This window comes from Falco rusticolus, chromosome 4 (assembly GCF_015220075.1).
Source record: "Falco rusticolus isolate bFalRus1 chromosome 4, bFalRus1.pri, whole genome shotgun sequence".
NCBI classification, from domain to species: Eukaryota; Metazoa; Chordata; class Aves; order Falconiformes; family Falconidae; genus Falco; species Falco rusticolus.
The window spans coordinates 20914558-21202915 of NC_051190.1; the positions used below are offsets into that span (position 1 = coordinate 20914558).

The window sequence follows — 288358 nt, forward strand, 5'->3', positions numbered from 1 at the left end:
CACAATTTTTGAATCTTTAGTCATTACGGAGTAACTGTAAAAACAAAAAAGTTAAAAAAAAATTAATTACCAGAGATTCAGACTTTCACTGTGTTGCTCAAGCCAGAAGAAAACATGACTTTTCTGAGACAGGGAGAGTTTTCTAATGCGTTAAACAGAAGGAAAACCTCAGCTGCTGTGTGGACATATGGTCCAGTGCAAGAATGCAACACAGGCACTTGCACCGTGGTGAAATTTTAAACCAGCTCAAGCTAATGGTGCTGCTGGAAGAGGCACCACCTGGCCTCTCCATTCCCAGACACTCGTTCCTTCTCCTTAGATCCCCCCTTCTTCCAGTGCGAATCCCATAGTTCACTATCTCAGGGAACAGACCTAAGTTAAACTTTAATTGGAAATATTTACTTCTGATTTAATTAACAAAGTCCCTAGCAGCTTTGTGAACCTCCGTAGTGATTGCTGCTGCTGCTCCAGAACTTGAATTTATGGGTTAGATGCAGGCTGCAGACTCACACCGACACTGTCTGGCCAAAGTTAACACTATTAGTTAAGTTATTAGAACCAGGACATTATGTAATATTTGAACCAGATCTTATGAAAGTCCTAAAGGAAGGTGAAATACTTTCTCCTACTGGCATTTGTTGAACAGTTTCTGCCAAGAACCCTTGCCACAGCTTAAGCCTTTGTTGTATCTCTAGCAGCCCATAAGCAAGAAAATAACGAATCAGGAGTGCTTTGGATCCGTCCTACTCCCCCCAAAAAAGAGCTAATAGAAAAATTGGCTTAAAAGCCAGAACAAAAAGTAGAAAACCACATCTTGTAAGACTTGGAATAAAAAGCTGCAACATGGTGAAACACATCTGGAGCCTGCTCATGAGTACTGAGGCACTACACAGACAAGGGAAAAAAACGATGGTCCCCGATCCGATCCCCCGAGCTTTCTCTTTAAGCATAGAAACAGAAACAACAACCAGATGGAGAGAGCACAAGACAGCAGTGCATTAATTAAGATTACAGCAGTAAGCAGAGCGCATTGCACACCGGCTGTCTCACCGTTTGCAAGCACTGTGGATCGCAGCTGCTGACCAGCTCGTTCTTATTTGACTTCTCCATTAGGAGCAGTGGAAGGAGGAACTATTTTTTACCTCTTAAGAAACAAAATGAAAACCTGCCCTCTCAGTTCTTCTTTAAAGTCATTCTCCTTTGTTCATCTACATTTTCCCCCCCAATCTTTCTATGTTTAGAAATAACAATTATTTTTTAACTACATGTCTAAAGAAACCCTTTAAAACCAGATATACATCATCATCAAAATGTGGAATGGATGACGTCTGAACCTTCAGCAAAATTATTTTCTATGAAATCAAATTCTGCTGTTGATCCCTTTGAACTTTTTAGTGTGTTCACCACATGCGGAGCCACACCCAGGCTATAGCAGAAGGGTACATCAGAGGAAATATTTGAAACTACCCAAAGACATCCTGTTTTCCTATTATTTTTTATCCACTAGCATTTTGCACATTCCTTCTGTATGTTTCAGGCTGAAGGGCTTTAAACACCTTTAAAGAGGTTTTGCAATGCTCTATGAATATAACAGTGACATAACGAAGATCTTGTAATTCCCTTTATGTAATTGGTACCATGCAAACAAGAGGAATCAGACTTCAGTACAAAATCTTTGAATATGACTGGGGGGTTCTTTCTTCCTTACAGGTGCAGGCATTTCTACTCAGACTTCTCTCTGCACCCATTAAGCTTCAGATCAAACTCTAATCAGACTAGCCAGTAGATATTAAATGAGATCATTCAGCTTTAGAGCTTGTACCTAATTAGACCACTGGATACTCAGAAAACATCCACATTGCATTCTCTTTCTCTCTCAAAGAGAGCTCCAGAGCAGCTGAAGACCTACCAAACTCCAGAGCTTTATTTATTGAGATACTATAAAAACTGTATGGAGAAACTACACACTTTGTATTTTTGCTCATTGTTGTCCTAAAGCCTAACGTCACTCCTTATGAAGAAAATGTATCAGAAATTGTTCTTAAGGATATACTGAACTGTTGTCCTCCCAGAGGAAGGAGATAGAACCACAGGCAGAATTTTTCCATAAGATGGAATATTGGGAACATGAAATATAGTAAAACCTTTTTAAAAACAACCAGCACATGTGCAGTCTGTGCTTCAAGTAACATTCAAGCAATAATCATTACAGAATGGTTCTACCAGACCAGCAAAGCATCTACAAGGTCTGAAACTGCAAACTCATGAGAAAAAAATCTTAACCTAAAGTGTACACATTTCTCCACTTTCAAGTCAGCAGGAAGAACAAGAACTAATTTATGTTTACAATCACTCAGTTTGATTAAAAAGTCATACTTCAACAGCTCTAAAGATGCATTTTCTGAACATCCTCCTTTCCATTCAATTAATTCCAAATGATATTTGCCCAGAAAATGTAGAGCATGTTTAATAGCAATAGAGATAATGCTAAAGCAAGCAATCCCTGGTTAAAGCTTGGACTCACTTCTGTCAGCATTCTTGCAAGAACATTACACCTTGGTTTCCTCATTAATACTGTTCTACATTAGCCTAATGTAAAACTAAGTAATGTGTCAGGCAGCAGAAATGAGCATGCAAACATAAAGCATTTTACATATGGTAGATTTCAAATGACCTTCTCCATTTTACTTACCATAAAATCAGTGATTTTCAGGGCTGCAACTGAGACTCCGCTATGTTCTTAAACGGTGAGCATCATTTGGAAAAAATGACTGTTACGAGAGTCTGAATATCTGAATACATTAGGGATAGGGACTGGGACTAAGATTTAGGACACTGGTTCTATTTTTACTTGTGCCAGTGACTTATTCTATGGGTAAATCACATCAAATTGGACACGACTGACATAATTTGAAATGTTGCAGCTAATCCTAAGAGAACAGGTATGGATCTCTCTTTCGTATTAGTTTCCTAGGCTGCCAAAATACAGCAAATTATACTCAGACTTTTTTGCCTTAAAAAGTAAAGAAGCAAAAAAAAAAATTAGGGAGTTCTATATGAAGTTACCGAGACTGGGCATTCGCAGCAAGTACAAGAGTCAGCACCTGACTGTGTCGGATTGTCTCCCCACTAAGCAGGTATATTCTGTGCCTTGTGTCTCTCTAACACAGAAGTGAGGCAGGCTGGAAGGGACTTCAAGGGGTAATTTTGATCCATTTTCCCATATTTTCCCTGTGATATTCTGATGGTCATGAGACAATCTTAGAACTGTACTTATCTGCTCACCCAGAGGTACTTAGATCTGGGGAGCATCTTCTATGAGCACTTCCCAGGTCAGCATTCATTGCTGGGGAGCCCTCAGGGTAAGAACTCACTGAGGGAGAATCTGTGAATGCACTTCAGAAGGAAAATGCAGAGAGGAAAAGGGTGTCTGAAGCTGCTGAGAACAGTTCCACCACCTCTCAACAAGGCAGGAGACAAGCAGATAGCTTAGGCTGTAGAGTGGCTCTTAACATCTATTAATTCCAGTGCTTCACCGTTCTTCCCCTTAGAAAGGATTTCTTGACATCCTGCAGAGTATCGATCGCCTTTCCAATATTTCCAGAGTTTAGCTAAAAATGGAGCACTATAAAAAATACTGATGAGTTTAACCGAAAACACTTGCACCTTGGAGCCTTTTTCCTGGGTAAGGCTCCTACTGCCCACATGTGCAGCTTCCGAGTCTCATACAAGGATGCTAAAAATCATGTGGATAATTAACCAGTGCAACCGAGCATTTAATACCACACCTGTAAAGTTTGTAAGCCATGAAAATTTATGGTTTAATAATGTAATATGGGTTCAATTTAATGTGCAAAATACAGCACTGCAACGGAAACAACTGTAAATTTTCATAGCTAACAAACTTTGCAAGTGTGGTATTTCAAGCTTAGTCACCCCATTTAATTATTTCTGGTTGTTGACAGCCCAATAGAAGATCATGAAACAGACCATCTTTGAAAAATAAACTATTTTACTTAAAATTACAAATATGTAATCTTAAGTTGTCCTCTTACAGCTAGAACTGTATTTTAGGTGTATTACAGAGAAATCCTAGTAGAATCAAAATAAATTGCTTTCAGATTTTGCATGAACAGAAAGCACAAATTCATGTTTGGCAGGAGGACTGAGAAAGAGGGAAAACAATACTCAAATTCAATGTTCAGCCCACTTTGTATGATTCTAGATCATAAATCATTGTATCTACCTGCTTCACCTTGTTAAACGTTTTTTCCCTCTATAATGTTGGTGAAACCTCTCATTTTGATGTAGGCTGCCCAGGGGTTTAGCTCTAGCCTGTCCTCTGATATAGCCCAACCACACCAAGTGTGCTATAAAATGGGATATATGTGAAAAATCGTCATCGATTCAAAGGCCATCAAAATCAATAGAAGTTTTCCCGTTGGTTTGAATCATTTTCTGATCAGGCCTTACTATTTTCAGGAGCAGAAGCTTGTTTCTTCCACAGTGAAAACATTTTCCAAGAGCAATTTTTCATCTCTGCGTGCAAGGAGTGGTGAGTCTGGAGTCTGAACTTTGATACCTGCTCCGACAGAAGAGCAAGCTATGCCAACACCTTCCATTTACAAATCACTGTCAAGATGTCAAACCAATCAGGAATTCAAAGTACCTAAGACCTTTTAAATGCTGCCAGTGTTCTGTCATGAAATATATTTAAATATTATGAAGCTTTCAGATTCAATGTCATTTCTTACAGTGAAGTGATATAAGGAATTTTTAATTAGTGTATTCTAATATTTTTCATTGACCAAAACTATAAAACCCACCATCCTTTAAGCCAAATTCTGTCTCATTCAGATTCCAGTTAGACAAGAAACACTTTTACCACGGTGAGCATGACGCTTTGCAGGTAACACTTGATACCCAGGTTGTCCCTCATGGACTAAAAGGCTAACTAGCATTCTCAAATAGGTCTTTAAATTAGAGAAGAGAGTATTGGTATGTTACAAAAAAATTATCTAACAGTATATCCAAGGATAAATAAAGTTGTGAGGAAATCCATACAGCCCTGGTAAAGCGAGTTTTGGAGTGATCCAACCAGAGACTATGTAGAGCTGCTGTACCCCTGCATTGCCTAAAGCTCTGAGGGATTCAGAACCTGATAGAGTGACCAAACCCACCCAGCAATGAGCAAACTTCCTTGTCCTCCTTCATCCCTGTACATTCTCTCTTTCACTGCCAGAAGAACGCTGGCTGCTGCGGGAGCTACTCTACCTCAGCCCTACAGTGCCGAAGCCCTTCCTTAGGTTGCAGGAGTCCCTCCAACCCACCAGCTCGTCTCATCACAGCAGAGGACATAGGCACATCTTTCATGCAAAAGTCCCCTGCCTTGCTTGAGTGACAGCTTCAGAACAGGTACCAAAAGCTTCACATGCTCTTCAAAGCTCATACAGAAACAAAAACACCAGAAAGTTTTCTAACAAAAGGAAGAGGTTTCTAACACACTGAAAAGATTTGATTATCGAACCTTCACAGAGCAGCTGGAGAAGGGACCTACAGTTAGGAAGAATCGATGCTGTGCCCTCCAAGTGTGAAGGAGATGTGCTGAACCTGGGACGGTGAGATGCAGCGAGGGCACTCAGGTATGCATGACGGAGAAATACAGGAAAAGGGAATTTAGATGATGCGATGCTGGTGGCAGGGAAGTATTCCTTAGGTTTGGTAAAATGTCAGCAAAACATCAGATTGCAGAGAGGCTGCACAGAGGGATACATCTGTTAAACAACATGTAAAATGTATTGCTTCCACCAACACCAATTTTATCAAAATAGAATTAATGCCAAATCCTGTTACAAGTAGATATGGTCAGCAACTAGAACATATTGTTGTCTGTGGACAATGAACCTTTGGATAATCTAAGCAAATCTTATTTTAATACACCTATATTGTAGACAAAACTGAAGTCCTAACTTGAATTTTACTTTCAGCTAGGCTGCTCCCATAAGCTTCAGCATTTGAACAGATATTAGTCTGAGTAACAGCTAAGCAAATGCCAGCAGGAGCTAAGGAAATAGAAATAAAACAAACTGCCATACTACAGTCAAGGTGAATGTTTCCCCCTTGTAGCTGCCCACTGTAGTCTCCATGTCTAAAATACTATATAGCATCAGCCACTGTATTTGCTGCCACATTCAGCTCCAATGGTAATTACATTTTGGGGTTTTGATGATATAGTGCGATCTCATGATGTACAGGATTATAAATTAAACAACTTGTAGCAAAGCACTTTGGTAAGTGCTTAACTTTCAGACATGGAAGTTGTTTTCACTGGGACGTTGGGCTGGAGTTCGCAGTTGTCTATAACGCTTGGACATGCAGGTGGATATAGCTCTGCAAGGGCTTGCAAAATCTAGACATAAATAACTAGTCCAGTACTTCAAGGATGAAGTATTAGCACTACTGAAGTCACTGGGAATCTTGCAATTGGTTGTACTCAGACCAAGATTCCACCCTAACTCTTCTGCAACTTTTGAAGTTATCATAAATAAGGGCATTATCTGATATTACCAAAAGAGATTACCAGTCACCAAATCATCATCTATGTCAATGAAATCTTTTCCCCTGGAAATTTCTCTACCAATTCCACAACAATAAACCTTGTATACGTAAGAAAAGCGGCACCTTCTCCAGCAGAACTGTTCTAATGCCTCATCACAAATTCAGAGAAACAAAGAACGTGTGAAGTATCTGCTCAGCGATCTGGCTGATGTCATTTTTCTGGGTTATGTCAGAGGTCAGCAGTTCACAGGCTCACTTACATTCAAAGATATTTCTGAGGATTGAATTTTTTTTTTTAAAAAAAAGAAAATAGCAAAAGCTATAATTTTTTCATTGTTCTCATTCCTTCTCACTCTGAACTTTTGAACTACAGTAATTAGAAATTTTGTATGATTATTATCGGGTTAATATGTGTTGATTTCTGAAAAGTTACAATAACGAGCTAACAAGCGTAGCGCGCTGATCTAGTGGTTCACGCCAGCATTAAACCAAGGTCTCCCAGCACCCGTTGCTCTGTAATTCCATCAGGCACCAAGCCTGGCAGTGCTTCTACTATCCTGGCCGGGGAAAGAAAAGCTAGTCTCATTGCCACAGCTATTTTAGTTAGTTCTAGGACTGTAGAGAAATATTTTCTTTCTCTGGTTTGTTAAAGACTTCTCTCGCTGCTCTGAAAGACATTTCCAAGCAGACATGCCAGGGTAAGGGAATTACATTGTTCACTCTTGTCCAGGTATTAAAGGATAGATTAATTTATTTTTTTTTTTTAATCCATCAAAACATTCAGTTCTCCAAAATTGCATGAGATAAAATAAGCCATCTAATTTATTTTTATTTCTTGAATCACAGGTTGGAAGCTTTCTTTCAGTTAAAACTTCCATCACCTCTTCCTGGATAGACCTCCTGCTGTCTGTGTAGCTTTGTTCTTACTATGGATTTTCTCCAGAATAAAAATACTGGCATTATTTACAAAAATGCAAACTTTTTTTTTGAAAATGCAGTATTTTTAAAGTAGATTTTGCCTCTACCACCAAAGTAGCAGCAGGAAGAGCTTACTTGAGCCAGCCACAATAATTTTTTTCTACTGGACAGAAAACTTTTTTCGCTGAGCATTAGTGGGAGCAGTTTTATTAAAAAAAAAAAAAAATCGCTGAGAGGCAGTTCGCACTTTCTGGAAATATTTCTAAGTTTGCATTTCTCAGCTGTATTGCAATGAAACAGTTTGACATGACAATTTGATATAAAAAAAAAGTGGTAAGCACTCAATGCAGTAATTGGGGAAGCAATTGTTTCCAATATCTTTGCATTAGATTATTACCTCTTCTCTGTTGCTCAACTTTATCTGATCCCTTAATACAGACACAGGCTGCTCATCTTACTTTTAGACAGACTTTCCAAAATGCCAAGCCGCTTCATTTTAATAAACGCTTAATAAAAAGAAGCCCATCAGAGCTTTTCTAGTATCTTAAGGCGTATAACAAAGAAACGCAGGATAACTACTTCAACACAGCTGCCAAGATCTAAACTGGATATTGTAATCATTAGGTTATTCACTTAGCTCCAGATGAGCTCTATTGCTGAACGTCATTTCAGGATCCCAAAAATGTTTCCGAAGAAGAGCTTCCACTGCTGCACTAGAGAGTATGGGGTTTTATTTCTCCTTCAATAAATTATTATTTTCTATGACAAATATCAAAATAAAATACGTTTCAACAAAAAGTCAGTGATTGATTTTACAAGCTGTGCCTAAAGCACTAAACTGCACTCAGTGATGTTATTAGTGGAGATACTGGGGAATCATTTTTTATATGATGTGATCATGTCTATGGCCTTCCTGCATTATTTTAATATCAAACACATCCTGAAAAACAAGGCCCTGGAGAGTCTAATTATAAATGAATCCAGCTTCCACAAGTGATCCTCTATGCCCTGTATAAATAAACAGGGAGCTGCCTTTCTGCGGTAGCAGAGTTCACAACCTGAGGATGACACTTTCTGCTAATGAAAGTGAATATGCTGGCTGTAAGCCTTCCTCCACCACGACAACAGAGACATAATAAGGCACAAGGAAAGCCTGCGCTCATTTGCAAGATGCCACAGGCATTTCCAGCCAGGCTAAGGAGCCTATCGTCAATAAAAATGCTCGCTGGGACCACCTATTTCCAGTTTTCTGTGGACGGGCATTTGTGTGTACCCTTCATGCCTCTTCCTAGGGTTTGCAAAGAAGATTGCCACCTCCACTGAGGATACTGGAGACCTGACCTTATTTTGGCTCGAGATTAAAAGGTTAAATTTTACTGCTCATATTTGCAACAGTATTCCATAGCAGCTGAGTTAGAAGAAAATGCAAGTATGATGTAATTTTAATTATTTCTGGTAATTATAAAGAGAGAGCACAAATGAAATGCCGTAACATCCTTTATTTAATGTCTTTGAAGACAAAAACTACTTTTGGACTCTTTTATTACTGTAGCATCTGTGCTTCAGATGAGAAACCCTTAAAATAGTACATTATCTGATGCTTCTTTTTTTTTTTTTTTTTAATTTGGAGTGATGAAAGCCACAATTTTTCTATATGCTTGCAACAAAACTATTTCAAATACCCATCCCATTCTTTCTTAACTTGCATACATCCCTCTTTACAGTCAAGAGCACTGGCTGTCAGTAACTGCAAGGCACATCCTTGGGGCTGGAGATCACTTTGCCACCCCCTCTAGCACAGTGTCCTGGGCTTCTGGAATCAGTTCATCCTTGTCAGCTTTCTAGCTAAAGAGGTGAAATACAGATTAAAATACTGCAACATTCTTTCATATTATGAGAGAATTCGACAGATGTCTGTAGTTCTGGGTACATTAAAATTTGTACCATCTCGATTAATTCCAGTCAAAACACTGAATTAGTTGCAAATGCAAAAGCTTTAAGTCAGAAAATTGGGTGTGATGGATTGTCCCAAAACTTTTAATTTCTTGCTAGGTTTTTGGCAAAAGTATCTTCGAATTAGAATTACAACAGTGATGTTACAGCTAGGAAGAAGGTACAGATTTCCTTTTACCCTGATTAAAAAGGGGGGTTATTTACTTTAGATTAATAGCATGAGTCATTGTCCTTCTTAGCTATTCAGTTTTGACTTGCCATGCAGAGCAGAGGTCACCCAAGGCAGCCAGGGAGCAGCAAGCTAACCTCAGCCTCCCTTGTTTATGTAATAATTAATCTGAAAAGTGACAGAGCAGGATAACAGGCTTATCAAACGATGACGTTTTAATTTGCTAAAATATTTTTAAGCCGGATTTATTCACCAAGCACCTAAAGATACATCTGAAACTAAATTAAGCGAGTGAGCACTGCTAGCAGGCGCTCTCCACAGAGGGGGTTTCACACATAGCCCATGTCTGGCAGGTTGGTGGCCAGGTTCGTGGCCAAGTGCCACCAAGGATCGCATGGAACCACGCAGCAGGTTTTTTGACTTTCAGTGAGGACAGGAGAGCTCTGCCCTCCTCCTTACAGAGCAGATCTTCATCACAAACAAGGAATCTACTGCAGCTGAACCAAGTCATTCACCCTGAAGCCTAATGATGAAGCCATTGAGATACTGCATTGCCTTAATTCTTTCCTAGTTCACAAATTAAAGAGGACTTAATTTTCTTTCTCACCACTTATTGGCATGTGCTGGAGACTGGATAGTACTTGGTACAAGTAGCAGTTGCTTATGTAAGGATGATAGAGAACATACAGGCAAACCCGTCCCAGATTCAACATCTTTCCAGAAGTGTTGTTAGTACCAATGCCACCGATTTTTCTCTACCAAAAACTCTGAAAGCAGTTCAGTTCCTTTTTTGCAGAAAGTTCCTTTGCAAACAACTCTGCACCCAACACTTACCAGGCAGATCATGAACGTTGCAAAACTTAACATATCAAAAGAATGCATTGTAAGTAATTAAGAGACATACATGACAGAAGGTGCAATCTAGTCTCATCTTTTCTAATTAAACACCTCAGTTGTCAAAATTATTGAACTTGCCTCAGCAGAATGCACTCGGTGAGACCCAGATTTATGATGCCTTTCACACAGCATTTAACTGTGTTGTAATGCCGAGTATGGGTGGCTTTGGCTGTAAAGCACCTTCCATCCTGAAAGATTCGCACTTAATCAGCTACTTAAATATCCCCGCATCTCACATGGAACCAAGTCTATGCTCAACAAGCATAAAGCAACACAACAATTTACAGCCCAGTTCTACAACAGATTTATACATAAATAAAATAAATGGGATCTGCAGGAGCATAACCCAAGCTTCTCAAGATGATTTGGAAGCCTCACAGTACCTTTAAGTACATTTTACTACAAAATCTTGATGAAACAAAACACAGATAATTTTAACCTCTGTGAATCTAAACAGACGAGATGGGGGGCAGATGCATTATTGATTTAATCACGTACCCGCAAAGAGAAGTCGCGCATATCTCCCTCTATCAGGATTTCAGATTGCAATAGCTATTTCAAGTTAGCCATCTCAGTATAAAACCACATTTTGCACAGTCTTCAGCCAAATAAAGGTCATATCCGTTGAACCTGGCAAAGAAATTCCAGCCTTCAGAATACTAAATGTTCCTTAGAGATGTTTCACTTAAGAGAAAAACTCTACACTAATTAGCTGAGGGAATAGAAGGAGGGGGCGAGGCGGGGGCAGGGTACCCGGCGGGGTGGCCCCCGGGCAGGACAGCCCCCAGGGGACAAGTTGCCCTTAAACTACAGTAAAAGTCCAGACCTCAAAGGCATCAGATGCAATTTTTAATTATTTTTTCTTTATGATACCTTTTTTTTTTCCACGCCCGATTGCTCCTCAGCTCCCACGCTTCTCTTTCTTCCGTAGTTTTTGCTGTTGTTTTTTTCCTCCCCTTTCACCAAAGTTCTCCAGCACCCACCGCCAGACCCAGACGCTGCAGCTTTTGGAAGAAGGGAGGGAAAACCGGCAATATTGAAGCCCAGAAACTGCCCAGGGAGAGGGGAAGACTCCCGGCACCCGCCGGGCTCGCTGGTGCCGCTGGTGGAGCCGCCCGGGGAAGCCCCGGCGCTGCGCTCCTTAAACCACCTCCCGCCTGAAATCAATACTGATCGATATATTTCAATAGATATGTAAAAATACAGGAAAAAAAGGTGCCAAAAAGCGTGCCGGGGGAGAGGAGCAGCTCTGGGCCAGTCCTCTCGCTTCATCATGGGAGTATCAACCAGACAGTTTTTACCTAACGGTGTTAATTAACGAGTGCAACATTTTTATCGATATCTGCAACAAAAGTGATAGTGAGGGCAAAAGTTTTTATTTACCAGGATTTTATTATTATCACTGAACATTAAAGATGGGGTTGGATTAGAGAACGAATTGTTAGCAGTTGACCGCCTGGGTAAGGACATCCAGTGCTCCAGTAATCGAGTCTTAAATTGGTAACATTTTTTTCTTTCCCCGACCAGGATGTGAGCAATTAAAGAGAAGAATTAGAGTTCTTTTTTGTGATGGCCAACAAAATTGCCTTCAGACTGATGGAATTGTCCCCAGGGCAGCAGCCGCCACCTCGCCCCACCCTGGACGGAGCACCAAACTTGTTAACGATGCTTTATGGCAGCTGTTTATTAAACAAACACCTCTGAAGGGCCTGCCCTTCCAGAGCGATCTGCGTGCATCAGATACAATCAACCCAGGCTCTAATCCCTGCAAGAGCTGTGGCCGGTTTCTGCTGTAAAGGCGATCCTCCGGAGCTTGTAGCTGAGTGTACTTTTATTCATGAACTCTGCATAACCTGTTGCCCATAGTAAAACACTGACCTGTTTGCGTTGTGTAGTATGCATATTTTCCCTGAGCAGATGAGAAAAATAGGTTTTTCCAGTTGTCACTACATGCTTCTTAATACTGCTGCGCCCCACAGAAAGTGTTCAGTCACTGTGTTTCAGTTCTAACCCCTTCTGAACCTCACACTTTATTTCCTTTTTTTAAAAAAAAAACTTTATTATTTACTTTTTATTATTGCATTTGTTATTTAAAATATCAAGTATTTTTAGCTGGGTTTTTTTTTGTATGGTTGTTTGTATGTTTGGGGTTTTTTTACTTCCTTTAGTACTACTAGAAGGTGTAAAGCTACAGCCCACGCTGTTCCTACACTGCAGCCTCTGCCTTTGCTGTCTGACAAAACCAGCCATTAGAACCTGTGCCAGGGTCAGTGATAACCTGCTGGAAAGACCACAAGGGTCAGACTGGTGGACACAGCTTCTGTTGTAATTAAAAAAAAAAAAAAAACCACAAACCTCTCGACCCATTTTGTGTGTCAAGTACAACAAAGCAAGCCAGCAGCTCCCAGCCCTGGCTGTCTGACTTGGATGATGGTCAAGGGATGGCTGCCACCCTCTCCCACAGGCTCTTGTGCAGACTCCCCAGCTCACAGCAAACAGGAGTCAGGGTGTCCTTCCATCTGCAAACAGAGTGTGATCTTCGCCTGGAACAAGATGCTGATAAGCATTGCAAAACTGGGGCTGTGTGTCCCCACCTCAGTCTCCAGGGGTCAGATTGCCACCTAGTAAATCCACATGGCTTTACCTCCCCATGGCCAGTCAGGAGACCTGCAGGAACACACCTCACCTGGAGGGTTCAAATCCTGCCTGAGTGTGGACTTTATCTCTCCAAAGCAGTTGCTTCTCTGTATCTCTGTTTGCTCAGCATTCAGCACAACAGGAACCCATTCCTGGTCAAGACTTTGAAACGCAACAGCGATATTCCAGGTATAGGACAGGGTGGAAAGAAGGAGAATACACACAACCAGCAATGACTTTTGGATCTTATAACCAAGGCATATGTGAAAGGAATATCTGATGTCAAGGGGAAGTGTAATTCTGGGGCATAGAAATCCTTTATATAAATAAAAATCACGAATTTTAATAGCAAAGTCTATGAGAGATGAAAGGCCTTCGTTTGTGGGAGCACCAAAGACATTGAGCCTCATTCGCACAGATAACATTTTACACAAAGCAAGGTTTAGCCATGCATCATCTTCCCAGCAGCCAGCAAATTGCTGAACAACACTGACCTGCTGCCTGATGCCCGACGCCTGTGCAAGCCTTTGAAAAGGAAGGGTCTGGATTTCCCTTTCCAGAGATTACTGCTCTTTAAATGGCTGCTACATTATGTGATTAGGTTCAGACAATATCCTAAAGCGCTTAATTTAGCAGTCATCTCATGTCATATTAATTAAGGTTTTTGGTCAGTTATTCTCCTTTTAAGAGCCTGAGTTGTAAGCCAGATCAATTAAGTCCCTTGTGAAACTCAGGTTTCACTGACCTTTTCTTTCTCGCCTCCCGGCTCCTCGTGTCACACCAGGTCTTCAGTGACAGCAAACACCCAGCAACAGCTCCCGACCCTCTCGATTGAGTGATCAAAACCTTGGTGTGGCCAAAATCCACGTTACAGATGACGGAACGCTGAGCCTTTCCACCCGCCGGTGCGAGGGGCAGCTTCCAGCAGCCGCTGCTGCCTGCTGGGGCCGGGCAGGACTGGGCAGCCCGCGCTGGCATGGGGAATTCATCCTTGGCCAGACCGCTTGCTCCCATAGCCAGAAATTCAGATTATCCAACTGCTCCTGAGCACTGGAGTTACACTAGGAATATGCAGGAGGCACATATGGGCACAGAGCTGGGAGCTCCTTCTGCTCTGGTCATAAAATCCCTCTTTTTCTTTTTTTTTTCTTTTTGTTTGAGAGGTGGACAAGTCCAGCTCTGTGTGTGCTCTCCATGTAGCAACAACCCCTGTACAGCAGCACCGGAGGACAGGGGCTGGCAAAACACAAACATTTACAAAGCTAGTTTTGGGGGGATTTGTTTTCTTTCCTGTAAAATCTCACTTGTCTAGCTGTACTAGATGAATCATTTATGAGCACAGTCTTAGACCGTCGCAGAATAGTCAGGCAATATTCAAATCTGTTAGAGTCTGCTGCAAATTTGGAAGCCAGCGGAGGGCTGGGGAAGGGCCCGGGGAGGGCTGCTGGCTGCTGGCACAGCTCATCACTACGGCGTTTGCTTGAATCTTTGAGTATCCTTTAAATACTTCATTGGAGGATGTAAAACAGGGATGGAGGCATGCAGATGTGCAATAAGATGACACAGGGTATATTTGCTTTATATTTCAGGTTCATTAAAGGTTCCTAGAGTGGTGGTGTAATGCAGGGAAGACTTACAGAGATCCCTGTGATCCAAGCCTGTGCTTTTTCCCTCTGCTCCAGAAAAAAAAAAAAAAGTAATTTTTTTTTTGTTTTCATGTAACACGGACCATGAAAGACATCAATACACAATATTTCCCATGTGCGTATTTTTCACCCTTGGTGCTCCTGTGCTCTCCCCGTGGGGCTGGAGGAGGCTGGTGGCCCCGGACTGTATGTGCGAGGGGTTACAGAGGGTGCCAGCACCCAGCGCATGGAGCTGTGAAACGGCTGTCGTGACTTCTTCTCTCCCTCTGTTTTTAAAAATTTACAATAATATTTTTAGTAGGGTCTCCTCGGCTCCCAGGCATGCCCTGGGTTTGTGACTGTTCCATTTACAGTCCCGGGAGGAGGTGGGCAAATGAGGTCTGTTAATTGCTGCTATTTATATCTTTCAGCGCGCAGCCCGTGGCTAGGATCGCTGCGCAGGGTCTGCATGCCTGGGCCGAGGGTGCAGGGTGGAAGGGAGCTGAGGTGAAGGTGCCCAGGCTGGAGCCCAGCCGTCCCCCGCCTGCCCCACGGAGCCCCGCGCACCCACAGCCCGCACCAGCTCCTAGCTTTGCTTCTGCACGTCCTGCTGTTTCCAGTTCAGCATTGATGAGCTGCCTCAACGAGCTTTAAGCAAATGCTTCCAGAAAGTTTATGAGAGGTGGTTGCTATTGGCAGTATATAATTTACGTTTTATATTTTTTATATTTTAATATTGTGTATTTTTTTTTATTTCGTGGTTTTTTATATTTACTTTGTGGGATGTCACACTAGTCTCTAATAGGTCGTCTCAACAGTACGTTTTTCTGCATCTCGTTGTCTGCATAAAACAAATGGAGTCTTTCAGAATATGTTTCAGTCCGTGATTAAATTTTTCAGTGTGTCTGTCACTGCAGCAGAGGCCGGGTAAGAGAACAGGAGCGGCTAATCCACCCTGACGTACTCTGCTGGGTCTGAAGCTGCTTATCCCTATAGGGCCAGGGAGCCCTGGTTCACAGTCAGAGGCTGCCTTGATAAAGCAGAAAACACCACAGAGGGAGAATCTGGAATTCAAAGAATTCCAATTGGAATTCAGAATAAGTAAGATTCCTGAATAAAGGGGAATTCTGGATTCTGTAGGTTAACCTTGGTAGATGTGTGCGTATGGAGCAGTGAGTTCTATAATAAGAATTCTGCCGGCGATTTTCCCAAGGTGTCAGAGTTTGTCCCTGACACATTTGTACTTCTGTTCGGAAATCCTCTGCTCTTTGTGAGAGGATCCCTGGGTCTCCATCAAAGCTGATTAATTGCCCCACACTGGGGAGAGGGCAACAATAAAGTTTTTTGAAGATGACAGTTAATGTATTTTCCTAGTTTAAACCACTCTTATTCAGCCTGGGATACCAAATTAATCTGCACTAAACATTCACTCTTATGGTCACAATTTCATCATCCATCTGAAGAAAGAGAACCCTAATAACAAAGCAGTTAATCCTACAGTCTTTTACCTCCTGAGGCCTCTCCCAGACAATTCCAGCAGTATCCTTATTAGCGCTATATTCATCTGCTGGGAGATGTCTTAATTTACATATCTGCATTGCCACACGTAGCGATATAACTACGGGGTTTCTCTCCCTCACCAGGAAGATCCTCTACGGGAGGAAGCTATAAATAATGGTGCAATAAGGAATTCCCTTCTCTTGTTTTCTTCTTGTCCACTTGATGGTCTCAATGAGAACTGCTGCCTGTTATATGGGAAAATGAAAAATATTTTATTAAAAAGCCAGAACTTTCACTTTATGTCTTTGCAGTCATTCTTTGCAACATGTTTCCCTGGAAGAATGAGTTGTAAAACCTGAGGTTTGTGCCTGGAGTAATAGCAAGAGCATCTCTCTGTGGTAGACTGGGTGCTAGATGCTGTGCAATAAGGTAAAATGAGTTCTTTGGGTGTGATTACAACTACCTTTTTACCTCTAGAGTTGCCAATTAAAAATATTTTGATTTTGAAATGGTGCTGTGTGGGATACCGGCATTGTCAAAGTCAGTTTTGCTATTCCTTAGGAGAACGGAAAGGTTTCAGCTTGGAAGAATGCTGGTACCTATAAATTACCAAGTCTTCTGTCATTTTATAAAAATGGGGAAAAAAATGGGTGTTAAAAAAAGTACAATGTGGAGCAGGTTATCTCTTCTATTAATAGATCCTTCTTGCCTGAGTGATTCTGCAATTGTATACATTGAGAAAGGGTTGCATTCAGCAAAAGTGGAAGGAAAATAAACTTAAATACTGTATTTGGTTTCCGAACTGTTTTAGTTTAAATCCTGGACTAAGCCTACTTCAGTGATTGGAAAAAAAAAAAAAAAAAAAGTTCAGCTTTCATAATCAGCTATGAATGCAAATGGTGAAGAAAGGAATGAAAGAAACTTATTAAAGAAATGTTAAAATTGCATGCTTCACCCCTGGAGAGGCAGGAGTTGCTGTATGTGGTACTCGACCCTTCTGGCAGGCTCTGCCTTCCCATTTCTTACACGCAAATCATCACCGAGTCCTCACTTCTGTCAGTGCAAGCACACACGTGGAATCAAAATTTGTTCATGCTGCTAGCTATTCACCAGGTCATTTTGGCAATGTAATTGATGCATCTCTGATTTTCATTAAGCAGCTATTCCTCTGTCTGAAGCTGGGGTTAGTTCAGTACCCACACTCTGGGTATTTGCCTGAGCCTCTCCTGCCTCACTGTTACAGACATCTGCAGCATTAATTTAGTTAAGTAAATTGTCCCAGTGGGTGCAGACCAGAGTCGGGGCTTATGTCTGCCTTCTGCTGTCATGCGCTGCCTGTTAAGACACTCCCGCTGCCTACACAACCCAGCTATATGGTAGGGATATAGACTTACCTGGCTGGTCTTCCCAGGAGTGTAGGGAGGGAAAGACTCACATTGGTTTGAATCCACTCATGCCTGCACTGTGATTTTAATAAAAATACTACAGAAAAATACAGCTTAATGAGTGGCAAAAATACCTAACATAATCAATCATTTCTCTCCACAGATTTGCACCATCAGTGTTGGATAACAACCAATACATTGGCCACGTGCGATGCTCAGGGCTGCGGCACATGGAGCACCACAAGAAATAGCGTCTGAGCCTGGGACCGAGGAGGACGGTACTTTCTAGATCTGTACGGCAAACCCTGACCCACAGGACTTGTATTTCTTCACAAAGGCAACGTACTTCAGGCCTTTAAAGCTGGTGCTGCAGGACCAGAGCATCTTCCCCTCAAGGGCAAGTGCCCCATGTTGGTGTGAGCGTCGCACAGCTTTCCTCCTCTGGTCCCTGTAAGACGTCAAAAAGCTTAACCTGTGTCAGAGCAGCTGCAGTGGGCTGATGCAAAGCAATTTCCTCTCAGGGGTGGGGGGAGACTAATTCTTGTTTCAGTTATTGCCCTCTCATCTAGCGCAAGGGCTCGTTACGGGCGCAGGGTGTGGGCAAGCTCAGCCGGTGCCCCTCTGCAAGTGGCACAGTAGGCAAAACAGTGCCATGCTCTGCTGCTGATGGCAGCTGGCCCTGGGCCAAATTGAAGTGTAGCCTTAAATTGATTTGGGGGCTGGATAATGCATCAGGCAGTCTGCATGCATCCTGCCAGATTGACAGCTGAGATACAGCACCTACGAACGGCAATCGAGACACACTGATCGCTTCATCTCATAGGCACCACCTTTGTGGTGGGTAACAGAGATTTAATACCCACTTTTCCTCTATCATGCGGCTGTCCTACTCACAAAAGTGACAAGACCTGTGTGTTTTCCTCTTCTGGTTCTCTATCCAAATTCTTTTATGGATGGAGCTCCATTTTTCTTTCACCCGAGAGCACAGTACAACAGCTTTTGGGGAGGGAACAATGGCAATGCAAAGTGTACAACATGCTGCAACAGTTTAGAAAGGGAAATTGATCCAGCTAGATCTGTCAACGGCCTAAATTTCATGCAAACTAGGCTAATAGGGAGGTTTGGACAACACCGGATCTGGAAATTGTATTTTTGAAGCATAAATCTCCCAGGATTATTTCTTTCTGTGGATTATATGAACCAGAAGCTCTGATTTCCATGGATGCAATGGCTCTTTTTTTCCCCCAAGAGGGGCAGTGGTCCAACTCAGGGTCCTGGAGGCACAGTTTCTGCCATGAGGACATCCTGCAGTGCAAAAGCCTTTGAGGTATCTGTAGATATCTCCATTATTAACAGAGAGCAGAGCTTTAGCTCTTCCGTCTCAGCCAACACTTTAAGTTGGGCTCAGATATGCATTATAACCTTTTAAGAAACAGTTATTACCTGACACATGGAAGGGAAGGTGAGAGAGACAAGTGTTACTTGCTCCGTGAAGAATCAAAGAACTCACAGTCTTAAATATTTGGATTTTTCTCCAGCTTTCTGTAACTCATTTCCTATGAAAGGACAAGAATCTGAGCAAAACAGAAAAAAAGCCTCGTGCTGTATTTAACTTCCATGGGGACGCAGAGGGAGAGGAACCTGAAGCCAACAGCCTGATAAGCCAAAGCCTTCTGCTTGTCTCTGAAAGGTAAATATGCAATGTGAAGGAAAAAGTAAGTCAAACACGTAAGTTTTCAAATCATGTTGAGGGACTCAGGGTTGTGGGGGGAGGGACTATCTAAAATTAATTGCAGATTCCTTGCAGCAAATCTAACAGCTCCCTTGCGGTGTCCCCTCTCTTTCACTGAAGGGGTGAAATGAAATCCAGTCCTTGATTCAGTGTTTTCTTTGATCCCTGGCTTCGACGTGATTGATCATAGCAATTTCTCTCACATGAACAGAATCCTTTGGATAAACTCATTTCAGACACTGAGGGTTATAAATGTACAACAGGCCAAACACTCATGTTTTGCTTGTAGTATTTAAAGTCATATTCAATAGGATTCAAAACCACTTGTATAAAAGCAAGCAAACCATTTTAAGACTCCTGATTTAATGAATTTCTGAGAAAGAGAGCCTTGTCTAGGTATATTTTCATTACAGGACGACCTTCCACTACACAATACATCACAAAGTTTGTAAAAATAGGACAGGAAGAAAGAGATTAACCACAAAAAATGCCAATGCATGTATATATACAAGTGTGTTTGCATCCACACACAGGTGTCCAATAAATGTCTGAGTCATGCAGCAATCCCGATGTTGCTCTGTGTTAATCTTCTTTTCTCCCCAAAAGATAACAGTATAATAGAATATTATAATAGAATTTCATGCACGTAAGGGACTGCCCATGTCTTTAATCTGAATCATGATCTGGAGTCTCTCAAAGTTGTTCAGCTCTCCTCCTGTATCGTAATTCATACTAATTAGATTTCATTACAATGATTTCTCTCATGAGAAGATTGATCCAAACTCAGATTGGAAAGAGTCCTGGGAAAGCTGTGTGCCGTGGTTAGTACAGGCACTGGAAAGGGCATCCCAATTCTGAGCTGGGTTTCAGCCATAAGTTTCCCACCTTCCTTTCCTACCCTTAACTTACCTATTAGCATATTCATTAAATGCCTTGTGGTGGGCATGCTGACTGCAGTGCTCTCACGCTGGGTATGAAATCATGAAGCTGCAGTTTATTTGAGCTTGGATTAGATTATAAATTAAAACCTCAGGCCACTCTCTGAAAAATTCATGGAGGTTCAAATATCTCTGGGGTGAACCTGGGTTAATTCACTATTATTATTTGTTGCAGGTGTGCAAAAGATACCGTTGTTCAATAGTTTATGTGCAGAACAAGGGACCTCTCTTTTTCTAATAAAATTGCAGCCTCAATTATATACACTGACATCCTGCTGATCTCCTCAATAGCAGATCAGTGAGTGGAAGGTAATTTCTGGTGGATCAAGCAGGAAAACAGTATTCACAAATCATGGAGAACCACAGCTGCCAAGCTTCAGGCAGCTCTGCCATGCTGTGCGGCTTCGCCTTCTAAGATCAGAGCACAATGCCTTTCATTGATTCTTGCATTCTATTTGTTAATTCTTTCGGTAGCATTAAGAGTTTCTAACATTTTTGATCCTGACAGCAAACACTGGAGAAGAAACTAGAATGATGGAGCAAACCAGGCAAAGCTTCCTAAATCCCATTACTGCCTTTGCTTTGGGTTAGCATGAAGGGCATGTAGCGTGCTAGTGGCAGCTCTGTGTTGGCAAGTAGGAGTATACCCCTCCTTTACTTCTCCAGCTCTCAAACATGAGAGAAGATAGATGTTATGCTCTCTCAGAGTTGGAGTAACTTTTTTCCTGGGGATATGAAATGGAGCGTAGCATGGCAGCAAACCTACCCGTGCTGTTCACCAGCATTCTGCGGCTGGCTCCAGGAGCACTGTGCCAATGAGGACATGGCTCTCTGGGATGTAACCCCACCTGGGGCCACCATGACACACAGGCAGGGCCCCCTAGGCTTGGTCTCGCCCTTTGAGATGAAGGGGTCAGCCTGTCTGTGGGAGATGCCACAGCTCATGGACGGGCAACGTCAGCGTATGTGTTTGACGAGGTGATTCATTTGCTGGTATGGCTGTCTCTGGAGTGCCAATGAATGAGCTTGACCAAATGTAGTTGCTTTATGAAGAAACATAAACTAATCCAATTTTAAAATGGAACACAACAATTTGAAAGCATGCTCATTTACTGTGTAAACACTGACCACAATTATCTATGCATTCTTCACTTTGGGGAAATACAAAGTTATGGATAGATGGGGAGATATTCTGCTCAGTTCAACAGTTCCAGGCAAGCATCGTGGCGGTAAGCAACTTTCATTTTTACAGTGATACTGAGTTAGTGCCCTTTAGAGAACCACTGGAGAAATTCAAATTAGAAAATAATCAAGAGCCTTGGTAATGTGTACATATGGTAATATATAATGTGTTACACAATTAAGTCAATGTTAGTTCAAGGAAAATCTTTTAAAATCATTCACTGCTAATGCAGCGCCAGATTGTGGTACCACGTAGCCCCCAATCCAGCCTTGGACCTTCATGGCACAATACCAATTTGAACTCGCCCAACTTTGTGCTAGATACAAGGCAGGGGAAATTCATTTTTCTTCACCCAGAAAAATGCTAATTTTTTGGTGTGTTTTCTTGACCCAAAGCAGTTACAAATCCCCCAGCTCTCAGGTGAATACCCAAATAAAAGCTGGATGCAACCCTGGTAGCGTGGGAAGGGGAGCCCACCCTGGCCAGAGGCAGCCACCGTGAGTTCAGGTCCTCAGCATCACCCTGGGTGGGGAGAGGTGGCAGAGGGAGACCGAGAGGGGACGGGGCAGCAGCTCAGGTTTGCCTCTCCCTTCCTGACTGTCCACTGCAGGTAGACTGTCTGAGAGTACAAACCACATGGTTTTGGGGCAGAAAGAACAGTTTTCAAGCAAGGATGAGAACAGACTCTCTGAGCAGGAGGGTGCTATAGAGCAATGATCTTTCCCTGGGCTAAAGGCAAATATTCAATCATATCTTAAAACTTGTCCAGACTGATTTGAAAAATAAGTTTAATTCCAGAACTGTGCTCTTTTTCTCTCTTTCAGCTGCAGAGGTTTTGTGATTTGTACTAACCTTGAAGATACAAAACAAAATATGTGCTAATGATATTCCTATCTCCCAGCTGGTGTTGGCAACTCTTTTACCGCTCTGCAGGACAAGTGCAAGTACAAATGCAAATACCAGAATCTTGTTGAGAGCAGAGTGTCCCACATTTCAGTCTAACCATTCGAACTACAAGACATGTAATAAAGCAGTTTCTGCTCTGAATGAATAATTGAGCTGCTTCTGTGGGGAGGCCTCTAAAGAGCCATGTGGCAGAATGTTTTTTAAGGCACTTATGAAAGCTATCCCACCTGGAAACCATCCCACACACAGAGCCCACGTTGCTCTTCCTCTCAGCTTGGTTTAATTGCTCGTTCCATGTCTGTACCTAAGCTGAATGGTGAAGAAATACGGCATGCTACATGAAATGCTGTGATTATTTTTAAGGTAGAGCAAGACTTCCAAAACCATGAAACTCCATGAAAGTCATCAGGCAGGGTTTTTTTTTTTGTTTGAGAATTCTTTCCATGTATCAAAATTCCTCCCAAGGACATAAAAAAGAGTTTAAGAACACTTCAATGCTCGGTTCTTGAAGCAATTATGTACCACACAAAAACCTCACTGCTGCATCCTCCACCATAAAGCAGGTGCTGTGGTGGTGGACACTGCTGGGACACCCATCTCAGGAGTCCTCCTTAGGCAGGCAGCATGCCGCTGGCCGTCTGCTCCAAGCTATAGAGACAGACTGCAACATTTCTACATTCTGAGAAAAGTTTTGAGATTACAAAAATTCCCTCTTTCTCCTTGGCATGTAATAGTGAACAATAACAAACCCCAAACCAACTAGTAATGCTACTACTAAGACTACTATTAACAACAACAACAATAATGTTGACAGTATTTGTGACATATCAGCATTTCCCAGTGTAAGCTGTTTTGTCAGAAAAATCTGACCAGCTGGGTGCTTACTGCCGATATCATGGCAGTGGCTGAATGTCCCTTAGCGCCTGGTGAGCTAGGCAGCCTGGGTGACATACAGCCCCCTAGTCTCGTTTCAGCAAGTAAGCTGTGAGTAAGGTGCAGTCTACCTAACTCCGAACATTACTATGCCAAAGTTAGAGTCAGAGGAGAGAGGTACGTACCTTTGAAAGCTTCCAAAGATTTCTCTCCTCTGAAATACAGACACTTAGGTAGGCAGGGATACATCACTGTATCCTTGGACAATGTGTGTTTGCTTCCAAGGACTACACTGGAAACGAAAACAATCAAGTCAGGGGGACAAATTCCACTATTTTTCTGAAATGTACATTTAATAAGTCCTACCCAATATGTATGGTGTTGCTTTTTAATTCTAGCAATATGTATGTTTTGCTAGACGGAATCTGTATCTGGAGCGAAGGCAGGGAGTTCAGCAGTGACTCACAACTTTTGTGGGAATTCAGCTTACATCATCCTTCTGATACTCGAAAAAGATGTTGTCTCTTGCTCACTCGGTTTGCACTTGTGTGGCAAACTTGTGCGTGAGGAGTAGATTTTTCAACCATGTTCTTCGTCTCAAAGCTTTGGGTTATCTTTGATATATTCTGGGCCTAGACCACCCTGTTCCAGAATACAGGAATGGAGACCTTGATTCTTCTGCTTGGGAAGCTGGCTATCAATCCAGGACAAGGACATTCTTGTGAAGAAGGGGACACAGCCAGAGTACTAGCTAACTTTTTTTTTCCTGATGTGATTGCATATTTCTATTTAGTATGCAATTTTCATACCTGAACTGTCCAAACTATTTAGATTTCAAGTTTCTCATCTGTGGTGTACCACGTGTTCCTCTGTGTTATAAATTAATAATTATAATACTTAAGTCACGCAAAAAGGGAAATGAAGTCAAACTATGGTTTTATTATTCATGTTACATACCGTTACTTTGTATTACTTTGTCTTTGGGCTTTTAAAAGTGATTTTTTATGGTCATTTAGGGGGCAAAAAGCCACATGAACAAGAAAAAGCTGAACTAAACAAGTGCTGGAGATGGAAAAAATACCCTGTACTAAGATTCCGCTGGTTTGTGCTTCAGGAAGATACCGACTTACCCTCCCCCACCTTTCCGATGGGCATGCTAATGAGTTTTGGACATAATTTGTGCAGAGGCTGCCTCCAGAGGAGAGGGCTTGGAAAGAGTGCTGCTTTCCCATAAACGCTGAGTTGTGGGGACTGTGCACCGCACACCAGGGCCATGCTCCTGAGAGTGGCGTCAGCTCGGGGATGGGACCCCTGAGTTACCGTCATGCTTGCGGTTATCTGGGAGCACAGTAACTATCCATCATGGAAATACGAACCACCTTTGAACTAAAAAGGAAAACCAAACTTTCCCTGGAACAAGACATGAATATGCTCTTCCTCCTTCTCAGTGCTGTCATTTGATTTAGATGAGGCAGTTCCTGCCTTTCTTTTTTTATGGATCACTGAATATTACATAATTTTTCCCTCAGAATAGCTCCTGTTGAGCTTTTTCTTACTTCAGTTTGATCCAGAGTTCAAAGGATTCAGTAGGGAATCCCTACATTAGCTTCAACAGCCTTGGATTTAGCTCTTAGGTCTTTATCTGGTCTGCAAGCATCTTCTGTTTTCAAGTGCTAGACGAGCTTCCTGCTAATTTTGCAGTTGTAACCCACCAGTGGGCAGGTATTACGTGCCAGCCTCTTTCCATTTCCAGAACTGAAGTTACCAAGTCAGAGACTGTAGAATTTGGGGATGACCCATTAATGCTGTACAAACTCTCAAATTCCTTTTCTTGATGGTAAGCCACTATTTAACGGTCTAGAAATGATACAGTTGGCATTTCCTCCTAACCGATCTGTTATTGCTCTGCTGGCAGCGCAAGATGGAAGGTTTCATCACTTTGTATTACACAGAGAACTGTTGCGGGTGTTTATATATAATCTGCCACAGCTTCTAAATTGTGCAGGATTAGAGAACAGATCAGGTTCACTCCAGTGACCTCCCAAAAGATCTCTGTGTTGCTACATTTAAGGTTTGAGCTCAGTGACAGTTACAGGCAAGGAATGGGGGTGAAGGGAAGGTAGCGTATTAGGAGAGTGGAGAAGGTGGCAAAAGAAACTCATAGTGCTCTTTATTTTTTAAATGTTGCCTCTTTTTTGGTTAACAAATTGCCTGGGAACAAATCATGATTTTTCTTGATCAATGTATTAATCTCAGTGAATAATTTATCATCTGCAGTTTATTCATGCAGTTTATTTTAATAGGAAATTGGACAAGTTTGGCCACATGGTCAGCAGGTCCTGGGCTGGGTAAGGATGTCAGAGGCTGCAAACTGACCAAAGGGATATTCCATACCTTATGGTGTCATGGTCAACAATAAAAGCTAAGAAAAAGAAGAGGGGGGGGCATTCATTATAAAAGCATTTGCCTTCTGAAGCAACCACTACACGTCCCAAGGCCCTGCTTCCCAGGAAGTGGCTGGACATCACCTGCTGACGGGAAGCAGAGGAAACATGGTTGTGTTTTCCCTTGCTTCCACACATGGTCTTTGTTTTTTCTTTATTAAACTGCCTTTATCTTGACCCATGCTCTTCTCATCTTATTTTCTCCACTTGTCCCACTGAGGAGCGGCAGTGAGAAGCAGCTCAGTAGGCACTCTGTGGCCTGCCAAGGTCAGCCCAGCACACAAGCATCCTAAAAATACTTGGGACAAAATCATGTCAATGACAGACTTCTGTTCTTAGGGAGCTTCAGGTGAATGTACAAAATGTGCTTTAAATTTCCATATTTTCTTTAGTTCATTCATTGTTTTATTACTAAATATGCCTGATTAGCAATACTTATGCTTAATTACCCTCTAGCTTGTATGACTTGTAAACTCTGTGGTTAACACCACATTCCTCATCTCAAAGTAACACCGTGACACGATCTGACATCTGTTATTTACTTCAGCATTATTTCTTTATTATTTGTGGAGGAAAGGCTGCAGACACAAGACCGTAAATTTTCTTTCTTTGCTAAGGTGTACAGTGGAGAGCAGAGCATAAAGACAACCCAGAATATATAAAGAACCAGGATATAACATTGCGCCCAATGAAAAATTGTGCAGAGGAGGATATGTTACAGAGAATCTTCTTCTGTTAAAGCACACACAAAGTTTCAACACATTTCAGTGCTGGAAACTCAAATACACAATTTTAGGAACAGAACAATTTAATTCTGTGTTGCAGGAGGTTTGCAGCAGGTATATGAACAGAAAAGGGATTAAGCACAAAGGAATGCAGCCCTGCAGTCCATGCAAAGATGATTACAGGTTTTCCAAGAGTCCATTGGTGATTTTGGGGGTTTTTTTGTTCTGTTTTGTTTTGTTTCACTCTTTCTGAATAAGCAAAGCTAGAGGTCATTTGCATCCCATTGCATCTGGATTTTTTACATCCACCCAGACTTTTATTACTGCTGCTGATTTTCTGCAGCCTGTGTGGTTCCATTTAAAAGAGACTACCAATTTAAATTCCAGCATCAGCATACTTTGCAGGTAGATACTTCAGCGAGGCCTCATACTGAGTATGGAGCTTCTCAATGTGAATAACGATACCAGGATTTGGCCTGTACTATTACAGAAATAAGCCATTCTGCTGACCCTGTAGCAAGTTAATAATTCAATTATGCAAGAGAAAAGTACAACTGTAACCGCAGAAACATCCTCCACGAAGTTTACATTAAAAAAAACACCAACAAACAAGCAAAAAAAACCCCTCACACCACTAAAACTAAAAAAGCAAAATCTCACATAGCAGCATCAGAAAGCCTACCTCTTAATAAGCATATTGTGTAGGACCTTTTCCTCCAGCACTGACACAAAAACAATAAAGATTTCATGTCTTCCTAACAGTTCTGCCTTTACGGGAGTGAAAAGAAAATTACCTAGAGAAGAATAAGCCTTATGGCGAGTTCCTTTCAGGCTTACAGACTCTGGAGATTGAATTGGGTTTTGCCCTCAAATATTTCCTTAAGTATTTACATGAAGGGTTGGCAGATCAGCATTGCACCCCACCTTTTACAGGCAAACCGAATCCATCCACAACGCCACCAGCGATAAAGCTGTATGCTGCCAGAGCACGGATGCTCAGGGCACCTTAGCTTTCACCACTGCATCCATCTCCTCTATCTTTCTTTTTATTTACCCATCTCCTCAGCACTTTTAGTTGGACCAATATAACACATCTGTTTATTACCATCCCTACTCTGTACATCTGAAACTGTATACGAGGATATGCGTTCTCATAAGGGAAGAATAAATGTATTAGACTAATATGATTCAGTGGTCACAAGCCTTATCTCCCAAGTTGTCTGGAGAAAACACAAACAGCTTTTGCTAAGCTCGCACACGATGACACTCACACGTTTACTCTGCAAGTGACTGACAAAATGCCATATTACCAGGCTGGAGTACGGGCAGGGCTTTGTGTGACACTGGATATTTATAACACCTTTGGAAATGATTCCTTTGCTTTACTAATGAACGCAGGGGTATTGCCAAGACTGGCTAGAGATGCATTTCAGAAACCTTGTGCTTACACTGCCAAGGCTGACAGTCCTCCCTGGGGCATGACAGAAAAGCCGACTCTCTAACCAGTGCCTCCACTATTTCCTTACACAAACAACATCATAAAGATGACCTCTGCTAAGGAAAAAGGTCTATTTCCACACTACATCCCACAAAGTACCACATCACGGACACTGATATGTAGCATAAAGGCATTACACGATCATCTTATTCCAAGAGGTATATTGTCACTCTAGGGGCTACGAAGGCATTTATGACTTCCCATTTTCCCAGGTTTCATTTTTAATGAAACACTGACGTATTTCTGGGTAACAATGTGATAAATTAATGGCAAAGCAAAATGATTTGTTTTCATGTCAGGAGGTGCCTAACAAAAGAAGCACATAATCTTGCCCCTCTAGAGCAAATAAACTTAAAAATTGTAAAGCTAATAGATAAAATGTGAAGTTTTCAGAGAAAACAGTAGGAAGAAATTGATGCATTTGTGCTTTTGCAGAAGCTGATCTGATCTTGGGAGAAGGATGAAAACACAGAGGAAAGTATTTTCAGATAGTCAGGAAATGAAGAAAATGAAGGACCAATTCCCCGCTCCGTGGACTCCAGACCCCCTATGCAGACTTGTTTGTACATCCATACCCCGTAATGCCAATTTAATATGGTACTGTGAGATAAATGACAAATTTAGGAGGTGCTGAGAGTCTTAGGTAACAGGGACCACAGTAGCATCTATCTTGCATAAAAGAGAAATACAACTTGTCCCTGCTGGCATTTTGCTTCTGTGTGGGCGTGTATGAAGAGCAAGAATATATCTTTAAATAAAATAAAAAAAAAAGTATCTCCATGCTCACTCCTTTGAGCTGTTTGCTAGTCGTGCATAGCTCATAGCCTTACCTAATGGCGGGGTGTATCTGTCACCATTGCTAAAAGCTGATGCTCCAAATCCTACAGCTTATGGTGCCCTCCTCACTCCGGCCCTAGATACCAGTTTGGAAAGTGCCCACCTTTTTGCCACCCTGGAGCCTGATTTCAGGACGGAAATGTTTCCCCAGCCAGGCAACCGTGAACATTTAGCAGCAGTGGGTACAGCTTTGGGTCCAAGTTGCAGACTGGTGGAACACACCTCAGCCCCGGGGGCTGCAGGACAGCCCGAGGGGCTCTGGGCACAGCTCTGGGCACTTCAGCAGAAAAAAAAACCCACAAACATTACAGATAGACTGTTTTTTTATTGATTTCTTATTTCCAGTGACAAGATGATGACCGGAGAGCCACAAAGGGCTGTCAAAGACAAGTCCAGTGCATGTTCACGCCCAGTGGCGGGAGCCCAGGCTGATGGTGCGACCACCCACCGGTGCTTAAAGCCCCTGTTTCCAAAGAGGTACTTTGCTGCAGCCCTGAACGAGCTGTTGAAGGGCCTGGAGTCTAAACTTTGCTTATGCTCCCAGATTTCTCTATGGACCTGCTGAGCCTGTTTGTTTTAGGAATTTTCCTGCTCAGCAGTAGGTGCAAGATCCCCTCTGCTGCAAGCAGACACACATATATTATTCCTGCTTGAAAGACGCAGGGTATACCTGACCTTCAGGTGCCTAATTTTCTTACATAGTAGGAAAAGCCTCCACAGTGGCTCCTGCAGGCTTCTCCAAGGCAGAGAAGGTAGGAGTAAGAAGAGCTGCCATTTAGCTGCCTACATCTTCTACCCGATCCAGTCCAATTTACAGTATAGTCCTTTACATGCCCATTAGTCACCTGCCTCCCACCAAGTGTAATCGAGTCACTTTCCCCCATTTGATTTCTTTGGTAAAAATGCACACACTTCTGCCTGTCAAATGCTAAAAAGGGCTTATTAGGATCAGTCATAAAAAATCTATATACTACCTACAAATAATTGAAATCCTATTTTCAGCTTTCCAGATGCATAAATCACTGTTCTGGTGAGCAATCCAAATCGCAGCCATTACAACCTTTGATCCTGAAGGACAACAAAGGAGAAAGCCCACTTTCTTATCTCTTGCCTTGGACCAGTGGGAAATACAAGGGGATGGTACCAGAGGTCTGTACAGCCTCAAACAGCGAGGCACAAAGCACTCTGGCTCATGTAAAGGGTGCGAATGAAACTGAAGCTGTTGGAGAAGAGCCATTCTCTCATGTCAAATGCTTTTGCAGCACATAATGATCACGCAGCCACAGCCTGAGGAGTCTCTGGGAGAGGATGGGTACAGACGTTATCTGGTGAGATTCTTCCTGAAGAATCCTACCTAAGGTGGATGTATTAGCAGATATTTTAAACATATATGTAGCTGCAGATAAGCTACCTGAACTCTGGCTGGATCATAGCTCTTGCAAGGTAGTGGAACTTGCATCTTATTACACTGGAAAATTATGGTTTCATTTCTTTTTTCCAGGGGGTGAAGTGAGAATGAGTTACAAACCTGGATTTAAATTTTGACTGAGCTTGAGTGCAATGTCTGTTTACAAAGCCATTGTGTCCCTGATGAAAATCAGGCTTCCCAATTAATGTATATTTATTCATTCACTTATTTATTTATTGTCAGGGTAACTTCCTAGAAGCTCTAGTAAGATATTGCAGCAAATACTGTTTTACTCCCTACCTAGGCTAATACAAAAAGAAATACTTGAATGTAAATGCAGTGCCTTATCTATTGTACAAAGGATAGTCTAACCCAATTTAACAAAGAAAGACAAAAAATATTTACTTCCACTAATCTGATATCTGAAGCCGAGCTTAATGTCGCTGAGGTCCTAAAATTGCCCAAGCGCTTGGTTTTGTACTTCTGTGAACTTGTCACCGACCATCCCTGGTTTCTCGACCTTCCACCGCGATTCCTCAGGAAGATTTGTCAGAGCTGGATTAGGTCCGGAGAGCGGGGATGTAGCTCCAGTAATGCCTGAAGGACAATTAGTGACTGTAGACACAAAGAAAGACTGTAGCACAGCTGGCGCTGAAGACCTTCATAATCCACAGTAGAGTTTAGGGGTGTCTGTACGGACTGCCAAGGTGTCTTTGTGGACTGGGACAGATGTGAAACCACTGGGCAGCTTGTTATTGAAAAGCTTTTAGCATTGTGCAATAAGGCTTTTCCAGGACATTTTTCTAGATTGAGGAGAGAATAGTATACCGTTCATCCTGCCTAAACTATTTTGGTGTAAATAAAGTATCTGAAATATGAGGAACATTCTTTGTTTTTCAGCAATAATTTATACACACACCGCTATCTCTGTGCATGAATTTCTCTTGCCTAAGCTCAGTGCATTTCAACCCAGAAATTCTGCTCAAATTCTTTATCTGAAAACCTCTTATTTTTTTACCTGGCTGTAGCTCAGTTGAGTTATGGGGATTTGATTTCTTAACCAACACTTTTGTATCCAACTCTCTTTAGAGCACCTCTGCACATATTTCCTGAAAATTTTAAATATTTCTATGCATGCTGGAGCCTTGAGCTGGCCCAAATTCTGACACTGTTTGTCTAAACCATCTCCCAGGGTGACCTCAGGAAAGAGGAGCACAGGAGGTCTGGTTCCACCCAAATACAGACACCCACCAGCGCGATGCTGCCCCAGCCAGTGCTGTGCCTGGCGCATGGGGAGCTCTGGCTGGGGCAAAAGGAGAGGGTGGAGAAGAGGGGGCTCTGCTCTGCCACAACAATTCCTTTGCTTTTACCTGAAAGGCCTGGAAAAGAGTTTTTGCCTGTCTTCTGCCAGACTGGAGGAATACCCCATGGCCTGCACAGTCTCTGCTGAGTATTCAAGCTTTTGGGTATTTATTTAAGTTACAGCAGCAACTTTCATCTTTTCTTGCTTGTCACAGGAAGTCAAAGTTAAAAGGGATATACATACTGCTATGGATAAAATTATAATCTTAAAAAAAATTATATATAAATAAAGCTTAATAATGCACCCTAAATACTCTTGATAGACCCTCAGGCTTTGGAGAGGTCTCGGCTAGTGAATGGTGACCTGTTAGTCCACACCACAGCTCTGGCTGAAATCTCCCTTCCTTGGGGGATGCCGATGGACTAGTCTTTAAAAATTAAATTCAGCTCAGATCTATTTTGCAAATCATCTGAGAACTCTATCAGACTCCCTGCCTACATCAAAGGCAAAGCAAAGCTTTATCTTCAGTGCTGTTGAACAGCATCTGAAAAAACTTCAGTGGGGAAATGTGCAAAAACATTGCTTTATTCTCCCAGTTTGTTTCAAACAAGTTTAAAGAGAGTGATAACGCATTGTAATAATAACCAATTTTCTCCTTGCTACTGTAAGTGCATTTGCTTTCAATTCTGGGTTAACTTTTGCAGCAGGTAATTACACATGAGGAGCTCCTGGCCGTGGGCTTCCTCCTGCGCACGTGCAGAGGCACTTCACTCGCCCTTCCCTCCGCGCCCTGGGTCTGCACACGGGTTTCCAATCTGCCCGTTTCCTCTGTGAGCCACAGCAAACGCTGTCCATGCCTTCGTTTCAGAGGGTTTACTTCTTTAGGAACAAATGCTGAGCATATGTTCACAGCGAGTGACACGTTATTTTGCGAACAGGTTCTGCTCAGACCGGTGGGTCTGTTCTCAATCTGTGATACCATACGACGATGGGAAAGGGATGACAATTCACCTCCCTCTGCCATAATCATCCACCTATGCACATTTACACTGCATCTTATTTCTAACTGAAAAGAATAATTGTAGGTATGGCTTTGGAAAAGATTTTGCAGTTTATTTTCAATTTTTAAAAAATCAGTCAACATGACATGAAAATTTGTCTGAGCTTTTGGCAGACTTAAAAATAATAATAGAGCTTTCTTTCTGGGTTGAACAAAATGTTCTGTTCAGATTCAAAATTAAATGCCCTTTCCTACTTGAAAGCTTGCTTAAACGTCTGCAAACAAGATGAAAATACATTTAGAAAGTAAACATTGAAGCTAACAATTAAAAAATCGTGTTGAATTTGTTGTAAAAGGTATGGACGCACCTGGTGCTTTACTGTTTGTGGTTTGGTTGTCTATTTTTTTTTTCTTTCCATTTCTTTTCACTGAATTGATCTGGCAAAAATTAATGGTTTAATAAAAGCTTCAGATTTGGAAATAACAGTCTGTGAGATTTTTGAGATGGTCCATAAGAAAGGTTATATTGCTCTTTGAAGCTCAGGGTAGAGAACAAAAAAGACTGATTTCTGAGAATGCTCTTAAAAATGTAAAATGGTAGATAAACCCTTGCAGTCGTGAAAGACCTGCACTAGGTCCTTCAGCAGCGGTACCCAAAGTTTCCAGCAGAAGAGGGGGTCCGTTTTCTTGTGCTACTCCTTGCCAGGCTCTTGGAGCCAGAAAGGATAACCCCCCTGTTCTCCTCAGTACACCCACGAGCTTCTGAGTCCTTTCGGGGTGTCAGGAGCACGGAAACCTCTGGCAGAAAATGAAGCCACCTGAATCCCTCAGCCAGGAGCTGAACGTGGCCCAGGGCTGGAAGGGAAGATTATAGCACTTGTGTTTTTCATTGGAAGTGAGTAATTTTGAAGAGATATTGAAGACAGAGAAATCCTCTCTCTGTTCCAGGTAGCAGGTTTGGAGGTGTTAGAAATAGGCACTACATTACAGTGGGATTATGAAGAAAAGTGCAAACTGCAAGACAAAATCATTCTGAAATTTAAAGAAAAAAAACCAAACCTGTACCTCTTCCAGGAGCCTGGAAAAACTGCTTTTCTCTACAGGAAAATATCTGCCAAGTGAAAGCATTGATCCTGTTGATGCAGAGCTACACAATACAGCTAAGGCATGTGAATTTGAACAGTTAACAGCTGGACTAATTAGAGAGCACAGTATTATTGGTATAACTGATAACCAGGACTAAGCAAGGTTATTTTGCAAGTAATAGATTTGACTTTGCAAAGAACAGTGGATATTTGCAGAGCTAATGAAAACTGCGCTTCACAAATTAAAGTGTGAGCAAGCAGGGAGAGAACTGGAGTGCACCTAATTAAAAATGCATACCAAGGCAGAAAGACAGAATAGGAAAGTAAACAAATGCCAGAGACCAGATTTGTTTGCAATAAATACGGGAGAAGGCACACTGCCACCGAGAGGTGCCCAGCCCGCGGGTGCAGCCGTGCCCGCACAGCACGAGGAAGCGTTTCGCACCATTGCTGAAGCTGCTGCATCTCCCCCCCCCCATCCCCGAGCAAATAGCCCTTCGGGCCTTGGGGCTGGCAGCCCAGTGTCTTTTACTAAACCCAAACACATTACTAGTGTCTCCAAGAGGTTATTGTACAGCTTCAAAAGCTAATACTTACAGAGTTTGCATTTTTGCATGCAAATAAGCTTTGATTTAAACTCATTAGCATTTCCCTTTCTAAGCTCTAGGTTGAGTTATTCTTGGACTCCTTTCTCTTGGAGAAGTGATGACTTATTTATCTGACAGAGCAACTACTATCTCCCATCTCAGTTTTGTAATCTAACATAACCTTCACAATTCTCAGCAGCTTTGTTCGACAGATACCTACAAAAAGAAATATGTCACGGGCACAGCCGTGTGGCGTCTGCCCTCCCCGGACGGGAGTTTGGATCAACCTTCCCCTTTGTTTTGGTCCTTCAGGTTCATACAGCAAGAGCCCAGCGCTGGCAGAAATGCCAAGGGGTTTGACTGCTTCCAGCTGGGGTTGGGGTGGTGCTTCTGGTGCCCCACATTGGAGCTCAAAGCAAAGCTCTCCTTCAGCCTGCCTGAGTTTTTATTATCATTGTTTTCCTAGGTGAGTATCCCTTCTTATTTCTCCAACAGGGTATTTGCTGGCACCACCAATGGGAATCATTATATTGAAAAGATATATAGGCTAAGGCATACCATAAATTTTCACTATGACATAAATTTCTGGGAAAAGGTGCTAAATAATCTAGCAGGTGCATGGAATAAAGGTTTGCTGACCGCTTGCTGGTATTTCCCCTTTAGTTATAAAAACAACTTCTGCATGGCACTAGGAATCAGGAATTAGCAAGACGCTTGGAAAAGCAAGGCTGTTCATGTTAGACACAGGAAAAGTGGGGGCATTATATCAAACAATGAATGGCAGAGGAATGTTCTCACCGCCGCAGACTGTATAAACAAGGGATCACTGAACAGCGATGTAATCTAAGTGGTTAAAAAGAAATTGTTTTCACATAGTGCATGATTAATTAGTACAATTGATTGATATAAAAAATGTCGCTGGGTTCTAACAGCTGGTCATTGATAGGGTTAACAAAAGCATTCAACATATAACAATACTATTTTATCTTTTTACACTTTAATAAAAAGCCATGCATATGTTTAGTGCATATTTAGCTAGAAAATTTACAAGAGACACGAAGCCTCATGCATCTGGGTTTAGAGTCACCTATTTAATGATTAGGAATGAAGACAGAGTGGCTAGCATCCCAAATTGGCGTGTTGCAGACATCATCTCCTTTCCAAAGCACACAGTGCCAGCTCCTTGTCAAAGAGCAAATGTGGAAATAAAAGACTATGGATCTGAAGCAAATAAATTCCTGTATCTCAATGAGAAAAAAGCTGGTGATATCCTCATAGCAAACTCACGCCCCATAATACATCCCATTTGTCAGGTGTGGAAAACACCAGCACCAACTGCCTCTTAATGTCTTGATTTTATTACACCGGTTTCTGGTTATAAAAAGTTTCCACATTTCAAGAAAAACTCAGATCCATTATCTTTTGCCTGTCTTTATGTTAAAACCATAGGGGACATCTTATCTTTTTAAGGGACTTAATCCAAGCTCTTGGGGGAAGTTTAGCTGAAGGTCAAGGGCTGTCGCAGAGAGGTGGCCTCCGGCCCCGAGTGCCACCTTCCCGTCCTCATCATCTGAGATTTGGCTTAGTCATGTCTTGCTCGTTAGCTGAGGCCATTACCTGTTTGCTGGGGGATTGACTGATAACGCTAATGTTGCTGTACTGAAATGGCTGTAAAATCATTAAGCATATCTTGTTTTACTTAACCTAAAGTCACTTAAATCATAAGGCTTCTGGAAAGCATTAGTGAGACCAGAATTCCCTGATGTGATAGGGAAAACTTTAATGCAAAATGAAGTCTTATCATATTAAGCATGATTTTTATCATATCAGTGACTTAAGAGATTAATAAATGTTGTTTCTCTAAAATTATAAGACAGCTCCTGATATGAAATTGGATTATGTCAGTTCATTTTCTCCATCAGCTTTGAAACACTGCAAAAAGCAAAGATTTGTCATTAACATATGGAAATCACTCAAATTTCTCTTGTAATTAGACTTAGCCTGCCTTTGCTATTGACACAGAAATACTGGCTTGTGTCTTCTTACAGAAACCCGTTTCCTTTTAGATATATACAGAATAAAACTCATGTAAACCCAAGGAAAGCTAAAATGTCAAGAATTTTTAGTCTGTAACTGAAGGGTTCACAATTCCTAGAATATTTGTCAGGGGCATTTTAAAGTAATTTCAAGGATTGTCTTTTCAGATAGTGGAATTGAAAATTTTAATGGCTTTGGGAATGTTAATTTTTTGTTTGGGTTTGGGTTTTTTTTTTTTACTAAATTCAGTTAAATCTCACCACATTTTGCTGTTTGGTGACTTCAGCCCAATTGCTGCTGCTTTCCCTTAGCCTTGCAAAGCCACCAGGCCATGAATTTGTGGGCCACTGGAAAGGTGACTGTGGTTCACAGAGTGAAAATAAGTGCTGAAGATTATGTACACACTCAAGGTCAAGTTCAAAACAGTATAAATCCATCTCTATATAGCTGTCTTAAAGTTACATTAGAGTTGCAGCTGCTTCTCATAGTGAGAATGCTTTTTCCATACCCTGGGTTTGAATTTTTTAAAGTCACCCTTGCAAGGAGCTTTGACAATACTTAGAGACTGATCCAGTCCCATAAAATCAGGCTGGAGATTGTTTCCCTCTCTCCCTACTACAGCACAGCTCATAAAATTCACCCCTTATTTACCAGGTAGAAGTTACGTGTCAAATCTGACCACCTGAAATACATGGTTTTTATTGTTCCCCTGCTATTAGCAATAGGATCATTATTACTGCAAAATCTTTGCAATGCAATTACAGTATATCTAGCAATATTGAGTGCTATAAACCTATGGTCATGGAAATCTGCAAGAGCTATACTTAGACTGTATTAAATTTTGGCATCTGCTCCACATTTTAGTTGTCATATATTTTATTCTCACCTACTAATAGCAATATTTTGAATAATTAGTTACAATTCAGCCTAAAGGTCTCAACTGGCAGTTGACTAGGGAACTTTTACAAGCAGCACACACGAAGAGTTAAACATGTCACAGCAACATTTAATTACGCAAGACGATGCATAAAAATCCTTAAAAATATTTCTAATGGGCAATGCAGTTATTTAACTTACTGTCTAAACTTTGTTGAAATATACTTTGTCCAAGACTTTGGATCCAGACTTTCCACAATGAAAGCAGTAACTCAACAAGGCCATATCCCACAGGCAACTCCTTTTACTGCTGAGCAATGCCTTATGCCAGAACTAGCCCCACTTGTCCAGTGCAGGCAACGGGCTGAAAAGGCTTGATCGAGGGTGTTGCACATTTTGGGACAGAGTTTAAATGCACACAGGTCTTGGTTTGGCTAAGCAGGTACACCTCGGAGCAGTGCAGAGTGCTCCACAAAACACACATGCCCACTATTTTTGTGGAGTGCCAGCACCTGACAATCCCCACAGCAGCCTAACCACAGATCCTTTTTCCAAAAGGCACCAGCCTTAGCGTGACAACTCCTAACACATGCTTTATCAAAACACATTCCCCATTCCGCAGTAAATGCCAGGCAGTGCTTGCTCGCACCGTTAGGGCTGTTGGCTGAAAACTCTGAACCTCGCTGCAGCTTCACCTGCTGAACAAAAGAACTTTGCACTGTCAGGAATTTTCTGTGCATTTAGGTAGTCATATGCCATCTGGATAAAGAGATAAATTAGGAAGCCGGGAGTCTCACAGGTACTCTGATGAACCATATCTGCATTTTTTTTTTTTAAAGACGTATCCACAGGAAACAGCAGACGCCATATGCACCCCCCTCTCCCTGCACGATGATGTAGGTGTCTTACCATCAGTGGAGAGAACCAGTCCTTGAACTGAAAAGCATAATTAAGTGAAATAATCTTTCTTTACCATGTCTTTCAATTCTCCACTCTCTGCTCTGCCTTTACTCTTCCCCAGAGAGCTTCTTTTTACTGCTAACATTACTCTGTCCAGAAGGCTTCATAAATCACCTTCTGAAGAAGGAAGGTATCACCTGTAGCTGTTCCCATCCATACCCTGAGAAACAGTTCCTCTTCAGCAGTAATACAGCACTGTCCATTGTATCTCAGATACAAATTAGAAAGCAGAATTCAAATAATGAACAGTTTATAGTCTCATCATAAGGTCTGTTCGAAAGCCAGGGTTAAAAATTAATAACAGTTCAAACAGAAGAGAAATATCTTGTTTCTGATGTTGTCAGTCTTAAGCAATATTAAGAAAGTAAGAACTGCTACAGCTGGTCAGGCTGAGGATATATTTAGCAAGATTCTGCTCTGTGGCAGCAATGATTATGGAAGAATTTAATAACATGGCAGGTAAAGAATAATCCTTCCTCCTCTTGGAAATCATCACCAGCAAATTTTATACATTTTGAACTGTCACAGGGGAAGAAAGCATCAAGACTATGACCCAGGAGACTTGAAGTTGATCTGTGCTGCTGCCACGCTTTCCTCTATTCTCTCTGCACTCATTGCTGTGCCCCTGCCTGCGGAAAGGTGATAACAACGCTTCCTGTGCTCCATGTGTTTTTTCTATTTCCAAACCCTATTCTCCGGATACAGAAGACACATGTGAATGGGAAGCACCTCACTCAGTTGCTCAAGGGTCACAGCAGGATACTGGTCTTATTACAACACAGTATAATAATAGCCACAACAATAATAATACCTCTTTAAGGAGAGAAAATAATCAGCAGAGTATTGAGAGAAACTATTTTTCTTCCCTTTTCATTGCTGCTCTGTTTCCCTTTTCTTGCTTCCTCTCACACCTTTCCTCCCTGCTAGCCCCACAGAACATGAAATGAATTTTCCCACCACAGACGTGAGCCTTCACCAGTGGATATTGTTGCTGTGTAATGCTCTTATTTCAAGGTGTTGGCAGGTATTGTAAGATGGAGCTGAGAAAGTGAGTGAATTCCAGACTCAAGAAATTACATGCCTACAGCACATCATATGGTTAATAAAATGGAAAAATTGAAGCATGGGTCCCATAAGTTTTCTCTTTTAAAGCACAGACACCTTTAGTTTATGAATTAGTAAGCCTTTTTCATTTCATAGTCCGTAGGGAACTGCTGTTTCCTGCCCTGTTCCTCACAGTCCTGCTCTACTTTCATGTAACTTTTATTTTAACCTTCCATTGCTTTTCATTGCATTTGAAGAAAAATTCTGCCCAGGAAAATGCCATCTTCCTCCCTGCCTGACAGATGGCTTGGGAAGGGACAGAAACATCATTAAAAATCAGAAGTACTTTAAGTTCACACATTGCTCACTTACAATATATAAGCTTACCATGCAGCCCCTGAGATGCGTAAACAGGGTGTAGGGAAACGCAGTGCTTCTCCTCAATGCCCTAAGCTGAGTAGCTGAAAGACAGCTATACCTGGGGTTAATCTGCATGCGTTAAACATATTGGGAATACAATCATTGACTCAAAACCGGCCATCCAACGTGTAGACAAATTTTGCATAGTAGTAAAGGTTTTACTCAGTGTAGCAGCACTAATTCTGTTCATCACGCGCGTTCATTCCTGAGTAAGTGGCTGGATAATAATATCTCTAATCGTTCTGATAAGAGGCTCTATCAATACCTTCAAAATGACTAATAGCATTTAACTCTCAGATTATATTTATAAATGGTTTCCACTTAATGCATTGTATAGTTGACTTTAATGAGTACTTACTGAAGGCTCGTGTAGTACAAATATGTTGCTTAGGCTGTGATAAAATGGTACTCCTAGGAATACTTGCAACAATGAGCGGTTTGGCTAATGATAGAAAACATACTTTTGTGAATGTTTTATTTACACAGTGCTCTGATTCACAGTTCTCTTTGTTTCTGGAGTTGGGTAAAAGGCTGCTCCCAAAACAGACAAGCCCTGTGGGGAAAGTGCATTGAACCTTTATTTTTTGGTCCATTATTGAAGTGCATTTTTGACTCTGAGTATTTTAGATACAAACCACATCCACAGTTCTTTGCTAAGCAAATGAGGCTTAATCTCTCTCTTCTGATCTCATTTGTGCTAAGGAGCATCTCAGCTACCAAGCCAGGTATGGTGTTTAACATGTTCTAGGCACAGCTCCCGGATTCACCTCCCTTCTTGACATTTGTTTCTTATCTCTGACAATTAGTTGTGCTGAAATCACCTTGTTTGTTTTATTATCGTGGAAGACAGCTTTGCACTGCCTACAGCCTTACTTTCTGCCTCTGCAGTGCAAGATATTTTATTAACCCTTTGGTCATGCAGATCTTGTATGTTCAGAAGTCGCTGCTATAAGACTTTATAGGTAAAGGCAGGGAATTTTTTTTTTTTCTAGGAGGTGATCAGGGACAGCAGCGATAGGCCAGGCAAACATAATTTGTATATGATTCATTTATATATGGTTTGTAAAGTTGATCAATCTCTTGAGAACCCTTACAGAGACTACATAGATGGAAGACATACTATGTCTGTTATTAAGGGCTAGGTTATTCAGCATTTCTTCAGAAAATTGAGACTACTAGAGGGGGACATAAGAAGAAACCTAAAAACGTGAATAAAAATATAATATTTTGATTAAGTTAGCAATAACATTTTTGCTGGCAAACTCTGGTCATTTTTCATTTTGATTATTTTTGATATTTTTTGATGCTGATATTTCCACCCTGCCTTTCACACCTGCTTTTCATGATAAATTGTGGCTGTTACCCTGCCTGCACAAGCTCTGCTGTAGTGACGTACATTTGGGATTTGCAGTGCTTCATTTTTAAAGGAGTTATGTGAAAACAATCTTCACATGTTTGGATTCAAAAGAAGCCTTGAAAGGAAAAAGAAAACACCACAATCTACAATCTTCACATGTTTGGATTCAAAAGAAGCCTTGAAAGGAAAAAGAAAACACCACAATCTACATATATTCGATCAGTTATAATTGTTCTGATTGTCTGAGTTTGCCTGGTAGAAGGCGAGTGCCTTGATTCATTACTAACTTCAGAATTGTGATGCTCGGCATCCCGGATACCTCCCGGTTTCTGCATTATATAAATCAGTTGAGCTTTCAGTAATGGGCTACTGTCTGGGTTTATTCTTCCCCAGACAGGCTGCAGATCTACATACAGTCAAGGTTTAAGCTTTTTCACTCTGTTTAGGTTAAAAGGTTTTATTTCTGGAGCAGTCATTATCTTGAGAGACTAGATCAGTCTTTAGATCTTACTCATTAACACCTGCCTATTAAAGTGTATATTATACAGCAGACATTAATGTAGAGACACCACAAAGCTCACTGAATATTTGCTCTTTCTTTAAGGCTTTTTTGTTGTGTGTGTTTTGCAAGTGTTGCTTACAGTTTTATGCTTTGAACTCCATACTGCTGGTCCCTGTACTAAATGCAGCCCTGGAGGCTTCCTCTGAAGAATAACTTAATTCCTTAACACTTGAAAAGAATATGAGCAGCCCAGCATCGAGCCATGGTGATGCTACATGACTTTTTAGACATAATATTGTTTTAAAATAGATGTTCATTAACATTATTCAGAACTGCTAAACTTTATGGTCCTGACTACCTTTATTTGTCATTTGGTAAAATTTTCCTTAAAGGAGACATGAAGACTCATCTAAGAAATGCAAGCTTATGTACCACAGACACCAGTGGAGCAAATCCTACACTCGCTTCCAGCCTTTCAGCTCTGCAGATTTCAGGCCCATTGACTTTAAATGAAAATATTACAATGTGATTTTATTAATACAGAAGCTACAATTTCTTTCTTTTTGCTTTTATATAAGAGTTATCGACAACGAGTGGACAGTTTTGGTTTTTTTACCTGATGCAATTTGAGACAGATGAAATGTCACAAGGCTGAAAGACAAAAGCTTTGTTTCAGGGATAGAAACTGCAAAATAGAGACCTCTTCTGAGGAAAAAGAAAGTTTAGAAAAGAGGAGGGAGCATAATTCAGCATGGGTCAGACGGGGCAAGGACAAAAGTCCCGGCAGCCTGATGGCCACCAGCACTAACAGGAGGGACTCTTTGGTGCCCTTTCCTTCATATGGAGACAAGTTCCCCTGAAATCAGTAAAAATCTTTCTTCTGACTGCAAAAAGCTTTGGATCAGGTCTGGCTTACAAAGCAGAAATCCAAAGGAAAATAATGTGTGAAAACAAATTCATTGTGAAGTGATGTTAGATGAGAAGAGTGCAGAGACAACACCTCTGATCTCTCCTTTTACAGAGCTCTTCAGAACCCCAGCTCCCTCATTTGCATGAAAGTTTCATCTTAGGGAAGTTTCTAAGACAACCACCACACAGCAACAAAGTGATTGCCACAGCCGAGACATTTCCCTCTGACACTGCTTTGAAAACGCTTAGCCTAATTCTCTCAAAACTTGACGATTAATTGAAATTTGGCTACTTTCAATTACTGGAATGAAAGCAAAAAGGGGAAGAGTATAACAAGGCAAAGCTGGTTTACAAATCCTCTGTTCTGATCGCTTCAGAGTTGATAAACCTTTCTGTAGTACCCATGTGTCAAATGTCCACGGAAATACCAAAATCCCAAATTGAGTCAAATCCCCAGGAACAGTGATTCCACCCGGCTTAGATCGTAAAGGACCATCCACGCCAGCGGGATAAAGCTGCACATCACCCCCAACACCACGTGCTGAATTTCCATACACGGACCATCTCTGTTCAGCAACTGCAAAGGTTAAAAAAATGTGATTTCCCTCGGGAAGCGACATGGTGGTAACTTGTATTTATTTCGCCATCCCAGCTTTGAATCCCAGGAGCAGGGAGAGGGACGGGCTGTGGCTGAGCACTGACCATGCCTTAGGGATCACTGACTTCACATCCCAGGGGTTTAGAAGACAGCTGAAGTTGTTGAAATGTATAGAAGAAAAAAAGAACAGCTAAATATTTAGGAACTTAAGGATATTTAAATGAATTCTGAGGCTGCAGTTTTGCTGTCAGGCTCAAAAAAGCCTCTGCAGGTGCCTTGCAGAAGGATGGCAGAAATTCTACGCGCTGGGTAGGAAAAAGACATCATGGGGAAAAAAATCCTTTACTCCTTTGGATAAATCAGGGCAAACTAGATAGTTTTGTGTCAGTGTAGCCAGGGACATTTTAAATTAGAAAGCAAAGGAAGGCTAAAGCTTCAAAACAAATCTCAGAGTGGAAGGCAATGGTGTTGTCATTCACTCCAGGCACACTGCAGCATGCAGGAGCAGGACTGCAAACATTTTTTGGGTTTACCTCTCTGGCATCAGCTCAATCCCAGTTTAAGAATGGCCGACACACAGACATGACCTGAAATCCTTAGGGACCACCTAAAGATTAAATATCAGGTTTAAAACAGCAACCTGCTCAACTTCGTGCCTCTGTGACAGGGGAGCTGGAAGAGCCCAGTTCAGTCTACACATCAGGCTTTAACAAGAGAATCTGAATTTTCAAAATTCCTGTTTTCCTCTTAATAATTTGGACCATTAGCTGTCAAAATAAAACGTAACATGCCAAAAGGAAAGCATTACTCTCTGAATAAAGCAAACACACCCTGATTAATTTACTTTCTTTCTAAGTTGACAGCAGAGGTCAGCAAGGAAGACAACAGAAAATCACAGCTTGGTTTCAGATTGTTCAGGGAGGTCACTCGGAGCAACAGAGGTAATCACCCAGCTGGGCAATGAAATGTTACCTCAAACGACTTGCAAGTTCTGGTCGCTTTTTATATAGGTTGGTTGTTGTCACGTCATGAAACCATCTGCACATTTTCACCTTTGCAAATACTTCTCCTGAGACACTAGATTTTATACATTTCTTTGTCCTCCCTGGCTTTTCATTCCACTATAATTGCATTCCCTCTGATAGAGATTGTCGTCTTTTAGGTGTTTTGCCTTCTTTTTCCCTTTGCTTGCAGTTATTATTGGATGGTGAAAAGTGCTGGGGAAAGGGAACCGCAACCCATCACACTCCTACCAGCTTGAGCCAGTACCAGCAAGAGATGCCCAGAGCCCAAGAGGAATGGCAGGGCAGCAGGAGAGCACCTGAAGGGCAGCACAACGGAATTCCAGCCATTCCGTCAGCTTCATCAGGGGCCCAACTTAAATGCCTCTACGAAAATACACACAGCAAGTGGAAATGAGGAAGAGGAGCTAGAGATGCCTGCAGGGCTGTGATCTTATTTGCATCACAAAGTTGTGGTGGGATGGCTCCTATGACTGGAGTGTTGGGATGGAAGGATACAGGCTTTTTAGGAAGGACACAGGCTTTTTAGGAAGGACAAGCAGAGGAGGTGAGGAGGGGGTGTCACCCTCGAATGTCAATGACCAGCTGGAGCACATGGAGCTCCGCTTGGGGATGGATGAAGAGCTGATCAAGAGTTTATGGGTCAGAATTAAAGGCAAGGCAGGGACAGATGACATTATAGTGGGGGTCTGATACAGGCCACCCAACCAGGAAGACCAAGTGGATAAGGGCCTCTATAGACAGACAGGAGCAGCATCATGTTCACAAACCCTGGTCCTCCTGGGGAACTTCAATCCCCCCGATATCTGTTAGAAGGAAAACACAGCAGGGCATAAGCAATCCAGGAGGTCCCTGGAATGCATTGGTCATAATTTCCTTCTCCAAGTGACAGAGGAGCCAACGAGGAGAGGTGCCATGCTAGACGTTGTTCTCACCAGCAAGGAGGGGCTGGTGGGGATTGTGAAGCTCAAGGGCAGCCTTGGCTGCAGTGACCATGCAATGGTGGAGTTCAAGATCCCCAGGGGAGTGAGGAGGGTGCACAGCAAGCTCACTGCCCTGGCCTTCAGGAGAGCTGACTTCGGCCTCCTCAGGGATCCGCTTGGTGAAGTACACTGGGATAAAGCCGCAGAGGGCTTGGAGCAACTTGGTCTATTGGAAAGTGTCCCTGCCCATGGCAGGAGGGCAGAAACTAGATGATATTGAAGGTCCTTTCCAACCCAAACCATCCTATGATTCTATAAAGTGGGAGAAGCTCCAGAGGTGCCATTTGTTTTAAATGCTTCCCCCCCCCGCCTTTACATTCAATATAACCTTGTTGTTTAAATATTATATCTTTTCAACTCTTACAGTAACAATTAATGTTAAGTACTAGCTGTCTCAGCATTCTTAAGTTTGCTCTTCAACCTTTATCTTCCATCCCTTTCTTCAAATCTACCTGTTCTCCACACTCCATAAAGCCTGAAGACTAGAAATAACTTAAAACCACACACATATTTTTCCATTAAAAGTGCACATAAATGTAAAATAGGTATGGGATTATATCATCATGATTTTAATAGAAGCAATGAATTCAACAAAAATTTGAAAAAACACAAGAAAAACAAAAATTACCATGCATTTTTTAACATTATTTATGCATACAAAGATTCATGAAGCATATAGATGGTGCCAGTTTAGATTTTCACTGTCTAACTAGGTTTTCTTTGGTGAAGAATTATTTTATTTAGACACATTTAGAAAATATGCCTTTTTTGTGATTTGGTTTTGAAACTGTCAATAAAAAACACACCAGGGAAAAATACTTATTTCATCATTAGAAGCTATAAAACTGGTTAGATTATTTTTGTCACTTCTGTTGTGCAGTGGTGAGGTCTATTTGTAAAGAACCAGAACACTTCTTTGATGTGGATCCTTTCAAATAACTTAATTGCAAGACAGATGGTAAGAAACAATGAAAAAAAAAACCAACCAAACCCCAAACCCTGATGAAACAAAACAAAAAACCCTGCATAAAGGTGGAAAATTGCTTGAGGAATGCTGTGGTCTCACAGGGAGAAATCTTTCTATTTGTAGCTGGTAACTGCAGACTCCAGGTCTGTGATTAGCCTTTAATGTAGAAGAGGTAACACGATGTAGCTGATGAAAACATGTCAACACAGCATGAGAAAAAGAACAAGAAGGCAACTTTTCCCTCAAATGAAAATTTTCAGATCTTCAAACACGCTCTGTCTTCAGTAGCGACAATTGGAAAGAAAACATGCTTTAGTATTCGTACAAAGCATCCAAGATTTTTTATCAAATTTCTTCAGGCTTGTTAACATTACGAGCTGCACAAAACCCAGTTCTTTCATTAGCTTCCCAATTTTCTATGCAATATGATATCATGGGAGAATCTGGTCACAGGACCAAACACAACTAAAAGTTTTGCCCGACATTGGTGACGCTGTTGGTGCATCCTTCCATACAGAGCACGAACACAGAGGTGTGATATTTGGTGGTCTTATGGGGAACACCAAAAGATGTGAAAGCTGGCAAAAAGGCACTCAGTTCTAGCCGTGCTATCTGCTTTAACCACATTAGCGATAATTATAGATGGATACACAGAGACACTTCAAGTCAAATTACACGATACAGAAGAAACCAAAACATGACAGGAGAGCAACGTCGTCCATTACCTGTCCAACACCTCTCTTCAACATGCCAAAGCTAGAACTGAAATTGTAGGTGAAATAATTACACCTACCTATTGGCAATATAAATGTTTCGAGGAGGGAAAAAACCCACCAAACCATTAAATTGTGCTACACTGCAGTCAAGAACCATAACCCTGATAGCCCCCGAGGGATTTCACCTCAGCCCAGGCAGGGCATTAGGAGCATATTACCCAGGACACATAAAATGGATCGAATCAGTAATCAATAGAAAAGGAGATGTAGTGTATTTAGTTGACAGATCATGGTAATAAGCACTCCAAGAAAAGTAGTGTTCTGTGTAATGACTGTAAGGGAAAAAAATTCTGACCTGAAACTAAACTCAAATGTAGGCTCGCAAATCTTCCTGGTGTCTCCAAGGTTATCACACTATCTAAACTGTGTGTGAGGAGGGAAGGCAGACAGACTGTTTCTGAGGAGTCACAATTCCCATTGTAACAACTTTTCCCTACTAGCCCTATTTCCCTTCAGAGCCCCCAAGCGCCTCTTTGCACATGAGCTCCACGCCTGAGCTCCCCCACCACGTGGGATGTTACTGCCACCTCCCACATTCCTGTCTCCTGCGGGTTTAAGCTCTTGAAGGTAAGAGCTGCCCTTTGCTGTGTACGTGTACGCCACATCATGCCTCACATGATGCAGCCTTGCTTTCATTTACTGCCCTTGGGCACTGCTAGCACAAATAGCAAAAAAAACCCAAAAAACAAACAAACAAACAAAAAAACCCCTACCAGTGAAGCTGTATGTAAGGACTATACATACATTCCCAGAACATAGATATAGCAGGACATGCTCTCACTGGTGCACCCAGGGCCAAGGAATGTTGACTACTGACCATGGCTAAACCCAAGTAAATGGCAAAACCCAAAAGTGTCTAGGATTAAAGCTTCAGCTGTGGGCTCTGTGATTAGCATGTTGCGGTCTAAGGAAAGATAATAATTTTGCAGGGTTTTTGGGGAGGAAGAAAGGTATGCATGCTTTCAAGCACGAAACCTGGGCTTAGACGTGAAAGGGCTTATAGATCCCCAAGCAGATATATTTAAAGAATTATTGAGATTATTGTATGGCAGATTATAACCAAAGGCAGTGAAATTAGTAAGAGCTCGCTGCGGGGTTTTGCCTCTAGATTTCATGACTGCCAGATCCTAATCTCAAGCACATGTTGTGCATTGGTTGTTACATGGGAAGTGCTGCTGCAGTGCTGCCTGCATACCCATTAGCAACACTTTTTTCCTTCTTCTGAGATTCTCTGAGATATATTGCCCTTCTGAGATTAAAATCTAGACCTAAATCTTCAAAGCAATTACATAGACAAAAAGCAGCAGTCTCCTCCTGCCATACAACGTTCAGGGAGTAGAATTCGCTAGATCAGAAAGCGATGGTAGATTATCAACCCCGAGAAAAGGCATGATACCCTGCAGGAATGATCAATACATGAACAAATATTCCTACCTTGATCTTGCTCCTTTTTAAAGCTGTAGGTGTTCGTTGCAGATTTTAATGGAAAGACAATTGGACAATATAGATTCCCCCCCTCCCCTGGGAAAAGGTGCATTTAAAGAACAAAAGCAAAACAAAGGAAGAATGGAAACAAGGAAATCCATGCTTTCAGCCTGTTGGTTTTTTTTTTTTTCTTCCTTTGTTTGAAATAAAATGCTACTGATTTTTTAAGTCGCCTTGAATACTCTTTTTGGAAGGTTTACTGAAAAAGATATGAGTAATCAGGGAGAAAGAATCTGCTCTTGAGGTCTTCAAGAACTGGATTTTTGGTATGTATTGTACCTGTTTACATTCTAATTACTAGAATAAAATTACTAGAATAATATAAAAATGAATCAAGTGTTTTTACAGAGAAAATATTATTATGAATCAATCCCACGTCACATTATTCTGCCTTTGTTCCCACATGCACTTAATCTAGTAATAGCACCCGTGACTTCTACATTGGTATTTATTACTTAAGGAAGGAGGCAAGATTTTTAAAACGACTGGTGTCATTGTGATTCTACAACCACCAATAAGCGAGGAAGTTTTTTTGCCACCACAAAAATACAATTTCAACCTAAATATGCACAGGGAGAAATTTTGCCTAACAATGTCAACAGAGCTGAGATTTCACTGAAAGGAGTCAATGAACGCCTTGTTTTCCAAGGTGGGCGTTCAATTATGATGGCAGAAATCAGCATATCCTCCTGCTTAACTCATGCATAAATTGTTCCGTGAATTTGGATATTTTTAAATTATAATTGCACATAGTAAGCAATGGGTAAACTGTGGTCTGCATACTATACTGCCTGTAATCTAACACGAAACAGGCTGGATCCTCAAACTTTTAAATATTTCTTGTTAATACTGACATGAATAGCAATCAGAGATACCTGGGAGGATAGGGACCAAAACCCCTGTAATCTGGGTAGAAAGTACGGGGTTTTTTTTACTATATTACAGAAGAAGAAACCGAGGAAACATTTTTTTTTGTACAGTTTACCAAAGATTACAGAAGACAAGCAGGTCAGAAAAGGATTAAAATAGAAGAATTTTAGAGTTTTATCATGAGCCAGACTTCTTTTGTGCTGTTAAAAGCAAATCTACTGAGGTTAACAAAAAATGTTGTCTATGAAGTTTGCTTGATTTTAGACAGAAGTAATTAAATACTGCTGTACTTGTCTCAAGAAAAAATCCTTCTAAAGATCAAACATCTCATTTAAGATATAGAGGGGATTAAATACTATTGCAAAAATTCTCAGTAACTCTATTTGAAGCCATGAATTATGTATGTAGAAGGAGACCTGTAGCAGAAATAAAACAAAAATCCCACCCAACTATAGGTGGCATTTGTAGTTTCAAGTGTAGAAGAATGCATCTCATATTGTGTACCATAGCACTTAGTTGTGACAAAGTTATATGATACTGCAACAATAAAAAGGGAAATTTAGATCCGCAGTAAAAGAATTGAAATGGATTTTCGTCTACCAGAGTCTTCAAAAAATCAGCCCTGTACACCATTTACACTAACAAGAAGGTTATTCCACATTGCAATAGACATTTTGATGTGCATATACATTATTTAACATTATTGAAAGGGAAATGATGCTTAGCTAGAGTAAAAACAAGATTGTACCTAAATCAATTCTTGAACGTCTATAGGAATTTGTTTATTGGTAACCTCTTATAACTTTCACTCTGTATTTTGTTCAATACTCATCAAGTGTTTTAAGCAGCTCCTAGTCTTTATGTAGGAGGAAATAATCACTGGGCTCACAGCAGACACATGAATTACATATTGTGACTGTAGTTCTTCCAAACCACTATGGGAAAACATTTAGTGGGTGGTTGAGTGTTGGTGGTTCATTGCCTGGTTACACTTTGCCCTTGTCATTTTGAAAAAAAACCAAGAGCCTCCTAAAGACCTGGACCCAGCCAGGGTCCTTCCCCAAGCAATACAGCCCCTGGCTTGGCAAGTGGTCTTCTGCAGGGCAGCAGCTCTGGTTAGGGACGCTTCAGTTTAAAGCACGCTTCAGATTGGATTGGAAAGGAAGGACAGCTTAGGAGCAAGCCATTTTTTTTAGAAGACTCAAATTTATGTTTTCCTCCTCCCACAGATGCCTTTTACAAGCTTGGCCGATGTTATGGTACAGCTATCGGGTGTCCAGCTATCAGGAAACAACCTGTGTTTCTGGGCAGAACTTGAGCTATTCAGTTTTTGCTCAGGATTACCAGATGCACCGTGGTGCACTAGTTTCAAGCAGCTGTCATAAGGTTTATATGGAAAGGGACAATGCTTCGTCTCCCTGAACATTACCAAAGAGCAGCTTCAAATTGTTCCCTCTTGTTTTGTGCAGTTTATTCGGCCACGCAGGCAGGTGGGCACCTAAAACCTGCACCGTGATTCAGTCTTGGTTTCAGAGAGGTATAAACAGACCCATAGGCTTAGGAAAGTTTTAACACTAAACTCTGAGCTAGCCATGAAACTTTGGTGATTTCAGGATCTGGCGGTGGTGGTGGTGGTGGGAAGCATTGCAGATGTGGGCAGAGGAGAAGGAGTCAGAGTCTTATGGTGGAACCAGCCCTTGGTTGCCCTGCGAGCCAGGTTTCTGCTGCAAAATCGCGACTGCAGCAGATCCCTATTTCATAGGCATGTTATGAAGATAAATACCCCTAAGAAGGTGTTGTGATATGTTCATGTAAGGAGTGTGTGGAATGCTGTCAGTAATTTTACTTGAATTAAAACTGGAGCTTAATTCCCTTTCCGAAGATTTATATTTCTTGCAGTCTTTTTAAGGTTTCCAGAGGGAAAAGGAACTGAAGACTGTAAACCAAAAAGAAAGTCTTTAATCCTTTGATTAAACCTTTTTTTTTATATAATGGTGAGGACTATCACCTGAAAGGAAGGTTTTATTACTGAAATATCATTAGATACTATGACTGAGATACTTAGTATGTGCTATAAATTTCTCTTAACTACTGCTGATACTTAACTATAATCCACATCTAAACCTCACATCTAATCAGCCAACTAATCAACTTATTAATCAACATTTCCCAAGTAGTCTTGACCTCTCCAAGACCACAGCATTACCAACGACCCTGAAAGGCACTGATCTGAGATTTGAAAAGCCTAGGCAGTATGTAAGACTCCTATAGTTCAGATTTTTATTCAGTAGTTTGACCTTGAAACCTCTTGATTCATCATACTTGTCAGCGACATAATTAAGATCAAGTCCTGGGCATCTGGGGACCCTCTGGCAGTCTTGTCTCATTTTCACAAGAAGTCACCAGCGTGCAGCTGGCACAGCTGGCAGCTCTCCATTAGCAGGGCGGTCCCCAAGGCCAACAGACCCGAGCACCAAGGGGTTTGCCACCATGGCTGACAACCATCGCCCTTTGCCCGGCGTCCCCCTGGCAGAGGACAGCAAATGCTGCGTTTGGTGTCCTACAGCCAGGCTACCCACAGGCAGCTGGACTTCAAGCCAACTACCTCCAAAGCAGCCTGTTTGATTCTGGGGACTGGGCCAGCTCCTGACAACCTGGGATCTGCAGCTCCCGAAAGGGGAACAGCCATCCTTGTCGAGCCATGTGGCGGACATAACTCAGCCCAGTTCGAAATCAAGCCAGATAAATTTGATTGCAAACAACATGCTTTTCACACCAGCGTCAATAGACACATTTATTTTTTTCCTGTGGGATTGAGAACAATAAAACCTATTCATGACAACCACTTCAGGAACAATGTGACTCCGTATGTAAACGTCCCCTTTGTTTAGCTGCAGCTGCAGATCTGTGGCACACTGTACTCATAACAGATTCCATCTCGCTCCCTTAATGGGATGGCTTTACAGTCTTTAGTCCTGCCTGGTGCTAATTGCTGACCCCAACACAGGTCTGATGTTTAAGCAGACTTGTTACTCAGAAACTAGCGAAGGATAATGAATCTAATTCCACAAACACAGCAGTAAAACAGACACACATTTCCTCCCTCCTTCTGCCAATTCATATCCCAGGTTGGAGTGAATACCCTGGTATCTCCCATACCGGTGTTACTAGTTCTCACAAACAGCTAATTGTTCTCCAGTCCATCATTACTGTCAGTCAGACTGGGTTTTAACTTTGTGATTTTTCTCCCCAGCACTACACAGCAACAATGCCATTTCTGTCTTCAGCAGTGTTGAAAACAATAGATTTGATTCTGCTTTCAGATTTATTTTTTATCTCTGGTTTTCTACTAGTGCCAGAGGAAGTCTGAGTAGCTGAGAGACACAGCGCTTCCAGTGAAGGAAAGGGTGTGCTGCTTCGGTGCAAATCTGTGGCAATTCCCTTGTATTCACCAAGGCAACAGAGGGCATGCTGATCAACGCTAGCTAAAGCCTCTGCACCAGGACCCCCTTAGCCATGACCTCCACAGTACTGACCTTTCCCACAACAAGGTTTAAACTGCGGATGCTGATTACAGGTATTTGTTACTAGAGATAGAGGAGTAAATCCATGACTGGTAGTAATAATAGACAGTTTATCTTTTATGCACACAAGTGTCTGTAAGGAGATCTGTTGCATCCTTTGCCTGTGACTTACGGAAGCATCGCTGGAGCGAGGCGGATCAGGAGAAGCTGGATGAGGGAGCTGCTGGTGTGGATGGCACCAGTTCACTACTGCAGCCAGGGCACCTTTTCAGAGCTGTGACTCCACCTGCTCATTCTTACCTTTGGAAATCTTTGTTTCTCCTTCTGCATGTGAAACTACCGCTGCTACTACAACTAACATTTCTTTTCCCTTGCCATACCATGCCTGAAGCCACGCTACCAGTCTCTTTGTTTAAATACCAATTTGCTAGTGAAAGGTCGCAATAACCGCACTCTCTTTCCTGAGATAATTTTACTCCTACACTTCTTAATTTCATTCTTCACAAGACATCAGAAAGTGCAAATAAAGATCAAGCGTTTAAGTAAGGAAATTTACCCAATGATGGTCTGAGTGATCATTTTCCCCCAAGTTCAGTTATAGTAGTCTGATCTGCTCTTAATCAGGGATTTTGACATACGGGCGCTACAGTGCCCTCTCTTGTTCTACCTCTCCCTGGTACCTTTAGACATCTCCTGTTGCTTAAGCAGGGGTAATATTAATAAATTAATTATTAGGAGAATATACATAGCTTCAAGGATTATGCACAAGCTATTAACAGTAATATGTAGAGGATAATATACGCTGTTTACTAGCTGAAATAACAATCAGGCTGATTTAGGTTATCAGCCCTCTCACAGCACAAGGCAAAATTAAAATGAGCTACTGGGAAGTTAATTTGAGATGTTTGCTGTTTCAATACAGTTTATACACCAAGATGAGAAAAACGGTGCAACAATTGCCATAAGCAAGTTGAAACAAATGGCATTAAGGGGATGGGTACAAGTAAACATAACATATAGATAAGATCTTGGTAAATTGTTCTTGTCTTTTCTTGTAAAAGTAGACTGAGGAGCTGCGAGATTTTGCATTGGTATAAATTAAATCAGTATAGTTGGGTTTAAGAATGGGTGATACCTCTTTGTGTAATTTCATGTCACAGTTGAAACACTTTTTTTGTTGTAGACTGGTGCAGGGTTGACTCGATCAAAATGTAAAGTTTCTTGAAATCATGTAGAAATCTGGGGAACAACTTCTAGGAATAGCAGCAACACAGGCTGAACGACAGCAAATCATTCTAGGATGTGAATCTTTTTGGATTTCAGTGCTCAATGTTGAAACCAAAAGGAAGGATCCAGAAAAAAGCCCAGAAATAGAAAATATCCTATAAAAGGACCAAACACCCCTCATTTCCTCACAAGTGTTTTGCCTATTAGTTGCAACTGCAGTTTTATGGAAGCACCACTGCAATTTCTAAGTGAATGTTTCACCTAATTGTTTTATTCAGAACAGTCCTGTGTGTGGAAATGCAAAGGTACGCACAAGACAAGCTTTTATTTTATGCAGGTAACACAGCTAGGCTATAACCTTTCTGACATTTAGGGGGTTTGATCACCCGTGCTAAATACTTAACAAGCAGAGATTTGATTGTGTGGCATGAAGCCTGCATAATTTATTTTTAATAGTCTGATAAAATCCATTGCACAGTTGAAAGATGCATAAAGATTTGGATAGTAGAAAGGACCATCCATACAAAGATTTACACAAATGACTTTATTATGGGAAGAGTGATGGGGTGTTAAACTGCTGGGAACCATTTGAATAACAGCATATTTCGAGAATGGGCTAAATACTGTCGTTTTAAGGAGTCCATGAAAATCAGATGGTCCCATATCTTTCTAAAAATACAATAGCATCTGACTCCAGTAAAGCAAAGACTGTCTCACTGGGTACAGCTTTGTAATATTTTCTTTCTATTTACATCAGCCCTGCTGAGTCTGTAAACATCTCTAAACAGGAGAACAAACATGATGCTGGTTGACAACCATCGTTTCCCCTACCATTTTGGGTAGGCTCCGCATGAATAAAACCCTTCACGAGCTGAGATTTGCCTTTTGCTAAGCCCTTGCCTTTGCCAGATTTATCCTTGTAGGCTTATATGCACCCCTGAAATATATTAGGGGTTTAAAATGGAAAGCCAGACTGATCCTTGATTACAGTACCTCATATTACAGTTCTACAAGGCAACAGCAATAAGAAATTATCATCTGTGATACAAAAACTACCCTACGCAACTTCATTATAATCATAAGCGATGGTCTGTTTTAAGAGTGTAGTTTTAATTAAGCTGATCTTTGAGGGGGAAGTTGATGGGATTACATAAAGAGATCTCTTTTTCCTCATAATGAAGGTTGGTATAACTTTACAAAATTCAATTATTTCTTTCCTATGCTGCATAAGAAATATTTGGGGAACTACTGAAACAATTCTTAAAGCAAATTATACCACTGTCAGAAAACAAGAAATCAGTGTGTCAAAACACGAGGATATTTCTATACAAAGCATCTAGCAAGTGACTTCATACAGATGATCCCTGTCTGAATATTATATTCCTCTCATTAATTTTATCTCCAACTAGAAAGAGAAATATTTTCTCTTTGCCATTTAAAATTAAAAAATAATAATCCAAATGAAAAATGTCTTCCAACATAATCCAAAGAAGGATACAGCAAAATCTTATGTTTTAATTCATCTAAGCCTACTCAGTACTTTAAAAACCTAGGTACAGGTTTACTGCTTCTGAGATCCCCACATAACTACATTTTCTGCAGTAAAACCAGACCTATAAAATTCCATCCACTATCTCACGTATACATTTTTAATAAGTGGATTTTATCTACTAGTTACCTAAAGGAAGACCTAATATAACAGCAAGTGTTATACCACGGACACGCTACTGTTTATATTTCCAATTAGATCAAATGGTGTTAAAGCCAGAGATGCTCAAACATCAGCCTGGTGAGCCCTGGGGAAACCGGCTGGATGGATAAACATAGAGCTGGTTAAATTATTCCTTTACACTGATCTAATACTGTTGACATCAATGCCAAGCTTAAAATGAAGGAACGAGAGTAATAAGGAGGTAGCACAAGGAGCAATAGTACTTGAAGGCTTTTTGGTATATTCTTCTAACAGTAAACACAGCGCAGTCTAATCTGGCTGTAGTTTAGATGAACTGCCACAATATACATCTTTATAAAAAGAACTTTTGTTTCCTCTTTTAGATGAAGATGGATACATGTTAAAGCTTACACCCAGCATTTTCTTCCAGTGCTGAAGTGTGCTGAGAAAGGAGACTAAAGCCTTTAAAGGATCCAATGATGATGCAGAAACAGCGAACACATTTTCTGGTTTTAATCCACTTTTTAATCTATATCTGCCTCTGTGGGAACTGTGATTATGATGCAGGATATATAGATTATAATTCCTAATACCTTAGCGCTAACTAGAATACCAGGTCATTTACCTGGTCAAGTGAATCTACATCAGCGCTCCTCTTTCTTCCATTTTTAATATTCTCTAACCTGTGTCTCTGTAATCAACAATTATCTGCTTCCTTGCACTTGTGCCCCAGCTGGAAAGCAGGTAAGCAGATGCTTGGATTAATATCTTATCAGTGATAGATCCTTCCTTGCTGCAATTCATGCATATCGTTACCGATAACTTTCACTTCTTCAGCAAACTTTAACCTGGAAATCCTGGAAATCAAAGCACCATTACTATCCTTTTAGGAGGATACTAAACTTTTAGATTCCTAATGCAAATTAATAATATTATCATTGGTAAAGTTTTTTTCTTTTGTTTGTTTCAGGGTTTGGTTGTTGGTTTTGGGTTTGTTTTTTTTTTTTTTTTGTATGTTTGTGTGAGCAAGTAGGTTTTTAACCTACAATAAAGCAGATACAGAAATACATGGGAAGCCACATACTGGATACATCTAGTCAACTGAATGGGGTTCATCGACGGGTAGGACACGCTAGCATTAAAAGTAATGTGGAACACTCCTATGCAATTTTGTTTTCTATCTCTAGGAAAAGGGCTTAATTGCCAGAACTTGTAAGGGAAAGGCAAAATGAGGGCTGCGTTCCTCAAGGCACACAAGACGGACCAACTCAGGTTTCAAGACTGGCACAGCTGAAAGCTTTCTCTGAAACCAGCTCTAGGCAGGGCTGCAACACGCACATACCAGCACCCGAGCCAACACACCAGCTTTTCACCTGCTGCCCACCCTGTCACACGCAAGGCATTCGAGCAAGTTAGGGAATTACAGAAGTAACAGCTCCATGATACTACTGTCTATAAAAATAAAACCAAGAGAAGACACGAAGACACCCGTAAAGCTTTACTGCAGAACCAAGTAAGACACCCGCTGAAGTTACCAATTAAACTCCTTTTAATTTCGTGCCCACCCATGTGTGCACAGGCATCACATCGACCCAGCACCATCCCCTGCTCACAGCCCCTGAAGCCATCAGTGCCCTGGCACAGCAGGGGGCTTGGGGAGCGCCACCCCCACCCCCCACAGCAGGTTGCTGAGCACTTTTCTCCCTCTTTCGTGCTTCTTTGCACTAAACGGACTGGTCAGACCCCTACGGTTTGAGATTAGGATTGATGGGGCCTTAGAGAGGAGCTGAGATCCTGGCTCAGAGTCTTCTCCAGCACAGCTGGGGGTTGCTTTGTGTGGATATTGAGCCCTTATTATTTAGATATTCAAATAGTAAATTATTTTAAGCCTTGGCACCCGTATTTATATTTTCACTAGCTTTAATAATATTTGCACTTCTGACTTTAATTTTCTTTCACTCTAAGCATTAGTAACCCTCCTAACACATTAAAAACCAAGATAAAATAATGGATTTTCAAGTTACTCAAAGGTAAGTCTCATCTTATAGAAGATTTTATTTTTCTCAGGGAATGTGGAAAGTCAAGAATTACAGTCTTGATCTGAGTCCGTATGAAGCCAGCAGAACTCCACAGCCAGGGCTTCGCAGCTCCTGCTGACACTTTTCTCCACACGTTTTTGCATTTGTTAATTTTGATGTAGAGAGGGGGCCATTAGTGTTTTGACACAGACTGCACAGCTAGGTGTCTCAGGTTAGGCAGATCGGGCTGACAGTATTGCACAAGCTAAGTCACAGTAGTACCATGTGCTAGAACAGCCATTTTTCCAAAAAGCAGAAAAATTAAAGGCCGAATGGTGTCAGAGACAGCTTCCTTCTCTCTGCTGCCCTCAGCCCCTCCGAAAGGGGTGTGTGTTTTCAAATGTAAAATTGCTACAAACAAAAGACAGGGGAAGAATATGTGGCACAAGTGCATAATACGTCATAGCTGGTGCAAGAAACGCCCGTGCAATGCGAAGCAGGAGTGGAGTAGGATTGCAGGACAACTGCTGAGGAAGAAATGGAGCAGGGAATCCTAACGCAGGTTGGCAGGAATCGTACAACTTTCCCCCGGCTTTATTAATTCAAGGAGTAGCGCTCAGTATTACATCAGAAATTTCTTATGAACATTGTGATAATGACATGTAATCTGAAAATGGAAAATGTGATGAGGCAAAGTTAAGAAGGCCTACTAAATATGCCAAAAATCATTTTTTATAAGATTCTGTTGAATAGGATGGAGCGTTGCCTGCTGACATTTTGTTTTCCCATGAGATCTGGAAGAAAACCTCTACGTGTTCACTACAAAAATAAAGTAATGATGCCAGAGTCACTGGGGACTTGCAGATGCATGAACACACATGGGAAAATATATGCATTGAAAACAACAGGTATTAGCTGGTGCTATAGGAGCTGCAGCAGCTTCATGAAAATAAAGTGACGTGGGTCACAAAGAGTGGCAGTGCCACCAGAAAACAACTTTCTGCTTGCACCAGAATGTCAGTCCAAAGAGATGTGTCTGCAGTGGGAACAGGTAACATCTGTGAGCACTTTTGCAAAACATGACCCCCGAAGAGCATGCCAAGTGTTAGATAAAAGAAAGCTGTGCTTGAAAGGAGCAACTTAGTGTGTAACTACATCAAGTTCTTTAAATGGAGAGGTTTTATGAATTATTCTCCTTTAGTTTTCTGGGCTCCCTCTCACAGCTGAATGACTACTTCCAGCTGATACCCATTATGTGACATCTAGTACCCTATACTTATAGCTAGTGATGTCTTTGTAGTCTTCTCCTCCACATAGCACTGATGGTGGACATTGATCCACTACTATTTAGCAGAATTGTGAGGTGCAGTAATGAAAGTTCATTGTAATTCCCAGACTCCATTCTTCTAGTTTTCTCTCCCTTCAGAAAAATCAATGCAAAAAGTGACCCACTTATCTGATACTTCACACCCAGGAAGGTACAACCCTAAAAATCTGGAAACACACAACTGTTTTTTTCTCAGTTTTGTCTGGTTTGTTTTTAACAAAGTGGGGCAGGGGGGGAATCAACAAACACAACACAACAAACCACCACAGCCCCACACAAGACCCTGGAGAGAAAAAAACCCCACAAAACAGACAAGCAAGCCCCCCAATTGCTATGAATAGAAAATCATGCTATAGTTAGTCATGAAGCCATTCTGAGGCATTGAAAATATCACGAAGAATGCTGTAATTGTCTCGATAGCAAAGGCAGTTCAACAGTGGTTGCAGCTGGCTATGCGTTCAAAACAGACACCCACATTCAATCACACTACCAGTTATATCAAAAATAACTGTAATAAAAGCCTTTGTACTTATTTTTGCTTATACTTTTAAAATTTCCTTGTCCAATTATCTCCAAACAGGCCTGACATTTCAGTCCCAGGGTTATAGAGCTTCCAGTTCCATTATAGATAAGCTTACAGGTATTGATTTGAGCATTTCCCACTCTCAGTCAGAACCAGGTGTCTGTAGAGGACAAAAAGTTTTCAAATCCATTGCCATGTGGCAAAAGTGAAGCAGCATCAGAAAATAACACAGATCAGATGAAAGCATAGGAACCATTTAGGCTCTACTCCGAGCATTATTCATGGCTCCAGAGGTCACCTTTGCTGGAGTGATCATTAATAAGCAGCTCATTTTGCAAGGATTAACACCCATTAAACCTTCGCATTTATTCTAGAGACAGAGATCAATGTGGCACTTTAGCACAAGGACTAACAACATCGCTGAACCGTTTCTTTCCCCCTCTCATCCTCTTTGTGGAGGGTAGGGTCTCAAGAGTTCAGAGGGCTTGCTTTCTACTTTATTTATGTGTGTGTGTGCATGAGTGCTTGTATGTGTAGCTGGAAATTAATTACTCCCTGTGTTATCAAAGCATTGCCAAGTGCAGTCTATGACTGAGGTTGTCTATAATTCTGTTCAGTCACTATCAAATGGAGACCTAAACAAATTAGATGTAGGGGACAGCCTGAAGCTCAGAGGAAGGAGTTTTGTGGAATACAAACAAGGCCTGAAGTAGTCTAATTCTGGTTCTTCAATGGATCTAGTGTGAAAGAGGCCAATAAGTTCAATACTTTTAATTGTGTCTCTTTACATTTGGCGGAGGACAGCTAAATGCACACCTTGATCAAACAGATTGCATTAAACCTGCAGATCCCTTCTCTTTTACTTTGGAGGGGGAAGAAACAAACAATAAAGAATATCTACAAAGACAACAGAAGAAATACCTGTTCTATATTAAGGCGTATTTCCTATAGATTACACAGATTCTTCTGTATTAACATTCTTCCACATGACTCTCAGTGCTAAAACATACAGAGAAGACATGCTACTGAGATTTTGTGCTCTCCCCAGTTGCATGGTAAGAGCATAACGAAGTTTTAAAAATAATATTTTAAATGTCTGTAAACAAAAGAGTGAACACTGCTTCCAGAGTAAATTCCTTTCCTCTTTTCCAAAAGAATGCAGAAATAACTCCAGAAGGACACACGTACATTACTATTTGTTTGAGATGTGGGTCTGCTCTGCAGCCCAGGTCTATGAGCTGATTTGCCATCTAAAGATGAAAAATGTACATCTAAAGATGTAAAGCTGTAACACACTGTAAAAATGACTAATCTCATTGAGTGGCCAAATCAAGTGATGATGTATGGAAGCAGTAGTAACGCATGACTTTAATTATTGCTCTCTGGTAACTTGCCCACTTCATTGCTGGAGTGATCGTATCCCCTCCCTTCCTAGCAGTAGTCTCTTGCCTGTAAGTCATAAAAAATATAGGTGATTTTGTTTTGTTTGGGTTTCTTAGTTTTCACTCTGCTGAAGGGAAATAGCACGGCTCCAGCAGCAGACTTTTTGAGGAACTCCAGGTACAACAGTCCATTTTCCTGTGTGATTTCAGGGCCTCTTTTATGCAAGATCAGATCCCGCACCGGTGCCTGAACAGTGCAACTACCCAGCTTGTCCAGTGTCTCAATGAACTTCATTAGTAAATTCTAATTTTTCCTGTAATTCAAATGAGTTACTATGAATTTTAGCCTGCATGTTTCCATCATCTGTGTTTCCCAATGTGTCTCTGACAAGACTCTCAGGAACATCACAAGACAAAGGTGGTACAACTCATTAATTTGAAATTATATAGCTTACTTCTCTATTTAAAAAAAAAAAGTCACAAAGGTGCATTTATCTAGCATTTAGTTTGCTATTAGCGTGTGCTGCAATTTATTGCAGAATAAGTCTAACAGGATTGAGGAGAAACTAAGCCAATAATTTGAAGAGTAATTACCTGCTGGCAGTACACAGGGACGCTGTGAAGTTTTACAAAAGCAGTGAGCGGTAGCTCTAAGTAGGGACTTTCTCCAACATCACACAGGATGCCTGCAGTTGAGCCACTTGTATCCAAACTTATTTAGTTTGTAACTCAGCCTAGTAGTTTTGCCTCTGGAATGACTGCTGGATAAACCCTGCAAAATTCACTCCCAATCTTACTTGAGCAGTACCTATGGATTCATAAAGATGATTGAAGATTTTAGAGTAACCAAAAATCCTATGCACAGCATAAATGCCAAATTACAATTTAGGTTGCTCAATACGCCAGTTTCAAAGCAGTAGGTGGCAATGCCTGAATAAAGCACCTCACGGGAGGCAATCACATTCCTTTGTTCAAAGGAGTTGCATCTTAAGCCTTAAATTTTGCCTTTGTGATGTAGGAACTAGCTCAAGGACAAGTTGCCATCTGAGCACAGCAGAAAGAGTCTAGATCATATTAGTCCTTGATCTAATTCACTTTAAAATGTTGCTAAAGACAATTCGAATTTATCTACTGTGTGTAAAAAAAGAGACAGAAAACCCAACACAGCGACAAGAAGTCAGCAGTAAGCTGGAAAGCTTGCTCTCCTTTTGAGGGCATAGTGACAGCTCTTACAAAACCCCCACATCTATGATTTGAAGGCATCTCCAATTTTTACAGAGGAAACAGAAGAGAAAGCCTCTTCCAGACCCTTCCTCAGCAGAGTTTTTGCAAGAAACACCTTGGCCCAACTCCTGCTAATTCACTTCTGTCTTCAAGTTTACGCTCCAGATTCTATTTGCTCTCTAGTTTATAGACCAGATCCTATCTCTGAGTTATTTTTAGCCTACAACAGTGTCCTGAAAGCTACACAAGGACTTTGTGCAGCTCGTTCTGAGCTAGGGAAACTTTTGCCACTCTATAATCCAGGGCCAGCTTCTGGGGTGACTGGAGCCCCATCCTAGACTGCTGAGGTTGCTCAAGCCTCCCCCCAGATTGCTTTACAACACAGCAGCCATCGCCCATGCTCTGACACTGTCCAAACCTGAACAGGAGTAGGAAGAAGGCTTAATGGTTGGAAAGGTTTGTTTAAGGGGCTCCTGACTGCTGGGAACACAAGGTTATGCATGCTAAGGAGGTTTCTTTGATCAGTGGTGGTTTTTTCTTTAAAAACAAACAAACAAACAAACCCCCCCCAAACCCACCAAACAACTGTTAGACAGCTTCTTCTGCCAGAATACGGCAATTCTTCAAAAATAAAAGATTTGATGAAGAAATGTCACCATCAATGAGATTTTGTTTTGCAAGAAAACTGGGCAAACTCACAACATTTTGGTAACATTGAAATGTTTTTTCTTGACCTTTAGGAACAAGCTGTTTTGACATTCAACTTTATCATCACTTTCTGTGTAATTTCTAAAAGATATAGGCATAATCTTTAATAGGGTATGACATAGTTCAGAAAATCTAAATCAGAACTTCAGAAGTTTTAATAAAAAGACAATTTAGATGTTCAAAATTCAGGCACTTGGGTGTTACAAGTCTTTCCTGAATGAAAACATGAGACCTTGAAATGAATAATCTACCTTTAGAAGGGACATGTCTAAACTTTTTTTTCCATTCCAAGTTGGAAATGGGCAAGTTTTAACAGCATTATTTTCTTCAGCAGCTGAGAAGTTCTGCTCGCACAGTTTTGTCAGACAACCAACGCATAAGCAAGATAATTTGTTTTGACATAGAAAAGATCAGATTTTTAATAAATTTTTAAAATCAGTGATGAGAAACTTTAATCTGTTGTAAGCAACTCTTTGCCTATTTACTCTTGGTACAACTTAGAAAAAGCACTGATGTTATTTAAAAGAAAATTTTAATGAGGAAATACCTAAAATTCCATTTCAAATCTTATCCCTAATTAAAAATAGAACAGCTAATTATAATGCCTGTCTACTTTAAAAGGTGCTGCAAGGCTTAATTAATTGTCGGTAAAACTCATTTGAGAAGTTCATACGATGGAAGTGTAAAATTGTTTATGTTAATCAGGAAGATGGCTAGGAGAGCTCTGAAACAGGAGGGGAGCGTTCGCCACCCTATCCTCGCGGGGCAGGCATGGGATGCTTGGCATTTCTATGTACATCCCATGAGCTCCCATAGTCCTGTTGTCCCAGTTTTACAAATGAAGAGCAGACCAGGACAGCTGAGGTGCTTCCAAGGTCATAAGAGAAGTCCTCCAAGGAGGTTGGGTTGAACCTGGATCACTTAAATCAGGTCCAATGAACGACCCTCCTCTGCAAAGGAACGACAGAAACCTCCTCCTCTCCTCTGTTCTTAGGAAGGACAACATCAGCACCTTCTCTCCTGCTACTGTTACTTCACCTTTCTTCAAGGGCATCTCAACAGCCACTTCAAGTAAAAGCAACTTCACCATTGCCACTCAGCAATGACTGTGCATCTCAGCACATCCAACCACATCAGAGGGAGAAAGAAAGTGGCCCAAAGCGATTGGTACCACGGCAGAGCTATCGAGGAGATGCCATCAAGTTCCTGGTGCAAGCACTCCGCCATCAGCAGCTGTGCTGGAAAATCAGGGGATGCAAGAATGTGCTCCCAGGGTATAGGTGGGGAAAATTCAAACCCATTCCTCCTCTTCTGTTGACTGAATTGTTGTCTTGGTCTACTCTGGGCATCCTTGTGCCACTGTGTGTTTTTGCCACCCAACTTCCACATCGTCTCCACTTGCCATTGCTCAGACAGGCAGGCAATTAAACCCATTACAAACTAATGGATTTACACTGAGATTACACTAAAATGTTGTGAAGCAATGCCTGTGACACAATTGCACTTTCCTTAGCAGAAACATTCAGAAAACTGCTGTTTCCACTTCTATCCCCTGTGAATACAAATAACTTTTGCTTACTAAAGGAAAGGCATTCCCCTGTCTGAGCTTTGCATTTGATCTCTGCTGAAGGAGTCCCAAGAGGAAAAATGGAAATCTAAGAAGGTTTGAAGTTTACGTGTAATCAGGATTTATGTCTGTGCTACTTTAAACAAGCAAGTTGTTCCCCCTGCTTTTTTTTTTTTTTTTTTTAATGGAAAAAATGGAGGGGTAGTTAAATGTTTGGAGAGGACAGTCGGCGCTGGGATGTAATCTGCGTGTTGACTTGCATCCTATGAGCTTAATCTTGTGGAGCTCAGGAAGCAATTGTGGGACCCAGGAATAAACAAAATTATTTCCATTCCTGTCCTAAACCTAATACCGAGTACTGACCCAGTTTTCAAGAAAAGAGGTTTCTGATTACCTGACAGAAGCTCATATTTGTACGAAAAGAATGGCAAGAGCACATTTAATCTTTTCTGCTACTAGTGTGACAGCTGCGCTTTTGCTCTCTCAGCTTTCTTGAAGGATGATCAACACAGAGCTAATTTTTATACGTTCAAGATCTCCAGACAAGAAATATGCATAAACTGTAGTAGCTGTTTATCCGATTCAAGCACTAATTGTGCGGGTCCTAGCACGAGTACAACGGGAAAGCAGTGTATTTCACGGTTAATACCAGTGAAGAGACACGCAATGCTCAGTGGATAAAAGGCTTGTAGTCCCAGCTGGGAAAATAGTTCCATTATCTCCCAGCTGCATAGACCTTCCATACGGCTCCGTTCTGCCTCGATGAACACTGTGGCTTGCTGAGAGCTTGAAACAGTTCTGCAGAAAATTGTAAAGATCCTGAGACATTTCACTGTTAAGATCTGTAAGTACAGAATTGTGCTGTCTGCTGCAATGTGAATAATGCTGGGGGAACTGCATTTTCTGTGGGGGTTTTTTTTTTCCTTCCTCAGTAATTTTCGTTAGCATAAGGGGTAGAGAATGAAAAAAATTCACTGCTTTATTTATGCTATGTTCTATAAATGGCTGATGCTCCAAATGTATACATTCTCAGAAGAGAAAAATGTGTATAATGAATCTGTATGCATGTGAGGTCCGAGTCAAACAGACCAGGAGGCTGTGCTAGTAACAGACACCACAGGTATATTATTTGAGTATCACAGCTCTGTGCTGCAGTAAAACGGACAACACTGAGGATGACAGTGCTAATTTTGGCACTTTCATATGACTTTCTACAGCACATTAAAAGATTAAGTGGGTAATGAAAGCCTAATATAATTTCTACTGGCTGAAGGTGTAAAAGCAATAAACATAACTTAAGGAAAATTTAAGTCCTAAAAAGAAAGTTTTCCCTGTTGCTCACTGTAACAATTAAAAAAAAAATTAAAAAAAAAATATCAAGTTCACAAGGTATGTTGAACTTTGGGTTTTGCAGCCAAAGATTTGGAAGAGTTTTAGTACTTGCCATTTGTTTACACTGTATGACACAGCTTTAAAGGAGGGAAATATAACACTTTATAAGGAGTTTTGGAAGTCTGTGGTTCCAGAAGCAAGCAACTGCTGGACTAGAGCTTTATGTTAAACCATATATGCCATAGTGCTTTTTGGGTAAATACTTTGATTTGGACAGTTGTTGCATGTGTCTCTTCCAACAGCTTTTGCACAACCAGGCTCGATGCTAACAGTTTCCTGCAGCACAAATATATCTGAACGATTAAAAAAGACGCAAACAACTCTGCAGTGCATTTAGATAACAGTTAGTTGTCCTTCAGTCAACACTGCAACCATTTTCAAATAAACATTACAAATTGAAAGTCAGCCTATTTACTCCTCTGAATAGCATTTCCTCCTCCCCCCCTTTTATTTTCTCCCACAAAGAGAGGGGAGTTGTCAGAGCACGCCTTCTGCATCCAGTATTTGGAAAGTTCTGCAAGTTCAGGGAGTTTTTGTGTGTGCGCAACTGAACCCTGCAGTGTTTGTAATTCCAGGCACCACATCACCACAAATAACCCATCCTCGCCAGCCAGCTTTTGCTTTGGCGCTCCAGAGGCACTATGTCAGTGCTTCACATTCCATGAGTCTCTGCTTCAGAGGTTTTATGACACTAAAAAGTCCCAAATCAGTACCTATATAAAGTTAGCAACTACCATATATCATATTTTATTGTGTAAAAAAAGAAAAATAAAGCACACCAACGTATGCAGCTATAGTTTTCAAATGATGGCAAGCTCTTGATCACCATGTATTAGAAGTGTTACCTTCCATGCTGAGGATAAAATTATAAATAATATATAACAACTTAAGTGCTTTAAATCAAATAGGAGACACATCTCTCTTCCTTTTCTTCCAGCTTTATGATCAGTCTTAAAAGGGCTTGTGGTGTATAATAAGTTATCCTAAAATTAATTTATTGCAGTTGAAGCAAATATTTCCATCACAGAACAAGGTGCCAGCATCCCCAAGAGGACTTGAAACACAAAGTTGCATGTTTGCAGTATGTGAGCATGAAGCACCATTTGTATTTGTACAGGAAATTTTCATTAGAAGGATGTTTGTCTTGTGAGTATACGAAAATATATCAGCTCTTCAAAATGGCATTCAAATTTTTCTTTTCCCCCAAGAAACTGTATTAGATGCATGTTACTACAAGACAACATTCCTTTTGCTTAAAATTGTGACCGAGTTTATTCCAAAAGATTGCCACAGATTGCCTTCTGGTACCTCCCGCTCAGAGGCCAGCTAGATGCTGCTATCCACCTTCCTGGCTTGCTCAGGGAGACCAAGACACAAAACCCATCTGAATTCCACCCCGGTTGCCCACAGCCTCCTGCCCTGGTGCGGCCGAGCCTTTCCGACCTCCGTGGAGGAGGACCAACACCAGCAGGTCTGGCTCAGAAAGTCCTTCATTCCTTCTTACCAAAGGCTGTGCTCAAAGTTGGTTATAACTACGTACACGGGCAAATCCATAGTCTAGGCTTCCAGCTGAGAGGCAAGCTCTCTTTGAGCAGCCAGGACACAAAGAACTTCAGGCACAGTTTTACAACTACCAACACCTGTGCTGGCAGTTATCATCTCCAGGACACCAAAAAACCTACTTTGTAGGAACACACCAGTATTTAGATGATTTAGTGACCTTATTTTCATTCACGAACTAGCAAATCTCTCTTATTTACATAAAGCCTTTCTACAAGTGCAGAATATGCAAGAAAAAACACCACACCATTAACAAGAAAACCAAGTATCTTTGAATAGCTTAATCATGGAAAATAAAAATAACCCCTACCAAAATAGATCAGGACATTGCACTTACAGTTCCCCAGCTTGCTGAGAAAACAACCACACACAACTTGTGCAGGACAAAGCACCAGAGATACAGAAGACCCCACCTTAACACTAGGAGGCTGCTGAACGGAACAGGTCAGCACAGAGTAGACATAGCAAGATATTTTTTGCACAAACACAGGGACTTGCATGCATCAGTTTCAAAGGTTTTAACATCTCCAGAGAGAAGCAGAGAGCAAAAGCCTGAGCTTTGCCATACCTTTCTGCCCCAGGCAGCTCCTGGTGTGCTCCCTGCCCAGCTGCAGCACCTCCAGCCACAGCTCCACCTGGTGAATCAAGTGCAGCTGGTCACCACTTTCTTTGGCTTTTATTATTGAGGGCAAAAGGTGTTTCCACCCATTTGTTGAGGGACTGTAAAGTTAATTGTCCCATTTTAGACAAAGAAATAATTAAAGACTCCAAACACTCACTCCATTTTTAGTAATTCGCAACAGCGTGCTCCAGTTTTAGTAATTTGCCTCACTAAACTGCTTTTTTTAATATTTTTTTTTTCAGCAGGACATGTTTTACTAAGGTCTCACTAGCTCTGTGAGTTCCCCAAGTTAACCTCTGCCCAAGCCCAAAGTGAAGGTGCCCCTGTGCCAGACTCCTGCCTGTAGTTAACTGCTCCAAGTGCTGACACTGGCCCGAGGGAGGGTCTTGGCATAGCTGGGTACTGAAATCTTCCAAGATTTGTTCCCAGGCAACTTGATCAGCTTCAGAAGTTGTGGGAAGGGCACAGTAGGAGAAACACTTGCCTTAAAATGATGTTGGCTGAGCAGTCCCCACCGAGCAGGCAGCTTTCAGCTTGACTCACTCCACACTTTCCTCCGTCCCCACCAAGATGCAGAGCCCTTCGCTCACAACACCGCTAAAGCCAGGCAGCGGTTTGCACGGTGCAAGGTCCGAAAGGTACCGGGACAGGACCTGCCTGGGGTCACCTGGAGAGGGCAGAGGACAAAACAGTGACTCACTGGCACAGACAGAAAGGAGCAACCGTCCTTCTTGTACACTATTGGATTTTCATGAGTACAGCAGCAGCCTCCATGCTCTGTTTGAGGATGGGAGACAGGTGATGCCTCTTCTGTATTGTTAGTAGCAGCTGGGCCACATCTAATCAGGTTACACATTATTGGCATATTTCCTGGCTTGCCTTTTTTTTTCCTTTTTTTTTTCCCTTTTTTTTTTTTCCTTCCCTTGGTCCACAGTGACTCAGTATTACAAACCTCCTGTATTAGTATCCCTTGGGATGATGCTGTCATTTGGCCAACCTGGTTTCAGGACAGCAGTGGAGCACAGCCCTACCCACAGTAAGGATGCTCTCCAGCCACACCACCTTGCTTACTGCGGCTGGGCTCTGCAGGCAGGAGCCCTATGTACGGCTGCCACCACCTGTGTTCACCCTCTGGTCAGCATCCAAAGGGGTCTGGGATGGGCTCTGCCATGATCCCAGGCCCTTTTGGAGCTCAGTGCAGGAGGCAGTGATGAGGACTGACTCACAGTCAGGGTGACAACGTATCCAGGTAGCCACGTATGTCCCATGGAGCTTTATTTGGGGGGGTCTTTGTGTTTGGATTCCCTGCAAGAGGAAAAACTCCACAGCATGCAGTGCTCAGGAGAGAGGGGTGGGGAGGAGGGAGTGAGAGAGAAGAGTAATTTCCCTCACTTAGACCCTCTAATATGTTTCTAGCCTATAAAGACAAGAAGGAATGGATAAAGATGGTCAGAAAGGCAGTTTGTTTTATTAAAATTCTTGACAGCATCTGCTGTAATGCTCTTGTTAAAAGAGATGGAAAACAGCAGAAAGATGAGAGAAACAGTGTTATGTCCCTGCTCTTTACACAACATAATAATATGAGAACTAATATAATTGGTTTCCAGATAACTGTTTTTATTAGCCATATCCAAACACAAGTGATCCAGCTGCCCAGGTACACAATAACCCTCTCCAGGCTCTGAATCACAGCTCCCACCAGAGGCATCTCAAACAAATAAGGTGCTACCTAATTTTTCTAAACTAAGTACTCACTATTCTTCAGGACACCCTGATGTGATTGCCAATAGGATCCATTTTATATGTAAGATTCCTCAGAAAAAAAGTGAGAACTGTTTCATATTTGGTAATGAACTAAGCTCTTTTGCGGCTGTAACCAAAGCCTGAGGACCCCAAGTCCCTATCTGTGGTGATGCTTGCAAGCAATCTCTTATTAAACCTGTGCCATGGAGAAGGCTGGCTAGAAAACAAGGATCCTCTGCTACTGAAAATTGTGTAATTTTATTCATTCCCATTCCTGTGTGGAAGGGGCTGAAGTCACCTGTCTCAGAGGGACTGGTGGTCTGGGAGTCAGGGCTATCATCTCATGTCTGCATCTTTTGACGTGCAAAAAAAAAAAAATAAATATCAGCAGTTAATTTGCTACCCTGCATCAGTAGATTACTCACTGCTGTTCTTGCTTGAACCTTTCTCATGAGGGGTCAAAATGAGCAGACCCTGGGGTAGGTCTGCCCCAGCAGCCAGCAGTCTGGGATAAGGACACTGTCCAGGGGTACAGGACACCACAGTTCAGAGTAGAGATTTCATCGCTGCTCGTAACTTTGAGCCTAAACTCCTGGCTGTTCTGGAACTTCACTTCAGCAGTTTTCCTGTGTATTTGAGAAGTCTTCCCACAGCAAATTTTGCCAGAGCTGCTGAACTCCTGAAGAGGCTGGGCTTTGATGAAGCGGCATCTTGCTGAGTACTGAACATCAGAGCTGTTGCTATCACCCCGCAATATGGACTCTGTGTGTTCATCTTTCCAGAGTGCTCAAACTCCACTGCTAATAGACTTGGAGAGAGGAAGATTTTAGAGGATTTTAGAAGATTAATGAGGAAAATACTTTCTATTCTGGGCAAAGGACATGCTAGGCTGAGTTATCAGCAAGTGTGAGAAGACAGCTACCTTTCACCAGCACCTTTTTTTCTTCACGTCCCTGTGATTAACATTGGGAATAGAGAAGCTGTTCAGGCTGAAGCTCTGTACCAAGTTTCCTCCAGTCAAATGAACGAATTTTTAGATGTTTAGTGATTGTTTCCCCTTCAAACACATCTTTTGTGCATTTTAGGCTTTATCCCGTCCCACTGCCTTGTCCGTTGTGAGGTCAGTCCACAAAAAATAGGTCTGGCTGGACCACAAAATATCTGCCACCATTTCTGAAATGCTGGTGCACCACATACTTTACCAATTCAAATCCCTTTCTCCCAGGTGTTCCCTCTCAAGCAGTGCCTATGCTGAGTTTGGTGTACACAGCACGTGTGGTACATCTGGTGAGAGAAACATGCATTAAAAGCACTGAAGTTTCTGCAACTTCATCTCTTCAAGCAGTTTCTGGTAATCCTACCATGAAATTACAAACCCAGCAAGACCACAGCAAACCTCACTATAAATTGTGCTTCCTCCAATTGTAAAGGAATCCAGATAAAACGTAGATTTTTATCACCTAAATTAGACAGCTGTGCCACACGCGCTATCCAGCATCCTGCACGGACTTGGTGTCCCAGCCCGCAGCGGAAAAGTCTCAGCTGTCTTGGCAGGCAGAATTTGGGTTTGTTTGCAGTAACCTGTGCTCCATCCCTGCCTCCCCCAGTGTCTTGTAGCTTCCAAGGAGTCTGTCCTTGAGCCAAGAAGACCAAGCGTGATATTTGCGCTGTGGGCCAGTTCTCCGTAGGGAAAGCAGATGCAGCCTTTGGAGATCCACACTGTGCATCCCGGCTGGTCTCCAGTGCAGCTGCTGATCACCCTTCGTGCCTCGGTTGAGAGTCTCTGGCACATCTGGTAGCAAACACTATTACACCTATTTCTCATGCTTGCTTTAGAGCCGGCTAAGCCCTGGCTGGTGACTGCTGTGTACCGCGTTGTTTAGCATATCATATTGTAGCTGGTCCCTGGTACTGCAGCATTTCAGCTCTCCTCACACTGATGACATTCTGCTAATTTCCTTAATTCAGGCACTTAGCCCAAAATGGTTTTGTTTTTCGTAGGTTGATAATAGCAGGGAAGCTCTGCAATTGCCAGCAGATCTGGGCACTGAGTAAATTTCTCTCCCAGAAATTGTTTTGTCTGCTGGTTTAGCAAGAGCACTTAGGCTGCACAGCAGGTTAGAGGTTTTACCCCTATTATACTCACTTAAACTGCCACCTTTTTCTCAGCACTGACATCATTAGCTATGACATATTGCTGAAGCCTCTCCACAGAGGTGACCCAGTCCTTTCTGGAGCTATCACACAAAGCTAAAAGCCATATATATTTTTAACCCTGTCCCTTCTGGTATTGCTCAGTCCAAAGCCACCGGAGGTGCAGGTGTAATTTCACTGCCCTAAACCCACTCTGGTCCCTCTGTTCCACCATGTCCATGAGTTAGGTCTGTGTTTTCAATCCTGGCTCACTTTTCCTACCCAAAGAATGATAAAAAATAACAATATTTATTAACTATATAACTGTGTAATGCCTGGCCAACTGCACAGCCATCTGGTGAGGGCACAGTGATAGAGGAAAGACTTGTCAGAAGGATCTTCTTCCACTTACAAGGAAAACCTTCATTTCCTACACAGCTGAAATAGGAATGGTTATCCACGCATTTCTTTGCAAAAACTTTACAGAAGAAGTAAACAAAAAGAAAAGACTTATTCTTCAAGGAGAGAATTCTAGTAGGACTAAATGTACTAGAAATATTTGTTATCACTGCTGTTGGAGTACCCAGGAGCTCTGACCGGGACATGGTCAGGCTGATACCTGTGCAAATATTCCCCACGAAACACCCCTGTCCCAGGCAGGAGGTATGGTAGGGTGAGAAATGGAGGTATGGTGAGACACACCTCCCGCAGGTGTAGCTGCCTGAAAAGCAGAGAACAGAGCTCTGATACGCTGAATTCACAGCATACCCTCAGCCTGCTCTTGCTCTGCACTGCTCAGTGCAGGCTCCTGGCTCCGGCAGCCCCAGCTGTTACATCGGCCTTTCTTTGCCATGTTTGCTGGGGGGCAGCCGAGTAGAGGGCTGGAAGTTTATTGCACTGTTTGGCCACTTTTCCGTATGCGTTTCTGTCTGCTAATAGGATCATTCACCCCCTGTGCTGCCCACGCCCCACACGCCAATCTGTGCTGCAGGGATCATCCTTGCTGCAGTGGCAGGGATGCTTCATGCCCCACTGCTGCACCTCTGTGCTTTTGTCTCCATCGGAGACGTCACCTTGGCTTTTTGTAGCCGCCTGAAGCAAAAGAGCATCCTGGCTTATGAACCCACACACAATTGCTGCAGTTCCAGCCAGGAATAAACTGCTCTTAACCTAAATACTCCTCTGAGGACACTGAGCTTGGGGGGAAGAAACATAACTGTGCTGTATCTAGTGCGAGCAGGAATAAGTGAGTGTAGTAGGTACTGGATAACTCTAGGAAGACGTTGCGAAAGCAGTTGGAAAGAAAGGGGAGGCAAGGAAGAACAGTGGTTATCACAGCTAAACAATAATGGCCTCTTTATATTGTAGTAAATGCAATGTTTTCAAATAAAACATATACTACTGCAGCTATGAAGACTATAAAGGCATTCAAAGCAAAAGCTTTGTCTAAAGGCAGGCCATAGCCTAATATCTCCAGGAAAAGGAAAACTCCAGCGTGTCAAGCCCCCTTCCATAGTGGGTGCCAGCGGGGCATGGGAGGGGCTGTGGCTGGTGCTCCCCATCACCCCTCCTGCCAGGTCAAGCTGAGTGCTACGGGGCAGCAGCACCTACAGAGAACACAGAATAGTTCATCTGACAAATTAGAGTGATAAAAATGATAGAACAAGGCAAAGCAGGCAAAGCTCATTAGTGCACGAAGCAGCACTGGGGGTGTATTTTGGTCATTCAAATCTGGCATGAAATGGGTGCACTGCGAAGCGGTGCAGAGTCCACTGTCACATTTGCAGGAAAAATATTTAGCATTTTAATGCAAAATGGTCATTTAGGTGAACCAGGATCTACCACTAAATTTTAAGGAATATTTGATAACTAGAGACTTCAGGGAAGGCTATTGGTATTTTTAGGATGCTCTCAGGAAGGCTATGGGGAGTGCTATTTGGAATTATTCTGTACTTGAGGTATTTCAACATTAATTGCACAGCTTTACTGAGAGATTACTAGTTTTAAAGTTAGTCTCATTGAAGGTGTTGAATAATGGATGATATTAAACTTTGGGATAGAGATGCAGTGGATTTATTTGGAAGACATAGGCAAGAGATACCCGAAATCAAACACCTGTCAAAAAATGGTAGAATAAAAGTTATGTATGAAGTGTAAGAACTGACAGAACGTACCTTACACACTGATTCAGGTAAAGTATAAATGACTAACCATGTCACGATTTTACCTCTTTGTCTGGCTGACTTTCTCAGCAAGATTGATTCGAAATCCATCTAAACCCTGAAAGGAATTAGCAGGAAACCACTTTGTTTGACAATGCCAGAGCAACCAGCAGCAATACCCCAAAATAAAGCCCGAGCCCTGCCTAACCAGGGGGCCTTGTTCAGTGCAGAGAAGCATCGGTAAGTCATACAAACTTCTCACTCATACCCACAAATGCAAAAGAATTATTTCGAGAGAGAAAAAAAACCAAGTCTGAAATTGATCATGAGGTGTACTAAGGCTGAGTCACAAAGGTATCTGCCACCGATGATTTTCTAGACTGTCCTGCAGAAGGCTATATCATAAAATATTGTGAACTTCTTTGTTTGTAAACAGGGCAAAATCAAACCTGAAACAGTGATATATCCCATGAATGCCTGGGTGATGTCTGTGAGCTTTGAACAAGTTAAAAAAAGTAAGGAAGTGTAAGTTCAAGTGCTATCGAAGTAAAGCCAGGTGAGATCCTTTTAAATACCTTTCCTTATGGGAGCTCACATTTCAACATCTTATTGGACAAACCAGGAGGTTGAAGATAGAAAATTTATTAAGAAAATAAATCAAGAAAAGTGTAATTTTAATAAAACCTGCTGAATAATCTCAGTTCCAGAATTTTTTCCTCTGTGTGGGGATGCCCTAGAAACAAACCCCCATGTGGGGCTGGGGGGGAGGAAGGGGCTCCTCGAGGCTGTCTCCTTCCCATGCCCTCTTCCTCTCCCTGGCGGGGGCGAAAGCTCCTCTGCATGGACTGTACCTATACGGCTTGTTTTTACTGCAGTGGCCAAATTCCTTCCCAGACCTGCTCCCCTCACCAGCAGCACTTGTGATTTCTTTCTTAACCGGGCGAGCGGTTGAAGCTGGTATTTCAACAAAATGTGGGATGAGGTGTTAAGAACAGAGTTACAAAAGGTGTTCAGAGGACACCAAGAGTTTAATCCAAGCCCCTGTAGGCTGATCAGGGCACTAGCATCGTGTGAGACCATCCTGGGGCCATCTCTTGCAACTTTTTGTTGACTGTCCATTGCCAGCATGGGCAGCATCGGCAGCGTTGGGTATAGCAGTAGAGGGAGTTGCCAAAATGTACACCATCATGGGAAAACCAGCCACATCACTCACTTCAAATGGCCCAGACACTTTAACGTGGTGGACTACAAGTGATCTGAGAGCTGACCTGGGCAAGGCCACACAGCACATCCTGCCTGAAATCCTCACCCATTTATGCAGAATGAGGGTAATTTTCAGTCTTTCCTGCCCGGTCAACAACCACAGCCTAAAATGTATTTTTAACTCTATTTCTGATTATTGTTATACATATTTTAGTGGCCCCTGTTTTTGCATTAAGCTTAATGGCTGTATACACTATTACAAATGCGGTTACCTGTCATACCATTTATGCCATCTCATTTATTCTGAACAATACAGCAGCCCATGCCATAATTCATCAGAATCAGGCACTGATTACTGAAGTGGGTAATTGCACAGGCTGTGGCTCGGTGATCAACTCTGGGCAAGGCATAGTCCAAGAGACAGGATCAAATACAATGAATGTGATTGCAGTAAAGGTGTTTGCTGCTGATAGGTTGCATTTTGCCATGCAACGTAAATCACCGGCATACAGCTTGTAAAATATTGGTGCCTTAGTCTCATCTACAAACAGGTGTGTGAAATAATACTGGTCCAAATGCACAGCTACTATTGCCCTCTTCTGGATAGAATACTACTAATTAATACCAGTAATAACAGACTTGTTTGTGCCTAACCTCCCTGCTTTAAGGATCAGTAGTTTTTATTGCATGTCTCTGTAAAGTGTGTGTACATCTGCAGTCCTTCTACTTTATATATATAAAGTCCTTCTACTTTCAAGATATCTCTCTCTCTCTCAAAATTCAGCCATATACAAAATATTACTATGGATCCAATCAATTGCCTTTCTCTGCATGTGGCTGTCCTGACATGTAGTCTATCACTCATCTTCTCCTGATTAAAAAAACCCAAACCCCAAAGAATACCAAACACCCCACAATACCACTGCATAGGCTTGTAAATATCTCTATCGGTCAGCGGAAAGCACAAGAAAAGGCCAGTCCCTGAACAAGTAATTTTGGAAGGTACGTCATGAAACTAGTACATCTTCTGAGAGATTTATATAATTCATATAAATCATTATATGATAAATCATAAATTTATATAAAACATTATGTTTATACAGGGGCAGGGAAAGTCACTGGGTAGCATCTCAGCATCCCTGCTGGTTTTATTTCTGACACTGCAACAATACACCTTGTACATTGTGTCTGTAGCTTTTACTTTGCAATTGCACATGTACAGCTAATTGCTGTCTGAGTCTGGAGTATCAGCTGTGGGCCACCATTGGGAAGAGTATACTGGTCTTGGTGAAACACAGTCTACTTCCATAAGAAAAATACCTGTATTCCCACAAGTCCATCAGGTAAAAATCACAGCCTTCTTGTTCCTCCTTGGTTCCTGTCGAGCACTAAAGTTACTTGGTTTAAGTGCTGTCTCTTTGACATGCCCTCCTGTGGACTCTGGAGTGTAAACGCCCAAGTGAGAATGGCTTTGCAGCTTAACCGTGATCCACACTGCCTTTCTCTCCCACAAAACTCTGCACTTCAGAAAGCAGATGATTGTGCAAAATGAACAGTGCAAACTGGATTTTCCACCCACAGTTCCCAGCAGCACTATCACTCACACACCCAGTAAGCCACTAACATCTCACGGTGGAAATGCAGCTACAGAGGAGCTGTACGGAACCATCTTGCAAACACAGCCCAGTGTCAGGAGCCATTTCTTAGCTTTGTGGTGAACTTCAGTGTTAAGCTCCTTGCTGGGGCTGGTTTGCAAGGTTTTCTCAATCATGCATGGGGAACAGACAAGGGGAACTCCAGGCTATTTCCAAGAAGCTGATTGCATTGTTCAGAGACGTTTCTGGTGGCTACACTTTCAAAAGAAACTGCACAGAGATTTCTGTTTTCCTTTTATTTCAGGGTTTTGGAGAAGCATTAATGCTTTGCTTTTGGGTAAAATTCAAATCAATGCAAACCTCATAAGCCAATAAAAGTTTATAGATTGTTATCCAATATGTAATTTGTTACACAATGTCTATGTGGCTTTTGTTTATTGAGACATAAAGACTACTTTTTTTAAGGTAGATTTTATGTGAGAAAGGCATAAGAAGGAATAACCTTTCATACCTTTTTTGCCATAAACTAAATTACCCTTAACCTAAATCATTTATCATCTAGTGGCAGACTAATGAGACCACAATAAACAAAAACAAGCTGTCTGAAATTTTCTTGCAGGGACAACTTTTATTTATATCAGCACAGTCTTTTGCTTGTAGCTTCATGGGTTGGCCACATGGATTGTATAGTGCATAACAGCAGATGCTCTGAACAGTAACCAAAGAAAACTTGTGAGTCTATAAAGCTTGTGAAAGGGACTTTCTCACCGTTGAATCACATAACACAGGATGTAAGTGTAGAAGAGATGTTACAGGATAGCTGCATACTTTGTTTATTTTCTGGTAGTAATTTCTGCTGGACTGATGCAAGGAAGGGACGGAAGGTTTCATTTCTCCAGCACATCTGAACAGCAGTCTGAGGGCTACTCAAATACAGATCATCATGGCTTTTGTGATTTGGATCAAGAGGCTTGGAAAACCTTTCAGAAAGAATGATACCTACCATATTTGTGAAATACATTGTAATGTACTGTGCTTACTGCTAAGATGTTCTTTGTCTAATATAACATTTTTCGTTGCAATATACATTGGTCTGTATACCACATTATTTTTACCAGTGTAGTTTCAAAGGAAAGGAGAGATACTTTGGAGTAAATGCAATTTTTTTCCCTTTATTTTTTTTTTTTTTTTTTGAGCCAGACACACAAGCATAAAAGAAGCTTTTACTCAGTAGGTCCTGCTTGAAGTATAAGTGCACTGACCTACAGATCCACACAAAGAGTATAAGCCTATTTACTGCAACATGTGATGGTATCATAACTAAGATCTAAATCTTTAGAAAACTGATCCAACTCTTACTGAGGTCAGTGGGTTATGTTTCTCTGACTTTCAGAAAGACCGAATCAGACCTTGTGTGCTGCTTATTAGTTACATTAATTACTGTGTGATTTATCCTTCACATAATGTAATTGTGCTTGATATATTCTGCTGTGTACAGAAATCGAAATACTTGTTGATGATCTTGCACACTGATGAGGACTGATTTGCTTATTAAAGAAATAAAAGCTAAAAATAGTGGATCCCCTTAGACCTAGCACTTGCTGTTTCCCCTAACAGCTAACAGCTGATAGATTTTTCTAAGAGGAGCAGACCAAGAGAGGAATCTATTCATTGGTCTTTGCTTAGAAGCTGTGAAAATTTAGTTTTGTGTGATTATTAATAACATTGTTTTATATGTCACGAAGAAAATAAATAGTCCATTATTTAGATCACCACCAGTAAATGGATGTTTTCAGGATGCAGGTCCATCATCTTCTTCTTATCATCTCTACTCAATCTTCTAAACTTTTGCTGAACCCATAACATATGCTGCTAGAGAAAATTCTGGACTATGAGAGAGGCTGAGTCAACGAACAGAGCGACATGCAGTGTAACATCAGCAGAAGTTATTAGTGCCCACATGCAATTTATGAGCACAATCAAACATGCGGATGACAAGAAGTTGGGGGAGAGCTGCAGTATCCCAGGAAACAATCTGCATTATTAAGAACATAACTCCGGTGAAAGTATGATTAGCATACAAAACTGCAGACACTTCACTTCAAGATCCTCCTCAATGTCTCTTCTTCAAAACAGGAAGCGCATTTAAGCCCATTACAGACCGACCTCTATTCTGAGGTTTTACAAATGCAGTTCCAAGGCAATGAGCAGAAAGGTATTGATAGAGCAGCTCTGCAGGTATGCAAAACCGAAAAATAATTTTTCTGCACTCCTTGGCATGGGTTTGATGGTCCTGGCAAAGCATTAGACTGGGGTTCTTCTGGTTTATTTATAGTAGTACATAGTTCTATACATTCGTCGATAGCTTTGAATGGCAAAGATACAGCTGTCTCCGAAGGTAGGCTGTTACTGGTATCAATGCTGGTGTGCAAGCTGAACTGGTCAGAACCTTTCTTAAACGTGGCCTAACCTGCAGAGTCTCCTGATCCCTAGGAAAAGGATACAGCAGGACCTCAATGGAAACTTCATTACTTGTATGTTTTGGATGCCTGTCCCATGGAAACATGCACCAAATGAGAAGGAGGGGGTATAAACATGGGCTTTTGACTGTTACCAATCAAACTACTATTTCAAAGGAAAGAATCTTCTAATTTGTAGTCCCAGTTTAGCAAAACATCTAAATACGTATTTTGCATTTAATACAAGAGTGATCTTACAACTACAGCAAAGAATGCACAGGAGCACCTGAAAATATGCTAATTAATAACTTTTACTGCTAAGGACCAACCGTTCTACAAACTTGGCATCAGACAGACCCTGAAGCAGCGAGCTTGAAGTCTAAAGACCCTTTAAATTCAGTGTTTTCCTTGAACAAGTCCTTACATTCCTCTTGATGTCCTCTGGGTAGAAATATTAGCAGTGTTAAATAGCTAGCCTCCACTTTTGAAGATAATTTGCCTTAGGCACCTTTACAAAATGTAGGGAAAATCTTGGTTGTTGATTTGTATTATTTTTATTGATGTGGAAAATGTGATTCCTTATTAAGAAATGCACTCATAGATTTGTTGTGACAGAACATTATTTTCATGTTCTAAATGTATTTGCAGTTGTTTTGGTTTAAAAAAACAGGAAAACCTTTCTAAGAGGTTTGGGGAAATCACATGCTTTAACAGTGACTCCAAAAGGCAAAACTCGCTTTTGATAAGGGACAAAGAAACGATAAGGGGTTAAGGAAATATCCTCTTTACTGTGGAAAGACTGATTTTGATATTCTTAAAGTCTGCTAAACCAACAATTGTAACAGTTTACAACAAACAGCTTGATGCAGGTGTGAAACCAGAGAAAGTGGGTCCCTTTTATCTCACTTTCAAAAGGCAAAGATTGCTTCTTGATTTAAGATCCTATAGAACTGTGTATGGCTGTGAGGGCTTGAAGAACTTCATGAGTATTATTATATCCAGCTTGGATCATTCTACATTCAGGAGAGAATTTTGGAGCATTTTCAGTTGTTTCTACTACTCTACTACTATAGGTTAGTTTATACTACAGAAAATGCTTCTCTGCATTGTTGAGGATTGAAATGTGGTTAGCATGTGTGTGCAGGTGTCAGTACTTAGGGTTTTGCTTGGTAAGCGGCGTGTTCTTGACTAGGTTGTGAATGTTATACAGGGACCCTACAGTCTATTGTATGGATATAGATATGTTCAGCTACTTCTGAGAGCTGCCATTGAGGAGGATCAGTGGGCCTGCAGCCTGTGATCGTGAAATTGGACCAAGACAAAGAGAAAAGGATCAGGCAGTGACCTACAGGTAGCACAGCAAACAAGATAAAAATGAGAAACTCTTTCCTTAGATCCTTATGAATTAGTTCATAATACACTGTATTTTTACTCTGTTGTTTAGCAGTTAAAAAACCAGGTCTGATCGTAGATCTATGTGGAGGAATTCAGACTGCAGTGCTGCAGTCTCCTTCCATGGCTATAGCCCTTCCGAGAAACAAGCACACAGAATCCCAGCACTATCAGCTGAATTTCATGAGTCACATCAGCAGAAATACCTATTCCTCACTGAAAAAAAAAAGCTGCAAAGCTGAGATCAGCTATGTAAATCTCAGAAAATTTGGCCTTGAACATTTCACTTATTCTACCACTACAAAAATGCAGCCACGCATGGACTGAGAATGCAGCAAATGTTTAAGAAGTACAGAGAAATGCTTAGAATGGAAAATAGAGAACGGGAGAATGAAAAGGGAATGAGTAACAACTAATAATGCAGATGAATTTTCATCATCTTCCTTTAACTGACACAACACTAATATTCAAAACTTCAAGATTTTTCATTATGGTGATTTCTTTTGTGAGTGTGGTGCAGCTTACCTAATTACTCAGGACTATGGTGTGTTGAGGGATGTGCATAGTTCCCCAGCACCTAGTTGTATTTTGGGGTACCTAATCAGCAGAATCATTTTCATAAGTGCTTTGCAAAATAAGTGCTCCTCAAAATGGCCTTGAGTAAGATAGCAGTGTGTTTAATTCACTACTATTTCTTTTTTTGTATTATAACAGATCATTTGGTGTTGTGCAATTTGCTCTCGATTATTCTCTGTGATTCCAACAACATATTTTGGTGCATAAAGAGAATCTAAATGAAAGTGCTGAATAAAAGGGTGTAAAAGAGGCTTCTCAGAGCATTGATGTTACAAGAAAACAGGTTAAAGTCCTATTAGTTTTCAATGTACAGTCTAATAGACGAGAAAACAAAGCAGAAATGAAAACGAAGTTCTGCCTGTGGAAAAAAAAATTCAATGCCAGTAAAAACCTCTTGCTAAATATTTATATCCAGTCATGGCCAGGTTTGATGTAAATAGTTTTCATGGACCTTCACATTTTAGCATTTTAGAATTGATATATTTTAAATAAGAGCATACATAAATAAGTGCATCCTAAATATTATCTGTTTCCATGTTAGGAAACCCTGAGTAAAACCATTATTTTTATCTTACAACAGATAAATTTAAAGGCTTTTTCTTCCAAATATCTTTGGTCCTGATTCCTATCTGGTGCAAATTAGCATTTCTGCATTAAGCTCAAAGCTATTCCTACTTACAGCACTAGAGTATCGAACCCTGTTTACCTGTCAAAAACCGAGAACACCTCCAGAATAGTAAGTTCAAGTTCAAATCTCTTTAGTGTATCCAGGAAGAGAAAACATTCATAAATACTGATTACTATTCAAGCTAACATTTTGCTTTTCTAACATATTCTGAATCTATATAAATTGTCTGATGCATATCCAGCAGATGCAAATGTATTGATACTTGTATGCGTGACTTGTATGGAGTGCAGTATAATTATCGAGAAATAGAATCAGTTTCTAACAAATCATCTGCCATGTGCAAAACAGGAGTCTAGTAGTAATTAATGTAATAAAATGTATTAATGTCTCTCTCTATCTCTTTCTTTTATCTTTCTGGTGACACTTGATAAGGTCTGCCTCCTGAATGAGCAAACAGCTCATACATAAGTCCTAGGAAACTGCATCAATTGCACAACTTCATTAATAAACAAACAAAAATCAATTAATCTTAGGCTTAGAACTATATCCTATTTCTCAAAAACCTTGATACAATTGGTATGTTATATGAACTGACTTTGAAGTGACTTTGAACGAACTTTGATGTGTCTATGGAATTCTGAGCAAAAAGAAAAAAAACCGTAATTGTAGGAAAAAGGAAAATAGATTAGTCTTCTTTTAAATATGTCAAATTGTTCTCTGTAATAAAAGGAATTTCTAAATTGTGCTTATATTTAGACCATGTAAACATGTGCTTCCCCATATATATTCAAATATGCAGCTCATAATCAGGTTTTCTTTTCAAATTACCAGTTTAAATAGAAAAAAAGAAGTCTGTAAGATATACTATGATTTGAAACATGATCATCTTCTAAAAATCAAAGCTGTGCTGAATGTCTGGTGTGTGGCAACTTGTTAAAGAAAGACATGGCTATTTATATTTATTAAACACCAATAAATAATATTTCTTCAGAGCCTTAACTGAGAATAGTGGACCTTCTGTTCACCCGGTTTGGACCCTCTAAGGCAGGGAAGCATCACCCAGTTTCCAGCCCCTCGCCCTTCCTCCTCTCTGGCTTACCTGCTGCATAGACTACAACCCTCAGGCATGCATCGCGCTTTACGTGCTCACCCTGTCACACAGGTGTGAAGTCAAAGTAATTTCAAGCAGTGTCCGCTGGCTCTGCTGCTTGGACCGGGCTACGTGTGGGTGCTGCAGGTGAGGACAGAGCTGCAGGCTCCTTTCTCCTAAATAGAGACCGAAGTATTAGGGATATATAACTACAAGGGAATAGCACAGGGAGATGGCCAGTACCAGTGGGCTGGCAGGGGATAAAACGTGCTTTAGTGTCAGACCTTCATATGAGCGGGCTTTGCCTTGGTTGTTAATTAATTTCATTATTGTTGATCCAGCCTGAGAACCCTCTGCTCCCCACTCCTGTTGTAGCACCCAAAAACCTTCTATAGAAAAGGCACTCAGTATGGTGAAGACATTAGAAACTCCAGCACTTTACTCCCTGGCTTTTGTTTGAAGGACTTTTATTTAGCTTCTGCATTCCACCAGCATCCAGATACACTGTTCAAGCAAAAGAGGTAAATAATTTGTATGCCTGTTCCCTTCTCCAGATCATCTTGAACCCTGTCTAGACATTAAAACAATCTGCTGCACTGATTATTCTACTTGGATATATCTCCTATCTTAAAATACATCGATTATGCTGAATTAAGTCCAATTTCATCTAGAAACCAACTGGTTATTTTCTTCTTTTCCTCATTATCAAAGAGATTCTAAATGATAGTAATAAACAGAAATAGCATCACCAAGGAGGAAGGGAACAGTAAGGATCATCATTTCACACTGAATCATTTACTTGTTAAACAATAAGCCCTGAAATTAACTTTCCCTCCTGACACACATTCATGCACATATGCATGCAAATAAAATGATTAGAGACTTCATCTTAGGCAAAAATAATGGCCATGTATGGTTCAGCTAATCTTAAAGTCACCCTGGCATTACAGTTCTGCCTTGCTTCTATTTACATTATTTAGCATTCAACTTAGTCTCATTGCCAGCTGGTTTAAATTCATCTAACCTATAAGCATTTGTGTCCGCCGAGGTCAGCACAGAAACAGTCCTAGCTTCTTTATTTATCGCTGCACAGCAACGTATGGCTATTACAAAATCTAAATATTTCCTGACAACTCTCTGAGGACATCTAAAGATAATAATTTATATTCATGATACTGTTAATACTTTCTGCCAGGCTGAAACCAGTTGTTAATAACTCAGCAGACTTCCAGGTTCTTGTCTAAAATTAGCTTTGGTTTCACTTTTTTTTGTTGTTGTTGTTTACAAATATCAACCCTGATCCATGAATTTCTGAGGCAGGAGTGGCAGGTGGACTCCCTGGTCTCCTTCTGAAGGTGTTTCTACAAGCCCCTCATTCAACAGAGCATTTCTCCAACTCTGCAAAACTGAACTCCACTGACGTTTTGCACAAATGCACATTCACTCTGGGAAGCAAGTTTGGTGGATGGGTGGATGTCTCTGCAGTCCACGTGCAACCCCGTTGTGCTGTCCACTGGGAACCCCCATGAGTGCTCACCCCGTGACTGGTATCCCCAAAACTCAGGCTGCATTGGGGCTTTGGTTCACAACTGCTTTTCCCCTGCCACACAGCCGCCATGGCTCCTGGGTGGGTTATATGCTGCTGAAGTAAAGCTGCAGTCTGACGGGAGGAGGGTTTTTGGCTTCAGTTTGGGCTTTGATTTTTACAGGACAGCCACTGTCTTATATCTTGCTGTAAGATCTGAGTGGACACAAGATGTTCATCATTCTTAACAGGAACTAGGAAGTGCAGTGTCAGTAAATCAAACATTTATTTTTCCAGGGTAGGTTTTTTCAGCCATATTAAAAAAAGAAAAGAAAAAAAAAGAAAAGAGGTAGTTCGAAGGACCAAAACTGGTGCTAGTGTCTTGCTGCCTCTAGTACCAGTCAAAAGTATTTCAGGTGAGTTTAGGTGTCATTTTGAACCCTAAAGGAGTCAGTGTGGACATCCTGTCTCACTGCAGGTCTACAGGAGAGCCTGCTGAAAGCTCTTATAAATTCCCTGCCATCGTAATGCTGGAGTGTCTTCAAGCTTATCATTCCTGGGACAAGGAGAGTGTATCACCTGCCCATCAAGAGAAGATTAGAAGCAATTCATTAGCACGTTTTCAATAAAAGAGAAAAAAAGGACTTGAACACCTTTCCCCAAAGCCTAGGAAGTCTTTCCTTTTCCCTACAGCTGCCCTGCAGTACCTTGTTGTTCAGCAGAGAAATCCTCCTGCCTTTTTCCTGAAACCAAGTCCCAGGATGACTTGTTGCACTGTAAGGGAGCCCAAGAAGCAGACTTCTGATGTACCACATCATTCAAGTGTCATGTTTAATATCCACTCAATACCCCTCACAGCACTTGTTATGTCTTGCTTTCTTTCATACCTTGTGCCTGACGTTTCACATGCAAAGCACATCATTCCTCCCCTTTCTCCCCCAGAAGATAGGATATGAAAATGAATAGTTTCTCAATAAACTGGCTGTAACGGTATTTTTTTTAAGTAGGAGAAGCTGCTAGCTAGGTGTTGTGATGACAAGCGACTGGTGCCCTTGCTGGGTTTGTGAGCCCAGCATTTGAAGCTGGCTGGTTGTAATTGGGAGGAATAACAAACGATGAGCAACAGTGAAATGAGAAAGGGAGAGATCATTTCAGATGTTAGAGCAATAAACCACAAATGAGATTCTATGCTGGTAAATATATAATACATCAACAAGCCAAGAACAATAAAAAGAGGGTCTCTCTCAGTACATGGCGAATTCCAGCTGCATACTGATCAAATGAGGTTTGTGAGGCATCACAGGGAAACCCCCTCTGCCATTAGCTCAATGAACGTGCCCAGTTGGGTGTCTCTTGCTGAGAAGGCCAGAGGCTTGTTATTACACTTTGGAGAAACAAAACAGTTCGACTTTGGCTGGAGTGAAAGGTACCAAGCAAGGTGACCTGGCACTGCATCAGTCCCTTCCGTGCACCGCGATTCCCTCCATGCTCACCAGCTGGAGGTACAGGTGCATAAGAAATGCAGAAGGAAAAGCTTTGCAACTAAGGGTATTATTTTGTTTGAAAGGAGGGCACCATAAAGATATCACAATACCTTTAATATGGATTTTAATAAAAAGATCTGGGATATTAAATATGAAGCAAGCAAAAGATTAAAATGAAAACACTGAATAGCAGACTTTATGGTGGCACAAATTAAAGCGTTCCTGTGATAGAAGTCTCATATTGAAACAACTGCTGCATGAGACCTTGAAAGAGGTGAAGTCTTCAAGATACCATTGTAAAGGTTTATCAGCAGTTCCTTTATTAACATCCCTATCCTTGAAGAAACTTGCACAGTATCTTTTGATGACATTCTAATTTTGATCCTATTTTACTGAAGAAATGGGAATTTTGCTCCTAACTTTTGTTGGAATAGAATCATTTTTTTTTTTATTATCATTATTGCACTGATAATATTTGGAAAGCTGTTTTCTAGAGTTCTTAAGCTTTTACTGACAGATATGAAGCAGATATTAAACTTCATCTGTGAAGAATAACGTATGCTTTCCAGTCTCAGTATTTAGGTACCATCTAGATGTTTAGCTTTAGTGTTTGTGAACATGTTAAAAGAAATGCAATAATTAGTTTACACTTTATATTGTCAGGTTTGGTAAATTCAACACTTTCAGATCTCTTCAGAAAATGTATTTCATAATGTATCAAAGTGAAAATTGATCCACACTTACACTTCAGCCAAACCTTTTAAGCCTTTTATCAGATCTTTTCTATCTCAATGTTTGCTCAGTAATTATTGTAGACTGTATTGAATGATTAGTAGAGAATGTTTTAGTTGTTGGAAATTGTCTATATGATGACACCTTCAGAACTCTAATTCAAATGGAAAATGTTCTTCTCTGCACTTCACAGAAATCTCTGAAGGCTAGGCTGAAATTTTCGTCTCATCAAAACTTAGAAAAAAGATTTCATACAGGTGTTTGTCCATTCCCACACAGGTAAAGGTTAAATGAGAGCAGCACTATTTCAGTCGAAGAATGTGTATAGCTCCTGTATTTGGCCCTTGCAGTCCTGTCAGTTACTTGGCAAAGAGCTGGAAAGTCCTATACCAGGAGGACTACCTGGAATGACTCTGGAGGACCGAAGTCCTAACCCAAGTCCTTATATGAAGCTAGTGTGTGGGTGAAGTTGCCATCACATTGTAGCAGATGCTAACATCTTTCTGCCATGTCTTTAAATAAGTATTCCAATTAGCAGGTTCTACATGAGAATCTGGACTTCAGGCACTTTAGCATATGAAACATTATATGTTTAATAACTGTGATTGTTTCTAGTTTTCCCCTATAAACATTTTGATGGCAGGTGATACTCCTAGTGCTGGTACAGAGACATGGAAAGGGATGAAACTAAAAGAGCGAGAGGTGATCTGTCACCTCTGACCTGATAAAAGGGAAAAAGGTTTAGATGACCTAAGCATTGTGTTGGAACTAAGGCAGCATTAGATCTTGTTCCTGCCATTGTGAGGAAAGTCATGTCCAGAAGGGGCAACAACTGGAGCATGTCTAGGTCAGTCCAAGCTCCCATCTCTCCTTCCTGCGATAACCCTCTGTGAAAGGTTGAGGAATACCTGGATCTTGACTCCATCTGGAGTTAGACTGTGACTGGGTTACACAACCAGGCCAAGAACTTAACATATTCTCAAGTCTAGGAACATAAGTAATAAATTTTGCTTTTTCTGTCTTCATACTGCATACGACACAATGGAAGACTTAAAACTGCAAACAAAAAGGGAAGTGAAACGGAAAACTGTATACTAGGTTAGTTCTTCCAGCATGTCTCCAGGATCTGTGCATCTGCAAATGCAAAGAGATGGCAGGTCAATAGCACATAATCTTTTGGCGAACCACTGTACATATCGCCTACAGAAACTCCTGAGCTTGAATTAGTTTTGCCTTCCCTCAATTGCTGGAAACATGGCAGTCATTGCTAAATGCTACTATCACTGCTGCAAATCTTTCTTTAAGGTTATCCATTTGCCCCAGGAAGCTTTTGTGGCTGACATTTTTCTTTCTATCAAACAACATAAGATAAATTATTACTCTACTTTGCCTCACTCTACTTCTGCCTCACTTCTATTTAGTTTATGAAAAGAGTTGCAGGCTAGAAATCCACTGTCAAAGGCACCTATGCTTATCCCAGCTACAAATTTAATGTAGAAAACACATTCTCCTGAAATCAGAAGTGATAATTTCTGCTAGGAATAGAGAACACAACACTGAGGCACGTATAGCTGAAACTAAAGCACAATTGTACTAGGGCATGAGACCTTGTGTTTCTTGGTATCACATTTCAGAATCTTAAAGATGAGGAGCTTACTCACTCTAAATGGATGCTGATCCTCACTGCTGCCTCCAGGAATATCAGTAATGAATACTAATGTTCATGACATATTTCTAAACTACTTAAACTGATAGAATTGCTTTTTACATTACACAGGGTAAAATGAGGTGACTAACTAACAAAAAACAATAATTCACTGAAAATTTTAAGAGACACATGCAATGATGTGCCTCACTTAATTAAGTGACAAATATTTCACACAAGCCTGAATTTGGACAGTCCTACATATAAACGATGTGCCAAAAGATAATACTCCATGTAATAGAGACTACAGAACAGAAATTACTGGAAAGCAATATATTGACTTTGTAACTATATGTTGTCTTCAATTGACTTGAATCACAACATGTTTATATACAAAGCTAGGCATGCTAAGTGGACACAGAAACCATGGAAAAGGGATTATAAAGAGTAATGCAAGTACTGGGATTTTCTTTATAACGAATTCAGGGCCCATGGTTCTGGCAATGGGATAAGCAGTTTACTTGAATGCCATTTACCATTCTGGGCAGTGTCAACCCGAACTGGTAGCATATTTTAGTTTTATCGCTTCCCTGCAAGGGATTTGTCGATGGGTCTGGATGGAAGCCAATCCTTGGCACAGCCCAGTGTTGTTCATGAAAAGCTGCAGGTGTGAAGACATACCCTGAAGTGCAATATATTGGCTGTGCAAGGGCACCCCAACATCTCCTACACAGACTAATATCCTTGCTCCACGTGTCCGGGAGTAAGAGACTGATAGACCAGCCAGGTTTTATAATGAATAGAAAAGACTTCACCACTCTTCAAACAAAACCAACTCCTGTGCTTGTTTTATCCCACTCCACCACAATGAGATATTTCTGTCTTTATTTATCATCCGCATCACTGCAAAGAGCAAAAATAGGACCATAACTTTATATGTAAAAAAACCTCCTAAACAGCTGAGATGATTGAATCAAATTATACCTTTGTTTGTACTGTGTATGCATACACAGACTCACATACATATATACATATAGAAACATACATATATATAAAGCTAGTATGTCTGTATCTCCTAAGTTACAAGGAAACATTACCAGCAACGCTGGTACATGAGCAATGTGAGTACGTGAAGCAAAATTTTATATTGCACATGAGACAGCCCTTTCAGAATGATTACTAGCATTGCATACTGTGTATAAACTGAAAAAAAGAAAATCAAAGTCCTAGTGAATAAACTCTGAACAACATGGTTCGTATGAGATAACTGCACCTTTACTGTGCTTTCCTAAGCCTTGGTTAAGCACAAGGGCTGTGATTGTATTGCAAGAGTTTTATTCATTATGACTTAAGCAGTTTACTGCTGAAAGACATTTTTATGCTGATTTGTCAACAATGCAACACACTGGGGTTTATATCTTTCAGTCTTTATGTTTGGGTTAAATACAGCAAATTCTCTTATTGCCTCTTTCCTACCGAGACACGGTTACTTACAGTTGTGAATGCCCACACAAATGTTTGTGCTATTGCATTAAACCAGTGTATATAGATAGAATGTTCCAGTGAAAGCATGTCACTAACACCTTCCCAGGGCATTGCACAGCAGTGCTAGCGGGACGCTAACTGCACACAAAGCGCACAGGTATGTTCCGCAGTGCACTGATGGGAGAGCGGTGCTTCTCACTCAGCTTTCTAGTTTAAGTTCTCTAATTGTTGCTGTCTATGAAAAGAAAAATCACCTGAAAAATCAAAATTATTTCTAAGATATGGAAATCCTGTTGTGTCTCATACTTGACTGTTGGAAGAAGGTGTGAATCCTCAGAAGGATCCTTCATCATGGGAAGATGAGTAAGTTCATGTGATGCAGGGATGGTGGATCCCGTTTGCTGGGCAGTTTGCTCAGCCCAAGCCTTTTGCCTTGTTCCTAGAGATCACAGGACTACCAGAGTGCCATTAATATTTAGTAAGCAGCAATGGCCTTCCTATCTGCTTATTTCAATACTGATGAATCCATCTGGGGAGCTGAGCGAGGCCTCATCATAGACACTAGAGTCCAGACCACAGCTCCCCGTATGCCAGTATGGTGCCTTAACGTGGGGACTTTAAGACACAAAAGCATCTACAGTGTCACACCACGTATGAGTCCCAATGTCACCTGAAACGCAATGAGCTGTTAGGATTTGGGAAAATGTTTTGAAAACACAAGATTTAAACCCTCCCTGAAGGCTTTATGTACTGAATTTGAATTGTAAATAAGCTACAATATTTTCTGTTTCCCTAGGAAAAGTAAGCAACAGCAGTCAGGAGTGAAAAACAAATGAAAATCCAAGTTCTTTTGTGAAAAAGGAAAATAGGAGCGATCACTATCGGAAACCTTAGTTAAATAACACGGAGTACTTTCCTCCTTTGAAATATGGTTCAATAATTTTAAATAAGCAGTAAGTAGTACAACAGCATAGGTAAATCTTGCTGGAGACTGTAAAACTGGTCGCTTCTGCTTCTGCTCTGGTAGTTACAAGTATTTGCTATTCAGTCTGTTATGGGTATCTGGAAAATAGTTTGAGTGCAGAAAGCGCCTCAGGGATAAAAAGTTTGAAAAGAAAAATGTAGCTGTATATCATTGGCATTCATGAGAAAATTCACATTAGATGCCTTCAAATCAGGTGCTCAGGAGACAATATAGAGATCAGGAGCAACGGTGTGCCAAGAATGCAAGCCTAGCTGGGACAGACTCAGCTTATTTTCTGGCAGATGAAGAATACAAAAGTATGGAAGGCCAAATTCAAAAGATAATATAGATGTGTGGAAGATGGTAGTAGGAGGGAAAGCTGAGGCTGCAGCAAAAAAGGTATGCATGTGCTCCCTGGATTATAGCCTCTTCACATTTTTATTCCTTTCCTCCTATATGCATTCAACAGATCTCTTTCTATAGGTGGTTACACTAATACACCAGCCCTGCAGTGAATCCCCTCTGCCAGCACAACTGTGGAATTTAGCTCCAAATCCCTGTTGTTACACACTGTTTCTTTCACCAGGTCAAAAAGTTGCTATTTCTGCAAACAGAGCTACATTTTGCCATGGGTAAAAATGTCAATTTGCTTGAATTTAGCTAAGAGCAAAATCTCATCATTCCTGCTGCCTGACAACTTTTACCTCAGAAAGATGTCAGTTCACCACCTGAACCAACTTTTCTTGCTTTTACAAAACTAACAGACAGTTGTGGCAGAAATGTGAACTGGTGCATATTTTCATGAAAACTCAGATGACACTAGAAGTGCATTTTCTCCTTTGTCACTGACTTGATCTTGTAAGTGGTTTGTTACCTAAATAATAAGAAGATGAAGAAAGTATAGGTCTTGAAACCCAAAGCCTGGACACCAGGCTGAGCCTCAGCTCAGTAAAAAATAAAATATTGGCTCTTCTGTTAATGCACTAAATATACATCAGGCCATTCTAATTAAAAAATAAATCTATAACGTATGTCCTTCTAAATTCCATCGCCAAAGGAAAACAGCAATACAACTGCATGCTTCAGATACACGATTGAAAAAACTTTCCCTCTACATGCTAAGTGCAATGCCACTAGGTCAATGCATCTACTTGTATCCCATGATTACACTTAAATTTTTGATATTGCAGATACCCAGAAAGAAATGTTTGATGAAAGCAACACTTCTGTGTACTTTCTTTCCAGTACTATTACTCAGACTATTTGCAATGAGCAGCGGGTGCTGCACAGCCCATCCGGGCAGTGGCTTGCCTGTTGCTGCATGCAGAGCCAGAGCTGACCAGCATCTTTCCCCCAGACTTGTTTCAGACACCTTTCCTCCACCACAGTATTTCTATCTGTTTGTCTCATATATACTACCCCTGCAGATCCCACACGTCACATTTAGATGTCTCAGGAATAGATATCTTCCATTCCCCCACAGATAAGAAGAAAAAGCAACAGCTTGAAAATATCTGAGGCTTGAGTCCTTTTCTACAGACTTGTTTTCTGTAATGGGAAAACAACAAAAAATGATGCTGACTACTTCTGTAACAAACATATTTGTATAAATTACATGCTGTTGACAAATGGACACACAATCAGTATTTTTAGGGGAAAATGTAATGTTTCCCCCATGATCATATTTAACATACTTTGTTTTCCATCTATCTATCTAGACCGACTGTTCAAACTGTGGCATAACAATTAGAATAAGTGATAGTGTTACATCCAAAAAACAAAGAGTATGATGGCACAATTTATCTTGTTACATTTCTTGATTTAATGCCAGTCTGGGATTTCTAGTCTGAACCAGATTTTTCTTATGCTATAAATATTTCAGTTTTTTCATTTATTCTTGATTTAATTTGACAGTAAATAATCCCATGGAAGCTGCTGTTGGAAAGACGTTGTAAAAATTATTAAGTGCCTGTTTGCCAGTTAGGTCCTTGTGTTTGTCAGAGTGAAATAAGTAAAACAGTTGGGTTACTTAAAGGAAATGTGTGTGTGTATGTGTGTGTGTGTATATTTACAATAATGCCCCATAATTTGCAGTCTCAGAAGCAGGAGATTTACAGTTCTGAGGACTGATCAATACCTTATAAGAATACAAAGAGTTTGGGGCATATATTCAGAATATTGGCAGCAGCAAGTACTTGCTGCTTGGTTTCAAAAGACTCATGTATAACTCAACGAGAGGAGAATAGAAAGCAGGGAGTTTTTCAGAAGGATCTGTCCTTGCAAGAAAGTGCAAGTGTCTTGGAAAAGGATGGATCTGGTCAGTTAATTAGCTTTTATTGGTGATTTTTAGTTGCTCAGAATATTCCCCCTGGGAAGCATGTGAGTAACATTGGAGGGTTTAAGTTCTTTTTCTTTTGAGCCTTAATTGCCTCTTGCACCTTTAAAAAGGATTTCAGGTGATCTGCACAAAGTAACTCACACACCGCATCTGCGATGTCCAGAAACAGGACATGTTTGAGAGATCTTGAGGAAAGACAGTTGGGTGGGACTAGAGCAGGCAGCACTGGGAAATGCTCTCTGTCCACATCAAGAAAAACAACCACAGAAAAATGCCCACCACAGACAGTGAATGCAAACAGAAATGCCAACATGTGGGAATGCACAAAATCCATTGCAAGAATTTCACCAAAAGGGGATAAACTGTAGACAAATACCAGTTGTTACCTACTAATACTGTGAGGGAACCTTGGCACTCAGCAAGCCTCTTTGTTGGTAAATGAGCAGTTTGAGCCTCCCCACCCAGGGATGTTGCTGGATGTACCAGTCCTGGCTGTTTGAGGACTCTTCCTGAAGGCAACAGATCTCTCCTGCCAACCTCTAGTCAGAAAAAAAGTTAAAACTGGGTCACAGGGGAAGGTAGGGAGTCAAAGTCACAAAATTAATATAGGAGGAATTAACACAAAATGTTAGTAAATAATTAAAATTACAACTTTTTGATCTGAAAGAATACATTTTGTTTAGGAAGGACAAGAAAAAAAAAGTAAGGGGTTTTTTTTCTGTCTTAAATATCAGACATGTGTACATCACCTTCAATAAAATACTGAGAAAGAAGAGAAAGGCTGTGAAATAAATGTGATGTAATTCAACAAGGAAAAGTACAAAGTTTCACACTTAAGTAGAATAGTTAATGCAGACAGTATGCACTGATCAATCAGTGCACTATAGCCAGGTGGTTTAAAGAAGGGGTTAAGAGTGGGACCTGAACTGAATTCAAGTATAGAGATATATTAATAAAATTAGCCATCTTCATTTGGGAATGTGTAAATAGGAAATGGCTGTTCATCATCGCTCTGCCCAGCTCTGGGCAATGTGCTTGCAGATAAATGTCAGCTATGCTGAAATAATCCAGAGGAGACAGAACTGAGAAGAAAGGATAAAACAATGACTTGGGAAAAATAATAAAAAACTTAACAATGTTCTTCAAACATGCAAAGGTATAGAGAGAAATGTCCACATTCGTTAATAGTAGACAAATAAAAGCATTTATAGCCAATGTTAAGAATAACTTTGAAGCCAATAATGTTGTCAGAGTTTCCTGAGGAAGTTATGAAAAGGCTTATACCACCATAGGTCTTTGAAGCATGATGGACACATATCTGTTGAGGATATTTGAGGTGCAGTTACTGTTGCCTGGGGTAGGACTGATGTATAAAACAACCACACAGCTCCTTTTTCTTTGTTTCTGCTATGACAGAATTATCCAAACTTCAATTTCCTTTTTTTTTTTTTTTAAACAGCTCAAGCCATTTATACTTTTAAATGACACAACTGCTTCAGCAAGCCTCAGATGTGTGTGAAGTAGGACCTCACAAAAGGTTAAAAGAAACTCTGCTTTTTCCATCCTTTTTTTCATAAACTTAGAAGCTTGTCAGGGTTCAAGGTTTGATCATTTCCTGCCTGAAATGGCAACTAGCAACTGTGCACCAGGTTTATATATGTCTCCCCTGAGACCATCTACAATTTTTAGGTGGCATGTATAAAAACCTATGAACAGAATTAGGTCCCCTACAGAAGTGGGATGACTTCCAAAAGAGCTGAATTTCTTAATTTTCTGAAAAGTATCTCTCTCACTCACATCAGCAATAAGTTTCAGGGCAACCCTGTATGATATCTTTTCACACTGGTATGAAAAATGAGACAAGTGAGAAGAGAATATGGATCTGTAAATGTGGATCATAAATGTAATTTCTCAGTGGAAAATTTTCATCACTTAGAAGTTTTAGAATGATTTTATGATTTTGTAAAGCCATTTTATTAAGTGATTTCTGGTTTCAGCTGTTTTATGAACTGATTCCCAACAGTAAATTACTCATTTGCTCTTTGGGAGTATAGGCCAAACAGATACTTTTTTCCCTGGCTTAATTCATCATATGTTGACTGAAATGTCAAAGGAAATTAAAGCAAATTGTTAGGTAAATCCTTAGGGGTGAATGTTCCATTCCTGAAAAATAAATCTTAACACGAAAAATTTTGTTGGCCTGTTGTGTTTTTTTTTTCCATCGTGCTATTATGACATTGTATTGTCCTCTCCTCCCATATGAGATCTACCACTTTGTATCAATAACTGCTTATATGAAAAAACGTTCACCAAAGGATCCTTTCCGGGATCAGAAGTCAGACCACTACAGAGCAAGAAAAATCAGGAAGTTGGAGGGATGTTTAGGAGTCAAGAAGAGTACATTTTTGCACTCTTTCTTCTAACCCAGCAGTGTTTGACGGCTGGACCACAGGCAGATTTTGCTTTCTTACTTGGTGAAGCTCAGTCCTGTGCAAGCGAACTCTGTGACACGTGGAGTTGATGCATGGGTCTCAAACATCGCGTATGCTTTTCATTGATCTTGTTGCCAGCTTTGTGTCATTTGGGAATTATTTTTGTGCTGGAACGATCCTATCTAGGCTATTTATTGTATTTTGAGTGTCTGAGTCTTCAAATGGTGCAGTAGAACATGATTTTATACAGGGAAAATTGGGGTATTTATTTCAAAACTGTATTTTAATTACTCAATATCTCTTCCTGTTTTTACAGAATATCCAGGTAGTCACAGGAAGACACACTATACTTTCCACCGATTGGATGGGAGGAATTTTTGACCTTGGAAAGTGGAGATGGTGTTGCTATGGAAACTAATAAGTCTGCTGCCATTCATGAGCTGCAGCACAGGTAAAATGTTCCACTATTAGTGTTTGTGATTGATAAACCTATATCAGTATCATAATTCTTCTAGAAAGGAGAAGCAATTACCAAAACTAACAGTACTTATTCGCATGAACAAGTGACTAAGGAGCTTTTCATTAGGACATGCTTTAATTTTAAGGAACAAAAGGTACTGCCTTTGAACCGGGAATACACGTTTCAAGATCATAAGAAAGCTGTACTCCAGGTAATAGCTTTTAAAAATATTCTAAGCTGTAACACTGAGAAAAAAGTACAATTGTTACTTGGCTAACAACATGCATGTGAAAGATATTTCTCAGCCACAGCGTAAACTAACTCCCAAACCAGCACATGGAGCTGGATCAAAAACCAGAGCAGTTTAGTGAGGGGTCTGAGAACGGTACATGGAAGTTTTAGATTCCACATGTAATACCATACCCTCCAAATGCCTCCATACTGGTAAGGTGTCTTTAAATCACATTCAACTTAAAGACAAATAAAAGCATTCATTTATGAAGTCCAAAATAAGTAAGAATCATAAGGACTATCAAAACATAAATACCAGAAATGAAAGAAAATCTTGCCTAATGCCCAAAGCAAACACAAATGTTCCTTCTTTGCCTCCAGTTGGCATGACAGACCTTCATGCAACCCACCTTGTCGCTGAACCAAGTGCTAGGCGCCCTGTCAGTCCTCAGGCTGTATTCAGAGGACAAAGTGTGGCTGGAGGAAGCAGGACTGCTTTCCCCCATTCTCCTGCTTGAATATCCCTTGTGCTTTATTAAAATATCAACAGGTTGCTAACATACGGTCAAATGTTCTTTTCTGCCCGGCTGGGCATTCCTTGCAGTCAGGGTTTGGTATTCTGAGTTCATTCCTTTTTTGAACCTTTCTTCTAATTTGAAGCATATAACTTGATAATCCTGCTTCATGAACCCATAAAAATGGAATTAACTCATGTAACTCATTACAGACTCATCTAAAAATGGACACAAATGGTAACCAAACACTCTGAGGTTACAATGAATTTGGGGATGAACTGACCCTTCACACTTGTCTGTGATAGAAACAGTGATAACTGACTTTTGTCTATAATTAATGTATTGAACTCTAAATAGTTGGGATGTTACTCATGTGCTTACAAGGAAATTGTATTAAAGTAACGGCAAATGATACTTAAATTAATTATGTAGTGTATGAGTCAGCAGCTCTTTGAAATGATGAAACAGAAGCAGAGTACGAACTTCAGTAGTATTTTAAAATATGATTTAAATTAAACTAGATAATATTTTATGTAATAGATTCCAGGTAAAAATGTAAGCCTCGGGATCACACTTTCTCTTACATCAATACTAAGCGCCCATTTCAGTAACAAACAGCTAACATATTAAGGTATTCATATTAAAATATTTGTAGAGTTCTCAAACAAACAGTCACTTGTTTAGGCCCAGAAATGCTGAATTAAACGCAACCACCTGTTCAGGATCCCAGTCATCCCTTTAACTGCCCACTGCGCTGCCATAGCACCTATCCGCCCTCTCGGGGACTTCTCACAGATCATTGCCATCTCTACTAGTCAACAACTTGTACCAATCTTTTAGAGTACAGGATACCCCTATAATTTCTTGATTGCTTTTAGCAGTTGTGAAATAGATGATGATCTTGGGATAGGAATCACTGCAGGAGCAGTGCAGCTTGGTGATGGACAAGGTATTTTTACACCTGTGTTTCCTATTTCCACGTATAACACTTTCCTTCACGTCTTTTCACAAAGCTTTCATTTTTCAAGCTTTTCACCATCTTCATCTTTCTTGCTAGAGGATCATCTTTTAATGAGACCAGTATCCTAGGCTAACTGAGTTAAAAGATACTAGGAGCTCGCTTTTATGTTAACCTGTTCAGTTTTTTGAAGACCTAACAATAGGTAAAAATTTAAATGTTCCATATTCCCAGGTACTAAGAGTAGAGCACAACGGCACCTTTGTCCTGATCCTGCCATCAATTAAAGGAACAGCAAAAGCTCCCACTGACTTCACTGAGATAAGTTAATTTATACTTGGGTATAAATTAACTCCATTGCCATTCCATTCTCAAATATGCTTGATGGTAATAGTCAAACCTGCAGTTATGGGCAAAATTCCTTTGATTTATTACATGGATGGTTTGCATCAATTTAGAAGCAATAGAACTGAGTGGGAAAATTAGGAACTAGTCATGATGCTGAGCAGTCATGGGGGCTGGGGCTCGGAAAGTAATTCAGGTTGTTAGATGACATAGGTCAGTCATTTCTTCCTTGTTTCTACCTCAGTTCTACCAGACATATAGAATAAAAATGATAGTTGACCTATAAATGAATTTTAAATCTAAGGATAAAATGTGCTGTACAGCAGAGCTAAATATTATTAGCCCCCCAAAACGGTAATTCAATTACTCAGAAATCAAACTACCCTCTGTATTCTTTCTATATGGCGAGATCATGGAAAGAGTAATATTCCATTCAACTCTTATTTTCCAGCAGAGCTTTTTTATGCAACTCAACAAGGGATTTGGGGGTTTTCTTGCAAGTGCCTTAGGGAGTAAAATAAAATAAAGTAATTTATGCATGCACAGTGACACAGTGAAGGAATAGATTAGACTTTTTTTCATAACCCATTGCTATTCAAATGAGATAATCTGATCTAAGCAGAGCACCAGAGGCAAGAAGGGTGATGAAGATAAATTCAGAGATCATTACTTTAAATTCTGTGTACTTGTTATAAGGGTGCATGAGAACCATCTCTTTACATTGTTGTTTAAATTTAAACCTTGCTTGGTATTAATACGCTAAGAAAGAGCGCTTGTTTTCTGGATTGAAGATCTAGATAGAATTTTGAGAAGCTGATATGAGCAGTAATGTGTCCAATGTGCTCGAGAAATAAAATAATTGCTTCTTCACACCAAAACTGTCTTGAGTTTTCCTCCTATGGCTGCTTCTAGCTCATGCTCCTTCCTCTGGAGATATTGTGCAAGGCTGGTTGCCAGCAGTATCATATTGGGGCAGTAAGCTATCTTAAGCATTCATCCGATACATCTTAGACTGCTCTTTGGAAATACCTGGAAGACCCTGGCTCTGCAGCAGGTTGCCTATGCAACAATGGGCCTCTCACCTATCTGTCTTTCTGGTCCCTCCATTCTCTCCTCCTCACATATCCTCATATATGGATTCTGTCCAATGCTGCAATGCAAAGAATAATTTGATTATAAATACATTGCAAAAGCCATTCTGCCACCCTTTTCTATTACCCAGTTTAGGAATACAGGATAAACACAGGTTGCAGATTTTAGCCAAGAAGAGAAACCAGCGCAGCTTGATTTTCTGAATGGCTGACCTAAGTGTATGATCCTGGGGGAACAAGTAAGTCTGTTGGTAGCGCCCTACACAGCAGGTTATGTACAGTCCCACTTTGGCACCAGTTTCACTGCAAATATTTGAGCTTCCCTGCTTCCTTCTTTCAATTCTCTGAGGCTCTTCACTGTCCAGGAAGAGGAGGAAAACTATCCTCTCATTATTTCTGCAGTTTCCGTCTTCCTCCTGGACAGCTTATCCAAATTTTCTGTGCCCTTCCCATTTCTAAAGGCTCTCGTGACCCTTCTTTCATCTGATTCCTGGTGGCTTCTGCCCTTCAAATAAATACATGTAGTCTTCTATATGGAGATGGCCTTTGCAACTATCCTTTGCTCTGCTGATGGTCTTGGCCCCATCATGGAAGCAAACAATTTTTCCAGGGTTGAAGACGAGGAAGAAGGAAAATACCAGTAAAAGCTATCATGGTCTTAAAATTAGCTACAGACAACAGAAATATTAAAAGCCAAACCAGCCAGTCTGAACCTTCATTTTGGAAATGAGGCAGTAACTGTCTTTTCACACAGTCCTTTGGTTTATTGGCTTAAATTCAATTGAAGATGCAACTGCAACCTCCCGGGCTGTATTTTGGCCCATCATTTTGAAACTGCTAAATTAAAGAGAGAAATTTCATGATGTAAAGTGTCCTGAAACTCCTTTGGGTCCCAGCATGATGAATATTGAATACATCACATCCCACACTCTGCCTGCAGTCTCTTGCAGATTTATTGTTAGCATAACAGCACCTTTAGGAATGGAACAGCAGACCATATATTTTAAGACAAGTGACATCTTTGCTATTTCTAACAGCGAACTGTGGAGATGAACTAGTCCAGCCTGGAAATGTTAAGGCTTCTCTGAACAACCAGAGGCATTCGAAGACTCACTGATGAGCCAGAGAATTATAATAATTTGGTCTCCTTTGGACAACATGGAAGTGTTCATGACTTTGGGGAACAGTGACCCTGAAAGCCGTATTTGTGTAAATGACTTCCTAGTACCTGGCAGGAGAGGGTGACTGGTAACGCAATGACCTTCTCAGGAGAGTAAAGAGTGACATTTAAAGAAAAACTTTGCTTCCACTTTATGGGGTATCATGTGGTTCAGCTCATTTCCCAACATCAGTGAACAACAAACATACTCTGGCACAACAAAGCCAGCAAAAGAGAGTTCCCCAAAGGTGAAGTGCTGGGGTGGGTGAAGGAGTGGTGGCAAGCCACAGAGAGAGGGGCAGCCCTTCCCCTGCCATTTCAAAGACAACAAATTTCTTGGCAAGATGCAGGAAGAGGGACTGTGACTGTATTTAGAGAGGATGGGCTATGAGATCATTTAGTTACTTTGATTTGATGCTAACAGGTTTTACCTGATTTCTGCTCTTAAAAAGACTTCATAAACATGTTACTAATTGCATCACAGCTTCACTCTCCTTCACACCCAGCTGGGATGCTCAAGGAGATACTGCTTTGACTGCCTCCGATGCTGAAGGAAGACCCTGTCTCAGGGAGGCGTTACCTAATGGAACAAGCTGCTTCTCCAGCACCTGGATGCCCCGGCACAGGCTACTGTGGGCAGCAGGAGATGGGACAGAAGGTGTCTCAGGTGTGACCTTCACTCTCATTTTCTTCTGGTACCTCATTTGCTTTCCCCTTACATGCAATGGATCAGTTGCCTGGGTCTGACATGGGTCAGCAACATCCTGGCTAAAAATTCTGGGAACTGCCACACATATTCTTAGATACAAACCCAGGACCTAATACTTTTTGTATTAGGAAAAATACCATTATTAAAAAAGACATGAGAAGACGTGCAAGATAGAGGAAAAAGACAGCATAGATAGGAAGGGAAAATAAGGTATTTCTCTAATCCATCACCCAGTTCTGCAGATATCGCATTTAGAAAATGTTATCCCAAACATTGCCTTAAAATGGAGAGCAGGTGAGTGGCACAGTGAGCTGCTTGCCCCTGTTCATTTCTGGAAGGGCTTACACTGAGCTGGTCCGTCTGCACGTAATTTTAAGAATGAGAATAAGCAACTCCAATACTTCCATTTCCTGTCTCTTATCAGAACCACAAACTGTTTCTAACTCAAGGGCAAAAATCCAGACAAAATAAGCCAGCATGTAAGAAATGTGGCTCTCTGTCCTCAGTGCAAGGCAACATAAAGGATGAAGCCTCCCGTGACAGAGAAGACTGGTGCTCAGGAAGCCTGTGAGCAATTTCTGGCTCTACCACTTGCTGGCTGCTTGAAGAGAGGATGTTACAAAGCACCACGAGTTTAAGATAACTATTTCCTTCGCTACTCCATTCAAAGAGGGATGTATTCACACCAGTTTGTGTCTTCGGCTGCTATGATAATGAAGCCCATGCAGAAAGAAATGACAATGCAGCAATGATAATAACTTCAATAAAGAAGTGACAACCTACATTAGTAGCAATTAGCTGGTGTGACGGTGAGAAGGACTTAGCATCAGAATTTTTATGCCTCCACAGATTGCAATGGCAGTCTTTACCACTTCCTTTGAAAAGGGAAGAGTTAAGGCAAAGCTCAGTACTTCTGAAAGCCTCACCTATTATATTTAGTGACTGTAAAGGGTTTTGCAGCTTTTCACTAAACAGACATAAACCCACCCCAAAGCTGTCATTATTCTGAGTGGGCCACAGAGTGCAATACTGCCATGTTTCCAAAGTATACCATACCACATCAAACTGACCTGCTGGGTACCAGGAATGATAGTCATTTAAAATTATATAACACGGGCTAGACTCACATCATAGAAAAGTCTTCCTTATTATACTTTACTTTCAAGAAAAATGTGGGTTTTTTTAATTCCTTTGAGTGCACAGACATATGGTGAAAAACAGGTTAGAGCTCAGATGCTTCTTCGAGGGTGAACTTTCAAATTTTAGGTTGCATTGATTTAGCTGTCAGAAAGATGTTATTTACAGTTTGTGAAGTTAAGTAGAGCATGCTAGAATTCATGGAAGTCATTACCAGAGTTTTATGTTTTCTATATGGCTCTGGTGTATGTCTCTTCTATAGTCTGAAAGGTGTAAACCATTTTTATACTCATTTAAATAACTTCTAAAAAAATATCTCTTCAATTAGTTACTTTACTTTTTTTTTTTTTCAATGCTTTGATTTTTACATGGTTCCTTTCTGTTTCATATCAAGTCATTTCATCTATCTGTATGAAAGGCTTATTAACTTTGAAAAATAATATCCTGGTACTTTAGAAGTCATTCAAGGGGTTTTTTTCTTTTTTTTTTTTTTTTGTTTGCAACAGCTTCAAAGATACTTCAATTTTACTTTATTATCACTGCCAAGAAGCTGAAATTAGCAGATGATTAAGCACTTAAAATAATTTGAGCATTTTCTATTGCCAGCAATAGAAAATTTAAGTATAAAAAAATTAAACTTATGATGGCACAATAATATGTCACTGAAATAGTTTACTGAAGCATACCGGTTTTCAGTAAAATGTAACGGAATATAATTCTTCCATTTAATATCAATATTTGTTGGGGAGCCAGCTTTCAAAACTCCTGATCAGTTACATATGAGCACAAAACAAACTGAAACCATGCAGTTGCTGCAGACTCCCACATCGCACAGCAGCTTTCCCTGACCTTAGTGTCATTCATTGATTTTGTCCACACCTAGAGACCTTCAGAAAAGCCCACAGCCTATGTTTGATGTGTCACTTCTATAACAAGCTACCCTTTAAGTTGACTTTGAAGACATTGTTTTGCAGAGGTCACTATTAGAACGGGGTACTTTGTTTATGAATGTTAAACTAAAACCACAGGGCTGGATTTTGAGATCCCTTATTTCAGAGTTGAGGGTCCTGCATCTTGATCCTACATAGTGTTACGGTAATCAGTTACCAGTGTGGATTCCCTTGGGGCTGAACAGTCAAATCCATTATCTTTTCATCTTCACAACCAATGCCTCAATCAAACCACTGACATGTGAAAACACAGATTTTATTATGGTGAGAATGATGGACATGTCCTACGTGAAATGGAGGGAAACCCAGCTGTAGTCTATAACTTTCCACTAGCATAAAAGTGAGGTAAATAGATGGTAAGAATGAAAAGGATTTCATCATTTTTCAGAAAACAGACCTTTCAAATACAAAAAAATTATTAAATATCCTTTATTTAGAAGTGAAAACCCAATTTCCATACTGTTTAATATTCCCATCCAGCAGATCTGCACACACTGACATGGGCAGAAGACCTTGCCCACTAACTTTTAAGAGCTGAAACAATATCTGCTACTTCCACGTAATCACAGACTGATCATTCCTTCCATTGTTTGCAGAAGCTTGAAAATAAAATGTCTTTAGTTATTGATTTGCCACTTCTTTTTCATTTAGCGACTATTGATCGCTGTTTATGTGTGTGTTTCTTGTTGAGCAGAAATTAACATTGAAAACTTCTTGGAATTCACTGCATTCATACCTACTTGACATTCCCAGGGAAAGCTTTTGCTACCACAATCACTGTAACTGGGGTTTTCAAAAATCTGTTACGTTTTCTCCTCCAATCTCTTGGCAGCAAAAAGAAAAGATTTATACACAAAATATTTTTTTTATTACTATTATCGTTGGCACTTGGCTGGGACAGAAAATGTGGTTGTCACAGAGTCTGAGCTCACAGAGTAATTTCAAACCACACATTATTATTTAGGCTGTGGTTATTGTGCCTACATTACAAAAATAAACCTCTTAGGGATGTGAGGCATTTTTTCATTACTATCTGGAAGAGAAACTCTTGTGATTACCCCTAAAATTGCTTGCTGGTGTGTGTATGGGAAGCCAGCTCTGAGACACATGCTGATCTGTAATTTGAGAAAAATATGGATGGATTAGTCTAGTGGGGCCATGTGTTGGGGCTGGATGAATGAAAATATCTGAGATAGTGATGAAGCATTCTTTGACTGAAGCTATTATATCTGTACCATCTGTAAAACAGTCTTCTCATTGGTCCTATTACACTCAGATCCTATAGTTTTCCTTGTTTTGGCTCTATGAGCTCCAAAAGCAATCAAAATCACAGGCCAAGTACAGATTTTCTATGAGACTAGATTATAGTCCTGAATCATCAAATAATAATGCAAATAGATTCTTATTTACTTTGCATTTGTTTTTCATCCTCCATGACTACCCTTTTCTATATTCTTTCATTAAGCTTTAGGGTTAAATGCTAAAAAAAAAAAAGTTAGAAGTAAAGCTTAATTTTCATGGAATTACACGGTTTCAGGAACTGAAGAAAAACCCCACACCTACCATTTCAGGATTTATGTTAGTAATTGCTCTAGTTGATGGCATAGTAATCATAATTAGCATCCAAACAAAGATAAGGCTCTCTGCGGCTTCTTCAGCAGAGGGGAGTAAGTAAAAGGGCAACTTCTGAATGTGCAGGTAGCCTTTAGACACAGCAGAGACCTGCAGCCCCCACTTCTCTGGATCTCTCTGCTTCCCTCTGTCTGTGTAATGTCCCCCTGGAGGTGACAGTCCTTGCCCTAGTAGGGCAGCCTAAGGAGGAAGCTGTCTAAAGTCCTGCCAGGTTTGCAGCAAGAGGTAAATTTATAGTCTTTAATCCTAATCTCTATGACTTTACTTTTATATATTTGGTTTTAAGACTGTTTTAGAATTTTGGCAATAGGATGGGGTTTTTTCCCCCATGCATAATACCATGGTATTTTGTCCTTTGTTCAATATTAATATATGCTTTATTGTTCTATTCTAATTACAATCTCATTATTAAAGGGGTAGTATGTTTTCCTCTGACAGATACTGCACCTCATTGTTAGAGAATCTTGGTTATTCTCTGCTTATTGTTATTAATAATTTGTAGCAATTGAATTGGTATTAGAATATTACTCTGCTAAATCACTTTTGCTGCTAATTAAGGCACTATCTGTGACATTGTTTAGCTCCAAACATCATGCTCCTGCTTTTTAGCCTGTTATAATTACCTGTAAGTCATTCATTTCTACTTATGTAAGTCAGGTCTTTTAATCAAGACTCCTGTGAGCTTTGCCGTGGTGCGAGCTGCCGCTGGTAGGAACGAAAAGTTCTCGTGGACAAAGGTATTTTTGTAATGACAAATGCACCTTTCACTGCAGCCCTGGAAGTCCTTAGAAACAGAATAATTATACTTGATGGTTCCAAATGGGCAGAAAAGAAGGAGAGTTTTGAGGGAAAAGTGAAAGATTACTGATGTAATCCAACTATTCAAGATAGCAGCAAGGAAAGTCACCATAGCTTTAAAATGTCTTCTCTTCACAAAACATCTGTAAGATCACATCTGTCATACTGTTTCTTGGGATACTATTTTCTCTGAATAAGCAAAGTCACTTCATTATTTGCCTGGGAACCCTACTCACTTTTACTCCCAAACAAACAGAAGACACAAAAAGGTCATTCTTGAGTCATTAGTGAAAGCCTCGTAATAGCTAGGGGGCTTACTGATGGTGCCTGGAGTATGATTCTCTTTTCATGATCAGGCATCTGACATATTCTATAAACTGCAAACATTTTACACAGATCCAGGAAAATCAGAAACACTAATTCTGTGCAATCCATTCTGTAGATATTCTAGTGGAGTGTAAGAAAGTATGAAAAAAGTAGCAGATATTCATATTGAAATTGTTATGCTGGCGCTGTTCTGTGCACAGGTGTGCACACACATGTACTTTACGTGCATGCACCAGGGCCACAGTTAGCTAAAATTTGATCTCTCTATCTTCATTAGTCCATCTGCATTTCTGACTTAAGCAGACAATACCAAGAAAGTTGCAGGTACTGGTGGTGTTACAAGCATACGCAGACAGGACTGAAGTCACACCTCACTTGCTGGAAATGTCACCCCAAGCCCTTGTTTTGCTGCCAGTGCCCGCCCACCGAGAGGGCTTCTTAGGGGCAGGCTAGCAGCAGGAGAGGGAAAGGAGGGTTCAATAGCCAAGGGTACCTCGCTCTGTTAGGAGCTTCACCTTTCTTTTATCCAGCCCATGTGGGAGATGCTCTTTTTTCTATCCCCTCCCCACTCTATCAGCAGCCATGTACCTTATGGAGGAAGGCTCTCTGAAACAGGCACTTCAGCATCATTACAAAGCTTTCTCATGCGCAATTTAACAATTTTTTTTTTTTTTAAATTTTATATATATATATATAAATAAAATCAAAAAAATATTTTGCAAAAGCAATATTTGTATGCATTGATCTGTGTATGGGTACATTGTTTGGCACTGGATTTCCTTAAAAGAAGACACAAAGCTCATTATCATTTGGGAGAATTGTCTCGGAAAAGAGAAGTATGTTATAAAACTAGAGAACACTGTTCTTTGGAATCAGCTTCCCTTTTGCTGAATTGCTGTGTGCTTTTGGACAGATTTTTGTTTATATTGTTTCATTGCCCCAACAGATATCCAGGCTGCCACTCCTCCCAACCCGCAGTACAGCCCCCACCTCAGACTGCGCCCTGAACTCACCCTGGAAAATAACTTTGAAATTTAGAGTAAAATCTACCCAAACTTTGACTTGTGTGCTTAGATGGCCTTCCCACCAACACGAAAGTGATTTATGTAATGTAATTTCTTCATCCTCTAGTATTGTCTCACTTCACACACTTATGCCAAGCAGTTTTTGATGATTGCTTTTCCTATAGCTTTAAAAAAAACGCATACTAGTACAGACAATGTGAAAAAACCTGCAGGGGTTAACTCTAGTAACATCTTGTTGAACATTAATCAGAATCATATTTCAGTCACATCAGTCTAAAGCTACTGAAATCATGGATGATATGCATTATCCTAATCAGAATATAACATTATACTTCCAACTACTACTTCTAATTAGATTTATCCAGGTTTACACTGAATATAGTAGAAATAAAACAGTTTTTTCTGCGTCTTTCTTGTTAACATTTGTGGTTTTGCAAAACACAAATAGTTTGCTCTAGGCCAGAGAAAATGTAGTCATTTATGCAATAGATACTGAATTCATATTTGCCTGACAAGTGACCTTATCAGCTATAACTTGTCATCTTCTAATTAGTCTACATTCATTTTTTTCACTAAATTAACCCCCAGCCTCTCCTGAAGATAAGTTGACAGTATACCAAACTGTGTAAGGTGTTGCAATTAAAATGGTCGTGCATATGTACACTACAAATTTGCACTGAAGAAAGGTACATCTCCTTAATACCATATCAAGCTGATTACAAACTGAAATAGTTTTTATTCCCAGTGATACCACTGACTTGCAAGGTTTGCTGACTGGTAACAGTAATGTCTTCTCTTTAGAGAGTCTAAGAATACTCATATAACACTAAAAGTGCACAGAGAGCTCTAGGGACCAGGCATACCTCCATGTTATTAAAACACGTTGGAAAGTACAGAAAGCAAACAACAAACCTGGTTTTATTATTGCTCTTGGAAGATTCCTTTTATAACAAATCATAAATAAGCACCCCTTATAAAATCTGAAGCCACAGGAAGTTTATCTGGATTCCGTGTTCATTTTTGTTTCCATACCTATTTTCAAGACTTTCTATAACATAAGGTTTAAATTGATAATTTCTGGAGACCTACAGAAGTACAACTTTAGGAGCTGGGTAAGCTTTCATATAAATAACCTGCATGTCTACAATTTTTCAACACCTCCAGGGACAGATAGCTGCAGATCAAAAGTTTTGAAGATTTGAATTTAATTTCTTCACAAATTAAATATCTAGGTCCTTAATTTTTTAAAAATGTAAGTGTGTTTTACTTTACAAGATTGACCTGGAAGGTAAGCATCTAAAAATTGTATGGATAAGAATGAAATCCTGTGAACCAAATTGAGCCTGATTCACCTTTCATGCCTTAAAGTAAGTTGGTTTTACAGTTTTGGCTAAAAACCTAAACCACACGGTTTGAAAACTCAACTGAAATTCACATATATATTTTAAGGAGACCTAATTTGAATCAAGATTTTATGTCACAGTCTGATATGTGTAAAATACTACACTGTGCATATACGTAACTAATTTACAGGGAGAAGTTGAGAAAAGAGCACTTCTGTCAGCCAAAAGCTGGACATTTACTGCAAGTCAAAATAATAAACCAACAATATGTATACTGCACTGACATTTTACTAAAATGTCCATATAGTCTTCAAGATAATAGATACGTGAAAATGCTAGCATGCAGAAAATAAATGCGTTAAAACAAGATGTGTTGTAAATTCAGTCGGATACAATTATTGAGGAGAGGAAACATGTAATACCCTACTTTCTCTCCTTTAAAACTCTGAACTCTAAACCTACCTAAATTAGACCAGAATCTATCATTGATTATGTCATTCCCCAGAAATATGGCCTTCAGACTGTTTGTCATAACTCTACTGGTGATACTACACAGCAGACACATTAAGTATCACTCAAGATGATACAATTTTCCAACTACTACAAGTCAAGCAAATATGTTCTCAGCCTTCTGGGACAACCTTGCCTGTAGATGGATGACACCAGGCTGTGATGCATGGACTGAAACAAAGCAGTCTCTCATAGAGCTTTATGGTGCCTTCCCACTGGTTTTGATCATGGCCCCAACCCTTATGGGAAGGACATGTACTGAAATACCTAAACCCCACTGAAATCAGGGGATCAAAAGCCTGAATTCAAGTGTTAACACCTGGACTTTTGACATTACAACCCGGAATTTCCCACCGACTACCTCTTCTTATTTTTTTTATTTATAATATCATCTGTGTCATCTGTGTCATTTAGTGCCTTTTGGATTTTGGCTTTGCATTTTATTTTATTTGGGCTTTGCATTTATTACATTTTACTGCTTACATTATCCGCATAATTGAAATACTCTTTGCCCCAGCACACGTTCGCTGCGATGAGAAGTAGCTCCCGCACTGAGCGTAATTCTTCCTTTGGCACATTATGGCATCAGTCCACTTCCCCTTTCAAATCTGCTTCAGTTCAAATTTCACCACTGGCATAGATGAGATGACTAATCCAATTTCCCTCTATGCAGAGTCCTCTTGCCATTCTTTCTGTACTTCTACTTTTCCCCTGAATAGTCATCATTTAATGCCCCGTTATCTTAGATGGCACTCATTTATTGGTTTATTAAGCAGTAATTTAGCAGCCTGTTATCAATTCCTACTGTAGCCAGGAAAAATATGCAATCCAAGTATGCAAGATTCCTGAGAATTACAGCATTTTTGTGATTTTTGGATTAGAGAAAAATTACTGAAAAGTAATACATATGAAATGTTTTCCCTGCATTTCATTATTGTCTGTACACTAAAGCTCCCATCAGGCTACTCAGAATGTAGATTTCCTGATCTCTATTTCTGTTTCCAGCCGAAGCAGAGAAATTGTACAAAATCTCAGAGAGCTCAGTTGACAGGGAGAAGCATGAGGAGGTTCTAAGCCTGGACTCAGTTCTGCCTGCACTCATACTGTCCTTTCTGCAAGGTCTCCAGGTGGGGAGAAGGCATAAGGCTTAAATTAATTTTTATGAGCTTGTTAAAAAACAAGGAGTTTAAGTGAAATAATGGGCAAGGGTGGAAACGAAAGTGTGCCCTAAGCATTAATACAGTAGCATAGAGGGATCAGTGTAAATCCCAGCTAGAAGAATGATTTCACAAAATGATTTTGAAGGTAACCTTGGCAAAGACTTGATTTGAAATTACAGCTTTTAAGATCTGGATGAAAACAGAAATCTTTTTTTGTTAATAAATCATTCCTGTTACTAAAAATTGGCAGATTACAACAAATAATGAAAGGAGAGATAAAAGGAAGCAGCTAAGAGGGTGATGAGATACCAGACAGCTAAAGTGGCACTGGTAGTTGAGCAGGTACCAGAGAGGTGAGCATTTTCCTATCTGCTTTTGAAAAGCATTTCTGGTTCTGGTTTCCCTCTGGAAACATATGCACAAGAGACGCAAAAGGACAAATCATACAAAATCTCCCCAAGTGGGAGATCATCCCACGCTCCGCCAGCTCTTCTCTGGAGCGAGCGCCCCAAGGAGAATTAACAGGGACACCCGAAGAAAACTGTGTTTTGGACGACTGCTGTTTGTAGCAGCACAGCGTTAAAATGTCAAACATCAACATCAGAAGGGGAAAGGGACTGCCTTACAGGTATAATGGTAGGTCTCTCCACTTTTCCAATGTTCCCCAAGTTTTTCAGCCTGCTGACACAGCCAGCATCGTTCCCACTTTGCATACACCGGGCTCCGAGCCCTGCCATGGCCAGGTTAGCCCTGCCTGCCGAACCCTTACCGTGCTGCCTCTGCTCAGAAGCAGAATCTCAGTGCAGTCAGCCTGCTTTTATTTTTTTTTTTTTCTTTTCTTCTTCTTCTCCTTTCAGATGGGTTTTGTTTTGCTATTTATGCTGTCATTTTTTTGAGAATAGATCAGATAAAGGTCATTTTTTACTTGAATGGAAAAGAACAGTAATTTGACAGTGAGACAATCCCAGCTTGCTGCATATCAGAAATGTTGGTATTAGCTTCTTTAAAACAGACTAGAGACAAAATTGTCCTAGCAACTCAATTGCTAGCAGTTATTTTCCAAAAAAATTAGCATTTACAAAGTTATGTTTGTGGCTTCTGCTAAATTTTAGGATACCATTACTGAAAAAACTTTCACTTCATTTGTGTTTGCTCAGAAAAAGATCATCATGAAGATATTAAATAGTCACAAAAGATGATGGCTTCAAATAGTGTCTTTTGGCTGATCTATAATCATTTGCTTTGGCAATTTTATTCAAGAACATTAGCACTGATTGCTTATGCTGTGTTCCTAATTATTTCTGAAATATTGTGCTGTTGCCCATGCTGAAATGCATAACGAGCAAAGCTGTAGGTTAGTTCGAAATGCAATGTTCTAACTGGTTTTTAATCAATGACTGATAATGATAGCTTGTGTTTTGACTTTCCCTGTTTAATTGCCAGTAATAAAGCAGATCTTAGTTGATGATATTTAACAGAGTTCAGTTTCATTTATCTCTGTTTATTCTACTTATTTTAAAAGTGCCTGGGAGCTTTCCATGCTTGACACAATAAAAAGATATACAATACTAATTATATTTTGGTTGCCTAATATTTTCTGCAATGGAGGATTATGATGGACTTTCACGGGGAGTTACTGCACCTCACTGTCTTTGGTAGGTTTCTGAAATGCAGTAGGTGTCTAATGGTAAAGCCATGTTCCATGAAATCCCAGCCAGATTTTTCTGAGATACAGACTGTTTAAATCACTGTTTCCCTTCTGCTGCTTATGATAGCCATGATTTTTTTTGCCAGGGTGCCAAAATAATAATTAAACATAAATATTCTAAGGGTGAGTCAGATCTGCAGGTGATGCTGCACAAGAAAGTACATCTCATCAAAACAGCCACCCTGGCTCAGGCTAAAGGTGCATCCAACTGATTACATGACAGTCAGCCAAAAGTAGACACCTAAAGACGACCAGAAGAACAGGGACGGTATATTGCTTGAATCCTATATTGCATAGTCCTCTACTTCTACCCTACATGCAGTGTCCAAAGCAGAGTTGAATTGGGATGATTTGTCTGGTCGGGCAGGTAGACACAACCAAGCAAAATCCCCTGGGACTAGAGAAGTGTACGCAGTTCTCTATTTGCATGGCAATACAAAGGGCTAATAGGGAAAGTGAAGAGCAGTTTCTGCTTGACCTTTGAGTTCCTTCACTGGTCAACAGTCAATTTTGCAATAGACTGTACCTGATTTTTGGCAAAGACCGACCATTTTTTTGGTTGAAGTTTAAGTTCCAAACTTATTGTCAATCTACTAAATGGATGCCAATACTGTGATGACAAGCCTATGTAAATCAGTCCATCAATACAATAAATATTTCAATAATAAGCTGATAGAGTAATCTATTTTAAATTAGGGTTTGCCTTCGGTTTAAAATGTTATAAATATCTCTTGTGTTCCTCCTTCAATTATGTGTAAGAATATAAAGACATCTATAATCTTGCCTGGATCATTGCTTACGAAGATTTATTTTCCAAGATTTTATTTCCAAGTTATCAATCATCTGAAAGCAAGAAGTAGGTGGCAGCCTGAAATTTCTGTATTAGATCTTCTTATGTCCTAAGGCATTTTGCCATGGTAGTTATTTGGACTATTTTCTCCTTACAATTTTCTATTATCTTCATGATCTGCGCTATTTCTACAAGTTATTCCAGAATATAAATCTTTCTAACTACATGCAACTAGATGATCTTTAAGGTTCCTTCCAACCAAACCATTCCATGATTCTATGATTTCTAATGTCAGGTTCTTACAGCTAGTTTAACTCGCTTTATTCATGCCTGTTATTTAAGCCCTAGTGGGGAAAGCAAGCATCTATGAATAAGCCATTTCATTCCAGTTATTCAAAGTAAATAACCAAAATTTAAATAACATGTACACAGAGTTTGAACATCCACCTGCAATTTAAGTACCCTATAATGGTGATTGTATCTAGCTTTCTACAAGGTCTGGGACTCATAACACTGTAAAAACCAAAATACTACTTCACATTACAACATGTTTCCTGTTGAAACATAAATGGGAATTACAAAGTGTGCCCTCTGGAGACAAAAAAAGAATCGTTGTTTGCTTTAGTATCTTCAAACTCTTTGCAAACTAGCCTTTTTTGTAATTTCTTTTTTCTTCCAGTGTGACTGGATCTATGGTACTAAGTATCTGCCTGAAAACAATGCAGCTGTCATCAACATCCAGTAGCTATTTCACACTGAACTGGCACAGTTTTCAAACACCAAGTGTTTAGTGTACCAATTATAATTTATGACATAGTATACAGTCAATATAAATAGAAAAGAGATGTTCTTAGCATATCTCTTCCCTCTTTCCCTACAGGGCATGGGTGCACACACGTGTGTAATTGCTGGTAAGGATGTATATGCTCTATACATTTGTATACACACATAAGTATAGGCCAAATACATGTTACACAGCACAGTATTTCACACACAGAGAAGACTTAAAAAAAAAAAAAAAAAAAAAAAAAAAAAGAGTTGCTTATATTTTGCTCAGTAGGTCTTGATCCATTGCCCATTGAAGTTTATGAAAGGTTTTCACTGACTTCAAAGCACTTTGGCTCACAGTCTCTGCATAGAAAAAGAAAAAAAAAGATGAAGCACAAAACTGTATCTACTACCGGCTATAAAAACGCTAGCTGAATTTAGCATTCATCAGGCCACTGCATTTTTTCTATAGTGAAATTAGTCACAGTGGGGAAATAATAAAATAAAAAAGTGTCCTAGTAAATTCAGTTGTATTTGATTGGTATTTTTCCAACAGATTCCCCAAGTCTTTCTGCCATGGGGCTGGAAGAGGGGTGCCATGAAAGACTGTAAAGATTTGTGTAAACAAAGTTGAAGATTAAAAGGCTTGGTTGTCCCAGATACTGCAGGCTAGCCAAGAACAGGGGGGTGGAAGAATAAGGCATTTCAGTCTAACTCCTTGAAACCATGCAGATGGTTTATCCTAACATATAAAAAGGGAGAAAAGAGAGACAGAGCTATTCCTTCCCCTAGGCTTGTTCAGGATCTAGAGGAAAGAGGCGATGGAGCAATTCCCTTTTTTCTCCCACCATCTCCAGAGTCACTGGATGGGAGCATAGGGCTGCAAAGCAAGATGCTTAATGAAAAGACTGAAGAGGGTCTGAAATGGAGCTTAAAGGCTTGAAGAAATTTTCACAAATACCTTCCCCCCCTTCCCCCCCATTTTGAGTATAAGCAGAACTGTTGCTCGCCATATTGTCACACGCTTATTGAAGTTAGTGTTTCACCCTCTCCCTGTCTCTACAGAGCATCTATCAATAGTGCAATGGAGTTTTGGGGTCATCACACCAAAATCCAGAGCTGATCAACACCAGCAGTGGCAAAAATTATCTAAGCTTTATTAATAACCATCCTCCTTAGACCATAAAACACAGTTATACTTTGCACAAAAAAAAAGTTACAGAAAAACAAGTGCTGGATTTATTTAACTGGCAGGATATTAAATGATATAGCTGTTATCTTTTCCCGTATTGTAAATTATTGAATTAAGCCCTCAGTCAGTTTGGCAACAGTGCCAAATGAATATTACAACAGTACAATGCAGCAAACAGTATCTGTCATCGAATCTAGGTCTCACTTATAACTGAAATTACAGTGAACAAAATGCTTGTGCAGTAGATTGGAAAAGGTTCATTATTATTTATTCATCTTGCCTAGTAACACACAAAAATAATGAAATTTCATTGAGAAGAGTGCACGTCAGGATTACTATACATCATAAAGACACATCCCTCTAACTTCATTGTGGGTATTTGTCTCCGTAATTAGATGTCTGTTCCACAATAGTTCTGTATCTGAAGGACATGACCAAGTTCATGACATAAAACAAATCACCTGCACAAATGAAAAGGCTTCCTTTATCTTGTCTACATCATGCACAATAGCACAAAAGTCTTCAGAAAAATCTTTCTGTAAAGCCACTGTAGTCATCCACAGTTAGTAATTCTAGCAGTTACTTTTTAAAAATTAAAATATTACATTATTAATACAGCTCACACATTGGTGTATTTATAGCCCCTGTACCTATTCAGACTACTGTACCTTTGCACGTATCGCCACAATTTGTTGATAAATCTGTGTTCATCTGTAGCCAAAAGTGTAAATTAGTGAAGCTCCATTGAATGCCATCCAGAATGCATCAATTATGAGCAATTTTCCTGCACTGCAGCTTGAACTTCTGGTCTAGAATCTTTAGGGGATATTTTTGTTTGGTATTGAATGCAGTTAGTATGATGTAAATCTGAAGTTAGAGTTTCATTGCTATACTCAGTATGATATGATGCGAAACATCACATTTTGGCATTTAGAGATCTATCATTAATTATTTTGGAATTAGAATGTGTGTATCTGTTAGATCAAAATGCAGATGGGTAATAAATTCACTGATACCCAATTACATTCACAAAAAGTTAGCTCAGAGTGCTGAAGCAATATGGGTTATTATAACAGAACTGTTAAAAAAATGTTAGAAGCACCAGATTTTGACAAAACCTTTTGTCAATATATATATTTAATTGAAAAAGGCTCATAATTCAAGGATATGATTGGTTTTGCATAATAAGTCTTAAATTATTACCTGTGATATATTAAACCGTAATTTTATATGCTAGATTCTGGCAATCCTGACAGCTGGTTATATTAGTAATTAAAGTCATATTTTATGCTTTTATTGTTTGTTTTCACACCCAAGTATTTAAAAAAAATGTGCAGTTAGTATACTACCTGAGTGCATTCCTCGCTGCATTAGCCTGAGATCACCCTACCTACACCACCATACAGGTTATGTTTAAATATTAGGAAGAAAACTGGAATAGTCAAATAATTTTTCAAGGAATAAAATTCAGGGGAAACAGAATTGTTTTCCTTGAAGACAGTTAACATTTCTGCACCATTCTCCAGGGCTGGAGGAGCCCTAACTATTCCGGTCTTGAAAGTTACATCTCCAAACTCAAATGCAGAGCATGGTTCTGTGGGGGAGGCGCAGGCAAAGCAAGGCAGCCCTGCTGCTGGGAAATCGCAGGTTCACAGCTATGCCTCCTGTCATCTGCTTACCCTCCCTGTTTTTCAAATCTGTGAGGAAGGGGTACCGCTAAGCTACTGTGTCCCAGATGAAAGGTATGCCTTGTGCTGTTGGCTGTCATTTTATAGACAGCTTCCTATATAAAATCTGGGCTCGAGCACCAAGCTTCCATTCATTACCAAGAGTTTCTCTGACTTCAGTAGGGCCAGGACTTCACCCTCCTCGACACCTAGCTTTCTGCCTACATCAGAGTTAGCTAAATGGCTTTCTCGTTTTGGTGCCTGATAACAGAGACGATGTGGAATTTCACCACTACTCCCAATTTGACTTTTTCAATAGAAGCTGTGGCTTGAAAGGAGCCCTGTGTCTCTGGAGCTCTGTACATCACTGTCTGAAGGGAGAAAACACATGAAAGTTGAAGGCCCCTTGGGAAAATCCTACGGGTTTTAGGTTGCTTCTGCCTGCTCAAACCTATAACATCTCTTCTAATCTCCCTTTCTCTGCACATGTCTCCTGCTTCACTCTCTGATTAAAAACTGAATGTCATTGAAAGGGAGAGGAGGGAAGCTCGCCTCCCACTGTCTGTAGTACCGACAATGGTTTTTTTTTTCTTTTTACAGAATGCTTTCGTGGCCCTTTTCTGCTTCTTCTCTTTCCATCCTCTCTTTCAGCATTAATATCTGATTCCTTGAACTGACGTGTTACTTTATGCTTTCCTCTTAGCAAACAGTATCTCATCCACTACCTCTCGTATTGCATTTGTCATGCTCCTTTTAAAGTCCTTGAGCTACCTGGTCCATGCTTTTGATGAGGAAAATAATCATTCCGTTCTGCTTCTGATGAGATTCAATCAAAAGCCCCAATGTTATTTGCAGGGAAAGACTCCATGACGTTTAAAAATCTGTGGGCCCTATAAACTCCCCCCTCTTCCAATTAAAACTCAGCAATGTCTTCAGCTGTGAAAAAAATTACAGATTTTGAGAGATTTTGAGAGCATTTGGATTTTCTTTTTCTACCCGTGCTGTCATTACAAGCAGGAAGTCTCTAACTCACCTGTCCCATCCTTTTTGCTAGAACTGACAGGTGTTTTACTATCAAGCTGATTTAAAAGAGGCCTCTTAATCAGGTGTCAGCTTTGGCCCATAAAGTCATATTAATGTTTTGGATCAGATATGAGGCTCTATCTAAGGCACATTAAGAAAGATTCATTAGAAAGTCACTACCCCTGGAATTTGCAGCCTTCCTGGAACTTAATAGCCTGGATAAATTCCTCCTTATCTGGTTTGCTTATGTGAATTATAGCAGTTTTGCATTTAGAAGCTTTTTAGAGAACAGGTTTTACCGTTGTTCTGGCCTCTTTATTCTTGCCATCTTCAGTAAGGGTACACTGATATGCTCCATATGCACCTGCCTGTGCAGCAGCACGACCCCTCCATGCCTACTGTGTGCCTCCAAGTGAGGAAAGAACATCCCTAGTCCATCACAATTATTTGCGATTCTTCAGTGTAAGACCTTTAGCTACTTGTTCTACAGTGGACAGCACAAAGGGCTTCTCGCCTCTCAGCAGTTCCACAAAACAGTGTGGCAACAGAAATAATCACAGAAGCTGCAAATACTGCAGACTTTAGATCTCTCAGACCAACAGAACTGTACAGTTTTGGTCTTGAGCAATGAGTCCTTTTGAGTTTGTGTACTTGGAGCTGGTTCACACAGGCAAACCTAAAGCCTTATGTGGTCTTTCTCTGCAAACTTGATGTTTCTAGAAGACTTTCAGTTTCACCAAATAGCATTTACCTGATATTACCAATCAATTCTGGGTGATAGTAATTACAACTCTTCTTTGCAAAAAAAATCATAGTAGGAAAGTGATTTTTTTTTTAAAAAAAAAGGCAGTTGGTTTGCAATGTTGGTCTACTAAGTTATCTATACATATGCTACAGACTGGGTCTTGGCCAGCCTAAATTGCTCCCAGGCTGTACAGCTTGGCCAGGCTAAATTGCTCCCAGGCTGTATTGCCTAGCATTTCCAGTTGAGCAGAAACCTCATAACGAGCTAAACATGAAAGCAGCCAGAGTCAGACAACAGGGGAGAACAGGGAGCAGGGTTTGGCTGGGAATTAAGTTGATTAAATGTGGGCTCCAGATATGTGTTTCGTTTTCCTTGTCTGCGTGAGACAGTGGATAAGCATTTAAATATTTATTGTGACTAACCAAAAACTCTGACTACAGTTGACATGAATATCATAGCCCAATATAACTAACTGTTGCCCATAAAGCAGTGAGAGGAAAGCACTGTGATCTTCTCTGCTGATACATAATTATGAAAAAATAGGCTTCCTCCTCTTCCATTGGCACTGTGTTAATCTCTGTATTGGCTGAAGACAATATCATATAATGAATAAAGGAATGTTGATTCATTTTCATACTTTAGATTTGAATTCAGACTAGCATAATTATGGTCTTTATGGAGATCAAACTGATTTGGTATCATAAAGAAATACATTTTAACTTCTTATAAAACATTTCATAACGAGAGTTTATATTTGCTTTCAAGCACCACACTGAGGATTTTGCACACAAGCTTTATGTATAAAAATGATACATTTAATCAAATATTCATATTCCAATAGATTAAATAAAATCTGAATTATTTAAATCTTGACAGAAGTAAACAGTCCTACAAAGAGTCATTTGTCATGTATCTCTGCAGAAATCATGGTGACTGTAATCTAGAGAATGGGGGAGAAACATATGGCCATTCTCTATATGAAACGCAGAAGGATGCACCAGGAAATTAGAAATGACCAGCCTGACCTTTTCTATAAATAAGAGATGGACTCACAGTACACCATTGGCTCTGAAAGTGCACATCATTTCTCACAAATTTGGTATTATTCTCTGTTGCAGATCAGGCAGCAGGAAAAGGATATTAAAGAGAAAACAAAACGATAGCATGAAGCCACCTTCACTTAAATTCACAGAAAATATTTTTGCAATAGGGACTGTGACATGTCTACTGCAAGGGAGCTGTCAGGGTCCATGTAAACTGCTGTGTCCTTATTCAACACAGCGAGAGTCTGCTGAATTAAAGGCACTGAAAGGGGACATAAGAAATAAGACGTTCAAAAGTCTGCAAATAATGAGTATAAATTCCATTTAGAACTCATCATGGGAATTTAATTCCAGATATACCAAAATATCTGCATTTTTATCAGCTAAACCCAGGATTTTTATGTACGTCGAGTAGCTCACCACTGTTAATTTCAGGCCCACCCACCCACAATGATTTAAAAAATGGAACAATGATCCCTAAGTCATTCTGGTGCTTTAGAAAAGCTTTTCACTGGTAGCTCTGGGAAAGTAATGAGAATTACTAACAGGCTAAGGAAATTAAACCAGAAGGGAAGAATTTTCCTACCACCACCCCCCCCCCCCAAGTCAAAGGATCAATTGCAGAAACAGTGAAAAAAGAAGTCTAAAAATTTGTCAAAGGATTAAAAATGGAAAAGTAGCAGGAAAAGAAAGAAAGATTATTTAACTGTATCCAGCCACCAACTCTGAGAGCCACTCCGCCTAGCCCCATGTGCTTTGCTGAACAAATTGTCTTCTCCCCTACTACCCATAACAAGAAAGACTACCGTGAGAAATAGAAACAGTTCTGCTTTACTATACAATAATTTGAAAGTATGAAATAAAGGGAAAATAATTGGGGGTCTTAGGTCAATATTGGGAGATGCGTAATCTTTCTGATCAGAAAGCTGGAACTGTAAGAGATGAGTTACTTATTTTTCCTACAGCATCTTGCTCTATGACTAAAGACCTCTGGAAGAACCAAAATAGAAAGAAAAAAAAAAAATCACGAATTTAAGCTCTAGACAGAGGTAAGGCCTGAAATGCATGCTCAGCTTTAGTTATTTGAGTAAACTCACCAAAAGCAAATGGCAAAGCCCTATCATGTCTTGAATGTAGTCGAGCAACAGCTTTTTTCATTGGGTTTGCTTCCTATTTTCTAAGATTTTCACCTGTGTCCTACCTATAGTTAGGGACCAGTCATGAAACATTTGGAGTCTGCCCTAAGTTCACATACAGTCTGAAAAGTTTAACAGAATGAAAAAGTTATGGAAATTGATACTTTTTATGTGATTTACTGCATTTTATGGTCTGTTATGTCACTTATAACGTCACATATAATGTTCAGCCAAGTTTAATATTTTGTCTTCAAACCACTAGCTCATCTCAGCTGTTTTACTGGCCTGACTTACTTTATATCCTAAACTGAGAGGATGCAATTTTTCTTTCTAGCATGCCCACGCTATCTCCTTTATAACACAAGATATTCTTAAAATGAGATGTATCTACCCAAACAGCTATTGTGTTATAAAACAAATCAATCTTTTTTGACTGCTACTTTGAATTTTATTCCAATTCTCTTCAAGGCTATTTCTCACTGGTACTGCTCATGAAAACACCCTCACAGCTGGGCTAGCTTTCTGAGTTTACAAAGGACATACAGTCTAAATTGGGCTAATAGACACATATGAATGGGCATCTCGATTAAGATATGTAGAAAACACTGTGATTATCAGAGGCAATCCTTAAAAGGGCTTCTGATCAAAAAAGCTTAAGTATAAAACACTTTCATTTGTTCATCACTCTCTAGAGTTTTGCCAGATGTTCTTTGCTTTAGATCACCAAAATAGAAAAGTCTGAATACATTCATCAATGAAAAACAATTCTACTCCTAGAAAGATGGCGTTGTTAACTTTTTTGGTTTAGTGAAAAAGATTTCAGATATGAAATAAAGATTTTAAAAATCAATGATATTTTAAAGAATTAAATATTATATTCTAATTACTTCAGATAAAAATGATTCATACAATTCCAGGATCAGAAAAACAGCAAGTGTTACATGAAAGCTGACAACAATGCTGATCTGGCTTTTTGAAAATTTAGAGGAAACAGATTGTAGTGGTTGAAAAGTACAAAGGGACATGAATATGCATACAGCTGGTAGCAGATATAGATGATCTGATTTTTGACCTGCAGAAGGTGCTTAGGTTGAGAGGCTGCCAGCAGGTGGAGTGACCTGGCTAGGGTAAAGCTTGGAGAACTGAGTTAAAGTATCTTTGGGGATGCAGGAGGAGACTGCTGGTGTCAGCAGAGCAAGACCTATTTGAAGCAGCTGAGAAAATCCTCATGGGGTTACAGAGCTCTAGAGCAAGAGGATTGCACTTGGCAGCCTGGGGACTGAAGTGATGACACAAGGTGTGGTGACGCAGTGGCCTTTGGGAAGTAGATTGTACCTTCCCTCTCCTGTCACCAACAAGCAGATAAAATAGGTGAATACAATCAGACATGATTACTGTCAACATTTATATTGCTTCCAGAATAAAACAACAAAGAAAATAGGTTTTTGGGTTAATACCTCTTCTTCCCAGCTATGCAACTGCACTGCAAACTTTCTAGGTTTCCTGGACTCATGTAAGACTTCTAAGACCTGGAGGATGGTCCAGTTGCTAAGCTTTATTCAAGGATCTGGGATTATTTATTTGTTCTGTCACTAGTATTCGGTTATAGCTGTGAAAAAATAATTTCCATCAAACTTTTCCTTGCAGGAACATCTGAGATTTGGAGGGAAAAAATGGGTCAGACCCCAGCCCACATCTGTTGTCTCCTTGTGTTTACATGCTGTAGTTAGATTTAGTGGGTCACCAGAAAGATACAGGTTCTAGTGAAAATGATGAGTAATTCAACTTTATTTCATGCTCCTTCTGTTCCCAAATGGCCCAGATGAGGGGGGTGACTGGACCACAACAAAAATATCCAAACCAAACCCTGACACCAGGCCAGCTAAAGTACACAAAAGTAATATATCAAAGGATGTGAAAGGTTAAAGGAGAAGGAAATGACCGACTGCCTTAGACTCTTACGTGTGTGACCTTCTGGACCCCAACACCAGAAAAAGAGACCAAATGGCAGAGGAAAGGAAAGCCCAGGACCACTGCCCCACCACAACATACCTTATGATCTAGAAGCCATTTGCTGGTCTGCCGGAAGTCCTTCCTCTCCCACGGTAGGCACGGTATGGACTGTCGCGACATGTCTGTGTTGGCAGAGCTTGGCTGCAGTCACCGAGCTGCCGGACTTTCAAAAGGTGACGTGAGGCTGACACATCCACTTCACCTGGTGAGCAGGGAGGTAAAAGCACCAAACACAGAAAGCCACAACTTCATCCTTCCCTGCTTCCACTTGTGAGCTAAAGAAGTGTGAGGTAGATGGGGGAGATTTAATAGATGGCCGTATAACTTCCACAGGAAATATGCAAAGAAGCTAGTCTTCACCGTCACTTGCAAAATAAATCATCAACACCTGGGATATGCGATTTTATTATCAATCAGCCTTGAAATATTTCTTCTATAATAGCCAAATGTCTGGAGGTGGATCCTCCGCGGAATATAATAGCAGACCTTAACTTTTGACCAAAAACAAAGGACACCAAAGGACACGTTTATGTGTAAGGACACACTAAAGATGTCTGATCTTAAATTATTGTTTTTCTTTCACAGGGAAAGAAACCCTTCATGGTCCTATTTTTATCCAAGAGCCATATGATATCACTTATTCCACGGGATCAGCAAATCCAGAAATCTTACTGAACTGCACAGCTAAAGGATATCCACTCCCATACTACAGGTGAAGTCAACTTCGGAAAAGTATTGTCGCACTGTAAATCTTTTAACTGCATTTTTATCAGTTAAACATACCTCAAAACATGTCAAGCACTCACAAGGAGAGTATACATAGATACAGTAAATTTGAGGAATGAAGGAAATATTTTTGCAAGTCTACTGTTAAGACAATTAAAGCAGGAAAAGAAAACACCTCACTGAAAATTGTCCCCCAAATATTTTAAAACATACAAAATTACTTCTGAATCCAGAGAACAGCTCTGAAAATGGAAATGCTGTGCATCTGTACTTGATAAAACTTTCCATACATCAATAAACTCTTGGAGCTTGGAAAGCAAAAGAGCAACATCTTTGCCTATTTCTAATTCTAACATTTCATGTATGTATTTATAGTGTTTATTTAGAGAAACAGCAAGGCACAGCTCTCATATCTAGCTTACAACACTCTGCAGACTTACTTAATAAAACCTTGGTACATAGGATTGTTTGTTTATTCAATAACTATGGAGTCATTTAAAACATAGCTTGTTGCACCAAGTATCTAGAAACCTGCGTCTAATAAGAGGAAAAGCTGAAAATCTGGAAAAAAAATGAGTGTGCTTTCTTCAGAAAAAATAGGAAAAATAATGGTCTGGGAAAAGCAAAATATAAAAGTAATAATGAAAAAGGGAATAATTTATGCAAAGACATGAAAAAAAATTGTGTTCTATCAACTACTTAGTATTAATTCAATAGCTTTTAATTGTTCACACAACAGTTTCCTCTGTTAAGTACCTCTACTAGTTATCAACTTGGCTTTTGTACTTCATGTATTAATTTGTTTCTAAATGTTGTGCTAGTAAAGGAATACTTTATCTTTTTTTCCCAGTGTTACTTCTCTTCCTATGAGCAGAAATCCTCACCCATTTCCTATCCCATTCGTCATTCCTGTTTTCAACATGAACACCTACTGGTTCATGTCATGAATTTCAAATCTTTCCAGTTCATCCATCCATCTCCTTCATATCCATTTATACAGGCAGCTTCCCCAGAGATCCATAACAATTACTGACTCCTGTATTCCAACCATGGACTCCACACATGCACAAATAGTAAAGACAGTGGGTTTTGTTAGGCAGGAGAGCTATGAAGTCTCCTCCCATCATATATCTAATATTAGCAATATATCTTTCACTTTTTTCCTACCCGTCTGTTACTTAGTTCATTATTTTATTTGCACTATAAGCACATTTTGCAAAGTCTCAGTTACTCCTGTAAGATGAGATCAACATCTGCAGATGGATCCTGAACTAGGTCAATAAGAAGTTATCAGACTATCACTGCTGCTATTATAGCCTGGGACCTTTTCACCATGACTTGAAAGGAATGGGGAGTCTTCAGCACTCTTCTGTGACTTCACTAAAACTAATGCCAGTTTTGTCAGATAAAGATTGAGCCCAAATATTTAAAGTTCCAACAATTTTTGATAAATCAAGCACAGCATGAAATCATATCCTTTGTTGAATGATGGAAAATAACAGTAAGGTTCTTCTTTGGTTCAGAAATACAGAACCACTACAACAGGAATAAAGTTACATATAAGCTAATTTTCTATTTAGCATCTCTTGCATAAATATGCATGCTGACTAATACCTTTTCTTTAAGGAAAAAATGCTTAGCATTTCCTAAAATCTTTATTATGTACTATATTAGCCTTACAGACTTACTGAATATAGTAGTTAACTTTTTGCAACTTGATTTCAATATTCCGTGTATCCAACAACCACAATGCAAGAACTATATAGAATTGAAGCAGGCATAAAGGCTAAGTAACAAAAAATGAGAGACACTGATTTCCTGTTGGATGCTTTTGGAAGTAAAGGCAACATTGCTCTGATTACAATTGAAACAAAAATATGGATAGAAGGAAAATCAGCACGTGTTTTAAGAAATCTATATAAATTCCCTGATAAATAGTCTTATCTATTATGCCTTTTTCTAGAAAGTCAAAATTGTTCATAGTATCAGGTCATTATTATTATTTCAACTGTTTCTTTGTGTGATGTTGGAAGTAAATAAACATAACCTTTCAAATTATAATTTTTTTACACTTAAGCTTTTCTGTTATAGTTGATTGAAGGACCATGAACAATTAACTTACGTAATGAGTTAAACTTCTTTTTCTGCTTACAGCCTATCCATGAACATAAATATCCCAGTTCCACAGTTCTCCCATTAAGTCATTCAGTTCAGTCCAACTAGCCTTCCTCCACACTCAAAAAACCCAGAAAGAAGTCACCTAGAGCCTGCCAAGAAAGTGTTTGCTTGACATTGCCTGTTTGGTGCCATGTGCTTAGTTCTAACTTTTCCTGAACTTACGTTCAGTATCCAGAGTAATCATATAATCTAGCATTTTGAAGTAAGTTTGAAATTGAAGATTTTTTCCGCTCAATAATCTTCACAGAGAGCAGTCAATTGAATAAATAAATAAGAAATCCAAGGACAGCATAAGCATTATTTATTATAACAATATTTTAATATTTCAACATAACTTAGAATGATGTATTAAAATAAGCTAAGAGATTCAAATTCAATCCAAATCAAAGTACCACAGAAGATAACTGTAACAGAAAAATAAAAGTGAGGGGAACAGAAGCACAAAGTCTATGACGATTGCAAAAGACATAAAATACGTGTATAATCATTGTATAAAATTGTCAAATGATTCCCAGTAACCCCCAAAATATATTTATCTTATTCATACCCTTGAAAAACAAATTACTATCCTGCTATAGTTTACTTGATCACTAAAATGCAGTCCCTTGACTCACTGCAGATTCTGCCTCAAAAGTGGAATCGAATTAAAAATGCCTCCAACCTCTGTTGTCTTGCAACAGTCAATAGTTTTTAAACTTTCTATTTTCTTCCACTATGGAAATGCTGTATACTAGGGTGTTCTGCAAGTTTTTATTTCCCCAATTATGAGGAAGTCTCAGGTGATTTGGCAGGATATTTCCATCTGAAAGCAAATAATCTAGAAAACTTAGAACATAATGAAGTCTTTACAACCCCCTCCATATTTTTATTATAGCAGTACATTGAAAAGAGAATTCATTAAATCCTGTATGCATAAATCCACACAGAAAGTAGTTCAAATTAGGGAAGAGAGATATACAAGGAAGAGCTTCTAGCTATGATAACTTTGATACAAAATCATGATGCAGCCATGCATGCTCTATGAAACTTCCAGGTTTTTATTTGTAGAGCTGGAGAAAGCTCTTTCAGCAGGAAATTCTGATAGTCCTAAATGTATCTTTTTTTAAAGGCAACTAAAACAGATTAATGAAATACCGCATTTGAATTTAACCAAAATATTTGCACATTGCCTCAGTGGAATCTTTAACTAATTCCTTAGCTACTTCAACGTTCATACGTTGATAGTTTCACTGAAATTGATACACCTCCACATTTCATTTCCAAAAACAAGTCATGTCCTCTGAAACAAAGTGTTTCCTTTTTCTAAATAGTTTCTATGGAACAATATTATTTTCCAGATTCATTAATCATAGACATGGAATACATTTAGTTATAGCTACCTAGATATAACATAGCACTGTGTAGTATTCGATCACAGGTGTGATCAGAAATTTCCCAGCTAATTACTCACTTACCATAAGTCATAATTTTATGCCAAAAGTTTAAATTTTCCCTACCAAAATATCAAAGATTGTAGGTGACCAAACAGCAGTTTCATCTCCCTGAAACAAAAACGTGGCGGCTACAGGCTGAGGACTCTGTCTTCTCAGCTCCACTCGATTTATTTGAACATGGGTTGGGGTGGAGGCAGAGGTGTCAGGATTGTGGTGTCAGTAGCTACATGGCCTAGAGGAAATTCATCTCAGAAAGGGTCAGGGAAGTCTAAACACCAGAGAAACCTGTGGTTATGCAGCTTAACAGTCAACTTATGTATAATGAAACATATTGACATTTCTCAAAGAAGTCCTAAGAATATTTGTATTCTGCAAAGATCTCTAACATTTCACCATTTTATAACTTTTATGCTCTTCTGTGTTCTTTGAACGTTTTAGCTAGATGAGTGTTTTTTCAAGGTGAAAACATGATAGAAATTCATTATATTATTTTCCCACAGTTCTTTTATTAGATACTACGACAGATCACATAATTTGCAGTTGCATTGTAAATACGCATTACTCATATATTCATGTTCATTAATAAATTCTACTCCTCTTCATTTGTATTTGCTCAGAGACTATTTGAATAGCAAATCAGAAGTATTGATTAAGTAGTATAAATACGGGGAAATCATCACATATTAGAAGATTGTTCTTGTATCAGTAACTTGACTGCAGTGTACTTTAGAAGGAAGTTCCCAATAACCCCAGCATCAAATATTTAATATAACCCAGTGGCCTGGAATAATACTGGTGTATTAGTATATTCAAATATTAGGATAAATTGGTAACAATTTAAGAAAAAGAGAACAAGAATAGATTGCCTCTTGCTGGAGACCTTTAAACCAAGATGGGAAGGGGGGAAGGTCCCACATATATATATTCTGAAAGCCTTTAAGTTAATGAAAACTGTAAGGGAATATTTGATAACTGGTGTTCTATAAAAGGTTAGATTTTGAAGCAAAGAAAATCTAATTATTTATTCTATGAATTCATAAAACATTTGTTTTCTTTTTAACTTTGAAAACACCAATATGATTTGAAAAGTTTTACATCGCTAGGGAATTCAGCATCAGAATATAGCATATTTTTAGAAGTCTAGGTTCTGAAATAATTGGTCCAGGATGCATTTCCTATAATTCTTTAATACCTATAAAATTTTCCAATGGTTGCATGAAAAAGTTCATGAAAATATGTAGATGATCCCTGCCTGAGCAGGCTTATACTAAAATTTTCTTAAAATAATCCTTCAAAGATTTCTGTGCATTAGACAGTACACTGCAGAACACACAAAGTCATTAAATCATTGTCTATCACATGAATTCATTAATTTGCTTCCTTCAATGGTGTAAACATATTAATTAGGAAAAAGCCCACACCAGTATATGAACCCCTATTTTATATGCAAAGTTTAATAATCATTGTACCACGGTGATTAGAATGATTATGGGGATACTGTGAAGAATTCATTTGCAGCAACTAAGCCAACAACTTTGCATTTGTTTTGAAAAACAATTATAGATCTTAATTGGGAGCCATGTAATGATGACAGCAGTTATTTCAGTGATTGATTCCAAAATTAAAGAGAACTGGCAAACTAAATACTAGAATATCTTATATTAGAAAACTGAAAGGTTTAGACAGCATGTACCATATGTAAATCCTGAAAACCAGCGAAATCCTAACACTGATACAGACTACTGATTCATACAACAGGCTCACGGATGGGCACCAACTATGATTTTGATCTTGTTTGTGAAAATGAAAAAAAAAACACCAAACCCCAAAATACTTCAAAACAAAAGCAAAAACCTAGACCAACTAAAGCAAAATATAAAAAAAGGAATACAGAAGTATGAAAAGGTCAAAAATTGGCTGCAATTGGTAGGAAGAATTGCTGATGGTCCACTGTTGGATCTAAATTTCTTAATGTTGATGCATTCATGAAAGAGGAGGCAGTGACTGGCAGACCCGGATAAATAATTTAATGTTACTAGAATTTTTTCACAGAATTCAATTGATTTTGTATTTTAATCAGTTATTATTGATGTCTAAAAACAAGTGCCCACTTGAAAGGTCATGATCTTTGCTTCTTCTGTACATATCTGTCAAGATTTCCCTTGGACAGAACTGCATTTCACAGCACAGTTCAAAATCTTCCTCCAAAAGAACAACTACCTGTGCTGCCTGATCATGTAGAGAAAGGTCTGTGGCTGATAGAAATAAAGTATTGCACTGTATACCCAGCTCAGATCTTTCTAGAATATAGTTAAGGTGCAAGTTTGCTTCAATTTGTTAACTGTGTGAATCAATACTGCCAGGAAGTTCATCTCTGCAAACAAGAAATAGAAGAAGTTTTTTTTATGCCGTGATCCTTCAGACAGTTAACAAGGAGACAATTTCCCTTGTTTCCAGGACTGCCATAAAGCTCTGCAAACCCAAAGTGAGCCATTAGCATCTCCTTTGTGGTCTTTGCATCCTAGGGAGGGGTAGGCATCATGCCCACATAGGTTAACAAAAATGATACAAGTTGAAGAAATGGTTGTGGTATAAAATTAAAAGAAGAAAAATATGTGGTTAGGTTGTTTTAGGATTGCTGACCACCTAAAGTATGGCATTAACAAGCCCAAAGCTTGCAGACATCAGTGACTGATGTACTTTATTCTTCCTCTGGACCTCATGTAAATAATAAAAATCTAACTGTTATGTGACTGACAGTAAAGCCACAAAATTTCCCTTCTTAAAACAGATATTATTTATTTTCTTTGAAATAAAAATTTTATTTTGATGTCTGTAAATAAATGTGCAATGTTGCAGACAATCCATTTTCTACTTAGTGTACTAACAGGGAGAAATCGTTTTAAAATAGCAGTGTTATTAAATTATCAGTCTCAATTTTTTTGTATAAAAACTTCTCTCTCTGCTTTCGTCTGCCCTCTAAGGTGTAATCTTTCCTGATCTATATTACCAAATTATTTTTGTAACCGAATTTATGACATCATTCACAACAAATGTAAAGCACATTCAGCTACCATTTACATTACAAAAAATAAGGTAGCTGTAGTTGAGGCATATACCATACTCCCAACTGGATGGATAACTTAGTTTGTATGAATAAGTTATAATTACATTTTGTAGACATCTGGATGAACACTGGTGACTAGCATAAAAGCAGTAAAGATTTTTCAAAGAACAGAATTATTAATATCATTAATATAAGTAGCAGTCTTGTGTGAAAACTGATATAATTTTGTGATAGTTAACTACATTTTTATCATTACAGGTATGCTACAGCACACTATTTAAGATAAATATGAATAGGCTCTGTAAATTATAAGCATAATTTGATTTTTTTCCCCTCAAAGGTGGAAGCAAAATGGCACAGATATTGATCTTACCATGAGTTATCACTACAGGTTGGTTGGAGGCAGCTTGGCAATCAATAACCCACATAAAAAACAGGATATTGGAACATACCAGTGTTTGGCCACAAATTCATTTGGAACAATTCTGAGCAGGAAGGCAAAGCTTCAATTTGCATGTAAGTTGGGGAGATTATATTTATTAAAGCATTGTTTTCCGATTAATTCTGCACATGAACTGTAATTTATTGGATAATTAAAGTATCATCAGTGATTCTGTTCAAAAGGTTTGGCTCACTTCAGCAGTGCTTATTCTTAAAAAAAGAATCATTCCTGGTAAATATTAATAACAAAAACAGACATCTGATGGCTGCTAGCCCTCAGGAACAAGAATAACTTTCAGAAAATTGAAAGGTCAAGGATGATGACTGCAATTATTTTCACTTAATAAAGGTGTTTCCACTTTTTAAAAGACAGTGCTCTCTTTGCTATATTGCAGGTAGTTACAATTGCAGGGGGGAATATAGGGAAAAAAATAGGCTTTCTATTTTCTATAGCTTAATGAGGTGTACGTTAGTCATTAAAACATTATAGTCTTAATTGCCACATTGATTTTTTTTTTAAATTAACAGAGCAAGAAACACTTTTGCCTTACAGAGTGTTGAAAACTGTGAGTTATACTCTGATATGTTTCAGGTTTCGGCTCGACTGGGTAGAGCACGTATGATGTCTTGAGACAATTTGATATTTATTTTAGGCTTGCCCCCCATTTCACTTCTTCACAACTTCACAATCTTTTTCACAACATTTATGTGGTGACTAAGTTCGGTTAATGCCTTGGGAGGGGAACAACAGCAACGACAAAAAAAATCCCAGGTATCACCTCCATCCCTTTCTTGAGTATAAGGGTCAGAGCTGTCTGTTGCTGGGAGAAAGCAATTGTTTTCAAACCTCATTAATAAAACATGTGTCTAAAGCCAACCTTGTGTCGCTATTTCAGACACCAGCAAATGTATTAATTATTAATCTTGTTCCATTTCTCATAGCAAATCTCATGTCGCAGGGGTTATACAAAGGAGACATTAGAGGTCAGGATGGTTCACAGACTCTCTTTTAGTGGAGCTGATCAAACAGTATATCGCTAGTATCTCATTTAATAATGTTTTACCCTGAATTTCTCAAAGAGCTTTTGATTCCCAAGAGCTAGTCAAATGAAAACAAGAATTCTTATTCATTATTTTTCCACTTTTTCTAAAATATCTTTGCAAGCCAGCCTTCCTGTAAGGGAAATTATTTCAAAATCTAGAGAATTAAAATTGTTTAGTGACACAACAAATCCCATTTTAGAAAGAAGCAAGAATAGATGGCCACCTCAAAATTGTCTATGGAGTCTGTAATCCCCCAGGAACCATGATAGGTCAGGAATGGAGCAGGGAAAAGACCTAAAGCAAAGGAATACCCTTAAACGAAGGCAAAATTTGGTATAAAAAATAAAGAAGGGAAAAAGAAAAACCAGGATTATCTGTGAAGGAAAGAGGGCTCTTGTGATTTTTTCAGCATGTCGCATTACTCCATGATTTCATCATTGCCTGGAAAATTCTACCCATGATTCAAATTCCTGGAATCACTTTGCTTTCCCATTGACTGCTCTCCCAGCCCATAGGGAATCACACTGGCTTGGTGCACCAGCTTTCGGGGCATACACAGCCCTTGTGGCCAGCACTCCACTGCATAATGTTTCATTGCACCTCCCTTCCCTGGCTTTCTAGGTTTACTATTAGCTATAACCATTTCATAACAGTGTGCAGGCCAAAAGCTAGCTCTGGAAAATTGGCCTGTTTTAACTCTTCACAAGGAGAAGGCTTTGGAGAAAGCTGAAAGGGTGAAAGAAGGGAATGCAAGCTAATGGAGAAGGCCCCACTGGTAAAGGAAGAGAGAGGAGAAAAGTCCTCAGGATGCTGGTCCATGTTTGTCCCTATGTTCACAAATGCATCCCTGATAGTCCTCAGGGGAATGAAAGATGCTGGTTGGCACAGAAGTGCCTCATCTTCAAGCTCTTGTTGGAAATGTGATCCTTTGGAAGTTCTCCATAATAGAAAAGAGAAACTATATACCCCAACACACAGTTTTCTTTATGAGGCTGGGTTTGCTAAGGATCTAAACATGGATATGCACCTTCCAACAGAGCAAGGCAGCTCTGCAGAGCCCTCCTGCAATTCCCCTGCTCCTGGTGCAGCTGTGGGCCAGCAGTCTGCCCTCAGACATGAAAACCTGAAAGAAATCACGTGCAATTTCCGTTCTGTTGGAGGAAAAGCACATCTCAGTGTGATGCAGCTGATGCCACTTAGCAGCTACAGGACTTGTTTGCCAGAAAATGGACTTCATCAATTTAAGTATTTCCAGCTGTTAAAACACCAGTTCTTTAATACCCTGTGCTGGTGAAGCATTCCCTCTGAAGCACTTACCTCACTAATAGCTTGAAGTCTCATGCCAATATGTGTCAATCAAAATGGCCTAAATATCAAGCAGTCCTTTTACTTGGGCTTCGCACCCCCACCAAGACACTTCCCAAAGTTACTATGGGGAGCAGGTCACAACATCTGGGTTTCATTTGGCCTGAGCAGCAGACAAACCCAGAGCTACCATCCTGCTTTAATCCTCCAGTTCTTAACAGCAATCATCTAATAGTAAAAATGTCCCACATTCAAGGAGCACACCACATTTTCATTAGCGGTGATAGATGTTTACATCCTTTCCATATAAAAAAAAAGAGGGGACAGACAAATTGAAGGTTGTCATTTACATTGGCAAACACATACAGGAAAATGCTTCAATTTAGTGGCAGCACTGTGAAACTCATAGAGTCTTAACTTGTCTTACAATACAAAAAAGCCCACAGTATATGGAAAATGTTATAATGACCTGATGAGAACAGTGGAACAAATTACCTTGAAACAGTTATTTCACAGTTAACATTTTCTTATTTTCATGTTGTCATCCAGTTTACTACTTTGTTTCAACCAATACTTCAGGCTATATCTTAAAATCCAAGCAGGCAGGAATGTTGATTATGACACTTTCATTCAATACCTAACAAAATGGGACTCTTCCCTGAACTGGGCTGCCTGGCAAATTATTGCAATCACTGTGATAAATAATGGAATCAGACCTATTATCCAAGTAACAGGGTTTATGTGTATTTGTCTTTTTGCTACAAGGTAACTAACTCAGAGTTTGAATTAATGATACCTCTGGAAACCTATTGTACATGTCAACTTAATACGTGAAAAATACTTTTTTTTCCCCTCTGTTCAAGATAGTGAGCTCTCTGAGTAGCAAAATAAATGCAGTATGAGATTAGAAATATGTCTTCAGGTTCAGCTAGAACTTCATGCTTATCCTCTATTAAAAACAGAGCTGTCAAATGAAAGCTGCAGGAGGAATACTGTACAGAAGGAAGCAGCATAGATTATTAAAGCTACAAGCTGAAAATGAGAGAGAGCATCAGGGAAAGCGAGCAGAGCAAGAGCGTATAAATGCATTAGTGGGATACATACGATGGCAGTCCTATGTTACTCGTACTTCCTGGAGATGGGTTGTTTTATCATAAATAAAGTTGAAAGCTTCCTATAAATCCTGCACATCCCTTGTTACCCAGCAAGCAGTACATTTTGAAAAGCTAACGTGTGTTTTGCAAGAGCTGGAGCTGTTGATCTGGCTCTTCAGTCTGGTTAAAAAGCACTGGTGTCAGATCCCAGCTTGTGTAGCCAGAGCCTGTCACAGACGCATGGGTCCTCATGCAGATTTGAGGTTTGAGCTTTATCCCTGCTCACAGCCTGCCACCCGCATGGCACTTCCTCCCTCCAAGTTCAGCATTCACATCCAGCACAAGGTCACCAGTAACGCTTCAGCTCCACATAAAGGGAAGACAACGGTGTGGGGAGTTCATCATGAACTATGCAAGAGAGCAATCTTAAAGAAAGAGATGGGGACAGGGAAGGTGTTACTTCAGGCTTTACACAACTTAGTTTCCAAACCAAAATGAAAATGCTTGTGCACAAACTTCTCAAAAGTCACAGGTTTTGCCTCTCCTGTGTGCACGTGGGAGCAGACAACCCTGAAGAAGCAGCCTCCCTGAGCCCTGCACTGCCAAAGCTACCCCCCAAAGCCACCACAGAGCTCAACCAGGCACAAACCCAGCAGCTATCACTTCTGACCCAGAGCCAGAGATAGCAGTCGCATTCAAAACTCACAAATGAAAAAAAGCATCCAGGTTTAAAGAAGTATTTTGATCAGTAAACCTAGAGTTTATCCTATTCTGTGGTGCCAAGATGCATTCATATGCATATTAATGAGGTGTTTTGCAAAATTCTATTTTTACTAATGAAGAGCACCTAAATTGCATTTCATGCCTTAAAAAAGACAAACAAAACCCCTGTTATAGAAAACTGCTTGAATATGGCTTCAGCCAGAATTCTAACCCAAGGCACACAGGGGATTTGTTTTAATTATTTCATCAGTTTTAAGTAACAGTAACTGTGTGCAAACAACTGGTCTTGAGGGAAATCCCCATAACTAGCTGCAGTAAAACTGTCCAGGCCTGTTTCTAATTCTTTTAGTTTTCATACATGTCTATAACAGAGACATTAACAGATACATAGGAGAAACAAGTGCAAATTAAACAAACTAGAGGAAAAAAAAAAAAGTATGCCACCATGAAAAAGAATCACATGTAAACTTAATTCATAACTATTCAGGGCATAAACCCAGAAAATTCAGTATTAATTGAAAACATCTAGTTGCCTAGGGATCTTAAATTAGATTCTCAGTCAAATTGTTCTACCATCTCTGACAGACAGTTTTGATGACTGTGGCTTTCTCAGACCTCAGGCCCCCATTATTAATCATGAATTCTGAGAAACAATGACAACAATTTAAATTCATGACTAGGATTAGTCATTTTGTCCAGAACCACACAGGAGAGCACACAGTGGAGCCATTAGACCACATTCTTTAAAAGTGTCCCCCAGCGCTACAGATCAAGGAAGGATTTTTTCCTTATCATTTCTGGTCTGCAACCATATTCTCACATTTTTCAAAGGGATGCTCAGGGGTTTTGCTTGGTGCTTATTTTCAATAGCATTTTCCTAAATACCCACATCCTCTCTCCTCTATGGCCAGTGAGAACGTGCTCATAGCAGCATGGATGAGAGTGATAGTGGTGGAGCACGTGGAATAAAATCTGCAGCTCCCAAGTGCTCTCACGTGCTTTTTGTAAGATAGAAGAACACAGTTTTGCTGAAATAACAAATTAAAGAGGCAATAAGTCCTCCTGGACAGAGTTTTTCCATTCTGAAACATAACATAATAGTCCATCATTAGTATTTAACCGTTTCAGGGGAAATATATTAAAAGCCATCAAGTCCATTTAGTCTTTGGTAGATCATGACAGCCTGAACATTAGCACAGCCCTGTTAGAGTGACTGTCTGTGAGATGCTCAGCAAGCATGAAAGCCCACTTTTCATCTGATTACTTCATCATGTTATTTACCTTTGACTGCACACAAATTACAGAAACATCACAAAGCAATGCAGCATGCCTCAAAATGTCATAACCCTTTTTACTTGTAGTATATTCTTTGAAACAGAAAATGGAAAAATCAATACACTTAGATCAGATAGTCTGGATTTGCAAAGTCTGGACATGCATGAATTTTAGCCTAAATGGCACATGCACTTCTGGATGGGTTGTATTGTGGTACTGTGCGTGTCCAGAAATCCCTCTGTAACAATTGTATTTGATTAAAAGGCGTGCTAGATGTTATAACTACCACCTTGAGTAAAGCTCTCAGGGTCTTTAAACTGATTGTTAATTCATCCTTGCATGCAAGGTCTGGCATACTGATCAGGCTGTCTAGCAGCTTATATTGCAAGAAAGAATGTTGCAACTTCTTTGTTTTTCAAAAGGAGATACATGCTTCCCAATTTAGCATTCAACTAGGCACTCAGGGATGGACAGCTGGTAACTGAAAAGCAAACACAGGAAAACCTCAGCTTTCTAGTGGCAGAAGCAGGTCACCATCAAAGATACATCCCCCAAAGTTTTACTTCATTTACTGCTTTCCCTTATCCTTTCCAGGGACACTTCAGGTAAAGTCATAGACTTGCCTCTATGCACATCATTTCATAACAAATAAATGCTATGTAATGCATTAAGCCTATCTCTCCGTTTTGAAAGGGCTTCCTTATATATAATGCAGAAACATATCTCAACTTGCAGATACATGGAGAATCAGATATAGAACATTCTCCTTTCCAGACTCTATCTACACAGCCCTCCTGAAGATCCTGGCAACAACTCACAAACTGCATCTTGCCACAAGCAGGTGAGAAAAAAATGCAACCTGCAGTAGCAACACTCCCTGCAGGTCGATCCTGTCTGGAGGATGGAAATACGACTGTTGTCTCTCCCTATGTCACTAAATAGGCTTACAGCTCAAAATTTCCTTTTGGACTTCTAACCACAGTCAAAGAATCTGATATAACTACAGCAGCAGTGCCTACCTCTCCTTGTGTATGGGTAGGTGGAGTACAAGCTTCTGAACAGGTGTTACAGTAAATATATCAAGAATTCCATTTATTAATTGGAAATAAACCCTGTATTTTGTCAAAATTCTGCCTGGAATGAAAACAAATGGAACTCTCATTTATCAGTTCTGATTGCTATGGGCACTTTGTGCCAGTGCTCCAGCACTCTCTGCAGCAGTTCCCCATGGTGGGAGTCCACATCAAGGTCTTTGCTTAATGGATGCTCTCCAGGGGGCAGACAGCAGCCTCAGGCAGACTCCCCCCACCCTACCCCCCACTTTTCTTCACAATATTTCCCCACAAGCTTAGGAAAAACATGGTGAGAACTTGATATGCATTGCTGTCAGGGGTCTATACGCTGCTCTAGCCACTCAGAGGTGGGGCATTGTGCTTCCTTAAAGGCTTCTTTGAGCAGAATTTTTGCAGAGAACAAACTATAAGCATTGCAGTTTTGTCACTTGAAGGCCAAAAGCGCTGCAAGACAACACTATGTTCAGCTTGCCTTCCCATACCTTTGTTGAGCTTTCCAGTATTTATTTCTTTGCAGAAGTCTGTGCGCACACAAGCTGTCACAGGCTTAAGGAAAAGCAGGAGCCATCAACCACCTTTCAACAGTGTTGAAGCAGGAAGCCTGGAAGGGTTTCACCTGCTTGCTGGCAGGACAAGGTAGGGTGATAACAGTGTTTCTATTTTAAAGCTCAGATACTACAAGAATGGGATCATGCCAACACCCAGACATTCCTGAAGAAAGAACAGCCTGGAATCTTAAAACCAGAAGATATGAAGTATCTCTGCTTAATGAAGGGATTTTTCTTTCTTCATCATCCCCTGGACAGATGAGTCTGCTCTGTGTTCTCAGAGCCCATCTAATGTCCATCAACACCAAATGCAGTCATGACCGCCTCTCTCTTGCTAAACACACAAACTTGAGCTGATGGTAACAACATTCCTCTTATCTAATGTTGTAGTAGATCAAGCAGCATCAGAAACCCAAGCTGCATTTTTCTCCCTCTTTCAAATGGTTTAAACATCTCTGAGTACTTAAACACCATGTTCAAGGCTATGCTGTATCAGGACACTGCTGTTCTATTCCATTAGGTTAGTTGCTTAAACTTCTGTTGTAAAAGGATGCTCTCACTTCTCCTGTACTTGTAAGGAATTCTTTATCTATGAAACGGAGACGTTGTAAGTAGTATTACAGGCAGTGAGCTAGTCAGATAAAGTAGTAATAGGGAATGTATAAGTATTTGAAGATCATCTTTTAGTTATGTATTACTTACTATTCTGTAGTTCCTATAAAAGTGTTTATCCTAAATCAAACCATTGCAAGTTGTATTGGAAAAGCAATATATGTGATTGAGATACGGTAGGTAACAAAGCATCTACAGGTCCCAGAGCTGCTAGATACTGATTGATAAAATTTAATATTTTTGAAGGATAAAACCAGTCTATATTTGCAGCCTAGGTGATTTTCTTTTTATCTGCTCTACTCTCATTGCAGACAATATGTCTTAGACTCCAATAAATCACTGAATGAAATATCCACAATGTCCATGTGAGCTTCTCCATTCTTTGGTGTGACAAAAAAAGAAGTTATAGGTGGAGGCTTTCAAAGGAAAAAAAAAAAAAAAGAATTCAATTATTTGGAATATACAATCGGCTTTTTTTTTTTTTTTTAAAGGAAAATAATGAAATTAGTTATTTTTGCAGTGAAGGTTGATCCTGCCCAATACAAAGGTTTAAGGTACAAGGTGAACTTCTCTATGCCATTGCTTATGTTGAAGAAGGAGGAAAAGAGTGTGTCATTGGTACTTTCCACGGTGCAAAGGAATAAGGCCACAGGCACAGCTTTTCTCAATAGGCAGACCACATCTAGTACAGAGAATGCACTGAGCTGTAAATATTAATTTCTAAATGCTACCGAAAGAACAACTAATAACATACATTACACCTGAAATCCCACTTAAAAGATTCACATTCAAAAATCCTTTACATCAATCATTCAGGTAAACCTTGAAATTCCTGTTGGAAGGAAGTCTTTGATGGCTTTGCAACTGGAATAAGTAAGATAAAGCAGTGGTGTCTGAGGATAACCCAAGGTAATTCTGCAAGAAGTAATTCTGTGCTGGATTGAGATCTCCAAAGAGCTGGGCAGGAATTTGGGAAGGGCTGAAATATACATGGCCATGCTTTTTAGACCTTGCAGCAGTGCATGAGACACCTCTTTTCCTTGCCATTTTTTTTTTAATTGAACATATTATGCATGTACATTATTATATTGTGGGTAGATGATTTTTCTTTCTTTATAAAAAGAAATTTCCAGCCTGAAGGGGGACTGTGGGGTGATTGTCAGAAAGTACCCAGCAGGACCTTGGACATGGAGGCAAAAGGGGCTCTCCACAGGACCAGGGCTATGGCTGCTCACTGCCAACAAGAAGGTCAAGATCCCAGGGAAGGGGTGAGCTGATGAACCAAGCTTGGGAAACCAAGTCTCTGTGGGAGCAGGGGGAAATACAAATGAAAGAAGCTGGTTTTGGATGACAGTTAACAACCCTGCCAAGAGGTAGTCTGACACAGGGGGCTGGGACCATCTCTGGTGTTAGGTCAGTCAAATCAGTGTAGCTCTGGCAGGGATAAATCTGGCCCATGAGATTTAGACTGGGGAGAGAAATCTGTTTTTAAGAACACTCCAATCTGGAGAAAACTCATGCAGACGGCAAAGCAACTCTATGATGACAGGTGACAAATGAACTCTGCTGTGACAAGTGAGAAAACTGTTCAGGAATATAAAATATTAAAAATATATTTCTTACATCCCTCTCCCTTTGAGAGGGTCACATCCTCAGATATGCCTCTGGCCTGCAGACAGGGTTTAGAGTAAAAGCCCTAAGGCTGCATCAACACTTACTGCTCAGTGCAAGTCCTGTGTTCGGTTTAGAAGAAAGCTTTAATATTTTATGCTGCTAACTCTCTAAAAGGGGAAAAAATAACAAAAAATTGATACAGACCAGCACTATAGCTTCACAGCATAGGTTTCTTGGTGCATGAACAAAAATCAAGTCAGCTAAGGATTTTTCCCACCCCCACCACCGCTCTCCCTGTTTAATTTAATTGTGACCTTCCATTTTTTTCCTCTAGAGAAGCTTGATATTACTTTGTAAAGGGCATTTTCACTCTTTAATTCAAAAAGACAATCAGGCTGTGGCAGAAATTATTGTTCCCCACCTTGAAAATTAGAGCCTGTATTGGCTATTCATACCATTTAAGCTGAATTGAAGACCTGGGCCCCATGTGCATCCTAATGTGTAAATTACAGGTCCTCTCCCCTTTAGAAGCTTCAAAGCAATTTATCTAAAGCAGCACAAATGAAGGTCCTTGGTTGATTATGCAGCCTTTGAGAAGGACAAGACCCTACAGCTGTGCTTCTCCCCTCTCGGTTTAGCAAACAACTGTTGAGGCAGAGAGGAGCAAGACTCTGGGGCAAGAGACATAGCCTGGCTCTCCTGGTGACCTTCTTCGGGGAGGAAGGAGAGAGCAACCATCTCTTCTAATCAGAGTGGGATGCAGTCTTCACCTCAGGTGAAACATAGAACAGAATTGGGAATTACAGTTGATTTTTAACCTGTCCTGGTGAAAGGAGACACTCCGGTGTTGCCCAGGCTTGTCCTGGCTAAAGCAACTTCAAGTCCTATAGACCCTGTGATATTCCAACACTGACAAAGCAGAGGCTCGCATGCACTTCGAATGTGGAAAGTGCAGAAGAACTCAGTAAGTGTTTAGTGGAAAAAGCAAGTATTTAAAAATCAGGAAACGGGAAATGCTAAGCAGCTTTCAGACACCTTAATTAGAGATAACACTGCTCTTAATCTTAGAATTGAATTCATAGAAAATCAATTAGAACATTTTAAAAATTGAGATTAGATGGTAGCGGGAAAAGATTAATGTATTGACACTATTACCAAGACAAAGGAATTGTCAGAGGGTTTGTTTAGCAAGTTTACTACAGTTTTGAAAGCTGAGAAAAAGAGTTAACTTTCCAATGCAAGTTGTAGGAAGTGGGATGAGCCCTTCCTTTATGAGTTATTTGGAGAAAGAAAGATATTTCCATAACACACCCTATTGGAAACCTGCAAAAAAGGCTGCAAGAGGTTGGTACTAGTCTCTTACAAGGCAATTCAGTACAACAATACTGAGGAGAAGCAAGAAACATGGCTAAATGCACAGGAGTTCTTCTGGGGTGGTCTGAACAGATGATCACAACCTCATGGCAACAGGCAGTCTGTATCTGAAGGTATTTTAGCCCCCTAAAACTTTGGGATTTCCTGTATGTGAAAAGAAAAAAAAAAAACCAACCACCCAAAATCTGACCAAGTATGGGACCTCCCAGAATTTGAGATAATTTAAATATCCATTAAGTTCTAGTTTTTCTTATTTGCAGCTATAGCAAATCTGATTCCTCCAAACTGGGCACAGAATTCAGACCCACATTTGCCAATGGGCCCCCTAATTCATTAGTCACCAGCAAGTGAAGGTAACTGTCAGCTCATAACATACGAGTTAGAAATGCTTATAGAAAATCATAACGATGAGCTTGTTTTAAAAAATGCTGAGGTTGTAATTTTTATGTCATTTCCCTGTGAGAGAGTTTCTATTGTGATACATCACATTCAGTAACACTGATCATATTGCAATATATCATAGCCAATAAAAGAAACAGAAGAAACTGGAACAGATGTGATATATCAGTTTGACAGAGCCACATGGAAATGTGAAAAGTTTTCTTGATTTGTCTTCAGGAGTATAGCTAATTTTTACAGTGCTTTTACTACTGTCTTAACATTCATTGCATATTTCAATAACAAGTAATTACAACTATATGTGGGATTATGCTATGACAAAACAGCTATGAAAACAAAGCAAAAGTTCAAGAAAGAATGCATTTACCTTAATTCAGGTGAACTGTTAATCATTATGCAGGGTGATAAATTGGACTTTAAGTGTATGCAACAATTTCATATATTAAAACAACCCAGTTTCCTTGTGTGCTACTTGGTATCATAAAGATGTTCTATGCTCATTCTCAAAATGGAGTTGTTTGGAAATGCCACACCTATCCCTAAGCAGTTTAAGGAATTTCAAACACATGCTTGGAAGGTTGAAACAAATGAGTTGCTAGTTGCGATTAGGTTTTTGTTCCCATCAGACATTTTAGTCGTTCCCTAACCCCAGGAAAACTGACTGTCTTCACACATTTTGTTGTGCAAGTTAAACTGACCACTCTAAACCCCGTAAGGCAGTTTTGTGTTAAAAATTCCACCCAGATGTGCAGGTAATAGTGGTGGTGAAGTTAGAAGAGGTATCTGAGATACAATCAGCAATTATGTCAGTGCTGAGCTTGAAAACACTAAAGAAAAAATACTGTGTGGCTGAACCTGTTAATTAACACAAGTACTTTAGCAGGAAATATTTGCGTATATCAGTTACAGCTCATTTCTATCTCCACAGCTCATCATTTCAAGTAAACACCTCACCCACTGCTGTGGGTTTGCTTGCCTTCTCTCAGCAGCAGCTCTGTGCTCAGTCATGCTATGCTGACGGTCGCCCTCACTGAAAAACACTACTCTCCTCAACTTCTCTTTTCATCACAATTGAATAATCTACATGGAAGACCTCCAAGCCATCTGCTTTGCTGCGATAAATCGGCATAACTTCCTTGACCCCAGTGGGGTCCTACTGACTTAAACTAGCCGAAAAATGCTCTGGTCCATTCCTTCCCCCCATTCCTCCCTTCATAGCTGGTAAGGAGCCGAAAGCCTCCTTCACCATAGGTATTCCCACTTACACCAGAGAAAGCCACGTCATCCTCTAGTTCAGTTTCCACAAAACGCCGTATGTTTTCCTTGTTCAGAGCACACACCTTTCTTGCGTAGGTCTGCAAATGTTCCCAGACAAAGATGATGACTCCTTGCTGCACAAGCTGAGTCCATATATTTTCCACTCTTTACTGTGAAGAATCACTTGTTAAGCTGAGCATTTTGCTTAGCCTACATGACCTCATTATCACATCCAACTGATTAATCGTGCTATACCAATAGTAATCTGCCAACATGCACAGTGCTGGAAAAAAAAAAAAAAAAGTTGTTTTTCTGTTAAAACTCACAGCTGAGAGAGCAATGCAATGTGAGGGAACTCACTGTTCATAAAATGAGATAAATACAGACAAAGAATAGAAGGAGTTATGTAGAAACTAGGTGATAATTTATTTATAGATCTCTGCAGAAACACTGAAGTTCGCAAATATACCATCTGTTAAATAGTCCTGCTATTCCTAAATGTATATTAGCAGTCTAAATGTGTGCCAAACACCTGATCTTTGTGATCTTATTTGATACTCTTTTTGACAAGCAACATTATGCTTTCTCAGATTATGTCATGTTATGTTATAAAGCTATGCTAGGTAACTAACTGGGAGAACAGAGTGGTTGTGCTCTGTTGGTGTAAACGGCTGCTCAGGGCAAAGAGAAGTGGTTTTGAGAAGCAGCCAGATTTTCAGAAAAACAAGAGCAAAATAGAATATCTACATTTATATTAAGCTTCAGGTTATTTTTTATATATATATTTAGCACAATTTAGATTGAAATTAATCACTGAAAATACATGCAACTCCATAGGGGCAAAAAATGTATGCAAACATTTTTTGGGCAGAAAGACTGCTTCCAGCAAAAAGAAACATTATTTCTGATGGTCCACCTCTTTATCACCCTGGACTACTTAACAAAGATAGACAATTTTATAATTCATCATTGAATCCCATCTGAATGAGGTGTCATAATATTTCATAGGAGATGCTGCCTGCCTGGAGAAAGGGTCCAATAAAGATGACAACTAGAGTAAGACCGACTCCCCTAATGAGTTATTTATAATCATTTTGCTTTGTTTTGCTCTTTCAGAGGTTGGTTTTTTTAATATGCAATGATTCTTTATTACAGAGAGAGACACTGAATAAATTTATTTTGTACAATTATTTGTCAAAATCAACTTCAGAGAGAAAAAAAAATCATTCCTGTTTATGCCTTCTGAATTTTGCAGTGTGGGGGTTTCTAAAAGATGCAGTGTGATAAAGACCTCAGAATCAAGTACTGGAAGGGACTGCCTAAAGAAAATGATCCCTAGAGGTCTTTAAAAATGGGTTAAATAAGTATCTGTTAAGAAGGTCATAGTGTACTCATACCTGTGAGGGGCCAAACAAATAGATTAAGTGACCATTTATGTGCCTCCTTATGTACTTTTTTATACCTGTGATTCACTAGTAAGCATAATGGGATTAAAATCTTCTCTCCAGCACTCGAAAAGCTGAGCTGCTTTGTATAAGTAAGCTACAAACATGGTACGAAAGAGCTCAGACACCTGCATACAGATTTTGATGCTCAGGCTTGAAAAGTGTAGATTAAAAAGGCAAAGCCAACTTTTTCCCCCACATATAATCAAAAGTAATCCTGCAAATTATAAAATAGTGGACCTCATAAGAGATCTACTACTATTGCTTTTTCATTATTTAAACCAGGGATAGTTTCATGGTTTTAATGGAGAAACAGAGACAGGTGAGTTTCTAAAATTAGAGTAAAAATGATACCATGACATATCATGTCATTAAACTAAGAATTGCTGCTAGAAGCTTATTACTTTCCAAAATCTATTCCAATTTCAGAGCAAAGCATTACATAGTTAATTCTCAATTGTCACAAAAGCCTTTTGCCACTGCTGCACTGAGCTTTCTTCTTTTCCTTCTTTCTCAGGTGTTTAGTAACAAGTGAAATTTTGTTCTTAAAAAAAAAAAAAAAGGCCTGATTTACCATGGCAGAAAGTATTGGAAACCACTAGTTAGACTACATATATTTTTCCATCCTGCCCAAGAGTTTTGGTGTGGGTTTTGTTTGTTTGTTTGTTTGTTTTATAAACTCCATTATTATGTAGAAACTGCACAATCTAGCAGCTCAAGAAAGGCAACAGGGAAGGGAAATGTGACCATTTCTGCTGCTAGTGCCTGAATCCTAAAAGATCTAAATGGTCTGCACCTTTCCAATCTTTTTCCTTTTTAACATAATAATGGGGAAAATCGAAGGCATTTTTTTTTCTCCATACAAAGCTTCTCCCAGAGCAGAAAGGCTCAGGCTAGCCTGCCCAAGCAAATCCCTATCTAATGTCTTGAGTTGTCCCTGGGGCCACTTTTCCAAACAAGTGTTTTCTCCTGGCCTTTTCCTTCTCAGAAAACACTTAACCCACAGGCAAGAAAAAGAAGAAAGCTGATAAATGTTCTCAGACTGAATTTTCAAAACAGGTAAATAAACAAACCCACACATTCAGAGATTGGACCAGTGAAGACCACCTAATTATGAATCTAAACTCTAGTTAGTCATATTACATCCATCCACTTTTTTTCCCTTTTAAATTAATATTACAGGGTGAATAAACCAAAATAAATTGGGGTTTTTTCTCCCTTCTTGTCTTTTGTCCTCCTGGACTACCTAGACTGCAAGGCAGAGATCTAGCCAGTAGGCAATTAAAAGAACATCAGAGTTTAAAACACTTTCCCAGTGTATTGACAGGTACCATCTATTGTAGCTATGACAGCACAAGGAGGTGCTACAGCTGCCTAATTCAATTCAGTCACCCCTGAGTAGACAATGTCTTCATAGGAGACCAATATACAGGAGATGTAGAGGAGGAAAAGAAAAATTAACTGTGTAAAGTTCAACTAAGGGGGAGAAAATTGATATATTGACATAAATAGCTAAGCCTGTACAGGTAGTAATCATTATTGCTCTGACCAACGTGAACAGCTTCTCTCTATTGAACTCTGGACCAGGTAGTTGTTCGTTGTTCATCAGTTGCTGATAAAAAATGGAACAACTGTTTGAAGCCAGAATCTGCAGCAAGGTAAATAAAGTAAGCTTAGGGCAAGCATATATGACACTACAGTCTGAAGAGTTTTAATGGGAAGCTGATACTATTTATTTTATGAAAGTATATTTTGAATGTATTTCAAGCGATTATTTCCCAAAGTACTCTGACAAAAGTAGTAAGTCTCATTAGGATGAGAACGGGATCAAAATGTAAATAATCAGTTTTCAATGTACATCTATTGTGTCACATTTTCTTATCAAATTATTTAAAGGGAACGAGACTGTTAATACTTCCACATCTCAGTGAAATGTGAGAAAGCAGAGGAGATTGAGTGTGGTGTTAGATTCAGTGAAAAAGAAAAATTAATAGCCATAAAAGTCACCTAGGGGAGATAGGCATGGACATATTTATACAGGAGATTTCCCTAAACCATTGCATGATTTTCTACTGAAAGTATCCTCTTTCTCCCCTTTAAAACCAGTGCTAAGTTCATTTGAGTCAATTGAAACATATCCACTTACTGCAGCCAGCTTTAGGACAGAACAGACTCATTAAAATTACAACATACTTTTAATCAACATTTAAACACACACTGTGTGGGAATCCTGATGATGTTTAATTATCACTTGTATATATATATATATAGGATAGCACACCTGCTTTATATTTCTATTAAAAAAAAAAAAAAAGAGGAAACAATGCAGAAATAGTATTTTCCCTACTCACGTAGATTAAGAGCCTAGAAGTTCCAAAAAAATTATGCTAGAGAAAGTCATGGTACAATACACTAACTTTGCAATTAGGAATTACAAATACATACTCACAGGGTTAGAGTATAACTGCTTTATGAATACGTATCTCATGATTGCTAAAGGATTAGATACTAGGTCGAATGAGCTATTTCTCCATAGAGTATGTCAATTCACATACTGAGAGTATATTATGCTATAGAGTACATGAATATGTTCTTGAGGTATGTAATTGCATAGCTTGGGATATAGTTAAGACTAAATCAGAGAGCTAATAACTGGGTCTTGTTTTCTCCCTCTCTCTTAAGATCTTGAAAATTTTGAAATGAAGCCAAGAAGTACAGTGTCAGTCAGAGAAGGACAAGGAGTGGTTCTGCTCTGTGGTCCTCCACCACATTATGGAGGTATGATGAATAACTATGTTGTATGCGACCTGAACATCAACTGCTATAGCTTGGGAGAAGTAGCCTATGCAGTTCCCCGTCTGATTAGCAATGGAATTTGTGCATGAAGTGTATGGGTTTACAACAAATTTGGATTTAATTTCTTTAAAAGACACTGGGGTTTGCACTTCTTAGGGGGGCATTTTTTATTATTCTCTGGTTACTTGAGGACTAGAATATGCCATCACTTTTGGGGTGTGACAAGCAAAGAAAGTATGAAGGTCTAGGAGACTCTGCTCCTGGCATAACTGGTTATCTCAGCTCCTTCACCCATATGGAACAGCAGAAGAGACACCATCAGGAATTCTTTCTACATCAAAACCACTTCAGATCAGAATGGAATTACTGTTTTGCCTTTTAGCACTTGCTATAATTTGAATCCTGCATTTTACAGATTAGATTTGTCATGAAAATTTGTCTTTTGCTCTTTAGTACCCAATTACTTCCTTTCTGATAATCATAAAAGTCACAGAAAAATTTTGAATAGAAAGGACTTCTGGAGAGGTAAACTCCCTGATTAAAGGTCTGATTAGATCAGGTGGCTTGATAATGCTTTGCAATGCTTCAGTGAAAAATGAAAAGGAGTTTTCTGGGGAATTGATTTGAGGGTGCCTTGCCTACTACTGCTTAACCATAAGGCTGCTTTGGAGGTCTTCCTTTTTGGACAAGGTAAAGTCCAGATGCCATGCAATGAACCAGTAATGCATTTAGCATGGTGTTTCAGACTTTTCATCCAAGACAATCCTAAGTATGGGGTGCAATTTTCCTTTTCCCCCTGTCTATAGGTGTATTGCCACCTCCAACATCAGCACTTAGAGCAATGCAGAGGCTTGAATATGTACTTACAGTATTTTTTAACACTTTTTGTGCCTACTAGAAGCAAGCAGCTTGAATGTTCTTTTGAGATTTATTTTTCTCACCCACCATTGACTCTTGCAATTTGAGCCACATATATTTAAAATCTTCTCCAGGGACGTTAGAACCCAGATCAAAACTGCTTCAGACCTTTTGAAGTCAGGAGTAAAAACCATGGTTTCTTAACATAACTAGCTGAAGATGATTGGAAATTCTACCCTGTAAAAGCAAACTTATATTAAGGGGGAAACATCAACAGCATTGTTACCAGACTGTCTTGTTCTCGACTGAAAGAATCAGCAGTTCTTAGGTAACTCATGTCCTGCTTTTGGCAGGAGTGACCACACATCCACAGGAGCTGCAGTTTCCCATATGCTACCATCAACATCCTGCTCTCAGTAATGTTTCCTCAATTCTTCTTAAAGAAACAGAGTTATAAGACAAATTCCCATGAGAAGGTAAATAGTGATCTATAAAGAGGATGCAGTATATCAGAGATGTAGAGAAACCCATCAATCAATTTAAAGCCCACAAGTCTTGAACAGAGAGGAAATGTCAGTTCACTTAGTGTTTACAGCTGTATGAAAGAAGTATATAATCAAGGAGATGAAGTGAAACCTAGTCCTTAAGGGCAGAAAAGGCTTGAAAGAGTTCCTGAAATGTATCAATGGGACAGATAGAAAGACAACACATCCATCCTCATGTCAGTAAGCTATATATTTTCCTCTTGCTGTAGGGTAGAATTATGATTTGACAAATAGGAATGAGTAGAAGAAAACATTCAGAACAAATAAATAGTTAACAAGCAAGTTCACCACAGATTAATTGAACTGACAAAATGGTATCCATGAACAAAGCCTTTGCCACTGCGTTTCTTAAGCTGGAGATGTGAGCTGTTGACCAGCAGGCCTGAAAAATACATTATCTGAAATAACAAGTCTCTAGAGAACAGAACAGAGTTTTGTCATCTGTAAACACTGTACTTATGATTCAAAATGATATGTGTGGAGATGAAGTACATTGTGTGAACTGTGATAAGTTCCATACTATCTCAGGATGCTTAGGAAGTATTTTTATTAAAAAGGATGGTATTTTTTTTTTTTTAATTTAAACCCTCACTTCTGATTCACAGTACCTACAGGGGAAAGAATTATTATCCATGCATACAGCTTCCATTACAAGTGTTCCGTCTCATACTTTAAACATAATAGGAATTCGTTAGATATCGAGGAATTTGGAAGACATACCATACCAGAAGGGAAAGAGTCGGATTTCCTATAACATTAACACAAGTAAGACAAAACAAGCTCTTTAATGTGTCCTGTACACTAGAAAATAAGATTGCTCTTAGAATTTCATATCCAACTTGGTAGATACAGCCAATAACCAGTGCAGAGTTTCGCTAGAATGAGCATTTACAGAGACACCAAGGTTAACTGCATAGAAACCATTGACAATGCTTTTGGAAAGAGGTTCTCCATGCCATTGAAAAGAGACTTAATGGAGCCAGAGCAGATGGACACACCCCTTCAGGCACTCCTTCGTATAGACCAGCTGCTTCTTTCCTCAGGATGAGTCACTTCACAGACCCAGTCCCACCCACACATCACATAGAGGGAAGAAGAACATGGTTCTGACAGTTACCAGCTTTGTTTTCCTTTGACCTGAAGGAAAACCTCTGTACAGCATTTGTTAAGAGAAGCTACTATTGACATAGTTATTTTTGAACAGACTGCACTAGGTAAAGCCTTCAGCCTTCCTGCTAACCTAGCAACTCTATATCCACTTCTTTTAGCAATGGATGAGGTAGAAAAGCAAGAACCTATGAAAGCAATGTGTTATTAATTGAAGTTACCTCACATATAACATCAAGAAGTAGGAATGAGGAGAGAGAATACAAGCCCAAGAAATATTTCTACTAACCATTTTATCTAGAGAAGCATTTTTCCAGAGAGGCCACCACAGTGCCAGGCTCCCCTAGGCCCGTGCCACCAGGAGCCCCAGAGGCTTCCAGCCTGGCCAGTGAAGGCAGGCCCTGCAGGCACCCTTAGGCCACTCAGCTGCTTATTGGATGCTGTAAATACTTTTCCACTTCCGAAAATATTTAAAGCTCAAGTTTAACCCATTTTAGGCTTTTTTGATACAGTTGACAAGAACAATTGTGCTACTGCTTTTTTGTATACGTACTTCTTAACTGAGACTGCCTATAGCCTGGTTTTGCTTATACCAGTGAAATGAGCAAGTTCATTTTAACAGGGGACAGAGTATCTATTAGGCAACTATATGATAAAAAAACCAGGGGAAAAGTACAGAAGAGTTGCTCTAACAGCTTTCACAGTAGCTTTAGACCTTAAAAATAACTCTCAGAGAACAAAAACCTTGCAAAGTTGTGCTAAAGCTATACTAAGCAAAGTTAACACTAAAAGAGAAGCCACTCTGTATTACTACAAACATTAGTGCTTTTAACAAAAATCAAGCACACACATTAAAAAACAAACAAACAAACAAAAAGACCAAAACAACCTTGTAAAGTCGTAGCTTAAATATTAGATCAAACCAGCCCTTAAAAAATTGTTATAGTTAAAAAAAAAACCAGCCCGTAACGCGCGTGTCGGCGAGGCTGTGGGGCCGGGGGGGGGGGCAGGGGCAGGTGTGCAGTGGTTCTTTGATCGCTTTCTTTCCTAGCTTCAGTTCTGTAGGTCAGCAGATTTTTTTCCCCTGATGTAGTTAACATGTAGTGTTATTTTACTATTAAAAATATTGTTTTATATTGAGCCAGGAGGTAGAAAAAAAGCACATAGGAAGGAAGTCTGGAGAAGCCTTTCTTTCTGTGGTTATGTGTGAGCTTGATACGACTATGATTAAGAAGTTACTGCCTAAGTGATAACACTGAGCACAGGACTGTAGGGTGGACTGCTGTTAATTTATTTGCTTGGAGGTGAGGTCTGGTATAAGGCCTGTTTCCTTCAGGCTGGCTCCTTGTAGACCGTTAGGAAGTTCCTAATCATAGGAGCAGCAGGGTCACTGGTGTGCTTGCACTTACTCGTGCGTGAGCGCTGCCAGGGGCTGCAGCTGGGATGCTGAGGTGGTAGGCTTTTCTCTGTGCTGATGTTATTATGCTAAGGCTACGTGAAAGAAAAACAAACACTCTTAAGGAAGTAAGAATGCTGCCCACCTGCTAGGTGGGGGCGTATGTCGCAGCCTCGGGCAGCAGCAGGGTGGTGAGGAAGGAGGGCTGCATGGAAGCATGGCGTAGGGAGCTGGTGTGTGGAGAAGGTGGGATGACATATGCATTGTGTAAAAGGGTCTTTAGCTTCTGTCGTGGGTTGCTTCTGCCTTTTATATTAAACAGTCTACTTGGTAAAATGCATAATATTAACGTGAAGGTTTGAATTGTATCTCCCTTTATAAAGCTGAGTGCCTTAGTCATGAGTTTAGAGTCCCTTTCTCTCTGCTCCTGTTTCTCAACACTCCTATGAATCTTTAATCCTCTCCTGCCAGCTTTGGCAGGAGGGAGTCTCTTCCCCGAGACCAGCCTGTCTCTGTTCTCCTGCAGAACAGGCAGTATTGATTTGAATTTGCTTGGACTGAGAAATGCACTAAAATGTTAAATTCCCTAGACTAGTATATCAGCAGTGATTATCAGCTGCTCCTCTTTCCCAGCTGTGCTCCGAGAGGCAGAGCTCCCAGCTGACAGGCGTAGGCAGTGCTCTCCTGCCTGGCCAGGCTTGGGTAGTGCTTGGTTGGAAAGTGAGGTGGGCTTCACTGACTTTGGGGGGCTTCTGGGATGAGAAGTGAGACTGACACCACATTGTCATTGGCCTTGGATTAAAAACAACCCTACTGCATGCTAGTGTTGCAGCACTAATGAAAGAGCTTCTGCTCTGGCATGTGCATAACGAAGTGTGTACTGCTGTAATTATCCCTCCGCTGACACGGAGCCCCTTTGAAGTAAAGGCAAGTCTGTGCTCTCCAAGGCATCCACACAGAGTCAGCAACAGTGTTGGGATCACTGTCTTTTGCAAACAAATATCAATTTTCAGTGCTGAAATATGTTAATTTGGGCTGAGACCAGTCAGCTGTATGTGTGAAAAGGAGCGGTACTCTGATAGTTGTTATGCCATAGCTAGACAGAATTAAAATTAATTACTTGAAGGTGATTATATTTTCAGGCTTGTCTTAGAAAACACCATTGCACATGGGTGTTAAATTAGAAAATTGAGAGTAGAAAATATATTAATAATATTTTGTTGTTAGTTTTTGTGAACTAAATCCTGAAACTTTCATAGTGCTCTGAATTTTATGTCGGCCCAGATATCAGAAGGGTTCTCTTTGGGGATAAAGCTCCATGAGGTTAGCAGAATTTTGTTTGTAACCTAGTGATAAATCATAGTTTCTCTTTATCTGTCTTTGATATAAGCTCCACTTCCACTGTAAGCGATTTCCTTCAAAAGTTTATGGAAAAAAACCCCCGCAATCTGGGACCAAGTTCTGTTTACTTGGTCCATATCTAAAGCACCACTGAGTAAGGACTCATCCAAAATTACTCTAACTTGTTTCTTGCCACACATAGTGGCATGCTGTGATCTGTGAACATTTTGGGAAGCACTACCTTCCCCAGCCTCTTCTTTCTCTTAAGTCCCATTATGTAGTTTTACCTCACACATTTATTTTTCTAAAATATCACACATTAACTAAGTAGAAAGAGCAATAGGAAAACTGGGCTAATTCATCTGGCATGGAAAACCCTCTGTTCCTTTGCTTCAGGCATGTTTATTCATCTTCAGCATCGTATGAAAAGTGGCTACTCCAGAGGGAAAGCTACAGCCAAACAGGCCTATGCACAAAGGAGAAAAAACAAAATAGAGGGGAAAAAAGCCCACAAAACTCTTTGGTGCTGATAATAGCTAAGACTTGTGTAAGAACTTTTATGCTGAAGCCCTTTTATAACAGTCTCTGAAATTCGGTAACTCTGAGACTGTCATGGATGTGTTGAATTGTGATCCCAACCACTACTGGTTTCAGAAATCCTGTGGTTAAATGAAAAATACCCCACATCCAAACTAAAAAATAATTGTAACTTTATTTTTCTTCCATAAAATAGCTGGCAGAAGCAATTTTCAAGTTCATTTAAGCTAGACTTAATTAGCAGGTTACTATCTCTTTATAATTTGTCTTCTATGCCTCTACTACCTTCTGTTCAGCATCCCCTTCACCAGATTCTTCCTGGCTGCTGATTTACTCATGCAAATGGATGTAACCCCAGAAGTGATAGCATGGGCCTTTCCTCATTTCTTTTGCTTGTTAATGGGTCTGCTACATATCTGATTTATTCAAAGTGACCCAAAATGGAAATATTTAAGTAACAGTAGCTTCTTTTATAATGCAACTTCAGATTTGTAACCTATTACATCTATTGATGTTACTTTCTAAAAGAAAGAGTGTAGGGTAGACTCCTGGTATGTAATGTCTAAGATATGCCTTAGAAGAGAAAAAAGTTTGGTCTACAAATTTGGTTCCTTTCTCTTGAGTTTTCATTCAAATCCTGTTGAAGTCAATTAAAATTGGGGTTTTCTACAGAGTTCAGTGGAGCTGAATTGGGCTCTAGGCGAGAACGGCCTGCAGATTGGTGATGATGGACCTGTATTTGGAAGAGTGGTCATGTTTATATCCCTTATACTGGCGGGATAATGATTTAAATATGAAAAAGAAGGGCCTGCACTTGTTCCCGGTTAATGGGAAAATTCATCAATAGGCCCTAAGGCAATGGTGGAGTACAGACAGTGAGAGAGTAACGGAAACTTTGGAAGATGAAGTCAGCTGGAACCACCTGAGAACTGAAACCAGGACAGAAAAGGACTGACTGTCTTTCACTGATGAATTAATTCACAGATTGACCTCATGAAGAATGTCTGTGTAGTATAAAGTTGGCTTTAATAGAGTTTTATTAGGATTTGGATACTCTGTCCTATAGAGACTTTAGCTGCGTCACCAGGTCCTACAGCAGGAATCTCTTTTTTGATTGCATGCCATAAAATGGTCCATTGTGGCCATCCATTTGGTGTCTTAGCAGGTACACTGGTTATAGTGGGTCAGCACTTTCTTCAACCCTGGAATTGCCAGCACCAACCTTGCTACTAAAATTTACTCATTTCTCATTAGGTACACTCTGCTGTCATGGAAGCCTGGGCACCCAACTATCAGGTCCAACCACTCCAAGCAGTTTTGTTGCATGTAAACCCATATATGCATTTGTGTAGGTGTGTAGGAGGAGGAAAGCAAGGGTTCCAGTTCTTGCAAAAGGGACGTCAGGGTACCAGCTCTCAGATGTTATTGTGAAATCTGAAAAGACTGCAGATCCAAGGCATTTATTCCACAAAAATCCCAAGTTTACAACATAGTGTTTAATAGAAGATAGATTGAAGTATTTACCCTGCAAATCTTCAGCATTTTCTGTGTAGTCCCTAACTTGCAGGTTAGAGAACTTCAAAAAATGAGTTGAAACCAGAGTTTTGCCCACACCAGTCTCTTTGGTCTGTTTGTTCAGCTAGACTATAGTCATCAGACTTGTGCCTGAGACAAGAACAGTATGTATACAGTATGTCTTTGGAAGATATACGCCGTCATGGCTACATGGCTTATATCTAGCTATAGGCTGATGCTCCCTGTGAAAGAACCCACTCATCTCCAGATTTTCTTGTGTAAATAGATACTTTAACCAGGTACCTAAAAGTACGTGGGCGTGTGATTGTGAAAACACAGCGCTTTTACCTTGTGTGTATGCCCACATATATGTACACTACATGTGTTGTATTATACTATGTAAGAATTGTTGCATCTACTGTACCTCAGGAAAAAGTTTAGCATTAAGCTGCAGTAAAACAGAGCCTATTGCAGGATTTTGCCAAGTATAGAAAGTGTCATTGATTGCTCCCTGGAGATGCATCATTTCTAATGAGAGTCCTAAAATGTTAGAAGATGATAACGTAAAACTGCACAAAACTACTGGAGTTTGCAGACTTATTACCATACTGAACCCACGTTGTAAGTGAAGGGGGGGGGGGAAGGAAGAAACGTAAATAATCTTTTTTTCAAATGGGATTGTTGATGGGGGAAATGTGTAAAAATGAAGCTGTTGGCAGAACACTGTTAGCTTATGAATTATACATTTAATTAAGGAAAGCTAAACTGGTAGATTTTGAAACTTCTGATTTACTGTGTCTTATTAAAGACAGAATTTCAGTCCTGCTCCCGCTGTTGGGTACTGGCAGTGGTGCGGAGCAGCCGCAGCGTGGGGCTGGCGGGACACCCTGGGTGTACCTGTGCTGCAGCTCACTGTGTTACAAGCACTGAACCAGCTGGCTGCAGTGCTGATAGCGGTGTTACAAGGCTTGGGCAAAAAGCCCTTCCTAAAAGCAGGGTCCTTAGATGGTAAGCTCACGTGGAAATCTGCCCTTCCAGGATGGGCTAGTCAGATAAATTAGTTTTAAGTTGCTTAGACTATAGACATACATTATTCAGGTATGCATTATGAAACACTGTATGGAAGAAGAGGGCAGAAAAGGGTTTGGAAGTCAGAACAGGAGAAGCAAAATGGAAGCAGGTATGGAAGATAAGGAGGGAAGGGTCAGATGTACAAAAGGATCAAATATTAAATAATATCCAAAATATAGTGTGCAATTGAGCTCTCCTTTCTTGAGAATCTCATAATAAAGCTCCATGTAACCAGTTTCTGTTTTCCATATTCAGAGTGGAGAAAGGAGCTGTAACAATGACCAGCAATTAATTCAGAGGGAAAGTATTTTAAGTAGAAATTATTTACTAAAACAGCTTTCTCATGGTGTTGCAGCACTGCCATTCCTACTTAAAAATAGGCTAAGAAGGAAAATGAGAAGTAACAGGGGACAAAAACTTTTGTGACCTTCTGAAGTGGCTTAAAATGAGTTTAAAACTAAAGCAGTGCTTACCTTGCCTTTGCTAATTTGTGCATCCCCAGTGGTTTGCCCTGTAACTGACTTGTGCTTTCAACTGGCAATATTGCACTTAAGCACTAGTGGGAAGCAGTTTATATTGGGAAGAGTGCATAATATGTATCTGGTGTTTTCTAGGCTTGTCCTATACATGGATCTTCAACAATAAAACTTTATATGTTCAGGAAGACAGTCGCCGCTTTGTTTCACAAGAAACAGGTAATCTGTACATTGCCAAAGTAGAGCCGTCGGACGTGGGCAATTACACCTGTGTTGTAACTAACTCGAAAGCAGAGCAAAGTGTGCGGGGGCCACCCACTCCTCTCACTCTCCGCAGTGATGGTAAGTTACTGGGGCACACTAGGCTACAAGCATGCACCCCTATGCTAACCGGGCCGTCTCCACTTATTGGGAATTGATACTGCTATACATCCTTATGGAGGTAAAAGGCTCCCACGAAAAAGCTGTGCAGTGGGACATGATCCCACTGTTCCTACTGGTTTGAAATGAGATTTAAACTGTCAGCACAGGGTTGATGAGATAAACATATGCTAAGAAAGCAGTGCTCAATATAATTGAAAAATAGCAAGAGAATGTCAAATGGTACATTAATGTTTTTCATCTTACGGATGCCTGTGTTGAGGTTTAAATCTGGCAAAGCTTTCTATGTTTATTATCCAGGTGTAGCTCAAATATTAAATCTGGAAAGCTGGTTCAAAATGATTCATTGATTTGAGAAACTCACCTGCACATACACCAAATACCTTTCTGGCAACACTTCTAATTAAATGTTCACAGTGAGAAATATATACCTGGGAAAACTTTACACAAAGTTTGTTTTGCAACTTTGCTGACCTAAATTGCGATATACTTGTATTGTTTGTGAAGCACTGGTGAGAATCAGTAACAAATGTCTGTGTAGTTAGGTTTCTAGGATAAATAACTCAACTGTGCATTATAGAGTAATAGTTCCACTATGAGATTGTGCTGCTTATAGTAAGATTGCCCAAACCAAAGTTATAGTTCCCCAGCTCAAAACTTGGTAATTTGGTACAAATTATAATTGTAAATGTTTTAGACCTTTTCTGTTTTCTTGCTTTGCATCGCTATTTCTTTTCTCAGTTCTTTTCATTCTATCAGGTTTTTTATCTTCTTCCATTCACTTTGGTGGCCTTGGATTAGGTCCTAAACAGGCAGTCTCTAAGGCAACGATGCAAACTCTATGTGTAATATTAGCCAGATCCCTGTTAAATATAAAATAAGAATTGGTTTATTTTCAGTGTGGGATCTGGGCAAAGATGTGATGTTCAGGAGAATAATCTGGTTCATATCAGTCATTCCTGTTGCAGTGAGTTATGCTGAAAGATGCATGCACATTTAAGAAGTTCAGCTAAAAGTTTAGTTTGCTAAAGCACCCCCTGGAAAATTAAATGCCCTAAACTGATACTGGATTATCTGTGGTTTACCAGGTGTTCTGCCAGATTTTCAAATGTGATTATTGAGTCTAATTACATCAGCCTTTCTCATGGAGCTCAAGTTTGGATGGTTCAGTTTTAAGTGTTTGACTGGTATTTTGGATACAGAATTCCGTGTTTTGGATACAGAATTCCATAAACTGTCTTGCAGCCAGTATTTATCCTGTGTCCTGAGAAGTGACCAATATTAAAGGCATTGCTTGTTAACACCACTTGTTAAGAGGTGCGAACCCTGAATCATCTCTAAAAATCTTAATGCACAACACACATGTACATGTGGAACTTGCATGAAGTCATGCTCTTCAACTCTTAGATGCATAAAATTTAACACATTTCACATAAGCCTTCAGCATAGGGTTGAATTTCACCCCACAGGCTGTCTGCTCCGTAGACATCACGTGTTGATTGCCACAGGTGGAATGCAAAGGCTCTAACATTATTAATGCCATCCTTTCCTTTACACTGAAATTCTGTTGTACTAGACAGGTCTGAGGCTCAACTGGAGTGCTAGCTGTTTTGATGTTCAACAGGTGTGATGGGGGAGTATGAACCAAAGATTGAAGTACATTTTCCAGAAACAACATATGCAGCGAAGGGCTCATCTGTTAAACTGGAATGCTTTGCCCTTGGAAAGTAAGATTTTTGTCTTTTATTAAAATGTGCGTTCTGACACTGTAAGCACAGAGAGAAACAATGGTTCTTTATAATTTGCAAAGTAGAATATTTTTGGTCAGAATTTGAATTCATAAAACTTTTTTTTAACCTTATCTTGGTTTGATTGTTTCTGCACAATGTGTTCCCAAGGAAATGAGGAAGAAAACTGTATCATAACTGAAGATGACTTGGTTGCAGCTTGAAGTGGTGGGAGGAAGGGAGGGGAGGGAAAGTCAGAACAAAGACTACACTCCTTGGGAGTAGTTTTAAGTCTGAGACCTGGCTTCAGGTTATAGCATTCAGTGTAACTGCAAGTTCACATCTGATCAGTGTCAAAAGAGGAATGTTTTTGTGTGGCATTGTGGTTAAGAATGAAACCTGGGGAAACAGGATGTGGTTTGAGAGCACACAGGCTGTCTAGAATGGATCCAACAGGTTCATGTGGCTCTCGGCACCCTCTTCTCCAAAGCGATGCTGAGGAGTCCTGGGAAGCCCTAGCAGCAGCCCTTCCTCCTAAAATCTACAAATCTATTAGGCTTCTGGTAGTCCATGTTTTTCCTGGGCTGCTTACGCTGTTGTATTCATTTACAGAAGCAGTAGTGCATTCAGACAGCAAGGGGTGCTCTGTATTCAAAGAGCAGATAGTTAACTGAATGAGCATAACCAGCCTACAAAAACTTGTCTTTCCAGTGAGGATCAGTTTTCCCTGGAAAAGCTAGAATAACCTTAGATTGTTGACCTCTATTTAGTTTAAGTTCACTTTGACAATCCATTTTCAGGCTGTAAGCTTTTAAAGTGTTTAGAGCTTTCCCAGAGGTTAAAAGCCTGACTTGCAGACAGCACAAATTAATCAAATGTTCCTCTGGAACCTACGCTGGGAAGTAGAAAAATAAAGCAAATAAAGTTAATAAGATGGGAAATGGCTTTGCTTTCTGATGAGATTTTTATATAAACTAATCTTACGGCTAATTTTTATTAAGAATGAAGAATATTCATAGAGCCATGTTCAAAGGCACATGCATATTTTTGGCCCAAAATGAGTACCAGACTGGAACACTCTGCTAAAGCTGATTTTCCTTTCCAAATACTGTCAAGCTACTTCTCTTTAAATACCTCCTTAATTGTGTGTGAGTCAGTGCAGGCTTTACATTTCAAGTTGTCATTTCATATTTCCATCTGTTGCATGGAAAGTGTTTAACAATGATACATTGACTGCAGAAAAGCATTTCAAAAACAGAGTAAATTATATGTACAAAACAGTGCCTTCTTCTGAAGGGGTAAAGATGGGTCATGTTAATGTGGCACGCAAGTTTTTCCATTCTGAGAACATCTTAAGGACAAAAAAAAAAAAAAAAAAAAGAGGTGTGCTGATAGGATGTATAAAGAAATCTCATAGCAAGCACAGTACCTTCTATGCTGTGCTTAGAAAATCGAATGGCTGAGAGGGTTAATGCAGCTTTGATATATATTCTCCTCTTCATATATAGGACTGCAGCTGCAACCAGTGCTGCCATACTTCCCTGGAGTTCTGCTGCATAAATACCAGTGACCTATGGGCAGAACTCTATTCTTCACAAGTTTGTTTATAGCATGTTGCTAACGTGCATCCAATCTAGTGTGCATTTGAGAGCTGCTGTTTGTGCATAAAAGCTCTTTAGTGGTGTTGCTGGAGAATTTCCCCTCTAGATTTTTTTGATAGATTAGGTGTCTCATACAGAACTGTACTGTTTTCAGTCTGCTTTTTTCCTCTCTGAACAGAGCCTTGAACCACATTTTCACTAGCCTGTCAATCAGTGAAAAAGCTTTATTTGAGACCTGGCGTTTATATGTGAATAAAGCAATAGAAACAGGTTGCAGGTGAAGTACTCTTAACTTATTAGATAAAGCCAGATTTCTAAAGGTATCTAGGTGATCAGTGGTATTGTTAAAAGCTTGAAGTTTCCTACCTCCAGCTGTTTACAATTGCAGTTAGGCACACATAAATGCAGCAGTGTGGCCATCTGCACTTTTAGATACCTAAGTTCCACTAAAACTCTAGCCCCTACTATTGTCTGTTTATGTTAAAATCAGTTCAGCTCCACATTTGTTGAGCTATACCTCTGATCTGCCACAAGCACTAACGGTTATTATCTCTCGGATTTCAGAACTGCTTTCCCATTATCCATAATTTTCTATATTCATACTGTTAGTCCACTGGTTCAGACAATGCTGTCAGCTGCTACTACCTCTGCACTTTGAATAACAGAAATCTTTCACATCTAAGGCAGATTATAGGCAACCTGCTGTGGTTTTGGTCTCCGAACGTCTTAAATGATAGTACTTTTATGGTATTTAGAGAAATAGCATCTCTTTTCTATATGGAACAGCAAATCATACGTATTGGACCCTGCTCAAAAAGCACTTCCACATTTAAAATGCCAGTACAAGAGGCCAGACTTGTGGTCGAGTTTTAAGATGCTGTTTTACCTGGGGAAGCTCAAAGCCACCGAAGAAGTTCTCCTTCAGCCAGGCTGTGGGAGACGCAGAGGCAGGTATATTCCACCTAGCTCTGTTGCAAAGCTCTTTACATTTTCCATGAAAATGTAATGACTGACTCTGACAAATGGTCTTGTAGCCCAATCAAACTCTTGCTTGTTTTGAGGAAAATAAATATAAGGGGCCCAAAGAGTCCGTATTTGTTCCTGGAAAGAAGGTTTGAAGGTATTGATCCCGAATGGACAAAATTGATCAGGCCAGCTCTTGACTCTGAATCCTATTTTGTAGAAGAGAGACCATGAATGGAAGATTTTGAGAAGTAAATTAGTCCCCACTGTGATGGAAATACAATTGGGCAAAAAGAATGTAAGCAGCATGAGAGTATCTGATGATTGGCATGAGGAATCTAAAGAGGCAAAAAATGCACCTTGTAGTTAATTCTTTAAGAAGGAAAACTGAAATATGAAACAGCAGTTTGACTGTTTCAAATGCTGCAGCCTGTGGCAATTTAATAGAAGAAATGAGGTTTTGTATTCTGCACTAATATTCATTATGTTGACAGTGTTAATAGTGTGCCAGTATTAGAAGTCAGGTTTTGGATCAAGCTATATGAATCATGCCATATATCTTAAATTATTGTTCACTATGTCTTTGAGGGGATGGAGTACCATGGAAAGAGTTATGTTCAGTTCAGTTACTGTGCTGCTTTCTGTAGATTTCTTCCAAAGTAACTTTTTCCTGTTGCACAAGTAAGAGTAGTTTCTGTAATGAAAATAAACAAAGTAGTTTCCATGTCTGGTGTACATATTTATTAAACTGTGCCTGTGTTTTACATATTTCTTCATTCTTTTCTGAAAGATAGGGAAATAAGCAGTTTGGAATCCCTGCAGATGGGCCATTGCCAGCTGAGGTTGTAAAGAGCATATGTGAATAATATAAAACAGGATTTCTTTCAAAACAGAATATTCACTTTTCATAGAAAGGCCCCAGATACTCCTGTAAATGTATTCAGGGAAGGGTTTTTTTAGAGGCTGTTAGTGTAAGTAGGTAATCACAGAGCTACAAAGGGTTTCCAAATAACCATCTACATTTACATAAAAATACCAGGCTTCATGTCTTCATTAGATAGCTCTTCTAGTATATTCTCAAGGAGGTTATGTAGGAGGCTGTAAAAAGATCCATTGCGGTGTTCTAGAACCATATATATATGAAGGACTTCTGCCAGTGGTTTGCTATTTTCAGCCCATGTTCCTGATAGAGGTAATACCTTGAGATTTGTACTTTAAGGGACGAGCAAGCAGCTCTGAAAGATCCTCTCTTACATTAGTCGAGTGGCTTGTGACCACAGGAGAATGAGGCACAATACCAGGTTTCAGGAAATTTTGCTGCTTTGCTGTTTCCCAAGCGATACATCAAGCTGATTAGAAGCCTGAGCGCCTTAATTATGGTGCCCCTTGGATCTTAATTCTTCCTTGTGTCAGCAGTTGATGCAGACATGACAGCAGCTTTCAAACCTCAGCTTTGTCTCATTTGTTTAACTAGGCATGGTCTTCATTGCTGAAGCTGTAGATTTAATTTTATTGTGAAGTGCCCTCAGATCCACAGGACAAAAGATGAGGCACAGATGCAATGCATCACCTGCCTGCTGAGTCTTTGCTGCAAAAAGTTAGAACCTTCATCTTGGTGCGGGCTGTAATGCTGCAGACAAATTAATTTCATGTTCAGTGTGACAAGACTTGTCACCAACCGAAAAATATTCTCCATCGCCTTTTCTTTCCGAGTTAGTAACTTATGGTTTTGTGATTCTGCTGCCTGTATGGTAGAATATAAATTAAATTAGTACTCCTAGATGCTCTGAAGGTTTCAAATAAATTGCAGATTTATGTACAAAGACACTCTCATATTTATGCACTGTTTTCTTATTTGCTCAGGTGAAAGCAAGACTTTGTCTATGAAGTGTAATAAATTTAAAAAGTGTACTCATTGTTTCTTTATATATTCCAAAACTTTTTAGCCCCAAGCAGTTATCTGTTTTGATCTGGTTATTGATAGTGACTGAATGAAAAAACACCCACCAGCTGCAGGACCACCCCAAATCTGCATGGGACGGTACTAGCCTATGTAGCAATGTCAGGTACTGGCCCTCAATAGAATATGATTATGCAGTTTAATCCTACAAAAATTCATAAGGCTGTATTTATTAAACTAGGTTTTGTATACATTTATTTGTACCTAAAGGACAGTTTCACTTCTTAAAGCATCAACTTGTAAAATAGATAATTTGTTAAAAAAAGCAATTTCATTAAGGTAAACTTGACATGTAAGTGGAGGGGTTTTTTTACCTTGAAAGTTTTCATGTGGCCTGTAGTAATAGTCACTGTTAAGAGGTTTGGTTATAAAAATGTAAACTAACATCAGAAGAAGGCGAAACCAGCCAAAAAACCCGCATTCTGCAGAATACAGTGACTGAAAATGCTGGAAAGTCTGTGTTAATGAGGTGTCAGCAAAGTCAATGAAGAAATGCATGTCTTCTCAAGCTGCTATGATAATGAAGGTCCTTCCTATGGATGATGGCACAGAGCTGAGCTATGGATCCTCCTGCAGTCTGCTCATTTAACCTATAGCTGTCCTGACAAATGAATTCCCTCTGCTGATAAAACCAGGCCACTCAATGCAAGACTCCCTGGCAGGAGAACAAAGTGCTGTTATCTGTTTATTGCAATTATGCATTTAAACACAGCCAAGTTGATGAACTAAACTCTAAGGTTTCTATGTCATCCTGCTACAGTTCACATCAGAGGGAGCACATTTCAAACACCCTTGTGTTTGGCCAAAACAAGGCAAGTTTGCCTTGAAACATCCCCAAGGATGTCATTATAAGTATGTGGCATGGGTAAGGAAAACAGGACAGCATCTTCAGCTCAAACCTCGGTAAACTTGACTTGACAAGTTGACAGAAGGGGCCTTTTTCCACAGAGCCCTGCCTCTGGCCTTGGTGTCAGTGTAGGCTTTCCTTATTCATGAATAGTCAGTACTCAGAGAAAACAAATGGCTAAGTGAATAGGAAATATTTATGTGAAGCACTTTCAGGCAGCAGAGCATGAATGAGTGCATCTAATTGTTGGGTTTATTCTCCTATATGGCTGTTAGTTTCCTCTGATCTCTGTTACACAAAAAAAAAAAAAAAAAATATCCGGAAGAGATGCCTTAAAAGTAAGTACTTAAATGCTTCTGGCATTCTGTGCACTGCATGCTTCTGTTATACAGTAGCTATTCACCCACTGTTTAATATGCAATAGCATTTTAAAAGCCAGCCATGCTCTCCTTTGTGTCATCAACAATTTGTATCAATCTGCTGCAAGGCTGCAAAATACCTCTGGCTGTTGTCCTGACTAGAGCACGGTGATTGTGGGACAGACCTGCTCTGCACTAGAGCTGCATTTCTTTTAAGTAACTAAAAGTAACTTGGCTTACTGCATGGATAATGTTATGCAGGGTTTCTGGAGGAGACAGCACCTTTCAAGAGACCAACCGGTGCATTTGAGAAGGAGACAAACTCTTGTAAAGTTCCTAGTAAGGAATAATAAACAAGTTTGCATTTGAAATAGGTTTTGGTCTCATAGTGAAGGGCAATTAAAAAAGGTGGTGATGACAACTACTGTCATCTAAAAAGATTTGGAATTTAAACAATTACATATTGCACCAAAATGGGAAATAGAAGAATAAAATCTCAGTTGCTCTTTCCAGCTCTTTCACTGGTTAATGATGTCTGGCATGTTCCAGTTTCTCTCATTTGCAGTACATTTTTCAGCTGTATCAGAGGGGTCGTGTAAGACTCAGAACTTGTGTATGTATGAGTTATCCTTGTATATACATACTAGTGCAAAGCTAACACCAAAATCTGGAGCACATTGCTTATAGTTCCAAACCATTTTCAGAGGCAGTTCAGTTATGCTAGAAAAATGTAAAGTAGCTAGAGAAGTTATGGTGCTTAAATGGCTCTTAGAGGTCGCTCGGTTAAATTTGTGGTCTGAAGACCATGATTTTCTGGTTTACAGAGCAGAGGGAAGGGCAGCTCAGAGGTTTTCTTGCCCAGGTGAACTCCCACCAACATGAGGAAAACATTTGTAGGCTTCTAGCACATCTGTCCTATCTTTCAAGCCTAAATGCAGAACTAAGCAAATTTATGGGATTGTTGAATGTTAGGGTAGTCTAGGTGTACATTATCCTGTTGTTACCCTATTAACACTTGCCTAGCTGTTCAGTCTGATCTGCTCAGTAGTTGTGCTTCTCCCAGGTCATGGTTCTTCTGGCTTTGGGTGAGCTTGTGAACATCACAGCCACACAGACTCAATTAAGCCTAAACTTTCTTGTGTTAAGTAATTTATCCATTCTGTATTTGTGACTTTATTTCTGTGGTCGCTAAACAAGGATTTGAACCAGGGAACTAAATAAAGTGTGAGCAGTTACAGCCTCTACTAAAAAGGAATAAACACTTTGTAAGTCAGCGCTGCAGGCCAGGGACCTTGGAGACTGGCAGACAAGGGCAACATGCCTCTTGAATTTCCATGAAAGTTATGTTTTCAGGTTCAGTACCGAGTGTTTGCTGTCGATGTTACTTCCAATGGAAAAGAAGTCAGTATTCAGCCAAAGCCTCTGTAAAAAAGCTGTTCAAAACATAACTGTTCATCTGCTTAGAAGAAGCAACTTTGCAGAAACAGAAAGCAACTGTGAAATCCAAGACTATTAATATTTCAAAGTGTTTTGGTGACATAATAGATCATGAAAGTGAGGCTTGTATGGTTTGTGATATTATCAGAAATCCAAGAAGTATTTATAGCTGCTTTCCCACTTGACTGGTTTGTTTTTTTATTGTATAGAATACATTGATCCAAATATAAATGAATGTGATAGAAAGCTACAAAAACATGAAACAAGAAATGCTGTCTTTTGTCTCGATCTCCTTTCAGCCTCAGTGTCTCATGCTTTCTGCTTCCTTGCTCAGCTGTCTGTCTGCCCTCCTCTGCGCTGGCTTCTATTTTTTATACTTAGAGTTATTAGTATTTTCAGGTCCTTTAGATTGTTGTCCAATATCTTGTATTTTGAGATGAGAAAATATCTCTAATGCTACGGGGAATTTGTTTGCTCTGAAAACCAGTCAATAATTCAGTGCTTCTATGGTGTTTATTTGGACTTCCGAAGTCATTACTTCAGTGTCACAGTGTTTAAGAGGAGGTTTGAGCGCTAAGTAAGAGTCACTGTGAGGAAAATCCAAATTGGCCTAAGAAGCAATCACAGAATTGACTGAGGACTTCATCCCACTGTTGGATTTGCACCCCTAAATAAATTGGACAGGTTAAAAAATCTCAGTCTTGTGAACCTCTGTATGTCACACTTAGAAACAGGAATGATTTCTTCTTTAAAATATTATTACTCTTATGAAAGGATTTTACATTATCTTTTCTCTGCTATAACAAATGTTCTCTCTTTTTCTCTAATGAAATATAATTATTTAGTCCTGTCCCTAGTATTAGCTGGAAGAGGTCTGATGGAAACTCACTGACAAAGAAAATCGAACACAACAAAAACAAAGGAGTTCTTGAAATCCCAGATGTTCAGCAAGAAGATGAAGGCTCTTACGAGTGCATTGCAGGAAACATTCGAGGAATAAACATTGCAAGAGGTCAATTATTTGTCTATGGTAAGCAGATTGACTAATTTCCTCATTTATATTTTTTACAGAGCATGGTGGAGTTCAGATGTATTTTGTAGATGAAGTCTATTAGCCCTTTACTGGAGATAGAAAATGTAGTTCACGTTAAGCTGATTAAAAAAATGATTGGAGTTCTGCAGTGACCTTCACTGAATTACGTCCTCAGCAAATAAAGATATTTTGCATTAAAACTCAGATTGAAAATGTGGGCTGTGCCATGATGAAGTTGTAAAGGTTAATACGAGGCAGAAAGAAATCCCTGGTACATTTACATGAAACATTAAGGGCAGGCAAAAAGATTTACTCTCAATAGCTCACAGCAGCATAAAGCTGTGCTGCCCCAGATGCAGATCAGGGAAGGATTCATGAGGTTTTGGTTCATGTGAGTGGAAGATTATTTCACCTCCTATTCTAGCTCAACTGTAATTCGCCATAAACAGACGAGGGCAAAGCAGGGGAAATGCATTCTGCTGCCTCCCTCTCCTTCCTCCTTGTCTAAAAGTGAAGAATAATATTTCTCTGAAACTGTTCTCCCTTTCCTTTTCTCTTCCCACACACATTAATTTCCCATGATCCAAGTCACCCGTGGTGGTCCCTCATAGCCAAGGTGAAATATATGCTTTTTAGTCCCATTGTTAATACCCAGTGAAAGCAACATATTTTGATGTGGATAAAAAGCGAGATCTTTTCTCTACCTCATACATCTTTCAAAAGAGAAAGACGGAAAAATAATAAATGTAACAGTGGGGGGAAAAAATTACAGAAACCTAGACTGGGCCTACAACTAACATCTGCTGAGAAGACCTTTGCAAGTTGGTTTTTTTTTTTTTTTTAAATAATAAATCTCTTCTGATGAAGAGATGCAGGCTTTGCTGATAAGCTACCAGTCTCCTGCAGCCATGTCTAATATCAAGATATATGCCAGGAATAGAGCAGTCTACTGCTGTTTTGAATATTTAATTATTTCTTTGCTTTTAGGGGCTTATTTTTGTTCTCATTGCTGACTAATTTTTGCAAAACATCAATCAATCAGTTCTATTAAAATTAAGTTCAGTAGATTACCTGGACATGGTTGATAACAGCATAGGCGACTACAAAATTATGATCAGTTAATATAATCTAAAACAATGTGCTTATTAAATGTGCTTTGTAAATTAATTAATAGCTGTTCATAATGAAATATATGAACAGCACTCATGAAGCTTTTGCACCAGATTATTTTAAATCTTATTAGGAGTGGGCTGTTATATTATCTACATGATTGACTTCCTCTTCCTTAATTTCTGTGCTGCAGTGTTTTTATTCTGCAGGCAGCTTGTCTCTAGGATAGAGGGTTTCATTCCCGGGCACTGTCTGCTGCTTTGTGTACGATACCCAGATCACATGCCTTAGGCTCTACGAGCAGTATAAATGACATGTGATTAGAATCACTTTAAAGCATGGTGAGCTCTATCCCAGATACTCTCTCATTCTGGGAATGGGCTCATTGGCATTGTATTAATCTAGTGTTGGACAATCTCAAGGTACTTTGGGACAGTCACAAACTACCTACCCCCAGGGCCATGCTGTACAGGGAGGTTTGTTCTGCTAGCCTCAAAGGATAATGATTCTCATCCTAAAATCAATTTTTTCTAGGTAAGAACTATATTTGTGTGTGCGCATGCACATTTATATACGTGTGGAGACTGCAGCATTATGTTTTAATAATCCGGCCAAAAATTTTTCACGGGATGTTGACACCAGCTACTTATGCTAGAGCTAGAGGGATGCAACCTAGTATCTTCCTTGCATGTGGATTTGGCCTGTCCCCAAGTTAGGTGGGTGTTAACTGTTCCCCCTAGGTCTTACAATCACCTATATCTTGACAACTATTCTAAATGTCAGCCTGCCTCAAGTGGATTCCTGCACAGCTCAGTCACTTGAGTACTTGGATGTTTACAGAGCTCATATGCAACTCCTGCAAATTCCGCTTTTATGTGGCAATGAATCCATGTCAGTGTGCCACAAGTATTCAGAAGGTGTTATTCTGACCTGAGTAGCCCTAATTCCTTTGTGTAGTATTTGTGTTGCAAATTACAACCAATGAACCCATGGTCTCATGTATGTGGGTAAAACCAAAGGGTAATATTTACAATCCATTATTTATTAACCTACTTACTAATGATTTTGGTATTTCTATTTTTGGTACACAGATTTAAGTACCTTTAGAAGAAGACTGTTCTTCAGAAAGTAGGGGTCTCTGCTTTCAGAGAGTGTGTCCAGAATTTCAGGCATCAAAAATCACTGCTTCTGCAAATTTTGGCCATAAAAATGAATAATATCTAAACGGAACTGCCTGCCCACTAGTCACTTGATCTCTAATGTTTTCCCAAGTTATTCCTAAAGTTTAATGCTAGGGAATTGCTGTTCAGAATTCACTCACAATATAAGAAGAATGTGTTGGAGAAATACTAATCAGCCTTGCTCAGTTCGTTAATTAGTGGCAGCATACCTCCAGTGAAATCACTTTTCTCCTGCTTAAAACGGTTTGCATGTTATTTTCAGCGCTCCCTGAATGGGATAAAAAAATCCACAATGCCTTTCTGCCTCTCTATGACAGTTTGTTTTGGGAATGTAAGGCAAGAGGAAAACCAAGCCCTTCCTACAGTTGGTTAAAAAATGGCCAGCCGCTCATGTCAGAGGTAAGGTTCCCATCGTCTTGTTTGCTTTCTTGCTTGTCTTTTGGGTTTTTTTTTTATGATTTAGTCATGATGTTTATTTTACAGTTAATTACCTTTTTTTTAGGAACTTAATTAAAGGTTAACATATAAAAGCAGATATGAGCACAAACTCTGCAACACAAAGCCTTGGTTCGTGGAGTTTATCTTTACTGAAAATGTATGGTACTGCTGGTTTATATTATGTAGAGGTACACCAGTTTCTTCATATGATTTCTTACAGAGCATCTAATTGCTACAAGATATGGCAGTAGGTATGGATGGGTTTAAAAATATCAGTTATAGTTAGTGAAAGAAGGGTCTATTCAGAAACACTAAACACATTTGTAGACAAAATCTGTAATTTGGGAAACTGGTGGGATGCCAACTGACTGTTTGTGGAAGAGCATTTCAGAGCTGGCATTACAAAATGATCAGCCTGTTAACTTGGACTTTTCTTCTGTTTCTGTTAATCTGTAGGCTGGATGGACCTTTGGTCTCGTGCAGTATGGCCATTCTTATGCTATGTTCATCCTTTACTGAGTTAATCAGCTATGAAAATCAGTTATTTTTGAGGTTAATACTTTTTTTGGTGCTAGGTAGAGAAAAAGTAGACTAAAGAAAACCATACCAAGTTACAAAGAAGGTGTGAAAAAATGAAAAATCTCACTTAAAGGCAAAAGAAGGGCTTGAGTGGAAAGGGAAGTAGTGAAGCGGTAGGAGTGCAAGGAGAGAAGGGAAATTAATTGGAGCTGAAACACTTAAAGCAGGTGTTTGAGAACCCAGGTTTGTTTCTTTCTAGGCAGTATAATTATACTTCTGTGGTGGCCAAGATTTGGCACAACCATCTTCCATCTTCAGTTGTTGGCAGCCTTATGGAGAATGACTTCTGTGGCAAGACACTTTTTGCTGTGTTTGCATTCTGCTGAGGCCAAGTTTTCCTTTTTTTTTATTAAGCATGCATTCAGCCTCTGTTGGGCAAAAAATGGCAGAGTTCATTTTTAATGCATTTTTACTTCTCTGGAAAAAAATGTACTGTGATTATTTTCTGTCTAGCAGTAACAGATATAGAATAATTTCCAAACCATGGGGCAAATTAGCACTTACTAGACATAGTACTTACTGGAAGCAAGTGGAGTGTGGTCTGATCTTTCATATGATTTTCTGCTGGAGTAGTCCTAAAGAGAACCCAACTAGCTTCTAAGAAGGCTAGCCAGAATTTACTTGGACTGTGATTTTTATGAACCTGTTTTTCCTCCTCATTGTGACCTCTTCCTAAGCAAGATTGTCTAGCTTCTCTCTCTTTGAAGACAGCAATACTTAGAATCTGTCATTCTTCAATTGCATCGTTTCAATAAAAAAGAATAAAACACTCTACAGACATATTTTCAGCCAACATTTTCACAGTGCTTACAGTGTATTGTAAATGGAATACTTGAGGCAAAAATGCTGAATGTTATCACTCAATGGACAAAATGGATAGTTTGGAGGTGAAAGTACAGGGGAGGTGTAATAAAATACTCAGTCTGTCACAGCACCCTGCTTAGTGGAAATATCGCAGGGAGAATGCCTTCCAGATGCTTTCTACCTTGGGGCTGATTCTGAGGATACTGTCAACTCTTCGTCAGACCTTTCTCCCTCACCACCTAGTTGGTCATCCCTGAAATATTCCTGCTTGTGTACGTGGTATGGTTTTCTCTCTGTCTGCGTAGCTGAAGAGAGCCAGCATAGAATGGTGGGGAATTTGGCATGTGTAAGAAACACGAGCATTGCTTCAGAAGGGGTTTTGCATTCAAAGGATGTTTGTAAAAATAGAACACATCGAGAGGATAGCAAAGAGCCTGGAGGTAAAACTAAGTATGCAAAAGATATCTGTAGCAAGAGCCTCAAAAAAAAAAAAATAGCAGTGGATAAGTAATGTAATGTTGTTAATTAGTTTGCAGTACACCAGCCATTCAACTGCAGGCTGTGCTCTCATCAAATTTCCAAGCTAAACAAGGTTGGTCTGGGTCAATTCTTAGTTGGGAGATCTCCAAGGAAAAGGCAAGAGTGTTGGAAAATAGAGCTCTATGGCTCAATAGGTGGCATGCTCCCCTCTGCAAGCAATGCAAGAGAAATCCCCTGAACAGGCTGTGCAACTGGCTTATCTGTGGCAACATGGCAAGTCAGGTTATATACATCTAGCAGTTCACAAATGTGGTTTAGATGCTTGTATCTGTTCAGCAAAGACTATACTATATACTCTTACAATATATGCTCCCATTACTGCTTGAGCAGCAGGAGAGCCAGACTAAAGGAGCAACATAATAATAATAGTAATACCTGTTGTTGCAGACTTGCATTTGGTGATAGAATTTATATTCCCTGTTGTGGGTTTCTGCCAGACTGATCTGTTTTCAGGAACATACTGTCTTCTCCGTCTCAGTGTTACACTTTGCAGCGGAGCTATTATTGTCTCTGGAGGCTAGTAATTGTAAAATCACAAAATATTTAGCTTTAAGTTATGCTTGCAGCATGAAACGGGCTTTTTTATATTTGCCAAACCAGAGCAAATAGAAGTTCTTTTAATAAGCCAGAACCCAAGCTCTGGTCCAAGTTTACCTACTGTGCAGCTTCCTCTATTTCAGCAGAATTGTACAGAAGAAACTTAGTGTATAGACATTCAAGCCACGAGGAGCATGCTGTCCCTCTGATCTGAACAGCTGCCTGTGGGTTTAGAAGGACTTTAGAAGCATTGGCTTTCAGTAGAGATTTTTCAGTGGATCATTTTTCTGTGACTTGTGATCTTGATAACATTTGAAATGTTTCTATTATTTGAGCACCTCTGTCTCCTGTGGAGCTTTTCTGATCATTTTAGATTATCATCATCAGATTCATCTAATCAGATGAGGGGATAGGCCATGCTTCACTGTGCCCCCAGACAGGGCTGCAGGTGCTGCTTCTCAGGAGCCATATGGAAAGATGCTCCAGGCTCCCAGTGTGAAGGAGCTGTACCTGCCCTGCAGTAGCTACTGCTGCGACTGCTTCACCGTGAAGCACAACCACAGATTCACAGTTCAGCAATGCAGAGAAGCACATGCCACAGCTGGAACATCTGGGCAAGCCTGCCCATGGCAATGACTCTGCAACTCTGCCTGTAGTTCTTGAAAAGTTTGAAGAGCTGAGAGGTTTGAAAACATAACCACCATCATATAGCAAGGTATGTGTCACATTTCTGATGTATTCATCCACGTTGCTTCCAAGAAAATAACATTTCTGCTTCCAAATTATGATCAGGTGCATTAGTGTGATACCAAAAATCTTTGGGCTTGTACACTCCTTGGCTCTGTCAATGTTTTTTGCTTGTTTTTTCTTTTATCAGGAAAGAATTCAAATTGAAAATGGAACTCTTATCATACCTATGCTGAATATGTCAGACTCTGGCCTCTATCAGTGTGTGGCAGAAAACAAGTACGATACTATTTATGCCAATGCTGAGTTGCGGGTGATAGGTGAGTAAATGTCACTAAAATGAGCAGGTACTGAGTATAACAGGACACTCACTGAAAAAAAATTGAAATTAAGAAATTAGTAGATTAAATTCCAGCTGGCAGTTCAAGTATGCTGATTATTTCTTTGCTGTGTGTTCTTACCCATGTGGAAAGTTGGGTTTGTTGGGGTTTTCTATTCCATTTCATGACTGGTTTGGGGGAAGAATCTAATCCCTTGTGTGGTCTTTCCTTATCACATATGCACAAGCTTAATGAATTCTGTTTCTCACTTAGTGTTTTGAGTTATTAATAGTTATTCTGCAGTTTATAAAAAGTCATTTCAGAAAGTGGGAAAAATAATTTAACTATAAACAAAGAGCATATGGCAAATATGTATATAAAAACAAATAACATGTAGCATGTAATCTCATTAATGATTACCAGAGATGCACATAAAATAGAACTTGTTCATATTATAAAAAGTATTATCTTGTAGATATCCAAATATAAAGGTTTTTCAACAGCCGAATACTAATGAAAAAAGTAGAACACAGACTTTAAGAGCACCTAAGTATTTTACAGGTCTTGTGTTTTCTTCTTCTCCAAGAGTGAATTTCCACATAAATTACTGGAAAAATAAACCTATTTTCAGAAAACAGTGCTGGTTTAGAAACAGAAAGCACTGAAGCACTGTGTGTCTGAATACTCTGCAGATGAATACATGTGGCTGAGATCCCATGTGTGCTGTTTGTCCTGCTGACATAGCTGTGCTCAGGACCATCGCTCTTTATTGCAGGTAGACCTATTTTCCCAGTCTGCATGTAACCCTCAGGAAAGATTGCCAGAGCAGACAGTTTCTAGGTAGACAGTTTAGAAATGGCATAAATATGTAATAAATAAGATGCAGTGAATTCTATTCTTTGATACTTAAATAGATTTTTCATGTTAGATAGATGTGTACTTTTGCAGAAACCTCAAAAACAAAGCAATTACTAGATTCACCTACTATCTCACTAGAAGAGAAGAATTTAGCAAGTTCACTTAGTAACTCACTTAGTAAGCTCTTCTTTCTTCTCTCTTTCTAGCTGCAGCACCCGACTTTTCCAAAAACCCTGTGAAAAAAACATCTGTTGTTCAAGTTGGAGGTGAAATTACAATTGGTTGTAAACCGAGCGCTTCTCCCAGAGCAGTTATTAACTGGAGAAAGGGCTCAGAGGTTCTGCGCTGGAACAAAAGGTACAGTCATAAACAGTTGCTGGATTTGTTGAGTGTTCTTGGTTTTAATAATAACATTTAAACATCACTAAAACACATCTGGCTTAGTATTGCTTTTGACAGCCCATTGACGGAAAACTTTGATGCCAGAGGCCTATTTGTCTTTAGCAGTGGCCGTACAATTCTGTAGATATAAAACTGGTTGAGAACAAAGCCAGATCGAATACACACGGGTAATTGTATGATACATACGTTTGCATTCATCAGCAGTTAATTCACTGCAACCGTATCAGAGCTGACTGTTTACCACACACAAAGCCTGAGTTGAATCCGCTTCATGTAGGAGACATCAGTGGAGGCTTCAGGGAAGCAGAATATACCCCCAGGCTGCGGCATAATTGCTTTGCAGCTGTACAGGTTGTACGATAACCCATAGCTACATCAACCTCCGTATTCTCTGTCTCTTCTGTTTAGGCAGGATTTGGTTAGCTGCTGGACCAGAATACTGGCAGGGCTTTACTGACGTTTTGTCTGTGATGGTTAATAGCTTATTTGTGAGTTGCCACAAACCATCTGTATTACTACACTTGAACGTCAATTAAATAGTAAAGCATTAAAATAAAAAGCAACTTACTGACTTAAGTTGGGTGTACTATTCACAACTTACAACTGTGATGATATTTCCATATACAAATGTAGACAGATGGATGACATGGGCAACAGTGCCTAAGAACTGCAGTCCTCAGCATCTCTTTCTGTTCATAAATACAATGACAACACTGTTTTATCACACTGCCATTTTCAAAGACTGAAAACAGAATCAGTAATCCATAAGGCTCTGGAAATTGAGACCCAGATTTTGCACGCAGGACCAGTTGCTCAGGGAGGTTAGTTTGGGTCACGTAAGACTTAAAATTAACTATTATTCATTAAAACAGCATTATCCAAAACTCTGACACAAAATAAATACTTCCCTATCCCATAGTAAAGTAATATACAATAGACATAAAAGTAAATTGAAGTGTTTGTGAAAGAAAGTGCAAATCTGAGAAGTATTTCACATAGGCACTCGCAATGAAACAGAAAAATTTGGGTAAGCAGTTGATGCCACGGGGCATAGAGAACTTTCCAATGATTTCCCCCCCTTTCACTAATGGCAATTTAATTTTCTGTGTAATTGCTCATCTAATGATGAAAAATGTTCTTCTAAATGAGTGTTCAGTCAAATCTTTATTTGCATTTTGATTGTATGGTCTATTCAACAAAAATGCTTGTTCATTCCTATTTAGACACAGCCTATCCCTACGGTATGTAGAAAACATGCTTAGTTTGCCACAGGTAATCTCTGGATTTTCTGACATTGATGAGAACAGGAGCAAGGAGAGCATTGTTTAAAACTTAAATAGTGGAATTAAGCCTAGATCTTGAGGTTCTAGTACCCTGATATTCCCCAACCGATTTTCTTATAAAAAAAATATTAACTTACTGCATACAGTATTTACTTGTGGTTCCGTATTAATTTTCTAACAATAATTATAAGCACACTGAAATTTTTGAGCATCCCAGAAGGCCTTCTGCTGCTTAGCAGAAGTAAACAAAAGGAGCAGGATTTACACTGAGGCAAAGGGAGAGAATGTTTAAACTCTCAGTGTGCAAAATCTTACCAGTGTGTCCACTGGTGCAAAGTAGCATTTACAAGGCTTTTTGATTATTAAATGACAAAATCGCTAATGCTGTGGTTTTAAAGGAGAGAAAATAAATCATCTATACAGCATTTTTCCAGAAGTCTTTGTGTCGGAAAACAGAAGATGAAATAAGGGTTTGTATGGCTGTAATTAAAGTACACAGCTAATTAAAGTACTAAAATCACATGCATCTTTGCTCATAAAAAAGAGAAGGAGCTTGGTCTGCCTTTCTCTATAGATATGATTAAACCCTGACATGTCACATACAGATTAACTGTTTTAACTAAAGCATCCCTTATTTCTGCTCCCATTTTATTGTGCAACAATTATAATCTCTCTGGACTCCTTTATGAGCTCGTTTAAAAAAAATAATATTTGGTTGGGTTGTAAATGTTGAAAAAAAGGAAGCACTAATCCCTTCTGTTTCTAAGAGCAAAACTGATGGACGCGTTGCTAAATAAGTCAGATCACATAGCTTCTTCAGAATGACTTAGACAAATTCAGTCTTGAGCTACAGAAATAGAGCAACTAGACCTATTCCACCCTAAGGGGAAAGAGTATTCTTTTTCACCTTCTATTATCATGAGTGAAAGTAAGTTTATTCCTGATAGTCATCCATGCATGGTCACTGCTCTCCCTGATCATCTGAACTCTGAATGTAACACGGTAACACTGCTTTATATTAATGTGAGTTTGTAAGTGTGTAAAGAGAAGTGTGCTAGAACGAGACAAGCTAAATAATAGACTATATTAATAAAAGCAGCAAGAATTATTATGTTATTTCCTCTGAGAGTTTTTTATCAAGCATTTTTAAGTTTACAAAGCTGCAGTGTTTGGGCCCCAGCTATTTGATTTCCTGAGTCTGAAGCATAATCTTCTGTATCTCTTGCCATGGTCCGGCAGTGAAGGTCTTCAGCCCTCAGTTTGTTTCTAGGGGCACAGTTTCCTCCAGCCACACTTGTCTCTCCCATCCTCTCTGCAGCTCAAACGCATCATTGCCCAGATCTTCAAAAGCTTGTATGCCCCCATTTATGCAAAATACTTCATTGCATTTGAAAGACAGAAGTCCTTCAAAAAATTCCCAAATCAACCAATTTTTACTTAAGATGGTAAATCAAAGCCTGAACATACGTGTACCAGGTCTGCTTGGTGTTCCCACTCTTAATGTCCCCTTTCCATTTAGTATTTTACTTCAAAATTTTCAGAAATAGCTAAATTCCACCCTCATCCATATTGCTCACCCCCTGAATAGAGGGATTTGTCTTTGGCTCATGCTGCTGGCCACTTTAGAGAGGGAAGTCAAGGTTATCAGCTGCAGGAATCAAAAAGGAATTCCACAGCTAGCTAATCCTAGCTGGTTTTACCTGCTCTCTCCTCACTTGATCCCCCAATCAGCTTCTCTAGATAATCTAGCAGTACAGCTTGAGGTTTTCTTGTGGGCAATTAACCTCCTTCTTTGGATCAAAGTCTTGAGAAATGGGCTTTCAGGAGCAGTACCGCTTGTCTAATGGCCAGCTGCTTGAAAAGATTTTGTTTGCCCTTTGCCGAGTGCATGCCTTTTTCCTGGCATGTGCTGTGGATTTTAGCTCAATGTAGAAATGCAACAAAGAAAAAGAACAAGCTTCACGTTTTGAACTCCCACTCTGTGGAGCTGGACACAAATATGAACTATTTTCATGTATGCCATATATTCTAAGTTAGTGCAATTGAAGCTTTTTTCATCTCGCTTCTCACTTCTATCATCTCGTGTCAGTTGAGGAAAAGAAAGAGTAGAAGGGAACAATTCATATATTGAAGCAAATGTGTAAGTCTGGACATTGATCTCATCACAAATGTATGTTGCCTTAAGTGGATTCAGGATGAGGACCCTCATGGAAAACTTACTTTATAAAAATTCTTTTTCTTTGAAGCGTTTTAATAAATGGGAATTGGAAACCCTTTTGCTTTACCAGAGGGAGGTGCTATTCCTTCACCCTGAGTTGAGGATCCCCAGACACTGTGGTAAATGCATATAAACATACGTGATTCACTCCACTCAGAATTTAAAGGAGGATAGCTGAGGGAAAACTGAGAAATGAGGTAGGTTGAAAGAATGCATTAGTCATATACAGCACTTTCCATGCATTAATAATCAGTAATAAGCAAATATTCATAATTTAAATCTTTTTCTGGGGACTGAACTAGAGGTATGTTTAGAGGTCAATAAAATAGCCTCAATACTTGGCTCCTAGACTTGGTTGTAGGACACAGTTCAGTCCCATCCCTCTGAAGGGTGCTAATTTATTCTCTGCCATAAATAAAGCTGCTTGATGTGGTAAATGCTGTCTTCCATACCACGCTTGTTTTTGGTATTTTGCACTCAAGTTATCACCATTACTCAAAGGAAACACAGGAGAATGACTTAGCACCAAAATGAAAAGCTGTCTTTCAACAACCTTATGTAAAAACAACTCAGCAGATGTAGTGACTTGAAGGCTTCTAAAGCTATGGATGGGGGGAATTATCTGGTAATTGCTGAGGTTTTACAGCTGGCCCTTGGAGACTTGAACTCAAGGGGGTTTCTCCTGCTCCCATGTGAAGTGCAAGGACCCAGCAGGTTTCATTAACTACGGGGTTGGGTCTGCTCACAGCTGTGTGCTGCATCTGAATTGCTGTACCAGTCTCCTGGGCAGGACTATTCTCCTTCAGCCTTCTGAGCACTCGTGCCCACCATCTGCCTCTGCCTTTCCTCTGCTGCTCCACTGTTCAGAGTCAGATTCCAAAACCATGAACATTTTAACACATTTTAAACTCTTTTTTGTTATTTGGGAAAAGAATGCTGTCTTGTGACTGCTGTCAGAATTAGAGAAAGAGGGAGTTAAAAAATAAAGTCAATTAATTGGTAAACAGGAGAAGTCCTCAATCCACTGATCAAATACAACATACAAAACACATTGTACTGTGAAATAGTGTTTCAGCTTGAACCAATTTGAGAAGAAATGTGTCAGGGCAGTTCAACAAACTTCAATGAAACATTTCAATTAACAGAATGTCAACACTGTTTGTTTAGCTTGTGCTGAAACCTTCCAGAACATCCATTATCTTTATTTAAAAAGAAAAAAAAATAAATCTGCTTGGGGAGGGATCAAGACAAAATAGATTGAAAATTTAAAAATTTGCACTACTCTGCTAACAAAGGACAGATTGATGTCACTTAACTTTTGTTTAGCTGAAGTCAATATGCAGTCTAAGGTAGTTATTTACATTTTCTTGGCAGGCACCTCCATCTCAAATGAGATGCCTAAATTTTAGATGAGCAAAGCTGGGGGAATGAAACCTATCCACAGTGTCTGAAAAAGAATCCTACCTATATTGCAGTCTGACCAGATGAGTAGCACAGGCAGAGAGAAGCTTTGCTTGTAATGCTGCTTATTGCCACAAACCACCCTGCTTTATGCACCTGCTGTTCACAGATAAAAGTAGGATAGACATTTGTATGCTGGTAGCAAGTTTCATACACAACATATTTTCTTATGCTATTCCAGCCCTTACCATTCTATTCCAGCTTTCTACATCAATGTGGCTAGGTGAATAGCAATGGGATATTAATATTACTATTATTTTATTTTTTAAGTCTGGTTTTTGAAGCCTGGATTAAGTGTATCTCCATTTTTATCCTTCTTGCTTTTCTACCACAAGAAGCTTTGCATAGCTTTGATGATACGCCTTAACCCTTCTATCTTATCAGTGTCTGTGTGCTTGTAAAGAAGTTCATTTCCTATTTTACTTTTTAAATAGAGCACTTGAAGTGTGGGCATCAGCAATCACAGCAATTCCAGATATCTGAGACACCATCACTGTAAGTCAACATGAATACAAATTAAGCTTATCTCTTGATGAAATTCTACTTTTGCTTAGGGAACCAATGGAATTGATTCCACATCTGCTAAATTTGATTAATCACTTCAGTTTCATTCCTTGCTAACAAATTGATTGACAGAAATCAAAGGCATGGATTTACCTGCCTGCTTTCAGTGCTTGGTCTGAACTTGCATATTAAGATATGAAAATTCTTACAAAGCCTGAGATTGCTGTATAGAATTGCTTTGGTTTTTCATCTCTCAGGCCACACTACTACTACATATTCGGTGCTAACCAGACAAGACCCATCATTACACCCTTCCCAAGGGAATGCTGAGAGCTGCAAGGAGTGTTCTGTGTTCTAGCTAAAAATATTTTTTGCACAACTTACAGTGTGGTTTCTATATGAAAGATAGCAGAAAAAAGGGTATTGCAAAAGACTGGTGGAGACAGCTATAGTGTATTTCTTGAATATTTGTTTGCTAACAGAAATTGTACTTTTCTCTTTTCCAAGTTTGTTATAAGCATAGATGTGCAAGCATTTGCCCATGCTTCCTCCTGAATAATGTCATTGAATTAGGAGGAACATTAAACATGGCAGTACTCACTGAAGAGTGAGTACGCATGAGCAGAAATGTTTGCTTATCTAGCAAAACTAATGATACTGGCGTAAGAAAAATTTTACAAACAAAGGCTTGCCAGAAAGTGCCTCAGACTGACCTGAAGTACCTTTAGTCTTTCCTTCTTTGTGTTCACCATGTTTCCAGTTATTTTTGTCTTCTCCCCCAAGCTGAGAGTGAAGGCAGGGCAATGGAAAGCATATGAGTGGAAGATGAGGAGGGCGATCTAAAGAGAAGGAAGAATGAGCACAGATGAGGGGAAGAAAAAGACAATATTTTATTTTTCTTCTTAATCTTATTCTGCTTTGTTTTCCCCCTTTCTTCTTTCTGTGTTATCTTTCCATTTGAAGTCAATCCACTGCAGAGTAATGAGAAGGCAGAAGGGGACCCCCATTGCTACTTGACCCAATGAAATGCTGGCAGGCAGCAGACAGGGAATATTAGTGCAGTGGAAGACACAAAAAAGGGGCTTTTGGTTTATTTTCTTTCTCCTTAGAGAGTTTTGTAATGGAACAAGCCAATAAACCTAATTTCATCATGTATTACTGACTACTTAATGCAATAGCGTTTAGCACATCAGATAGTGTGAGCATCAAGTAAGCAAATGAACCATATGTTCTCACATACGAGAAAGAATGACAACCTGCGTGATGCTGGATTTATTACAATTTCCTTTCTGTATGACACCACTCTAATACAATTTTAAATTGTTCCTACTCAACTCCTGGGAACCTTGTTCAGGTGAGCCTTTCTGAGGGGCTGTCCTACATGCTGAGATGTCCCAAGCAGTCTGTCACTCTTCCATGTCATATGGAGTTGCAATAAGCTAAACCCCAACAAATGTCAGTGTTGTGCCCTCTCTCCCATTTGGTTCATGTTTTATCCCTGCTTCATGCACGTATTCTGGTTGATGTTCAGGATTTGATCCAAAGCCAGCTGATCTCATTGGAGTTTTTTTTCAATGACTTCAGCAGGCTGTGAATCAAGGTTCCTAATTAGGAGTTTGCACAAAAGATAACGAGAGAATGCAACCTTCTGTGCTTCTCTTCTAGTCCAAGTTGTACTGCCGTGAACATCATTACCGTTGCACTATTCTGTACACACTATATGGTGTGTGTTGCCATAGCATAAAAAAATCTAATATTGGATGAAGAAAATGCTGCACAAACCACAAATAAAAATTAGTTCCTGATCCTAAAAGTTTTCAACTGAAAAGTAACATCAGAGGTAACAGATCAGGATATGTTGGGGAGGTGACGCTAAAAGGTGCAATAACGTTGATTAACATGACAGACATGTGGGCTCTTGCCCATGATGCTGGAGGCACGATGAACAAAGAGTCTTCTGGAAAGGAGTTTCTGGGATCATTTTGAGCGTGAAAGGTGATGTGAGTGAAAGCATAGAAACAGCACCTTGAAAAAGTGGATTGGCCAGCACAAAGGGTTTGTAGGAGAATACTAACAGCTCTGGTTTAGGCATGGGCTTTTATTAGAAAGAAATACTGCTTTTTAATCAAACATCTTTTCTATGAGAACTAAAAATCTCTTCAGGTTTTCAGTGAAAGGAGGAGCTGCTTAAGGGACATGCACAAGTGGTAGAATATGACTCACGTTAAAAAGACATACAATTTCTATGCTCTGCCATGCTTTGAGCAAGGATGTGGGTCTGAGGCTTCAGTGAACCACATGGAGTCCCTGACATTATTGCTTAAATTAAGCATAAATCCAGTAGCCCAGTGAGGATTGCCCCAGGGTTTCCTACAAGCCCACAGGCAGCCCAACCAAGAGGCACGAGAAGCTAGAGGCGGTGAGAGCAAGGGCATGTGCAGCTGAAAAAAGGCTGGGTCATCAGCGTGGAAACTGAAATTGCTGAAGGTGAACACTGTTCGTCTCCAGTACTGTCTGTCTGTGGGGGTGTGCGCACATGAATGTGCTGTCCAGGCTTTCTGAAAGCACACCAGTACCACACTGTGTACCTGGTGTCAGTTGCTTGTTGTATATACAGAACACTTTAAAGTTAACAGCAGGTTTTATTGTACTTTTATTATTGAAATACATTCTGACAAGCAGGTAGGGAAGAAGATTCCTGTAAGTGAATTGAACTCCCACGCAGAGGGTAATTCAGGGCCTTATGTACTGTTTAAATTCTACTTAAGTCTCATATTAAGAGCTTAGTCTTACATCTGGAGTGAATTTGCTTGTATGAATGGCTGTGTCTGAACTCCTAATGATGTCTGAATCATAAAAATGATGATTAATGGTGGGATTAGATTGAGGAGTAGTAGTAGTGTGGGCATGCCATCCTGTACTGGAAGAACTTTCCTTTGACGTACCAGAGTTACAAAGATTTCATAAAAACAGCAGAACTTGTTGGCAAATATTAAAAAGTGGCAACCTTTTCCTTTGGCAGTTCAGTTCATTTTCTACCTGGATTCTCACCACAGAATGTCACAAAATCTGGTTCCTGAGCCTTTCCTTCTCAGTGTACTACTTTATCACTAGTTTTTTCTGCTATGAATGTTCTGACTAATCAATGTATGGCTACATAAATGCAATGTTTCGTTATGTCCTGTCCACAGGTGGACTAATAACCAAGAAATCTTGCTTGTTGCCTGGATGTGCTAAGGTCTGGCTCTTGGATCAGTCCAGGATTATACTACTACTCTCATGACATCTGCTGTTTAGATGCAGATTTGAAATAGGGCAAAGACAGCTACAGGGGAGAAAAGAGCCATAAATGGGCCATATCTCGTAAATATGACATGAGACCAGGTTGTTTATGTGGAAAAAGACCAGATACATGGAAAGCAATGTTTTTTGGGGGTTGCGTGCCTGTTTTCTTTCATTGCTAAACTAGTTCTTTGGTTGGCATGCCATTCTTTCCCGTACACGTAGAGATGCTGCTGCCCAGTATTCCCTGGCTGCAGGTTTTGAGACATATTGCTACAATAGATTTAGATACATGTCTACTGACATGGTATTCCGGTCACATTTTTCTTTGCACATCACACAAGAACATCTGTCTTGCGTTTAATGCTCGAGTATGTTAAAGACAGGGCAAAACAACTTTTGCTATTTTATGTTAAAGGGAGTAGTACCATTTCCTGAAAAGACTCTATTTTGTCTGGAAGCTTTATGATGGAGTATTACTCAGTTCAGATGTCTGTTTGTGGTCCCAAATTTCAGAGATCTTATGCAAAAATAATGTTCCTTTTTAGGAACAGAGGGGAATTTTAGGAAATAACAAAAAGCAGTATCATAGTGTCACCTTCTATCATTGCTAATAGTATTCTTTTCCAAAATATTTTAATAAGGCTATTCAGCTAGATTGTGTAATTTTGTTTTGATCCAAATAGGTAACAGAGTTTAATGACATTGATTTTATTTCCAGTTAATTGCCAGTCAACTCTGAAGCTCATTTATATCAGCATGCAGATAAGGAAAATCTTCTTTTAAGCATAGTTTATTAAATGGAAATACTATTAGCATACAAATGACACCCAGAATAGGATAAACAGATACAAAGATCATTAACATATAATACAGACAGTCGGATCTCAGATGGGACTCAGCGGGACCTTTTCAAAAATACCAGGGCTGTCATCAGCAGGTACAATTCATTCACTCAGTCAAACTTTACTCACATTTCTATCTGCATACATCACTAGTAATTCTGAGTCACTGGAGAGCTGTGCTCATGTTTCTGCCCCTCACTTACTTCCCCTTGTACTTTTTAATTCAGCCTCTCATGCTTTTCCATCTTTGTAAAATTAGAAACTTCATTTGTTTTTTCAATGTCTCCTAGCATATCTGAAGAAATTTATAAACAATATATCTCTGCATAGCCTATGAAAGCAAGAGTGTTTTTGCTCTTGAGCAGTAAAGTGAGACTGAGAAGACATGGTTTCAAATGGGATTTCTCAGATAATAAAAATTACTTGCCTCTGATTTCATCAGATCCAGAATACTCCCTTTTTATCTGCACAGTGCTGTGATGATGACTTCAGTAACATTATGAGGTGTCAGACATTTGAGGTTAGAGGGAGACAGAAGAGTGAATCTTTACATTAAGTATCAGGGTTACTTTATTTTGAAAGGAATTACTTTATGCCCTTGAAGAGATAGCTACCCTACAGGCAGTGCTGAAATCTGCAGAAGTAGGCTTGATTCTCCCCTAGTTTGACACCAGTCCAGATCAACTGATTTTGATGGGGATTTCAAAGAAATTTGCTGTATTGAATTAATGCAATTCACATCCATGAATTAAAATTGCACCTCTCTCTAAAACAGATTAGATGAACAATACAGCAGTGCACAAAAAATACCTCTGCTGCACTTTAAAATCTAATGAGTTGACACCTCTTTCTTTTCTCAGATTTTATTTTTCTATCAGCCTTGTTAAATACATATTATTCTTTCATGCTCTTAAGATCAAAGTAAATAGCCATCAACAATCTTTTGTTCACATGAGACAACACTTTCGGAGATGGTTTGTTTGGCCTGGTTAATTAAAAGCTGTACCTATCATCCCTGCTTGATTTCTCAAGTTCTTTACTTAAAAAGTATGTGTGACAATTTTAATGAGCTCTCACTTCTTCCCAGTCTCATGTCTTCTGTAGAAACATAGCAAACTAGTCTTTTTGAACATTATGCAGAGTTTTGCCTCCAGCAGATCTTGGGTAGGCTGTTTGTTTTCTCTTTCTGCGTATAATGCTTATCTTAGTGTACTAATGGAGTCACTCAGAGAGGACAAGGACGTGGATCAATCCAATGTAATAAGTAGATTAAAACCAAACAAAAATACGTGGCTACACTTAAATAAACCAGGGAAGAACTTCTCACAGACTGTCATGGGGCTCAAAGGGCTTTGAATTCATTCCTGAAGACAAATTTCATCCCACATAGAAAGGTACCGTCTCCAGTTCCAAACCCTGGGTTACGAGTCACTGAATGCTAGGAAAAGACCGTGGTACCTTCTACTGCATCCTTACCCTGCCCTCGCCCTCTGCCATGGGCGTCCTGCAGGTGGGAAATTGGCTCAGCGTGTCTCTGAACTGGGCTTTAAAAGCTGTCCACCTTCCTGTGATCCACATGAAGTGAACCACATCTAACACATCCATCTTTTTGCAGGGTAAGTTCTCGGGCCTGTTAGATACGGAATGATATTTCTGGGTATTTCCAATTAGCCCTTCGCTACAGGACCTTACATAACTGATTTATATAACTGGATTTCCATTTTTTCCTTATACCAACTTTGCTTAATTGAGCTGTTTACCCAGAGGTAGCCCCTGTGGGATTCAGCAGAAATATGGGTGTCAGCACTAGTCTGCTAAGGATTTAAGCATTTTGTAGGTCAGAGATGCCTGTTTAGAGTTGGGCTTATGCTTAAGCAATCCCTAGCTGTGACAAGGCTTTATGAACAGCTGCCCCAGTAGCTCCCAGTAGCTCATCTCATTCTTCATTTTTCTCCTCCTTTCACAGGGATGCATTTATCAGATCTGCTTCAGATCTTTTGCTTTTTGTCCCTCGACAGGCACTTATCTACTTATTGAGAGAAGTCCAGTATTCCTAACAGAAAAAGATATTCTACTTGCATTATATTGGACAAGTTAAACTTTCCTGTCTTGTCGCAGTGCTTGGAATTACCTTGTCTTCCAATGCAAATGCTAAGAATTATTGTCTATAGCCTTCACACAGTCTAAAATCTTCTGAAAAGTTAACAGTTTTCAGCAAGCCTTTCAGCAGGTGAGACATGTGTTTCACAGCTTCTTTTAAAATCATTTGTTAGAGCTTGATCCGTAGCCCATTAAAGGAAACATTCCCATTGCCTTCAGAATCACAGTTCCATTATTTGAAAGACAAATGGAAGAGGATAAAGTGCAGCCTCTCTGAACCCACCCATGGCGTAAAGTCATGACTCTCAGGAAGTTTATGGCAACTTTGTTGTTCATGGGAACTGGGTTGGTATTTCATATCACTTTTTTTTCCCTTGCATTTGAAATGCACCATCTTGGTTTTCTGCTGTGCTCTGCTTTCTCATCCCTCTCCTGACATGGACCTCAGTACAGCTGGAAATTACTCACTTTTTTTGTTCTTTAGTTCTCTTTCCCACTAACTAAATACTCTGGAGTCCTCTGTGCTTTTACATAAATTCTGTCAGAGTATCTTATTTACTGCTAGCTCCCTAATTGTCTTTAGGTAGTGTGACCTCTGTTTCAAACCACTCTGATTCTTTTATTAGTTCATGGTTTCTCTTTGCTAAGCTCCGTTTTGATCTATTGAAAGAGCCATTCCATCCTCAGCCTGCCCAGGCATTGAAATACTGTTTCAGAACAGCATTTCTTCAGATCAAACATTACCTCAGCAGCTCTTGACTGGGTACAAACCCCTCTTAGTGGATAAACCTGGAACCTGGGAATTATTCAGGTCTCAGTTCCTAATGAAGACGGCAGGGAAAAAAAAATATCTGAGTGAGACGTGACTAAACTTCACTGAAAAAGCCCTAGCCAGAAATCCACAGGGGGCTAAGCACAGAGCCTGTGCATTCAAAGATTCGCCCTTCATTATTCTGTATTTTTACAGAGACTTTTTTTCCTGTGTATTTACCTACATTAGAAGCTTTTGGGGACTGAGAGGGTTTTTTTGCCTCATGCCTACTTCTGGATTCCAATTTGTGCCTTGAGCTTTTAGGTGCAACTACAATAAAAATAACAGGGCATCAATATTTGATGGTGAGAAAGACGCTACGGTGGCTTGTTATAACTTATTATTCAGGTGTCCAATTTCTGAACATTTGCTTGAATCTCTTTTGATACTCTTTGATGAAGCCACCATATGTTAGCTAACCAGTCAATTGAATCAACTATTTTATCACCAGCAGTTTCTAATGAGGGTGTTTTCTTCTGGCTGGTACAAACTGATGTGAAGAAATGCATCATTAATGCAAAGAAAATTGCAGAGGCAGAACTGGAATACTCACAAATGTGTTTCTTCATATTTAAATCTGCCTTTGAAATACTGTCATCAGGTGGGTCCCCATCCTGAGGTGGAGAGGAACCCATAGTCTCTTGTTTTGATGCACAGCATCATGAAGCCAGCAGAAAGGGTCACTTCTTTCATGCTTATTCATTCTTCCTTATCCACAAAACGTCATTGAGTAGATACATCATTATACTGAAGAGCGTACTTTCTTGCTTCATATTTTGCTCCTCTCCAGTTTAAGATGGCTATATGATGGGTTATTAAACCCAAATGTTTTCTCATCATACTACAAATTGCATACAAACAACTGCTGCACTACCTGATGATTATTGCCATGGAAACAAAGAATTTTTTATTCAAGCCTAAACCCCTTCCCCTCTCAGCTCCACACACCGGTGACAGAGTGCCTGGCATCATGGGGACATCTCAGCTTTTCTCACTCCTAAATCCACCCCTTTCCTGCTCAGGAGCAGATCTTTCAACAGGGTACGGTCAGACAAGAGTGGGAGACATGACCCTGGGGGGTCGTAAGCAAGAAGACTGACAGGAATCCAAGTCTAGTGCTTCTCTTCGTCAGTTGAGAGCCTGGGAGCGTGTACTGGGAAGCAGAACAGGGTCTAATGTGTTACACATAGAGCTACAAGTGTATAAATACCAGAGCGGAATGCAGCATGATACTACGATGGGTTTATGTGTTTAATGGCGATGATATTACTGCCAGCTTCAACTTCTGCTCCTGTTATTGTTTGTTTCCTTTAATAATTCATTGCACCATCCGATCTTATGTTGTTAGTAATAAATATTAAATGTCCAAGCTGTGATGCATGAATTAGGTATTTTCTTTTTATAAAAGGATTCTTGTATTAGATTTAAATGCCAATTAAAAGAGGAATATAGAAGTACAATGGAGCACTTCTGTGAGCGCTGGAATGAATGAAGCCTGGTTTCCTGTGAATTTTTGACTTATAGATGGATTTTGTCACATTCGAGAAGCCATGGCACTTGAGTGCAGCTCTTCATTGGTTGGGTGCAGATTCTCTGATGCCTACTAGGGACTGTGCTCATGCAGTGGCCTTACTGACAGGAGGGCCTGTACATAGAGACCCTGACCCAATTTTCATGAAACTTTCAGGAACTTCATGTCTTCCAGCCCACTGTCCTTCTTCTAAACTCAGAAAAGAATTGATCAAGAACTTGAACATCTACCAGGTGCAACAAGTGGATGGAAGAACTGAAACAAAATTAACAAAACTTTGTAGGGTAACTGTATTTTCTATCCAAAAGATTATTGCTTACCTAATTCAGTTTTCATTTTCACATTCTCTACCTTTGATTGATATGTGTTCTCTATGTTTGTGAAGAAAATCCCCAAACCCTCAAGTGCTGCCCTCGTATGTACAAACAAAAAAGTGCCAAACTCTGTACTGATTTACATCTCAAAGTATCTCATTGACTTAAAGAAGCATATGAACAAACTTAGAAATTAATTTCATCCATAAAACCCCAGAGCGGTCCTGAAATTACTATTAAATGCGATTTACTGAATACTCTGCAAACTGGTGTAAACAACATAGAGACTAATAAGGTGATTTGAGGGCCCTATGAGACAGGGATGTATTTGATTTGGTTCCTTGGCTTGTGAGATGGCATTTCAGCATCTCAGCTAGTCTGCTAATACCTTTTAATAATCCTGAAAAAATTGCACAGCCATCTGGGCTCAGACACAATATGAGTATAGCATAGGAGCACTGGGATCTGAATTCGTGCGCGCACACACACACAGGTAAAATATAGCACATTTAGGTAACAAGTTGCGTCTTCCTTCTTCCTCTTGAGACTCCAAATTTTGCTGCAACAAAGTCAGCTAGGTATGTTAATGGTCAGCTCCAGTATGTTAATATAAGATACTTAATGTAGAAATCAGTAATAAGCAGGGGTGAAAATTGATTCATACCTATTCAGCTTGCTGTAGAAGATAAAAGTTATAATGGAAACGTTTAAATATTAAAAGTAGCATTGCATTTCTGTTACAGTTCCCGTAACAGAAGTCTTTTTTACTTCTTTTTTGTTTGTTTATTTTTTCCCCAGGGTCACCTTTCTAGAAGATGGCAGTCTCAGACTCTATAACATCACCAGATCAGATTCCGGGGTGTACACTTGTATAGCAACAAATCAGTTTGGAGCTGCCAGAAATTCAGGAAACCTGATTGTGAAAGGTACTTTAATTTTGGGGGGCTTTTTTTGTGCTTTATGAATATTAGAAAGTATGTGCCTTTTTCATTGGGATGCCCAAGCCTGTGCTGATCAGTGCTAGTATTGACAGGTTTTCACTTGCAGTTTAAAGCTGAAACTAAAGCTGTCCACTGCCTGCAGCAAAGAAAACCTCATGACTGCACCACTCCCATGATCAATTTGTTTATCAGGGGGGTCTTCCAAGATACCCACAGAAACAAGTAGCAACATTAAAAATAATATTTGCACAGCAGTACCATTTACACATCGCAGGTATGGGCTGTGCTGCTGCAGGCACTGGGGTGTGGAGACAGATCAGTGTGGAGTCAGTGTGTGTACCCTGTACAGTGTGCTTGGATGAGTGAATTCAGCTCATTTACGATTTACATCACATCTGAGACTGCAGAAGAGACTTCAAAGCTGGGGTGCCAGAAAGAAATAAGATGTTATGAAATTATCAGATGGGTTTATTTTCTTCAGCGTGGGGCAGATACATGTTGCATACGTTGCATTCCTGCAGAATCTGAAGCCACTCACTCCTGTGCTTTCCAGCTGCTGTGTGCTACTCTGGTAGATAACTCCAACACAGATCAGAGCCAAGCAAAACCTCTTCTTTGGCCATTCACAGGACTTTTGAAACTGAATATGTATAATGGCCATCTCCCACAGCTCTCACCCTAATTGCTGCATTAATAATAAAACAAGGCATCTGTTAGGGTGTCTTCTGTGCTTTCATACTAGTTTGTTTTCCTGGATGTTAACACTAAGACACTTCATTTCAGAGGACACCCCTTTGTCTGAAAACATATGATTTTTTTTGCTGTCTTCTTACATTACATTTTGGTTTAATTAAACTATTTCAGCCATTAACTACAGGTTAATACAACTAAACAGATGTCTTTCTGAAGGGAGAGCATCCCCCTTTCACATTACCATTGTTTTCTTCTCCATTATGCATACGAGATAAAATTTTAATATTCTCCGTAAAAAGAATGTGACTTGCCTCTTTGACAATCATCGCTATGAACTTGTCTCATCAGGATCATTATAAGAAGCCAAATCGTACATCCTCTAAGACAAAATGACTGATGGGATGTGATGAGATGTGCCATAGTGCAACTACCTAGTTATGCATGATGTTTCCCAAACTTTGTATAGATGTCAGCAAGGACTGGCCTGTCTGCATAACACTTCCAGCTCCAGTGCTTTCTCCTTCTGTTTTGTCTTTTTCCCCTCCTTGTTTTTGATGAAGGCACCAAGTGCAGGTAATAGTCTGCCTGTCCCATTTTGTAGCCCTTGCATATGAAACAAATAACCTTTAGGACTGGAAAGCCATGTTGCCATCTTCTGTCCTTTCCCCTTCTCTGTCTTCACTGCAAGCCATCACCAGGGGGGACACCGAGTTTTCCCCAGGCTGCTGCTTTCTTTGCTTTCAGTTTTTATCCAGCTGTGGTAGGCTTGTACAAAACCATGGCTGGGAGAAGTGGGAGACACAGTATTCAAAGCCCTTGACCGAGAAGTACTTGACCCTGGTGTCCTGTACACTGGACAAGTGCTGACCCGTGAAACTCCAACCATTAGCACAAAAAGTGGACAGCCCCTGGGTCATGTGCCAGTTGCCCAGCAAGGTGTGTTGTCACAGAAGAGGATCTTTTGTGCAAGATCATACTTGGGTGACAGTCCTTACTTGCTGAAAGCTTAAGTCGCAGCAGGCACAGCCAGTGTTTGGGCACCTGGCTCTGTTTAGCTTCTCCTCTTGGTCTAGGCAATGTGTTGTTGCTGTGTTGCTTTTGGATGGGGGCTCTCACTGAAAACCCTGGCAACTTCAACACCTAATACAGCTTTTCAGACCACCTTGGCGAGGCCAGAAGTTTTGTTCGTAGATGTGATGCGTTAGTTGGAGGTGTATAAATAGCTTTCCTAACAGCCATCCTGTGGTTATCAGTTTAAACATCCAGAAAATCATGTTATCAGCTAGGAGACACATCATATCAAATCATCACATCTGCTGTAATTCTCTTTTCCTCCAGAGCTGCAGCTTTGTCTGCACTGGGGCTGAGCTCCTGGTGTAACCACACACCGTGGCTCTGGTCCCAGTCCAGTGATGCTCTGCAGAGGGGTTCCTGCCCTGCAATAGTTTCCACCCTTCTTTGAAACACAATTAAATATGTTGTGGAACATATTAAAGTATATGATGTCCAAAGCAATCTTTTGCTTCAAGTTTTGCTGTGCTGTCTCCATTAGTAAAAGGAATTTGTACAAATTTACTGCTCAGGTGGACTAGTCCAGAGCTGGAGGTCATGAAAAGAGATACTGTTTGTACAGATATTCCTATGAGCAGCATATGAAATGAGTATGCTCTGAGCTTTGATCAGTGACAGAAGAAAAAGGAAAACGGAGGCAAACTTAGTATGTATTTCTTTTCTTTGCTTCCACATGATATATTCAATACAGACTTTTTTATAGAAGTATTCGTATTTGTTGATTTTAAATGAGAAAAATTGAGTTTATAAGTGGAACTTCTGAGGTTACAGTAAGCGTATTAATCAGTTTTGCAAAACAGCTAACAACAATAACGTCTGCAGTTACAAGAAGAGGAGCACATTATTAAATGTAAATTTTAACTCTTTTTTTTCTTAATATTCTTGTTTTCAATGACTTCAGAATGGTTACTGTAGCCTGCACGCATGACCTCTTACCTAACCTACTGCATCTGGCAAAAATCTTTTGCATACTCATATTCTGAAAGAGCAATTAGCATTGATGCAGGGCAACATGTAATCTGAGACGATGTTTCAGCACAGCTAGCAATGAATAAACCAAGAAGTTTAGGGTTTAGGGATCTCTGACTTCATTAAGGTTATATACCGTTTCGCATATCACATATATACATCCTAATGGAGCAATATGGGAAAATCACATTAAAATATGAAAAAAAATGTTTTGTTTGGCATTTATGAAGTTTATTAAAACACTGAGTAACAACATGGTATAAAAATGATCTTGTTTGCAGGGAACATTTGTTTTTGTTTCCCCTCTGGAGAAGTTTTGGCTGTTCAATTATAGGCCTCATTGCTTCAGCATTATTTTCAACTGAAATGTCAGAACTTGGAAAAGCATATCTAATGTGCAAATTAAGTTTATTGCTGCTCATTGAGTTGTTTATTTTTTGTGTGAGAAGTCTTTATTATACCTCCAGCACTCACAACATCTTATCTATTTTCTCTTCTGGAATGGGATTTGCCATATAATGCATGTCTGCAGTTGCTAAGCAAGATAGATAGATAACGTAGAAGCAAGAGCTTTTAAGAAGCTTTTAAAAGGATTCGAGGTGGAAGTCTTAAAGACACCCCATAAAAGAAGCAGAAAATATCACACAAGTGAACTGCTCTGCATCAGCAGCACCGCTGGATATCAGCAGGCTAGAACAAGAAGTACAAGAGGATGGCAGTACCACAATAAAATGGATTTTTTGCGAACGCTACTAAAGAAACACACCTGACACGCAAACCCAGCGTAATCCACAGAAGAACAGTTTTCAGTGTTTATTTGGTGGAGGCAAAGAGGTTCATGCCAGTAAGAAAGTAGACGACTTATAATACTAACAGCATATAGCTTTGAGATTTTTTGTGTTATAAGAGGAAAACTTTATGTTCTGATACTCCAAAATACCGGTTCACTAGAGGGTTCCATAGAATGCATTTTTTTCCAAATATCTATCTTTTCCCTACAGAGGCATTCCATAGGTTTTAACAGACAAATGATTATGGAATTTTGATTCCTTCTAATAACATTCTATAACAGGATTGCAGATGTCTTATTTCTGATCTTTTTGAATGTGTGATCAAATAATGACATGAGGAATTACATGACAGACCTAATGAGGCAACTGTCATATTATTGGAACCTTCTGATGAAGAAAAGTTTCAAAAAATGTCCAGCCAGTTTCATTAAAACCAGCTGGAGCTAATGGCTCCTGTACAACAGATGACTGGCTTTGATGGAGGTGTAAAGATTTTACAAAAAATGGGACATCATTTTCTGTTTGTGTTCTGTGGATTTTAGAATGCAATGATTGAATCTGTTCACAAATTCTATGCAATCCTGTTTGTATCTTTCTTGCTTAGTCTTACTTTGACCTTTCCATAGAAATAAATTGATTTTATTTATAGTATTCTACTTATTTATAGAATACTGTAATTGTACATAGTGCATTGTAGAAGAGTCAAAATGCACTGATCCTGGTGACTAACCATCCAATATGGAGAAACAGGAGTTATAAAATGAGGTGGCATTAAGTCTTGTGGCAGTAGAGATGATGTGGGTCTTGTGAAGGGTAGATATTTTAAACTGAAATTTGAAGGACAAGAAGTACTTGACACATGGAAAATTCCGTAGTGGCGCAGTTTTATAAATGCTGAATCAACTAAAGCAGAAAAGGTGAATTTCACCCCTGGTATAAGTGCTTTGATTTGGAGTTTTAGCAGAATACCCAATTCCATGGGTAGCTTCAGACTATCGTCAAAGCAGTGAAAAATAAATACATCCAAGTTCTATTTAAGGGAAACAGATTAAATGCAAGCAGGAGTTCATACCTGGCAGCAAGGAGCTTATCCCAGACTTCGGGGTCCATCTGAGAGGGCTGGGAAGCTGAACCCTGTAGCCACTGTTTGCTCATACCCAGATATTGAGCTTACCAGTGGAAGGTGTGGGAAATATGCTTTTGCCCATCTAAGTGGTTGACGTTGTAAACGAGCCTTGTCAGGGCCAGCCCTCTTCATTCCCAGCGGCAATTACTCTGTACAGAAGACATGAGCTGCAGAGGTGACCCTTGAAGGGATTTCAGAGGGGCCAGTTAGCCACCTCCTGGTTCTCCCAGCTCCACCACACAGGTCAGACCCAGAGGCTACATGAGGTGGGCCACAGCCCAGGCTGACTTACCAGACCATTCAATACCCTCTTGTAAATCAGGTGCAACTTTTTGCACCATTTATGAGAGAATATGTGTGGAGACATCTCTCCTGCACAGGTAAAGACAGAGCAGACAAAACCCAAGTGGAGTCAGGGAGAAAGTATGTATAAACATTGAGAGCAATGTAGAATTTCCCCTTTGAGGTTGACCACGGTGTTCAGGGGAAGTCTTTACTTCTTCGATGCCGTATCTTGTTGGCTTTAAAAGCTCGGTTTATAGGTTTAAGGAAGGAGTGACAGGATGACTTTGGAGGAAGAGATGAGGAGTTTGGAGGACTGTGTCAGGCCAGAAGATCATGCCTCTCCACCTGCTAGTGGCTAAGAGAAGTTCAGCTATCACAAAAGCAACTTTAAAATTTTTAACATAGACCAGGGTATTATTTTTTTTTCTTCTTTTAACATATACAGCATTATTGGGAGTAATAGAATTTCTCTCCTCCAGGTGTTACTCATGCAGTTCTATTTCAGCTGTGAGAAGTACAGAAGGAAAAGCAAGAAAAGAAAACTTTGTGGAGGTTCTCTAGTTCCCAGATACTTTTCAGAATTATTCTATAAAAGTTACCTGTACTTCACAATGGAATTACTTCATTAGAGATTTATGGAGCCAAGTTCTTTGCCAGCATGTGCTGAAATCAGTGGAGTTGTGCCAACAAAGAATATGGCCCTTGAATCATCTGGAATTTATTGCATCTGACACACTGCTTCCAGTGAGAGGAAGAGATTTCTCTAACCTAATGATTGAGTATCTTTAAGACAGTCATCTGAGGCCTTCACATTTTTACAGTCCTTGACTTCACACAAACTGATGGAGCTGCCACAGTGATAGTTTTACATGGCTGTGAAGAGCAATTGGAGTATGCAGAGAAATCTGAGCAAGCGTGTTCCAAGTCTGAGCTCTAACTCACAATGAGAACCTCTGACACTCTCTTAATGATACCAGAAAAAAAACCACCTTATTTGTCTGTAAAAGTAAAAACAAGACAAGTTCTTTCTTTGTTTTCCCCTGAAACTGTTACTTGATGCCTGCGGCTGTGATGCTTTACAGATGAAACCAGTGAGATCCAGTTTTATTTTAAAAGGTTAGCAGAAAATGCAACGTTCTGCCTTGTTTCTACTTGACCACTGCCGTAACAGTCACTCATCCAATGCAGCTCAGGCACTGGGAAGAAGCCCTTCAAGCTTCAGCCCATATTGCCTGTCTGTACCTACATATTAAATCAGTTACTGCAGTGGTGGGGACAGTCTGAATGGGAATGGGTTTGAAGGTCAGAGGTTGGATGCCCTGTCATGCACCAGCCCTTTGGAACCAAGGCCTTGGTAAAACCAAAATTCTGAATTTTCAAATATATTTCTAAGACATAGAGTTAAGCCAGAATGAACACTGAACTAATACAGCTTGTGCAAATTTTCTTCTCCTCTCACATTATTTTCAGAACGTATTAATACTGTTGAATTGGTTCTACTCTCATTTATACATGCACCTCTAAATTCTCACCATTTTGTAACACTGATGCACAAAAGCTTTATTCAAGGGAATTGCTTACAACAAAGCGGTTGTTATCTCTCATCTATCTGCCAGTCATATCAACAGGAGTGAAGCCATATAAACTTATTTTTTTCCCCTTCAGCGAGGAGCTCCTACTTTCCTTAATAAGAACTGAAAGTTTGTTTCTCAGTGTAAGAGGTTAAAAAAGATTACATAAATAGTTTTTCTCTCTGTGAAGGTATCTTCTTTGAAGCTGTAACGTGAGCAACGCTGTGCAGTAAACTACCACTACCATTTATATAGATTAGGGATCTCATTGTATAAAGTAAGTGGAGATGAACAGCAGTTTTGCTTTTGTTGCAGTTTCCTTTAAGGAGAGATTTTCAAGTCTGAAGAACCGTGGGCATATTTTTAAGTCTTAATAATGAAGTCTGCACTTTTTGAGCTGAAATCATATCTATTGACTATGGGCTTTACAAAGTAACATATGACTAATTCAGCATGTTGCCTCTGCGTCTGCTTGCTCTCAGAGGCACACAGCATGCTCATTGTGTTGATATTGCAAAAGTAATAAGTTATACATAGGTAAGAGTGTTCTGAAATCATTATTAGAGATAATTTTCTTTATTATGGGACATTTGGACCAATTTAAAATCATTGCACAAATGGTACAAAACTCATTCAAGATCTACTATTTTTATAAGCATTTTAATAAAAAGGAATTTATTTTTGTCTCCACAGAAAGAACTGTAATTACGATTCCACCTTCTAATATGGATGTAACAGTTGGAGAAAGCATAGTTCTTCCATGCCAGGTGTCTCATGACCCATCCATTGATGTGGTGTTCACATGGTCGTTCAATGGCAATAGGATTGATTTTAATAGTGGAATACATCATTTTGAAAGAATTGGAAGAGTAAGTTTCTTAAACTCCTTAGTGCTTAATGAAAACTATTTGCCACAGTCTTTAGATGACACAAATATTTATCATAATTCTACCATCGCTATTTATATGCATGGCAAATCACTGTTTCTTTACAAGGGTTGCAGCCATTTGTTTTTCTTTCTTAAATTTCATAAAGGCGCTTGAGTTATTTGTGAAGCCCTAATAAAAATGTCCACATGAAAGAAACTGATGATAGCTATGAATATTTTAATTTAAAAGCTGAATTTTTTATTAATATTGAGCAATTTATAAAAATGTCCAGTATGGAAAGCAGGTTGTGAGTGATTAGTTTACTCTTTTTGTATCTCCAGGAATCTATTGGGGATTTGATGATAAGAAATATTCAGCTACATCATTCTGGGAAATATGTGTGCATGGTACAGACGACTTTAGACAGTCAGTCTGCAACAGCAGATATAATTGTAAGAGGTATGTCTGTTAAATGTAGACATGTATATCTTCTGGAGGAGTTAGGAGTTCTTAACATCAGCTGTTGTTTAAATGATTCCTAGGACAGCAGTTCAGCATTTCGCTAGGTAAATGCTGTATATCTTGTACCCTTGACTCCAAAATTCCATTGAGGTGGTGGCCAGCATGATGCTAACATGCAGCTAACCCAGGGAGATCCGTGCGATTCTGCCATGGCCTCTTTGAAAGGTAAACTTTCCTGGCCACCCAGGTCAATATGGCAAGTCATAGGGAAGTCCTTTCCTTTCAGCACACTGCTGTACTTGCCTCTTGCTGGGCATCTCTGGGTCACTCTGCAGGCTGGAAAAAAAAAAAACACCAGACCGAGTTCCTTTCCACAAGTTGAGGTTAATATGAAAAACGAGTTTCTGTGGTCAGCTATTGCATCTTTTTTACTGTCAGCAGCAAGAGAAATGCTGTGATGGGAGCAGATCCTTTGAACCCTAGCAGAAATCAGCAATCTGTATAGTGTACCATCTTGTATTCTTTCTAAACCTCAGTTTTGATTAAATTCAGTAGGAATTCTGAAAATGTCAGATGGTTCAACAAAAGACACATCGGGTAAATTTTTGTCAGCCAAAAAAAAATAATAAATCATTCCTTTGTTTGTAGTTTTCATATAAGTAACATAAAAACATTCAATTTCCTGACTCAAAACCTCTCATTAATTAGAAAAATGTAACACAGACATGAAGCCATCGTTTAGAGATTGTGCTGCTTTTGTGAAACTGCAGCTTCACTAATAATTCCACTGACTTGAGAAAGTAAGAGTTGCTTGACCCATTCCAGCAGCGAATCTTCTCTTCCTAATACCTTCGTCTTAAAAATGCTAATCATATTAGGCCCCCCAGGTCCACCAGAAGATGTTAAAGTTGAACATATTTCTAGCACTACTGCTGTCTTATCCTGGAAGTCTGGAATAGATAATAATAGTCCAGTCCAGATCTACAGTGTTCAGACGAGGACTCCTTTCTCAGTTGGATGGCAGGCAGTTTCAACAGGTGAGCAATTTGAGAGTTGCTTTGTATTTTTTGCATGTACCATTGATTTGCATCTGCCATTAATTATTTCTAAAATACATTTCACATGTTTATTTTGCCTTCAGTTCCTGAAGTAGTTAATGGCAGGACTCACAAGGCAACCGTCATTGACTTAAGCCCTTGGGTTGAATATGAGTTTCGTGTGGTTGCCAGCAATAGCGTTGGAACTGGGGAGCCAAGCAGACCATCAGCTCTACTAAAAACTAAAGCAGCAGGTAAGCCCCTTAGTTTCTCTCAGGTTTTTTGCACACAGACACATTGCCAGCTCCCGGGTGTGAGAGTGGCACTGCAGCAGAACCACTCACTCCTACAGGGTTACGTTCACATCTGTCTAGCATTTTAGTCTGTGGCTGCTATGGCTTCATGACAGCACACCTACGCTAATGATGCAAGGGATGCTTGGACATGACTGAGGGACTGCACGCTTTGCTCTCTTGTTTGGAGATCACTTGAGCTAGCAACAAAAGCTGGAGCTGGCCCATGCTCCCTTCCTTTGATATGTCCCAAAATATATCTAGTCCACATGCCTGAACACAAACTTTCATTCAAGCGGTTGGGGAGTTGGATTTGTTTTCTTCCAATTACAACTGCGTTTAGACCCTGCTCAGGGACTTGCATAGAAAATTATAAAGCCAGCTCTCTGGCACAGCCTAGCACAAGCATGTAATGCCTTTGCTGCAGAGGGTGTTTGATATCTGAGCATCAGTAGGGACAGGATATTGGCTTTAACTGGAGGAAATAAATTACAGCATCCAAAGCCCAGTGAAACTAATAGCTTCCACTGACTCCAGGGCAGGATCCTTACTATCTGTCTGTCTAACCTTTACACATTTATCTTCTGGGGCTTGGAACCTCATAGGAAGAAGGCTCATTCTTGGATGACCGACACTGTCAGTCCTTTGACCTACTCAGTTTGGTGCAATTTATTTGAAGTCCAAACCTTTGGTTTGTTTTATGTTTCTCCCGGCCCCCTGCTTATCAACTCTCTCCCACCTATAAAATCAGTATTTATAGGATGGAAAGCAATAAAATGGAAGCAGCTTTTACAGTCCACTTTCTCTTTTCTGTTTATCTCATTTGCCAAGCTCTGAAGCCTGGCAAGCTGCATTTCAAGACAGAACTCAAAATACAGTATTGTACATTATACAGCAGAAAATACATAACGTCCTTAGAAACGTGGATCCACTGGTTTCTCAGGATACCTACAATATTGGTTCCAAGGCAGAATTACTTCAAAATGTATTAAATCAGTTGATTTAAATTTAACAAGTTCTTTTTCCTGTTGTTGAAACAAAAACTTACATTGAGTATTGATGCCAGAAAAAAACTGTTTGATCATTAGAACACCAATTTTGGTAGATTTTGTTGTCTTTCCAGGTGCTGTGAGACATTAAAAGAGTTCTAGCAGCAGTCAGGACTGCCTGGCCAGTGTGGCAGTAAAGCAGACTGCAGGCTGCTCCCAAGGAAAGGGAAGAGCCTGAGAGCCTCCAGCCTGGAAAGATGCACTGATCCTGCATGACCTTAGGTGTCTGGGGGATGCATGCCTGAGTGGTGCATGGCCCCTTCCTCCAGCAGGAGAACCGAAGGAAGCTTTCACATGCAAGGAGTAAGGAGCAATGTGAAAAGGGAAGGCTAAAGAAAAGCTGGAGACAGGGAGAGGCCAGACTTTCTAAATTTCCCAGCAGAGTATCACAGATACATGTTCTCCATTACACAATTGATCATGAAGTCAAAATTAGTCTGGGGAAGTTCTTTCTTGCTGTTGCCACCATGGGGCTTTGTGAAAAGTGTGATATTCAAACCCACGTATACAGTCAGTAAAAGCTTTCATTTTTAGAAGTGGTTTTTCATTATTTGAGGAATTCACAAGACTAGGGCTAGAAAGAGAAAGAAACAATAAAATTAATATTATTTATCATGGCAATAGCACAACAAACATTATTTCCTTACAGTGTAGCACTGTCTGAAGCTTAACAGAAGGAACAGAAAGATTTGTTTCAGGTTTTAGTTGCTTAACCCCTTCACTGCTGTAAATCATTCTGTCTGAAAATATTGCTGTGCAGTGGGAGAAGTAACAGCTTGTCTTAATTTTTTTTCATCAGAATAGGAAACTGAAAACAGTATGACAGTGTGAACAGCAAAAGCTGGCCACAAAAGGGTGAATTTGAACTTCGCTGTTATAATAGCTATATTGCCAGCTGTAATCTGAGCATTAGTACATTTGTGGATGCAAATGAGCCACTGTTCATGAAGTGGAGCTGAGAATTAATTGAGCCTCTGTTGGTGCACTCAGCTGTAAATTTTCATCTGTTTCTCAACTATGACCCAGTTGAGGCTCTGCTGAGCAGTAGTACAATGTTTTTTTCCCCATGCAAATGTATTAAGTACTGAACACTTTTAACACATGAACTAATTGAGCATCAGCTGGTTCATAAAACACTGAAACCCTAGGCTTGAAAGTCTGTTTTGTCATTTTTTCCTTTATTGCAATTCTTTTCAGTCTTCGATTATTTGCCGCTGATGTGCACAAAGACATTGATTGTGAGTGACAAAATTGAGTATCTATGCTAAACTCTCTGAAAGGGCCCAGTCCGTTTGCACTTGCACTCACTTTTATGACTGCAAAACAAAATCATCGTGAAATGTCTACATTTCTGGAGAGGATGAAATCAGATAAAGATTTATGTGTGAGATGGAGTCTAGAAGTCATAGTGGATTGACATAAATTTCTGTGAACTTGAAGGACTATTGCCTTTATTGCCACTCCTGCAGCTGGGCCAGCGCTGGGTGGAAGAATGGGGAAGGACAGGCACACATGGCAAAAGTTGCCAAAATCTCTGAAAAAGCTTCTGAGATGTAATTGGCTCACCTGTTTCTGATCCTGTCTTCAGCCCTATCTTGACACATCCAGTTTTCAGACAGGGAGAGCTGAATGAATGGAACAACAAAAACAATCTTGAAATTTCCAAAAACAGTACCAAGGGTCTGGAGATGACAAACAGTACAAATGCCCTTTAATAGGGGGTTCCTGTATCAGTAGGTTTCAGGGCTGTCATCTTCTTAATACTCTTCCAGCAGCTGGAAAGGAAGGCGATCCCATCCTTGCAAGTAGATCTGTAGTGAACTCTACAGTAAGAACAAGGTTGGTCTGTCTAAATTCCATCCATTAGATCACAATCCAGTTCCTCAAAACTGTCAATATTTGAAGGTTAATGGGGTGGGCATGTTTATTGAAATGCAAGAAATGCTATTTCCTTTGCCTCTGCAACAAGAGTGTTTGAGTGATGAGAAGCCCCTTTAGCCTGGAACACTAGCCCGCAGCTTGACCTTGACCCTGTACCTATGGTGCCGTACCCCTGGGGCACTGCTGGGGAAATCAAACTGTAATCAATGCACTTTTGGACACTTGCAGACTTGGAAGAAGGAGAAAAGCAAATTACAAGTTTTGAATTTCCTAAGAAAAGCATACAGCCAATTAAAAAAATTAATATATTGCTCCAACAACATGTTTACCGAACAAATGCATAATTAGTAAATCAGTAGTGTTGCAGCTACAGTCTGAATGGAACATCATTTTGCCAATTAGTTGATGAGGCATAATAATGTCAGATACTTGATGCTACTAGCTTCTTTAATTAATTTTTTGAACCAGGGTACTCATGTATCAAATACATCTGTGGCTTCAGCCTTATAAACTTGAAAATGTGTAAATGTAATTTCAGTTCATTTAAAATGTACAGTTACATGATATAGTCCCTGTTCTGCGTGTTGAAAGGCAGAGTAGCTGCATACGTGCTAGGAAAAGCTCTGACCGGCCAGTTGACAAGACCCCGGCAGTAGCGGTGGGTAGTTGCAAGCACCAACGTCTTTTCTTCTCCAGTTCCTGTCGTGACACCAACGAACATCAGTGGAGGAGGAGGAAGCCGTTCCGAGCTGGTCATCACGTGGGAGGTAATTGTTAGCTCAATTAACCTAAGCTGTCTGATGGGGGAGAGTCCATGGGTGAAATCACAGCCCTGCTGAAATCCAAAGGCTTTTGGTCGCTGGCTTTGGCTGAGCCTGGATTTCATCCTGCATCTGGAGACAAAAAAGCCTGTAAGAGATACAGCAAGTTTTCTATGTTATAGTGAACAATTTATAAAAATAAACAGTTTAAGAGGCATGTTATAAAGATGTTTAGAAGTCTGTATAACCCTCTTATCTCCATTGTACAGGAGGTGCTTAACACACTAATCTGCTTGGCCATTTTCTGCATTAACATTTTTCATACTTTTGTTTACATGTTTTTCATTCTGGAACACTGTGCTGACAAGACATATCCTATTATGCGTTAAAGGAGATGAGCCCTTTAATTCTTCAGCACTCCAGCGAGAGGAAAGAATATAAGTTTTCAGAAGAGCTAATACCATAGTACGCGTTGCAACGGGTGAGCACAGGGCGTTTCAGAGTAGAAAGTAAGCGTTGTGGGAAGAAGCCCTCCTCCAGCCACCCAGCAGCATCCCCACGGGCATCGTGATGAAGACACGCATCCTCTTGCAAAGCCCGTGCAGCGGTGGGGCAGGCACTCGGTCAGGACTCTAGCCTCTATGGGAGAGCTCCCCAGAACAGCTCCCAGCCTCTGGTTTTTTTATTGCCACTGAAACATAGATGCGAAGTTGATGTGATTCACCGAATTAAATCTCTCCCCTGGCTTTGTGGGTATCTAACTGAAGTAGGAGCTACTCCATGCCATCAGCAGCACGCAGCCTGGAGGGCAGGGGCCAGGTGGCCTTGCCATGTATCTGACTGTCAGGTGTGACTTCTCAGAGGCTGCACAAGATGCCCTCTGTTTCGTCCCTAACTTGAAACAGGGCCTCTATAAACATTGTGCTCCCTTTGTACATGATGGAAAATTTCTCTTAATGAAAGAAAAAAAAAAAAAAGGCTTCTAGTTTAGCTTAAGCAAGAAAAGCAGTCTTCTCTCTTCCTTGACTTCATTCTTTTTCCAAAGAAATAACCAAGCTCATTTATACAGTTTGAAGGAAAGGAAAAAGAATGAAATTAAACTAAAAATTATGTTCTTCATCAGCTGAGCGAGCTACCTTTGTTCTGTATGCTAAAAAACTGCCATTTAACCAGCCTTTCGGGGGAGGAAGGGAAGTGATAGGAAAATAATTAGGTAAAAAAACCCCACCTCACTACATAAATAATACTGCCAATGCTTTCCCCTCTTCATGCTGCAAACTGAGTGAAATTTCACTTTTACTGAACTAAATTTTCTTCAATGTGCATCTTTTGCTCTTTTGTTTTGTTTCCTCCTCTACTGACCTACTCTTTGGGAGCAGAAGAACATGAAAATTGAAAGCAACCTGAGAGATCTCAATCAAATTATCCTGTTGGACTCCATAGCGTGTCCTGAAAAATAGGAAAAGTACTAATTATGCCAAGCTAACAACAGTGAACATTACTCTCCAGCTTTCTGTGATGTACTCACTAAACATCTTGATTACATCTGAGGTCACAGAAGCCTCAAAAACAAATTAAATGCTCTAGAAAGTAGCTTGGACCCTTATAAATCCCCGGTGCACCATCATCCCTCACACTTAACTCTCTCAGGACTAGCAAAGAGATAGAAGAGGGCATATAGGGGAATGTTTGCAAAACACATCAAGAAAGACACATTTGTTATATATGCCAGGCTAGGCTTATTATTAGAATTAGAAGGAATTCATGAAGAAAATAATAAGTGCCGTGAAGTCTTCTGATGTAATTCCTGTATTTTTTTCCCTCCCTTCTTCTCACACCAGTGCTCCCAGGAGTTCCTCTGCAGGAGAGGAGATTGGAGCCAGGAGTGATCCCAGGGACCGCAGTTCTGACCCTGTGTTCTCTCTCTTTTTGCACCATTTTCCATGTCTGCTTTTCTGCACACCTTAATTTTGACGCAGGCGTCTAAAATAAATGAAGTTTTTCTGAGAAACTCTTCTTTCCTCCATGTGCTACTTGTTTCATAAATGTTATCTTGCTTTGAGAAGCCAATGTAGAAGTATTTTTATCCCATGAAAACAAAAAAGTTCCTGCTGGAAACAGTGTTGATGTAATTGCCTGTTCAGTATGAGTCAGTAATACATGTCTTGACATGAGATTTTATTAATAGAAACATTTTGCCATGTTGACTTGCAATAACATTTCTGTTCTAAACAAACTTAAATAAGAATATGTTAATGCACTTGAGACTTTTACTTGTGCTTAAAATTATATGTAAGTATTGCACTTATATGCAGGCAGTTGTACAGCTGATGCACATGTCTGTGTTCCTGACTTTTTTTCCTTTTAAAAAGTCATTTATTTAAGATTAGCATTCCTATACCCCTTGGGGAAAAAACAAATCAGCTACAACTTGTAGTGAGTGAAATGCTCTTAATTTTTAAAACTTCATGCCTGAAAGAGAATAACTTCAATGGTGCTGATCAGATCTTTTGTTTCTAAATTGATTGCCTCAATAGATTTATTATTTTGATTTTTATTTCAATATTACATTGACTGATGGAGCAAACATTATTATCTTCTCTAAGGCACAGTCAACTAAATCAATACCACTAAAATATACTCAGAGAATGAAGATTCAATTAAAACAGTGTATACTTGCAAATGCTTATTGACTGACTGCCTTGTCACTACAGCCAGTTCCAGAAGAACTACAAAATGGGGAAGGTTTTGGCTACATCATTATGTTTCGTCCTCTTGGCTCGACAACCTGGACAAAAGCAGTGGTGGCTTCAGTGGAAGCAAGCAAATATGTTTACAGGAATGAAAGCATTACACCTCTCTCTCCTTTTGAAGTGAAAGTCGGTGTCTACAACAACGAAGGAGAAGGGACCCTGAGCTCCATATCCGTTGTCTACTCAGGAGAAGATGGTAATGCATGTTACTCTTACCAGTAATGGTTGTGTAGCATCAGTAGGTCCCAAATATGATCAGACAGGTCTCCATGGGGGTATTAAGGAGCCTGCTGACAGCTGGTCATTGAAGATTGACAGAAGGCACAAGACAGAAGATGGGAAATTGAAGTAAAAGAAAGCAAGGGGCAGGTTTTCAGAACTGCTTTAAGTAGACAGCATGTTTCAACTTATTTGTCCCCAAGCAGCTCTCAGTGAGAGGGCTGGGAAAATCAGGAGACATTCAAAAGTATAGTGCTCAGAGGGTCTAGCTCTTGGGACCACTCAGTGCAGTTGATCTCTGAAAATCTGTCCCAGATGATGGGCAGTGACCAATTTTGAAAACGTGTTTTGCTGATGCTCCACAATAAATGGGTAGTAAAGGCAGCGGTTCACACCACCAGGTTTCCTGAGCCTCTGCCTGCTGCTTCTCCCAGAATATCTTCCTCTTTTCTTGAATCTCCCTCAGTTCCTGACATAACACCCTTCTGCTAACACAAATGTTCCACCAGCTGTGTTTTCTCCCATCACCCAGAGCCGCGGAGAGCACCAGCAGGGGCTTCGGCACTGAGCGTTTCGGCGGCGGAGGTGGAGGTCTCCTGGCAGCCCATCACGTGGAACAGGCACACAGGCAGGGTGCTGGGATACGAGGTGAGACGGCTGCTGCTGGTGTCTGACGCCTTACACATGTCCTTTTCCTGGCCATGTTTGTGTTCTGGTTTTCCCCCCCTTGCTTCCAAGTCAACAGGCAATGGAACTCTTCACCTGACTCTCCTTAGCAACATTTCACCTGAGATAATCACAAGCTTTTACAGACCGGGGCTGTAGCTCTGTCCCAGACTTCTTGTAATCTGAATTAAAACCTCAAGATTAATCATTTGCAATGGCTACTATAAAACAACTCCTGCTTGATTCCACAAAACAGAGCTGATCCTCCCTCCTCTTACACAGCTCTAATGCTGCCTGAGCACGATGGGGTACTTGCTAGTGCGGGGACATGACCCATAGCATTGACTACACAAGAAACCAGGGTAAACGCACTTTTGTGCTATCTAAAATTTGTGTTGCGGTGTATTTGAAAGGCTTTTGGCTTCCTACCCCTCTTAGAATCATAGAATCATTTAGGTTGGAAAAGTGTTTCACATAATCGAGTCCAACCACTAACCCAGCGCTGCCAAGGCCACCGCTAACCCATGTCCCCAACTGTCACATCTACACATACTTTAAACGCCCCTGGGGATGGTGACCCCACCACCTTCCTGGGCAGCCTGTTCTAGTGCTTCGCCACTAGGTGAAGAAATTTTTCCTAATATCCAATCTGAACCTCCCCTGGTGCTGCTTGAGGCTCCTTGTAGTGAGCACCTGTTCAGCTACTAATAACTGACAGGTTTTTGCCCTGTGCACTGGAGTGCATTGCTGGTGTCCCGGCACAATTCCAGGGCCAGATCCAGGGCCGGGCATTTCTGGGTCCAAGCAGGGGGAGCAGCGAGGATGATGGATGGTGCCAGACCCCGGGGGCACTCCGCCAGCTGTGCTGCTGCCAAGCTCCAGCACCTGACGGGAGCAGAAAACCAGTGTCAGCTACATCTGACATCTGCAGGACAGACTAGGGTTGCCTCCAGCAGAGTGGGGGCCGAACAGATTTTTGTAACAAAATTGGGTACTTCAAAGTAACCTCAGATATTCTTGCTAGGCATTTTACTAGTGAAACAACTGTCTGGTGGGGTTTTTTTAATGTAGATAAGATAAACCAAGACTAAAGCAAGTCAGAAATACTTCAAATCCTGTCCTGTCATTACAAATCTATAAATGAAGGTAATATGGAGTCACGTACGTACACAAACCTTCCTAAAGCAATTACTCACTGGAAAAAGCCCCCAGATCTAAATAGCTGTTACTGAATCAAAAGTAGAGGCAGGATACAAAATAATTAAAAAAACTCTTAGATGACTGAGGTAAATGGTTTTTTGTAACTTTTAAAGTTTTCTTCATATGAGTTCAAACCATAAAACCAAACAAACTTTTAAAATTTCTCACTTTATCAAAGGTTTCCTTTTGGACATCTATAAAGTTAAAGATTTAATTTACTTCCTTACTTAGTATTCAGTCGCTGAAATTTTATTTCTTCTCTATAAATATTCATGCTTTGTTTTATTTCCTGCTAGTTTTGAATACAAAAAGTCTTGTATTCCTTGAAATCTTCATTGTCGGCATGTCTGCTTCCCCGCCAAATCTGTAATTGATGGAAAACAATAAATTGCCTGTTCTTCGTTCTCACTTTTCAGGTTTTATATTGGACTGATGATCCCAAGGAAAGCACGGCTGGTAAAGTCAGAGTCAATGGGAATGTAACAGCCAAAAATATCACAGGACTAAAAGCTAACACAGTGTATTTTGCAACAGTTCGAGCTTATAACACTGCAGGGACAGGGCCCTCCAGCACCCCAGTAAATGTCACCACTAAAAAATCACGTGAGTATTCAATTTCGTACAACAAATGTTGCAAACTCCCAAGTGTGATAGTGACATTTCAGCTTACCGTGACCCATCTCAGCTAAATGTTGCAGTATCAAAGAAAACAGGATCCCAAATTTCTTTGTAAATTATGCAACAAACTCTGTGACCAAGCAACTTCTCTATCTCCTCCCTGACAATATTTCTGTGGTCACCAGCAAGTTTACTCAGACCCCTCTGGTATTTAAGACATTAATACAATATTTAGCTTTGGGTCTGTCTTCATGGAAGCCAAAATTCCTATCAACTTAAATCGGGTTATTTCATTTACCCTGTTCTATTGATATGCTAAAGTAATTTTGCACACCTACAAAATTAGATAACACCAGTGTTCGTGTTCCTGCACTGTAGGAACCGTGAGGAAGGATTGCCTTTCTCATTGCAACAGCATGCCACTTACTTTCAGGAGTCTTCGAAGGAGACTTCAAAAGAGATGCAGAGTCAATAGAGGAAAAATGTTCTGCTGGTCAAACAATAGATTTTGATGTGGTGATATGGGTTTGGTTTTTTCCAGAAAACTGTTGAATGCTCTAAATACAGTGCTTTTATGAGACCTCTAAGCTGTGCACTAGAGAGGTTAATATATGGGATACATTCATATAAATACTATTTAGACATAATTTTTTTTTGAGTTTTCTGCCATTGTAGAAGTAAAATCATATGCTGTTCTATTTGTGAGAAGTAACTTCATGAAACCAGTGCTTTCATGGGGCCATCCTGCAAGGTAGCAAAGCAGCACTGAGCACCATCCTGCAGGGTTGAACCCATTAAGTAAATGTTCACTAAAAGCAAAATAGTCACAGAGCAGGAAATCTTGGATCTACTATGTACCAGAGTGCCCAAAATTCATTACTGTTTAAGCATTCAATATTTTTAATACATTCCCTTGGACTGTGTTTTCCAGTAAACAGTTGATCAGCCCTTTTGCACAAGGGAAATTTTTTTCCTGTTTTTCACCAGTTTTCCTCTTGTCTGTGTGCTGCCTCATGCTATTCTCAAAGTACAAGACAGGAACCAACTTGTAAAATGAGTTAAAGATAAAACTTAGAATTTAATGTAAATAACATAAACCAAAATAAAGGCAAATAAGGTATTTCTTAAGGACTCAAACATGACCTTTCTCACAGGCAATTTCTTACTGGAACATAGACTCATCTCTGGAAATGATTCTCTGTATTTGTACCTGCATTTGTATGAAAGACAAGTTAAAGACATGGCAGTCAAAGTGCCAAGACATATAAGGAATAAATTTGCTTTTGTTTTACATTGACTTCATCTTCTGTCAAATTCAGGATTGTACTAATGGTTCATTTAAAAATTAAAGTCAAAATAACCCCTTTAATATTTAAAAACATGTATTAAATTTTTAAGCTCTAGTCTCTGAAAGATGGAAGCACTTTCAATATGGGTAGAGGTAATAGGTCAAGAGAATATAAACAATCTGCATCTGCAGCAGGAGTGTTAGCTTCAAGGTAATGTCTCTGTCTTCCCACTCATCGTCCAGGATTCCTACGATGTTCTCTGTGTGCCTTTATTGTAGAGAGTAAGCAAAACTAAAATGGTCCTTCTGCCAAGTAGGTGCAATTCTGATTGAAACATACTTGCCTAAGATCAATTTAAGGTCTAAGTTGATATCCTGGTTTAAGCTTAAAGTACTAAGGAAAGTGGAAATTATGTCCTTCCTCCATGAACATACTGGTCCATTAGGAGCTGTTGTGATGCTCAGCTCTTCTGCTTCTTTACTTATATGTCAGGCATTTCAGAAATTTCTTTGCATTTTCTTTACAAACGTATACATCAGCAGAGACAGATCTTAGAAATGCTTTGCAAGGATAAAGCTCAACTCAGTACAGCAACAATGCCAAGTGTTACCTAAAACGTGAAAGTAACATCATTAATTTAATGAACTTAAACATATACTTGGACCATACTGTTCTTGACAATGTTGGTTACAAGAAATTAGTTGAGGAAATGATCTGCTAATCTTAGATCTGAAGAACTGTTTGCAGTATTTTTGCTTGTGGACATTACTATGGATTTCGGGGAGTGCTATGTTACCCCCTATTCTGGTCACTGGGTGTATAGCAAAAACAGACTTGTTTTGAAAATCATCCTCTGGTGGTTTTTCAGCCCACAGACTATGAATTAAGATGGGTTTAAGTGCAGTGCTAAAAAGCTTCGATGAAGACAGTATTCACCCATTTCTGAGTGCTTCCAAGGCTTTTCAGAGTACACAGTCAATGTAGTATTTGGCATCCTTTGCCTCTTGTGAGTTTTTTGTTACCAAATTCCTTATATAAAATATTTGCTGAAAGCAGCAAAGAGATTTCAAACAACATTTAAGTAAATTTGCAGGTTTATGTATGTGAATGTATATAAATGCCTTAAAAAAAAATACCGTTTTCCAGCACTGACAGTGTGGCTTATGGAAGGACATCTGCTTATATTCACCTGGGTGGTCCACTAGCACCTTCTTTCCCTACCAGTGGGATGGATTAGGCTTCTCCACAATCATGGAGCAGATAGATGTGAAACAACAGGCACCATCAATTTATTCTGTGTCCACGGGAAATGAAAGCAATTGTGGAGTATTACCAAATCAACAGTATCTTCCAAGTTACACACATTAATTATCAATATATAGGAAATCTAGGGAGAAAACAAGGACATCAAAGGTTAAGAATTTAAAAGTCAGGTTGGAATACTCACAATATGTTCCTCCAAATCTCTCCTCCTTTTTCTTAATTCTGTTCAAGTCCTTATTTCTTCTAACACCCCCAGTGCCGCCCTCCCCGGCAGGGCCTAGGAGGATGCACCATGGTCAGGAGATAATGTGGTGTTCCAAATCTGAGATACAGTTCAAAGGCACAGTTTCAACTTCACATGTTCACACAGGATTCGATTTCAGTCACTTGTAGGCAAATTTTCAAAGTCCTCTCACTTAGGCGTTAAAAAGCCTTTGAAAAGCTACTCTCAGCCTATTGTGCTGAGAATTTATAAAATCCTACAATGTTTCACGATGGATCACATGGAGACTTTAATGTGTAGTTCTTTGTAACCTGTCCTCATGGCTGATGAAAATCTTGTCTTTTGTATTTTGCTCCTAGTTTTAGCTTTTTCTGAAATCCATACAGCAAAACATTCTCTAGTACATTAAAATAGAGATAGGAACAACATAGTACTTAAACAAAATCTATGAAATACAACTTGAACTGTCAGATACTGTCAGGCTTTTCCTAATTTCAAAAATTAACTCTCACAGTAAGTGGTTTTGTACTGTGAATAGATCTTTAGTCTAACTGATATGAGAGCAACGATGGACTGAAAAAATGTTTTTTCTCTTAGATTTGAATCACCCATGCATTTGCTACTTCCCTGTCAGCAGCTCATTCAATTACACTATGCAAATTAATATTCAGTTGTGTCTTGTGATTACCATCATCTTTGGTTTTTTAAAGCACCGAGTCAACCCCCAGCAAACATCGCTTGGAAGCTGACAAATTCCAAAATCTGCTTGAACTGGGAACATGTTAAAACAATGGAGAATGAATCAGAGGTGCTAGGCTACAAAGTAAGTAATTTCTTTCTCTCATTAATAAGACATGTTGTTTATAATAGAGGTACAAACAGTGACATTGAAAGGTGACTGTTTGGTACCTGGAAAACAGTAACTTCTGTGGAGTTATTGGGGACGGTTGGCTGACATCTGTACAAATGGAAAAAGAGCTGTGTTCGTTCAGAGTAGGACCTCTGAACAGGGACAGAGATTTTCCATCCCCAGTGCTGGATCTGTCTTGTTCCCTTTTCCTTGTAATCTTACTCATCTGAGATTCTTGCACTCGCATCTTTTTGAGGAAGGAGTTTCATATATAAGTAGAGAACAGTCTCTTAAGCATTGAAGGTAGGCATAAACACATTTAAAAGTTGTAATTCTCTGGCGGTTCTTAAATGTACCTCTGAAAAGAGCTAGGAAGATATGTAAAGATCAATGTGAATGAAATCAAAAGCACTCCCATAAATTTATTTTTAAAGGAAATAAAAATTTATTTTAAAGTTTGTTTTTGATGGCTCTGACCCCAAAAGACTTATGGAAAGACTTTTTTAGTCCTGAAGAACTACAAAAATGGAGGTGGAGAGTGCTTACATGAGGAAAGGGTCTCGGTATCAAGGACCTCATGCTCCTAGCCATTTTAGTGTCTGCACAGAATTATTTATGTCTAGGGAGGAAAAGGGGACACACATACACACACACACCCCTTGTAATATTTCTTGAGATCATATTGTTTTACACCCTAGTGAGTGATTTACACCCCAGTGAGTGTGTTTGAGTAGCTCCACACACTGGGGAAAAATGCTAAAACTGGACTATTAAGCTTTCTTCCTTTGTGTCTAACCCGCCTGCTCCTAGGCTACACTTACTACATTTTGATGTGCAAAGAGTGCTTGAAGTACTTGCTGCAATATTTATTGAATGATTCCTGTTTAGCCTTCTGCTTTGCTCCTCAGTTGTCCTTCTTATCATAAATGTCAAAAGATTGTCAAGAGGAAGGAGTCAAACACTGATGTTGATGTGCTACTAAGGAAGAAAGGCTTCTTAGAGGAAAAAAAGCTGTTGGCAGTCTGTAGAATCCCTGTCTAGCCTCCCCAAGCTGCGCTGCACCTTGGCCCAGTGATTCATTAGCAAAAGACTTAAGTGCCAGCAGGTGCTGGATCTGTCATGTTTAGTTGTAGGAATGTACTTCCTCAGTGGAAACCCAGATGCTACTACCCAAATTTCTGTCCTTTCTTGACATCTTTAAAGACACACTGCTATGCAGTGTCCCAGGTTTTCATTAGCAGGCAGTAGTTTTGCTCAGAACCCAATGTGAATATTTCTATTTGAGTTTAAATGCTCACCACAACCAGGCAAAATTTAAAAAAAGCCCAAACTAAAACCTCAGTTCCTGCAGTGTCAGATGAATTCTGAATATAAAAGGTGTTACAGATTGAAGTCTCTTTTAAAGGTGTGTCTACCTTCCATATTCACAGAAGAGCATAAACATATTGGATAAGGTTTTCATAACCCTGCTTTCAAGATGAGCCTCAGCTTGTCACACAGAGGCTCTCCTGAAAGCTGGAGTGAATGCCCACTGGGGTCTCCATTACAAAATCTGCAGAATGTATTTCAGTGTTTTGAATTAAGTTTAATACGCTGCAGGATGCTGATAGTGCTCTCAGAAGTTTGGGACATGACAGAAGAAACTCTCAGCCAAAAAAAAATATTCCATTAAAACTAAAAAAATTAAATTACTCTTGTTTTCTCATCCCTTTTTACTTAGATTTTGTATAGGCAAAACAGACATAGCAAAACACATATACTGGAGACAAACAACACTTCAGCTGAACTTCTGGTACCATTTGAAGAAGATTATCTCATAGAAATAAGAACAGTCAGTGACGGTGGGGATGGCAGCAGCAGTGAGGAAATTAGGATTCCAAAAATATCAAGTACGTGAGATGTTATTTTTTTCTCTGAATGTTACTGTGTAATAAGAAATCTGTGTGTCTCAAGAAGTACAATAGATTAACTGACTTTCCATTACAGTAGGTGGCCTCCCTCCCATTGCTTTGTAAGGCTGGGTACATGTAGATTAGTCTCTGGTAATCTCAGATTCATTAGCAGAGAAAGTATTTTGTGCAGCACTTGGATGTGACCTTATTTTTAGTGTAGGTCTCCCTCTGCCCTGGCCTGTAATGCCTGGGGAAGGACAGAGAAAGAAGCTTTCTCAGTGGAGTCAAAGCTGCAGCTCTCGCATGTAACATGGCTCTTCATCTGCTGAGATGATGCTGCCGAGAGGGAGAACCTCAGCCCTGCACTGTGGCTGCGGTGGGGTCGCCCAGGGTCCAGCCTCTGCTCTCATAAGTGACTTACTGTTTCTGCAAAATGGAGCACAGTTTTGCAAGGAATGAGCCAAAACCCTCCTAAAAGCGGATATGTGCAGGGAGGGTGGGAAGCTGATTCGAAACCGTACTCCATGGAATGGCTGCTACATTTTTAAAATAAATAAACAGAAATAATATTTGTGGATAACGTTTAACTTTGAAAACAAAACATAGACTACTGTTATGTTAGAATGCATAGAAAAATTTTTTTTCTACACAAATTTACTTTTGTCAGAAAATTTTGTGCTTATATTTTTACAGGTTTAAGCTCTGGAGCAATAAAATTGTCCCCAAGGGTAAACCATATACTGACATCTGGGATCCTGCTATTGAGTTCTGTTCTTACATACTCTTTTCCTCGGTGATTAAAGCAGTGCTCAGCCATGGACTTTTAAAAATAAACCACGTGTAGATTTTATCTTCATCATGAACAACATTCCTGATAAAGAAAAACAGTGGGGATGGGGGAGATAGAAGTGATCTATTATTAATAAAACGTTAGGTATCAATATTACGTTAATTTTTAAAAATAGCCATTGAAATTAATGGATAAATATATATGCATTAATTAAAGGGAGTGATGAAAAACATAACTTGAGTTTGTAAGGAGAGTGGTCTCAAATTCTTTACAAGCCGTAGTTCTTACTGAAACTCCAGTGTAATGGTATGTCAAGCATGAAAGACCTGTGCCGAGCTGATACGACTGAGAGAAGAGATTTGCAATTGCTTGTGATGTGGATACCGTTTATCTCACGTTCTTCAATGTAACCTGTAAGAAAGCCCCACTTTCAATTAAATAAAAGCTATTTGTTTACTTTTTGCACTTGTTTGTATTGCAGGGGGTGTCGTACAATGCATTATATGAAGTATGCTGTACTGTTTTCTTCAGAAAATGGAAACTTAAATAAAAGGAATCATATGTAACAACCCAAAGCCCATTGAATTCAATAGAAGGACTTTCAATGGCATCAGCAAGCCTTGAACCAGAACTGAACAAGACAATACCTTTTATGAGGTACCTTACATATTCTCAAATACATTTTAAAGGACTTTTTCATGCAAAGACTATTCTCATCAACAAAACTAGCAGAGATGCTGAATACCTTTTTCGAGGAGATTGAAATATATCAGTCTTCAAGTGGGTTCCGTTGCTCTCTCACCTGATACGGTTATTCTGTGTTATAGCTTGGAAGTGTAGATTCATCTTTTGGCTGGGTAAGAGGGTAAATGAGAAGAACATTGATTTTCATCATCTTGAAATATAAATAAAAGCATCTAATTAAGCCCTTCAACCTATTGAGTTATTAGAATGACAATCACAGGAGTGAGCACAGCTTTCAAGTCAGCTCAAAATGTGAAGTCACGCTCATGTCAGCTTTAACAACATCCAATAAAAGGTAATTTTTTGTCTCATCTAATTACTGGGGCACATTTTCTTCCTTCCCACTTTACTCTGAAGTATATTTTCTTTTCACTGCTGTCAAATACATGTTATGTCATCTTTGTAACCATTTACAACTGCAAGTAAATCAAATGTTCCATAGTATTTTTTAAAAGGAAAAGGTTCAGATGGGGGTGATGGTGTCTAAGCACACAGATGAGCAAAAGGATAGAGGTTCATCTGTGCACGGTAATCCTGCAAACAGCATAATAAACATGTTTCTTATCCGTGGGTATGGGAGGCCGAATTGGCAGCAAGAGTCTAAAATGTGAAATCTTATAGGAAGCTACCAAAACTTTGGTAACTGAGACTCAAAGCCAAGTGCTGGGCTCCCAGGGAGAACTCCACACACACTGACATTAAGTGAAATCATAAATGATAAAAAAAATTGCAAAAGCACGTGTTACCAAATGATGTCCAGTTTTGATCTAAGGACTCCAGAGGATGAAAAGGATATTGAGGCCTGAGGACAAGGCATTTCACTTGGATTCATGCTCACCATTAAACATTTCCCCCCTGTGTTGACACCGTCAAGGCCAAAAGAGCGTGTTTCATGTTCTCGTGGCTGTGCAGCTGTGGTCTCACCAAAGACAGGACTGTAGAAACCTGGGGATTTTTCTTTACTGTGGATAAGCAAATGCCACTTACACCTGGTGATGTTCAATAATCCCCATGCTGAATTCAACAAGCTCTTTGGCAGAGCTGACCACTGTCTGGTGGAGATTTGACAGATCCCAGCAGGTCTCCAGCCGGAGCTGCCCTCTGCCCTGGCAGCTCACTCCCAGACCTTCTTGTGTCCATTATGCAGTGGGTACCTTTGGGGGTTTTTCCCAAGTTAAACCGAATATAAAATTCTTGTATTTCATAACGTAAATGCAATCCTTCTGCTAAGTTTAAACAAAGCATTTATTTTCATTCAAGCAAAGAGAGATTTTCTGCAGAGCAGTTCTATACAACTGAATAGAAGGCCTGATAGATGCTTAATTACAGGGAGGCTCTAGAAATATAATGCCACTTTTAGAAGCCTGTCCTCTGGGATTTCTACAAAGATACTAATCGCAAGAGTTATTAGGAAGAGGTTTAACATAGCTTTCAAAAGAAGAGAACAGTTTAGGAAGAGGTGGATATGGTATTAAAAATCTTGATAATACCCTAATGAAGTAAAAACATTTTTCTTTGCGGTGAAACTAAAAAATGAATAATTCCTTCAGGTTTGTTTTCATTTCTGTATGCGTTGCTGATGTTCTTTGCAAGGAACTTTTTGTCACTGCAGAACGTACTTTTCAAAATCAGGCTTCTTATGCCTCTGGTGTTTAACCTCATAATTTCTGCTTTAGCCCCGTCTTGTCACTCCCATGGGAACAGCCCTTTTGTAAAGTAAGGGACGACCTGGGAAGACCACTAGCGTGAGTAAAGCTATTCCCGTGCCAAATCCCCTTAGGGCTGGAGCACAAGTGGATTGCCAAGTGACTAGTCTGCCTTGGGAGCAGAAATTCCAAGCAGTCTTAAGGAGAATACCTTTAAATATAGAAATGATAGCACACACACACACACACACACACCCTGCTTCTGCAGGTTCATTTTCTTCTCCTCAGCTCCCCCAGTTCTTTTTTGGTGTTTCACTTGGACGAACTGATGTCTGAGCTGCTGAAAGCGATGGAAGTCCAGCTGTCCTTTTTACGTGAAAATGTTATTAAAGCACCCAATGCTGAAATAGAAAGAGTTCAGACGACTGACAGCTTTCATTAAAAGAAAAAAAAAAAAAAGGGTCAAAAATAGTTTTGTCATTCAGTTGCAGGAAAAAATTTGAAAATAGGAAGAGTATAAATCCCCTAAAACCAGAAGTTGAAATTAAAACAATGGAAAAAGTAAAACAAAAAACCTCTGCAATACTCATGGTTTTTAGCAACTGGGAAGCTGAATCAAAAACCCACTTAAAGGTGCCCAGTGCAGGGAACCTTGAGCCCAATCTTACCAGATTTAGAAGCACCAGATCAAATCAAGCCCTGCCTAAGTCTTCAAATAGCTGGAAGAGTAATACCTATTTTATTTTGATAACCTAAGCAAAGTACCAAAAAATGAAAAAGAGTCACAGTCCGATTTTCATTTTAAATTTAACACATCTGCGAAATATTTCTCCATGAAAAAAGCAATTTTGAGTCTATCCAAATGTTTCGGTTCACTCTAAACACAATGTTTCTATGTGATGTAAGAGCATTTAAACTTTTTTTAATGCTTTCTCCCTTCTTTATAGAGCAATTTTTGAATACGAATGCCAAGAAACTAAATAAAATAGCCCATGTGTGCTATTGTACCAGCCCCTAAATCAACATTATCCTGAAGTGCAGAAACACCCTGTGTTTTCTGCAGGTCGTTGGAATGCAGCCCTGGTGACGACTTGACACAGAACTCTAAATCACACTTACGTATAATGTGTTGTAAAAGCGGGAAAAGATTTTATTAATATCTGACTGTAGTGCAGTTGCAAAGAATTTCCCCCAATGATTTTCAGAGCCTGTGCAGAACAGAGAATTTGCTTAGAGAGTATTTGGGTTGCGCTGGGCTGCCTTGACCTGGTGTCTGAGGATCCTGCCTCCCTCCCTACACCCCTCCGCAGATTTTTGCCTTTTCAAGGAGCAGATGTCCAGCTGCTCTTTGCCTTTCCCTGGGAAAAACTAGGGTAGGACTTGTCCTCTTCTGAATAAACCAATGCCTTCAAACTGCTCTGGCACTGCTGTCTCCAAGGCACCGTTCCCCCCAGTTTCCCTTGGAGTGCCAGGGACCTGCTGCATCTCGGTGCTCCTGAATATTAGGGTTAAAATGCCTGTGCAGGAGCAGTCACAATGTGGCTTTTGGATGAACACGAGTATGATAAAACCATCGCTACAAGGATCTTGAGCTGTTGAAAGCACAGGTGGTGTGGGAATGCACATCACGTCGCAGCCTGGGCATCCTTCAGCCCACGAGTGGTCCAGCCGACCTCAGCCATCAAGGTGAGATGCTGTGAACGTGCTGCCTTCTGCTGCTGGGTGTGAATCGATGAAGGGCTGCCACTTGCTGCAGGAATGGTATGGACTGGAAGTGTAACAGAACGGCAACTGATGCATTCAGAAAAATCTGTCTATCTAAAAGTCTAAATAAGGTTGCAAAGACTTTGTATATAATGCCCCGGTCATCTTCAGAGTGTATGTAAGGATTCGGCATTTCTGTTGCTGGCCATTATCTAATCCAAAAGTGAAGGAGGTGGCAGTGGTAAAAATCAGTGCTATTAAAATAGCTGGTATAAAATCTTTTTTTGGAGAAGCTTACCATGCAGAAAAGGTCAGCTGGATATTTTGACAGCATGGTATAATACAGGCCTTCAAATGGCTTCAATCATTCAGGCTTTCTTTAATACAAACTTCTTCTTTTTATCAGTTCCTAGCACTTAATACTTGAAAATATGTCTGATGTAGCAATTAAAATGTTGTATTAATAATACTGTTATGTATATTTTTTTTATTTAACCTATTCTATAGATGCCAATATATTTCAGTACTGAAAAATGGCTACAAATACTTCCCATCCTTAGAGGATGAATTGGAACAATTCTGAAACACAAAAGGACACCAAAACACCTCCTTACAATACGCAGCTTTTTCACAACATACATTCAAGCCTCTAGAATTTTTGCACTGGACTAAATACACCTTTCTACAGCCGCTGTGGGAGATGGGCCAGGTTAATTAAGGCCCTGGCTTGGACACTGCTGTGCGTGGCTTTGCTTTCTGCTCTGCCAGAAGTAGCTGGTGTGACCCTAATGTGCTCAGCGTAGCTCTATTAATTATGATGCTAAAGCTTGAAACCTCCGTTCAGCCCGTACCCGCCACCTGTGCACATCCCTTCTGCATTCCTACTAACTCCATGTACAACTTCATGGCTATCATCACCTCCCAACGAGTTCTTTTTCCGCACTGCATCCAGATCCACGGTGAAAAGCCCAACGCAAGTTTTCCCTGTTTGCCTCCTTCTACCTGTGTGCCGACCACGCATGGGGCAGTGCGGCTGGAGGAGAGGGACAGCCTGCTGCAGCCCCGCGGCGGCCACCAGCCCGCTCTCCTGAGGCATAACCCGCTTCTTCCCGTACAAGCAACGTGCCTGCAGGCTCTGCCAGAGGTCCTGCATTTATGGCAATACGTAAAATCAAAAATGAGATGCTGAGGCTCAGGGTTTCGTTAAAAATGGAGATGCCTAGAGGAGCAAAACCTCCTACAGCTGTTGGGGCTGTAAAATAAACCAGCTGGCAGCTCAGCCTTCCCTTCTCCATGCACCCATTCCTATTCAGCCTGACCTTTCCTCCTGAGGAATCGCACCGTGGCAGAGATCCCCCTGTTGCTGGCAGAGCTGAGTTAAGGGGTATTTTCTGGGAGTCTCATTAAAGTAGGCTCTGTGTGTCTGTGAGCACTGCCAGCATGATTTGGTTACATTATTCCACAGCCCTGCTATCCCAGAGATTTTAAAGAGAAACAGCAGAAATCTTTCATGTGTCCCACTGCCCTTAGTAGATTTAAAGCCTATGCAGTTTGAGTGGGTTTAGAATTTATTTGAAAGCCGCCTTACACCAGTACAATTTATCCACAGAGATCAGCAGTTTACATCGTATTGATTAATGTGGTTATTGATTTATTCTGCGATTGTACTGGCTGGGTATACACAGTACTGGAAAGTGCTGTTTTCCAGGAGTGATTGACTTCTTTCTTTATTGACCAAAATGAGCTGATAAAAATCATCCACAGACTGAGCCAGAAGTACTTTTTTGTGTTCCTGCTTCTAGCAGAGCAAAGTAGGAGATGAACGCTAATGCAGAGCAAAGCAAAGAAGTTACAGCGCTTAACCCCGGTGCTATTACCCTGGCTGGGATAAATCCAGCCCACAACCTCAGTGAGGCAATGGGCTGGAAGGCTGGGATGGTGAACAGACAGGCAGGCATTTGAATTTTGAAGAGGAGGAGGAGTAAACGGCTGTTCATTCTGCTGACATTGACTGGTGAGTGCATTTTTTCAGAGCTTGGTGCTGTTTCTAATGCTGGTACCAGCACTGGCTGTGCTGGTGGGCTATGGGAAGCTGGTGGGTGATCAGGCACCCAGCAAGAGGCTGGGAGTTCAGATGAGCTCCCAATGAGGAGGAGCTTGAGCTGTCCCAAGGGCCCCCATGAAGGATAAAATCTTGCTTTTTCCTGCAGTATTGGGACCTGCAGCAAAGTTAGTGCTGCCCCTGGCACCGCTGCTCGCCTGCTCTGCCATGCAACCATTGCTCTACACATGTATCTTACATCATACGCATATCCATATATATGCATATCCATACACAAAGCAGGTATAACTACTGTTTATCATGACTGTTCTCAAGTTTTCCCAAATTGAGGAAAGGATCCCATGCCCCTGAAATACTTGACTGGTTACACTGCATCGGCTTTTAGCTTTTTTAGCTTTTTTTTAGCTGCTGGCCAAGAAAAGTCCACCTTCGAATGAGTCCATGGGTTATGACACCGGATCCACCCACCACCCATGCAAAGTATCGTGGCTTCCTGCAACTTCTTCATTTAATTAGGAGCTTGGAAAATTGAATTAACTTCAAAGGTAGATATTCTCATGGGTAAATTCTCTCTGTTTTGAGGCTCTCTGTCAACCCAGGCTTCAAACCTATCCTGCAGAATTTCTAACAAATTTAAAAACAAAGCAAGCAAAACCATACATCAAATACTGAAACTCCCCCCAGCCCTGCGCCCCGCATCCCCCCCTTCCGTCCCAAGGATTTCAGGCTTCTTTTATGATAACAAATTTAAAATGGAATTAACACTCTTGGAGAATCTTGCACAGCTCACAGGAGCCATAACGGGGTGGGGGGGGGAGGGCGGGGGGGGGGGGGGAGGGGGAATGCCCAGAAAAGGCCAGGTAAAGAAATACGGAAAGAAAATAAGAAAAGAAAAAGAGAAACTTTGCTCCCAACCACTCAGCGATGGGCAGCATGAATTTTGTCAGCCCCTCTCCGTCCACGCCATCCACCAAGGAGTGCCGAAGCCAGTTTCTCTTTGATTTTAAATGAGCCCTTAAAGCCAAAAGGTGCTTCAGCTCCGACACAGCTCAGTTCTGGCAAATGTACAGAACCATCGGTGGGGCAGGTCAGTTGCTATGGCCCTTGGAAAGCAGAGAGTCAGGTGAGCAGCTGCAGAGAAGTTCTGCTCTAGCTGGCAGGTTTCCTGCTTGTTTTAAAGAACAAGAATGAAATAAAATGGGAAAGCAGCGATCAGCTTGGAGCCCCCAAAATTTGGCAGTTCAACCGTTATCTGGTTTTATGAGCTTGTCTGAAGAAATGCCATCTGACTGCACAGGATTTCATCACAAGGCTCTTGCTTATTCCAGGTCAGGCGAGGGGCAGGGGGACGTCGGGGCTCTTGTCCCGTTAGCGGGGACGTTCCTTGCTGCCGCCTCCCTGGCTCACAGAGGCCACGTCCCTGCACGCTGCTAGAACCGTAGCTAAAACACAATATATGCTTTACTTTCCCACATGATGACAATTGGCAGTAGTTGTGCTAAAGGTGGCTGGAAAATGTTGTGTGAAGCAGTCTCCCATCAGAAAACACTGGTTCTTCAGAGCAAAACGTGAAGAGGAACACGCTGGATTTTTTGATGTTTTCAGGAGATGTATCTTCCAGTGACACAGAACTAAACCAAGTATTTTTTTCAATGTCTCCAATTCTCTGACTTTTTTTTTTCTTATGATACATGCACTGTTTTGCTTCATATAAACGTTTTACTTAGCAGTTTTGTTAGGTTTATAACGAGTGCTGTATCTTGTTTCCTACAGCCCCTCCTGCTCCAGCTGGCACAGGTGTCCCCCAGCACAGATACGCATGCTTTTATGATACATTAGAAAATAATTACATTTCTCCAACATTACTGGAAGTAAAGAGGACTTTCTAATATTTTCAAAAGCAGTAGTTCAGAATAAATTTTTGAACCATTCCAGTTCCCCTTCCCATTTGCAGTGGTAAGTAATTTCAGAATTGTCTAGAGGGTGAAACGTTTTTACTCTTATTTAATGAAATCTGTTCTGCATGCAGTTGACAAGTCAGTATTACTGTATTTATTTTTATATATGTCTATTAATTTATAGATTTGTATATATCCATTTTCTAGTGAAAGATGTAAAGTAACATTATTACAGACCGATAAATATCTTCTATAGAGAACATCTATGAACTCCCACACTGTTCCAGTTCAGAGACACTCTCTGACAGAGGCATTCTCCCAGGCTACTGAGTTTCACAAAGCTTTTGAAAATTTCTCTTGAAGTCTGAATCTTAACACGATCCTTTGCTCCTGTTCAATAAACACGCACCTCTCTCCCCAAGCCCAAGTACCACAGCGGTCTGTTAGAAGAGAGATGCTCTGTTCTGTGCCTGTTATATTGGTTGGCAAAAGATGAAGTTTATTCCAGTAGGCAATGGATTTAATGTGGAGAAGAGTTTGGTCTCATTGATTTAGATGAGGTTTCACTCTTCACCTCAGAATGATTTTCCATCTCCATCGAATGTGCAGGCAGCCCAGGGATAGCTGCGGGCTGGGCTGCCCCGGCGGTACCCGGTGGCCGGTGCAGCATCTGGGGCGCAGGCATCTCCTGCAGCTGCCTGCAGCCACCCTGGCACCCACAGAGTGGAGTGTACTTAGGAAAAATGAAATTAAAAAGAAAAGTTAGTAACTAAGTGAGCTTTTATGTGTGTGTATATAGAAATACACACACATACATATAAGGAGCAGAACATAGAGAGCTGTGTAATGAAAAGAGTAATACATTTTTATTTTCCCTCTCTCCCTGGGAAGGAAAATCATGAGTGATTCTGCAATAGTAGGCGGTGTATAGCAGCAGGCATTGGCATCTAGGGCCTATAAAAATTTGTCTAACTTATCCATGGCACTACATTCATAAGTATGAGCTCCCAATCATTTCTCTGCATTAGGGGATGTGTTTTCCTTCCCCGTTACCCCCCCAGTCGCTAGAAGATTTCTTCTATAAATACATTCTGCTATAAATACATCGCTGGCTCTCTGGCTTATTAGTTGTTTGTGGGAAATAAAATGATAACACGCCTCGCACTTTAAAACTTTGTTTATAAAATGTCTTCATGAAACCACTAAAAGGCACACATGAAATAAAATCATGGCTGTTGCTTACCATCATGCTAGCCCTACAAATTGATTCTTTTTTTTTAAATTAAAGACAACAACTGTAGTATGGTCACTCTGTGGTAGTTCACAAGTTCAACAAGTGAAATCAGCCTGCCAGCACTTACTGATTCATAAGCACTCCATGCTGTGTTGGTACACACTTTGGCATTTAATAAAATTAAATAGCCCAGGCCAAATTATGCCATCGGTTTTTAATCAGCACAATACCCTGTGTTTAATAAAGCTTTCATCATCATCCAATGCGGCCAGGATGCTGCCTGTGCATCCACAGGCTTCTCCCAGCCAAGCAGGCACTGGCAGGAAGGCATCTGCCCTCTGAGGATGGGATGGGAAAGATCAGTTTTGGAAACATTGCATATTGCTTTATCAGAAGTGCTTGATTTTTATGACATCTCTTTTCAGGTCTGAAACACTAAAACACCCACATATATTTCCACACATAGTCTTCGTTAAAGCCATTCGCTGGTCACTAGAAAACTTCAGGTAGTTTACAAAGACCGTCAGACAGAAGTGTGGATGCCTTCGTGGTTTTAAAGAGCTGACAAACATGTAGGTGCCCATTTGGGCCACAAAGAAATGGGGTTATAGTGCTTTCCAGTTTTCTTTGTGTGTGTGCATTTTGTTTCTGCTTAGGAGCAAACCACCAAAACTAGAGATTTTTTGCAAAGATTGTTTTCATGTTTTAACATTATTTAATGCTTTAGCTTAATATTTTGCATTTAGATAATGCATTTAGATAATAAACAGAAAATAACTTTAAAAAGAAAAACAGGAGCATTTCTTTGGTTGGATACTAAAATACCGGTTGGTTTTGCTTTTTTGCCATCAGTAACGCATTTTCTTCTGCTTGATGCCCGTGATACAACTCTATTTTGCAGGGAACAGGCACTGCCAAATCCTCCCAACCAGATTTTCCACCACAGCCGTTGAAGCATCCAAGCGCTCCGGGTGTGAGCGTGCCGCTGTGCTTGGCCCCTGAGGGAGCTTCGAGCCTTGGGCTGGTCCCTGGGGGGTGGCAGGAGGTGGCAGCCCCCTCCAAAACAACATTTGTTCTGTGAGCCACGCTCTGGCTGCTTACCCTGAGTTTTTGTTTCTACCCTCTACACGACAACTGTTGAGTGGAAATAATTTGAAACTAGAAAATGAAGTTACCAAAACACAGTTAGGAAAATACCCACAAATATCTCCTACATATTTTTTTTATCCTGCAAAGATTAATGTATGAGAAGAAGTGATTAATTCAAGCTTTACTTCGCAGATGATCTCTCAGGCCTAACGGCGTACGCACACAGTCAATATTTTGCAAATGTTTTGATTAATAAATCTTTATATAGCCCACTGCAACTTTGTAGATTTAAATTGATGCTTGCACTATTTGGAAAGCATACTGATTTTCCCTGCATGGTTTCCTGACTCATGCTCGTTAGCCCAAAGTAAAGAAAACAGAATAAATGCTGGTGAACACAAAACCTTTTACTTTCACTGCGGAAACACCTTGAGGTATAAAACCCTTTGGAGGGGGACTGTGTTCTTGGTGGGAGAAGCTGCCACCACTGTCCGAGGCTCTGCCCTGCCCTCCAGCCCAGCCTCCCCCAGCACCATCCCTGGCAGCAGTCTGGGCATCAGCTGCCCCCAGAGCAAATGCATCAGTAGGTGCCCAGCACCTCTTCCATCCCCTCTCACCGTATTTACAAAATACAAGCCCAGCCCCAACAGCTCTCCGACATGGCCCTCCGGCAGGGCTCTGGCTTGGGGAGAGGACAGTCCTTCAGCATCTGCAGGGTCAGGACAGATTTCTCTGCGAGCTCTCCCATTGAAGATGTTCATCTTTAATGCTGGAGAGTAAGTCGTTCTTGCTTTGCTATTTGCTTTGACTTTTGTTTAATGCCACAAGTCAGGAGCGATTCACCCCCGGTTTGCCAGGGCTTTCAAATAACCTTTGAGCATGAAGGGCCGGTGGAGGCAAGGATGGGCTGAGCTCGCCGGGGGGGCTTGGTGGGAGCAACTGGGCTGGCAGCCCTACCGGGTCTGCTGGGTTTGCACGGGTCCCAGCCCACCCCACCGCTCCTGGGTGCTTCTGGTGGGTGCCGTTCTCAGAGCTGCATATATATGGGGGCTGTTCTTGTCTGGCTGCTGCAGGAAAATCCTTTGTTCATAAACAGGGCCTGAGTGAGGCAAAGGACAGCTAGTGTCTTATGGGATGCTCCTGTTAGGGGGAAAACCCAAGAAATATATCTCCTTAGCAATACCCTCTCACTAATGGGGGGGGGGGAAAAAAAAAAAAAGTGTTCTGGCTGGTTTCTGATGCACAACAGGACCAAACACTGGAAGCTACTTTTTCTCACAGCTCCACATGTACCTCCCATAGCCTCTAATTCACTTTTTTTCTTGATCATATTTTCAGTCCCCTTATGGACTCCTCTGGGCTGCTTCTTGTCTTTTGTCTTGGCACTTCTGCAAACATACATGCAGCTTCATACAGGCCCTCCATCTATAATCGAAGAAATGTCTCCACTGGGACAGGGCAGTGCCAATGGCTCTTGAACAGCCGGGTTTTTCATGGAACAGCATTGGGGTTTCATTGTTGATCCCTGTTCTTTCCATTTTTATGGACAAAAGAATGGCTTAGCAGCTCTTTTCATCCATCCGGACTGAAGCCTGGATGTTACGTCCAGTGACTTGTCTAAGGTTTTCCCTCAGCCTGATTCTTGATTGTAGAAACACAACAGGCATTGTAATTCTACATTTAATGCGTCCCCAAAAGAATGAAGTACACTTTGGCTATACTGATACTGTAAAGGGTGTCATTTTTCATAAGGAAGTTGCCAGAAAAGTGCTCAAGTGCCAGCTAGAAAGCTCAATATCATTTTTTTAATAGTAATGGAGTATATTAATGAGAAAAATTTGGACCCTAGCATTATAACTCTTCCAGCAGATATTATCGTTATGTGCATTTCACATTATTACTAATTTTGTATTCAGCATACCAGGACCATTAATTCAGATTTAGTCTGCAGCTGAATAAGCCAGATTGCTTAAGAAAATAAACGTCTCTATTACTTTTTATAGTGTTGAAATTAATTTACAGTTCCAGTTTGTGATAACTAAAATTGAGAATTAAAACTATATTTGCTACCTGAGATTTCCCAGAGATTAGCATTCATGAGGCTGTAAAAATATTAACTACTTTAAATAATGTTTGCAATATTTCTGGAGTTATAAAGCACCTTCCCTTAGCTCATTTTAATTTATTTAGCATCTATCTCTTTAAGCCTTCTTTTTAGGATATTCACACCACTGGAAGATTAGACTGAGATTATTGCATTAAGATAAATGCTATTTACAACGATTGCATGTAATACAATATGTATTTCCGGGGGCTTTGAAAGGCATGGAAATAAAAATTTTAATGATGTCTTTAAGGGCTCTCAGGTTGCCTTTGTGCTACAAGAAAAGTCGAAGTTGAGCAGAATTTCTGAAGCAGAATGGCATCAAGTCAACAGTGGAGTAGATAAAACCTTTATAGGAAAAGGGGAACTCAATAAAAGCACACCAAAAGGCAACGGCATTTCCAGATTAATCTCTGAGAATCACGAGTGCAGAAGAGGGAGCCGGGGGAGCCGCAGGGCTGGAGTCTTCAAACTAAGCTGGTGGGCACTGTAAGATCCTTCATGGCTCTCTGGTGGCTGTATCTGCTCTGCAAATGGCTCTGTAGCTGGGGGGGAGGGGTTGGGGTTTGGGGGGTGGGTGGGGTGTGAGTGTGTGGGCAGGTGAGATGTGTGTGTGTGCTGCATGCCCTCACCGCTGCTGCCCTCCGCCGCCACTGAAAAAGCACAATTACTACCCCAAACCGGGCAATAATGTGGGGCTTTTGGAGCCTTCAGCAATGCTTCCTTAGAGGTTTTGGTAAATTCTTGCCCAATTTTGATATTTACTGATTTAATGAAATATCTGCTTAATTATACCTGTCTGCAGAAAGTTCAGAACGGAATGGCCACGTAGTGGCTGAGCTAACCTTTTGCTGGATCCTTTAAACTTTAATTTTGATCTGAGTGGCATAGATGCAGAAGTTGGAAGGGTATTTTGTTGAGGGAGCTGCTACAAAAAGCTCTCAAGTACTGTTAGGACCATGTGTGATGGTAAATCATTTTGCAGATCTGCAATAACAATTTTTTTAAAAAAAATCATTGCTTGACCATCCTTCCATATAGACAACATCTCCTTTGGGTACCACTGGAGAAGAAATCACAATCCCAAAGACTTATACTTTGCTTACATTAATACTAATTTTTGTTATCTCAGATTGGAGGGGTTTCTATAAGGGATTTTAGGATGATAGCATCTCAAGCTGAGAATTCAACAGCTGTGTTCATACTCTGAAACCACAGAAATAGCATTGCCTCTAGTTTTCCTTTAAAAAAAGAAATATATATATATAGTCTGTTCTTAATTCTGAAGGCTAGAAACCAAATACCTGAGTGTCATTTTATGAAAATTGCTCTTACATCATGAGTGAGCCTCCAGTGTTCCACGGCTGTGCTTTTGCAATAATGGTTCAAAATGGAAACATTTATTTTCCCCCAGTTTTTAGTAGCTACAGCAGAAGCAGGGGGCTAATTACCAATACTGAGCTACAAGGGTCAGATTGAGAGGAAAAAATGAAACTAAATGTTTCAGAAAATAGGTGAAGGATCCTGCTGTGGCAAATTTGGATGATTTAGCCTAGTGCTGTGGCGTTTTTTTCCCTGTAATCTAGAAGTTATAGTAGAGTTGGTGCTTTTAGAGTATTGAGCTGGAACTAGCAACTGTACATAGAGGAACAATCAGGAGTGGACAAAAAAAAAGTTGTTAAAAGATTGAAAGGTTATTTTCCTATTAAAACAATTCGCATTCAAACATAAAGATATATAAAATCAGAAGCTGAGAATACAGATCTATGTTCACGGTAGAAATACACTTCAGCTATTCAGCAGCAGTGATGCACCTTCAATTCCTGTTGCTCTTTTACTGCAGGTAGGATGTCTGTGGAAAGAGAAGTATCCAACGTAGGTCACAGAAAGAGGAAAGGACTGGGTTTAAATTTTTTTTCTCAATAAGTTACACTTCCATGTCATCCTAACATCCTGGCAAGGGAAAATATGTGGGACTTCTCCAAGACTTTTGAAGATGGCCTCATTGTTGCATTATTTTCTGGTACAATGGGCAAAAAGAAAAAAATTGTCCAAATCTTTGGGTAAGTCAGAGTGAGCCCTTGGCCTTGACAAACCTAGGTATAAAATCATTGTAAAGCAACGTGGGTCTGGCCGAGCTGCCTTAGGAGCTCGAGCCTGCGCCAGTGCTGCTCCCCACGTGTCTCCCCGAGGCCACTGGCACTGCAGCCAGCGGGCACGCGCCTCCTCTAGATCTGAACAGAAAATTCTGAGCTGCTAATGAGAGCGATTCTGATGGAGCCTGGGGCAGCAGTGGAAGACCAGGATAGTTGTTGCAGGGCATGCCAAGGCCTGGGTCCCTGCGCCGTGTCACACAGCCCGCAGGGCTGCAAGAGCAGATGGCACTTGGCTGCGGCCCTCAGCCAGAGCCCTCAGCCTGCCAGTGTACGCTGGCACACAGAAAGCTTGCCAGAGATGTGTGGATGCTGATTTAGTTTAGCCATCTAGCAGAAAGCTTTAGGACCCTTCCAGACTCCAAAATGAAGTGGTTAAGACCGTGCAGGGGCACCCTCCCTCCTCCTTGCCAGGGAGCTGTGCTTTGCCATGGGTCTCATAGCAAGATCCGTTTAATCAGACACCAGAAAGCAATGGGGAATCACTGAGCATAGCACTGGTGGCATAAATGAGATTAAACACCCACTCACATCAACGAACTTAAAGGAAATGGAAAAGGGAGGGAAATCAGTCCTCAGGGCATGCTGGAATCTGGGTTATTTTTTGTTTTCCCTTCCGCCTTTCCAGAAAATACTGAGTAAAAGGTCCCCTTCATTATGGTCGGTTCAAATGTAGCATCTCACTGCAGTCATAGAAACACAGGCACTAAGAAGTTCTCAGAAGAAATAAAGAAGTTGAGAAAATCATTTTATTGCCTGACAGAAGGGGAGGCTGCCTTAATTTTGTTGTCACTGGGAGTCTAAATGTATAAGGACAGCTGCTGTGCTCAAGCAACAATGCAATCAGTTAATGCTTTCAGCAGGGAGACATTAGCTGCTTCTCCCTCCTGCCAGGCAGGGAGAAACAAAGTTTACCAAAAAAAGAAGAAAAGGAAACTTTTAGATATTTTTTTTCTTTCTTTTTCCCCCTCCCTGTGCTTCTTTGCGTGGAGTCCTCCCCAGAGCAGGGAATGCCTTCCAGGATGCTCCCATTACTGCATTTCAGTGGTGGTGTTCTGATATGTGAGCTGGCCATGGCGCATTTTCAGAGACAGCTGCAGTAAAACCACATAATGGCAATTATTAAATAGCATACAGTAAGGAACAGATAGCGTGTCCCCAAAGCTACTTTTGTTATTGACCAAAAAATATCAATCGGTAAAGTGCTGACTAAGATACAAAACGAAGCCATGAAACCAGGAAGAAGTTTGCCCTACATAGTGATGAAATTAGCATAGCCAAAATGAAGACATTTGCTATTTTTACATTTCCAATTTGAAATGAAGGTAAAGCAGAACAAACAAGAAACTAAAACTACATGTAAAACCTCTGATGTGTTTCTGCCTCAGAGCTGTAGTAATGAAGGCTTCCTCTAAAGGAACAACCTTCACTACCTACATGTTCTACCTTTCAGAAGTTCTGAGGTGATAAAAAGAAGAATGAGAGGAGCATAATGGTCTGTTTTCAGGCATTCATGACGAACTAGAACAAACAGAGCAGGACAAGAGGAGAAAGGAAGAAGGGAATGAGAAGAGAGAAAAGAGAAGAGATGAAACCCATTCATGTTAGGCACAACCATTAGTCCATTTCAAATTAGGGACGTAACATCATTTAGGTTGGAAAAGACCCTTGAGATTGAGTCCAGGCATTAACCTGACACTACCAAGTCCATGGGCTGGCTTAAGAGAGGGATGCACTGGGATTTTGAGGACCTCAGTTATCTTTTCAGATCTGCAGCAGAATATGCTGTGTTCTTTCACATTCCACTTAGAACTGGATTTTCAGAATTGCAGGTCTCACCCTGCCGCCTGCCTGGGCCCGGGCACGACCAGCACCACGGCTGAGGGTGCTGCCGGCACCATCAGCAGTGCCACCTTCTTCCACCACTTCATCCCAACCCCTGCACTGGTTTTGTACCCCGATGGGCAGGAGGAACAACGGCTGAGTATCCACTGCATGAGCAGCATGAAAGGGTTGGGATTCCAACTCCAAAATGTCTTCACCCCCGTAAGGACAAAAGAAGAATAGGGCAACATAGGGATTAGGAATGGGAGTGCATGGGAGGTGAGGAAAGAGGAGACATCTTCCTCAAATCACTGAACTCTTGTGTTCCAGCTTCACTTATGTAGGTGGTTTAATGATGGTGTGTTTGTTAATGAACAAAAATTGAGAATAATAAATAAGCACATGTGTAACGGGTAATTAAGTTGAGAAACTAACTCAGAGCACAGATGGAAACAAGGCAGAAATTTAAATTGATCAGTAACTTGGACAAGTTTTTGAATAAAGAAAGAAAAATCATGCTTTAACTTACAAATCTGTGGGAAAAAAAAGATGCACTTAGTCAAAGAAAAGGCAAAAATTCAAACTGTTAATGACTTCATATTTTTTCCTAAGAGGCAGAAACACGGCAGTGGTTGGGTGTGTTACCCTCAGCACAGAGTACTGGAGAGAGCAACCAAATGAAATCCTCCAATTGCATATGTCATTCGGAAAAGTGTGCAGCTTGAATGAACATCCCATAATTAAGATACATAATAATAGCATCCACTACGATACATCTGAATGCAAGAATCACAAGGAGAGAATTACCACTTTATACAGTACGTGCATATCTGCCTTATGGAATTTCAAAATTGTTTCAGAGATGAAAGAGTGAAACTAAAAGGGAGTAACAGTGACACTAGAAAGCTTTTAGATTTTGGCACATTAAAATATGTTTTAATATTTAAGATTGGGATTTGAGAAGCTCTTGTGATAGATACTTCAGTTCTTCTTCCACTTACTGTCGTTCAGCCTTTCCCCACCTTCAGTAAGGAGTCTTCTTCATAATTCTGCTGGGAAGCCTGCGTGGGGCTCACAGGCAGGACACAGCCTCTGTGAAACACCTGAGGTCACTCCTCAAGCAAGATCTCAGAAAAAACAACCTACAGAACCACGTTTTACAGGCAACTGACCAGGCAAAATTAGGATCTTTTAGTCAGCAAGTCTGAAATACACACACACACACATTTCAATATAAAGGGGCAGCAACAGCATCAACTTGAAGGAAACAGAATGTTGATTTTGTAACTGTAATGCTCTGAGGCCGTCACCGGCTGAAATGGAAGTGTTCCTTAGGTTGCTGAAAGCTCCTGTCTTGATCTTATTCATCATTATTAAATGTTGAAAGTTTAAATATTTCATATAGATGAGATGAAAAGATTGCAAGAGAAACCAGATAATCTCCACAGACTTTAGAAAACACAGAGACCAAACCCAACCTAAAAGGAAATGAATACTAAAACCACACTGTTAATGAAATCTCTTATTTATAACAATTGTCTTAATTTCAAAGATTTATTGAAAAGAGATTTAAGGAAGATGAAGTAATCTTAAGAAATGACAGACTAATCCTTTCTTTGGGACCAGTGATTATATGAAGGTGCATTGAAAACAGCAGCGAGGATGCTGGGTGCGCTTGCTGGACCGGTACCACAGCTCAGTCCAGACGTTAATCTGCAGGAGTGGATTAGCAAAGTCTGGTGGTCAGGCATTTTCACAAGGGTTTTATTCAGACTTGGAAACAACATCTACAAAGAATACACTGGTTTTGTGTAGCTCAGAGAAACCACCAGGGAAGCAAGATGGAGAACAGATCTCAGTTCATTTGAAAAGATTAAACACTGCCATAAAGTAATCTAATTAGTCATATTCTTTGTTCTTCTTGGGACATCTTTAGAACTGGCTGTTTTATGCTGCTGCTGCTTTGCTCCCTTCACCCCCACGGAAAAGGCTCTCCTCTGCACCAGCAAAATGCTGAAACACGGCTGTGAGTGCACCAGGAAAGGTCACTGCGCAGATCAAATGGAACCAGATATAATGAGACTCATCTTTAAAACCTCTTGTTAATTAAAAGACAAAAATCTGAGCTTTCGTCATGTTTCCAGTCAAAACAAAAAAACCCAACTTTTGCAGTCATTTCAATGGCAACCAGATCAGGTTTCTGATAATATTGATCAAGCATCAGATGCAAGGAGGCAAGTATAAGAGTCGGGCAGGCAGTGAGTGGTGAGGACACTAAGCAACAACACACCCTCTGGATATCAGGCTGATGATATAATTCAGTAAACTAATTAAGGATGATCTTTGGAAACCTATCATTCTGAAACTGCTATTATGATTTTAATAATAAATTACTCCATGTTAGTCAAAGGCACTTCATACCACCGCTGCCTTCCAATGACTTAAATCCAGAACGGGTCTGCCTTGACCCAGGCTGTTAGACAAGAGGTGCGGAGGAGCACGGATCTTATGCGCAGGCTGGGGAAGATTGGATTAGAGAGGACTAAAATGAGCTGTCAAATGCTTTCATTTAAGCATTCTGGAGAGGATTTTTAAGTCATTGATCCCTAAATACACTGGAAAAAAAACCCGGAGCTAGATAAAGACACAAATAAATGCAATTGAGAAACAGAACTTGACTTTATAGCTAATATAATAACACAGGATATTTTTATAAACATCAGGAAAATATGTCAAAAGCAGCAAGAAAATTAACTATGACCAAGCAGAAAATACAGTCACTTACTGAGAACAGCAGATATTAGATCTGAAGGAAAAATAATCTATAGCATTCTCCTTTCTCCTGAATAAAGCTGACACACCATTTTGTCTGATAATCTGCTTTCCCATGATGCAACTGTATTCTAAATTAGATAATGTAATCACTTCATCCTGTTTGAAATTATTGTGTCATATCGCTATGAACAGTTCAAGAGGTGCCACACATGAGGGAAGTGTAAGCATGCCAATGGTAAATGAAAAGCTATCAATCCATTTATTTTAATTAATTAAAGCTTTTTCTTATTTTTGGGAGTTCAATATGGTATAATAATTTAAGATGATGTTCTAAGCAGAAATGACCAAGAGACATCTTGCAGACTGTTTATCAAGTCTCTGCTGTTGTTGCAGGTCATGTTTTTCAGTCAATGAACAAAATAAACATTTTTCATTAAAGGTGAAGCCTTTTTGCAGTACTTGTTTTTAAATGGAGCACTGAGGAGAAGCAGCAGACTCGAGCCAAAGTGTCTGTCTCAAAGGCCGAGTGATTCCTGGCGAAGAGGACTGCAGGATGTTCTTTCAGATGACTTCTGTTCCAGAAACGTTGCTTGTACGTTAAGAAAGCAAGTTGCAACTACAAGTTATTCTCCAGTTCTAGCAAATCTCCCAGACGTTATTAGGCATTTCCATCACCTCAAAAAAAAAGGACTAATAGTGGCAGAGCAGTGATTTGGACACAGATGGTAGATCTATAGTTCAAACTGGTAAGAAACTGAACAAAAGAACAGTTTTCCACCATTCTTCATAAATATTTCAACCTTACTGAAGTTTCCCCAAGAGATTTTATTCAAATGCCTTGCCTTGAACAGCATCTTTAACAGAGAGTTGATGAAGTTGGAGCTGTTTAACCACTATGTTCTGCCTGTAACCTCTGCTTACAATACCACTTGCATTATCTCCATCCAGGTCCAGTTCTGACATGAAGCAAATGCAATACCCTGATGATATCAGCAGGTGATAGTACAAGTCTTCATCCTTTCAGAGCTGATTTAAATTTTTGGCAATTTCCATCTCAGTTCTGTCTATACAAAACAAGACTTTTTCTTCTTTCAAACAAGAGCTAAAGAATATACAAATGAGAAGATATGCCAACTTCGGTTTCTCTCCTCTGAGGTTCTTTGAAATTATTTCCCTTGAACTCCCATCTTTAAAAAAGCAGATGACTTTAAACAACCCTTAGAACTCCGTGGAGGCATCTATAAAATGTTTTCTCTGAGGCAATCAAAGGCAAGAGACTTTTGTTTCTCAAATCCTCTGACAAATAAAGAACTCTGACTTATAATATATAAACATAGGAATCATGTTAAACTCTTGTCATGTTGTAGAAAGTCGCACTTGACTTACAGTTTGGAAAGACTTTCAGGGCATACTTCACAGACTGTTTATTTTCCCCAACTTGCCAAAAAAACAAAGCTCTGAGGGGAGCTTTTGTGGGCAGGAGAGCAATATTTTCCAGGGGTGGCTGGAGCGTTGCAGGCTACAAACCTCTGAGATGTTGATATGGTGCTGGCTGCTGACACCCATAGCCGTGATAACCGCTGTTGGGTTAATTGTGCCAAGAAAGTAAATGGATCGTTCTTTGGCGAGTTAAGGTATCAGTCGGCCTTAAAGCAGAAGCTGGATCTGGCTCCTGGACAGAAAATATTTCAGGAAGTCACATCCTCAGTCAGTGTTGGCTGGCACCGCTAAAGAGCGGACCTCGAAATGTGTTTAAATAAGGATTTCTAACAAAGAACGTGAGGGGGGCTGCATCACATCGCATTTGAGAAAACGAGCAGATAGAGAACAAGCCATTTAGAGTTCCTAAACCAGCATCAGCCAGACCCCTAACGGGGATGCTCAAAAGAACTGTGCTCTGGCTTCATAGATGAATTCAAATTACTTGTAGATTTATGTTGATTTGTTTATCCCTCACCCTTGGTAAGGATCCTTGCCCTGCACGAAAAACTAAATGAATGCTACTTAAAGTTTAGCCTTATTGATTTGCATTTTATATTTGACAGTAAATTAAATTTATGCTAATGTGATACATATATTCTTCCCTGAACCGTTAAAGGGGAGGTGGAGCTACACAGTGCAATAGTTTAAATAATTATAGCTGTCACTCACAATTATTTGAACTGTTGTGCTGATCAACATTCTTGAAATCTTGGATATTAGACCCCTGAAGTTCCCCAGGAGTAGCTTGGAATATCAGAAGGAGCTAAAAGCAAAATCTTTTAGTTTTAAATGGTTTTGACAGGTTTACTTTATTTTCGTACTTTCTAAAAGGAGTGCAGTATGGAACTGGAAATGACAGGCTATTGCTTTCATTTCATTTCATCCTCCTATAAATAAGGTCTCGTGAAATCGTACATTAATATCCAGGAAACCTTTGTGAAATAATGACACCTTCTCATTGAGCACAAAGACTGTGGGTAAAGTTGAGAAAAGCTCAATGAAACAGATGCCCTGGAGAGTGGTTAGCGAGGGAAAGCTGCCGGATACCTCAGCACAGGAACCTGGGCACACCTGCCCAGAAAGCTGCTCCAGCTGCTCAAGGGCCTGCCATGGAGACGTATATACATATATATATGTAAAATCAAGTGACCTAGAACTGAAGTATTCTACAGCGCATTACCAGACTGGAGAGTATCTAGTTCACTTGTATTTTTGCTTGAATTCAGTTTAAAAAAAGCATAATTTTTGGTATGAATTAAACAGCATCTCTGGTATAGGTGGCATTATCTTTAAAAACGTGTGGCTCTTCGAATGGTATGACAGATCCTTTGAAATGCAAAGGTAAAACCAAGTTATTAAAGCTCATTTTTTTTGCTCACAGTATTTTTAGTCCATGCTTGCCTTTGATTTCCAGCACTGAAGTAACAATACGGGCATAACAATAGAGGTCACGGGAAAGAACAGACAAAAATCCGGTCTTAAACTGTACACAGGCAGACACTCTGGTTCACAATTCATCAATCCGGAATAGTGACCTCTAGAGAGTGACAGGCAGAGATATCTGCATCCTAATTCCTCCATCCCATTCTCCGCAGGGAGGATAGCTCTTTGTGATGACAATTACTTGTATGAATAAGACTCTCTTGGCTCAGCTCTCAGACTAAACTTTTTGTGTGTTAAAGGCGAGCCGTGGTATAGCTTTCTGTCATACTTTGCACCATTATGGTAATGCATAGATTTTAAAAAATAGCAAGAGACAGGGAATGGAAATGGGACTGGTGCCAGCGCAGAATTCCCAGGTCTGAAGCACTTCCAGAAAGTGCCTTTGCTCTTCCTTCGACTGCTGTAATGATGGTCTGGGTAGCCAAAAGCAGCTCTAAGCCAAACTTTTAGTCTGAATCCATTCGGGGATAATGCACTAATGAAAAGGGGAGAACATCCTGGAATGGATACAAGCAGATACACTTCCAAGTGAGGGGAAGGCCGGACAGTGGTCTGCAAAGCACCACCGAGGACTGCACTAGATGGTGCAGACCTGCAATACTGCTAAAAGAGATCTCAGCGCCTTAAAAGATGTATTGGAGCTTTGGAGGAGAATGAGGAAGTAATAAAGTACCTGGGTATAACATCGGAGACTTTGTTACATTTTAACCAAGTCTCTGAACTCCACAGTGTACACATTTTGCATGTCAGCTCTCTAAATTGCATCTAAATCTTTGTTCTGTGACATTTAGCATCACTCTGCCTTACCAAAGGTTGTTGCTTTTTTTTCCAATGCCTTTCTGACCTGTCTTTAAAGTCAGCACTCCCATCAGTCTCAGCTGACATACAGAAAATAGTGACATATTGACTTTTACAAGGGGTGACACAACATGAATAGATGAAAACTTGGCACTGGATTTTCCATATGAAAGGAAGTGTCAACAAAACAGACGACAGTCCCCACACTTCATTCAGTTAATGAATCACCATTGTCCGTGGACATGCATATATTCAGTGCTCTGTGGAATACATCTCCTGAGAGAAGAGGTGAACTTTAGAACAAAATTAAAACTTTCAAACCAAAGTTTCAACTTCTATAGACATGAAAGCTCTTTGCTTAAAAATATGAAGGAATTAAGTCAATTAATTTGTTTTGTCTGCTGCTTGGGAGGGGGAGAGTTGAGATGGAGAAACACAGCAACTTGCATTTTGTTTAAGGCTCAACACAACGTTTCTTCTTAGTCTCAAAAAGTCCTGAATTGTCCTTCTCCTCCCACCTTAGAAGCACAGGATAACTGAGGCTGGATGGGACTCAGGAGGTCTCTATCCAACCTTGGGCTTTAAGGTCAGCTAAGACATCAGACGAGGTTACCCCACTCCTCCCTTTACAGCATTTTGTTCTCACAGAAAGGAGACATTTTTTGCCCTTATTGCCCATTATTCATATGTTGGAGTCCCAAAAATGTGTTCAGAGAAGGGTGTTTGACCAGCACTGGGGTGGTCCCATGCGCTTCTGCTGGGCAGCCTCTCACCCAACAGGTACCCCTGATGGAAACACTACAGGTGACCTTCTGAGGGTACACCAGCTGCCCTGGGCTTTTGGCCAGTAGTTTTGGAAAGCTAAATAAAATGGCTGATTGGGACTGCTTAAAACTTCCCATTTACAAACTGTGTTGAAAATTTGCAAAAGTGTCCTGGATTTGAAACACAGAACCAAGGAATTTCTAGAAATTTTCTTTCCCATTCTTTCAGCTTCTTTCTAGTCCTTAGAGCCATCCAGTGCTGTCATGCACTGAACAAATTCATAGCAAGAACACTAATTGACTTCGGCTGATTAACAGCTGACAACTGCTCAGTGGTGCACTGAACAGAGTTTTAGCTGGCTCCAAAATTGGAAGTGTTAAAATCCACCAGAACTGCCATTAAGTAGAATTTTTTTGCTGGCAGTCCCAATGCAGAGGTCAAAAAGCCTGCTTCTCTGCAGATGAGGGAAATAGTAAACTATCATGAGGAACAGCTCAGTTTTACTGCACAGTTGATATCTGGCCTCTGGGAATAGAGGTTTCCTGTGGTGCTCTTAGACAAATTTTCATAACAGCACACATTCTTTCAGTAGCTGATACTAGCCATACCATATGCACGTTCTTTCCTTTCAAGAGTCATCATGCATGGAATTATTTATTATTGTACAGAAATGTTATAATGAAATAATGGTTGCCTCGATGCCCTAAAGCTGTAGGGTCATTTAAATGCAACTGTCAGCTTAAATGAAAAGCTACACTATGTATATAAAACTGCAGGACTTGTTAGATTAACATTTCAGTCTTCTGAACTGAGTAAGTAGCTTTGAGAAATGAATCCAATATAGAAAATCAGATGTTGAGAATAGCATAGTTGAGTAGCTATGAAATGTCATTTCCCCCTCTAGAAACATAGACACTTGAAGCTGAATGTTTATGTTCTTAGCCTGTTTCAGAGGATGGGTTTGACACCAAATGCAGCAGAACTGCTGCAGCTCAGCAGCCCGGTGGCACTCGGAGAACAGAGCTTTGGGGCATCTCCACGCCGTACCACCCATACCACCGCCACTGCAGCAGCACAAACTGGGGCTGCAGCTGGGCTCAGACAACGTCATTTCTACAGCAAGGTTTGCAAACACCCCTCGCACTTTCTTTCCCATTGCTGCCTGGCAGGAGGGTGACCAGCTGCTTCAGCAGCTCACTGGTGACAAATATGGCAATTGCACCCCCGCATGGGCAATGCCGAGGGGCTGAGGGAGGGCGAAGACAGCTCTAAACCTCACGTCTAAACACCGTTAGCTCTTTTGAGCTCTACCTTCACAATGCTCTTTTATTTTGTCCTTTGTTTTCAGCACAGGGGACGAACAGGGACAGCATTTGGCCCCCAGAAGTTATCACCAAAACCAGATTTTGTCATTTATCTACTTTCTGATTTTAATGACTCACATTAGTTAAAACTGCAAGGGACAGGGACAAAAGGAACGCTTGACATCAACCTGTCTATTACTTTTTTGATCAGCCTGGCCCTTTAGGCTCACTGGCACGGATTTGTTTCCTAGCAGATCAATAACAGAGTCACACGTTCTGAAAAGAAAGCTGTTCCCTTTGTGGGAAGTGCGAGGCTGGGAGAAGCCGGGGTGGGGAGGCACGCTCTGCTTCTCAGCCCGTGCTGCCTGCACCGTGGCTTCCAGAGGGTTCCAAAACACATTTAACAACTGCAAGAGGAATATATCCTGTTTAATATTTGAAGCTTTGTTTAATATTTTAGACATTAAAATCTTTCCTGTTGCTAAAACCAATATTGAAGCAGGGTGGAATCTACCTGCCAGGATTTTCCATCAATGACACCACTGAAAACTGGTGGAAAAAAAATTCACATCAGCTGCCTATCCACCTATACTGTAGGCCACTGAGGGTAGCATGGATGATGTATCCCTGAAAAGATGCTGTGGTCACTGAAGTTTTCCACCAAAGGCTTTGTACATCTTCCAGTTAATAGTGAGCATCACCCTGAGAGTGCAGCCAGCCCTGGGCTGCAGTTGCCTCCTGTTGTGCTCCTCCTCCTTCTCAGGCTCTTTAAATGTATTTAGCGTGGAAAGTTCCATGTGATATCGAGTACTGAGGTGAAAATAATTCCTTCGGACTTTTCCAGTTAAATAATATCTTCAGCTTTTTTCATGATAGAGGAATCAAGGCTGGTGTGAAAGAGCGTGTGCTTACACTGGTTTGGGCTTGGCAATGAGCACAGCTGCATTCAGGTAGGAACCAGCAATGGCAAAACATTTCTTGCATCCGACATTAGCAATACAACACATTCTGTTCCTCTTAATTCTCTCCGATGTTACACCTACTTCAAATTTTTAAACGGCTCAAACTGAGTCTTTCTGATTTCTCTTTCAGATTGTTCTGCAATTTCCTCTCCTGTTGAACACTGTTTTATTCTGCATGATCCCATCCCAACGCTGCAGCAATACCTTGGCAGCCAACTTGTACCTACTGTGAATGCTTTCAAGAACGTGGCCTTTTCTGGTTACAAACCAGCCCAGCCGAGCAGGGGCTACAGAATCTCACATCAGCACAGGACATGGTTCTTTGTGCTTCCCTCCCATTGCGTCCTCGTCCGGGTTTATTATAGACCTGGCATCAGAGTCCATTTCACTTCTCCATTCACAATCTGCAGAAGAAAATGAATTTGAAAATGAGTATGTACAGCTTGTTCTTTGCAAACTGTTCATGTCCTGTTCATTTAGTTAGCTTCAAAATCTGTAGTAGTATTTTTAAGTCTCTGGACTTATTAATTGATGAGAAAATTCCAAAAAGTCATGAAAGAAAATTGATCTCAAGTTTTTTTACAGTAGCTTGTGATAGCCAGTTCAGTTGTCTACATGTGTTTAAATGTGCTGAGATTATGTCTGCTTCTGTGGTTAAATTCAGTTGCTTAAATCTGATTCTTGAGCTGCACATAGGATTACAGTTATCTCTGAACACCTCAGTTTTAATTTTACTTTTCTCTTGTGGACATTTTTTAACCTCTTCACACATTGGGAAAGATACTGCATGTTGTGAAGGTTTAAAATCCCTTTGGTCACAGATGTCCCATCATGAAAAGCAATTACATTTTCTGAAGGATTTAGTTCTCTTAGTTCTTAATCTGGAAAACAAAACAAAACAAAAATGGTTCTGGAAGCTCTGAAGTATATCAGTCTTTTGAAAGGAAGAATCAAAAGGGAAAAAGATAGAGAGAGGATTGTCATGCTTTCTTTTTATTCCATGGGCTTTTGTTTGCTTCTGTCTTGATTTTAGCACAGGATAATAAATCCTCCACACCACTTTGGTTCATTTTTTCTCTTTAAGAGGGGAGGGGGGAAAAGGTTCAATACTGGAAAACTGTAGGGGAATGAAGACAGTGGGTTGATTGACATTGATAATATGCAGCTGTGGCCTTGCTTTGACTATGTGCAGCTGTAGCTCGTCCCTGCAAAGTGGTTAAATAGCTCTGAGGAGTGCTGGAGAAAAAAAGAGGTCCTGGATGGAAGAGAAGCCTGGAGAGGGAAAACCTGGATGAAGCAGAGACAAGGAGGAGTGTGGTCTGGCCTCTGGCAGGTGGAGAAACAGCACAGACAGTAGAATTTGACCAACAGTAAAGCTTTTTGCTGCTTGCTAGTTTGTTTGTATTGCATTATTTTCCTGACTGCCATAATTCAAATTGCAACAGAAAACTATGATTTGATACTCATTACTTTTCTAACAACCTCTTTGGCAAGACCTTGCGGTGCTTGTCAAACACAACACTGACCTGCCAAACAGCATGCAAGGAAAGAGGATGTCAATTTTTTTCCAGCTTAGCATATCTTCCTCTCACATGTCTTGTTTTTGGCAATATACACGTGCACTATTCGGGTCCAAACTGGTCACTGGACAGACACAAAAAACAGAATTGCCATCCCTGCCTCTGGGTGCCTGCCTGGCAGATACAGCTTTCCTGAGTCATGTAAAAGAGAGCTGGGCACCCTAGGGGCAACTCAATCTCCGGGTGGGCTGAGTCACCCCAGGAGCACCCAGCTGTCCCTCTACACCTGCAGTTCCCCCAGTGGGTGCAGCACAGTGTGCCACAGTGACAGCTTGTGCCTCATCTGCCAGCCCTGAGCAGCCTGGAGCCCAGCGTGCATGTGTGGCCCGGGAGCTGATGGGGGAAAATGCAGTTAGGCGTCCATTTGGCCAGCGGCGATCCACCAGTTTTAATTCAGGAAAAAAGGTGTTCCTGGGTCAGAAGTTGGAAAATTGCTGATACAGACTGAAAATGGAGTTTGTAACAACGAGCTTGTAAGTTAGGTGTGGTGCTGTATTTGGATGCCTAAAGGTAGTAGAACTAAGCCTGGTCCAAAAGTTTGGAAACAGTAACATGTCCACAGCTTTGTTTTCTCTGGGACTGCTAGGAACAAGCCACAGTTTAGGTTGCCATTAAAAAAAAAAATAAATCAAAATAATAATCAAATTGCTGTTTTCATTGCATGAACACAAAATGCCTGAAAATGCCTGGTTATCCCCACTGAACCACTGCTGTTTAACAAAACCCTGACTGGTATCTACTTGTGACCTTCATTTCTATGTATCTGCAAAATGGGAACAGTAGTAAGTGGTTTCATGTTAATAAACAAATACACAAGACAAGATCAATTAGTCAAAATTGTGACTCATTTGTCATTTACAGAGCACTGCGGAGAAACTCATCCTCACAAGGATTCTGCTCACCATACGAGGGTTTGGCCTTGTTCTGATCACAGCTCTTGAAAAGTTACATTGAGAATCAAACTCAAGGATCTGTGCATCCACTAAGCCCGGTTAGAGAGAATCAAGGGTAAGGTTGCTTGCTGTCTACTGGATGTATTTTCTTACACCTGAAATAGCTGCATTAGTAATCTCCACATTGTCCACTGTGAGTGAAATACAAAATTGTCCTTCAGTGATTCTCCTCTTTCTGATCTCTCTGGTACCTTTAGAAGAAAAGCAATGAAAATAAAAACCCTGAAATGGAGGGTGAACAACAGTGGATATTCAGGTTTCCAACTAAACTGCATCCTCAACTTTAGGATCCAGTACAGTTTGGTCTAACTTATGTCAGTCAGCAAAATCTCTTTGGAATATCTTCCTAATACCTGCAAAAAAAAAAGCAGGTGCTGTAATGCCCTGCTTTTTCCAGTTGCTCAGACAAGCTGTTTGTTTGTCTTAAAGTCACAAACCTGAGAGCCAGCCTGTTCCAGCCCTGCTATACCACAAAGGTTCCTGTCTAAGGGTGCCAAAGTGGGCCAAATTCTTTCTGAACATTTTCCTGTTCTTAAAGAAAACAACAAAAAAAACCAAACAAAACAAAAAAACCCAAAAAGATGATCTTGCTGCTCTTATAACCACAGTGCAGTCATCTGGTTCACCTCCAGACTGGCCCTTTGGTGTTACCCCACCACACTTTCCTGTAGACTGTACTAGTTCCTTTAGCTCCTGCAGTCTCATCTTGATATAAACACAGAAGAGGGGCAGGAGCAAGCTGTTTAGCTTAATAAACAGATGCACAAGGCATGATCAGTTAGTCTTAAATGATAAGACTCGCTCATCATTAGCACAATGCTACAGGGGTGCTCATCCACACAAGGGTTTTGCTCATTATCTGAATATTTATTTAATTGCATAAGATCTGCTCAGCATCAAAACTGACCTCCAGGCAGGGTGCTAAGTCAGGATCTAGAGGAGCTCCAGCCAGCAGCATCGGCACTGATTTTTCCAAAAGGTGAGGTTTAAACTCACACTAAAGAAGCAGGGACAGAGCAAAAGGAGGGTCAGGAGGCTGGTCTGGTGGGTGTACAAACTCTGACATGAGAACATATTCATATGCCAGGATGCATGGCAGCACAGCCACAGATTTCACAGAGCACCTTGACAAAACCTAGTTGTCCTCCACATCCATGGAATAGGGAGTGAGGGGAAAATGCAGGGTCACAGCCAGAATACTTATGCTGATCTGATATTTTTTTATTATTTCTGAGGAATGAGCCTCTTTTTTTCAATCCTGCCAAGTCACAGAGCCCAAACACATCCATTTCCACTTTCTAGTCTGTCTCCCAGGACTAGAGGGAGAACAGAAATTCCATTTCCTAAAAGTAAGAACTTTATATGCTGGAAAATAGGACACATTTTTCAGGAAATATTTGTGAATACCCTAAATCCTACAAAAAAAATGAAATGCACAGAATCCCCAAGTCCATGGATCTCTGTGGCCCCAGGCTGTCACTCTGACATGTCATTAAAACACAGAAGCACAGCATGCCCCGCACAGGAGCCTCAGCATCTAGCAAGCAAGTCCCTCAAAGCCTGTGAGCTAAATGCCGTTCACCCGGAGGCTCCCTGCTAATTGAGAGAGTGGATTTGCAGATGTAGTGCAGGTCAATGGGAAGGGAGTTTGCTTGGAAGCTGATTCCTCTGAAGTTTTCAGAACTTTGCTGGAAACCCAAGCAGATAAACATCTTTTTCTGGGACCATGGGTCTGTTTTCATCATCTTGCTGCAGTAGAAACCGGCTTGCCAGTAGTGATGCAGAGGGTTTATTTTTATGAGGCTGTGCGTTGTGAAGCATGGTGTTAATTGGGACGGGGTGGTGCCTAAGAGGTATTACTTGCTGTTTGTAGGATAAGTTGCCTTTTCTTACATCTGTATGGATTAACTATTTTTATTATACCAGCAGTCAGAAGACAAAGGAGTGCAAATCACAAGGTTAAGCTTTAAGATGCATTGTGATAGGGCTCCCTCAATATGCAGCTCGACCAAGAAGTGACAGGACAGTGTTTTAGGAATGTGTTTTAAGATACCTTTAAGCATGGCATCGCCTATATTCCCTTATACATATCTACAGGCCTCTTTGCCTACCTTATTTCTTTCACACCCTGACCCTGTCCTGTTCAAACCGTGCAGTGTGCCGCGTGGGGAGGTCGGTGGAGCCTTTGCCTGAGGCAGAGGTGTTTGGTCCCGGTTTGGTGCGGAGACCAGGCAGCACATCCACCTGCCTTTCTGGCACAGAGACACTGCAACCCCAGAGGGAATGATGAGCAAAGCTGCCCTGGGTATTGCTCGTTTCACCAGGCACTGATGCATGAACCACCACAAGAGTTGAAATTTCTCCTAAGCTGGGCACGGTTATAGTCAGCAGCTCCGAAGAATAAGCTTTCCAGCAGTGATGGGCAGACACATTGTCTCATACCGGGCAGGAGCTGATACCCCTTGGAAATCAAATTACAGTCATGTTACTGTGAAGGAGTTAAGAGAAAATCTCATGCTGGTGTTTATAGACAAAAGTAAGAGCAGAAAATAATTATAGACTACAGCCTGACTAAGGGCACTGTATAATAAGGGAAAGACATTTATATAGAACATCTTATTACTATTCCAACAATAAGAAAAAGAACATGATTGATAGAGAAAATTTAAAAGGCCAGAAAATGCTTTAGGAAGATGGAAAAAACAAGTGAAAAATCAATACACTAAAATGTCCTCTGTTCCACTTCCTTTATGCTCTCAAAACAACATGAACAAGGTTCTCTCGCTTTGACATCTAGAGCAAAGATGACAGCAAACAAGGCAGAAACTACAATACTCTTTGGGACCCACCTTCAATTACAGCACTATTAAAAAAAAATCATTTTTACTATCTCCCTAGCAACACACTTGCCAACCACATTGAGCCATTAATTGCATAATTGTTCAACTACCACAGCCTATTTTACTGGCTTTGAGGCTATCAAAGGAAGAATAAGAAACCCCGCTAACAGCATCATATAGTATTAGTTTAATTAAACATAAATGCAAGGAAGAAAACATAGTTGAAACCACACAATGTAAGCTGTTGGGATATGATATTTGTTGTGATTATTCCCAGTCCACTTTTAGTCATTAACCTGCCTGGATTGGTATTCCAGGTACACATACTTGCCAAAGAAATTCCTTCCTTATCTAACAAAGTTTTAACCTCTTCCCTGATAACACAGAGCTGTTTCCCAGAGTCAGACAATTCTTGAATAAAGAAAAAATGATCAATCGGCAATTAAGGCAGGATTATATATTCTGGTAATTCTATATAGTGGGTAGCACAGCATAGGGGGAAATAATAATAATAATAATAAAACCCACAAAACCAAAATCAAACCAATGAGCTGTGGTACAACAAAGAATTAGAATATTATCCATTGCATTAATATTTTTGCATCCCTTCAATACAATCAAATTAACCAGGTTTGGAGGAGCTCTGCTGGCTGCAGGAGGTGATTGCTTCCTGATTAAGTCAACAGATATAGAAGTAAGTTCTTGGTCTTGTAAGAGGGTCACTGGATTAACTTCTGCAGGTTAGAACCCACCAGCCTGCCTCCCTGCTGCCATCAGGAGAAGCACAGGGAATTATCCAAAAGAGCCTTCCTGACATCATTCCCCACGTTCCTACTACAAAAGGCAGATGAGAGCAGAGGGGCTACAGTTTAATTTTGCTCTGCCATGAAGTTATCTGTGTCTGGATATCTTTCTATCTCTTTGCAAATGTTCTATTATTACTAATGATTATTTAAGTCTAATGTTACTACTGATTATTTATGGTAACTCTAATAAATCCCTAGGGAATCCAGCCCGGTGGGTGAGGCAGGCTCCAAACCCCAGAGACTGCGTCTACTGTTAGTGCCCGGCCCTTCTCTTCCCCTAACGCGCCCCGTGCTGGCAGATGCATCTCCAGGGAGCTTCAGCCATTTCTGGATTCATCATATCGAAAGCCTATAAAAAGCTTATCACCTGGCATTACCTGGGAAAGCACCTTGTCATACGCCAGAATAATAAGAAAACTAACCGGACCTCAAGAGTTTTCAGGGAAATGTCATATGTACTGCATCGCAAAGCATTTAATCTATCAGTTTAAAATTCTGTCAAATAATCTCCCATGGACCAGCAGTGGTCTAATTAAACTAACTAGCAACCTGTTGCATTCACCTCCGAGAATGCACCTTGTTATTGCCCTGTGCCTTTGTCCGCTTTGTAAAAGCGGGGAAACAATACTTCCTTCAAACCCTTTGACGTTTGCTTGGGTTGCATGCACCTGGTGCCAAGTCATTCACCATGCAGCGTGCTTGTACAGCACGGAGAGCAAAGGGCTGGGTCTCTGCTGGGCCGGCAGACTGCAGCAATAACGGTGAGCTCTTCCCTTGGGGGGCGCCGCCGCTGCAGCCGAAGGATGCTCTGCACCCTGCATCAGCAGGATAACACCACCGCGTCCCCACAAAACCCTGTCAGTTTGCAAGTGATACCCCTGTTCACACTCCCGTTACTTGTGCCGAAGCTGTGATGCCAAGCCCCGCTCCAGTGGAGATGGATGTGGCTTCAGCAAAGCTTGGAAAGGGGTGAGGAACAACGGCAGGGGCTGGGCTGGCTTTACCACCCAAAGGTGAGTTTGCATTGATTGTCCCTGAGAGGGGAGCATGGCTAGAGTCCTGATTTATAATTAGCATTTGAGAGAAGCCAGCATGGTCATAAACCCCTTCAATCTGTCTGAAAAACTGTGAGCTCCTGCCCTTCCTGGGGTTTCCGTACAGGATCCAGACTCCATTCGTGCTTGTGGTGCTGAGGGAACAATGACATTTCACCCATGTAACCTCAGCTTCTCCCCCGACTTGGGTATTTTGTCTTATAGGCAGGTAGTTTTTTCCAGGACAGGATTTATTTCCATGTGTCTTTGTATAGCACCTACTGCAATAGAGCTATGATCGTCGCTGGGTTTATTACAGTATCGCTGCACCACCATAGTAGTAATAGCACCGTGAATTAAAGGACCATCTGTCCAAGTGTAATTCATTCCCCTGCCCACTCAGTTCCACAGTCTGTCAAAATCATGCAGGTTGAAAAAGGAAACCAAAAACCTCTACTATTAAAAGTGCTCAAATTAACGGGATCTTTTTGACAGAATTGGGTTGAAGAACGACTACAGCTGCGCTGTGGAAGATCTGGAGGGGCAGGAACTTCTGCCGAAGTAGCAGTGATGGACACTCAGGATGATGGGGAGTGAGGGCAAGCTCTTCACTGGTTATTAAGCCGGTGTCACAACACATAGTCCCAGTAACGGGGCTGGGGAGGGTCCCAACACCTCTGGGAGCTGCAAAAAGAACACCTCTTTAGTTATGAACTGAGGTGGTGAAAATTGTCTTCTCTTTGCCCATCTCCTCTATCTTGCCATTGTTCCATAGCAAAGAGAAAGCATGTTCAGTCTTCTGCAGCTGTAGGTTCAAACCACACAAGAATTCTTCTTTCTTAAGGCTTCAATTTAAAAAAAAAATATCTGCCCCCCTTGCCCCCTCCCCCCCCAATATTTAAAGGGATAATGAGTGTTAAAAGGAAAACAAAGCAACGAAACAGACAGATCCATCATCAGGGAGCCCAGATCAGGCAGGTCTCTGAGCCAGCTCATCATTTCTATATCTGAGAACAAATATTCCGGACTTTCAAAACATTCTGTCAAAATAGGTATTCTCTTCATGCTTTTTTTCCTTCCTAGGGACATACAGCGTTCTTTCAGCTTTAATTTCAATTTTATTTAAAATAATAATTTATTTTTGCCTTTTCTGTTAACAACATCAATCAGGTTTTGCAGTGCACAGGTCAGTTCTGCTACCTTGCTCTCATAATATACACAGCAGTAGGATTTCCAGACCTGCCTAAGCCCCACTGACCGTTCCCAGTAGTAACGTCTGATCTGTTTCAGGTGGACTGCAAACTCATTTGCAATCCAAAAAACAAGAGGCACCTGGAATGGTAACTTATTTATTCTGCGCTATTTAAAATTATCTGGATACACTGGAAACAGAAGAATCTGAGCCATCCAAAGCTGCTTTTCATCTCCTGCAAGCCATGTGACAGGATTACCCTGGAAGAAAGGACATTTTCACAGGACCAGTGCTGGTTCAGTACAGGCTGTGGTGCTCAGTGGTGGTGGCCGCAGCTCCACGCTGCGAGTCCTTCAGCTGCTGCGGAGGTGGGAAAAGCTCCCCTTCCCCCCCTCCCCCATCAGTCGCTCCCCCAGCCTGCCAGGGCTGCTGCTGCCACACTGGGAGAAGTTTGACTCATACATGTGCGTTGAAAGGCTTAGCCAGAAATAAAAAATCTACATTGAAAGAAGACTCAGTCTAGAGGCACCTGGATATTGAGGAATTTTACTTTTTTGGAGATTATTTAAACACACACAGAGAAGATATTATTATCCCTAATAGCTATGCCTTAATGACAGAGATGAAGAAAGTGGGTGGCGTCTCGCAAGTCAATACACAACTGAAGGCAGAGGAACATCTTCTCAGGGTGAAGCATTGAAGCATCAGAGGTGCTGGTCCTTCCTCCTCCCTTTGCTGGGTTCCTCACTCTCGTCATAGCGCAGGGCCTGTGCTGTAAATTGGATCAGCAAATGATCCAAGTTAAAAAAATATAACCTGAAGGTTTGTTGTGCTTTGAGCTTCTTAATCCAGATAATTACATCTGTCCCTCTTACAGCACAGCCCCCAGAACAAGTGCGAGCCGCACCATGGAGGCTGCAAGCTGCAGCAGAAGGGTGGGCAGGGAAGGAGCCAACGGGAAGAGCTTAAAGCAGCTTTGCTAATGGAGAGGAGTGTTTGTGCAACTTCACCCTGAATTTTGAAGCTACATTAAAGCCCTGCGATCAGTGCAGTTCTTAATTATTTGCACTTCAGTGCATTATGCATATAAACTCATCAGCACTTGAGACACTTCTGTCATCTGCTCACTTGTAAATTTGAGATTTTTGAAACTGAAGTGGTCTCTCACACTGAACTCAGTGACTTGTTAACAAGGGGAAGATTTAGTCTCCTCTTAGCGAAAGCAGTTGCTGCTGCGGTCTTGAATGTCCCTGCAAGTTAGCTGTCTGTTAGCTGCAAGCTGCCTCAAAGTTGTTCAGTTCAGGTACCTCTTTCCCTGTGGGGAGCTTTCCTTTATCTAAATAAATAAATAAATAAAAATGCATCAATGAAAAATAATATTTCTCAGCAGTCCATGCTATTTTATCAGTAAAATAAGCTCTAACCTAAAACTTCAGGAAAAAGGGAGAGGCTCCCATGCCCTGAAGCCCAGTTTTCACCCATCCACATGGATTTCAAGTGCCACACAGACGGCAGAAGTACTCCTTCCCCACTGAATACCATCACACAACAACAGCAATTTCTTAAACTGGTTTTTGTAGTCCTGCTCTCCACCATGGTAACTCAGGTTACAGATGGCCGTGCCCCTTTTCCATTAAAAATCAGCCTAACCGCTGCTGGAGAGAGTCCCTGCCCCCGGCGCAGGGATGGAGCCTGCTGAGGCAGCAGCTCGGTCCCGCGGGAAAGCGCGGTGATGGAGCACCCGCAGCAGGCTTTTTGGGGGGTTCTGCAACGGCACTGCCTCACATCTTGCAAGACTTCTTCTTCCCCTGTAATTACATGGAGAGCCTTTTTTGAACATGCATATTGAGGGGGAGATGAGCAAGCCTCTATTTAAATCTGTGATCATAAAGATTTCTTTTTCTGCCAATCCAGGCAATCCCTGCCAAATAAAAACTTTTCTGTTAGCATACAGCAAGAGTCAGTCCTGGTTGGGAAACATCACTTGGATATAGCTAGGTAGAAAAAAATCTATCTTAATGGTGATCCACCGGTATTGAACTGTTGTATGACACATAGGGTAAGTTGCTTGGTATGAAGACAATTATTTGCCATTACAAATAAAAAAATTAAAAAAAGGCAAGACCCATCCGGTACTGTGCTTCCCTCTCTCATTTAACTTGTAATTGCTTTTATTGACAATTTCTTCTTACTTCCCCAGAGTAGTGAGGTTATTAAGCAAATCTGTCTTTTTTTGGTACAAAATGATAATTTAACTGATTTAAACAGTTTCATTGTCAATACACTTTCATATGACATTCTAATCCTGCACACCACACTAGGATTTTTTTTTTCATCTGAAGACATTTTGGACTGTGTAATGACAAATTGGGCACTACTGGCATATTTTCCTTTCTCAGGTTTTGCAGCCATCTCTTTATAAAATTACAGCTGTTGTCATTAAAAATGCAATACATCTCCCTACAATAACTGCTGTCATAATATTAATTTTTTCTAAGCAGGTATTATCAGTTTTACATTATCGCCTGCAGATTACACAAACACTTGCTGGCATATACAGATGGCTTGAGCTTTACCTCCAGCCCTGTATTCAGGGTTTTCCACCAGCTGCATGGGAGACCTCAGAGGCACCTCTCCAACAAGGCAGCATCCATGCAGGGTCTTGGACCTTCTGATTTCAGTTTACCCAACAGTCTTAGACCAAGAGGGTTACAACAGAGGGAGAAAGGAAGAGAAACAAAGACCTACAGAACAACAACGGTTTGCCTAAGGCCATGCAACAGCAGAGGAGCAAGTGGTCCCACCAAGCTGTGCTGTGCACAGCTGCCCTAACGATGAGCAGCAGGGAAGAAAGCAGGGTTTATGGTACTCCCTCCACCTTCCTTCTTAATTTTAACATCCTACAACTGCTGCTAACAACTTCCCACCCCACCAAACGAGGAAGTTCACTAGGATCTGGTGTGTTAATCAAGGTTTGCAATGTTATTTGCCAGCAAGATTAAACAGGGTGACGTTAATTCCCAGAGCCCTGTTTAGTCCCTAGCAGAGGGGTTCCTGCCTGCTTGGATCTTGGTCATCATGGGGTGAGTACTCACATTGCTATGCTTACATTGCTATTGAAGCTTTATCCTGATGCTCTAAGTGAGCAACCAAGCCCAGCCAGCCCAGGGTTACCTGGTCTCTGATGGGCCACAGCAGTTAGAACCAGGACCAGCAGAGCTTTGCTGATCCCCCCCAGAACAAACACAACCAACCACATGAAGGTTTGCTTCTGGGTAGCACGGCTGCTGCAGTGGCCCCCAAACAAGCTGATCTGTATCCACTGGTCTAAGGTGGGAGTTTCAGTAGTTTGCAGATATCTTTCCAAATGCTGGGAAGCCTTCCAGGAGTTTCCATTTCATTATCTTAGAAATGGCTTCTCCCCTCAAGCTGCAGGGGGTGCAGCTGCATGCTACTTATAGCAGGTACAGAACTCTGTTTCCTTGCGTTTTCTGATTTACCTAGGACAGTAAGAGAGCATCAAGTCCCTGATGGTCTTTTTAACACAGGCTGCAAAAAAGAGAAGATTTTCAAGCCATCCTGTCGCCACCTTGCAATAGCTAGTCCTACATATTCTGAAGACAGCTGAAAAGAAGCAGCTTCACACATAATTTTAACCTGCATTGCCTTTTCTCATTTTGTATGGTGTTCAAAAACAATATTTAAGCTGATATGGAAAGACTTTGGTGTAAGTTGGAGCAAACCCCTATCTGCACCATGATAACATCACGTTCCCAGAGCAGCAGCAGCCCCAACGGAGCCACATTTTGCGCTGTGCCACGTCGGCAGCACCCTGTTTCCCAAAACACCCTTTGCTTCTTATGTCAAATTACACTTGACTTGGAGCCCTGTACAGACATTTTGTAAATATCTGCTCAGAAACCTCTTTTTTTTTTTCCTCCTCTCCTGCAGCTGTGAAGTGCTCTTCAGCTCTGCTACCTTCCCCCCCCCCCCCTTTTTATTTCTGTATTTTTAAGAACAGCATGTTATCACTCAACTCTCCTTTTTTCTCCCCTATTTATAATCCAGTAAAAAAAGAAATTTATTCTTCTGTTTTTTTCATGAAGTATTTAATGAAGGGAGGGGATGAGCTCCTGTTCAGTTACTCCAGGAGTTCTAGCAAAGCTCTCAAACAAGAGGGAGGCTTATTAGGTATGCTAAATGAATTTCATTTGAAATTGAAAGCATTTTATGTCTTGTTGTTTTAATTCAAGTCATTAGCTTACTATGAAGTACCTGAATCTAATTTAGCCACATTTTGCCAAACTTCTGAAGTATTTTTAAACACTCTTTCGAACTCCTTTTTCTTTATCTAAGTGTATCACATGTCCCATTTGTAATGGTCTGCTGTATTTGTTAGATACTGGGGACCATCTGTTAAAAATTTGCCCAGAACAAATCCAGTTTAAGGAAGACAAGGAGGCATAGCTGTGACTTTCTCGGAGCTAATAGCTAAAATTTTTGTAAAAGGGTTTGGATCAGATGCACTTGAGATTTTCACCTTATTTTAAGAAGACAGAAATGGTGGTTAATTAAAATAAGAAGATATTTCTTTAGTCTGCAAAGAATATTTATAAATCACATATGAAATTGGAAGTAATTTATCACTGTTGCTCTATGAAATTCAGCTGTATATCCATCTGGCCATGGTGCTTTAGGAGGTAATATTGCTTGCAGGGCACTTTTTATTGCTTTTCTCTCATGGGGGTTATCTAAGTATTGCCTCGGTAATGCTGGCAGCTCTGTTTCATCTGCAAGATAATAAATGGATCGCTTCTGTTTCTGTTGTATATAATTCAGAATGAGGAAAAAAAACCCTTTATTCGTTTGTTTCCTTTAACTTTTTAGTTAAAAGTTAGAGGCATATAGCCTCTTACAAGCTGAGATCCACTGATTTGGTTATCCCTTACGGGAGCACATGACTGTGGGGGGCTGCTGGTGAGACGTGGGCTCTGGGATGTTCAGCTGTGTTTTGTGCAGAACCAAAATGAACTAACAGCAGAGTGGAGCTAACTGGAAAAAAGGATCCAGGAAAATTTTTGGTCTAATACAACCTTGAGCTGCATTTCTTAAGCTCAGATTTGAATGAAAGTATTGATTTCAGCACATTCAAATGCGTTCACGAATAGACGTCACATTTAGTGTTGTTGATGAGCGCAAGTATATGACCCAGAAATATTTCGATCTGTATTTACAAAAAAAAAAAAAAAAACAAACAACAAAAAAAAACCCAAACAAAAAAAACCAAACCACCCAGACAACTAATCAGATGTTTGAAGTCTGATTAGGGGTTGCACAGAGGTGATAGTTTAGATAAATTTTCAAATTAAGCTTTGCTTTGGTGTCAAACCAGTCTGGAACTAATGATGTGTTGTGCAGGAGGCACCAGCAGCACGGTGCGGCGGTGGGAAGCTTTGCTATGGATAGCTCAGTGTTAGCTAATATTCCCCCTCTGCCTCTTCCTCCCATTCTGCCCAGGATACATATTGTAGAAAATGTAGTAAAGGGAGAATTGCGTAGTAATGGAGCGCCTTGATAAGAGATATCACTAGAACGCTGTTGAGGCATGTGCTGGGATTTATTGAAGCACGTATCATGTCCACAGTGACAGGCTCTTTCGGGTCTGTCCCTGTGATACCACCCGGCTCCAGGCACCGTATGGATCTGGGCTCAGCGATTCAGAGATGGGGTCGTGGTATCTGTCTGTACCTATCAGTTTCCATAGAAAACAGGCTTTGAAAAGTAGCTCAGGTAAAGATTTTTCCCCTGTCTGCTGTTCATGGGAAGGAATTGTTCCCAGAGGTCCTGAATGCTGTTTACTGTTTTTCCTGCTTTTCGATTAGATATATCTGACAACTTCAGTAGCTAGGGTTTTATCCCAGTATGAGCTGGATACCATGGTTAGTCGTTGAGGGCATAAAACATATTTTCCAGGACCAGCCTTGGACCCACTGTTGTCACTGAGAACTTCCACTAAACCTCAGAAAAATGCAAATGCTCAATTTTGAGGGAAGTTATTTGATGTTTAATTTCTAGCAGCTTCCAAATATAACTGTAATAATCGCTCCCTTGCTTCCCCACCACTCCCCAAAAAAGGAAAACAAATCCCAGCCAAATCTGTTTCTTCAAGTATTAATGCAGTGTAACTGTACTGCAGTCCCAGAACGATCAGGGGAGAAAATACCTGCAGAGCTGAGGTCAGGTTCGCTCCTCTCTACACTATTTCCTTCCAGCTCAGTGCTGCAATATCAGATGAAAATAGATGTGCGATTTCTGTGTTCAACTTAAAATAAATACAGGGATATGATGGGATCTTAAATTCTAGAGCCCAGATGCCATGTCACGTAGCAGTGACACTGGTTTACACCAGCTGAGTAGGTGAGTAAAGAAGAGCTCAGGAAAGAGGTTGCTGTGAGTGGGGAGGTGGTGGGATTGCTGGTGGGAGTTGCTCTGCTCATACTGGTATGTTGCTTGCTGATAAAGTGACATTACTTCAGCAAAAGTCACAGAACAGTAAATCAGAGAATGAGAGGGATTCACTGAGGGCTCAGTCTTTCCTTTGGATGCACATGAGCACACATATGCAGGAACTAATTTCACAAGGGATGTTATACACTGAAGAAGCCTCAGATAGTTTCTTAATGTAGCTCTTGGATTGCTGCAAACAAATTCAGAATATGTTCCTTTGAATTCCAGAGACAAGTTTGGTTTTGATTATATTCAAGTCCTTTAATCATCCAATAAGCATTTCTGTGAATAGGTTTGTTTGGGTTTTTTGGGTTTTTTTTTATGTCTTTGAGGTGTGGTTGTTTTTCCTTCACACATCTCTAGTTCCATGTAAATGAATGTATTTCTTACTTTTTAGTTATTTTTCTGTAGTGTCTGTCATTGGACAAGAGTGACCCATGTAACGCAGGTGACCAGTTCCACACTGTAAATAGTGAATATTTAATAACTGACATGAATGGGCTGCAAAGAGCCGTATGCAGAGAGACATCTAGCCCCGACTCTCCACTGAAGAGCTGTTAATAATGAATACATCCACAGCAATCCCAATCAGATCACAGCAATTCACCAGCAGAAGAAGAGCTCGGTTACCTAAATAATTTATTCCCAAAGATTCAGTCCATGAGTTCTAATCACAAGTGTTTATGATTTTGGTAAGAGAAGAAAATTTGGGCCAAAATGCATCCTAGAAGTGGCTTCAAATACCATTTTAGCAAAAGATTTCTATGAATCTGAAACCAGTATCCACTACTGTAATGTTACCATAGCTTTAATGATTTCCATTGATTTTTTTCTTTGAAGATTGAACCTCTGATTTTTCATGTAAAACTCAGTTTTGTACTAAAAAAAAAAATCTATTTTCCTATCCCCCATATATGGAAAAGAAAAACTGCAAGGTAAAGCAGGAGAAATCTAATCTAGAAAACCAGAAAGCAAGTCAAAAGAATCAAGAATGTATTATTTTTTAAAAATGAGATTTATTAGCCAATCTCAAGATGTTATTATGCTGGATGGAGAGAAGTAGGATTATTATGTTCTGCGGTACTGTACAGGAAAGCTTGAAATCTACAGCTATGCAGAAATGGAAAAGCACACAGAGGAATAGCCACTTGAAATAATTCAGTGAAATAGGAAAGAACTTGATCGCACGGGAGTTTCATGTTATCAGCAGTTCTGGGAATTGATTGGTTTTCCTGCAGAATACGAAAAAGATCGGGTAGAGGCTTGAATTGTGTGTTTGCTTTCTGGTTGTTAGCATTTACAGATGTCCCTCTGTGTCTCGTGTACTGTGTGGTTTGCTGTGGAAGGGTGAAGGCAGACACCAAAGCATCCGTGGGCTCCTGGCTCGGACGATGGGTAGGGAATGTGCTCCTCAGGTGCTATGTGGCACTTGGTGAAGGAAATCTGCTGCAGCAGGTTGTGTAACAGGAGTGTCGGCTAACAAGGCTGTGAAGAAATCCTGCAACAAAAATATCTGGGAGGAACAGGTTCGCCTACAAACAGTAGGCATGAAGATGCACTGACAGATGTTACTTGGGCTCCTGGCAATCCCATTAAATTTATTAATGCGGTCTTGGGTTGATGTGAGCATCAAAATATGCACCACTGTAAATGCAAGTTTCTACTCGGTTCTGCTCTAGCTGCATGCTCTAAAAGCCAAATGAAAAAATGCAGATGTGTAGAAGCTGGTGTAGTATTTCCAGGCTTTGGAAAATCTGAAACAATATTTCTTGAGCACTGCCTTTTCAGACAACACTATGTTAACTTAGAAGTATGACTAATGTCAGTAAAATGACCCTGTTGATCACTAAATGTGCTCCTTGGGCTATTGTACTCCTTACCAATACAATTTTGGAGTCCTAAATGATTGCTTTTGCATGTTTTAGGGACAGATTCACCTAGTGTAAGCAGATTTACTTGCATACAGTGTTGATGAAGATAAAATTGTCTACCTCAGATAGACATGCCACAGCCCAGTCCTTCAAGAAACAGATCAGATCAATGCTCTATAAATGTGTTTGGTTTCCTGGAGGCGAGAGTCTGGGCAATTGGAAAGAATGGTCCGTCAAATCAAACTGCACTGGGAAGGACCCTCAGGTCAAGGAGTAGCCAAAAAGCCACTGAACAGTTTTATAGGAGAAGCACATGATGCTGACTGTGACTCAGAGTCGTCAGAGCAAATTTCTGCCTGGAACATGGAAATGTGGGATCACTACAGCAGAACCTCCGCAGAGATGACAGGAATCAGTGAGGCTCTAGGCAGAATCACAGATGGATTAAAACTGGAATATTCCTTTTGATAAAAAATTTAAATAAGCATCCAGGAGAGAAATGCTGTCTAGCCAAGGAAGCCATCAGCAGGCCCCAAGGTGATGTGAAAGCTGCCAGCCAGTTGTTGGAGATGTTTCCCAGGGAAGCAGAGCTGCCGGAGCTGGGGATGGGTGTCTGGGACCTGCAGGTGTCGCCGAAAGGGGTTTGATGAGCAAAACCACACCGTGGGGAAGGGAATGCATGAAGCTCTTCAGTCTCCGGTGTCTACTTTAGTGATGGAACAGGGAAATGTGTTTTTGCTCCTAAGGCTATTAATACCAATAACAAAAACAACTCTCGTTTTCTTTTGGCTGTATTATGGTTTTGGCAGCAAGCCTTCACTCTAGGCACAGAAAACACTGAGCGCTGCATCTTGGTGTCCTTCCCATCGCTCAGTCCAGGAGACCTGTTTTCCTTAGGGTAGATCAGAAGACATATGTCCTGGGGCCGTCAAGAAACATGCTAGAAACACTGGCTATTGCAACTTGCAGTAAGAGAAGAATGAAAATAATTGTGCTTTGGGCTCCTTGCCAGGGCAGAGGTACAGATGAGGGTGTCCTTGCTGTCTTGGAGAAAGATGATAATGGGTAGAAAGGGTCTCCCTCTTATTCCATTTTTTTCAGTGGACCAAATCATTCAGCCCTTGGAGCAAGGTAGAAAATCCTGGTGAAACGCCAAGCAGGCATTAAGGAACCAGCTTCTTCCTTGCCACGAGTGGTCCTTTCCTTCATTAACAGTGGACAAGGCAAATGAGTACCCCACTCTTGCAAGCAATGTGATTTGCAAGGACATATTTCATTTCTTTTCAATGACTGTTCATGCAAAACTGGAGGATTAAATTGCAAATGGAAGATTTAATTAAAATGTTACTTTTTCTAAAATCAATAATCGGGCAAAATAGTTTTACTTTCCATTGATATATCTGTTTTTTCCCTCATTTAAATCAAACTGTGAATTAACACTTTCTAACATATTGCTTTCAAAAATGCCCCAAAAGCAAATTGCACCTTCTGATGGCCTTTGATTCATTTTAATGTTACATAGAATAACTTAACAGGCATATTAGAATACAACACCAAATAGCACAATTAGGCAGTTTCATGCCTTACGTTTTGAAAGGGTGGAAGAAACTTTTTAAGCATTTAACTCATTAGTAAAACTCGAGTGCTACAGAATAAATTGTATTTTGATCTATGTAGAGTTTGATTCTAAACTCTCAAATCTCAATAGAGCTTACTTTATGAAGTAACTTCTAATTTATATTCTCTGTTAATGTCAAGAAATTATAAATCTGGAAGCAATTCTACGTAATAAGGTGGAAACAATGGAATAAAGCCTGTCAAATAATTTTAATCAAAATCCATGAGATTTGTGCTACCTGAGCGCTATTCTCTCTGCACAGAAAACTTAAAGCATTCTAGCATTTTATTTATTTCAATTTTAATAACTGTATCAGGTGAGAGATTTTTTCTTAAATCTCAGAATTAGTACAAAATCTTCAAATTCATTTTGCAGTACTTATAAATCTTAACTAGGAATGTTTTAATTTCTGTGGGATTGTGTAAGTTCAGAGCTGGACTACATCCATTCTGGCATTTAACTCCCATGGATAGGATCCTAGTTTTATGAAAGTTCATAGTGAAAGTCTGTCAATATAGATACACAAAGATTTCATCTATAAATTCTGCCAGATACTTATTAAATTTTTCAATATTTGAGGTATTTTATTATGAAAAATAAGTATTACATGCTTAATGCATGAGAGTATTTCTCATTCTGAGAGCGAAGAAAAGAGCTAGACATAATGTTTACTATACATAACTGTTTCAGTCCTGCCGTGATTACTCTTTGTATTTGTCTTTGAGAAGTGTGGAGTAGGGTGCAGGTATCTGCTTGAGACAGGAGAAAGTGTCGCTAATATCATCCGAATTGCGAATACTCCGAGCATGAGGAGCATTTGGGCTTCACTGCATTTGAATTGGGCTCTGTTCACTTGAAACTTGCAACTCGGTTTTACACTGCAGCAGCTTGTGTGAGTTTATTCTTCAGGTTACAACTTGGGGCCCATCACTCTTCATGCGGTTTGCAAACCTGTGCTCTTTTCCTGATCTATGCACCTAACAAATCGTAATTTTAAAAAGGTAGGAGGCACCCTGAGATGCTGAAATTATTCAAAAGGTGTTACAAAGCCCCACAATCAAAATCTGTTAACTACAAAGCTGATGCAGTTTGCTTTATTTCTTTTCTTTAAAACTCTGATGCATAAAAAAGAAAATAAAGGTGAACAGCACAACAATCAACCATTGCAAGTCTCCACATTGTTACTTCGGTGATGCGCAATCTGTTAGCTATCTGAAGACTGTAAACAGACTAATATTTCGAGAAGTATGGGATAAATCACCCATTTAGAAGCAGTGAAGAGAAAATGATGAAGCTCCAAGTGAGTTGTGAAGCAGTGAATAAGGATGTATCACACCACAGGAAACCATCAATATTTGTTTATTATGTCAGTGTGAGAAATAAATCTGTTAGCTAATTTGTATTCTCTTCAGTTAATTCTACTGTTTCAGCCTCAGTTTTTGTGTTTTGGTTTAAGTGCTACACAGCTGCTTAATGGTGCTATCAAGTATTCTGAAGTCATGGTCTCCTGGCGATAGGGAGACACTGCAATGTATCTTATCGACCCAGAGATTATGAAATAGCAGTTCTTTAGGTGTTACTCCAACACTTTGTACCCCTTTATTTTTCTATGGATGGTGTTTATCTGGTGTAGTCAAGATTCTGGACTCATGGGCCAGCCTCTTACAAACCAGTCCCAGAATTGTCACTGTGCAGTTAGAGATTTGGCTTAATACATGTCTAACTGCCCTTGCCCGGGCCATCTCTTTCCATGGAGCTGTTGCTTAGACTTGCAATGGCTAACAGTTTCCAAAGTGGCTGCTGATTGTAGCTATATGAACTTGATCTACGGGCATACTAAACTCCCACAAGTGATTTCTCTGATGGAGATGTGGTTATTCAGCACCAGTAAAACTGAACTTTGCAGAATGAGTGCTCTGATGCTGAGACAATGGTTCATTGCTGCTCTTTGGTCCTTTTATTTTTTTTCTTCTCTATCTTTTTTTTTTTTTTTCCCCCTTGGTGAGATTTACATTTCCATTTTCGAGCTACTAAGCTGACCTGCATAAAAGCCTTTGGCTCACATCCTGATGCCTGCTAGAAATCAAAATCTGGATGGCTGTGTGCTTGTGATAAAAGAATGGAAAGAGAAAAGTTAGTATTTTGTTCTTTAGAAGATCTATAACTCTTGCTGGTGAATGAGCTGAGAAGGAAAAGATGTTACAAGTTTTCCTGCACCCAACTTGAATTCAGTTTGGCTTGCTATCTGGAAGTTGTCTTGGAGAAGGGAGTTAATTTTTCTGCTGGGTGTTTAGGCTAGCTGACCGTTTTATGAAAACAGGATCAGGAAGCAGATAGCTCATTTAGTTTTCTGCTCCTCTCAAATGCTTCTGCCAACAAATATTATCTGAATTGTTTGTTCATGAAAGATTTTATAAAGGTCTTTTTAAAAATCTCATTTCAAAATCCTGCTGTAAAGGGCTGCAAAGGTTATGAGGGTTTGCTTTGAATCCCACTACCATTTCCTCATTGATCATCTAATTTTTGCCACTCTAATAAATGTCTGTATAACTGCAAGACAAAAGTTGAATTGATTCTAGTCAACTTGGACTGAAGGTGTTTCAGCAAAGCAATGAAAGCAAACATTAGTGTGACATGAAATAAACAGGGAAGGAATATTAATCTACATAAAAATTTGTTCTGGATGTCCATGGAATAAATGAGGGGGGAAGAAAATATTTTTCTGGGAAAATAAAGGTTTTTGTTTTATAAGGCATTTTTTAAACGTTAAATTTCTTGGTTAATGACATTCAGCTGTGGCTAAAGGCTTCCAAATTCATATCCAAAATCCTTTCAGCTCCCAGCTGCAAGATGTTCCCCTTTGAATCCACATGCAGATAATTAAGTAGGGTGAGGAGAAGTGAAGAAGTGTGGGTAAATTTCATTAATTAATGGATAGATGATTTTACACTTAAGTCAAAAATATAACATAGCATGTAGCTACTTCCTTCAAATGGACTATTGATGGGCGCTGAGCTTTGGTTTAAACTACAAATGATGCCTGTTTCAGAGAAGGCAGCAAACAAGAAATGCTTAAAGATGGAGAAGGCTTAGAGGAAGTCACGAAGTGTAAAAAGCTAAGCCAAAGGAACAGTTTGCAATGAATAACGTGTTATTTAGCACATTTTTCTTTTTCAACCTGTGCATCAAAGAAGTGGGTTTTTAAAGTCTTTCATTAATTGTAATTGTTTAATGAATAGTTCTTACAAAAACACAACATTCACATAGTCTGTGATTGCAGACTGTTCACTCCAAATATTTCTTTGTCTAATATTCATGCTTCACCATTTGAACTTACTAATTATACAGTTTTAATTTCTTAAGTCCTTCTGGCTCCCTTGAATAATGTTTTAGCACAATGCAATTCTGTTTCCTGATGAAAAGGGCTGTGGCATTTGGTTTTCATTAACATTTGTACAGTTGTGATATCAAATCCCTTAGAAGCCCAATGCTTCCAGATCTAAATTCACATCTTAAAGATCTATAAGATCCCTTGAAAACACCTACCAACAAGGTCTGCATTCTACTTTAATTTTGTTTGGTTGGCAAGTGCCCAACATAGGTCTTCACGTGCAGCAAACCCCTCCTGCAGATGGCAGATTGCTGCATGCACAGTTTTGGTCCAAAACGTCTGTTCCCTTATGACCCACAGCACAAACAGCGGCTTCTTCCTGCAGTCCCATGGGGATCATCATCATTGGTAGCTCCCTCAAGGATCAAACCTGACTGTGGCTAAAGGGGGTTTCTTCCAGTTTTGCTCCCTATTTACCACAAAGACCCAAACTGTGGCAATCTAGTCATGTTTCAGAGTCTGGTTTGTGAGGTCTTTCCCAAAACCACAGGCATTGCTGCCAGCTTCTGGTTCCCTTGTTGCTCTTGTACAGAGTAACCTAGATTTTTTAAAAAAATGTTTTCAAAACTGTTTGGTAAGACTTCATTTTAGGAAAGTTGAGTGAAGTGCAGTACCTAAGGACATCTGTCTTTTCCACGGCAGTCAGTATAGCTCAGGAGAGGACACTGGTGACCTCCTTCCCAGCCAGAGCATCTGACACAGCATGGCATGGTCTGAATCACACACACTTTGCACAGAAAACTGACAACAGCTCCTTATCCTCTGGCCTTCTGCACTCCAAAGATGTGCCAGGGATGCTTCCTTTGTAATATTGCCCCGAGACCCTACAGGAACAGTGTAAGAATGGATCACCAGGTTTCTTGGCCACCAGCTTTTTATTTCCATCTCGGCAGGGAAGAGCAGTGCTGTCACAAGGATTGCACACTCTTCAAAGAGATTTCTGTTGTGCTGAACTGAGCTTGTTCATACCACTGGGGCTATGTGATGTAACATGAACAGGCATCTCTGCTCCTCTCATTTCCATATTGTGCTGAGTCAATGTATTGAATCATAACAGTTAACACAACAAAGATCTTTTTTTTTTTTTTAATTGCACTTCACCATGCAAAGAAAAAAAAAAAAAGCAAAACCAAACCCCACACTCAGCCCTTCAGAACTCAGAGTATCCTTGACCTCTAGATGTCTTTCCAAATAAAATAATTTCAAATTTCATTACTTGTTTTCAGATTACCACCTGCATTATGCCTTCATTGGTTCATTTAAACCTCCGCACATTCCACAGAGTCATTTTAACATCAGTTGATTTACTAGCTATTAGCTCTCAAATAAAGAGAGGAAGACAAGGACAGCTATGTTTACTATACCTGCAGTATAAAATTGTAAAAGCTATAGAGAAGTTAAACAATAATTCAAAATTATGCCTAAACAGAAAAAAAGCAAAATCTCAGGGTCCTATCCTCAGCTTGTGAAAATCTCTGAAGTACTTAGTATGAAATATGAAGCAGAAGTAAACAAGAAGTGAACAATGAAACACAAGACAAATAACAATGGGGTAAAGAGGAAACTGCCATCACAGTGTAGCCTGCAAACACAGGGATTAGAACACTGACAAGACAATATGTGATTTTTTATCAAATATCCTTTAGTGACATGTCTGTTGGGAAGAATGCCTTGTACACAGTAAAACCAAATAAATCTATTCCAAATTCAACTTGTTTGAATGAAAATACTTAAATAACGCTGTCTCATAATCTATTAATCAGGTTCCACAGTTAACAAATGGTGAGAAAGAATGGCTACAAATACTCTTTATCCTCTATTTCCCTTGGGACATATTAATGTAATCCTTTTAGGATGGATAGGATACAAAGAAATGAATCCTACTCCCTCTTCCACAAGTGCAGGAAAGGCCATGGTAACAGAGCAGGCAGTCCTTCACAATTGTTAATACGTGGACCAGGATGTTCCCAACTGAAAATGAAATGGATCTCCAGAGATAGCTGCAGACCCAGCATGCCCTTGAGGGAAGCATTCGGTACCAGAGGCATTGATTGGAAGCCTGCCTGTAAACGTATACTTGGGAAAATAAAAACTCAGGAGTAAGCAGTCATCTTAGGTCTTTCTCAATACAGTCCATCAGCAAAACTGCACCAGCAGTGCAAACTCTGTTTGCAAAAGAAACTTCTATGAAACTCTACAGCTGTACTTCTGTGACGTAGTATTTCCTTTTTATCTGGTTTAATTGACAAAATCAAGACATTAACACCATATTTTGATACTTTTGGGGAAGTATCAATTTGATTTGTCACCCACTGAAATCAAATGTAGATATCTTTTGTATTTGTGATGCAGAAACGGTCCAAAAGTGTCTAATTTAGGCATTTATTTGTGGAAGTGGAGGTCCAGGCGCACAGCTACAGGCACCCAGGCTAGGAAACCAGATCGTTAGGTTTTTAACCTCTGCAGCAGAGAACCAATACAGAATCCTGCTGAGACAAATATATTATGGATCTGAGGAGCTGCTCTGTGGGCTCACTCACTGAGACTAATCTGACTCCTGGCTGAAAGTAAACCTCGAGTAAAGAAAGATTTGGAAGGAAGGTGAGCAAATATCAAAGAACTATGTGCAGCAGTTCCGTAATCTTTTAACATTGATCTTCGAGGTATACATGATACAAACAAGAAGGCTTCTAGCTAAAATTCAGACTTAAAAGGTCATTTTAAAAGAATCTATTGATGAGTTACTTAGCCCATTCTCTTCAAAGTGGTAGAAAAAGTGTACACTGGCAGTCTGCCTCACCAGGCAGATACTTTTTCTACCCTCAGCTATCTTTAATTAATATCAGGAAATAATTTATTCCTTTGCTGATTGTGCATTGAGACTTACCCTGAGTGTGATAATCATGACGTGTAATACTGAGAACAAAGCACTGCAGTGGAGTTTGATGGGCAGTTACGAGAGAGTTTAGAAAAATTAGCAGTAGTGTACTTCTAAGGGAATCATCACTGAGGTAAGTGGTTTTGTGATTTCTCTTTACGTAGGGACAATATTTTTTTAAAGATTGGAAACCCAAACATTATTTCCACATGCTTCAATACTGCACATATCAAAAGTTTTATTTCTAGAGAACAGTTTTTATCTGATCTTACATAAAAATCACCGTTGAAGAGCATTCAGCCACAGTATTTCAGCAAGAATCTTTGGACCTAAAATCTGCAAAGCTGTTGTGTGCTCCCATCTATTTTTATGTATTATATTAAATACGTTTTTAAGTACTGTTCGGCAATCATTGGGTCCTCACACCATCTCATTGAGATGCTTTTTCAGAATCAACAGTAGAGAAAAAGTAATGTGAGCACAATATATCTGCCTGACTCTATATAATTATGTTTTCTTGTAGTTGCTCGATGTGGTGACTTTTACAATTTACCACTTAGAGGGTTTTTTTTAAGACCAAAAAATAATGGCTCGTCTGCTTATAACTGATGTTCAGTTCTGCTTGAATTCATTCTCTTCCCATCTTTGTGTAACAGGCGCCTTTCTCCTTTCCGTAGCAACAACTACAATTATGTGGATTTCAGTCTCATGATAAACTTGCACATAGGTGATAACAGCTGGTCTGAGTGAGCGTAACAGCTTCTTTCTTGCAGCTGTAAGCATTTTCCAACAGCACTGCTTTCTCTCTTGGTGTTGATGGTTGCAGGTCTGGTTGCAGTAGATGCCTCTGGCGTTCACATACGTACAATGAAACATTTCTTGCATGTGCACAGCGAACCATTTTTTAAAAAACACTGACCATATCTCCAGGCTCACTGAAAGTCAGATTTTGCTGCCATTGGGTTTGGGGGTGTGTATGTGTGTGTGTGTTGAGTTTTGCTGTTTCTTAACGAGTCCGCAGAACAGGAATATAAGAAAGTGGACAGAATAATCTTTGTGGGCCCAATTGCAAACTTTATTTTGTTGATATGAATTGCGAGCAACTTCGAAAGGCACATTTTAATGGGTTTTTATCCATCTTATTTCAACCGCTCCAGTCCTGAGCCTGTCTTGCTTGCTTTTACTTTCTGTGTTTTGTTCAGTGCAGAAACGTTGCTAAGACTCACACCAGGTAGGTCATGTTGCACCGAGACAAATATCTTGTCTTACCTGTAGTGAAGCTGAGAATATCTTAAGCTTCTTTATTTTTTATGAAACAGAAGTGCAAAAGTTCATCTTGCATAGACTTCAGCTGTGGTGAGGCAGAAAGGGGAAAGTCCTCAAAAGATCAAGAGTATGACAATAAGAAATTCAAAGACAACCTTGTAAAAATCGTGACTCCTTTTATTTAGGCCAAGATTAAAGCTTTTCTTCTCTCTGTCTTTGGAGGTGTGGCTATGCAAGCCTTTTGAGTAGTCTTAAAAAGCTGGTAACGGAGGAGACAGATCTGAAGTCTGTACTTTTTGTTGGGAAGAGGATTTGGGAAGTTTATTTCAGCCCAAATAGTCACAGAATTTGTGTGGTAAAATTGCATTCTGCATTGCTGATAGAGACTTTAAATAATGTCTAAGAAAATATTATTTGGAATGGATATAGAAGAAGAAGAAGAACTTTGCATTCAGTTCATCTGCACTCCAAAATCTTTATTCTTTCATACTAATTGACTTTCTCCTTGGAGCCACCTTTGCATCTGGGCATCTGTTATGAGGGGCAGCACTTACCTTTTCCAAATAATTCAGAGCTCTAATTGGAAGAAAAACTCTGGGGCTCCTGTTGATTATCTCAACAAATTTATATTATTAAGGTAAAAGTAAACTCCATCTAGCTTTGACCTCACCTGGATCCTGTATACAGGTATCCTTCATTCACAATGTTCCCTACCACACATATACACATTGAGGCCCCTCTTTATTACTTTCCAACTTCTGTTCTTTGAACCCTTTTCCTACCACAAACACTGATCACTTAAAACTGGAACGAAACGCAATGATGATGATCTGAAACAGCGAAACTGTGTTCTTTTTTCGAGAGGAAGTGTTTGCCCTTGTTCAATGAAAGGTCAGATTAGATGATGATAATAAGCTCTTCTGTCCCAAATATCTCTAAATTAGGCCATGTACTTGCTGTTGGAACAGCATGCTGTGCTGCAAGATCTTGTAATTGAGAGCTCTTCCTTAAATAACAGATGAAATAAATTACCATGGAGAACGAAAAGTCACTCATTTAGGCAGCCAATGAGAACCCCCACTTATTTTACACGTCATTTATAGTCCTCTTTTTGGTCGTTGCACTCAAGAAGAGTGCAATATATGGCAGATGATTATATATAATTGAACCATTTCCTGTGCTGACCTTGTATTGTTGACAAATTCTGACATTGGCACAGCAGATATTTCCACTTGCCCATACATGATTAATACGGCTATTTCGGGTTCTGTTTCAATCCCGTCTGCGCAGTAGAACTGTGCTCTGTCTCATTTATCTGGGCTGTTTAGCTTAGATTCATTCAGTCTAAGTTCTAAAGCCTAAAGTCTGGGACCTAATATTTCTTATTGACTGTGAACTCAGTAGAAAATGTTATGTGTTTGGGATAGATGAACCTTTATGTGGTACATCTTCAGTGTTGGTAGAATATAGTGAACATATATGCATCATTAAATTACAAAGAAAGTAGTATTTTTGACATACTATTAACTATAGAGGGTTGGTCAGCAGACTATCCTGCCCCATAAGCTTGTGCCCACAGCTAATAACTCCGTAATAACTCCACGCTTGAAGTAACAGTGAAGTAACAGGCTTTGTACACATATCAAAAGTGGACATTTCACAGTGGTTATGTTAACAAGTACACAGCAAGAAAGATCCTATATCTTCCATAAATGTCCCAGTAAGCTGCCTAACTTTAAAAGAGTAGTTCACAAAGCAGTACCGTTTTTTTCTTACAATGGTTTTATTATCTCAATCATCTCACATTCTGTAGCACATAAAGATGTAATAATAACACATTAATGTTCACTGTTACAGTGCAAAAATATAGTCTGAACCATGTTCTGATCAAAGACACAGAACACATGAATTTCAGCAATAAGTTAAGTTGTAAATGTTCCCAAGTTTATCAATGAAACTACCCTGGCATTTGTGTATTGTGGAAAAAGGGAGGCAGTGATAGTCCAGTTCATTACAAAGGATGGTTCTGTATTGAGAAAACACTACAAATAAGGCTTTTATTTACCGTTTACTTCATTTTAGAACAGAGGTGCAATCTATTTGTCATTACCCACTTGATATTTATTGTGTAATTCACATCAACTAGTGCCTAATTCCTTTTTTTCTTAAGAATGTCAGATTTCCTTTTTCCCCTGGAAACCTGCAGTTTTCACAGAGGTAGACCAGGATCCAGAAGGGACTGCTGAAACCAGTGTCTGTGATGGGGCATGTAATTCCAGTACATAATTTTTCTGTAATGATAGTAATTAGCTTCTCTCTTTTTCCTCTCAGCAGTTATTATTATTTGGCATTTCTTGTTTTTCGTGTATCTTTTGTTGTTTATCGGTTCTGTCCAAAGTGAATTGTGCTAAATTTTGTCTTTGGTCACATCAGAGTAGTTTTGGTTTATTTTTATTTTTTTATATTAAATAAAATATTTATTTTAACAGAGTGATGTTACTGTAAAGGAAAAGGAACTAGTCCCAAACTACGGGTCTTTTCCTGGCCAAATAAAAAATATGTAAATATATGAGAGCAATGGAGCAAGTGGGAAAGAAAATTATAAAATTTAGGAGTGCAGAAAATAGAAAGGAAAGAAAGGAAAGATCTGTTTGGAGGGAAAGACCAGTTGCTCTTTTCTTTACCCACTTTAAAGGAATCTTTTGTAGGCATCGTATGTGCTGTATATCTTTCTTATCTCACTATATTCAGCTTTGTTTGTCTAATATCTGCTCAGCAACTGACTGACTTTATTTATCTTCATTCCCCTACATAGTCTCCGTAATAATCCTTTGATATTATTTATCTTTGTTTGACTTACATTTCCTTAGCAGTTTTCCTCTGACATTGTTCATCTTCATTCCCCAAATACCCACCAAGCAGTCGTTGACTGACATTGCTCAGCCTGGATCTCCTCACTCGCAGCCAGCAGCGGTTACCTGAAGCCATCCTTCTTCATTTGCCTGCCACCCAACCAGCCACCTTGTACCATCGCTTGTGCACATTAGAAACGACCATCTAACTCAGTTCCATTTCTTTTCACTTCCCAGTACATCTAGCAGTCATCATCTGGCGCCATTTGCTTCAGTCTTCAGGAGCACTCCAGGATTATTGGTCTTTATCCCAGCTCCTTCCATGGGCAATTACGGGCAGCCCTGCCTCCACCTGCCCTGCCCTGCCAGGGACACTCCTGCTCTGGATGTGCTGCCTTGGGTTTCCACCTCCCCCAAGTTTTCTGCTTTGACACCTGCAGGCCTGGTTGTGTTAGATGAGATCTTTGAAATATGTATTATCCTTGTGAAAAATCCTACATGTGGAGTAACGAATTGGGCTTCTACAAAACAGATGACTTCAAATATTAACTATGGTTCACAAATGCCTGTATGAAACAACTGAGGGATTTGTGACAAAAGCGTAAGAGGCATTGAGGAGATCTTGGATCTTGGTGAGGTTTCTCACATAGCTTAACCATAAGGAAAAAGGAAATGAGTGTAAATCTTCCCAATCTCAAAAGAGATCTGATCAAACTCCACCATCAATGTGTGTGAAGTGCTGTGAGATGTTCTGGGGGAAAGCTCTACCATGGAGCTGAGCACCAGATCTTGGCCAAAAACTCCCAGAAACGTAGGGAAACCATGTAACTGACTGCACTACATCATGGGCCTGTCTCTGCCTGCTTCTTCCCAGAGCTGTTTCTGATCATCAAGCTTTTGCAAATTCTGAGATATTTCATGCCGAGGTTTTTTTTGTTAGGTCCAGAGTGTCATGGTTTTACAAAAGAAAATACGGAAAAAGTGTCTTTAAACCAGGTAACCCACAATTATGAACATGAAATTTTTATGTTTGTTCCCACATATCACAAGAAACCTGAAATGTTTAATCTGCACAAATGGGTTTTAAGCATTAGGAAACTAATTGTAAGAAATTGTGAATTCTCAGATTTAAAACTCAAGATAAGGATGAAGAATTATTTTCAAATGGTATTTTTCCTTTTTTAAAAAAAAGCCCACATTTTGAAGAGGTGCCATAAACAGATGTGTTGTTAATGAGATTCCACATCATCAGTTTCAAGTATTAGGTTTGTTGTATTTTCAAATTTTCATTGCCTTTCTTGAACTCAGACTAAGATTCAAACACTAGTACATACAGTTTTACGGATTAAAAACTTGAATTGCCTTTAAGTTTAACCAAAATTCTCTGTGATCTTAGCAGTACTGTGCACATTAGGACATTCCCCGCCACGTTTTTGTAATTCATTATGATAAAAGTGGACTAATGTTTTTTTATGGGGGAAAAGAGCCTTTCTGAAAAGCAGATGTTATCCTTTCTGCTTTATCCAGCAGAGCAGTATTTTCTGTCTGAGTCTCTGGTGGCTCTGTTTGGACTAGCATGACTAAAACACCATGCATCTTTTTGAAAATTTTAAATTTTATGTCCTATTTTAGCAGAGAGCACAATTTCACACATTGAAGTTCTCTAAGTCAAAACCTGTTTTCCTTTTTTTTTTCCCCCCCTTCATCATCTTCTTTTTGACAAGCCTAACACATTGTTTCTAAATTAAACACAAGTTTGAGAGAAGAGAAGGTTTATTGAATGCTAACAAAAGGTGACTGTGGGTTGGAGAATGTGTAGACACATGCCAGCTTTCCCTGCAAAACCACGCAGGGCTTCTGTGAAACTTCTGATGTTGTGGAGGTGACAAACTGGTCAGGGGTCACTCGCCTGGCTGGGGGCTAGGGATACCTGCTCTCTCTGCCACCTCTTCCCAGCACAGGGGTGCAGCTCCCCCCGCTGCAGTTCTGTAGCAGAAGAATTGAGTGACAAATGTGTGACAGGGACAGGAAAAAAATCGTGGTCTTTATTAAATGGTGGGAAACGTGCTACAATGAAAGCCTGCAAATGGCCACTTGAATCGACGCACGTAACACCATGTGCTCTCATGCTAAGGAAGATCAAGGTTGGGTGGTTTTTTTTTTTCTTTTTCTTTCTTTTTTCTTTTTTTTTTTAAATGAGAACGGTGATTTTTAAAAGGATCTAAGCTAAGCTTGACCTTAAAGTCTATTAAATCAATGACATGGTACCAGGCTGAAATTATTTTGATATTCAGAGATGGAAAACTCACAAATAAATTAATATAAAATAATAACGACTCCACCTGAAAGCAGATCCAAATTGGGTCCTGGGGAGGATGCTTAAATTCAAATCAAACTTTGGATCCAGGCTTCATAAATATTCTGTTATTTACATGGCTCAAAGTAAATTGTCTGTGTTTGGAACAGTTATTGCAATGGGAAAAGACGCCAAGCAGTGTGCAATCTTCTCTGCTCTCATGGAAGCAGAAGATTGCAGTCTTGTCCATACATTTCCTTGAAGAACTGTGCCTGTTACTCAGATGTATTGAAATACTGTACAAATACCGCATGTGTCAAACACCACATTAACCAAAATTTAAAAGGTGGGATTTTAAACCTATTACCAGCCACAAATAATCAATGAGGACAGTAACACAGGTCACAGGACTGGGAAGCCCTTCACAGGACTGTGCCTGCTAGCACAGCGAATCACACACACAGCCCTGCTCACTGACACCTCCGCAGTTACACCTGGGGCATTGTGGTGCTCCTGAGGCAATTTCAAAAGATCTTTGCATATTTAATTGCTACCAGAATGCTTTTTTCCCCACTTCCAAGATCCTGAATTCTAAACGGCTTTGATGTTAAGTAGCACTGGGATTGCTCCTGAAGGAATGCCACTTCCACCAATGTGCCTCTGTAAAGTCTTCCATTACGTTCTCTGTTAGCTTCTCTATTCTCATGGTCTATGTTTCCACTGGACCGTGAAAAAATACATAAGCTTGTATGTGTTTACCACTACTTGCCCTTCATAAGGATGAGTCTTCAGCTAGCAGAAACCAGTAGAAATATATTAACATTTTCCCAAATAAGTTTTTAAATGGGTAAATAAATTATGAAGGAGTAAATAAACAGTAAGGTTGCATGTGTACTCATTGAGAGGTCTGCTCAAATGAGTGCACTCCCACTGGCATAAATAAATGTATTAGTGGGTTTCAACAGTAAAATTAAACCAGGGATTTCAAGACTGTCATAGTTTAGTAAGTGCAGGCAGCATGTCCCACCATGTTGTTATAATCATTTTACTTGGTGAGGATATTTGTAATTATTTAACCAGAACCTGTATGTCTGTATAGGCTGAGGTCTTTGCTTATGGGCTGCTCTAACACAGTAGGTCTGCATTTATGGCAGCCAAAAAAGTGCTTTTCTGCAAGAATCTCCTTTTGAGAAGATTTTGGGTTTTATTGTCTTATATTGCACCACAATCACATGTATTCAAATATATTTTATTAAAGCTAGCAAAAATTCCTATAACTTTTTATGTGCTGCATAAATACAGTATGCGCGGCGGTCTTCAATACATCATCTGCTTTTATTTTAACATAAAAATATCAGTAGAAGGGCTGGAAAGTTTCTGAGTTGTGTAGCGTGCAGTGCGTGATGCACTGCGGCATCGGGGGCAGCGACTGGGGGTACAGCTCCGCTGGAGCAGACAGTGCCAGCCAGAAGACTTAAAAACCTCCTAAAGAGTTGTGGAGCTAAAAGTAGATGGTGCCAGATGGAAAATGAGGGCGACTGCATGCCCCCCTCCATCTGCTTCTAGTCATCTCTAGGACAACACAGCAAAACCGCTCGCTGCTGGCTGAATCTAAGAGGTGGATATTGGTTACAAAACGTGTGCGGTTCTTCTGTAGAGAACAAAACTACATGCTTGCTGGAAGTTTGGAAGGTAAAAATGTGATCTATGGATTACTGTTGTGTCCAGTTCATGCCAGGCATGGAGCACCGGGGAGTGCAGCCCCAGGTCACGGCCCCATGCAGCTCTTGCAGAGCCAGAGCCTCAGCCAGGCTCCACTGCTAGCTCAGCCCCTAGAAATGTGTGTGCCATCAAGAGAAAGCTAACAGCTCCATCCGTACAGGCGTGAAAAGCCCCAAGGATGGGCTGTGGGGCCAGAAGGCTCATGGGGAAGGAGATAGCCACAGGGGCCAGGGCTATGGTGTGCACTGGGCTCCCTTACCTAAGCAGAGGCGGGTGTTTGGCTTCTTACAGCATCTTTTACAGAAAGGCAGCTTTTAGAGATAAATGAGAGAGCCCTGAGATCCAGGGCCAGAAGTACACAAAAACAAAAAGGACCTTGATGTAGCCCTAAAGGCCTGTATGTAAATAGCTGCTCTGTGGCCAATGTCACCATGAAACCCTGCCATGGCTGTACTCTGATATGAGCTGGACAGCCTGGGATAAATCTGCTGTGCGCATTGTTTAGTGGCTTATGGGCACTCATAAACCAAGGGCTGTGGGCACCCACATTCTTTCTAGCTTCCTATTACTTAGATTCCCTCCTGTGTTGGCCATGTACCCATGCCATGGATGAAATAAAGAACAGCTCAGCATCTGTCAGTAAAAGCTTTCTCCTTTTCATCTGCACCCTCTGCCCACTGATTTCCAGTTCTCCTTGAAGTAGATGAAACACCGTATGCCCATTTACATGCAAGGGCTGGAATCTGAGTTCTGAAAATAGCTTCCCCTTTACTTGCTCTTGCTTGTGTATCCATCAGAGAGGCAAAGGCACGGAGCCTGCACTGGCCGGAGTGGGCACAAAGGAGCTCAGGTCAATAAGGAGGCACCAATGTTCTTGGACTGCTCCACTGCATTTATCTACGTGCATTTCGTACCAGTTCCTGCTTCCCAGGGACTTTCCTGGCAAGTTTTACTTTTCAAGCTTTACTCTATTTTATTTCTCTTGAGAAAAAGGCAGGGTAAGAGGTCACCCACTGGGATCTTTTGAACTCTTGCTTCCCAAACTGCAAGTGCCTTGAAAATGATTCTCAAAATATTTTCTGCAGTTCTTTATACCAAGAAAAATATTAGTATTGGAAATATTTGAAACACAAACAAGACTGTCTTTTAGAAACAGACGAGTTTTTGCTTTTTTTCAATGGTCTGTTGTATTATGATAAATATTCTTTAATCCTTGTTCAAGGAATACATCATTATCTGAAATTTTCTCTCAGTGTTTCCATCTGTGAATTTCAGCATGTAAACCCACCGTTTAGCATTCAGAAGGCATGATTCTGTTCCTTGCATTCTATTGACCTCCATTGGGTAGGCATTTAGGAGGTGGAAGACCGTTTCCTTCTAGACATCCTTGCCTTTCCGTCTGCCTCCCACTGTCCGCTGCACTCATGGCTGCTTTGCATGAGAAGTATCGTGCCGTGACTACTTCAACAAATGCACAGGGACCCTGCAAGTAAGAGCACCTAGCAACTAGAGGTTTAAGGACCAGCGGAGCCACCTCTGTGCTGGTCTATGGGCCCTTGTCCCATGGGTCTTGGTGGGGTGGGCAGCTAAACCCCTCAGCAGCTCATGTGTGTGCAGGCAAAATGATGGACATCATAATTCCCTGAATTTCTGCATCTGGCTTGATGAGGGACCTGTTTTGATCCTGGAGCACAGCACTCACTGTTCTAGTTTCTGTTGTGTTTTCTTTCTGCAGTCGATCAAACGCTCTCCTCTCAACCAAGTATTTTTACACACGTCTGGAAATGTCTGCTGGAGGCTGGGATCTAATAACAGATGCCATGACTGCCAGCCGTATCGGGAGGCTTGCGTGATTTTTTGTATAGAACAGATTGAGAATTCGCCAACACTTTTTTTTAAAATAGAAGTGCCGATTCATCAAAAATCTCTATAAGGGACAAAAAGAAAAATCTCCCTGATCTGGGAAAAAAGGTTTTGAAGTTGTTGAAACATCCCATTCCACACTCTGAGTGAAATGTTTCATTTTATAATTTGAAATTGCCTATTGAAATTTGAAATGACCAGGTAAGTAAAGATAACTTAAAGATGACCGTGTGCTTGATACGATCCAACTTTGTTTCAGGCCATTATTTAATTAAAAATTGGTTTTGCCACAGTCCAGTATAGGAAAAGAACCCCACCATAATTAATATAAAGTTCCTTTCATCCAACTCTGAGTTCATATATAATAAATATTGATCACTATGCTCATTTGATCTGACCCCATAGGAGACCATAAGTATTTGAAATTTATGCCAAATCCCGTAGCCTGTCAAATGCAATTAAAAACAGAATTTACTGATTTATTTTTTTTAAAACCTAGAAGAACTCACCATGTATGACTAAGATATTTATTTGCTGCTGTATTTATTTCAGTTTTGAAGCTTCACGTCTCTTGCCATTTGTCACTGCTGAGGGCAGTAACTGTTTCTTCCTCCAGTTTAGAGGTGAGCACTGCAAAGTGGCATGTGCTTAAGATTTTTCTAACTCTATGGTTTCACACTTCAGACACATACTCCCAGGATAAGCCTTTGGTAATGTCTTTATGAAAACCTGAACATTTGGTCCTTGCAAGCCCCCAGGGCAATTCATGCTTTTGAAGAATTTGCAAAACTTATTGAAGCCTGACCTTTCTTTTCTGAAATCTTGTTGACTGTGTTTAGTTCTGTAGATTTTCCTTTGCTTTTCTTTCTATTTGATCTTCGAAAAAAATGTAGTGACTTTCCTTATTAAATGATGCTAAGCTTTTTGGTTTGGGTTTTTTTTATTTGTTTTGATTTTGGTTTTGAGGGTTTTTTTCCATGAATCTAGGACTTTTCTCAAATAATCAGCTATATACTTTCCCGTCCTCAGGGAGTTATTTCTTCAGTGAATGTATATATTTGACTACATACATTTTTTTCCTACTTAATGCTTGAGTTTTACCTTTTAAGTTATGAATTTTTAGGGAAGCTCGTAGCCAGAACCTAAGCTTCCATGGCTTCACACCCTTATGAGAAGCAGTATCTTATTGCATTGACTGTTCTCTGCGTTGCAGAGACATTGGTGAATATCCACGTTCTTTGTTCAGGATAGCAGATGCAACATAAAGCAGGACTCTGCTTGTAGCTTTGTATCATTTCATTTTTAAAAACCCAAAGAGAAACTGTTTTCTTTGTAACAATCCTGGCAAACAAGTAGCAGTGATGTGTGTCTTCCCAAGAGTGAGGAAAAAAGGTGCTTTAAGAGATGCTCCATTTCAAATTGTGGAAACCTCCCCACTCCCCTCTGGTCCATCTCACCCCAAAACTTGATGGCTGATAGAAGAAGTAACCCACCTTCTTCAGATGGTCGGGAAACTGAGCCTTGGCTCCTTTCTGCATGGAAAAAAGGCCTGTTTCTGGCACTGGGCTGACACTTTGAGTACTGAGACAGCCCGTGGCTTTTCCCAGGAACAAACATCTCCTGTGAAATCCTTCCATTTCATTTCGTACATGTCAAAATAATTTCAATCTTCCCCAGTCAGCATTCATGATTTTTTTCAATGCTGCTTCTGCTTTCACAGCCTGTCCCAGAGGTCTGTCAGGGTTCCCACTGTAAGATCACTTGCGTCTGCGTGTCTACACACATATGTGTTTGCCACCACTTCTTTCACCAAGCCAGCCACACCCTGGTAGCCTGTATATAAAATTGCTTTGCTTTCTTTTAACTCTGTCTAGACTATTTTGCTGGACTGTGGGACATACACACAGTGGTCTCTCCATTGCTTTTAAGAAGATATTTTTATTAAGTTCTCATCTATTCTGCCTTTTGCACATCTTTCTAAATCTACATTTTTTGATTGACAAGAGCAGGAACACATTATAAATTATGCTGCTGGGCACAGGTATTCCAGTATAATATATTTTACTTTTTATTATTTTTCTCCCTATATACTTCTACTTTTCCACAGAGTTTCTGGAATGGAGGAAATAAATGCTTAAAGGTGCTGATTAACTGCTGCTCAGGGAGGAAGGAGAAATGGGAGGGAAATTGGAAAGAACAATTGAAAAATGAATTAAAAACCACAGTACCTCTCTTCATCTCACAGTACCTCTGTTTCTGCCTTGTCCTTCCTTTCAACTTGTCCAGTTTACACTTGATCCTGCCCAAGCAGGATCATGCATGGTGCAGGACTGAGAACGTTTAAGATGGAGAAAACCTATTTAGATGAGATTCAACTGCTCCTCTGCAACCCAGATCAACACTAATAATGACATATTTAATGCAATTAGACAACTTTCTTGTGTTTGGTGACATTTGTTAGCCTCCCTGAAACATATTTACACTCACAAGCCAGTCTCATCTGGTATGATACACAGTTTGAAATGTGATAAGATAGGATGGGCTGTTGAGGTAGAAGGTGACCCTTTGCACGTCTGTATTTTGTGGCTCCGTATTAGCTGAAGCACTCGCTGCAGTTTTCCCTGCCAGACTGCTCGGTGAATGCCCAGTTCCCCTAGGCACAGAAACAAAATAATAAAAGCACGAGTACCGTGCAGACTTCTCTGAGGATGCTCACTGATGTGAGAGATGAAGTGAAATGTCTGCGGGATGCTGTGGTGTAGGGAAGCCGACACGGCAGCAGGAGTGCAGATAGGGAGGAGATGAATGAATGAGTCCTGTGCCGCAGTGGCCAGTACCTGGACTGAGTTCATGCAAGCAGATGCAGCAGTCCCAGCACCGCTCAGCAGGATGGGTGCACTGGGTGCTCAGGAATAAACTGGAATTGAATGAGTGGAGAGTGCTGTAGTATAGCAACTCCCACGGCAAGATCAGTCCCGCTTCACTTACCACACTGCCTGTTCTTGTACTGGGCAACCCCTTCATTAAGGGAGTGTGTGAGCTCTGGAAACTCTCTGGATCCATGATTTTATGGGGGGGTTGGGGTTTTTTTTCTTAATCAGGGTATTACTAGTTTGCTCCCTGAACTACCATGTCTTCTTATGAACACAACCAGGGATGGCACAGGGCCTCGCTGGACGATATGGGAGGGCAGGAGAACAGTGCCGCCAGGGTATGTGTGTGACTGTGCCCTTGGATGCACTGCAATTTGCCTGTCCCCAAAGTTTCAGCCATGTGACTTCCACAGAACCAGAATAATGCCGCAAAACTGTGCTCTGGATACTGATATTTTCATTTTACGTTAATTTATGTCCAGCCTTTCACAAGGCAAAACCAACCTCAAAATTCAGCACAAGGCATACACAGCCCCACGCTGCTTTGACCGAATCAGCCCTGGCTCTGAGAGGTGTAAGCTGCCCCATCCATTCCCGTCCAGGCTTGGCAAACACAATGATTTTGCATAATTCTTGCAGTGGCATTAAACATTACGCTGCAACACAGTGATGGGAATTTTTTTTTCCCTTCTCCAACATCTGCCTGCTCTTGGGTGCTGCTGTGGTGAGCCCTCCACTCGGATGTGACAGTCCTTCCCAGTACAGCACTGGAGCTTCGTACCCACCTGTGGCAGTATGGTCCCTTGGCCATCGCGCAGAGGTGATGATAGAAGTGGCCCTTGGTCCCTAGGTGATGGCTGCAGCCACGGTGCCATTCTAGGCGGTGGGCAAACTGCTTCTGCTCAGCACCTGCTCCACAGGAGGGAGCAGTTCCCATGAATTTCTCAGCAATTTCCATGAATTTCTAAAGCATTAAATTTTTTCAGCCCTGAGCCGCAGCTGTCTGTGTTTGAATGCAGGAAGAGGGAGTCAGGAATTAAAAAGCATTTCATGGAGACTGAATTTGCCACTGATTTTTTTGTCTGCTTTCGCTAATGTATTTGGATAATTGAAGAGAAGCCTAACTGATTCATAAACAGAAAAGAGATAAACACTCCCTTTCCCAGCATAGTGTTACATAAAATTTCTCTGGTTTGTATGATCCCAACGTTAAAGAAGACGTCTTCTTTATAAAACCAGAACCCACTGTTTTTCTTTTCTGCTTAAGCTTCCCTTTCTTTGTGAGCATCTCTTCTGAATTTTGCAGGCTTCATGAATTTAAGGCATGACACTAATCCCTGATCTCTTTGCATGGGTATGGTGAAATTACACTCTCTCTGCTCTCAGAACCCTGCAGAGAGCTTAGAGAAAAATGGCAATATTGACAAATCTGTTATTCTTTTGTTCTCCCCAAATTAAGTCTATTCCACACAATGTTTTTAACAACTGACTTTCATGGGGAGGCAGGTGTGTGCTGTTCCCCAGCTGGACTCCAATACGCAGCATGAGGTTCAGTGTATAACGATTCAGGTCATTGTAGCAGAGATTTCAAAACTCAATCTGGAATTTGTAAGTGATACATGGACTGATTTCCCAAATCATCACGTCATGCTGTAGCTCGAGTTGAAGTTATCGGCTTGATGAAAGAATCACCGGGTGCACTTCTCCCACTTGCGCTTCTCGCAGAGCCAGGCTAGGTTACTGAAACGGCCCCTTCACACCTCTAAATCCATCGGAGGAGAATTTGGCAGGGTTTGAGAAGCCCTGATCATGATCTCCAGATGCTTCATCAGTGTTCTGCACCCTTCTCTTTGCTGAAAGGATAAAATTGAAAATTTCAGTGTCAGCAGAAAACCCAGAACATTTCCAGGCTTCGCGGTGGCTAGGAGCCGTATGGAGAGCAGCAGTTCTCCATGGCATCTCAGCGGTTCTCACAGCGTTATTGCCTTTGTAAGGCAACGTGTCACCTGTACCCGTCACATCCCTGTACCTGGCAGACAGGAGGTTTCCATGTCTAAATACTTATTAACACTGAATGTTGTTTACCTCATTAATCTTACATCATGTTTCCTTTCCATCTGGTTGGGTGTCAGGTGTGGTACCAAATCGCTACAGCACATTAATTTCCAACTGGTGGCTACTAGTGGTTGGCAAATCAGGTTACTTTGTGACTATTTATTAGCTGTGTTAATTGTTTGACAGATTGTTATTGACTGCCATCCCAGGGGTGGCAGATGGCCAATAAAAGACAAAATGTAACTTGCTGTGCTTTTGTGACGTCTTGATGGCTCTTAGATTTTTTTTTTAAAACCTTTGCATTGTATAATGTATCCTGTCATCAGTTAATGAAAATGGGATAAATTTTTGTAATTATGCAAGAAGGCCTGATCTATGGCCATAGGACTGTGTAAATGAAAATGTAAAGAAATCTGCCTTGAATCTTCACTGCAAGGTTTTCCTACAACCAAAGAGCAAAAACATTCAGAAACTGGTAGATTTCTTTTCCAGCCAAAAAAATTATCAAGAGGTATAAAAAAAAAGGTAATGAGGACCAGCCCATACACTGAGAACTTTCTCAAAAAAGTTGTCTTTTTTTGGCTGAACAGAAATTCACTTCAACATGAAATGCAGTTTCTGTAAGAATTAAATGTTCCACTGAGATGTTTGTGGATGCCAGCATGCATCAGTTTGCTGCTGCTGAAACCCAAATGAAACATTGCCATGCGTCACACCAAGCCAAACCATCAGTCACTCCCCATCCTCAGGTGAAGTCTGAGGTGGGTGAAGCTTTCCTCCCTTCACTTAGCCCAGGGCAGATCCGTGATGAGATTAACCTTCTTGATCTAACAGAGACACTCAGAAATCCCTGCTCTGCTGCTGTCTGCACCTGCACTCCAGAGGTGCCACCAGGTCTGATTTTTTTCAATTTGCTGAGACACCTGGAGTGGCGCTTCACATGCCTACATATTTTTTCCAGTTTTTGCCATGGCTTAGCTTCTCAGCAGCTAGCTTATGACTAAGCCTGATAAATGTGTGGAAACTTGGTAATTCTCCACCCACTTCCTCCAACTCTCTTGCTCTGAGTCATTCTTTGCTGAGCTTTTGACATTTATTTTGAGTTTCTTTGCTGTTATGTGGCTCCCATAATACCACGCACCGCTGAGGCACCAAAGTCACCAAGGTACCACAGAAAGGCACAAAGGGTATCCTGTGGGGGTGAAAGGGAATGCTTCGGTTTCAGTCTGAAACATGACGATTTCTGCACACTGATGCGCCTGTGCATTCCTATTTGGGAGCACTTAAAGGGCGTGAGAGCTGGTTTTTGTATAAGAACTTCAACAGCCTCTGGGTCTGAGTTTCTTGCTTAAAGCACGTGCATAGAGGCAGCCAGGAGCTGGCCAGAAAAACAGATGTTTTCGTCTCCACGCATCAGGCCATGTCATGTACAGAAGGGAAAAAGAGTATGATTTTCTGATCTGCTACTAGTACAAACCAGGAGAAAACCTCTGCTAGCCCATGTCCCACACCAAGGATGTGAGTCACAGCATGTGGCCTAAATACAGGACCTTCTTTGCTACCCTCTTGCTGAGAGCTGTGCCAAAAGTCATGCTGGATTCCCAAAGGAATTGCAGCTATGAGGATCCATCGATGGGTGAGCAGTTCCTCAATAGTGAAAAATTCGATATATTCCCAGTGGAGCTTGCCTCTTAGAGGCTGTGGCATATTCTTGGAAGAGACCTGCATATGTGGAGACCATGGGCAGTGGCCACCTGATCGTTGAATCGATTACCCCAGCCATTACCAAGCAGCCAAGATATATAGTGATGCAGTGATAACTGCTGTGCAAGGCCATCATTTGAAATGGATGGAGCAACAGAAATGCTAAAGCATTTCAAACAGTGGCTCCTCAGCAGACTTACAAGTAATCATTGAAATAGTAGATCTTGCTGCTGAATAGTAGTGGCTCATTGTCCACCTGATGAAATGTTTCCATCAAATTTAGCAAGAATACCACTGAGGTTGTATTTTCTTCTCTCAATACACACTGGCTCTTAAATTATGTAGATGTTGTATGCTGGGTCAATGGCACCTTTCTTTTTTGGTTGTTTCTGTGGCTTTGATGCAATTGTGTTAGCTTTGGCCTGCATTTTCCTTCACTCAGTGTACTTCTCATTATGCACTGAGTTATTTGGCAGACAGTGTTTTTTCCATAGACCTGATGCCCTGTATCACAGGCTTATGCGCTCTTTACTTAAGTTTTTGCTATTGCTATTTTGATTTCTTTGCACCTCTAAAAATACAAGTTCTTATGTCTGTCAGGGGTGTATAAAAACCATGGAATAGTGAGGGCAATTGTTGAAAAAGTGAAAGACAACTTAAAATAACAGCAGTACTGTGTGGAACTTATCCACCTTTTTTTCCCTGAGATTTAAAATTCAGGGAGATGATGGTATTAACATATACTGAACTATTGAGGAGGGAGGCTGCATAAGAAGGCTGCTGTAGCCTAAAAGCATCATATAGAATACTTTCATTCCTACATTTTACAGTTATTTTCATGACTGGCACGGCTTTGTTTTAACTGTAGTTTGATTAAATTCAGTCATAGGAGAAGCACTGCATTAAATCTTTCAGAAAGCGCTTTGTATCACACTGAGTTGCATCAGTCACACATTGCTATGACTGTAACAAAAGCCAAGACTAAAATTGTTTAATTTTAGATGGTATATGTTTACACTCTATAATAAGATATCAAATGTTCTCTCTGCAAACAGTTGTCTTTATCATGAGAGATCCTTTCAGACAGTATGTGAATCTCTGTGTTGTTTTTTTGGGTTTTTTTTCAGTAAAAGAACATCTTGAAAGTACAAGGAGTGCACTTAGTCATTAATCAGTGACAGGGACAATTTGACCAGTGCAATTAACTACACCTGTTCTATTAATAATCAAACACGCCAAAAATGCTTCTGCACTCAGGTGTTAATCAGGACACTGTGCGGCTCTGCGTAACTTCGCTTTAAAGTGCTAAAGGAAATGCAGATTAATGGGGAATCAATGTGAGATATGGAAGTGTGACATGCACTTGTCAGTAAAATTCGGCTTTCTTGAGAAGACATGATGATGCAGCTATACAAAAGGTAACTCGATTTAACAGACACCTTTACAGACCTGTCTATTTAATTAACCCAGAAATACTTTAATATCAGGAACTGGAGAAATAATCTTAGCTGCTGTCTACTTGCTGCCTTGTGTTTAGTAGATTTATACAGCAATGCATCTGGGTCACACAGTATTAGCTAACTCCTCCCAGTATCTCACTTTTATTTCTCTAAAAGACCTGCTGCTGGCAAGGCTCAGAGGCAAGGTTAAGTGTGTCTTAGATGTTAAGGTCTCTCTGATGTTAACAGTTCTCATGCTCAGGGTACTGTAGAGTCCAGCCACTTGCTCCAAGGTCTGTCTTGCTGAGCTAGGGAAAGCATGGATGCAGTTCAGCAAAGGCTCTGCAGCACACCCATCAGCAAATTAAGCTTCCATAGACTAATGAGCTTGTGTCTGCTTCACTGAACAGGTTTCCTCTGATTTGTCATGAAAACAGCAGTATTTTAATATCTGCTGAGAAGCCTTTGACTCTCCTGGTGGCACATTCCAGGACAAGGTGAAGGAATAAGCCTAAGGGAGGGAGTGGCTGAATAACTTATACATTTGAAAATTTATTTCCCAGTAGCACATCAACATCTTTTTCTATTTTCAGTTAAACATGCCATAGGAACTCTAACCAGACCTCTGTTGATGTGATAGACATGTAACAGCAGCGAGGAAGCTGCCTCCTGGCACTGCCTGAGGTCCTGCCCGGTGAACGGCTTCGTTCCCCAGCACAGAGGCAATGGAGGGAGCCCAGGACTTCGTATGGTGCCTGTTGGGCTGGCCACCAGGTTGCTTTTGCCTTCTCTCAGAGGGTGAGGGACCTTCCATCGTTTAGGATCAGGCATGATTTAATGGGTCATTTCAGGGTTTCATGGAGACAAATATCTAACGAAGTATATAACTCAATACTCTTAATCCATTAATCAGAACCCTCCTCTTCCCCCATCCCAAACTAAGCCGCTAATTTCAGTGCTAAATAACCTATCAGTTAAAGCAGACAACAGCCATCTTCAACACCTACCTACCTATTTATCTCATGACGTGCATAGGATTGCAAGAAACATGGTGGGCACAGCCTGGCCAATGCTGGGGTAACTGGGATCTCCAGTGACCTGCTTTGTCAAGGCGAACCAGGAGCTTAATTTTCTGAGATGCTCATCACCTGCTTCTGTGTGCTCTCCTATTAATAAGACAACCGATTTATGGTTGCAGGCTCATGCAAAACAAACATGTATTTGTTCAAAGGTATTGGTTTCAAGGCATTGTGCCACGTAAGAGTTAATTACTCAAGGGATTCGTAGGGTATAGGAAGCTCATCTTCAGGCATCTTTAGGGCCATAAAACAGCAGCCGTTTGCAGAGGTGTACTACATGACAGTGTGGTATAAAAAAAAGAAACATTATTATACCATTAAATGTTACAGAAGCAACTTGGCTACACTTGAATTATACAGATTTTGCTTCTGCTAGCACTTGTGGGCTTGCACATCCAATGTCCCTGCAGCAGTTACTCACACAAGTTAACAGTTTAGCAAGAAGGCTACAAGGTAAAACATGAACTTTACAAAACTAACTAATTCTAAGTTGCACTTGGCCCTAGCTGAAAAGATTAAATGCCAATTTGTATTGTAATATTATCTGTTAATTTCTGCTCTGATGGACTTTGTTTTGTTTGGTGTATTTTCTCTGTTATGGCCTAACACTTTCACTATCCTGGAACTATTTATCCAGAGAAAAAGATGATCTTGGCCTTTTATATGAAATTTAACTAACTTTTATTTTGGCAGCCTATGTTAGATGGCTTCATTTGTGAAAAAAAGAAAAAAAAAAAAAAGTGTGTTTCCTACTCTATAGCCCATTACATTCTAATGATTTCAGGGAGATATCAAATTAAAGAGCTGACAAAAACATATATAGAATCTGGCAATCCCCTCCAGAGTTTTAGAGCTTATGATTGCACAGAGCTTGCCAGAGAAGTTTTTATCTCCCCCAAATCACTGAGCCATTACAAAGCATCATGTAATTATGTAATTAGGTGGTATGTCATCTGTATTAAAAATGTTTATGAAAATTTGTGTAACCTGTGAGCTGCATATGAACAGAGGTCCATTCTGAACCGTGGAACTGCGGCTGCCTTAGTGACCTACGCGTCTGTTCTGTCAGTATCTTTTTATTCTGTTTATTCACTTTTGCTGTCCATGGTCGTCAACATGGAGAAAAAAAATATGATCTATGTAATATAATGTAAATTTGCTCTGAGACGAAGCCATGAAGGCAGTTTTCAGAGCCTTTGGATCTGTATTTAGACAGTTCTCTAGTCAAATAAAATAAAACGCTAGGAAGAAATTGATTCTGCATTGCTTCCTTTCCATCACATTTCATTCCCACCTGGCAAATCTGTAGGAAAGCACTCACGCAAACCCGTGAGTGAGCTTTGGCAGATTGGTGGTCCTTGCCAAAATCTCTGTGGCTCAGACCTCGCAGCCAGGGAGCCTAAAATAAATTCACAACATCCAGCTAACCCCAACCCTGGCGAGAAGGTGTCTGAAGGGAAAAGGGGCGATAGGTATATTGAGTGGCACATGGGGACCCCTTTATCCCTGGTAAACTGGAGCCCATCCAACCTGCCATTACGCCCTGTGTGGGGTGTGATGGCTGGAGCCGTTCTGTGTATGGGGCTGGGGGCTCTCCTCCACGCCCCTCACCCCTGTGCCGCCACCTGTCCCCTTCCCTGCCCCACCACCCCACCTTCTCCCTCTAATCCACCGGTGCTGGGCACCTCATAACCCATTTCCTACCCACTGTTTCAGCCAAGTCAGCTCAGCTTGATCAAAATAGATTTTGGAGAGCTCATACCAGTATTTTGGCCAGGACGTGAAGAGGCAGTGATTGCTGGCCAGGGTGGTGATGAGTGGAGAGGGGCTCTGGAGGCAGCAGCCTGCAAGGGCTAAATCCACCATCTTCTAGCAGGTGGTTTAGCAAAGCTAGCAGAGTTTGCAGACAAAAAGAAGCAAGAGAGATGTGTTTATAAATGTTGTTTTGTTTCCTTGGAGGCAACCTTTGGACTGCATTGATTTTTCTCTTATTTAATACTCAAGCAGCTTCCTACTTTTCCACGCAGCAGTATTCCCCAGTTATGCCCCTGCCCCTTCCCCACAGAGGCACAGAACCAGAGATGCAGCAATCGCACACAAACCGGCACTTGAGTCTTAACAGCAAGCTCGCTAATTCTGCAAGTTTTGCCTGCCTTCCATTTTTTTCTTGCTCAATAGGAAAATGGAAAGATTACTGTATTTACAATATACTATTTTCTGTCATCCAGTATCACAGAAAAAAAAATATATAAAGAAAACAATGTTCTGCTGGGCAATATTGCTATCAAATAAGGGGGGAGGTGGTGGTGGTGGGAGAGACAATTCAAAGCGAGTGTCCTCCTTTTACCTGATCCCTGCTGTTCTTTTTACAGCAATGCAGCCAGTAATGCTACCTCTGATGCTTTTAAAGATGACAGGAAAAGTAACATTGGCTCTTAAGGAAATCCAGCTTTTTCTTTTGAATCACCTTTGTCCCTTTCTCAGAATAAGCTGACACACCAAAGAATAGCGCAGAAGCTCCCGGTCAGGTCAGAGGCAAGTGATCCCACAGTAAGGTGTATTGGCCCTTCAGTTCTGTCATCAGAACTTGCTTCCTAAACATCAGGGTTTGTTTTTTTTTTTCTTTTATAGGATGACCTCATGCAGATCTGTCTACAGAAAATGGAGTCCTTTCTTTGCTCCGAAATAGCTGTCTTTGGGTTCATACACAGCACAGTGTTCTTAGCTATACCAGCCTAACAGCATCTGCAGACCCCTATAGCCACAGCTGAGAATTGGGGATGTTTTTTGTGAAAGGTATCAAGAGAAGAGTGGTCTGTGGTTTCCTTAAGGCCTCCCTTTGACCCAGGTGTCAAATCAACCACTTTCAATATTGAGTGATGAATAATGAATGCTTAAAGGAATACTCACAGCAGATAGTTGCTGACGATACCCAAGCTGAAGATAACTTGTATGAAATATTCGTCGAAGAACAGTGAGTAGTAAGTGGATTAATAAACCAAGCCAAAAACCCCCAACAAACAGACAAAAAAACACCAAAAGAAAATGCTTTTTTTTTTTTTTTTTGACAGTTTTCAAACTGAAGAGGGCAAAATTTTGTACAGCAAATTGGTTGTTGCAGATTCTTCAGCCAGACTAGGAAGGTCCTGCAGTAATGTTTTTGTACTGCTTCTCAAGACCTTTTACAACACTTATATGCTTCTAGTATCGCAGCTCATCACAGCTACTCCCAACAAGCAAGGGGTAAGATCTTCTCATTGTTAATGAGCAATGATTCCTCACAGCTTGTAGCAAACAGCTCTCGTCTGTGTGCAGTATAGACTTACACTCCTGTGCCAGTAGAAAGCTATCTAGCACAATCACTTCAATTAATGGGAGAACATTACCAGGTTTGATAACTCCGATTCACCTTTCTATCCTTGTGGTCAGGAGTGAGGTATGCAAAACCACGGCCTTTCTCTTGAGACTTTCAGAGGATTTTTTTGGTCCTGTTGGCACCTTGACAAATTACTCAGACAAAGTGTGTGGCTCACTTTGCACCTGCTGGCTTCCTGCACAGCACATGTGGGAGGTACTAGCACGTGAGCATCACATCACAGGGAAAGAGAAGGTAATTCTGGCTTTATGAAGGAGCTATTCCACACCTCTGCAGTTATCTGTTATGCATGTCATTTAATTTTAAGATATTTTTTTCAACCTACCCAGATCGAGGACCTCTAACTTTTGGAAGCATATTGAATATCGCGATGGCAAACAGAAGACCTCTATTTCACATCCAAACAGAGTCTCCCATGGGGAATAAAGTTCTTGTCTGCTTTTCTTTCAGCTATATCAGCTGATCTAATAAAAAATACTCTCTTTGCTGAACTTGCTCTACTTATATCCTTAGAGCATTACAGCTGCTGATAGCACAGTGGTTGCACCAATACAACATGACACTAATGATTAAATAGTCAGCTTACCAACGCTGCAGCTGGAGGCTAGTGGAGACTATGCAGGGCTTTGTGTGTACCTACATTACCATTTCAGCTGGGGTCAGGAAAGTGTGTCCAAGACAGATCTCCCGATCACCCCTGCTCATCACCCAGCTTGCACGGGGCATCACTGTGCACCCAGGAGGGATCCCTCTGGGCAGTGACAGGTGGGATGATGCACACCAGGAGCACAGCTCGTGTCAGCCCACTCCAGCCGCAAAGGAGCGCTCAGTCCATGGGGCCAAAGCAGAGGAGGTATGAAGACAAACCTCTAAAGCGTGTGCAGGGCAGGCATCAGGTTCTCATCTACAGATGTCGTTGCTCTGCAGTTGCAGCCTTGGCCACATATAGGACCCAGCCCACTGCACATAGCAGGGAGAGGCTCCGGGATGTCCAGTATAAACCACAACAACAGCACTGCCAGGTGATTTGTACATGCAGGGCATGGTCAAAGCCATAGTTACATTAAATGACCTCTTACCTCATCGTAGCAAGCCCAGGACACCTGAGTGAGGGCTGCAGCCATGACCTTGGTATTTCACTCATTCATTTTGCTTGCCTCTGAAGAGCTCTTGAGCCCGAGGTGGCTATCCCAGCCCCCAGGCACAGACTGGAACCTCGTGAAGATAGCCACATCGCCCCACCATCAGGACTGAGGGAACAATGGGGTTTTCATTGAGCGCGCTGGCATTTATGAGTTGCAGAAAAGTGGAGGCAAAGAAAAAGCACTCACTGAGAAGGTTGATTAGTCTCCTACCCTTGAAGAAAATTGTTTTACTCAAGACCTTACATTTCAGTAGAGCTCTTTTTGTTCTGATTTTAAAGCTATAGATTAATCTCTCTGATTTAGGCAGAAAATAAGCCATTAGTCTAGCTAGCTCTGACAAATGCCTCTAATGGAAGAATTTTCAAATATACTCTCATTTCCCACGTATTTCCACTTATCAAGACTATAAAAGTTAGTTTGTGTATGGCATTGCGGAAGCACATTTAGACAAAAACATAAAGACAGATTTTATTTTCAGCATAAAGGACTTAGCTATGGTTCAGTTGTCAAAATTGTTCAACTGAACCTAATTTAAAAAAGGAAACTGTATTTTTGATTAATCAGAAATTTCCACAAAGAACATCTGCTTTCTGTAGAAAATGTTGACATGTCAAAGAAACAAATTTCATGAGCACATTCCAGCCAAACATAAACATATTTTAAGCTCATGAATTTCAGAACCTTTCCTTTCCACGTCTTTCAGTCGAAATGAAATTCTCAAACGGTTCTACCTCTCTTTAAATTCATTTAAATGAATTAACAATTTACTGAGCAGCGCTGGGTCTCCTGAGAGGGAACCTGCGGAGACCGTCACCTGCCGGGTGCAGAGGAGCGCAGGGTGCTGGTGGCGAGGCACGGGCGGGCTCCTGCGGGGCTCCTGGGTGGCCACCGCTCCCACCGTGTTACCTGCGCCCTGGGCAGGGAGGGGGTAAGGGGAAACGAGACTGCCTCTGGCTGCTGGGAGAACCACAGCTGACCTGCACGTCTCTCAGCCAAAAGTTTTCCAGGCAAAATGAAAAGAGCAGCGGTTAGTGTGAGCTGGAGACTACATACAGTCTGATTCATTGTCCCCTGGATCTGAGGAGTCCCAGCTGAAAAGTGAAATGTAAACCTTTACCCTGGGAAAAAATCAGGTGTTCTGCTGCTTTTGTATGTGAGAGTCTGTTCACGGTTCAAAAAGAACCCAACCAAGTATTAATAACATTGCTTGGGGTTTTTTTACTTTATCTGATAGCAACTGTACATAATAGACGGTAGGAGTAATACCGCATTCCTTTGTAAGTCACATGTTAGAGGTATACCATCTGAGTACTCCTTCTGCTTCTATTATAATTTATTTTGTTCATAGCTTTCGGTGAACCATGTGGGCTGA

General features: G+C 40.3%; 1 protein-coding gene and 1 long non-coding RNA gene across 5 annotated transcripts; one reads left to right on the plus strand and one right to left on the minus strand.

Moving 5' to 3' along the window:
• Positions 1-10890: 10890 nt before the first annotated feature.
• On the minus strand, positions 10891-14064 carry LOC119145871. Its single transcript, XR_005103550.1, has 3 exons — positions 13878-14064; positions 11369-11499; positions 10891-11125 (listed from the first exon to the last, which is right to left on the minus strand). It is a non-coding gene; the product is annotated as an uncharacterized LOC119145871 (long non-coding RNA).
• A 50402-nt stretch (positions 14065-64466) lies between these two features.
• On the plus strand, positions 64467-213663 carry LOC119147583 (contactin-6-like). 4 transcript variants are annotated; one of them, XM_037386804.1, is made up of 23 exons: positions 64473-64983; positions 95616-95750; positions 122320-122446; positions 129479-129654; positions 146025-146120; positions 155123-155326; positions 156990-157092; positions 165117-165289; positions 167846-167982; positions 171359-171488; positions 172553-172703; positions 187896-188023; positions 195238-195413; positions 195755-195872; positions 196754-196912; positions 197017-197166; positions 200832-200902; positions 203611-203845; positions 204401-204516; positions 206151-206337; positions 209838-209950; positions 211698-211866; positions 212563-213663. In XM_037386804.1, exons 2-23 carry the CDS (start codon positions 95696-95698, stop codon positions 212664-212666), a joined length of 3078 nt encoding a protein of 1025 aa, XP_037242701.1. In that variant the 5' UTR covers positions 64473-64983; positions 95616-95695; the 3' UTR covers positions 212667-213663. The 4 variants fall into 4 exon arrangements, 3 of the variants coding, with proteins under 3 accessions (XP_037242701.1, XP_037242702.1, XP_037242700.1); XM_037386805.1 differs by having other exon boundaries at positions 129530-129654; positions 165105-165289; positions 212563-213662; XM_037386803.1 differs by having other exon boundaries at positions 64474-64983; positions 165105-165289; positions 212563-213662.
• The last annotated feature ends 74695 nt before the right edge of the window (positions 213664-288358 follow it).

Excerpts from the sequence above, each read along its gene's own strand:
- LOC119147583 (XM_037386803.1), top strand. The coding sequence starts at position 95,696 with ATGGTGTTGCTATGGAAACTAATAAGTCTGCTGCCATTCATGAGCTGC. Across the intron at positions 167,983-171,358 it reads GCCAGCCGCTCATGTCAGAG|GAAAGAATTCAAATTGAAAA; the intron begins GTAAGGTTCCCA and ends TTCTTTTATCAG. Across the intron at positions 195,873-196,753 it reads AGCAGATATAATTGTAAGAG|GCCCCCCAGGTCCACCAGAA; the intron begins GTATGTCTGTTA and ends TAATCATATTAG.